The sequence below is a fragment of the Mustela putorius genome, unplaced genomic scaffold (assembly GCF_011764305.1).
Source record: "Mustela putorius furo isolate JIRA1106 unplaced genomic scaffold, ASM1176430v1.1 tig00000407_pilon_pilon_pilon, whole genome shotgun sequence".
In the NCBI taxonomy this organism is placed as follows: Eukaryota; Metazoa; Chordata; class Mammalia; order Carnivora; family Mustelidae; genus Mustela; species Mustela putorius.
The window spans coordinates 5,768,717-5,990,176 of record NW_025421373.1 but is presented as its reverse complement, the minus strand read 5'-3'; the positions used below and the strand labels follow the sequence as shown (position 1 = coordinate 5,990,176).

General features: G+C 39.3%; 1 protein-coding gene across 2 annotated transcripts; it reads right to left on the bottom strand.

The window, feature by feature from the left end:
* Positions 1-44,076: 44,076 nt before the first annotated feature.
* On the bottom strand, positions 44,077-168,797 carry CDH6 (cadherin 6). 2 transcript variants are annotated; one of them, XM_004738085.3, is made up of 12 exons: positions 168,589-168,797; positions 99,546-99,902; positions 75,416-75,710; positions 71,884-72,003; positions 69,712-69,879; positions 67,244-67,431; positions 65,108-65,361; positions 59,309-59,445; positions 56,655-56,776; positions 55,487-55,604; positions 55,125-55,376; positions 44,077-50,139 (listed from the first exon to the last, which is right to left on the bottom strand). In XM_004738085.3, exons 2-12 carry the CDS (start codon positions 99,771-99,773, stop codon positions 49,649-49,651), a joined length of 2,373 nt encoding a protein of 790 aa, XP_004738142.1. In that variant the 5' UTR covers positions 99,774-99,902; positions 168,589-168,797; the 3' UTR covers positions 44,077-49,648. The 2 variants fall into 2 exon arrangements, with proteins under 2 accessions (XP_004738142.1, XP_044935372.1); XM_045079437.1 differs by lacking the exon at positions 168,589-168,797 and adding an exon at positions 168,266-168,465.
* Between the last annotated feature and the right edge of the window lie 52,663 nt (positions 168,798-221,460).

The following is a 221,460-nucleotide window of genomic DNA, read 5'->3' as shown; positions in this document are numbered from 1 at the left end:
TTTCCAAGCGCTTTAACTTACAAAATCTCATCAGATTTTAATAAACCAAAGGGTGGGAAGGATGGTTATTATCCTCATTTTATGATTGAAAAGAAGGTAAACAAAATCAAGTTTTCAAGAAGTTGTGGAGCTGCCTAAGATCAGGGATCCAGTGGAGGGCGGAGATCAGACCTCCTGTGTTGCTAGGAGCAGGGGACAGCACAACAAAGACAAGCTTGGAGCTTCAGCGGAGAGGAGCAACAAGCAGGAGAGAAAATAAAATAACCCTACTAACCTTAAAAGCATATATTAAGATGGAAAAAGCACTCCCTCTTTGAATATTTCCAGAAATATTTAACCTTGTTTATTGTAACCTGAAAGCATATCTTAAGGCAAGAGGCTGTAAAGCTGAATAAATTCCAAAGATAAAAAGAACAGGCTTCAAGGTAATAATTATACTTCTAAAAAACAGTCCCAGGATGCTTCTAAGGGCTGGCCCCTAGAACATGTGTTTTCTTATTACCATATGTGTTGGTCTTAAAGCAGGCAGCAGAGAGAATGGTAAGAAAATCACAGGGCACAGGTTGACCCTAAAGGAAAGCATGAATTGGGGGACACAAAGGTGGTGATCATGACCCTTTCTCTCAGAACCGAATGAGATCACAGAGCCCGAGACTTTAATGAGCGGCAGCAGGTTAGTGATGTAGGCTGTCCAGCTGCCCACTTACAGCCGGCTCCCTTCTGGGGAGAGGTCAAGGAGGCAGGGACAGCCTGCTGCTGCTGTCTGCTTTCTACCACAGCCACATGGTGACATCACACAAGTCCAGAGTACTTTGAACATTGCCCTGAGGAAGTGTCACTCGGTGACAGTTCTGATGCATGTGGAGGGTAGTGGGTAAGAGTGAAAGCTCCTGAGTTGCACTAGCCTGGGTTCAAATCGCAAGTCTTCCTCTTGCTGGCCTTGACCTTGGGGAGCTTGCCTTTGTGTTGTTCATAGTTTATAAGGGAGTATTAATTACCCTATTAACAATGGCTTGTGGGGAGCACTATTTGAGACACTACGTATGAAATGCCTATAGCAGGTGCACAGTTAAACGTGTTTTTATTGAGGCCCACCAGCAAACCTGAAATGACTAATACTCTGGAGAGGCAGCTCAGAGGCAGAAGGATGAAACACTGGACTGAGATCTCAAAGACTTGGTTTGCATGTCAAATTCTTATCCTCTTGCCAGAGCATAAGGAATCCGAGGAGAGCCACTCATATAGCACAGGTTGCCCTGTCTTGGAAATGAGTTACTAATGTCTATTTTTACAAGGTCATTGGGATGATTGGGTGCGACAAGGTGTGAGATTGCTTTATATATTATTCTATAGTTCCACAAAAATGTTCATAACAGGATCTCACAACACAGTGATGTATTGGGGTCTATATATATATATATATATGTATACATATATATATATATTTCACATCTCATTCCATAAAGGATTTGAGATCTTCTGCAAACCTCAAGCAAAGCTCAAAGCCCACATCAATAAAAAGAATCCTCACAAAATAATGAACCATAAACATGACTTAAAAATAAGGACTCAGGAATAGGTAAAGGAAGGAACAAAAGATCCAGGAGAAATAAACATTCAGAATTGTAGGTCAGAAGATTTTTATCTGCTCTTCAAACTGAATATCCAATTTATCTCCTAAGTTTTCTGAGAGTCAAAGGGAAAAGAGGCAGATGTGGTTTTTCATTCTTAGCGAAAAAATACAACTGTTCCGTGCCCTGTGCTCTCCTCCCCCTTTCTTCTCCCCTACCTCCTCCCTTCTTCAAGAGAAGCTATAGTTTGCAACCTTTACTGCAACCCTGTCAAGGTAAGCACTATTTATAAATGAACAGACCAAGGCTTAAGAGAGGTTAGCTAGCTTGCCTGATATCACACAGCTAGTAAAAGGCAAGGTAAGGATTCAAATTCAAGTTCAAAGGCACCAAAAGCCTTGTTCCTTCCTCTATACTAGAAGTAAAGTTGTTTGGCAGGATCCCTCCTATGTTGTAGCAGCCAAGGACATTGTTTCCTAGGGAGTTAGCTGGAGTCTGTCTTGGTGCCCCAGGTTTCTGCTCAATGTGCGACTCAGAAAATTACTTTTGCGAGGCAATATATGCAAAAGTAAACCTCCTCATTGTGTCAGTGCTGGGCCAGCAGAACCAGCCTTCGTGGAGGGTGTGGAGTGGAGACGCCGAGGAAAGAAAGAGGCAGTTTGCTCTCGGGCTCATAAATGGACTTGGCAAAGGACACTTGAAGAGGTGCCCTCTTCAGCCAGCAAGTGCTGAAGGCTCGTGCGACATAAACATGAGCAACAGCACAGAATGTCACAAGAAAGTGCACAGAAAAAAGGAAGAGAATTTCAGCTCAGCCCCGAGTGAGGTAAGAATCATGTAGAGCACATTCGTCAGCAGAATGGGAACAAGGCAAGAGGAGGAGGAAAGCAAAGTGATTCTCAAAGTCCCAAGCAGCCGAGCCTTTTATTAAGGTCTGGTAACTGATACCACCAACTCTGTTGTCCAGAATTCCCAGTCATTGTAAATAAGTGAAGTTCAAGTTTACTATATAGTATAAAGTATATAGTTCCCACTGGTCTTTTTAATAGATCCATAAAGTCCTGAGTTAAGAAGCTCCTCCAGGCACCATCGTATTGATATCTGGACTGGAGGAACCTACCTATTATTGTAGCCCAGAGTCCGCGGCACCCGTGATTTTAACAAGGTTTATATCTCTTCGGGTGGCCATAGATTACGTTAGTATGGATTCCAAAATGTGTTTCGTGGTAGGTTCATAAAAGGGGCACTGAGTGACTGAGAGTGCTCTGTCTTCAAGCAGTAAGTGTGGCGTCTGGTCTTGTAAGCCTTCCCCTCTATGGTCTCTTGATCAAAGCCAAGGGTTTGGCACCTACAGTTGGGAAAACACTCCTGCGGAAGCCAGGATCACTTGATTCTGTTCTCTGCCTTCTGCTGTCAAGTTTGATCAAGGGTAGACTTTATGTGCCGTTGGGTCATATATTCTAAATGACTATCCATGGACATTGCTTTTCTAAACCTGAAGTTTTGATTAGAACTGGACAGTTGACAGTTTGGTGTTGTGTTTTTGGAAACTGTCTTTTAAAGAGAGATAGTATGGTGATTGAGGATGGAAGTATGTTCTTTGGAAATGAAAAATAAACAGATGGCAATTTTACACTAATTTATGAAATGCAAGTAGGCAAAATATGCTGTCTAATTGAATCGGTAGCCATTGGACCACTGCACAGAGGCCAAATGCAGGAAACTAGTGAAGCTCTAGGAACTAGTTCTGGGGCTTCTCTGGTACTTGAAGAAAATGATTAATTAAGTCCTGAAAATTTTACACTATAGAACACGCAAAGAAGCTTTGGGCCTGTAAACTGTTAGAGCAGTTGTTACTAGTTCCCCTCAATGACCACATAAAACCCGCATAATGTGTCCACAGATAAACACAGTTTTGATCAAAGCAGTGTTCTGGTGAGACTGCCAGGATGCATTAATTGAAAGATGTACTCATTTTAGCTTCTAAATAAATGTACCTGTTTTATGAGATAATTGAATATGAACCAATTACATTTTGGACAACATCTGCCAAAAATGATTTTCGTTGGGCCCTATAATTAATTAACTAGAGGCCCTCTGAATCAGAAGGGTTTGTTTGTAATCAAGTGTAATTTGGAAGAATTTTGGCCATAAATCCTCAGCGGTGAGGGTTATTCAACTTTGGTTGTGGTATTTTAGAGCGGGAGTTGCCATATTTCGGAGCATTGGTTGCCCTAAATGAAGCCTTTGGCTCTACATTGCATGATAAGCATTCTTGGACAGGACCCGTGAAGAAAGATATCAAGGGTGACCAAGACAAAAAAAAAAAAAAATGTGAGGGAACATTTCCTGGGCCCAACATTACCCAAATGAATTGGAATAACACGTAGTAAGTCTGCATGTATAGGCTTTCCAAGTACATCAATAAGCTCTCTGCTCACAGAGCTCTGGTTGTAATAGTTACATATTATGTTTCTGTCCTTTTTGTTCCCACATTCTTGCCCAGCAAAGATACTACCAGCATTACTAGAAATGAGAGAGTCTTTTCAGACTAGAAAATTTTCAGACCCTAGAAGGGAGAGCTTATCAAGGAACAGCCTCCGGTAGAGGACGGCCTTCAGGAAGTTCGGTCTGTTGTCAATAAACAAATGTTGTCTTCATCCTTTGGGATGCTGTGGGGTTACCAAAGGAATGTCATATCCTACTTATCTGCCTCACATCTTCCACTTCAAAATATCAACTTCAGGACACAGGTCTGACTCAGAAGTGTGTATTAAAAAGCCTCACTTCAGAATCTCTGCCCCAAATGAAACCACGTATTTACTTCCTTAGTCCTTCTCTCAGATTTATTGGATCTTCTGGATGAGGGCTTCTTAACAAACACACGAGGCTGGCTTATCCTGCTCTTCAGATGAAAAGCAGTGTACTAAGACGGGAAGAGAAAGCAAATGTCTCAGTAATAGCTAGAGATGTGGTCAGAGCCAGTGAAATGTGAAGTTCAGAGTAATAACAATAAAAAAACCAATCTAGACATGGAACCATATTTTATATAAGAATAAAATATTGTGTATTCATGATAACAATCCTGAATCAAGATCTGGCCAAAATGCTATTTTCCAGGGCATAAAATAATAAATGTTAAAATTGACCATAAAATATATTTGTAAGCTCAAAATAAAATATTTTATCATGAAGCAAATTTTACCCTGTGAAGGAAAGCAAGTTTGCACTAAAGACCAAACAGTAAGAGAATAATGAAAAAAACAAAAAACAAAAAAGCATTGATTTAATAGCAGCTGCTTTCTGTAGAACGTTACAGAAAGCAAACATCAGGCTTCTCACAAAATCTGGGTCACAGAAGCTCAACGTGGTTGGCACATATTACGTAGAAGAGATCATTGGCCGTTAGGCTTTCTGTCAAGAAAGAACTGTCAGGCCACAAACCAGGAAGCTCAGGACACAACGCCACTCTTGGGAAGATGTATTTGTAGGAAGAGGGGCCTGCACAATGAAATATGGGCATGAAGCCAGCAGCACTATGGAACTCCTTGGGGTGGTATAGGCTATGCTGAGGATGTGCTGGGTGGAAACCAGTTGTATAAATATGAAAATCCAAATATATGTGGTTGTGAACACTTGGGGGGATGAAGTCAGTGTAAAGAGAGCCGTGCAGGCCGACCAACGTTCCTCTTCCTCCGCTTCATGTTCACCCATTGACAAAGGCCAATGTGAATACGCCATGATAGCCACTGTTTTTGTTCAGTGACTAAGGAGTACAAGTGAAGGGCCATGTTTCGTTTCCCTTACTTTTTTAATCTGTGGAAATGTATGCTCCATTTCTGAAAGGTTTTCATTAAAATAATAATAAAAAAACTTGGACCTTTGTGGAGATAATGCTGTATAGTGGTTATATGTCTGACAAAACAATTTCAAGTTCTGGCTTTGCCTCTTATTAGCTGTATGACTCCAGACAAGTTTTAGCTACCTTATTTTTTTTTAATTAAGAAATAGACCATCTTAAAATGATAAATCCTATTGGCAGAGGTGTGGTTAGGAATGTCTGTGTCTTACCTGAGGGGTATCACTGGCAACCACATCGTTTGCCAATTTCCCTGAATCTGAAGTTCCGTGGTTAGTATGTGTCAGGTCCCTCTCAGTGCTTATCTAACTCTTGGGGCAGAGTTCGCCAATGAGATGGAGTGACTGGAGGGGGCAACACGGAGAAACTGGAATTTGATCTGAATTCTGAAGTAGGAGACAGGCTTTGGAGAGGCAGAGGATAAGTCCCCACCTGGCCAGCAGGAATTTATAGAGTCTCTCAAAGCAGCTCTTCTTCTGTGGGCAGAGAATTCCTCAAAAGGCATTGTTTCTTTTTGCTGTTTCTCAGAAATCTCATCCTTGGGGCACCTGGGTGGCTCAGTTGTTATGCATCTGCCTTCAGCTCAGGTTATGATCCCAGGGTTCTGGGATCAAGCCCTGCATCGGGCTCTCTGCTCAACGGGAAGCCTGCCTCTCCCTCTCCCACTCCCCCTGCTTGTATTCCCTCTCTTGCTATTACCCCCCCTCTCTCTGTCAAATAAATAAATAAAATCTTAAAAAAAAAAAAACAAACTCATCCTCTCTGTCTCAGTTTCCCTGAGAAAAAGGCCAAGAAGCATAACAGTGATGTTTAGAGAGACTGACCTTAGGGCATGAGAAATAAGGACCATTTCCTGTTGATTTCTTCCTATTGATTCAGCCATACTTGGATTCTCAGATTAGAGCCATTAGGAGAGTAGGCTTGACTGAGTGTGTTTCTTGAGGTAAGTAGGGCTGAAGTGAACAACCTCCTACTTTGTTTCTCTGTGGTAGGGCCTAGACAGCCTCCACTTTTCCTTCTGCCTCCATGTTCTTTGAGTTCATCTGCCTTTCCTTACCCATTATCTTGAATGCTGCTACTAGAGTCAACAGAACCAGGAGGCAGCTGGGCCTTTCAGTGGGCCTTTCAGAACTAGTATACATTCTTCAGCTCCTACCAGTGGATGGACATGTGAGAATCAGGGCTGCCTAGGGCCTCTCCTTGCACTGCATGACAGAAGAACTGTTCCTGGGGAACACCTGGTGGTTTGCCATGACTCTGTTCACATCCTGGAACTCACATCTCATGATTTGGTCATCTCTGGTCCGAACCCCATGTCATTGGCCTTGGAAATCCACATGGTCATGTTAGCCAATGACTCCTTTGTTGCTGGCCAAGGTGCTGATCACATGGAGGGCAGAGCTCCAAAGTCTTCCCACAAATGCATGTCCTGCAAGGGAATGGAGCTGGACACTGGTCCTGATCAGATGACCAAGTAACCTCCTACTATTTGGAAAGGGCAATTATCACTGTTTCTGGGGCCTCCAGTGGTGATTCCCCCTTCAGGTGGAGTTGAAGGAGACTGGGGGTAGGCATTCTAATGGTAGCACATTCAGCAAGAGCACGGAGTTCATTTTGGGTAGAGGCACAGATGGAGTAGAGGATGAGGAGCTTGGGGTTAAGGCACAGGAGGCAGATGATTGGGAAGGACCATAGAGACTACCAAGGGAGCAAAAGACTAAAGAATGGAGGTAAGGCAGAGGTGGAAGACAGAGGGCAAGGAATGGGTCCAGCAGTGTTTAATCCTGGATGATGGCAGAAAAACCTATAGTGATTGGAATGAATATCAGGGCTGGGGGTGGGATACTCAGCCAGGAAGAGTCTTCTAGATGTTGCAATATCGTACATGGCAGAGAGTCCCAGGGAAGGACTACTGGGTAAAGACAAGAGCAAAAAGAAAAAACTGCCTTTTGAAGAACTCTCCTTCCAGAGAAGAAGAGCTGCTTTGGTGGGGTCTATAAATTCTGGCTGGCCTGGTGGGGCTGCAGTCTTATGTGGGCACTCGTCCTCTCCCATCTCTCTGTAGGTGCAGAACAGCTATCTGAACTGTTACTCTATAAGGCAAAATCCTTGTTTTCAGAGAGTTTACAATTTGGCTGATGGTCTGTCATATTCACTCAATGGAGGGTTAAATGAAAATCTAGCAGCATGGGGTAAAGTGACCAATAAGTGTATTCAGGATGAATGGGTGTTCTAAAAGAAATAAATGAAAATTGGTCATCTCCATCAAAGCCTGTCAAGAGGAGGGGAGTTCTATCCAAATGATTTTTAGTCTTCTGGTGTTCTTGGTAAGAGCATCGTATGAGCAGATGTCAGCTTCAGAAGACATGATAAGCTACTCAGATGAACAAATAAGTGATTGAATGATTTTTTTAAGATTTTATTTATTTATTTGACAGACAAAGATCATAAGTAGGCAGAGAGGCAGGCGGGGGGTGGGGAGCAGGATCCCTGCTGAGCAGAGAGCCCGATGTGGGGTTCGATCCCAGGGCCCTGGGATTATGACCTGAGCTGAAGGCAGAGGCTTTAACCCACTGAGCCACCCAGGTGCCCCATGATTGAATGATCTTATCAAATATTTGATTAATCTGATACTTCCTCACTTTTTTCTTCTCTTTTTATACTCACCAAGCATTTTTTTTATTATAACTTGGCATTCCTTTTAGATTTGTCTGCAGAGAGACAATGACTGATCATAGATGTCTTAAATATTTTAGTCTCTATCCCAAGAATTTCCTACTGTAAAATAATAAACTGGCATCCTGGTTGCCTGCATTATACTCCTGAGTTTGGCTAATGGAAAGGATCTGCTTTTGGTGTCTGAGGCTGTCACACACTGGATGGTGGTCAATTTGCTGGCACAAAAACATCTTTGTGTGAGGTTTCTTGAGGATAACCTTGCTATGGGTGGAGTAAGTGCAACGTGCAGCATGATTATGAAGGGTGTTAAGTGACAGTTTGATGAGGAATGAGTTTATTCCAGTTGGCTCAGGTGTGGCTCAGGTTGATGAATACCTGCTGAGCTCTTGCTACCAGAGAGGCATGGTTCTGTTGGGGGGAGGAAGCATTAATAAACAGTATCTGTAGAATCTATGATATAGAAGGGAAAGCAGATCCTCACAAAACCATTTATGATGAGCACTGAGATCAAGGTAGAAAGTAGAGTTCGGGAGGAAGTGGCTTCCAAACTGGGCCTTAAAGACAAAGGGTAACTTTAACTAGTAGGACTAGGAGAAAGGCCATTTTAAGATATGGGAGCAACCTAAGAGATGACAAAAACCCCTTGTGCCTGAAGATGGGGGGTGAGTATGGAGAGGAGAAAGGCTAGGTGAAACAGTGATGACCTTGACCAATGGGCTATCCTGTAATGCTGATTTGTGAACAGGCAAGTAATGCAACTAGATCGTACTTCTTTCAGAAAAAAAGTTAAAGGACTATGAATAATGAATTTGAAAAGGACATTTGGAAGGAAAAATATACATTATAAGACTGTGTTATGTATTAGCTGAAAGATGAAGAGAAGCCGGAACTGCAGATATAAAGGGAAAGTGGTGGGAGTAGAAAAAAAAAGGCAGTTTTCAGGGCAGAGTTTTAAATGGTGGCCAAAGGGCTCCTACAATTCCCATGATGACCTCAGGGGAGGCATGAACCTCAAAAACTGTGTGTCAAATTTTGTGGGAATGTGAAAGTGAATTTAGCTGGGGAAAGGATTCTCTTTAGCCCACATTCCTCAACAAGTGGGTGGCCACCTGCTATTAAACATTTAAGAGTGTTCATATGAGAAATGCCTGTGGGAGAAATGGGAAGGGAACTGGCAGGGGCTGGGAGAGCCCTCAGAGAAGGAAAGAAGGAAGGAAGCACTGCTGGAAGCTTTTCAGAATGCTATGCCACCTAAAGAAGGTTTGGCAAAGCCATGGGCAAATCCTCCAGCCAAATAACTGGTCTAAGGAGTCCCTCTCTCCCAGAAATGCCATACCTTCGTATTCCTGCTGTGTTGAGTGATTTTCTGGGAACAGCCTGTCAGAAGCATGGCTGGGGCACAAATGCGGCAGCTCTGTTTCCAAGTCCAGAAGCTGGGCTGGTTAGTCAGTGGCACTTCTGCAGTTGGAGATCTGAGAGGTTCATTCTCAAGACGACCACAAGGGCACACAACCTCTACTGGAGTCCTAAAGAGGTGTATACCAAAATAGGCTTAAAACATTTCCTTTTTAGAAAATGTTAAGGTAAAGCTAATCATATATGCAAGTAGTTTTCTGCATACTAGAAGAGTGGGGGTACCATTGCCTGATGCATGATGTACACGTGAGGCAACAGTGCAAGAAAATGTGTTGTTTCTATCACGTTGTATTTGAGATGCTGGTGAGAGCCCATTAAACATCTCCTGAGCAAATACCTCAGCTCAGATGGCACAGTCTCAGCTGCAACTCCATGAAATAGAGGTGACATTGGGAACAAGAGAAATGAATGAGGTTCCCTTAAGAAGAGTATAGATTGAGCAGAGCAGAGGGTTACATGTTTTGTTTTAGATGGAGATACTGAGCCTTAACAGTCCTCATACATGGTTGAGAGAAGCCAGGGTAAGAGTGAGAAGGAGTGGTCCCAAAGGGAAGGAGATAATCACTAAAGCTCTTGTATCCTAAAGGCAGTGAACACGGGCTCTAAAAAATAGTGGGGTTGTCAGAAATGCCACATGCTACTGGAATATCAAGTTGGGAGAGAGCCAAGAAAGATAGCCCTATTTTAAGAAGAAAAGAATCACGAAATAGCTCATGATAGCACTATACTACCTCTGTGTTTGGTATCTCCCTGTACTTTTGTGAAGAACTATTCACTACATTCAATTCCTTCTCAACTCCAAGTCAGAAAGAAGTGGGTGGAGTCAGGAAGGTTGCTGGAAGAATCAGGGTCTATCACAAAGAAACGAATGGCGCTGCTTGTGTGTGTCTGAGGCATTTTTTTCTCCTTCTTCTTCCTAAGAAGTTGTCACTCGAACCCCACAAAACAAAAACTAAATAATCAATACCTAATAAATTCATCTATTTTATATTAAATATTTTAGACCTACTACTGCCTATTTGTTTTTGAATGCTTATAGTAGCATTAAAAAATAGATTGGTGTCTTCTTCCATTGAATTCACTTTTGAAAAATATATTTTCTAGGGTGAAGATATTTTTCCCCATGTCATGTTGGCACTAGAAACTTATACTATTGTCTGACAGTTCAGAAATACTTCTTGGTACCAGTTATTTACCCACACTGTTTGATGACCAAGACTTTAATTTCTATAAAGCAGACGTGTGTGGAAGATTGATTCAGGGTTGTCCATTTGAACAACATGTCTTGTTTTTTGCAAGATGGGTGATTTTAATTTTCTCCACTGAGTAGATATTTGTTACATGATTTTTGTTCTGGAAATATTTTATTTCTGTGTAATTTATAGTTTTAGCTGTTCAGGAAATGCAAACTTTGTACTGTAACATATTTCCCCTTTCCTCTTATTGCTAGAGCATTACTCAATACTTAAATGTAATAATGGCTTAATCTTAGTCCTAGTAAGTGCTTGGTAGTGTTTTTGGTGAATTACTGAATGAATGGATTAGTTCCTTTGGATCAACTCCATTCTATTTCTGTAACAAATGTCCTATTTTACATTATGCTCCAGCTGGTAAATTACTTCAGGTTATCTTGGTAGTAGACTGAGAATTAATCTTGAATTCAATCTATAAAACAAAGAAGCAAACTGTACTTACAAAAAACAAAAACAAAAAAAACAAAAGGAGACAATGCGTTTCTTTTGATTTTTTTTCACAACTTAATGTAATATAATGTCATCTATAAGAGTACAACCAATGTTGGTCTTATCTTTAAGGAAGGTCAAGAAGAAAAATCACCATTTCACCATTTTTAGTTAATACTTTGAGTTGGTTCAAAAAAATAAGGTCAAGGGAGGAGCATTGTCTTTGAAGTCAGACAGAATATATAAAACTTACTAATGTTGTGACCTTGGAAAGCTAAGTGGCTTCTCTGTCGTCTGTAAAATTGAAGTAATAATGGCAGATATCTCATAGGGTAGCTTATGAGTTAAATGAGATGAATTATGGGAAACCCTGGACATCCAATCGGACATAGTTAAGTGTTCAGAGGACTTCAAATCCCTCCCTCCCCTTCCTGTGAGCATCACCATGAGCAGAAAGTCAATTATGGGAGAAGAAAGGCAATCAAGGAACACTCTCTTTGACTCTTATAAATCAAGAACATATTTATGAGTTGTATTTTAGTGTGCTTACCAGAGAAAATGAAACCAACAAACAGAAAAAACAGGTACAAAATATCACTGTTCTCTTGTATTATCACGACTGTAAAATGTTTACAGGTATTTTTCGTCTGGCATTTAAAATCTGGTGTGTCTGAGTCCTCCGAGGAAGTCCACAAACCACTCACCCGGCTTTAGGTATTGACATTCCTGTGAAGAACTGATATTTTTTTATAGGATTATTACTCATCATGACTGAAGTTCAATAGATAAATTAAAAACACAGCCACTCTTCAGCCCTGGAAGTGACTCACTTCTCAACTAATGCTCCACATTCACTTCAAGATGGGCTTAAAGGTGCCCTGAATCAGAAATGCTCATTGTCAAAGTGGCCTCTGGAACATTCCCAGAAGAATTTGTGGGTTGTCTGATAGAACTGCACAGGCATTTGGCCGAGTGCTTTCTGGAGCTTGTCCTGCAAATTCCTGTAATTTGCACCAGGTCACTTGTTATCCATTTTAGCTGACTGAACAGTTTGAATCATGAGTGTGAAAAGGCAGTAGTTAGCAGAGACCTTCCAGGAATGTTCTCTTGCTGTCCTGATCATGTGTAAGCAGGGCCATGAACTACAACAAGCTCTTCACTTTGCAAGGCTCGCGCACTGACACACACACACACACACACACATACACACACGTGCACGTGTGCTCACACACTTTAAGAAAAATTGTCGGTTGCTGTGAAAACTGCCTTACAATGAGAATCTGCAAAAAAAAAAAAAAAAAAAAAAAAAAAATCCCAAAACCACCCCCCCCCCCAAAAAAAACCAGCAACAAAAACAAAAACAAAAACAAAAAACAAGAAATCTAAGCCTGACTGGAAAATACTTCAACTAACTGAAAGCTAACACTTTTAAATGCTAATGGGTCTCCAGCTTTGTTTTGGATATTTTCGGTGTTCTTTTTAGATTGATGAGAGCTTAAAGAGTCAGGGTTTGTTCTCTATCTATGTACGTTGCAAATGTGGTGTTCAGGTACTTATTTTCCAGTTTAGCATTTCAGTAATAGTCTGTTATTTTCCGCCTAGGTTGCTTTGTGACACAGTCCCGTGCAGAATTTCCTCTCATGTGGTCTTTTCTCTTTTAGATATGTCTTATTATCCATTAAGGAGTAATGAGATAAATAGGTGCCGGCACATTCCTAGAGGGAATAAGTGCCCAGCACAACCCTGCAAATAAGTAGTTGTTCTCTCACCTGGAGAGCTTTAAAATATGTCCACACTGGAGACATTTCAAAGGACTGATTAAAAAAAAAATCTTTACTTAGTTTTGCATCTACACTGTTCTCACAGGAGCTTTGTTAAAACTCTACTTATGGATACACGTGGGTGTTGATAGAAGAGAGAAAGTGAACATGAAATGGTTTACCTGTTGGGCATGTTTCATGCAGGTTGTAGAACATCGAAGTCACCAGAAATGGTAGATTTCTTGTTTGTTTGTTTGAAGATTTATTTACTTATTTGAGAGAGAGAGAGAGAGCAAGAGCAGGAAGGGCAGAGAAAGAGGGAGAGAGAATCTTAAGCAGACTCTGGGGCTGAGTGTGGAGCCCTGTGTGGGGCTCGGCCTCATGACCCTGAGGTCACCACACGAGCTGAAATCAAGAGTCAGTCGCTTAACCCACTGCACCAGCCAGGTGCCCCGGAAGTGCTAGATTTCTGGAGGGGAAGCCAGCCACTCAGCTCAGAGACTTGAGGAATAGTGTGGTTGAAGGCAGAGGTGTTATATTTGTCTGCTGTCTGCTGCTGCCACTTCAAGGGACCTGACCCTCTAGGGTAGAAGGAATCATCTGTGGCTCACTGTTCAGTATAAGGGACGAGGCAGGCTGCCAGCTGGGCCTTCTACATCTTATGTTGTTGGGAGGTGTTTCATAAGAGCAGGAGGTAAAATGATCCACCTACAATTCCAGACACTGTCCTTTGCTTCCTGCTGACGTGTCCTATAGAGCTGCCATGTGGTCTGTGGCATTCTCTGACCTCTGTGCTCCACGGTCAGGGTCCAATGCTTAGATTCCTTCCAAGTTTAATTTGTGAAATGGACTTCTGAAGCTGGAATAACTCATAGATTACAGTCCCAGAAACTTAAAAATAATTATTCAGAAAATCTCTTACATCTCTATACACCTGAGTCTCATGGGAATTCAAATTTAGAGATTAGTTTCTCCTAAAATCAGGCTTAATGTTCATGTTGCTGTAGTAGCATTGCTAATGAAAGAGAATTTCCATGAGACCCATTTGTCAAACTCTATTCCAATGACAAGGGTTGGATTTATAAGCTTCGTAGACAACTTCAACTTTGTTCCTCCTCTGCAGATTCATGTATTATTTTTACTGGCGGGCAGCAAGCTATGTAGCTGGATTAAAAACTAATAAAATACTATGATGGATAGGCTATCTACTTGAGACAAATTAGAAAGATCATGGTCATCATTGTACATAGTCAGTGTTCTCTTTGTTGAGTTCATACAAGTTTTAGGGGTAAAAATTTTTCTGAATCCTGCCCTTAGCCATGATATGAAGACAGAGGCTATTAGTTTTCCCCAGTCCAGAAAAAGAAAAAGAAAAAGAAAAACAATATATTAAAACCTTTTGGAGTTTTGATAAATTAAATCCCAATCTCAGAGTTGACTTTGACCCCATTCTCAGTTTGATGTGATATGCTGAGTGTTATAGGATATACTCTGTAACATATGTGCTTTAGTTTGAAGATGCAAGATTGAACACATATTTGCCCTTTGACATTTCCCAAATACCATTGGGGAAAAAAAGATAGAAGTAGTTAACCCATAGTGAGAAGACCAGGATAAGGAGAAAGAGAGATGGGTCACCAATGGTTAAGAAAGTTCATGAATTTCTAGGAGATAGAGAATAGAACTATGTGGACAGAAGAAAGCCAAGAACATGCTATGGAAAATAGTGGTACAAGTGGGAACCAAGAACCTTGAAGAGACTCCATGTTCTGCATCCAATTGTAGGTTAAAACAGGAGTAAAGGCCACTACTCAAACATAATATTATGGAGCAACTGGACAGGTAGATCCCACAGTTCTGTATATCGGCTAGGACTTGCCTGTAAGCCAAAGCAACCAACCAACCAACCAATCAACCAGCCAACTTACCAACCATCTAGTTCATCAGCCACCAACCAACCAGAAAAAACAAAGGGTTGTTTTCTAAAACAAATATAAATTGTGAGAGGAAGTCAAGGTCCCAGCTGTGTTAGTGTCTAGAGTAGAGCCCTCTTCATTCAACCCCTTACTGACCTGCAGCCTGACAGAGGCTAACTTTCACTCATTGTAAAGCAAAAAAGGCAGCTGACAAACTTCATCCAAGTGAACAGACCTCCCAATCAGAATTCTCTCAGAAAAGGAGAGGGCCTTTGAGGATATAGGTCTACTTATACAACAGAAGATTTCTGCTCTCAAAGATGAATTTGCATTATCATAGGACAAAATAGGATGAATCATTAGTCCTGGACAAAAACCAGTCACATGGAAAAGAAAGACCTAGTAACCTGTGTCAGCTAGGATGTATTCAACTGTGAGTAATAGAAAACCCAAGTAAAGTGGACTTGAGCAGGGAAGAAGTTTATTTTCTCATATAAAGGAAAATCTGGAGATGGGAGGATTCTTAAATGGAGTACCTCCACAATATCATCAAGACTTGGGATTTTCATCTTTCTACTCCATTCTCCTTAGCATGTTAGTGATCTCTTTCCTCATGATTATGGCTGACAGAAGGTATTACATGAATAAAATTGCTTTTAATTTTTTTTTTTACCATCTGATGCTTATTATTAGTGATAGTACCTTTTGCATAAATGTTGAAGGAGATTTTATGCTTGGATCACATTGGATTTCATGAGTTGGCTCTCACACCTATTCCTATTAAATCCCTAGAAATGGGAAGGAGACTATTGTGAATAGCCTAGACCAGGGTCTCCCAACCTTGATATTGTTGACAGTTTGGATAATTCTTTGCCGTGGAGGGTTGTCCTGTACATTGTGGAATATTTAGCAGCATCCCTGGCCTCTACCTACTAGATTCTAGTTGTACCTCTACCCTGTTGCAACAACCAAATATTGCCAAAGGTCCTCTGGGGGGCAAAGCCACTCTATTTGAGAACCACTACCTGACAGTAATTCCCATACCTTTGATTTTGTACCAACAGGAAGTGGACTGCAAAGTCCTTTATCATTCTAGAGGAATGAGTCTTAAGTAGGCCATGAAAGACAATGGCCAACAATGATTTTCCTAGAGAGCAGAACCAGAGGTAGGAGAAGGACCATCAGAGTTGTATACAGGAACCAGAGCCAAAGATCAACTTTGCTATGGTGGGATTTGATATACACAGCAAAACAGTGACCTCCCATTCTGCCGTTTTCCAGTTGGGTGGTGTTCGTCCTATGTTGTCTTATTTTTTGATTTGCTGGTTTTGTTTTTGTTTTTCAGTTATTCTGTTTCTTCTCCTCCATTGTATATCAGATGTATTGTTTTTTAGCATAGACTGTTTCACCCCAAGGAGAACCATCTATACCACCTGGTAGATGATAATCACTTAGGGACTGAGAACTTTAAGGTTGGTGCAGCATCTGAATGAGACTGTGTGTGTGTGTCTCCCTGTGTGTGCGAAGGGATGAGTGTGTTCTTCTAGTATATGTGGATATTGACGAGCCAAAGGGAGGACTTTGGCAGACACTGTAAATTGGATTACTCAACATCTATTTCCAACCTCCTCCACTTTATAGACTTTAGATAGAGGTTGATGATTACCCAATCATCCACACAAGTAGGGGTAGCCACGTGACACAGAGCTGATCAGTAAGACATAAACAGAAGTTTATGGAGGGGACTGTTCTAGGGAAGTATTTGCTTTGTTGGTAAAGGAAACAGATACAGATGGTCCCAGCCCTTCCTTCTCTTTTCCACTTCCTCCTGCCTGGATCCCAAATGTGATTCCTGGCTCTGCAATCTTGCTGCAGCCGTGGGACAGCAAGCCAATGTGCTTAGAATGGCATGATGGGAAAAAAGAGTCTGGATTTTCTATGATCTCATTACTACTCTGATCAGTTCTGGCTTGTCTTCTGTGGACTTATTGATAATTGAGTGATTTATAAATCAGATATGTGAGGCATTGGAAGTCAGGTAATTCATTCTGTCATTTGAAACTGAACAACAACCAATTAATAACATAAGAGAAGGTCAAGTGAAGGAGAAAGGGTGGTATGAGGGCGAGGGATGCTAATAGCGTTACCTTGTATACAGTGGAATTGCGATACTGACTTCTGTCTGGAGCCTGGTCCATGATACTATTTGGTAATTCCATCTACCCTCACCTTTTTTTTTTTTTTTTTTTTTTTTTTAAATCTGAGGATCTTTTCCCTATAGTATATTTGGCTGAGTCATTCTGGGCTTATTACCCAAAGGCTGACATAGCCACATGCATCAATCAAGGTCTTAGCTTTTGAGATTTTTAAGTATGCTTTTGAAATTCATGTTCTTGAAACCCAAAGATTTTCAAATTTGTAAGAGCCAGGTTTCTTGAGAAGAATACATCATTAAATTCCAGAAGGTGGATTTTAAGTAGCCCAAAAAAGAAATCTCTGAAGAAATCAGGACATAAAGGAAGGTGTGCCTGATGTGAGGGAGAAGGCTAGAGGTTTAGGGAGTTAGGAGGAAAGCAAATATTCAGGAAGTCACTTGTGCTCTGCCCAGCACTCTTCATCCTAGTCCTGGGGCAGGAGAGGGTGGACTTGAAAATGTAAGAGTAAAAAGGAGCAAAGCATTTCTCCATTCAAATCCTGGAAGGCAGCAAGCCAAACAGCAAACCTCACAGAAGTCCTCTCACCGCCTAATGGAAAGATGACTTCACTGTACAATGGGAATTGCAGGCGGCAGGCCAGGGCAGAGCGCTAGACAGCCTTGCTGAGTTTGCTCTGTCCTCGTACGTCATAGAGTCAGAAAATTGCTCATGGCCCGAAAGAGGGTCTGAAAAGGATTAGGATGGCTAGTGGATCTAAAGGGATCCCTTATCAGAACACAGATGTACAATCCATGTAAACTAGTAATCAGGGATCAGGCTGGTGCCTGGATGTGCTCCGTGGATTCCAAAGAGATGCTGATGACCAAAGAACAGGAGATGCCAAGGAGGACAGAGGTCAACCGTAGGTGAAAGCCTACCTACCTATGCTCTGGCATCACATAAATACCTCAGAAACAACCTGTGTTCCCATGAAGGGAGGGAAAGGAGCGATGAGATCAGACAGCATATGAGTTTGCATATAAAATGATGAAGTGTGCTTGGAATTGGTAACGATGAAGGTTTCTGCCAGCGGGTACAATGGGGTCTTTTAGTTATAGAATGACATTCATCCTTTTTATGCCCAAGAACGTGGCTTGAGAAAATTGGAATTGCTACATGAGAAACTGAGGCATAAGTGTATTGTTTAAAGTAGTTAAAATAAACATGAAAATAAATAAAAATCATACATAAAATACTGTAAGGAGGAAGAGGTGGGAGAGAAAAGAGAACAGTTGTAAAAGTTAATGAAATCCTCATCTTTCATTTCTGGAAGACAATAGGCTACATATAAATTTGATACATTCAGAAATCTCCTATTTGTGTTGTTTAGTATTTTGAAGGTAACAAGTATAAGAATAAAAAAAAAGAATCAATTTGGAGGTTGTTTTCTGGGAAAGGGACTGGGGGTAGGCAGGAGACTTTCTTTTCATCATTAATTGTGCTTTAGTATTTCATTTTTATTCCTACAGCATATTCATGTTACTTTGATATAAATTAAGCTAGATAAAAAATCATCATGAACCTGTGTGTGTTTCTGCTATATGCTGTACTACTATTTGGTAATCAAATAGATATACAGAAGATAAACGCAGCATAGGGAATATAAGTCAATTGGTATTATAATAGTGTTGTGTGATGACTGATGGTAGCTATACTTAGGGTGAGCTTATTATAATGTACAGAAAAGTTGAATCACGATGCTACCCACCTGAAACTAATGCAGCATTGTTGTGTCAACTCTACTCAAATAAAAAAATAAATAAAGAATAAAGCTAAAAGTACCCATAAGTTTTCTAAGTATATGGACTATCATACACTAGAAAATGGTTTTGCAGAGTCCTGTAAGAATTCCTAGAGTCTGCGGGTAAATCTAGGAACTACCAGGCCACGAGGAAATAGGGTCAAAACAGAGAGAGAAAAAACAAATCTATGTGATGCTTAGTTAGGGAGACTTTTCAAAACAGTTACTGTGAGAGAGATTGTATCAAAGGTTGTGTTTTAGCAGTTGGAGATCTAAGGTAATGAATGTGGAATTTGAATGGTCTTATGTGAAATGTAGTAGGAGCGGTTTTTAAGGCATAAATACACGCATGTGCACACGCATTCCCCCCCCCCCCACACACACACACTCATACTGGGTTTAGCTTGTACTCTAGCCCACTAATCATTTTTTTTTTCACTTGGCCTTCAGATCGGGTCCTGGGAGGCCAATCAGAGGCCTCAGAAGTAAGTCTGTGACATTCTCTGATCTCCCTCCTTCCTCCATGGCCCCACACAGACAGAGGGGCTGACGGACAGGGGCTATGGGGTCAGCACTGAAATCAGTGGTCATTTGACCCAAGCTGAAATATGGAGTCCCTGGAACAAAGGATGAGTCTTCATGGGGTCTAGGAAACAGACCAGCAATTCCTTGTATTGTTAAGTGCATGACCCCTGTACAATCACATCAAAACCACTCTTTTTTTTTCGCCCAGTTTGGGTGACTTTTGTACCAATAACTATGGTGAGTAGTCTTCATTATTGTTTTTGGGCTGAGGGAGCCATAAAACTAGAGAAACATTCTGAGACAGGTGAATTAGTGATGTGGATGGTGTCTGCTAATTGCTTCTTCAGGCAGTACGTGCGAAGTAGCGTCTTCAGCAGGCTACCAAGTTCATTCTTGTGGGGTCTGAAGAGACAAGTAAGGGTTATATATGTTTGGATCCCAAATCAGTTCAAATTGATCCATGGCTGGTAACAATTAGTGGGACTAATTAAAATTTTCAGCCTGACAAATTTCCTGAAAGTATTTTCAGAAACTCTTGAAAATCAGAGAATGAGCCAAGATTTGTTTTTTAAAATTGATTTCAACTCGTGACACCAAGGGTATAATCATGCTGTTCACAACTGTATTATGGTCCCACCAAAGAAAAATTCTATTCATGTGGCTACAGAGAGGTGAATGGGAACTCCTGACCTCCAACAGTGCAATTTTGCTTTCCCAATAACAGCATCCTGGAAGCACTGGGGTAGATTGCTTTCCCCAGAATGCAATACCTGGAAACTGGCCTTTGCTTTCTGGCCCATTCATTTGACCACCTAGGAGAGGGCTTATTCACAGCTGACAATACAGAAAGATTTAATCAAAATCAAGCTCCATACACATATTTTATACCTACAACAGGGTGCTTTGGTTGAAATTCAACCCTAGGATTTTTGAAGTCTTGATGGGTAGGAGTTGGAAAACCTGTCATTTAAAAACCGCCAGCAGCTGTCTAGTTCAGTGGAGGCGTCAGAGCTCCTTTCTGAGCAAGATGGTTCTTTTGTTCTCGGTGAACCACCTGAATGGGCTGCCTAGACTACGAAGCGCAAATACCCCTAACCCTCTTCTCTCGGTTCGGATTCTTTCCTGAAACCCCTGCCATTACGTGAAAACCTGCCGTACGAACCTTATTTCCATTAGTTGTAATGAATTCCGTCCCTCACCTGAGGTTCTCAAACGATTTCATCAGAGAGAGAAATGTGTCAGTGGGATAACGACAGTAAGATTCAGTAGTTAGTGCACAACCATTATAAAATACATGGGCATTTACACGCAAAAGTAATGTAATGGAGGTTTATTGCCCTTTTTCTTCCCACACTATTTTCTTCACCAATTTTTTAACCATTTTAGATCTCATGGTTACCTGGATCTCACACTACATTTAAAAATTAATTTAGGCACAGACGAATATCTTTAGAGAGAAATAAAGGCTAAATATGAGAGCACTCTGAAAGATGTGGAAGTATGGAAGAGTAAAGATCAGCAGATGCCACCTTTTCATTTTTCTTGCTCTGTGCAGGCACACAAAGCAGAGCACCCAAATGTGTGTGCAATTCATATTTGTTCCAGATCATATTCTCTAACCAGAAGCTATTGGCCTAAGTAAATTAGTGAACATGTCTTTGCCTAAAAGTGTCATTTCAAAATATCAATTCTTACGGCTTATTTATTTAGTATATTTTGGGATACAAAGTCGTTATGCTGAAAAAAAGAGTGTGGTGGGCAGTATAAATGGACGCCCCCCCAAAGACATTTAAATCCTACTCCCCCAAATCTGTGGGTATAATACCTTACAAGGCAAGAGATGTGATGACATTATGGATCTTGAAATGGGGGGATTATTCTGGATTATCTGGGGGGTCGGGTGTGGTCATGAGGGTCCCTATAGGAGGGACACGGGAGGGTAAGAGGAAGAAGTGTGAGGATGGAAACAGAGGTCAGATGGAAGGAAGGAACCACCAGAGAAGGTGCAGACCAGTGGCCTCTAGAGGTTAGGAAAAGCAGGGGAATAGAATCTCCCCTAGAGCCTCCAGCAGGATCATAGTACTGCTGTTCCATTTTAGATTCCTCTGTCAGTGGGTGAATGGATGGAGAAGATGTGGTCTTTCTAGACAACGGGATATTATTCAGCCAGGAGAAAGAAGGCAATTCTGACCTTTGCAATAACATGGAACTTGAGGGCCTTGCATTGAGTGAAATAAGCCAGAGAAAGACAAATACTGCATGGTATCACTTTATATATGTAATAATAATAATAATAATAGCAAACACCAAAAAACCCAATTCAAACGCAGAAAAAGAGAGTAGAAAAATGGTTGCCAGGGCCTAGAGGGTGGGGAAAATAGGGAGACTTTGGTGAAAGGTACAAACTTCCAGCTATTGGTAGTCAGATTTTATGAATTGGTTACTGTTGTACACTAGGTCTGAGGATTATCTTCCACTGTAAAAATCTCTGTTGAACAAAAGGAGTCTGCTGATTACTTCCTAAACAACCAGGAATTTAAAAAATGGTTTTGAAAACTATTCTCTATAGCTCTTCCTGGGCCTGATACAACGTGGGCTTGTGAAGTATCAGTGTATCTAATTTAGTTCAGCAAACCTTTAGTGGATACTTGTGCTATGTTCTCTTTCAAATTTCCGTCTCCAAAAATCCATGGGAACATTTTTTTCCCACTGCACAAATCGATCTCATTAAAAGATGTCTGTTAAAAAGCTGCTATGTGAGGTACTCTGAGATCCACTAGCGCAACTTCAAACCTGGCCCAAGGAGAAGATACCATATGTCTAGGATGAGGGAGAAAAATTTATTGCTGGAGTCAGAAAACCAAACTCATATAGGCTTAAACAAATTTAGAAATTTATTGACTTAACTGAAAAGTATAAAATTAGGCCTGGCTCCAAGTACTGTCTTCCCAGAGTTTCAAAATATCACATTTTCCTCATGATTCTTTTAGTTGTCCCTCCTCTTTGTGCCAGATTTATCTTCAGGCTGGCTCCCCTCATGTTAGCAAAATGACTTCTACAATTCTAGATCTCACACCCTCAGCACACCATCTGAGAAAGAGAGAATGTGTCTTCTTGGAGTTCCTTTAGAAGATAAGGGAGACTTCTGTTCTCAAAGCCCCAGCAAATAGATCTTCTGCCTCATGGCCCTTAACTAGATCATATCTTCTTTTCTAAACAAAATATCAAGACTTGGGGTTGGGGAGGCGGGGGTGGGGGGGGGACTAGTGGATCATCTATGTTCTATCTATGTTCTGCCTTGACAACAAATGAGGAGTAACTTATACCCAAGTCACATGGCTGAGAATAGGACAGGAGCAATCGTCCAAGGAAGAATGTGGATGCTGTTGGAGGGAAGAGGTGAATCACTGTATGTTTACAGGGTAGAGTAAACAAGATGCAGTTAGGTAAGCACAAGATGCAGTTAGGTAAGCACAAAGTGCTGTGATGCTATGTATCAAAAAGAGAAATGCTCAATCTTTGGTCAGGGCTGGGGAGATAAGAAAAAGTTTCATTAAATAGTTGTGGTTTGCTTATTGATTCCTACTTGTCCTTAAAGGTCCATCTTAGAGAGGGGGGAAAAAGACATCCTTTGAAGTAGGAACACAGCAGCAAAAGGAAGGAGGCAGAACACTGTAGAGTTGTGTTATGGTGACACTAATTAATGCAGCATGACTACAATACAAAACATGGGAAGACAGCTGAAAAGGGAAGCCGGAGCCTTGTTGTGTAGGACTTCCCTTGAATTCCAGCAGGAGAAGTCATATTTAATTTAGAAACCAAAGGGGAGCCATTGACAGGTTTTAAATATGGGAAAGATAGAACCAAATATGCCTGCTGGAAATATTAATCTGCCAGGAGTGAATTGGACGAATTGCAGCAGAGAGAGACACAATTCGTGGCGAGCAGTCAGGAGGCTCTTGTAGTATTCTGAGGACAGTAATGAAGTAGGATGGCAGCTAGGGAGTGGAAAGACATGGTGGGCATGAGAGGCTTAAGATGGTGCGATCTTCATAACTTGTTAATAAATTCGTTGCAAAAGGCTAAAGGAGGAGAACTAGTAGTGACCCAGAGCTCTGATGTCACCAGGGTTAGCAAGACGGTGGTATCGTTCATGAAAATGGAGAACGCAGAACCATGAGGTGTTTCGCTGAGTAACAACCAAGGAGGGAGCCCCAAGCCCCTGTGCCAGCAGATCCTTAACTGCTTGAAAAGCAAAGGGCCTTGCTGCTACAATTCACCTCTTTTTTGAGCAAAAGTAGTTAACTTTGACCTTTTTTTTACTGAGTCAGTTCATTAGCACTTAACATCACAGAGCCATAACCCAGGGCAGAATTTCACGTCTTCAGAAGTGTTGGGGTTTGAGCGGGTTAGAATGACATCCATATTTTCCCCAAGCAGGTTCAGATTTGCGAGTCTAGATTCAGTAGATGGAGACCAAATTTTATCTCCAGTGCTGAGAAAACTACAGGACAGTGGGGCTCAGTGGGAGGGTCAAATGGACTTTCCTAGAATTCAAACAACTGACTGATTTCTTGTCAGTGCTTGGGGTGCCCGTTTTCTCCTGCAGGGATGGAGCGTCTGAATGAAGAATTACCTCAGGCCCCAGAGAGAAGAGAAAGACTTACTGGCCCATTTCTTTTATTCAAATAGGTCCTTCCTCTTCCCCTGGGAGGAATGAGAGAGAGGGGTAGAGGCAGGCCTGGGGCTTTGGTCTCACTGACAATGGGACTCAATTGTGACCATGTGCGGAACCTGTCTTCCCTTTCTTCATTGACAAAGCCTCCCCGATTCATGATGGGCTCTGCATTCTGACCGCCCCTGGCTCTGGCTTGACAGAGATGTAGAGGAAGCCAGATCAGGCAGATTTCCTAGTGACTGCACAAGGAGCTTGAAAGATTTGAATTTATGACCTGTTGTGGTGAGATGGAAGTTTTAGAAGGTTCACTCTGGTGACAATGTAGGAGAATGGCACATGGTAGAGTGGCCAGTTGAGGAGACTGAACTGGGGGGTCATACAGGTGGCTCAGGAGGTTAAGCATCTGACTCCTGATTTTGGCTCAGGTCATGATCTTAAGGTGGTGAGATTGAGTCCTGCTTTGGACTCCGTGCTCAGCAGGGAGTCTGCCTTTCTCTTTCTCCACCTTTCTTTCTGCTCTTCCCCCCACTCATGCACACACACACTCTCTCTCTAATAAATACATAAATATTTTTAAAAATTTACATATATATATATATATATATATATATATATATATATATATATATATGTGACTAGGCTGGAATTCAGAGGGAAGGTGATGAGGAGATGTACCAAAGCATTGACCATGAGGTCAGAGCAGGGGCAACAGATTCAAGAGGTGTTTAAGAAGAGGAATGCACAAGACTACAGGTAAACAGAAAGAGACCATGGGATAAACCCAGGTGACTGCCTTGGGCCCATGGTTGAACAATGATGTCATTCCCAAGAAAACTATAGGAAGATGAGCATACCAAAGAGGGGCAAAGAGAGATTTTGTTGTGTGGCCTTTTAGTTGCATATGGTATTTCCAAATGAAGATGACCAGAGATGACTTCGCTTCTTTTTGAGGTACAGATGAAATAAAGCTTGAGATCAGCTTGAAGTGGGAGTATGGAGACACTTATTTTTCACTTCTCACACTTCCACAGAGAGGAGGGAGTTACACTGTCCCACCCAGAGGAAAAAGGAACCCTCCCAACCTCTCTCCAACCCCTTACTCCTTCACAAGGCATCTTCCTTCTTCCTAACCGGATCTGTGTCCTCTTTCTTTCAGACCTGTCTGCCCCTCCAGGCACCGCTTCCTCAGCTCCTCCATCTGATAAGTTTGCAAGCAAGACCTGCTGCTTGGGTTTCAGTGCAGGGTCTCTTGACTACTGATCCAAAGCCACGTTCTTCAATCAGTTTTCTCAGGAATATAGCTTTGATGCCATCTCTGTTTCCTGTCTCTTGTTTATCAGTTGGTTCAGAGCTCTGGGGGAGAATGTCCTAGCTTGCTAGGGCTATTCTAACAAAGTATCACACACTGTGTGGCTTCAACAACAGAAATTTACTTTCTCACATTTCTGGAGGCTGGAAGTTCAAGATCAAGTTGTTGGCTGGTTGAGGCCTTTCTCCTTAGCTTGTAGATGGCTATCTTCTCTCTTTCTTCATGTGGTGTTCCCTCTGTGGTTGCTCTGTCCAAATTTCCTCTTCTTATAAGAAAACAGCCACATTGGATTAGGTCTCACTCTAATGAATTAATTTTAACTTAAAGATCCCTTGTAAAGGCTCTACCTCCAAACAAAGTCACATACTGAGGTACTGGGGGTTAGGGCTTCAACATATGAATTTTGGGCATGGTGGTGGGGGGTGGTTCACAATTCAGCCCGAAACAGAGAGAGAATGGTATTTATTGACCCTCTAAAGCTCTATCAACTTCCCCTATCCTGTCTGCTTTCTTAAATACAGTCTCATACACAATTTTAAGACAGATTCTTTTTTTCCCCCATCACTCCATTTATTTCAGTGCCAAGAACTAAGAAAATTTTAGTCAGGGCACTATTTAGTTTCATTAAAGAAAAAAACAGGGCTATGATGCTCAAAGGCTGTGATGCTCAAAGGTTCCCAGTAGGGGGAGGGTTGCTAGGGTGTATGTCACCCTGAATTGGTTGAAGACAAGACCTGGTAAGAACCTGACACCCTAATAATCAAGGCATCTATAAGTCTTCCCTCAGAAATAGTGTGGAGCAATGAGATCATTGTTCGTATAACCCTCTGGAATTTACAATTTGCCAATATACCCAAGGTCAACATTGTGAGCGTATTTGGGTTCACAAGTAATTATAAGGTGGTAATCCAAGACTGTGTTTCTCCATTAGTTTTGTTCTTTGATATTTCTCTCACCAAGTTTGAGCTTGAATGGTTTTCCCAAGGGAAATTACGCATCTAGAGTGATGGCTGATTTTATGGAATTCTGTTAATATCCTAAGTGACTGAAGATGGTCATTCAGAGCTTTGTTTCAGGGACATAAAACCTTTAGGCATCTTCACACAATGAAAGGAAGAAATGACAGATCTGTGGTAAGGAAGCACTTTTTTTGATCAGTGTGATTATATTAGAATGCTCAACTTGGATATATTGATTTGTCTTTGAGAGCGCTTTGTGCCACATAAATCTCATAGAAATATCTTTAAGAAGCTGCCCCAGAAGGCCACTACTTCCCTTCTCAGCAAAGAGAAGCAAAGCCAGGGCATCATTTATCAGAGTTTCAAACAGAATGGTCCATTTATGAACTGACACTGCATGGTTTCCTATTCTGACATTCATGGGATTTTAAAACAAAGATGCATTTTATGATTAACCTCGGCATATAGAGGCAAAGAGCTATATTTGTCTCTTTTGACTTCAGCAACCTGAATTTTTAAAAAATCACCTTCAAGGAGAATCATATTTTTTATACCTCAAAAATTCAGTTTATACGCACCATTGTTCAGAGCAATTTCTTTCTTCCTACATTTAATAGCCAAGTGGTCATTTGTTTTGGAGACGCATTCGTGCTCTGGAAGATTTGGTCAGCAATGGAAAAGAACATTCTTGGAGGGTGTTTTTTCCTCCTCCACTGCCTTAGTACAGCAAAAATAGCTCTAAAAAATTGTACATGAATTTGGGGTTCCTGGGTGGCTCAGTTGGTTAAGTGTCTGCCTTTGGCTCAGGTCTTGACCTCAGGGTCATAGGATTGAGACCCACATCAGGCTCCCTGCCCTGTTGGGAGTCCTCCCTCTGCCCCTCTCCCTGCTAGAGCACACACACACACACACACTCTCTCTCTCTCTCTCTCTAATAAATAAATAAATATTTAAAAAGAATAAAAATAAAAAATTATACATGAATTTAAAAATATTGATTAGTAGTTTCTCACTTGCTTTGAATTCTGGGACATAGAGTCCCAATTTTCTAATTTTTAAGGACTGTCATGAAAAGATCATTTTTTTTCTCTCTCCCTTTTGAATTGGAGGACCTTGAGCAAATTACTAAATTGGAAATTTACTTTTTTCCCCTCATAAAATGAGTATTGTGGTGTTCATATTAGTAAGCAGACAGTACTGGAGAAAGGGGGGAAGTAGGTTAGCACATTTTTATTTAGGAGCATGGATTTTGAGCCGGTGCGGCTTGGGAAATCTGTTACTTGCTGGTTGGATGATCCTGGGCACGCAACTTCACCCCTTAAGACTCAGTTTCTATATCTGTAGGTAGGCATAACAACTGCTCCTTCCTCACATGGTTGTTAGAAAAGAAAAGAAAAGAATTTACAAATGTAGTGCCTAACACACTATAAATTTGAGATCATCATCATCATCATCATGAAAATAACAAATAACTATTAACTGTCTTAATTACTTTATTTCCCTTAACATAATGAGTAGGAGACATACCCCAAAGGAAAATAAAATCCATAAAATTTAATCTCTGTGCTGGGCAAAATGGATTGAAACTAGATTAATATAATTTGGAATCTATCTCTTGAATATCCACATTCATGCATTCACATATACATATACATGTGCATACACACACACACACACACACAAAGACACATACATAGCTACTTATATAGAAATATAAAAAATATATCTATTTATAGTCAGTTGAAATTTCACAGAAGTTTTAAATAACATGAGATGTATTTGCCGAGATTTTATATTATAAATACATTTCCGTTTCTAATGCAAAACCATTTTCTAAATAAAAAAACATTTAGTCACGAGTACAAAATTGGAATAAGATTTAATAATCTCCTCTAGGAACTGATTTTCAGGTTTTAAACTGTCCTTTTATGAACACTGCATTAACTCTTAAATCCTTCTTATAATGTCTTCATATTTAAGCTTCAGTGGAGAAAGAGAGGGGCGTACCATTCTCTCACTTATTTAAAAATACTCCTGGATTTAAAAATATTAAGGGCTGCTTGGAGATGGCAGCATAAAGATAATTGTATTAAGCTCCACTCTCTAGTATCAACAGAAAGCAACACAAATTCTAACAAAAGAGTCCGACTTTAATGAAACCAGGAGACAGATAAAACCCAAAGTATGAAGAATTGCTTCTAAATATAGGGCCATTTGGCCCCAATTCCAGGAGGATGCCAAAAGCGAATGCACACTTGACAGTCTACGCACAGTCTGTGGAGCGTTCCGACAGCAGGTGTCATAGCTTGAAAGTGTTCACCAGTTATCCCTTCCTGGAAGCCATCAGTTCTTCCACATCCCACACCAAGGCACTGCACACCAAATGGAATTGGCAGAAAAGGAAAAAAAAAAATCCATTGACTGAGCAGGAATCATCCTGGAGGCACATAATGGGAATAATACTACAATAACAATATCAACAGTAACAATGGCCAGTGTTTATTGAGTGCTTACTACGCGCTAGGCACTTCTTTAAATGGTTTTCATATACCAACTCAGGTAATCCTCAGTAACCTTCTGAAGGTACTTTCAGTATCTCAATTTTACGCATCAGTTATAAAGCCTGTACTTTTAACGCCTATATTCTGCTGCATTTCTGCAGTGTGCCTGGAGTCGGCTCCCACCAGACGATCAACATCAGTTGAGGAAAATAAAAATAAATGTCAAGTCCCCAGACAGGAACGGGATTCTGCCAGTAACCTGAATGAACTTGGAAGCACATTTTTCCTGGAGCTTCCATATAAGGGCCCAGCCTGAGCTGAGAACCTAGATGCCATGCCAGACCTCTTTATGTATGTGTATGTATATATGTACATATATGTATATATGTGTGTATATGTGTGTGTGTGTATTTATTTATTTATTTGAGAGAGTGGGAAAGAGAGAGAGAGCACGAGCTGGGGGAAGGGCAGAGGGAGAAGGAGAAGCAGACTCCCTGTGAGCAGGGAGCCCAATGACAGCTGTCGATCCCAGGATCCGAGTATCCTGACGTGAGCCAAAGGTAGACACCTAACAACTGAGCCACCCAGGTCCCCTCACTATGCCAGACTTCTGACCTTACAAAACTCTGAGCTAATAAGTGGGTGTTTCAAGTCACCAAGCCTGTAATAATTTTTAACCCAACAATGGAAAACTAATACATAAACATCATTCACTAGCTTAATATTTTTCAGAGAAAAATATGATGATAAATTCTAGATGGGAAGAGTTAAAGGAATACTGTGATGCTTTTGCAAAAAGTGACTGAAGCAAGATAGAAGTCTTTTCCTCCCTGCCTGGCCATTGTCCTCATGGTCATGAGACCAGAAAAAGCTGGTAGTCGTCCCAGCCCCCACTACTTCCTGTTCCTCATTCTTAGGCAACAGGTTCTGTCACGTGGACATCCAAAATATTTCCTCTAATTTTCATTCTCACTGAATGGTCTAATTTAGAAAACTTTATTACTTTTTTATTTTTTAATTGAGATATAATTGACATGTTATATTAGTTTCAGACGTGGACCATAGTGATTTGGTGTTTATGTATACTGGGAAACGAGCACCACGATAAGTCTGATTAACATCCCTCCGCACACATAGTTACACTTCTTTTGTTCTTGTAGTGAGAACCTTTATGATCTATTCTTTTAGCCTTCATTGCTTCTTGATTAAATTAGAATAGTAACCTCCTAACTCAGGGCTATACTCAATTCTCTGCCCTCTTGTTTTGAAGTTTCTGAATGCCTAATTTGACTACACAACTTTTCTACTTCAACTCCTTTAAGGACCTCTTACCGCTTCCAGATGAAAATTCAAACTCCTTGGCATACTACTGCCAGCTTGAATTTCTCCCACACTTATCATTGGCTGTAGTCAGACTAAATTACGCGCCTTTGCTACAGTGAAGCATATTTTTGCACCATTCCATGCTCGGAAGACTACTGCCAATTCTTCTGGAAAATTGCTATTCATCCTTAAAACTCAATTTGAACATCATCCCTTCCAGAAAGTGTTTTATGAGTTAGATATGGACACTTCTTTCTCAGAGACTTCTTCATTAGATAGTTGGATGACTTCACAGGGGCTTTCTTCCCTTCCTCACTCACAGATTCTGACAGCCACTTTCAGAACAGACAGACAGACCCTGGATTCAGACCACGGTCACGCAGATGTTGGTGCAGGGTCTGGTCCTGGTCTGAGAGTATAACTCGATCTCTGTTGTCGTCTTAGGGGATGACCAGCTTTGGAGCCGAGATGGAGAAATCTGTGTAGGCAACACAGTGGTGTCGGGAAAGATGGTCTAGTCACTCCTCCACCCCTTCTCACAGAAATTTGAGTTTGTCGAGACATTGGGATTTACAGGATTTATTTACCTGATTAACGTCTAACGATACGGAAGAACAAGGCTTTTTGCATAATGTTGGTTTGAGTCTAGAAAGAGTTGTGAAAGGTTAACACAAAGAGATGGGATTCTGGTCTATTAGGTACTGCTGAAATGGCCTTGAAAGGGTTCGTGTGGGTCGTGTGGGCACGGAGAGGAATGCTAACTCAAGCCCAGCAAAGCATGGCCTGCTGTGGTAGACAATACGAGTCATCTTCTCTTGAAGAACGTCCTTGCAAGCATCATGGAGCAGGGTACAGGGTGCTTAAGACATATAAGCCTAAGACAGGATGGTCAGCTGCTGCTGGCATCCCTTGCATTTTTACTTGAGGCTGGTTCTTGAGCCTGAAGGAGCAGCCTTACACCTGTGGAAGAGGCTGAAGTACAGAATGAAAAGGGCTGTGATGTGAAGGTCTTGGCTGGTTTCCTTCATGCTGAGGGAACACTGAGGAGTAGGCAGGCCCCCTTGTGGAGCTGTCATTGCTTTGGTAATTGGTAGCTTAGGGTCTTTGTTCCACCTGTGGTGCTGTGGGCATGATCTGCCCTAGCCAGTTTCTACTCTTCAGCCGTGTTGCAGGTGGGAAGACCGGATGGACTTCCCTCTGCTGTCAGTATATTGGTGTTTGAGCACAGTGCTCAGTCTCGTGGCCATTGCCTACTGTTTCCACTCCAAACCACCACTTTTATCAGTTTTCTTAGTAACCTTTTGTTTGGTTAACAGAAACAAAAGTAACCCTTTCACTTTCCTCACTCTATAAGTAACTCTGTAAGTAACAGAAAAGAGTGGGAGCTACCAAAAAGCAAATGTCTAAACATCAATGACTAGGAGACCCCAGTCATGCTGGGGTGGATTGCCAGGCCCCAGCCCACCAAGGCTGGGCATACGTCTCAACAGGTGTCTATAAGAACACTGTTCTATTGTCTTTGGTTAGCCTGTTTGTTTACCGAGCCAATTTATTAGCATTTTAAAGTCATTCTTTTTTTTTTTTTAAGATTTTATTTATTTATTTGAGAGAGAGACAGGGAGAGAGAGCATGAGCGAGGAGAAGGTCAGAGGAAGAAGCAGACTCCCCATGGAGCCGGGAGCCCGATGCGGGACTCGATCCCGGGACTCTGGGATCATGACCTGAGCCGAAGGCAGTCGTCCAACCAACTGAGCCACCCAGGCATCCCAAGTCATTCATTTTTTTTTTCTATTTCTAGTATCTAATTCACAAAAGACAATTCAAAAAATGTCAAACCAATTTTTAAAATGCAGGGTTTTATATCATGTATTTTTGATCATATGATTTATTATCATGCCTGGTTTTACAGATATAATATGCATTCTCAAAGAAGATGAACTCTGATAATTAAGTATGCTCCTTAATTACAAGTTATTTTGATACTTGAGAAAAATATTTGATGCAGATTTGTTGGTAACATAATTTTGTTTAATCAAATGAACACTACGAAAGTTATTTAAAAAAAACCACTGCTCTATTAACCCATTTAAGGTGTACTGTTTTCCTTCCAAATTTGAAAATTATAAAAAAATATATACAAAGCTTTATTCCATAGAAAATACAGAAAAAGTTAGCAATAAAAAATACATATAAAATTATTGTATTCCCAAATGATATTTAGTTACATCAAATGCTATTTTATACCAATGAGAAATGCTTAAATATGTATTTTCTGTCATAATTTTTCCTTTAATTCTATGAAAGAAATTAGTAATTCAAATGATAAAGGGGGGACACTAGTGCTTTGGATTATTAGTCTCTTAAAAATTTTACTACAGTTGGGAAAAATGCTTTTTGTCAACCTTTTTTGTTTCTTCACTCTAAGCAAAATAATGCAAAGTAAAAGACTTTGAAATACTTGGAAGCATGATTCAATGTATCCAATTCTACAAATAAAAAGGTAGCCCAATTAATTTGTCCTTGGGAGTTTATTAACTCAAGCCACCTAACAGACCAGTTAGAAAAGCATCCATTATAGACAAAATAGCTAAAGGTATCAAGTAATTTTTTCTTCTAACTGGTGAGAGTGCATACAACCATTTTTAATGAACAATGCTGAGCCATTCCCAGCATGAAAATATTTAACAACTCTTTCAGGATAAACAAGAATCCTACTCTCTTTGTATTTCTGACATGGCTTTCTAAAAAACTTTGCATGGAGCAGGTGCATTACGAATGCTTTTAGAAACAATGGAATAAAGGGATGCAGAAACAAAGAGAAGTTAGTACAAGAGTTTGCTGAAAGCAAAACCCACATTAAATGTCTTGGGTGTTTGGGTTGTTGAGAGTAAACTTAGAACAAAATACTTTTTGCATGTAAAAAGTTACCCATTTCATTAACGCTCCTTTGGAAAACCATTATTTTTATCTATACCAGGGATTTAAAACATATTATTTTCCTGACCTGAATTTTCTGGCGTTGTGCCTCAATTGTTTCTCCTTGTCACTGCTCTCCCAACAATAGGCCAATAGATGTAAGTAGTAAAATTCAGACAGCAATGTTTCCTTTTCACAAAGGGCCTCAAATTCAGAAGCAATATTCATCCCAAATCTTTAAAAATAATAACCAATTTTTGAAATTTCAAAAAGGTATTTTCAAAGCTGCTAGATGAGACTTTTTCTCCCCATCAGCATTGATTATGCAGCATTTTTCCATGGTCCACACTAATATCCTGAACATTCTGCATATTCAGCACCATTTTTCTCTCCATTATCATGTATTCAGAAGAGATGAGTGTTGCCTTTCAATGTACGTATAACACTTGTCCCCCAGGTATCCAACCTCTTTTCTCTTTATTAAGAAGACCAGCTGCAATATTCAACATTTTTAAAAATCTAATGCCTTTTCCTGAGTCACCATCCAACATTGTACCCAGGGATTTCAAAGTCAATGTGTGTCAATGTGTGTGATAGCCCAACACTGAGAATCTTGACTATGTGGGATCATTGCAAACATGAAAAAGATGCTTTATGCACTCGCTATCTGAAAGTGAATATGAAAGCGTGTAGAATTTAAGGTACAAAAGCTTAGGAAAATATTACAGTTGTCATACTTGATTACTTTTAGACACAGCTTGATATTCCTGAAGAATAGATATTAAAGAATAACTCTTCTTCAAAGATATAAAAATTCACTCATTCAAATATTAATATTCATTGGCAGCTTACTGTATATATAACATGGCAGATACATTGATGGGCAACAAAGACATATAACATATCGTATTGGCCATGCGTATCATTTCCTAGAGGGCTTTACCAATGAGGCAGAAATAAAGAGGACTGATTATGTATTGTAAATGGTGTTGAAAATTATTCTTTATGTACCACAATAACATGACCAGGCATACCTTTAATAACCTTGTCTCCCCAAAAGATACGTTATCTATTACTCACTAATAACAAAGGAGAATCTTAAAAAGACTCTTTTATGATGGAAGTAGACATAAACTAAATTTGATTGAGGATAGATAATCTGTGCACCAATGCTTTAAAAAATTTCCAAGTGAAATGAGATAAGCCTGATTTGATTATAGAGGTCATCTATTTTCTGAGATAATCATATAGATTTAAAACAAAAGCTATCAGTGTGGGGCCACATTGGGATCCCAAATTAAGAAGGGGGGATTTTGCCGTTTCTAGGAAGCTGCTCATTCTCTAAGGACCTAATGAATAGCCTTTGAAACTGAGGGAGAAAGAGTAATCAAATAGGCTGTTTCAGAGAATCATTTAAAGGTCTTTTCTCTAAAAAAACCATGATCTTCCAAACTGTGAAGTAGATTGTCAAGAGACTGAAATTTTAACACTGTTGATTATGTCACTGAATTGTTCTATAAAATACAGTATTACTATTTCCCTAAATTTTCTAGGTAGCTTACAAGTTTGATGGAAAGGTGAATGGCTTTATATCACATTACATCTACTAGGCTTTTGGAAAAGAGGAGATGGTTCAAATTTTAATCACATTAGGCTAGAGACTAGAGCAACTACAAATTCATGGTCTTGAACAACTTGGACCTTAATGCTACCTGGAAAGCTTTCTCTTTTTAGTCCTCTCTTTCCCCTATTCTCTGAAGAATCTCTAGGAGCTCCTGACCCCAAATCTGTACCCCAGACAGATGGGGTACCCCATATTATGGGGTACCTCACATCCTCGCCATCATACTCTCTCACTACTTTTTAATTTCTGGAGTGAGTTGGTGAAATTCAGGACTTCACATCCTTATCCAACAACCTGGCTAATGTCCCATCTCCACTGTAACTGCTGTATCCAAGGTCAGTTACTCCCTCTTTTTCTCTATATCCATTGGACACTTGTTAGTTCTTATTGAGTTAACCCCTGGGTAACAGTTTACGCTGTTGACCTATCGTTATTATAACCCCTTCCCTAAATTGGGAACACTGACTCCCCTGATTCCCTCCTACTTCTTGAGAAAATATTTCTCAGCCTACATAAGCAGGTTCTTTTGTTTTTGTTTATCCTTAATTGCTGGTGTTCTAATAGGTTTTTGTCTTGTCTGTCTTCCCTTCACAGTCTGCAGTACTTCCTCTGCACAATCTCATCCATTTCTACCTTGAAATTACTACCTGTATACAGCTGGCTCTCAAAGCGACATCCGTATCCCAAATTGCTTTTCTTAAACTTCAGATCTATATATTCAACTGCTGCTTGACTTCTCCTGAATGTCACATGGATACCTTAAACTTAGCATGCTTACATTGAACAGATTGTCTTCCTTCAAATCCTTTCCTTTTATGGGACCTTGTCTCTGATGGTATCACAAGCCACATACGCGCTCCGTCCGAAACGTGGGGATGGCCCACAATCCGGTCAGGCAGCAAAACCATTCTAAATCTCTCAGAGTCCATGGAGGTAAACATAAAGTCACTATTACCCCACTATTACCAGCTGTTGTCACCTCCTGTCTGAAGGACCACACTAGCCTTCTATTGCGTCTGCTTGTTTGTAGTTCCATCTGCCTTTCAAGGCTTTCTCCACCCTCGAGGTAGAGGTAGCTTTTGAAAGAAAAGCTTATTCTTCCCTTTTCTAAGTCTTATCATGGCTTCCATTAGAGAATAAGGTCCAAATTCTTTACAATGTGTTTTTCTGCTCTTTATGACCTGACCTCCACTCTCCTTGCCTTTCCTGTCTCAGTGGGCTTCTCCCACGAACTGTGCTCCAATCATGCCAAACGTTTGAAGTTATCTGAAGGTACCATGGCCTCTGTCCATTTTGAGTCCTCTTATGGACTGTCCATTTCATGCGGTTGTTCTGTGTCTCATAACTGACTTTTTTTCCTTGTTTAGCATCATCATTATTCCTTTCAGAAGCCATGGTTTAGAGTATCCATACTCCCCATACTTTTATCGGCATTTTATTACAACTGGTTATTTATCCCTTTTCTGCTATACTATAAGCCCCAAATTGTTCATGTTCAGAGTTGTAGTCCCAAATATTTATCACAATAAATATTTATTCATATTCACTGATTGAATGAATATAGGAAAAACACATTAAAAAAAAGACTTTAAAAAGATGAAAGGAAGATAAATGGGTGGCAACTTACCCGGCCGAATAGAGAAATGGAAGCCTAATTTCTAGCACCGGTGGGAATCCAATAAGAAGCAAGCAGTTTCATAATGCCCTCAGGGAAGGTCAGGAATTAGAGGTGCCAGGGACCTCTGAGTGCCAGGGTGCGGGGGCGCAGCTGAAAACAGACTGATTGTACATCTGGATCAGGAGCAGGTGGACCCCAGATCCTCTTCCTACTCTGCAAATCCAGGTGACTTTTCTTCACTGTTGTTTCCCCATCCCAGAAGAAAGAAGATTCACTCTCTAGAAAAAAGTGAATCAAAGAGACTCTGCAACTCAGGAACAGCAGGTGCGGTTGAAAGCTGGGGGAAGAGCATCCCTCAAGATAGATCAAGTGCAAATCTAGATTATTAACATTGGGATCCTCCCAGTTCCTTCCCATGTAAAGCTCTCTGAATATTGGCAGCCAGGATTGGACCCCCAGGGAGGAGATTGAGTGTGCTCTCAGTGGAAAGTGATCCATGACAAGAGTTCGTGAATGCTGACGTCTGGGTGCTCCGGTGAAACCATCAGTGTCCTTCAATGACCCTATGGTGAGACTCACCACCCGATGTCCAGAGCTTCTGATTAGTTTTTCAGGACCTCGCTCTTAAGTATGAGCAGACAGCTAACAATCACTGGACAATTGAGGAAGATTTTTAATGTAGACAAAAAAGACCAAAGCAAACATTGAAATGAAATTGAGTAGAAAGAGGTAAGCAGCAGAAAGCAGAAGAAAATGTTTTGAGAAATTATTCATGATACCAGAGAGATGGAGAGTTTCTGGACTGCTATTGCAAGCGACAGAAAACTACTGGAGAATACCTTACATGGTTGAGAGGAATTTTCAAATCCTGTCGGGAAGTTTGTGACTGAGTTATGACAGAACACTAAGCAAGTTTAAAAAAAAGAGACAATTGTGAATTTCAGGAAAAAGTTAAGTCATAGTACAGGATAGACTCAATTGTGAGCAATGTTTATGTAGGGTAAACATAAACTCCTTTTTAAAAAATATTTAATTTTTTATAAACATGTAATGTGTTATTAGCCCCAGGGGTACAGGTCTGTGAATCGCCAGGTTTACACACTTAACAGCACTCACCATAGCACATACCTTGCTCAATGTCTGTAACCCAACCACCCTCTCCCTACCTTCCCCACTCCACGCGGGCAAGCCTTAGTTGGTCTTGTGAGATTAAGAGTCTCGTATGGTTTGTCTCCCTCTTAATTGCTAATTGTACTATAGCTATACTGGAAGGATGGGGGAGAAGTGAACATATGTGTGTGAATGTGTGCACATTTACACATTGAGGGTGTTGTAGTAAATCTAAATTTTTATTCTCCATAGCAGGAAATCAGTAGACAACATTCAAAACTGTAAACTCAAGAAACAGTAGCATGAGTTTGAGCCACCAGCCACTTTATACCCACAAAAGCGACCATTTCTTATGATTCAGTCTAATGTGAGCAGTATTTAGAAATAAGGGAGTAAATACTAGAACTATCTGGGAAAGTTGAAGCAGATTACCTCCAGGTGAGGGAATAGGATTGAGTGGTAAGTTTTTGCTATAAGCTATCTAAAACTCTTTGGCATTTTAGGCAACATACATGCATTAATTTAATAATAATTAAAATTAATAAAAGAATGACCAGGTGGCTTACTTCCAAATTACCTAGGTGAAAAGACCCAACTCTACTTCCAGGAATGATTAGCAGTGGTAATTGATCTGATTATGCTCACCTTTTCTCCTTTAAGGATTTTTTACCTTTTAAAAAATGACTATTAGGAGAGCTTGCTCTGAAAAGACAAAAATAGCTCTTCTAATAGCTCCTTTAGAACTTTAATTGGAAATTTGGTTGTGTCTTCTTCCAATTAAGCTAATTGAAGTGGAGCTCTGATTGGGCCCTGAGAGAGGAGGCACTCCCCAGCGGAGGCTCATAGAATAACAGCTGACTTTAAGAAGAGAGAAATAGAAGCAAATGGTTGGGAAGACTGGTGAATCAACTCTGGAGGGATCTCAGTTATTTACTTATTGACTGACACATGCAGGGAAAGTAGCCAGAAAAGTTCTGGAAAAAAAGGTGGGGGAGTGGAGAGCTTCACCTGAGGTTTTAAATAGATGTGTATGAACTACTTCTGGTATTTTAACTGGAAACTTGCAGACTTTTCTAGGGAGGGCACCTGTGTTAATCCCTTTATCATTTGTTAGACAAGTATATGCTTTGCCTCCAGTAAGTAAAGGAAAATTGGAAGGCATGTGCAAGAATATTAGAACTTCCGTCTCTCCTCATCCCTTCCAGAACCTTCTATGCTAGTCAAACTGATTGACCTCCAGTTCCTCAAGCCTATATTTGCTTTTGTTACTTCAGTGGCTTCACGTTTGTTTGTCTCGAATTCCAGGGTGTGTAAAAATTGCTGGGAACTTGCTGTAAATGCAGATTCCCAAGTCCCATCTTCACTTTAGGATATCTTTGAACACATTAGGCACAATACACACAGTACCTATTTGCTCTCAGATGAGCTATAGCCCCCAAAGCAGAAATTGTAAAAAGGGAGACTTCAAAATACCAAAGGAAAATTACAAAACAAAACAAAACAAAAACACTCAATCAAAGTCTAATGGTGTATATAGTAATACTTTGTAAACTACAACTGGATTCATTTTACCCCATAAAGTGTGGGTTCATTTTAATGTTTTATATAATGAAGATGGAGCTTCCAAAGTCTGGAATGGTCTGAGGCCAGTGGAGTACCTACAATAGCCCTCACTGTTTCTGGACTGGGATGGGGAATTTGCATTTTAGAGAAGCAGCCCGGTGACCTTGGTGTAGTTACCAGTGCTCTGATGGAGGCCCAGCTCAAGTCTTAATACCGGAATCGATCAGCCTCTCAGCCTTTCTCACCTGAGAGTTATCATTTGAATCTTGGTGTCATTTCGTCAAATTCTTTTAAGGTAGATATATTTCTTTGGATCAAAAGGGAACCAAACAGTCTGGATTTAACATGTTTATTGTTTCCAACATAAAGTATTTGTTAAATATATATTCAATGGTGGCTTAATTTTTGTAACTTTGTGAGATTTTTCATGTAAATGTGTTCACAAATCAAAAAACACTTTGTCATGATCTTCTTGATTTATGATAAAGAAAAAACATTTTGTGTATAAAGTAGGTAGGAAAGTTCTCATCACGCAGATGTTGAGAAATCACTGAAGACTGCCTCAGTCTTAATATATTTTTTAATATATTTTAATACTATCAATGAATACTTTTTGTAATGCTTGAGACAGTAAAGCAAAAGAAAACAGTATTATAAATTCACATTAAATTTAAAATAATGACATTCTGAGGTAACTTTCAGCTCTTTCTGAATTTCTGCTGCAGCCATAAGTCAGGAGAGAATCAGGTGTCTTTCTTAAGCTTTTTATCCTGACCTTCTGAGAATGAGAAATAATGACAATAACAAAGAAATATTTCTGATCAATAAACTTCAGCCTCTCCATTTTGTGATAGGTGGGATGACCAATGGGGAAGGCTAAGACAATTCCCTTGTTTGTTTGTTTGTTTGTTTGTTTTTTCTGGGTTCCATCCACTCTTCCCAGCTCCCTGAGCAGGTTGGCTTAAGCTCTGACTACCTCCTCTTCCTGTTACCCCAACCCTTTATGTGCCTCAGCCTCTTGGAATTAGCCATCACATAAGAAGGGCTTGTGGGAAAAACAACAACAACAACAACAACAACAACAAAAAACCCAAATGACTATAAGTTGACTTTCTGTTGCTCACAGGAATCAAGGTTCAAAACAGAAAATAGCTCAATTATAGAAGAATATGAGACATACATTACTTGTAGCCTACAAGCAAAGATTTGTAGTGCCACACAGACACCACCTCTGGGCAGTTGGATTATCTCCCAAGATGGCATCACAGAAGACACCATGTTACTGGGGAGGGTGCCAGGATTTAATGGGTACTTGCGGGCAGAGCAAGGCCCCCTCCTTCCTCCTCAGCTTCTGCTTCAGTTATGGAATCTGAATTGCTTAAGGAGCAACAGGAAGTCCTCATTCCTGGCCTTCTCCCTGTCCTGTCACAGGGCACTGCTCCCGTATGGAGAGCTTACTACAATTTGATGTCCAAAATACCATATTGTCAAGATTATTATCACATAAAGAACTATAGCTCTTGCTATCTTGAGTGGAATTTTCCATTTCTTGGGAATACTTTTCTTTGGGAACACTTCTAATTTTACACTGGAAATCAGTTGGATAAATTGGAGTCAATAGGCACAATTTTTGTTTTTTAGGCTTTTTTTATTCTTCATAGAGCATTTGGATTGATCTTATAGATAGGAAGGGCTTTGAGGCTACAGCCATCACCAGAATCGAACCTCATCTGAATTTGTGTAAAGGAAAAAAGATTCCTTTTTCCTCCCAATAAATATTTCTCTCAAACGGATGGATTGGACTATGTATACAAAGAGGAAAATGTAGGGTTCAGTGGCAGGCTTGCAGTGCCCGGGTTGAAAAAGTGATTTGAATTCTAATTCCTGTGATGGGACCTCAGGACAGATGACCCCACTTTCTTTGTTTGTGTAATGGGAAAGATACAGACTATTGTGCCAGGATTTTGTGAGAGTTATATTAAGTCATATATATAACAGTTATTTCTGAAGCGCTTTATAACAGTAAAGCATTATTATCAGGCAGCTAAGCAAAGTTAAAAGCTTTAATAAAACCTATCCTTTCCTGACTATAAGGAGACATTTTCTTACCAATGTGCAAACAAGATATATTTGCCATTAAAAGTTTAGTTTTTGAGACCAAATGGCTCAGGAAGCAATAAAGATGATCTAATATGTCAAGAGAGACATTTTAAAAAAGGAATAAGTATATTATAGACAGAAGTAGAAGACAATCTACTTCTTTTAAAGAGCCATATCTATTCATAGCATATTTAGAAAAGTATTGAATTCAGGAATATGAGACCTAGGAAAGTGATCAAAAGAATCAGGGCGTCATTCAGTACAAAATGTTTAGTCAGGCAAACTAAGATTAATAATGGGAGATTAAATCGAGGCAGTCCTTGAGAGACGTGTATGTACCAAGCAGCGAGGATAACTGCCTTTTTACCCCTGTATCCCTATCACCTTGATTTGTGCCTGGCCCATCATAGGTTTGCAAATGATTTTTGCAGAATGAATGCAGAAGTTCCAGAGTATCACTGAAGGGAGATGATTTTTCCAAGCTGAAATTCATATCTGAACTGTTCAAACAAAGAGACACATGCTTGTTGGTTCAGATTTATGAATTAAAGATTGGACTAATTATAATGGCAGGCTGAGCCTTTCAGCTTCCTTAATTATTCCCAATTTTTGACAACCTCAGGATTGGAGTGTTCTTCCCAAACGTCAGTGGTGGGTAGTCAACAAAACCTAGAATGAAAGAAAACTAGTCTTTCACCGGAGAACTTAATCTCTTAGGTTTAGGAGAGCTAACGGGTCGATATTATTCTATCGTTGATGGCCGGTGGGGCATTCCTATTATGGGTTCTAAGGCTATATCTGGGAGATCTGTGAGTCAGTTGATTAGGAATATCTGCCATGGGCATTGAGAGCGAGGATAGTAGACAAATCGCTTTGTTTTCCAGTTGAAGGTTGAATTTGTGGATGATTTCCTACTTGCTCTTTTGATAACAACCTCATGATTATTATGAGATATGGCTTATAATGATGACCGAAACTGGCAGGATTTGAGAATAATACTGCAAGATTGACAGAGACTGAACCTACAAGGGACAAATATGTATGATGTATGTCTTCCATGTAAGTGGCACTCACCAGAGTGTATCACCAAATACACATGTGTTTGTCTGGCTTCTTTTCCCAGCCTCTGTCCAGTTAGTGTGGGGCCATGTGACCAAGTTCTGGCCAATGAGATGTGAGTAGAAGTGATATAAGCCATGAGTAGGCCCTGCCCTGTTAGAAACATCTTGTATGATCACCCAGCAAACTCTCCTCCCTTGCCACGTTAAACCTTGGAGGCAGTGTTCTCCAAATGGCATAGGTACAAGGAGAAAAGCTCATGACCACCCTGAGCTCCGTAAGAGTGAGACAAATTTCATGGAGATTTTGGGTTTTGTATGTTTCAGCAGCTAGAGTGAATTACCCTATTACCTACTACTAATAACTGCTATAGGAAGTAGTGTGTTTTGGTGATGGGAAATGTCTTAGCCTATTTAAACATATGCAGGAACCTGCTTCCTGAACTGGGTCTTCGAGACAGCACATTGCCCTTCCTGCCTATGCTTCCATTAGGTCAGGGAAGTGTCCTAGATCCGCATAACTCTGCTTGCCTTGGGGTCATGAAGAGCTGGGGGCACAGGAGAGGGGTTTAGCTCTAGCACACCATGCATACTACTGTGCGATGGATAGATCTTTCAAAAAACACGTATTTCAATACCATCTTTCCTTCCCATGGGTTTCTGGTTCCCACCAAGTTAACTTTAAACCCCACAAAAAAAACAACGCAAATTGGCTGCTGTGGTATTAGCGACCCTCTGTGTTCCGATACGTGTGACTTTTCCAAGTGTAGTCCTCTTTTGGGAACCTCTGTTGAGGTGAGGGGCATTGCTTAAACATCCCTCTCGCTTCTTTCTTTCTCCTGCTATTCTTTTTGATTTCTTTTTTCTTTCTTTTTTTTTTTTTAAGATTTTATTTATTTGTCAGAGAGAGAGCAAGCACAGGCAGACAGAATGGCAGGCAGAGGCAGAGGGAGAAGCAGGATCCCCGCCGAGCAAGGAGCCCGATGTGGGACTCGATCCCAGGACGCTAGGATCATGACCTGAGCCGAAGGCAGCTGCTTAACCAACTGAGCCACCCAGGCGACCCTCTTTTTTATTTCTTATCTCTCTTTATCTCAGTCTTACAAATTCCTACACCTCCCACATCCTCCTCCACCTGGCAAAAACAGTTTCTCCTTCCTATGAACTCCGGCATCTCTATCTTTCTGGTGGCATCTCCCCGCCGCCACCTTCTGGGGGACACTACAGCTAGGAATTTATGGCAGCCCTTCCTCCTGGACCATGAGCTTCTGGAGAGAAGGGAAAATATATCTATTTGGCTTACTGTCGAATATTTCATGGCACACATTGATTTGCCCACTGCTGAACAAATGAGTGAATAAATGAAACATCTTCTTTGCAAAGCTATGAATTCTCTCGGTTAAAAAATTATGAAACAGTCTCTGTAGAAATAGGAGGCAGCTTCAAAGAGAACAAGCATATGAAATATTATAGCTCTGAATATGCTAAAAACATTTTATTTACTCATAGTATCAGGATGCTGGAAGGACTGTCTCCTTATTTCCCTCTGGTCTGGCTCTTGCTTTTTCTTTTTCTTTTTTAAATCAGAAATCCACAGACATTTTTTTCTATGGGAGTGAAATAAAGGATGGAGATTTGGGATGGGCAAAAATATAGAGCTGTCTTTTTTTATCTAAAGCAATTACCATGAGGAAAAACAGCTTTCTTCTTAATACAGCAATTCCATAAATAACAGTAAAATTCTTGATGCCCCAGCAGTAAGAAGTCTGCAGGGCAGCACCACTGATGTATACTGCTGGCTGGGAGAAACTATTGTTTACAGACTAATTATTGTCTAACAAGTTGGCTTTAGTTAGCTATTTGAGAGGTTCAGACAGCAGATTTGGAAAGATAAAGTGTGTATCAGCATGTACATTTTTTTTGAAATCTCTTATTAAAAATAATAGTTCGAGAGAATTGAAAAAAAAAACGAGTTAGAAAAAAACAGTTTATTAAGTAATATCATATAAATAACTTGTTACAAAAATTGATTTGCAAAAGGCATATTTACTCTTTGTGAGAAATCACTTTTTAAATTGCATTCTTTTCAAATGTATACGTCTAAGAAAACAAAGGAAAAGAAAAGAAGCCATTTCAAGGAGCACGTCTTTGCCATTGGACTAGCACAAAGGGCCCGGCCACACTGAGCTGTAAGGTAATTGTCTTACCTCTCCTTCGAATACAGGAAACTTTCTTATGTGAACTGTGAAGTTACGAAAATCTCCCCGACTAGAAATGTTGATGAGAGCTGAGCAGTGGTTGTTTCTATCAGGTGTTCTCATCGCCAGAGATACGGGCGAGAGTGAGAAAAACCCTGTGACTGAGCGTTACAGCCAGAAATCTCCCAGGGTGGCATCAGCTTCAATTTATACTTGCGGGTATTTTTAATTAAAAACAATCAATACCAAAAAGCTTTTATTTTCTGGATTTAAAATCACAAATCACAGTAGGAGAATGCCAAATTGCCTTAGCTTGATACTGCTGAAGACGCACGTAGCATTTATTATAAGGCCTATTCTTAACGCAGTTTACTTTCAAAGCCATGAAAAGAATCACAAACAAAACAATACGGTGGTTTTGAAGCGTTCCTCCATTTCTTCGGAGCAGATCGGTTGGTTTGCTACACAGCATTCTCCCTGAACGCCTTAGCAGTTCTATACATTTGATTCCTTAATAAACGCTAAACTAATAGATCATAGAAAACTAAAAGCTTATAGAAGGTGCCTCTAGACATATTTACATAAATAACAGAGTCTCGCAAGAAAAACCAGGATCTCATTATAGTGGAATGCTTTTTCCACAACGCTGGGTCCATGCCTCATTTGTCAAATTAACCCCATTTGAAGAGAAATTTGAGTTTGTGGTCCATGGGTTTAAAAAAAAAAAAATGGAATTAAGCAACTTGTAAAAGCTCTTTTGAAATTAATCTAATAACCCAGTGGCTCTCAGGCTAAGTGCCTCGGTCCTGTCTGAAATACAGTGGGTAATAGGCTTTGTTTCCATTTGACCTCCTTTTGGCACTTTCATCTGCTGGCTTTGTCGGGCTTACGTTCCCCCCAAATTAAAAAATGAAAATGCATCATAAATAAGGTATTACAAAATGGGGAGTAGATTAAAGATTGTCTCAGCAATGCTTAAATTAAATTGACGACGCAGAGACCATAAACTTCTAGCTTTAAAAATGAGCTATCTCTTTATTAACTTTTAACAAGTGTGTGAGTCAATGTATTTCCTTTCTAAGAGGGTATTCCTCTGCACACTAAATAGCGTCAGGGTCTGATGTTTTTTTGGTTGAGAACTTCCCCTTTAGAAAACTATTCCATAGATGCCAAAGGGAGATTAAAAATGCTGCAAGCGTAATAGTCACTGAACTTTTAAGGAGACCATACTGTAATTCTGTATTCTCTGGAAAAGAAAGCTACTTGTCAGATCTTGGGAAATAGTTTATCTTCTTGAAGATCCATACACTAAATCTTAATCTTTCCACTCTTGTAATTGAGGGGGCTGGGTTTTAGTGTTACATGTAAATGCTTGACTGTTTAATCCCCTGGCACAGTTCAAAATAGATTTCATGTAGGTGAAATCATAAAAAATAAAATGACACTAAAATGATCCATTTTAGAGGACACCTTTCAAAATAGTGGCAGGGGCAGGGGTGTGGTCATGACTTTCTAGAGCGTTCTTCCAAAGTAATTATATTGCTTTAAAAGTAGTGGCTAGGGTAAGAGAATTGATTTGGTAGTTTGGTTCCTGGGGAAAATGAATTTCGGTGTGCCTGATTTAAATACTTAGTTTGGGCCCAAGAATCAACTCTGTTCTTCCCCTCAGCTGCATAATTTTATGGTCCTCAAGTATGTAGAATTGAGGAATTCTTAATTCATAGTTTGTACATACATAGTTATACATTATTATCTCTGATGAAACAAATACCCATTTGAAGGCAAAGCATTTGATGGGAAGTATTGCTCAGCAAATCAGGACATCTAATATTCATGTACTTAGAAATGAAAGTAATGGAAACTTTCTAAAGTTAATTTGGATTTGTAAGATTCAGATGTTTCTAAGATAGAGATTCAACTTTTAAGAGAGTTTTGTACAATTGTTTTTGGAGTTCAAAATGAACAACTAAGCCAGAAATTTTTTTTTTAATGAGTTAAAATTGAATTGCCAGGTTTTGTTTCATTTGAAAAAGGAGTCCATTTGTATCTGAAACTCCCTTTATGCAACTAAACTGTAAAGCTAAGAAAACTCTGTAAAAAATAAAAAAAGCATTTCTCTGTTGTGCCCAGAGTAGGCCCTGCCTTATGGTTCCATGGAACCATATTTTCTTTTCTCCCATTTGATTTCATTTTTTATTTGGAGACAAACAAAAATTAAGCCTTTCAGCAGAAAGTAGCTAGGAAGTGAAAGGATTGTAAACTTATATACGATAGTTTTAACATTTGAAAAATCCCATCTTATTTTAGGGAACAACTTAGTGGCTTGAAGAAACTCTCCCCTTTGAAAGGAGGGGAGAAAACTTTCAGAAGCGCCTCAGAGTCCTTGAAGCAACCCACAAAAGTGATCTGCTTATAATTAAGGAGTTTTAGTTTCACAGTGACGAAGCCAAATATTAAATTTTACCTCTTCCCATTTTCCTTCCATCCTTCTCGCCATTAACCTCTAATCTCAGGACAGAGACTTTGTGAAAACTGAGCCGAAAACTTAAATTTTTTCCCCAGTAATCATTCATGTTGGCTAGGGTCCTTGATGCCATATCTTGGTGGGAAGGAAGTGAGACCACATGGCATTATGGAAATACGGCTCTCGTTATTTCCATGACATCAGAGAGTATTAATGGTAGTAAATTAATTGTAGTAAAATACTTACAGGACCCTAGTACTAAATATTCAGCTCTAGTCTTAAAGTATCCAATTTCTTAGGAATTCAATTCATCATCAGGTTTTGTGGTAAGAGATTAAGCAGTTATTTCAATATTTAGTAATATTAACTTGTTCTCGGCTCACTGTACCATCTTTGAGGTGGGACAATATACCCTGCCAATTATATCTCAAATATTCCTCTACAGAACTACTTACTTTCACTTACGAGGAGAGAAAAACCTTACCCTTAAACATTAAAAGTTGCTAGTGTCGACCCTCAGACATTCCAATTAACCCAAAAGTTCAAAAGGAAGACTTCTGATGATATCTTTCTTTTTATAGGACTATCTTTCTTGATACAATTTATTACATGACATGAAACATAAGGACAGAGAGCTCTTTAATTTTACAGTAAGTCATGTGATTAAGGTGGTGTTCTATTGCTATAAATAACTAGTTCTTACCAATTAACTTTACTAAGCTATCTTTTTTCAACATTTAACTGTGACTATGATATTCATTATAGTGAAACCCTCCTGTAGAATTTTGTTTGCATTTGTGTGTGTGTGTGTGTGTGTGTGTGTGTGTGTGAAGAACTAACAAAAGAAAACCCTGAAAACATGAAATACTTGTTAGTACACAGGGAAGCCCATTACAAAATAGGAAACCATTCAGGAAACACAAGGTAGAATATGGATATAAAACTTTTTCACTCTAATTGGGTAACCCAAAGACTACATTTCTCTTATTTTAAAGGTGCCGTCTTTACTTCCTGGGTTAATAACACCTATTTAAAACTTAACTGTATGTTTCCAAATAGAAAGTATGTACTGATACGACAGTATCCCCAAATAGAAATAACATTATCTGTAGAAAATTAACATTAATTGAAAATAAATCCCTAAGACTAATACTTGAAGTCAGCATATTCTTAAGTACATAATATATATTTATATATATATGTATATATATACACACACAGAGCCTGGGTTTGCTTTTTTTTTTTTAAGTTTTCAAAACAATGATGTTTTCATTACAGTACTTTGGAAATTTCTGATGACTGCACAATGTAAGATTCTAATGATACAAATCATTAGAACTGCCATATGAAATAAATGATTTAAACCTGCCAAAAGGATTAGTTCAGTTCAGTTGGGTCCTCTGGATAATAACTATGATGCTAATTGCATAATTAGAGAAATAATAGATTGGATGGATTGTACATTACTTTTCTGTTGTAGTTTGAGACCATTACTTTATCATTAGTTCAAAGACAAGGATGGCATGGTTGCCATAGCAACAAAGTTAAAAACAATGAAAAAATATTAATGCTCTTGAAAGTCAACTATCATTTTAATACAATCTTAAACACTCTTATTGAAGGGAATCAAAATTTTCCCTTTGGAAGCATCTTCCAAACATGTACTACGTAGTTTTTTACTATGACCTCAACAATATGTCTATATCTATCATGTCATATAAATATATAGATGTTTCCAGATGTGAAGGACAGGGTTTCAAGTTCAAGTGTAGCTGGCTCTCATTTCCCCATTAAACTCTGAGGGCGGGGTTTGAGTTTTATTTAATCTATGTTTACTAATGCAACTTAATTGTGTACGAAGTATCTGAAGAATATGAATTATTGTACTTCACGCTGCTACTTTCAAGTATATTAGAATAATACTGACAACAACTACAGACAAGGAGTTAAAATTTGTCTCAGAAAAGTTCCTTCAAGAATTTTAAACAGTTAGACTTATTTGTAATTAGCCTACCGATGGTTGAAATAATTTTAAGTGATCTGTGGTACTTTTGATGGCCCGAACTTTAAAATATGTTAAGTATTTCCTTTGTTAACATCATTAGCTACTTTCCCTTTCTCTTTATATGGCACAAGGGCAAACTTTTGCAGGTTTAATATATAATAGATTATGAGTTAGTGGCAAGGAATGAGGTATTACTACATTTTGTTTGTTTGTTGTTTTTGAACGTTACCATTTAATTTGCTTCTAGTCCAAAAGAGGAACACGAATCTTAAAACATTGGTGGATTTGATGTTTTGAATCGTTATCGGTGCCAGATAAAGTTCTTAAAGAACGAAGCGGACGGGCAAATACCATTTTGAATTCTTCGCGACACACCCATATAGATAGTTCATTATCTCCTCGGGAGCTGATACACCAGGACCAACCTCACAGTGGTGCCTCCCTCCTTTCTCCTACTAAAACTGTATTTTTTTTTTTTTAAATCATTAAAGCACAGTCCATCATCCCATTAACTTGTGAAATGCACAGCCAGAGCAGCCAGCTGACCTGAGTCAATGGCGGGGAAGCTGAGCAGGTTCCCGACTTGCCCTAAGAGAGCGAGGGGACAACTCCGCTCCCGGTGCTCTCCTCCAGCACCGGGCCCGTGGGGCGGACTGACGGGGTTAACTGGATGCGCTAAAAAATAAACATTTGCCTCTTGGAAGCTCATAAAAGTGTACTAGAAAAAAGTCTCTAACGTTGGATCCACGCGGACTGCAGCCATCGGCGTCTGGAACGGGTAGAACAGAGAACCCTTCCCGGAGCGGCGGGTACAGCAGAAAGAAAGAGCCACCGCACCGGGTTTCGGTGTCGTACTGGAAAATGAAAAAGGCAACGCGTTAGGAGTCTTTGTCACTGTCCACGCCTCCGTACATGTCCGCGAGCTTTTTGAACCGGGGCCCCCAGTCGCTAAGGTAGTCGTAGTCTTGGTCTCCGTCCGTGGTCACCGACTCCAGCGAGCTCAGCGAATCGGCCACCGAGCCGGTGCCCTCGTAGGCGTAGGTGGCCAAGGAGTCGTAGGGCGGCGCGGTGGGGTCCGTGTCATTCTCCTTCAACCTTTGGTTAATGAAATCCCGGACGTCGGTGTTGTCGCGAGCTGCTGGAGTCCGTCGGGGTACAAAAAGGGCCTCGGGCACGATGTCCCTGCGTAATTTGCTGTCCTCTATGGCTTCGGGGTTCCGCAGGGTGCCGATATCAAAGGCCTGGGTGTCCTCCTCGCCGCCGCCCTCGTCGTTGTAACTGACAATGTTGTCTCTGATGTCCTCTTTGGATATGATCAAAGGTTCTTTCTTCCGCTGCCGCCTCAAAGCTGCAAACAGCACCACTGTCACTGGAAGCAGAAACAAAGCAGAACGGGGAAGGGAAAGTTAATTCGCCGCCCAATTAATGTCAGCAAGAAGCACTGTGCTCCAACGTGAAGTTTGAAAACTTCTCGGAAACTGCAGACTCCACTTTTATTGCTTTGAGGCTGGGCTGGCCTCCACGCATGATCAAACCAAACCTCCCCCCCACCGCCCCAATATTTACTCCCCAAACGGAGTAAATATTTGAAAGAGAGTTACGATTTAAGTAGAGGATAAAACACCTTCATATTTTGCCAGTAGTTCCCTTTTGCTTTGAAATGGCAAGCTAGTTTTCAAGGTAAGGAAAAAATAAAAAAATAATATAAAAAAGCTCAAACAGCGAGAGTGTGGCAATCAGAGTGCAAATTATGCTGAACACCTAAAATGCTCTGAAACTGCTTATAAGCACAAGGCTGGCACCTTCGGGATGTGTTGAAGCTTTGCATAACTCCGCAGCTAAAATAACTTTTGCACTATACCTTCTTCTTCTTCTTCTTCTTCTTCTTTTTTTCCCTGAGAGAAGTGTAAAATTAGTTTAAAACCCAAAGCAGAGATGTGAATGTCTGCATACCTTTCTACATAGAAGGAGTAGGATTACAGATAATACCTGGAGAGACCCAGATACAATTCACGAAACCATTCTGGACTTCAGCTCCTTTGAGAGGGGTTAGGTTATAAGACACGCACCAGCTTATTTCTGTTTGAGCTAAACAAAATAAACACATTTAAGAGGGAACTTGAAAAAAAAAATCTTTCAAAGGTTCATAGTTCGTAAGTTTGTTGCCTGGAATGTTCATTCTTTGGATTTTTCCTTCTAACTCAAATGAGAGGCAAAGGAAGACTTGTGTTTAAATAGCTCCTGATGTTTCTTCACAGCTGGCTGGGTCGAACACAGCTGGCTACCCGTAGAGAGACATATCTATGAATGGACACACGCGTGGGAAAATAAAAACACAGAGACAGCTTAGAGAAGAAACCGCCATCCGGAGCAGAAAATGCGCTGTTAAACTGGGTTTGTCTAGGGGTGTTTACTATAGGAAGTACTAGTAATGTGTGTGTATTTTCTCATCCATAATGTGGTCCAGATTTTAGGAGCCATAAAAAATTGAAATATTGTAGTAAGAATTACAGAATAATAACTTTGGGTATCTAAGTATATCTACCTATATAATGAGGGATATATGCATACCCAGATATCTTATTTTATAATTTTGGATGTTAATAGTATTGATAATAATAGGTTATCTATTTATTTCGGGTGTAATAGTATTAATAATAATTGGTTATCTATCAAGAGAGTTCTATATGCCAAGCACTGTGCTAAATGCTTTATATACTGAATCTCATTTAAGTATCACGGCAGCTTTACAATGTAGGTACCATCATTTTATAATATATATATGTATTATATGATATAGTAACCATTTTTCATAGAGGAAATTGAGATTTAGAGATGTTACACTATACAAACAACTCAAATCCGGGTCAATCTAAAAAGCAAACACTTTTAATAGCCAAGCACATTTGGATTATAGGCTACTTTGGAAGGCCATTTCAAGTGTGTGGTTGTATAATCGTACACATCCTCTCTTGCTGCCAAAGAGCATCCTCATGCCTCATTTGTCCCGGCCATTCAGCACGTTTCTATATTTATTCATTCACTAAATGTGTAGTGCCTACTCTGTGCCAGGTACCGGTCCAGGCACTCTCAGTAGAAAACATTCATCAGGACGTGGGCAGGAGTGGTGGTGGCGGTGGTGGATGGAGACCCAATTATTAGAAATTATTAGAAGGTGATATGAACAGTGTAAACCAAAACAGAGCAGAGGAGGAGGGTGAAGGGCACTTGCGCGTGCGCAGGAGAGGCTGCATATGCTTTTTAGGAGATTGCCTCATTGAGGAAGTGCCATTGCAGCAAAGGGGTGGGGAGTTATCCAAGGAGCTGTCAGGTGAAGAGGACAGAGCTAGAAGAAGGGCGCTGGGATGGTAGGGTGCTTGGACTGTTTGACAAACAGCCAGGAGACCCTACAGCTGGACTTGAGGGAGCCACCCAACCCCCACCCTGACAGGAAGGGAGTAGGGAAAGGCCTTGTCATGTGGGGCCTGGAGGCTTCTGTATGACCTGACTTTACCCTGAGGTGCACGTGGATGAAAAATTGCAGGGCTCTGGGCAGAGGGATGCTCATCATCTACCCTTTGTGCGGGATTCCAATGTGACCAAAGACAAGGATTTGCAAAACAGAGGCTTGTAACTAAGGATGGCCTCTGGGGATAGCGAATAGAATCAAGACAAATGTCTCCCAAAGCATTCAACCCTTATGTACAACGGTCTGCCACCATTTAAGGCAAGATAGCAGGCGTTTATCACTACCTAATTCCGCCCCAGTTTAAGTGATCTGTATTTTTTTGTTTTGGTCCTTTGCACACTCGAAAGTGCAGTACCTAGAAGAGAGGGCACCCTGGGTAATTTAAAGGCATTTATTCACTGCCTTATTTCTCCTACAGCTACAACGGCCTGTATCTTTTCTTTTGGCCCAATGTACAGCTGAACAGAAATTCTAGAAGGTAGATCTTTCTTACAGCTAACTTTTATCAACTAAAGATGTGAGTTCTAAGCATGTGGAACAAAAACCATACATTCTGAGAGAGTAATAGCTTTCTATCTAGTAACTGACCTCTTCCCTTTTCTCTACCCCCTGAGGCCAGAGGACAGCAGTGAGATTTGGGGGGTGGGGGCAATGCTTGGACCAGTTTGTGCTCAAATCCCATCATAAAGCTAGAAGGTAGCAAAGCATTTGAAATCAGCCTGCCTAGGCTTGCTTAAAGGATTTGACCCTTTGAAGTCTGTTTCTTTCTGTGAAAGAGAGGCAATAATACAGTGCCCAGTGTTGTCATCAGGAATGAGTTCGTCAATGTGTGAGTTCTGTAGACTTTAAAGCACCATGGAGACACGAGATGTCATAGTTGTTTTCAACTGTGGTTTTATTTTTGTAAATGAAACAAGAGATGCCACAGGATCCACTTTATTGATGGCAGATTTTCTCCTACGTTGGTGTGGCTTTTTCGTCTCTTACGAAATCTGTTTGCCTCCACCTTCTTTGACTTCTCATTTCCAGCTCGGGCTGTCTTTCAGCCTGGACCTTGCCCTGCCTTCTCTGAGCTCACAAAGAGAGCAGACTGCGGTGTGGAAGCACCAGGGCTCAGGGGGAGAAGACCCGAATCTGCAACTCTGTTCTACCACCTATTAGCTGTGTAATGTGGCTACAGGCTGCACTTCTTAGAGCCTTGGTTTTCTTATTTGGGATGCAGATAAATACATACCGGGTAGTTCTGAGGGTTAAAGGAGAACAGTTGTGAAGCATCTTGGCCAGTGTGTAGCCCACACTGGTGTTAGCCTAGTAGAGGGTCATTCCCATTGAGTTCCTTTTTTTATTAGGTACGGAATTCCAAAGAGACTAGACCAGATGTAGGGAGCACAGACACAAGTGAGGAGTAATGAGGAAACAGTGAATTTACTGGAGGAAGGAAGTGATGAAGAAAGGAAAAAGGGGGTTGGTGAGGAGGAGAAAAGCCGGTGGGGTGGGGGGCGGGAGAGAGAAAATGGGTAGATGATGAAGGAGAGGAAGAATCACCTGTTTGAAGTGAGAGTCAGTTCTCCTTCTAGGGACCACAGAAGAGTCCATGGAATTCTCCCTGACTACAGCCCTGCCAATTCAGCCCTTCTAAAAGCAACCTCCCCCCCAAAATCAAAAAGAATATTCATATCCTTCTCTTCCAAAACAATTTTTACAGACTCACACCATTAGAAACACTGATTTGTCTTTGCATACTGTCAGCTTTTATTTATCCTCATATCTTAAAATACTTTCCCCAAATCTTCGTTGACAAAGAGAATCACGGTTCTGTAGTTAAGTTTTCAAGACTTCCGTTATAATTAGCAAAATTGATGTGGAATGTGCAGCTCTTAAGCAGGGATCCCTAGGCATTCTCCTCCCGGAAAAATGTCGGTCTTTTACTCTTTATTCTTCTCAATGCTATATTGTCTTTTTAAAAAAGAGTTGTCCCGCCTGTGCAAGCTAGGTTGACGTTTAACTTCTTACCTTTCTTCCACTTGTGTAGCAAAAGCTTACTTTGATATTTGGAAGGACTAAATGAACTAACATTTGCTTTCTTAGTTCACAACCCTCAGCGGTCTGTGGAGCATTTTTGAGCTCAACCGGTGTGCTTAATTCATGGGTCGAGGATAAAAATTTCATTTGAATCATTGCTGGATCTTGATTTTCACCTTGATTGCATTCATTTCTTTTGGGTCCCAGATTTATTTCCTCAGTCACAGAAGTTGTTTATTATTATGAGTCTGAGAAATAATAGACATTGTGTATGTGGCAGTTGGGGAACAGGCTAAGAAGGTAGTGATTCGAATGGGTAGACCAAAGCAAGTTAGCTGGGTGGAAGAAAATTTAATCGCTTTTTATTTCCCTGTATGGGAGAGAAAAAGTCATCACATTTCTCTTTCCACTTTCCCCATCGATCTTTAAACTTTACCTTTATAGTGAGGGTCATCAGCACACTCCTCATGCTGGATGACTTTCTCTCTTTAAAATTTAACAATGCTTGCCAGGTTAAACAGGAAACAACAAATGAAATGAAAGGGGCACATTGAGGGTGCCCTCCAGTCCCCTGGGGTTCATTCCCTGTCTGATAGATAGATAGATTCCTGGGTAGGTGAATATGGGGTGGTGTTCCCTGGGTAGGTGAGGACATCAGCAAGTTTCACATCTGTTCACTCTCCAGAGCTACTTTCAAGCAAAAACTTGTTCATGGTTGAACAACGCAGATTCTCAGCATATAACTCTACTCACCTAGATCAGGCTATATGCCTTACTGGGGGAGGCGGATAAGTCTAGGGTGTCACAGTAACAGTGTGGGCCCCTCAGCATGGGGACATAGGATGCAGGGAGAAGCAGTTTACCTAGTAGGGTCACGATGCACAGAAGGATGGCGATCAGGGCCCCCGTGCTCAAGCCCGTGGGGTGCACAAGGGCCTCCGCGTGGCAGGACTGCATGTTCCCGTGGTGGTCACATGCACAGACCCGGACAGTCACGGTCCCGGTGCTGCTTTGGACCGGGTAGTCGTTGTCCGAAATCACCACTGGCAGGAGATAGGTGCTCATCTCGTGTCTGTTATAGCCATTCTTCCGAGTTAAGATTCCTGCCGTGTTATCTGCGATAGGAAAGCAAAGCGGTGAATGTCCTGGGCCTGCCACATCGTGGATGCTGATAGACAGAGAGAAAGATACCAACATACAGAGAAGATAACCTGGGTGCGTTTACCTTTGTTGTCTTGAATGGTAAAGTTTGAGCCACTGGCTGCTTCAGGGGCCAGAGAGAAGGAGAATTGGTGCCCGCTGTAAGGGTCATCTTTGTCAATAGCTCGTAGAGTCTGAATCAACTAAAATCAAAACCATAAAGCTGCTTTGAAGTTCAGCTAACTCAAAAGTGTTTCTTACAATTCTGCAGTAAATTGCTTGACTGTGTGATTTCTAATTTGAATTTAAAAACAATAGCCTCTAGAAAGTTTACAATGAATCCCCTTTATGCAAGGAACTGATGGGTTGGAAATAGAGGCAGGAAAACCACTTTGTTGTGGGGCTGTCCTGGCACTATAGGATATTTCTCAGCAAGCCTGGCCTCCTCCCACTACATACCAGTAGCACTCTACTCTTGTTGACAATCAAAAATGTCCCCAAACAGTGCCACCTGTTCCCTGGGGGCAAAATCATGAGGGTTGCGAATCACTGCCCTAGAGTGATACAAAGCTATAAAAGACCACAAATCTCTATGACAACATTTCAACTAAGAAAAAATTCAGGCCCTCTTTGGACAGAGCCTGTTCAGAAATGCAATTGTGATTATAAACATAGGCCATCGACTTGCCTAAGAGCTAAAAAGAAAGTTTGTGCAAAAAACACCATCAGCTTCCTGCTTTAACATGAATTTTAACAGTGCACTTCTATTTTGACAAACTGTAACATAATTTTTATATCAGTGGCAGAAAAGACCTATCTCAGGTGGAGACAAATATGTAAAACAGAAAAACATTCACGAATTTGGATTACTTGTAGAGATGGGCAATATAAATTAGTGAAACTGTGAGTTAAAGACAATTGTAAAGTGTGTTCTGCTTATTGCTCTCCAGTATATATGGTAATTAAATGTATGCTCACCAATTAAGATTTTTCCAATGAAGCTGTGACTGATCTATTTTAATGAAAATTTAAGACTGATTTGAATCAGCATCAGTCTCTGAGAGTGATGAACTTCCAGTTCTTAAAAACTGTTTGTTCTCTTACGCAAGTTAAACATTCATTCTGCTTCTTATTTATAGTATTAATTTTGTTAGTGTTTACTTCATAGATAATTCAAAACTGGCCCTCAGCTCTGTGTATTAGAAGATCTAAATTAATCCGACTGAATTAATTTGCTTTTTAATGAAACTCACCTGATCTGCTTTTGCTTTTTCGCAGACAAAGGTTTCATAGAATTCAGCAAATTCTGGGGCATTGTCATTGACATCTAGAACTTTGATATATAGAGGGACTCGGCTGCTTTGCTTTGGGTTATCTGCAACATGCCAAAAAGAAAGAAAGAGGCATTTGTGTATTGATCGCCAGTCCCCTTTAGACAACGGTCACTCACTCCTTTCTCATTCATACACAGATTGCCCAAGGCTGCTCTGAGTACCACAGGGCATCATGAGCCAACTTAGTCACCAAAAAGAACGAGATGGGTAGTTGTGGAGTTGAATACACCTGCTAGACATACCTACAAGAAAAAGCTACTTGTATGGTTAGAGTACAACTGGATAGCCAACCCCAGGGTCACACAAAATAAAGAAAAGCTATCCAGGAAGGGCAGGGTAGAGGCAGATTTTAAGAGAAGCCAAAGAAGCAGGGAGATGGGGAAAATTTGTACAAAACAAAGTGTGGGGCTCGGTGGGGGTGGAATGAAGGCCACCCATGGTTATTTTGGTCTTAGTTCTTTAGTTCTCGTGCTGAGTACAAGCTGGATGTAGTGCTCAGCACTTTGCCTTATTATCTTATTTAATCCTTACAAACTTCTGAGGTAAATACAGTTGTCGCCCCTTACTATAGAGATGAGGAAACCGAGGCATGGATAGGTTAGGTAATTTGTCCATCTTCACAGAGGTGGTAAGTAAGAAGTAGAGCCTAGACTTCAACTTGGGTCTATTTGACTCCAAAGCCCAGGCTGTTCATCCTGGATAACGAGAGGGCAGTGTCCATGCTGGAGGGAGGACTGGAGGTGAATGAGTATTTGGGGTAGTGTGGAAGATGGATTCCTGGTCCAAGAATCAGGCGTTGGAATCTCTGAGCTCAGCGCTCCTCATTCACTGCGCTTATATAAATCTGTTTGTTCATGTCTTAAGCATTTAGTGAGCATCTCATTTCTAATATGTGCCAGCCACTCTTTGGGGTGCTGGGACACATGGGGGCATCACAAAGAGCCTGCATCCTGGAGCTTTATTCTAATGGGGGCAGATAAACTGTAAACACATAATTAGTGCCTCAGATAGTGAGTGCTAAGGAGAAAATTGAACAGGGGAGGGGATGGGGGAGACGTGGAGGTGCTACTTTGAGTGGGATGACCGCTCGGTCTCATCTGATGAGATGCCATTTGGACAGGGACATGAATAAAGAGAAGAATTAAGCCATGTGAGTATTTCCGGCTCTCCAAATAAAGGGAACAGCAAGTGCCAAGGGCCCGGGAGGGGAGTGGGCTGGTTTTATGTAAGCTCTGGGCTTCTGTTGCATCAAAGACAGTTAAGAAGTTTAGACAATAAGATTCTTAAGCTCCTTTGCATCTAAAATGTTGCTCCCATTATTTTTCCAAAGTTGGAGCTGCCAAAGATGAAGTTTTAAAAGGTCTTTATCACTAATACTTTCAAAAATATCACAGAAACATTAAATCTTAAAAAAAAAAATTTTAGGCACAAAGCTTAAAATACACATGAAATAACTACTTCAGTAAAACATACAATTTCACGAGGCTTTAAAAAATGGTCCTTTTCGGTGTGAAAAATAATTTTGTAATTTTAAAGCTGTAAGTATGCTCTGTCGTCAGTATCTGCATTAGTCCCTCCACATAAATTCTGGAGAGCAAATTCCTACCTAACAAATTTGTAATTAGGAGTTCTCAACGCTATCGCAAAGCAATGCTTCATTTTGCCCATATTAGTTATTAAATATTCTACTCAATATTCTTCAGCCATTTCATATCTCATGAGTTAGGTTGACAAAGAATACTGCTGTAATACACCATTAGATATGGAATATTTCACACTAGATACCCAACTGAGCTAAAAATATTTGAACTTTTAAAGTCAAAAACAAAAACTAAAAAATGAGCTATAATTTGGAAGCCTATTTTTAAACATTTAAGTGTTATTTTAAAAATACTTTTTCTTTCATGTACTACACATTGTGTTTATAGTACACAATTTTTACTGTGTATAATCATTTTATTTGAAGCATTCATTTGGCACTGTTTTTCTTTGCCTTCAATTTCATGGGGACTTCCATAAAAAGCTGCTCTAAACATTTTATTGATTACTTGGTGGTTTGGATTGTTCACTTTGGTGTACAATGGAAAAGCTAAAATTTATATCTCTTACTCCTATAATGATTTTGAAATAGAAATTATTTAGAAAGCTGGAGGATAGATATCTGAAAGATTTCTAAGTAATGCCTACATTTTTTAATATACTTGATTTCCTTCCCCTCCACTCCCAATTCCAACCATGAGCCCATGTGTTTTTCAGCTGCTTCTGTAATGTTCTGATTGATAAAGCTTTTTGGAATCAAATCCAATATGTACCAATTCAACCTCACTTGAGAGATGCATTCTCATTTTATTGTTTCTGAACTACGGCTCATCTGCAGGTGCCCCTGCATTTGTGAATGAATTAACACCTGCCTAGAAGAAGCATTACTGCAAACCATTACAGGGCTCTTTCCCTCAATATGTATCGAGTAGGATATCAGTACATGGTGATGAATTTCAGCCTTGCTTCACCAGCCCTTGCTGGGACACTCACTCCATCAATTGGGGACAGCTGCGGTGTGAAGTTTGACTTACTGATCTCTGTTGCTATCACTGTGATATTGTGCCACAGCAGCGTTTCTCGGTCAAGAAGTTTCGATGTAAAAATTGAACCATTTCCAGAATCAATGTTGAATATTCTGTCCATATCTGTGTGTCGATCAACGGAATACCTAAAAATGCAGAGTAGAATTTAGAATGATTTTCTTTTTAAAGTTAAATATAGTTGACACCCAGTAACCTTAGTTTCAGTGTCCAGCATAATGATTTGACAAGTCTATGTGTATGCTTTGCTTACCACAAGTGTAGCTACCCCCTATCCCCATACAATGCAAGAAAGGTTTTCTTTGTATTTGTTATTCTCACATCCTAAAACTATTCCTAGAATGTCTGTTACATGAATTTATCTACTTGTAGCACATATTTGCATATCTATAACTTAATATTAAGCAAAATATTCTGGGAAATTAATCCTTTGCAATTGAGGTCCTAATGGTAAGCCATTAGACAAGTTGCATGAGTTTGAGAATCACCGGTAAAGTTTCTTTCACATGTAATTTGTATCAAGTTTGTATAGTAATTGTTACATTTTAACTCACATTTTTAGAACCTTAAAGCTTTAATGGGTACACAGGCGGTCATGTTCGGGAATAGGATGATTATCTAGTTTGCTGTTATCCACTTCATTTTACAAATCATTATGTAGAACGAAGCAGAAATTGGCTAGTGTGGCTGCAGTTTGTGGGGTGGGTAAAGGGAGACAGAAAATGAGGTTGGGGAGAGATTCAGAGTCTGGACTGTAGAAGGATGGGCTGGCCATGGCAAGGAGATGGGATTTGTTCTAAGAGCTGTGTGAATCTACCTGCGGATTTTAAGCAGGGAAATGTTCTGATCTAAATCACTGATTGAATTAAGGAGAATGGTTGGCTGGTGCGGTCACAAACTGATAGAAGAAAAGAACAGGATTTGGGGAAGATCCCAATTCCCATTTTGAAATATTGACACTGAGATGCTTAAGGAAATTCTGGGAAGGGAGAGATCTGGATTGACAACTTAGATTTCTGGTTCGCTTGTCTAGGAAGAGAAGGTCCAGTGAAGGAAGAAAAATATTAAAGACAGAATCACTTAAATGGAGAAAATGGAGACCCACGCTGCCCAGAGCAGAGTAGGAGCTAGGGAACTATTCAAGGAGTACAGAGAATTCAAGGACAACCAAGAGGTATCTTAGAAATCAAAGGATTTCTAAGAAATCCTTTGTTTTAACACGAGTTTTAACTCTGTTTTAACACTGAAATTGAAGGATGACTGGTAGATTTTGAGAAATATTATCTTTATCAATTTATTACTAGTTTTTGGAATAGCTATATATGGGGTAAGTATGTGTGGACTCTGTTTTATGTAGGGGACATTAAAGAGAAAATTCTGGAGACAGTTGATATGTTAAGGTCATGAGGAGGAAAAATTGCCCATTTCAGCTAGAGTCTCAAAATTTACATCATGATGGAATATTTTAGAATGTTGGCTCAGTAGAAATACAATGAAGTAAATGACCAACTAGTCATACACATGAAGACTTATTATGAATACTCTAAGAAAAATAAGTTCTTGTTATTAACTTGTAATAGTGTACCATGTTCAAGATTCTATTTCAATTGATTATTTTGCTTTAAAATATAACTGGTGAATTATAATATGTATTTTATTTTACTAAAACATATTTTTGTCATCTATCAAGGGTCTAAGTAAAATAATATTTGATCATTGTAGTCTAAACCTGAAGAGAATTAAGAAGCTCAAAACCAATATCTATATCTCAAGTCAGGTTAGAATTTTAATTTTAGTTTATATAAACCTAATATTTTATTATTAAGGGTTCATCTCCTACAGATAAAACAGCTAGTATTTTTGCCATTTATTTCATGGATCAATGTTTATTAAGAATTTAGGCAACAGCATTGAACGTGATCACCTGCCTTCATTTTTAATTTGAGAATGATAAATATTTACAGCAGATAACTAATTACCCAAAAAGGAAATCTCAATATTCATAGACTTTGTAAGAAATTTAACGATTACCTACAAGTATTTTTTTCCCTCATGAAAAATGTCAAGTTTAAGATATGCTGCTTATTGCCTTTGGAAGCTGTTACAATTTAGACAGCAGTAATCTTTTCTTGTTCTTTGTCTGTTTTCTTCCTGCTATAGTTTTAAGTTTTACAAATAATCATATTTCCCATCAAGCCTTTAAATAAAGAATATGGGGTGAGGAATTTTTAGTTGAAGGTGGCTTTTGATTTTAGAGAGAAACTACTTAGGAAAAACCCAAATTGTAGAGTTTTTACCTTAATTGGGAGATTTAAAAATTAATAGGAAATTTCAAATATCTATGTTGTTTAGGAAAGATAGTTTGCACATGAAGCCTTGTCTATTTGTTGTTTTTCTTTCCAAAGTAATTTCAGTTCACATCTGCTATATTTACTGCCCAGTCACATTAACTGTAGTCTTAACAGATAAGGAACAAAGTAATCAATCTTAACATGATTATAGCAGATTATTTTGCAGGTAGCTCTTTCCCCCCATCCCAGAAATTTATTATATTCTGTGATTCAATAATTTGTCTTCTAATGTATCTTCTCAAGTCAGGGAGATTTGTGGGTCAGGAAAGGAAGTATATTTGGATGTAAATTTTTCATAATATCTATTCAGAGTGACATTTTATAAGACTCTTCCATGGAAGTCAAAGGGCATCTGTGATAAAGTTACTAGAAGAAAATTATTTTATGAAATTAAATAATTTAATTAAAGACTTGTATCTGCATAACAATAAATCAGTGTTTGGGGGAGAATTCTCTAGTATTAATTATGTACCTAACATATTGTCTAATGCCTAGTTGTTCAATATTTACATCTTGGATAACCAAAAACTATGTGTGGATATACTTTCCCAATATGAGAATCACTTTTGTCCTATAAAAGTACTCCCTGGAATATACACTTATATATCAATATATCTTATTTATATTTTTATTTTTATTTATATATATATATATATATATTTTAAGATTTTATTTGTTTATTAGACAGAGAGAGATCACAAGTAGAAGAGAGACAGGTAGAGAGGAAGAGGAAGCAGGCTTCCTGCCGAGCAGAGAGCCCAACACGGGGGCTCTATCCCAGGACCCTGAGATCATGACCTGAGCGGGAGGCAGAGGCCTTAACCCACTGAGCCCACCCCCTTATTTATATATTTTTAAAAGATTTGACTTATTTATTTGAGAGAATGAGAGAGAGTGAATGAGAGAGAGAGGGAGAGAGCATGAGAAGGGGGAGGGTCAGAGGGAGAAGCAAACTCCCCGCCGAGCAGGGACCCTGACGTGGGACAGGATCTCAGGACTCCAGGATCATGACCTGAGCCGAAGGCAGTTGCTTAGCCAACTGAGCCACCCAGGCACCCTCTTATTTATATTTTTAATCTTAAATCTTTTTCTGTATTTATATAGAATATACAGAATATATATAATACATACATATTCTATATATAGAATATATACAGAATATATAGAATACATACATATTCTATATATAGAATATATACAGAATATATAGAATATATACAGAATATATTTATATTCTGTATTTATATTTTTAATCTTAAATCTATTTCTGTATTTGAAATCTATATGTACCAAGGAAAGGCTGGCATAAGAAACTTCAAAACTGGCTGAGAGCCAACCCAGTCTGACAAGTTAACTACTTCCTTTAATAAAACATAAAATAGTGCAGTGGGTTAAATGGTATTCATTATAAAAAATAAAATAAACAAAAAATAAAATAAAATAGACATAAAAACACAACCTAAATTCCCAGGACACATTATCAATTAAAAACATGTTGATTGATAAAATTGGTAACAAAGCTCATATTTATATAAACTTCCAGCATTACACAGTTAAATTGGTCCTGACATTGACTTGCTAAGATTTTTCCCTTACACACTTAGGACAAACTCCAACTGAGAGAATCATTGTGAAAATACTTAAGATTATTTATTGTACAAGCATAGACTGTCATTAATTTTCCTTATTAATACTATTAAATGTATGTGGAAGAACACTTGATCCAGGGAGCTTACATGTGGCTACTTTGGGCTGACCATAGTCCAGTTCAAGTAGTCTACAGGTATTCCAGTAGAATGATAAAACAACAGTCTATTTTCCCAATGATTTAAAACTATTCCCTGAGAGTAAGCCAGGCATGTTTGTGTTTTAGATGTGGGACTTGCATCAGGTTTCATTTGAACCAAGAGCTCATAGCTGAAAAGTTAGAAAATGATTGCCTTAAAAACTCAAACTCTTTCAACTCCAATAATACTCTTCATGGGGCAGCCATTGTGATCCTTTTAATAAGTAGTTTCAGATTAGGACATACTCCTATTCAAAGCTCTGCAGTGGCTTCCTACCTCAATCCTCAATCAGAATAGAATCCAGTCTTTACCAAGGCCTACAAACAGCCCTGTAGGACCTCCCACACTCTCCATTGACCGTATCTCCTGTTGCCTCCTGCCTTACAAACCACTCCCCACGTTGCTCTCTACTAGCTCCTAAGCCTCCTTGCTACTCCTTCTTCATGCCAAGTAAGCTCTGGTATTAGACCTTACCCTCATTTTTCCCCCTTCCCGGAATGTTCTTCTACCACATAACATCATGGTTCATCCCTTCATTTCAATCAAATCTCTACTCAAATGATTTCCTACCAAGGGCAAGTCTGACCACACTATATAAACCCTCTATTTCCATTTTATCTTACTGCTTACAGTGTATTTTACCTGATATACTGCATATTTGTTGTTTGTCTATTTCTGTCTGTCCCAATTAGAATGTAAGCTTGATGAGATCAGGACTTGATAGTGTTTTCTGTTGTATCTCTAAAGCCTAGAACATACCTGGCATATGGCAGGCGTCCTGATCAGAATTTATCTGTGGGTTCACTAGCAAAAGTTTCTCTAACTTGTCAGTTTGCTTACTTTTTTCCTTTTCTTTTCTTTCTTTCTTTCTTTCTTTCTTTTTTTTTTTCAGGGGATAATTGTTAGAATGATATTCTGATTTAGCAGTTTTCTCATCTGGCCAACTAAGCTATTGACTCAAAGCTGGAAGTTGTTGACTCCATTGCTCTCCTGATAAAATTCTAGAATATGAAAGCATCTGGGTTTCAAAGAGCAATGAGGCTTTCTTGCAGCAGGATTTACAGCTAAGGTATAAGGAATATATAGAGAAAATAGAACTTGCTTACACAGTATAAATTAGGATTCAGCTCTATTAATTTCCCCAGATTTTGCACACATATATCATGAAATGGTTCCTATTTTTATCCACGTCTGAAAAAGAAAAAATTATGCATCCAAATGGAGCATAATTCTACCTCTAAGTGTTACATGATAGGTCCTTGTATGCTTGAGGAACAGACTCATCCTGGTGTCTTGTTTATTAAAAGTCACAGAACTCTCTCCCTGCTACCCTTTGACAAATCTAAGGCCTTAAAGAAAAATTCCAGGCCATTCTGTTGTATTTCCTTGTACCATTTCCATGTTAAGTAGTCAACTCCTATAGATCATTTTGGAAAACCCCCCCCCCCAAATTTTGTGTTTTTTAAATTTATACTGCTGCTAAAATAATGTTTATTCTGAGCAAGGAGAGTAAAGATGCTGTTTAGAGTTGTTTTTCAGGAAGACACAAGTGTCTCATTGAAAAAAAGGATTAATTTTCTAACTTTCAGGTGATACTTGCATAGCATTCGACTAAAGCTTCTGAAAGAGATGGGTCGCAGAAGAATGCTTACTTGACTGGATTCCTGGCAGCATCTGGATCTTGGGCTGTGACTGAGCCTATTGTCGTGTTTATCTGAGCATCTTCTCTTATCTGCAGGATGTAGGCCAGTTTGCTGAAGACCGGGGGCTCATCCACATCTTCCACCATAATTCTGACAGTAGCTGCATCTTTGAACGGGCCCAGGTAGAGAAAGCGGGGTTCCACGTGAGGATTGGAGGCTTCCACCTTGAGGGTGTACACTTTCTTCTTTTCAAAGTCCAAGAGCTTGGGGAAGGTAGGGGGAGGAGACATATTGGAAGCAACCAAGACACACAGAAAGACATGAGCCATTTTTTGTGCAAATCTTGGGTGAACGAATATGACCACGTTGCTTAGGGACATCACCATGCAGTGTGAAATTGGACAAAGGCACGGGAGTTCAGATACCAAGCCCTCCTGATGAAGAGCGTGGGCTGAAACCATGCCCGCTGTGGCCTTGCAAGTGGGTGCATGGGGGCAAGTTATAATGGACGGGAAGGGAACCTGGAAGCAGGAGTCTTGTAAGACCTCCTTTAAAAAAACAAAATTCTTGTATTTGACTAGAGGGACCCATGTCAGGGGCAAGTTGGCAAATACGTGGTAGATTTTTCTGTTTCAGATATCGTCACATCTGGCTGTACTTGAAGACTTACTGAGTGTTTTAAAATTTGCCAGTATCTGGATCCCCACCCTGGACCATGAAACCAAAATATCTGTGGTGGGGGCGGGAATCTGTACTTTGAAATACCGCCTGCAGTGAGGCTGATGTGCAGCCAGAATTGAGAACCACATGTTTACATCATGACACCCTTGACCTCATTCAGATAAAATAGATTTAATTTTTTTTTTTTTGCATTGCATGAGTTGATAAAATATTCCAAGTGATATCCTGATAAGGGCATTGGGCTAATTACTTGCAAACGAAAGTAATGATCATTGCTGTCAGAGGTCTTTAGGAAAAGTATCTCTACTTCTGGAGACAAAGTGAACCCAAATGCTTATTGCTGACTTTTAGTTTTAGATGATGATATGACAAGGCTCACTAGAAACACAATTAATCAAGACATTAGTGAATGTGATTTAGTCGGCTAGGCAAAATTTCAGTTTGAATCTGATAAGGCACTAAGAAAATTAAAAAGGTTAATGCACACTAATGGGCTTCCTAATTATATTACAGTATAAAACATTGGTCTGAGTGTCGCTTAAACATGTTTTATTGTGTTTTCAGGTATTAAGACATGTAATCCAAAGCTTAAGAGGAAAGAATTTTCTCGTTATTTACATACACCTATGCTTATCTTCACCAGTGAATATAACAGTGTGCTAAAGGAGAGAGAAAATATTACATCATCCATGAGGGTAGTGCCATCATTAAAAAAAGGAACCAAAATTAATGTATTTTTAGCTTTGGCACATGGTTTATTGGTTTTAAATTTTTCCACACTTGTGTGTACTGCTCTGTGGAGCGAGACAATATTGTGGGGGGGGGGGGTAAATAGTGAGTGAGTACATAGGACAAAAATTGGAATTCAGAAGTATAAAAAACTTTTTATCATGTTCCAAAAAGTAGCTAGAGCTCATAGGAAATTTGTGTTAATTTATTTTTGTGGTCTTCTTATATCCTCTCTCTGATTCAGGCCATCTTTACCACTGCTTGTGTTACTCTCTTCCTTCAAAGCATGATCAGAATTTATATCTATACACGTGTTTGTTTGTTTATTTGCTTCCTTCTCTCTTTTCTGCCTTCGATTGGCTGTTCTGCGAAAGCAGAGACCATTCTGTTGAATGTACCATTGCACCTCCTGCATCTAGAACAGTGTCCGGTACTGTTTGTTTATTATTCATGGACAGTATTTATTTTATGTACTTTAATGTGTATAATTTATTTGTGTCATTTATTTACTTATTAGGTTCTTAATAAAAATTAATTAAAAGTATGAGATTAATGAATGCTTCAGATTATCGGGGAATTCTAAAAGCCAACCATTAGACATGGTGTTTTAAAAAAAAATAATTAGTAAAATAAGAATCTAGAGGAACATTCAGGTAAGATGTGATTACCCCAGTTACTCGGGGGCTGGAGAAAAATGAATGTCTCGTTTGCATTGTAGTTAACAAACGGCATTACCTTTTTGACAGTAATAACCCCTTCCTGGGTTTCCTGGTCAGTGACGACATCAAACATGTCCAGCCCCTCTCCCTCTGTAATGCTGTACTCAATTTCAGCATTTTCTCCCATGTCAGCGTCGCTGGCTTTGATCCTGCCAATTGGTGTACCCGGTGGAGAAGATTCAGGGGTTTTAAACTGGTATGTACCTATTAATCACCAGACAGATATAAGTCAAGCACAGATGAAGGATACTCTATCATAATAAACACAAAACCCATTTTCTAACAGTTCTTTCAGACATTACTACGGATGCAGGCGGATCTGTACTTTCCTTGCGATAATTAATGGAGCTCTATCCTTACATCCTTACTTTCATGATTGTTAAGAATATTTCTTCTGTCATGACCTGTCTCTTTGCAAATGAAGAACACTTTTCTTGTCCTGTAAATGGCACTCCAGGTTCATGGGTGTGATGGCAAGGAAGACTAAGAGGCTTGGTGGGGGGGGCTGCTGTACAAGGTTTCGAAGCCCCCGTTAACTAATCTTAGCAGAAAGAATGGGAAAGAATTTAACCTGACCTGTGACTTTAAGCTAATTATGGGGTAGTTCTTAAAAGGGTTCTTTGTGTCACTGCTAATAACAACTGGAGGTGGAAACAAATGACAGCGATCTGGAGGATGTATCCAAGCAGACACTCTGTCACTCACACAGGGAGCTGGTCTGGCTGCAGTTAGATCCCTAACACACAGACACATTGAGAGAGAAAGCTCTTAACTGTTTCTGTGACTACTCCTTTCTTTTAAATTCCATAACAGTGTTTTTTCTATGCCTAGGTTTCCCACATTCTTCTGTCTGTATTGCTGATTTAAAACCTGTATTTCAGGGGGCGCCTGGGTGACTCAGTGGGTTAAAGCCTCTGCCTTTGGCTCAGGTCATGATCCCAGGGTCCTGGGATGGAGCCCCACATTGGGCTCCCTGCAGGGAGCCTGCTTCTCCCTCTGCCTGCCTCTCTGCCTATTTGTGATCTCTATCTGTCAAATTAATAAATAAAATCTTTAAAACCTGTATTTCATAGATGTACACTTTCCTTATGTCCTCATGTTGCAAAATTAGTTTAGGGGGTTTAGGGAGACTGCATGTGAATTTCAGTTTAGATCTGCCAGAGCAGCATGTACTTAGGGTCAAAAAAAAAAAAAAAAAAAAGGCACAAAACTTATTTTACTCTCACCCGTTACATTTTGCCAACCATCCGTGCAAATTATTTTGGAGAGGACATAGACTATGACATCACTAGAATTGAGTCAGGCAATAATATTCATCCATTCAGTAAGTGTTGGGCTCATCCTTGGCAAAATGATAACACAAGCCAACGTTTTCCTCTAGAGTTACTCTCCCCTCCTGAGCTTTGGTACATTATGCAATAATGATCACAGGCTAGCCAAGGAGAGAGCAAAGTGAGGTAAGGTCCCAGTGGCATTCCAGGTGCTCCTTTTGTTTTCCTTCCCCGGGGCATTCCTTTATTGAAAAGGAGGTTTTTGGGCAAAGTACTGCTGATTCTGATCTTGTCATGTCAGGCCTCTGTGAGGGAAAATTTTAGGGTCCATAAAACCTTTCTTCTACCCATTAAATCAGAGATTTGTTTGATACTCTGTTTTGATTGAATACTTGAAAAAACTAAAGAAAATGTAACGATTTCCTGTTGACCCATGTGTATCTCCATTATAAAAGAAGCCCCTATTAGCTGACCAACTTTAAAGAAATGCCATGATTGGGTTAGTGGGCTTTCTTTTTAATGGTGGGCACCTATTTTCTCACGGAAGACAGGATTCAAGTAGTTTACTTAGATCGTGTAAAGAAATGAATTTTGTTCCTGGAAGAAAAATTATATTAAAGCCAGTACCCACTGAGGTGTTTTATATGAAGGGCTCTAGGGTACTGCCTGATATAAAGTGGGCATTTAAGAATGTTGTTTTTCTTTCTTTTTTTTTTTTTTTCTGATCTAGCCACGAGAGTTAATGACTTTAGAGATGACTTTTCGTATCTCAATTAACCATAATATAGAAAACTATTTATGATTACAAAAGGATTAAGTACATAGTTATTTCCCCAGTTGTATTTTTAGAAACAGTAAAATGATAAATCCTCCCCTTACAAAGCTTTGTGAGGATTTAAAAGAGATTATATGACTGATTAAATTCACAAAACATAAAGTCAATTTTTTTTAAACAAATAGAAGCATGCTTATGTACATATGTTCTGCACAAGTAAATTTATGTTTGTGGCAGGATTTTAATAAGGAAAACTATAACAATGAGATTAGCTTTCCAACCAATAACCATATCAGAAATTGCTTAGCTAATAAATGTATGGTTCTTCCTGAGATCACTAATATTGATAATTAATAATAATGGAAATAAATATCATTCTTAAAGTTAGAGTTTTACAAAAAGTACACTGAAGAAATTCCTTCAATGAAATGTTCCTACTCTGGGGAAACCGGGGAGGATTGTCGTTGACGTCAGTCAGCGTGATGTTCACTGTGGTGGTCCCAGATAATCCCCCCATTTGGCCACCCATATCCTTGGCTTGAATCACCACTTGGTACTGCTCCCTGTTTTCTCGATCCATGTTGAGTAAAGCTGTCTTGATGATACCTATGGGTGTGAAATTCAGAAGTGGAAAGGGATGTATTAAAAATACTTTATCAAGTCACTTACTTATACAAACATGCATAGTTATCTACAATATATAATACACTATATAGATGCCATGGGTGAAATAAAGATGATCGTAGATAGCCCTTACGCTGAAGGCAATTACAACCACATAAGGGAGACAGATCCATTTAAAAAAACCAAACACCTATCACACGTGGTGAGTAAGTACAAGTCAGTTCTGCAGTAGCAGAGATTGTAGGCGGTATAAATATCATGTGGTATAAGATAACACAGCAAAATGTAACTTGGCATGTGTTACAGTGCTTCCTACTAAGCTGCTTGATAAAAGACATGTAAGTGTACTATGAGGAAATTGTTAAGCCATTTCCTTGAACGGACTCTTGAGTTTCACTTTACTGCATCAGCTAATGGCTCATCAAATATACCTACCATAATGAACATTCGGAGGATTTTCTAAACCACGAAACTATGGTCTTAAGAAAACACAGCATCAGTTCTCCCGTAATTACCACCCGTATGATCCTAGAGAATAGAAGTTTTCCTAAAGCTGATGTGAGCATGAGTTCAACTGGTCCCAGCAGAAACCAACATTCTCATGTTAGGTCACATTTATCTCTATTGTCAAGTAGTTATAAAATAAGTAGTTGAAAGAACTAAAAGTTTGCCTAATCTCTATGTAGGCTTTATGCTTAAATTAACAACATTCTTTCAAAAATCTTTATAGGCTTTAAAGGCTTTGAAGGCTTTAAAGGCTTTATAACCTTCTCTGGTAGCACATTCCAGTGCTTAACAACTAATGAAGCTGAAAATATCTTTTTTTTTTTTTTTTTAATTTTTAACACCAATACCTCAGACAACGGGTCAGTTTTATTCCTATAGTCCTGGCTTCCGTGGAAGTGCAGCTGCAACCTGTTCTCCAATCACAGTACTCCTCCATTTACATACAGGAGATACGCTTAGCCTTTTGTCCTTTATGTTGGATATTTCTAATTTTTCATCCTTATTGTTTTTCAACTCAATGTTTTCTTTCTCCTCGGGATTCTTTCCAAGTTCATCACACCTCTTAACACATTGATTTCTAACTGGATGTAGTAATCTAGAAATGTTTTGTTTTCTGCTAACAATAATGAATGTTTGAAAAATGTGTGAAAGGAACTCAACTCCTAGTATGATAGCAAAAATATGTGTAGAATTTACTGTACAGCACAGGCAGTATTTCCTAAGAAACAATTCATCATAAGATAATATGCTACTCTTGGAGAAAATGCAGAAAAATGAGATGTTAAAAAAAGGATTCCATTAAGGAATCCACTTTATTAGGATGGTATCATTTAGGATACACTAGACAATGTTATAGCAAACAATGCAAAACCTTACTGGCTTGACATGCTAACGTTAATGTTTTGTTCATTCTCTGAGTAGGCCAGCAAGAAGTTCTGCTGAGGATAACAGACATCCAGGCTGGAGACCAGTGTCAACAATGGTTTCCATCTGTGATCTCTGTGGCAGGAGGATAGGAATGTAGATTGTGCACCAGATCTAAAAGTTCTGCTTGGAAGTGACTAGCATCACTGCCACATTTATTGGCCTGAACAAATCTCCTGGCTACAACTAGTTTCAGAGCAAGAGAAGGAGATACCAAATAACTAGAAAAAGAATTGGAATTTTTATAAATAGCCCCAATGGCTATCAGAAGGGATTGGTCTTTAACTTCTCCCCAAACTGGAAGAAAAAAAATAACATTGTAGAAGTTTTTCTGAATCTACCATATTATAAACATAATGGATGAAACATCCATTGTCAGATTTCTTGATTGAAGTGATGTGGATATCGTGTTTACAAGTATATTGCTGGTATTTGGCAGGTGAATCTAAGAAAATTCAATGACACTGATTGTTTTTATTAAAAAATATGCCAGCTCAGCTGAACATGTCAGTTAAAATTACAGATTTAAAAAGAAGATCAAAAAGGAATTCTAACCTGTTTCTGATTCAACTGAAAAATAGGGCTGCCCCTGTAGGATACTATATACCACTTTAGCACTGTTCCCATAAGTTGGATCATCAGCATCAGTTGCAGTGACTTGGACAACAAATGTGCCTGTAACGACAGAAACATGAATTGAAAATAAATTAAGGGTCCATGTGGATCCTTGATCCACACATAGAAAGAGAAAGCATGATCTTACTTTTGTCCAAAACTATCCTGGCAAAGAATGGAGAACTTCAGGACAGTGCTAGGTTAAATAGTCTTGGATTTCTCACTCTGAAGGAGTGTGATGATCAACATTTCTGAATGTTGTAAGGGTTAGGTTAGAGGGAAGCAGGGGGATGGTCATGACCTTGGGTGGAACCAATTCCAATCAATCTCCAAAGGACGAGATTAGATTCTTGGTAGGGTCATCTTCGGAAGTTATCCAGACCTAAGTCAGTCAGCATCTTGCATTACTTTTTCCATAGGGATTAGTTTCGGAGTTCTCCAATCAGGAAGCCTCTTGTGATTTTGTGAATTCTGTGAATTCTTGTGAATTCTGTGCCATGGGTGCTCTTTCTCCTGGATTGAAATGTGCCTGTCAATGCAGCAGCTATTTTGTGACCTCAGAGATGTCAGCCTGAGGACAAAGCTGAACAGGACAGAAAATTTCAGAGAAATAATTGAACCCAAATCAAACCACGTCCAAAAGCCTACTTTTTTTTTTTTTTTTTTAAGATTTTTACTTATTTATTTGACAGACAGAGATCACAAGTAGGCAGAGAGGCAGGCACAGAGAGGCACAGAGAGAGAAGCAGGTTCCCTGCTGAGCAGAGAGCCCGATGTGGGGCTCAATCCCAGGACCCTGGGATCATGACCTGAGCTGAAGGCAGAGGCTTAACCCACTGAGCCACCCAGGCACCCCAGCCTACTTTACTGTTGACTTAAGTATGACTTAAACTGCTTATCTGTTTAAACTAGTTTGAGTTGGGTTTTCTGTTAATTACAAATTAAAGCACCCTAAATTATAAAACTATCTGATAATTCAAGAAGCTGAAAGACCTTGAACCTTTAAAGAGGTAGGGTTGGATTCTCTAATTAAAACCCCAGAGCATTCACAACTGGAACCTATATTTAAAAAAAAAAAAAAGGATTGTAATTAAATGCACAAAGAAGGCTATGATATTTTAGATCAGCATTCTTGTATTAAGGACCACAGTCACCTAATAACCTTCAAAATATTCCTAACCCACATGAAATTCCACACAGATTTTTATGTGTATGATTACATGTCTATTTCATTGATGATCCATAGATTTTTATCTGATTCTCAAAGGGATCTGTGACTTCCAAAAAGGGAAAGGCCTTCTGATGAAGATCATCTCATGGGTGACTTTTGAAATTCATATCAGATAAAACGTAAGCATACTGTTAGAGCACGTCAGCCCATGGAAAGGACAGGGAAGTTAAATGCAGGGAGTATTAGAAGCTTTCCATTGCTTTTGTAATATCTAACCAATCCCGTTTGTTGAATGAATATATTGGACTGTGTTAGGGTCGGATGCCCTGGATGTAGCATGTTAATGAGACAGAGCGCCCATCCTTATAACGTGGGAAGGAAGGTGGGGAGAATGAGAACATTATATGATTTTAGAGCAAGAGCTAATAGTAAAAGTCAACAAACACCCACATTCTTATTTGACATCAAAAATTCAAATGTGTTTAGAATATGATTATCTGGATGTTTTGAGCTCCTGTTTATTGCCAGATATTATACCAGGGGCTCTGCACTTTTTTTTATCATTTCATCCACATGATAATCCTTAGGGCTTGACTTTTATTATTTTTGTAGATATGCAACCAAAGGATCAGACATTAAGTTCCTGCTTATTAGTAGCTTTTCAAACTTAGGTCTGCTTGACACCAAAGCCCATTTATACCATCCTGCTGTCCCACAATCATGATGTAATTTCTTTAAGATGCCTTAAAAAAAATTTATTTATTTATTTGACAGAGAGAGAGAGAGAGAGATCACAAGTAGGCAGAGAGGCAGGCAGAGAGGAAGGGGGAAGCAGACCCCTTGCCGAGCAGAGAGCCCGATGCGAGGCTTGATCCTAGGACTCTGAGATCATGACCTGAGCCAAAGGCAGAGGCTTAACCCTCTGAGCCACCCAGGCACCTCAAGATACCTTTTTATATCATCACAATGATGTGTTGATTCATGATAATGGTTAATATGAACATAACTGTGCCTGTGTACAAATGAGAAAGTCTTCCCTTCTTCAAGACATGTTACTTCTAGCTATCCCCAAATATTTGTAATACATATTAATTCTATCATGGCTTTGAAAGTGAATAGCACCTCCTATAGTTGTGCAGTGACACCTTGCATGTCAAGTTTTGTTTTCTGGAAACTGTTTTCCTGGCTGGTGCAACTGTGTGAGAGGTGCTTCATTAATTCTTCCTGCCTTTTAGTATGTGGAAGAAAGAAATTTTTTTCCTAACAAATCTTCCTTTTAAAATTCTAATCCCTCTCTCTTGCTTTGCTGATGGTTTGTGGTTTTTCTAACAAAACTGAGTGGCTTTAAGTAATGAGATGAGCGACTTCTTGATGAGAAAGATTTAGAGGGTTTACAATCATTTCCATGGATTAGGTTTTTCCAAGTCTTGGAACTGTGACCTAAAACGTTTCTGATATCTGACTCACAGGATTATAGAAAAGTTATTATTATGTAATTTAGCCCTTCTGAAGTTGACACTGAATAAAAATAAAAATAACCCTTTACACAAGTAGCTTAAAAGTTGTCACTGGATCCCATGAAGTATTTTAATGTAGCTAAGTGTGATGTCCGTATGACCTTTTAAAATTTAAATTCTGTTAACCTTCTCCCAATTTAAGCAAATTAAAGCCATACTTGTTAACTTTAAAATTTCTAGTAGAATTGTGCACAAAATATTAATTCATCATATTAATGTCATGAATAATGACATTAATTTCCATCACTTAGTAAAAGATATAACCCCTAGACATCATCATCTGCACATTGCTTTAAAGATTTTTTTTTTTTTTTTAATTTTCTTTGGGTCTCTTTCCCAAATACATAGTTAATTAAAGCAAATGTCATTACTCTTCAGTCTGGATGTAAATTCAGGCTTTTGTTTTACAATGGGAAGATCCTCACTTCAGGCCTAGTACCAATATATGCTAAGAGAGGTGGAGAGGGCTGCTTCTCTCAGCCAGGGCAGGAAGTGGTTGAGCTGATGTCTCTTTCTTCCTCCTGTTCTTGCCTGCCATTTTTCATCCCTTCATCATTATAGGAAATACTGTTTTCTTAAAGACAATGATAAAATGGGGCTAGAGTAATATTAGGAAATGCAGGTGCACTTAGAAAAAGGTCATGAAGGAAGTTTTTGAAATAGGATAGCTTAAGAATTTAGCATCTAAATTCACTCAACTTAGTAAATTTCACTCTTAGGATCCTTTACGCAGTTGATGTACTAGAGGAGAAACATTGTATGGTTGAAATCGGATCTCACTCACCAACATCAGACATTTCGGGAACAGTGGCCGTGTAAACATCCTTGGTAAATATTGGTTCATTGTCGTTGATGTCATGGATCTTGATGATGAATTCGGATTCAGGCTCCACTGGCCTCCCTGTCCTTCTGTTTATAGCTTGAGCTCGAAGGATGTAAACAGGTTTTTCTTCCCTGTCCAGCCTCTTGGTGGCCTGTATATCCCCTGTGTTTTCATTGATAATGAAGAGATCTCCTGCTCCATCTCCTGAAAGGATATATTTAAGTGATCCATCTCCTCTATCCTGGTCTGAATGTAACTAGTGTAGAAAAAAAAATTAAAGAAAGTAAAAGTCAAGCATGTGATTCTAAACTGTTTGTCATTATGATGCTTGCTTGCTACGTCAACTTTCATTCAATCCTTTCTGAGGGATGCGGGTTTGGGTTTTGTTTTGTTTTGTTTTTCTCAATTAAATTCTCAATAGTAATGCCATTCATTAATGAATGTTTCCTTCCAATCACGGGAATTTCCAAAACTGGGACAGATCTTATAGAAAATTTGTAATCCTTGTTTTAGAAAAGGGAATTCTAAAAGCCAGAGTAATAGCAAGATGCCCAAGGACACATTAAGTTGGCTGGAATAGTTTCACTATTTTCCTGGCAGCATTCAGATTTTACAAATCCACTCTCCTCCTCTCTTTCATGTGTCTGGACATACAAGAGAAGTGGTATGCTATTGAGAAAAGGGGTTTGGTTATTGAAACAGAGACCTGAGTACATTCTACCTCTGTATTTTCCTATCTTGGTAAATTTAGGGAACCACCCAGTCTTCTTGAATCTTTTTTTTTTTTTTTTAAAGATTTTATTTGTTTATTTGACAGAAAAAGACACAGCTAGAGAGAGAGCACACGCAGGGGGAGTGGGAGAGGGAGAAACAGGCTGCCCACTGAGCAGAGAGCCCAATGTGGGGCTCAATCCCAGGTCCCTGGGATCATGACCTGAGCCAAAGGCAGATGCTTAATGACTGAACCACTCAGGCGTCCCTCCTTGCGTCTTATGTGATGGCGTTTATAATCATTTTTCTGTGAAGATATAATATTTATTTAATTACTTATGAAATTCAACTCAAAGCATTTGAGATATATTGTATTGTTAGGAAGAGTGCCTTGAAAAAAATCCCTTGGCTAGGCAATTTACAAGGTCACTGAGAACAAGAATATTTACTACTCAGAATTTCATTGAATATAGTTGACGATCTTCTAAAAACTGGAGCCAGACTGAGGTGGAATGGTCTCCATTATGAGGCAGTGTGTTCCCTGACGATCATCAAGCAGAGGCTCTGGTAAAACTGTCAGTGAAATGCATCTGGGTTAAAGGTGGAATTAAGGAAATGTTAATATACCATTGAAACGAAGATAATGACTCTAACTTTGATGAAGTGCCCAGGTTGCCTCTCTCAGAGATGGTTTCTAGAGCACTGAGTTCCTGCAGTGTCCTTGGTTCCCTTTGTCCCATCTCAGAAAAAGTTTAGAAGGAATTTTCTTATGAATTATCTTAGGTCTTCAGATAAGTGAACCCTATCCACAAATTTGCAGAAGTGAAAATGGAAGAGAACAATTTTAAAATCCTAATTATAAGCATCAGCTACACAGAGAGGAGATAGTTTATTGGGAAGTTAGCTAGTCCTTAAACCTTCTTTCATCTCTGTCTAGACAGAATATGGGCCACATTACAACAAGAATGGCAGTAGTAGCTAGCAATGGCTAAGCCAACTTGGTGTCCCAGTGATTAACACTACATGAAATGCGTGAAGTAGCCTCTTCAAGCACATTTGAAAATAGACTCTCAAGCCAAAGAAGGACTTTGAAAATAAGCGAATCCAGCCTTTCTGAAAGTGTCTCTCATGAATTTTATTTTTATAAAGTGCTAAGGAAGAGGGGTTCTGTGCTCCCATCAGTTTTGGAAATACTTCATCTTCTGTCTTTTTCTGGGGGTGTCACCCAGTGTACATTAACATATTAAAGGCTGTGAATGCCTACAGTTCAAAACTACTTGATTTTATTTAATCTAACTTCCCTGAACATTCTTGTGTGAAGAATCCTTCTGGATGTGGGAATTCCCGAGGACAGTTTTTCAAGAAACACACTTTGGGGACGATGAGCTAACTGAATCCATCATCACTGAGTCAAGACTCCAGTTTATGTACTGTTTTCAAAAACCGTACACCTTGTGTGACAGTCAGAAGCTTAGAACTTGAGCACAAGAAAAGGCCTTATAGATTCCTCAGTGCAACCTCCCTGTTTTTAGAGATCGGGAAACGGTATCCAACGCCACACAGCTAATGCTAGTTAAAAGCAGAGTTTGAGGAAGAGAATATTATTCGTACAATTAGTAGCCTTGAAAGCAATTTGGCAGAAATAATGGAAGATAAATGGGAACAGGGAGGGAATTGCTTAGAAGTGAGACGAACGCAGTTAAGAAATGTAAAACAAAAGAGGACTCCATGATTTGTGTAATGTGATATGCTAAGGAAATGTTGAAACCATGATTACACAGAAAGAGCCACTGGGGAAAGTTTAACTCTCCATTGTCAAATTCTAATGACTGAGGAGAGCTCTTAAAAAGCGATTTCATTAACTCATGAGTAATGAAACCAACATCACTGCCCATTGGATCTGGCTTCCGGGCAACCATGGTTAGCAAACCTGGCAGAGGGTGGGGGGCACAGCACCAGAGTCCCAAATAGGGGCTGTGTTCATTTGGTCTCCCTCACACGTGTCAGATCATAGCAGAGCCAATTAGCCTTCCTGAGCCAAGATCCTTATCAATAAAATGAGGATAATAGAAGCACAGGACAAGGCTATCAGGAAGATCTAATTAGAGACCATGTACAAATACTATATTAACTCCTATGTAAACATGCAGTAAAAGCACATTTTAAGATACGATTCCTGTTATCTCCCCATTCATAATAAGTGTGTTCTGATTCTTATTTTGACTTTGAGAACTTTGTTGTAAGGACTTTGAAAACCCAATTTTACAAACACATGGTATCTCTAAGGCAAAATCTGTCATCAAAAGCTAGTATTCTTCTCCTGGGTGGCAAGTGCTGTCTTTCCATGTGATGAATAGTCTTCTGCCTCCCGCTAGATTGTAGACTTCCCTCGGCTGGGTCTCTCATCACTCTCAGTATGTAATTGTTGCCCACTTAGTAGGTGAATACCACATCTGGCCACAAGATTTATTCAGGTAAAAGTAATCAGAAACTTATTTTTAGCTGTCAGGAGACACCATTCCGATGACTTATAGAACACACACCCGAGATGGTATGAAAGGGCAGTGGAGACACCAACTAAGAGTATGAACAGGATTGCTCTCCAGATCCCCATTCTGATTTATCAGTATTTGAAACCTAGTGGGAAAATGCATCTCTTTACCCAGGCGTTGTCTGATAATAAAACAATTTAACCTCATCCCCCTCGAAGTGCAATGCCTGCGTCTGAGAGAGTGCGGAGAGCAGAAGCCTCCAGAAGCCTTTGTGTGTTCTTTCTCCTTCTGCTGAACTCCCCTGGGGCCACTTCTTTTCTGTCTTCTTGGGGAGAATAGGAAACAGAAGACATGAGTGCTAGAGAAAGTGGCGGTGGCAACCAGACATTAGGGGTTTATTGAGCACTTAGATTTTAATTGGATTTTTTCCTTTGTGATGTCATTCATCATGACCACTGTAAAAGGCAGAAGTTAAACAACAAAAATAAAAGGTTGCAGGCTGCCCGAGGCATGTTTTTACTAATTTCAGTTTAATGTGGCTGTTCCATTAAGTTTAATCATCTGGCTCACTTTTAACGATTCACCATCAAGTAAAAATTATCCACTTTCCTCAGAAAATCACATCTCATCCGGGGCTGGCAGGACTTTTTACTACTGTACCTGTAGTGTTCCAGAAGGAGCTGGTGGTCTTTGCTTGCTTTTCTGTTGATTTATTGTTATTTCCAAGTGCAACACACTGACAAATAAATACGGGGACTTGGGGTTGCAGACACAGCCCTGCGGAGGGTCACGCCAGAGCAGTGCCAGGCTGTTTTTACTGCCTTTTTGTCCCAGCTCTCAACTGGATTTGGACTCCACTTCAAAGGTATAACACTAACCGTGCTGATTTTTACAAGCTGATGCCGCCCTATGCCTCCCATTACCCGTGTGTCACTGAGTCGCTGAGTCAGTGATCAAACTGAGTCTTCTAAGCATATGCATCCCTGAGACAGAAAACAGAGTCTAAACCAAAGCTTACCTCCATGACACACCTGGGGGACGACCCACCATGGCCCAAAAGGTTTATGGGATTTTTTTGCTGAGGTAAAAAAAAAAAAAATTAGATTATGGCGAATATGCTTATAGAGCGTAGTGCCGAGGCTATGTGGCCATTTGTGAAAGGTAAAGGATGACAGTCAGATATATCATACGGCAGCCCAAGAACAGTAGTGAAAAGGTGTCTGAATGGGACTGAACTGGAGAAACTGGAGTGACAGCAGAGAGAGAGAGAACACAATTTTGTTAACTAGATTGAACATTATTTTAAATTAAGAAAATAAGTCTATAATCAAGTTAGGACAAACTGAGGCTTCACTGAAAGAGATCTATCTATCTATCTATCTAGATCTATATCTACAATGCATGATACGTAATATTGTGAAGATTGTGAAGAGCTTATTGGGTTGAGTTTGTACAAGGAAGACCCTCAACCTTGCTTGGAGTACATGGCAGGAATTAAAAGTAGATTCTGTTTTGAGATTACAGGGCCAGGTAAATAAAAGTATCTTTCAATAAAATTTTATGTTGTATATTTTAATATGCAGTATTTGAATGCTAATGATCTAGTATACGTTAACTAACTTAATGTCTGATGATTGCTTCGCAAGTGAAAACGCCGGTGGCAGCACATTACTGGGGCAGGTTGCTGGAACTAGTTAGAAATGGGGCAAATTCTCAGGCCCTTCCCACCTTCATAATCAGAACCTCAAGGGGGGGGGACCTTCCAGCAATCCCAATATTTGGGTTTGTTTGCTTGTTTTAACATATTATTTATTTGTTTGAGATAGAGAATGAGCAGGAAGAGCAGCAGAGGGAGAGGGAGAAGCAGACTCCCCGCTGAGCAGGGAGCTGGATGTAGGGCTCAATCCCAGGACCTGGGATCATGACCTGAGCCAAGGGCAGGCACTTAACTGACTGAGCCAACCAGGAGCCCCCAGGAATCTGCGTTTTAAGAAGTCTTCTAGGTAATTCTGATGAGTGTTCAAGTGTGAGAACCGCTGCCTTAACTAGTACAATCACAATAGTTAAGAACACGGACTAGGGTAAGAGAAAGAAATGGGCATGGGGTACCTGGCTCAGTTGGTAGAGCACGAGACTCTCGATCTCAGAGTTGTAAGTTTGAGTCCCATGTTGGGTGTAGAGATCACTTAAAAAACATAAGATCTTAAAAGAGAGAGAGAGAGAGATGGATGGAAATGCTTGCTAGCTACCAGCTGTGTAACTTTGGGGACCTTAGTTAATTTCTCCGTGTTCTCAGTTTTCTTATCTCTATGATAGGAATAACAACCATACTGAGTTTATGAGGACATCGCTCTGAAAATTAATAAAATAATGAATGTAAAATGCCTCACCGGAGGCCTAACTCAGAGAAATGCTTCAATGAATCATCCTCACATCATAAACATGAAGTATTCAGAAGGTGGAAAGATTTGGGTCTGAATTCTGACTTTCCTGCTAATTAGCTAAATTAATTAGCTTAGTTTCATTCTGTCATCTCTAAGGTAGAACTCAGAATAATCGACTTTGCCAGTTATTTCTCCTCTACTTGTCCCTTAAAAGTTGGTCACCGTTAGGCCAATGTCTTAGGTCCTTGTCTTTCCTCATTTCTCATGTTCTCCCCTGATGAGATCATCTCTCTATTTTCCTGTGTTTGAATATTATCTCTGTGCCCTGGATGCTCAAATCTATAGATGACCCCAGGGAAGACCATTTTCTCAAGATCCAGAGTCAAAGATGCATTTGATTTCCAGGAGAGTCTCTTGGACAGCTTACACTCAGACTTCTAAATTGACTTCATCACCTTCTCTCCAAACCTGCTCCTCCTCTGTATGTCCCGTCTCTGTGAAGGCCACCAGAGTCATCCTAGATCCTCCCCTCTGCCTCCATCATCCACTTCATTAAGACACCAACCTCCTGTCAGTTCTACCTCTTACATCTATCTTGACTCACCTACTTGTTTTCCTTTCCACCACCCCAGTCCAAGTCCCTGCCATTTCTCCCTGGTCTGTTGCAATGAGGCTCTCCTAAAACACACCCTGTCTTGCTTCCTCTCAGTCTATTTTCCTTGTTGTCACTAGCCCGACTTAAACAGTAATAATACCACCGCTGAGGATGCCATTTCTCTTCTAATTAAATCCTGCAGGGTTTTCTCTTTACTCTCAGGATAAAAGTGCTCATCTTCACTCCTTAACATGACCTCCAAAGTCCACCGTGGTCTCTGCCCCCTTGCTAGCCTCCTCAGCCTCCACTCTCTCCCTGATAGTCCTTATTTCAGCATACTCTGCTTACTATAGTTTCTAAAGGATGCATTAGTCTCTTTCATATCTCGCCCTCTGCATATGGTCCCCTTGGCATAAAGTCCTTCTGAACAACTTTCACCCGGGTGATCCCACTCATATATCAGATCTGCATACTCTCTATCTCCTCAGGAAAGCCTTCCCTAAGTAAGCTATTAGTCTAAGTTAGATTCCTTTGCTATACATTCTTGATTTATTCCCCACTTAGCCATTGGCGGAGTCTATCTCTTTGATGGCTTATTTCCATGTTTCACTCAGCAAATAGCTTCATTGGAAGTTTCATGAAGGAAAGTACCCAAACTGTCTGGTTCATTTCTGTATTCTCAGCACCTGACATACTGGCCCATTATAGGTCCTCAATAATGAATGGTTTTAAAGAATGAATGAATGAGTGTTATAAAGATAAAATTGGACAAAATAATCAATAATCAGTGAGGGTTTTTGACACATAGAAAGCAATCAATAAATCTTAGTGTCCTCCATCTCCTGTCTCACTTGATTTTAGTATAACTCTATGTACCAAGATTCTACATTCCTGAAGGTTCCAGATCACTTGGCAGTCACAACCAAACATTAGGCACATGATTTAATCTGAGCAGTCTGAGGGAGGAATCCAAGTTATTGCCTCAGATCTAAAAACACTTCTTTAATAAGCAATAAAAATACTAATACAATAATAAAGCCAGCTTTATTTAGTTTATTGAAGAGAATAGACAAATTAGAAATCCAGCAAGTACATTAACCATTGTATGTCCACTGAGTCTTCGACAGAAGTCACCTGTTAATGGTGAAGAAGCTTCAAGATATATTGAGCTATATTTCAAATATCCTTCTGTTGCCAAAACTAATAGATGATGAATGGAAAATACTCCATTTCACAGAAACATTGTTCCATAATAAAACTAATTTAACTTTATGAACCAAGACCATTGAAAAACATGTATGGGCCTGGACAGCTGCATGAAACAGTGAATTAAAAAAACACTACACTTGCCTTCTGCAAACTTGAAGTTTAGGCTTGGAAGAACTGACTCAGAATAAAAGCAGAAATTAGACACTTGAGTACTCTTATTAAGTATTAGGAATAATAAGGTAAGTAAAGAGCCAGAGAATGTTGAGTACTCTTATTAAGTATTAGGAATAATAAGGTAAGTAAAGAGCCAGAGAATGGCATAGAAACCACTTGTAAATTGCACAAAGGGAGAGTCAGGGAATATATCAGCCCTTTGAGGGTTTATGAAGACTTCTTGGAGAGGGTAACATTACTGATGGGAGAAAAATGACTGAGCATCCAGCATGAGCACGTAGCATGGTTTCCAGACTCAGTGTGGGAGAAAATCAGAGGAGGCTTTGAGAATGTGCCTGGGGTAATAAAAGCAATAAAGTCAGCTAAAATAGAAACACGCCTTCCCTTGAGTTGCTGGCCACGTATTTACGCACACTGCACTCAGATGTGCAAGGGAAGATGCAACTTCCTTATTTTTTTTTTTATAGTTTATCCCTTAAGCTCTAATCCCACTGAGTATTAGGAACTCAATATTAGGTTGCACATCGAGTCAATAATTTAATGCAATCCAATAACGTCTACCTGATTCAATAACAGAGTCTCTTTAGATAACTCATTTAGATAAATCTCAGTCTTTCTGGCTTCCGCTTTCTCCTTTTGCCCCTGACCCAGTCCAACATACCATCTGGGTATATAAAGAGAAGAGACTCACATGGCCTGAGTTAGAGGGAAATTTGGGGGCTTTGGAATTAAGGGCAGTCCTTGTCTTGCCCTCTAGCCCACTGGTTTCTAGACAAGATCTGTCATCTGCTACTTTCCTCAGTGGCATCTGTGCTTTTTGGCAGGTGGAAACATGATCTCTGTTCCCCAAGATCAAAGCTGCATATCTCCATCCTGCCTGCCTCATTGTCATCAGAAACCCCCGGGACATCAGCCTCTGACTTCCATTGCTCTTGGCTCCTGTGGGCCTGGCTACAGGGCAGCTTTGTCTTTGATAGGTACCATCTATGGCATCATCTACCCCTTTCTTGCCGTGGAGAAGCCTGGGTGGTCTCCTGGGAGCAAAACGGGGCTGCCCCTTCACCACATGGTTGCCTCAAAAGGAAATGGACAAAAACCAGTCTACTTTCACCTTTAACCCACAAACTTGCCACTCTTCCCCCAGGGCTTTCAGATATGTAATCTCAAGGTCGTAGAAAGGACTTCAGACACACACAGGACTGTCTGTTTCTGTGTTTAATGGCTGGGACTGTGAAATCCTCCCTTGGTTTTAGGAATTCCCCACCAAACAGATTTCAGTGGGAGGAAGAGCCAATTCCTACTATAAAGTCAGTTAGATGATGGGAGTGGAAATATGACCCGCAGCCTGGAGCCTGGCACCGATAATTTTTGGTGACTATATATATAAATGGAATTTGTGAGTTTTGTTCTAGTTGGGTAGACTATCTCTTATACATTAAATGGGCTCGAAAAGAATCTAGAAAATCTCTTTTCCTCTAACAAAACTTAGGATCAAGCTGCCTCCATATCCCACATTCTTTTTCAAGTATACTATGTTGCCTTCCATGATGACCTGAAAAATTATATTGTCCTATTCAGTATAAATAATTTGGTTGATTTCTATAACAGTGAAAATACTTTATCTTTAAAGCATTCTCCTATAGGATTCATCAATTTGGCAACTGGTCTGACTGGGATTTGGGAAAAAAAATAATGGGAGACATCTATTAAGCTTATTCTGTGGAACAGGAAATGTGCTGACCTCATTACATAGATCAAATAAATTGTTACTTATCATGAAACTCTTCATATTTCCTCTTAAAAGATGAGGAAACTGAGGCAAGCTACGAGTTAACTAATTTCTTAGCATTATACCACCAGCAAGAGCAGCATTTGAGTCAGTATTCTGTTAACCATAACATGAATATTATCTCTGAGTGTTTACATTCAGGCCTATGAACATCCGTTTAAGGATTACTCTGTACCAAACCATATTTTAATTAATTAGTTAATCAACTTATTTTAGAGAGGGGAGGGGCAGAGAGAGAGGAACAGAGCGAAAGAAGCAGGCTCCCCATTGAGTGTGGAGCCCGAGTCAGGGCTTGATCTGACGACCCTGAGCCGAAATCAACAGTTAGGATGCTTAACCGACTGAGCCACCCGGGCACCCCCTCCAACAATATTTCAAGTGCTGAATTACAAAGATCTATCTAATTCAGGATTTTCAACCTCTGCACTAACATTTTGGGCTGAGTAACTCTTTATAGTGGGACCTATCTTATGCATTATAGAATGTTTAGCAGCATTTCTGGCCCCTACCCACTAGATACCTACAGGACTTTTCAAGTTATGACAACCAAAGAGTGTCTTCAGATGTTGTCATATGTCCACTGGGGGACTAAATGCCTCTATTGAGAACCACTGATTGAATTCTGTCTGTTTGTCTATCTATCTATCCATCTGTAGTCCATCATCTTTCTACGCTTCCATTTTTTTCTCATTTGTGTACCTTGTAACTTTTAAAATACATTCAAATAATACCATACAGATTCTGCATTTGCAGAGATTCCACATAACCCCACTCAATTCAGTCTTTTATCTTTTGTTAGATTTAATAACCATTGAAACAGACCTTGTGTTATGTGGAGGAGAACTTCTGACAAAGTGCTAAAAGCAAAAGAATTTTAAATCTAAACTCAGGAGAAATTTATTAATTCCCTTGACATTTATCTTTTACACTCAATACCTTGAATTTAATGTCAGAAGTACCAGAGTAACTATAAAATGAACAAAACTTCTGTGCTATAATAGTTGTGGTAGGCAGAATAATAGCTCTCCCAAAGATGTCTACGTCCTAATTTCTGGAACTAGTGAGGAAGTTACATTTCCTGGCAAAAGGATTTTACAGATGTGATGAAGATAAAGGTTTTTAGATAGGGAGATGACTCTAGGTTACCCAGGGGAGCCTAATGTAATCACCAGGGTCCTTATAAGGGAAAGGGGAGAGTGGGAGTCAGATGGAGATGGGATGATGCATAGAGGTCAGTGTGTGTGAGAGAGAGACAGAGAGACAGAGAGACAGAGAGACAGAGGTTTGAAAAAAATGGGTTGCTGACTTTGAAGAAGGAGAAGAAGACTCTGAACCAAGGAATACAGGCAACCTCTAGAAGCCCCAAAAGTCAAGGAAACGGATTCTTTCCTATAGCCTCCAGAAGGACATCTTGTAGACACCTTGATTTTAGCCCAGTAGAACCCATTTCAGACTTCTGACCTCCAGAATTGTCAGATACTAAGTTTGTACTGTTTTAAGCCACTAAGTGTGTGGTGATTTGTTTCAGCAACTGTAGAAAACAAGGTAGGGTAGTTCTTTATCTTCGGAATTCAAGGTAGACCCAAATTGAATGTGGCCCCTCAAGAATCCCAGGAAAGGGTGTAGAACACACCTTTGACCAGCACTTACTGTGTGTCATGTACCGCAAGAGAGTGTTGTATGTTACGTCAGTTAATTCTCGTGACTCCAGGAGCTAACCTTTATTTTCTCCAGTTTTTTTGTTTGTTTTTTCCAGAGAAACTGAGGTCGGGGAGATTAGGTACCTTACCCAAAGTTTAGGGCATGGCCAGGAAGGATACCAAGATCTGCTGAGCTCCAGTGTCTATGCTAATTCATACCAGAGCATACAGCCAAACAGCACTCCCCACAATGATTACAAACGTTTCTGGATTCGTTGTATTTATTATATCAGACCCCAGGCTAAGATATTTGTAAATTCTATTGGCACAAATGATACAAACTGTAATAGATGTTATTATTCATTTGGGATTTATCAATTAAACAACTGCCTTTTGGTTTATTCACTGCATGAAGTTATTTCCCCAAAAAGGCATTGTTTACTGCCTTTAGCTTGACTCTGGAAGTCCAAGGTCTTTGGCAGACTACGACATTAGTCTCAGCTCCTGCTTAGTCTAACGTTTTCATTTTCAAAAAGCCAGTGGTAAATCAAGCTGAGAGCCAGATACCCAGTCAAAAGTTGATTTAGTAAGGCGCCGTAACTCACCGGTAACAATCTTACCTTTTTGCCTTATGGTGTGATCTCTTTAGTAATTGCCAAATCTAAGGACACATACCCATACATACCTACACACATGCTCCCTGTGCCCCCCTCTCTTATTTCCCTCTCACTCTGACACATACACTTTGGAAGGAAATATCAACAGATGAATGCAGACCTTTGAGACAGGATGACTGAAATGGCAGAAATTAAAAAAAAAAAAATTCTCACTAGCTAATGGACTTTTCCCAAAATGGATTTTTCTTCAGAAGTAAGACATAGGGGTGCCTGGGTGGCTCAGTGGGTTAAGCCTCTGCCTTCAGCTCAGGTCATGGTCCTAGCATCCTGGGATCAAGCCCCGTATTGGGCTCTCTGCTCAGCGGGGAGCCTGCTTCCTCCTCTCTCTCTGCCTGCCTCTCTGCCTACTTGTGATCTGTCTGTCAAATAAATAAATGAATTATTAAAAAAAAAAGATGTAAGAAATATATTGGCTATAATATTCTTATATTGACTCTTAAGATCTAAAAAGTTAAAGTTATATTTTTATAAAACAAGTAGTTTCCTTGAGAGAGGGACGGTTTCTTGTTCAAATTCTTAAATCTCGAGCATCCTATATGTATTCAATAAATGATGACCAAAGGGAATTCTGCAGCCTACTCTTAAGTTCTGACAACTGATCCTGGGAGAGAATATTATGAGCTCATTCACTTACTAGTTTTTTCGCTTGGGAACCAGTTTGTAAGTTTAGGATTTGAACAGTTCCCTTTTCTTTTTCTTTTCTTCCCCTCCCCCGTCCTCCCTTCCTTTAAGCGACCAATGAAACAAGCTCAATGAAAAGAAATGTGAATGATCTGAATGGCCAGGCTGGGGAAAATGTTCTCACAGTAAGTTAGTGCATGAATTGGAGGACTCTTCTAGGGCTCTGACTCCTAAGCCTTTATGCTATGGTTTCATTCGCGCACCATGTCTAAAATACTTTCTGCTACTCTAATATCTTAATAATGTAGTGTAAGGCAAGAGTATTAGACTCAGATATATCAAAAAAGCTGGACTTTGGCCCCAGCTTTGGCACTTGCACGTGGTGACAGTGGTCTCTTAACCCCTCTGGGAATGTTTTCTCACACCCGAAAGGATTTAGTCCTGCTCAAATGGAGGACTTGTGTGGTCATCCAAGGAACACTTTTTTGCAAGAGCGCTTCATAAATCGTAGCACCTGGTAAAAGTGTAAGAAAACATTACCATTGCTCTTTATCTCATTACAAATTTTCCGGAGTACCTTTGCTTGCCAGGGAGTAATTTCTTTTGTGTTGTATTTTCTATTCTGTCTCTCCCCATCCTGCACCTTCCCCTCCCTTTCCTTAGAAATTACCTGATGGTTTGCCATTGTAGTAAAGTTCCAACTGTGGCACTATCATTCTAAAACTCTAGTAAGTTGATATCTAGACTGTCGAAAGGGAGAGAAAATGGACTAAAATACTGCCATTCGAGTTTGACCAAGTCACTTAATTTTCTTGATTGTGTTTTAAAAGAATTTTCCTTTAAGAGGCAGGTGAGTCTGTGATCACCAAGATCAGAGCTTTTGCACAAGGTAAATAGCTCCTCCCTTTTTATTCTTTTTACATAATAACCGTAGTTGGGAAGATGGATAGAATACTCAAGATATAAATTGTCTTGAGGTGCCTAGGTGGCTCAGTCGGCTCAGCATCTGCCTTCTGCTCAGGTCGTGATCTCAGGGTCCTGGGATGGAGCCCCGCATCGGGCTCCTTGCTCAGCAGGGAGTCTGCTTCTCCCATTGCGTGCTGTTCCCCTTGCCTTGCTCTCTCCCTCTCACACTGACAAATAAATAAATAAAATCTTAAAATAAAATGTTAAAAAAGATATAAATTATCTCATTACAGAGAATTTTTTTCTTCCTTTTTATTATATCTGTATGAGAAGGTAGATGCTAGCCGAACCTAATGTAGCAATAATAATTTACAATATATGTAAATTAGACCATCATACTTTACACCTTAAACTTACATAGTGATATATGTCAATTATTTCTCAATAAAAGTGGATGAAAACAGCTACAATAGAATAAGAAGGTAATTTTTTATAGTCCATTCTGCCTTGCTTGATTTCTAAAAGGGAAGTTTGCTTTCCAGGGGGTAGTTACCCTTACTGGGGGTGGAGGAGGGCAGGAGAAGAAGCTCTAGACTGTAGATTAAGTAAGGAAATGGGCCAGAGTCTTATGCTTTACAATTCGTGGAAAGAAAACAATAAAGCATGCTGAAATTTTGCTTAACTGTACGTTAAAGCAGAATTTTTTGGCATCTTCTCTTCCCAGGTTCTCTTCTGAATTGTACTTGTATATAAATGATAGAAAGAGTTAAGATGAGATTATTTTCCAGAAATGATTATTTTCCCCTGAACTCAAAATATGTTGATTGGGAGACTATATAGTTGATAAAGAAAAGAATTAGTCATTATATAGAATTTTTCTCTCCCTGTATCATCACATTTTTCTCCATAGTTGATTTTTGTGTGTGTGTGAATCATGGCAATCAACATTTTCAGGTCTTAAATGCTTTCTTTTTTACCACACACTCGAATTGTCTACACAATGTAACTTCCTAGGAATTTTAAGAAAAATGTGCTTTCTATTGGCCAGCTCTTACTTTCCCCCATTTTGCTTCAAACTTCCTTAAACTGACACCCTAAATGTTGTCTGGTTTTCATTTGTAAAAGTCTTAAAAGAATGAACTTTTACAATATGATATTATTTCCTGTATGTTTTCTTTTTATCTTTCTTATTTATGCACATACAACTGTATTGTCTTCAGTTTCTCTGGTTTGCACTAAGGTAGCTCGAGCTTTTTCCTATTGTACCATAAAATACTTGTGTCATCTTGATGTGAAATTTCCAGAGGTAGCTTCCATGGAAAGACATAATAAATTTGGTTTATATGTTTACTACCTAATATATCCTTGAACTTTAAAGACTTTAGATGTTCACTTGTCAACCCAATGACACAAAGCACTATCAGCGATATCCATATCAAACTATGCACACCAATAAACTGCGAAACACTTCTAGACTACATGGCAGGTTTTTATCTCTTTAGTCATTGCAGCTTAATTCAAGTAATATTTGGCTGTTACCAAGGTGCATATCTGTGCCAAGCACTTTTAAGGATACATAGATGAATAAAACATGTACTCTAGGGTCCTGCAGAGTTTACAAAGATATGAGTATGTGAAAAGATTCAAATTCAATATCTAAAGTACTAATTGAAAAAGGAGCCCTGGGACCCAATATAAAACACTGTTCAATATGAAAGGTCAAAGTTGAACTTTAAACAAAGAATTAATTATTTCACTCTTAAAAAGGTGAAGCATTCAGGGTAAGAAATTAAGTCAGGAACGATTTTTCCCTCAGCAAAACTTTGGTTCAATAATATAAGGAGATTATGATATTAATTCCAACCTAACAACTTAATTATGATTACTCCAACTTAAAACATGAGTATACCCTAAGTGCAATAGTAATTTTTTGCATTGTTGGATGCATTCAAGTTTATATTGAGAAAAATGATGAGACCTAATTAGACCCTTAACATTTCATAGCCATTTAAATAATATTAATTCCAAATTGTGGTGTAAAGTGATGACTTTTTTTTTTTTTTTAAGATTTTATTTATTTATTTGACAGACAGAGATCACAAGTAGGCAGAGAGGCAGGCAGAGAGAGAGGAAGGGAAGCAGGCTCCCCGCTGAGCAGAGAGCCTGATGTGGGGCTCGATCCCAGGACCCTGAGATCATGACCTGAGCTAAAGGCAGAGGCTTTAACCCACTGAGCCACCCAGGCGCCCCAGGTGATGATGTTTTAAAATGAGATAATAAATAGCCTTAATAGAAGGATCTACAAAATTTACCAGGGTCATCAAGCAGCGTGAAGAGTAGTGCACATTTTATTTTTAGTTTGGTTGGGATAATAAGGAAGACCATATTTTTATATATGCGTAGTTCTCTGAATTGCCGTTATGAGTCACATCTGCAGCTGCCTTAGCTGCTTGGCCCCGTCTTCTGGCCCGTCATACTTGATTTCACGGAAGGAGTCTGAACATTAGGGGAACAATCCCCAGGGCACCTTTGGTTCTTCCTTCCCTTCGCTGTTCCCGTGCTTTGAGGGCACACCTGATTGCAGGGGGCCTTCCCTTCTTAGACGGGCTTCCCTTTGTGAGTATGATATGCCAGACCCTGTTCTCAGCTCTTTTTGTGTATTAATTTATTAAATCCTCACCTCAGTAACTTTCTTACTCCCTCATGTAGCAGCAGAAGAAATGGGGCGCAGGGAGGTTAAATAACTTGCCCAGTGTTACGCAGGTGGTCACAGTGTAGCTGGGGCGCCGACACACGCAGCCTCCTCGGCTATTAACTTAACACTCTCCAGTGCGTAATTGTCGAATGAATGAAAAGCATTTTCTCTTCAGATCTATTCAAAAATGTCTTAGCTGAGATAACGTCTTCAACTGCCTTCTTAACTCCAATCTCAGTGTCCTCTAGTCACCATTAAATCCCACATTCACACTGATATTTCAAGCTTTTTGTTATGCCCCATTACTGCCTTCGGGTCTTCTGAAACATACCAATTCACCTCAAATATTTATTCATATAGTTCACACATCTATACATTTTAATCTTTTAAGATGCCTCTCTTTTCTTGTGTGTGTGTGTATGTATTCTCCGTGAATGGAAAACTGGAAGAAACCGTAACTATTTTCCTGGAGAAATATTGTGGCATGCTGCTTTTCTCTATTCCAGGTCACGTAATTTCAAATTTGATTCCTCACCTTGACCTTTGAGAATATCTATCGCTTCTACTTATTTATCAAAAGAGCAATAAGAAAAAAACCTCTTTGTCTTAGGGGAGTTCTGTACTTTCTTTCAATCTCTTCTCTAATTCCAGATGGAAAGATAGGTTTGCGAAGAATACCGATATATTTAGCATGCTCATGAGGATTCTATTACATGGTCATTGTAATAATTGACAACATAAAAGCTTATAGGAAGATGGAATTTGCTACCAGCAGCCCACATCTACACAACAGAAGATGCCTTCTTTCGATTCCGGTGACACATTAACATCTAAACATAATGTCAGATTTGATGAAGGTTATCAAAGGGAGAACTCCTATCAAAAAAATCTTGTTTATTTTTGATAAAAGAGGGTAGAGCATAAGGAAGACAACCTTTCATTTTAATGGGAGAGATAAGGCCTTCTTAAGTTTAAACTTATAATTCTGGTGACAATATATTCTTGGCTTCTCATATTTAAATTACTGTCACTCAAATCAATGGAGATTAAAAAAAATCAGTGGTTTATGTATCTTTTGACTGTTGATTACCAATAAGTCAGGGATATTTATCTGATTTTTGGAATAAAGTTTATTTGATAATTAAGGATTATTCGATTAATTAAGGATGATGATAATTAAAGATTTTGATATGAAAAGAAATGTTCATTGGAATGTTGGCATTTTGCGTATTTATATTGCCATCTCCTATGGTGGACCCATAATACGACAAAAACCGAAAACATTCTGGTGCAAACCAAGCATCTATATTGTTTAATAATAGTACAAACAAGTTAAGGTAATCCGTAAATAAATACTTAGCAATGTCTGTAGTAGAGATGGGCGGGGATTTTTATAATGAACATGCAGAGTGTCTATAACTTTCCAACAACCTCTAGAACTGTTCGGTTTGTGGAGCATGAAGGTAATACAGATCAGTGTGAACAAAAAGGATCTGAATCCTTAACTCTCTTTTATTCACCTTGATCCCTCCATTTTGTTCCACAAATTGCATTACAAGCAGGAGGATATAGGATTCCACAGACATAATGACATGGAAGTTGGAGGATTTGGGATTGGGACCTTCTTTTTCTTTGCCTTTCTAAATTTTACTCTGCTTTTGTGACCGGGCAATCCAACTGTTGCCTTTGGGTTTATGACCAAGGTCAGACCTTCTAACGGTTCTGCTCTCCACATGAGCAACTGTGCAGAGAGGGAACGTTGAAGACTGAGGGAATTGCTGTCACACGGGACATCTTCTTAGCATCAAATAGCAAACTGGAGCCTTTGCCATTAAGAAAGGGATATCAGTTGGCGGCAGTGGAAACATAATGAGGATTACTGCCAATATTGGCAGTCGGGAAGTTACTTTTTAAAACTTTTTTTTTTTTAAGGTACATTCAACCAGCCAGTGCATGGTCTCTTAAATATACTAACCAATTGAAATATAAAAATGTTAAATGACTGAGCATTAAATTTAAATGATGAAGAAGAAAGATGTGCCCAAGGCGCTTGTCCTGACTCAGGGAGAAAAGATTATTGCAGGGCATTGAACCAGAATAGAAGTTTAGAGGTTATCAAGGGAAATAAAAAGCAAAGACACATTTTCATCATGATGACCAAAAAGACTGCTAATTGCATATCTAATTTTAAAATGCGCACATGTAACTATTTTGAATATCACTGATGTATTCCAGAAAAAGTAAAAGGAATGTTCATAGTGGTAATGAAAACATATTTGGGTAGCTCTTTAATACTAGTCTTAATTTTTTTTTTTCTATCTCCCCTTGGGTTTTACACAGCAGGTTCCCAGCAGGTATTTGTGGCTTTGAGCCACATGCTATCTCTGAATGCCAAAGCAGGTTCTGGAAATGTTTTTTTAATCTGTGCCTTGCAATGGCTCTGTGAAGGAGTGGAGATCCCGGGGAAGGAATATAACAGAGCAGTTACAAGGTGAGACGGAAGCTGAGTGCAAAGTCTAGTAGGCTGAGCGCTTAGGAGGAAATATTTGAGTGCTCTGAGCCTTGGTTTACTCAACTGTAAAACGGGGCTATAAATCTTACCTCAGCATTAGTGTTGCTGTGAGGACCCAATGAGATAAAGATACCTGAAGCACTGAGCGGAGTAGGGCTCAGGACATGCTGGCTGTGACGATATTGATGTTTTAATCTGCTGCTGCTGTTTGAAGTGACAGTGATTAAATGACTCTCTGAATCCCCCTTCAAATTAGCACCGCGAGGTTTCTACTCTTAAACTTATGTTCTTTTCAGAAAAAAAATTGGAATACAAGAAAGCAATATTTTAATAATAGCATCTTTTAAATGGTCTTCCAGAGTGAATATAATATTGCTTCATGTGTACCCAATTCAGATCATGTGATTATAGGAACAAATAATTGTTCATTCCTAATTTTAAAGGTGTGTGTGGCTGACAACTTTCATTTTCATGGGCCGTTAAAACATTACCGGCTGATTATCCTGAGATGAGTGGCTTTGTTGAATTGGGTAGACATTAATTTTAAAGACTCAAGAGGAAGGCGTGTTAGGAAGACCTGTGCGATAGAGCCTCAAATAGAACCCCCGTTTTCATGATGTTTAAAAAAGCACAGCGTATCTGTTTTTTGGGAAAATTCCACAAGAGAAAATCCTCACCAACTTCCAAAAAGGTAACATCAGAAAATATCTATGAAAATAGACAGTTTGTCACGTTCCTAAAAACAGATCTCCTGGTATGCTACTAAAAATAGAAGTACCTCAAAGGCTTCTAATGGAGATTCGTCTTATGTATCCATTGTGTAGAAGGAGAGCATAGGAAGGAGAGCATTGTAAAGGATAAAATGCAGGAGACAAGGGAAATCAACGTTGCTATGGGCTGTTGTATGATCATGTGCAAACCTTTTGCCTGAAACTGTGCAAAAAGTTCTGCGGTTTTAAATATATTCATCTTTGTGTTAATGAGTGCCCGTCATCAAAATCTAATCTCCGTCTACCTGTGTTCTTCTTTTCTTATTGAACTTAATCTTAGATTATATATGAATCATCATCAGGGAATTGCTACATTATGCAAAGCTGGCAAGGGTTTTCTGCAAATGTGAGATGATGACGCTTCCTCCTTACTTTCCTATTAAGTTTACAGAAACCAAAGATAACCGGGGTGGATTTCGTGTAATATCAAATACTCTTCCCATCCCCCCTTGACAAGAACACATGTATCTTTCCATTTCCTGTGCCAGGAATAGCGATACTTCCACTCTCCTGACTGTCCAGTCTTGAAATCCCCGACTCTTCGAACTTCTCTGCATCTAATAAATTGGGAAGTCCTGCTAATTCTCCCTCTGCGGTGTGTGCGCTCACACCTGCTGCTCCTTTAAGAGTGCTTCCAACATTATCACCCCCTGGGGGAAGCTCTGCTCAGCCCCAAGCCCAGCTGACCCCTCTCCTTTCTGTGTCCAGCAGTACTTCCTGGACGCCCATTTCATCACTGAACATGCCACGATTTGTTCTAATCACTGCCAGTCGTACACTGCCAAGGCCGTGATTCTCAAATGCCAGCGCATATTAGAATCATCAATAATCAAAAACCAAGTAAGACAGAATCTCTGGGAAGGTGAGACCAGGGCCAAGGTATTTTTAAAAGCCTCTACTCTTCAGACATTAATATGCATACAATTCACTGGGGGCTCTCATTGAAATGCAGAGTACGATTCCATAGATCTCAGGGAGGGCCCAAGATTCTGCATTTCCAAGAAGCGCTCTGGTGACACAGGTGCTGCCTATGCTAAATCAGCTAAAAGTTGCCCCAGATGGTCCGGCATTTTAGAAAAACCACCATCTGTATGTGGATCTGTTTCTTAAGCCCACAAGCTCTTACCGAGTACAGGACAACTCTTTCCTTCCCTGTTACCCAGACCCACCACCACCATCTTTAGGTGAGTAGAGGTGCTGAGACTTTTCTCATAAATCAGAATCTGGGTTGTCAATATTTCAGTAGAATCGGCCTTCCCCACTCTTACTCACAGGAAGTGTATCCTTCCGGCCTCTGCCCGGCTGAGTTCACGTTTCTGCGTTTATCTTTCGGGGCCGCAGGACACAGTGAAATGCTGGAGAGCCTTCAGAAGGCTAGAGGAGGGATGTCTTGTCGCCTTGGCTTGTGTTCCATGTTTTAAGCGTTATCTTGTCTCTTCCCTTTATTGTTAGCCTAGCCTCAGTGGTGTGTCTTCTGCTCCTCGGTGGCGCTGTGACCCTCCCTCTTTTCTCCCTTGACACCTGACAGCCCTTTTCTCCCACCCATTCTCACATTTTCCTCACTCCACCTTCATCACGGTCAACGCTAGAGACTTCCCACAGATCATGGAAACCAGTGAACACAAATAAAATAGAAACAGATACTTATCGTGTAAAAACTTCTTTCTTCCACTTTAAGCGCTACTTGCTCAGAGGCATGACTTTTCTTCTGTGAAAGCTTCTGTCCCTTCCAAGTACAGATCAATCTTTTTCCTTTCAGGACCCAAGGACAGACTCAAAGTAATTGTTATTTAATTAGGCTAATCGCTGGTTTTAAAGTTCTATTGGTCTTTGTACACCTTTAAGTGCCCACACAGCTACAGTCCAGGGCTTTCCAGAGCGCAGACCGAGGCATCCTGGGGAGCCCACCCTGGTACCAGGAAGCATTTTTAAAATTTCAAGGGAAATGCAGAAACACTTGGGCTCTGTCAGACTCCTTGTGAATTACTAGTTCAGGGTAGTTCACAGTTTCAACAGTAGGTGGTGCTACACTCCTTTCGATGATGTCATATGTCTGTAAAGCTGGGTTCCGCATAGTATTTGTGTTAAGTGAGTGCAAAATCAATATGGAAAGGAAACGAGGGGCAGTGTCCAATCTTAGAAGTTGTACAGTGCCCACCAGATGCCCACATTCTGTAAGTAAGGAACTGGGGTTATTTTTTCTATTAATTGCTGTGTATTTTTTTTTCAAAGAGCTACTTATTTTTTAGAATATAAATACCTATTAAGGTGTTTGGATCTATTTCTTGCGTCCTAAGCGCACTGTGAAAACAATTCTTGAGATAAGAAGGGCTCTGTGAACCAAGAATGTTTTGGAACCTCTGCTGCAGTCTAATCTTGTTTTTTCTCGTCCTGTTCCAAAAATTTCTTAACCTTGTGAATCCACTTCCCGGCATCAGGTGTCTGTTTTGTTTCAGAGCTTTTTAAAAGTGGACCAACTTGTTGCCACATGAACAACAAACTTTTTTTTTTTTTTTTTTTACTCAAACTTTTTTGGGTCTATTTTTAATTGTGCTAAAAACACATTACACTCAAATCCTTTCTCATGTTGATAAAACATAACGCCAAAGATAGATTTGGGGACATGCCCTATTATTAACAGAGCAAAAACACCTCTTTACACATCTGTCATAGCCATGCGGGGACCATGACTACTTCAATGATTGCCCTTGCCTTATTTATTTTTTTCCAACAGATACTCCTTTATGTGTCACCCTTTCAAGAAGGTGGGGGTGAAGTAGGGAAATACAGCTAGCTGCCAATAAAATATCTACCTCCACCTGGTTGCATGGAAGCTCTGATTGGGAAGGGAGTTTTGCCACCATCCTCTACTTTTTCACCCACTGAGAGATCCCGTAATTTCCTCCTTTTACTTCTGCAATGATACAGAAATCAGTACTCTGCTTCAGTGCATTACAGATAGATTATTATTAAGAGCGTAACCAATGGGTATTCTCACCCATATAAAGAGCATCTTTATGCACCTACTGTGTGCCAGTCCCTAGTTCTTGTCTCACTTTAATGAGGTTGCCACTCCATGAGGTTGGCACTGCTGCCTGCATTTTCTAGATGAAGAAACAAAAGCCTGGGCAGGTTAACAACCTGCCCTGGGCCACACGAATGGCAGGGCATCGATGGGGCGTCAGATCTATCTGCTTGAGTCCACAGCTCGAGAAACTTTTCCTCGTGGCAATATTACCTCTCATAATCATCATGGTAAAACTGATTTTGGTGCAGTTTTATCTATTTCCGCTTCTAGTATCCTGAAATATCCTAGCCTTTCTTTAAGAACTCAAGTAGTTTTGATAACAACTGACATCACAACTTTAGAAGAAAAAGCAGAAAGAAAAAAATAAAAAAAAGGCAGGGGGCTCAATTATTTAGACAAAGCATTTAAAACAATTTAATCTTCTATGACAATAGTGTTATTCGCATTGTAGAAAGTGTTTTAAAGATTGTAAGATGATTATCATTATTTACAACCATTACTCTATGAATATAGTTCCTGCCTGTCAGATTTCACAAGGAAATGGGGTAAAGTATAAAGAAGGGGACTATCTTTCTTCAGCCTTCACACAGCGTGTGGATTTCACATCAAATACAAGGCTAACCCCTTGGGGATCAGTGTTGATGTTCACCCCTTCACTGAATACTTCCTCTCCTACTTTATTCCACATTAATAATTCATTCATTGGAACAATGCCTGGTTACCTCAGCCCAAGCTATGGATGGTTTTCCTTCATTTGGAGTGGTTAATACTTAAAGAGAATATTCACACCTTCTTATTTAGGGATATTTGGTAACAGATTGAAATGTGAACATGCAGCCCTTGGAATCTGCAAAATTCATGCTACCTGATGTAGCCATTTCAAAATCATAGCTGTAATCATAAACAAAGACATCTTATCATTTCCATTATGTTCATTCTCTGTATGAAGGGTATGTGACAATTACTCTTCTTACCAATACTATATTTTGAAACACAGAACCTACAAAGTACAACTCCGTGTCTCTATTTTTTTCCCCATCGTTGCAGTATGCATATCGTCTGCAGCAAGAACGTAACTGATGATAAAATTTCCGAGAAACGCATGAAGACAGTAGAACCGAGCTGTTTCCCTGACTCGGCTCCAGTAATCTCTGAGGGCTATCACAAGTGATGCCTCCTCATTCTACTTTCTAGAGTCAATAAAATGGTCAGATGATATTTGGAAATAGCACCCCTCCATAGCCATTTTTCTCTCTTGTGAACCTTGCCGCAATTAAATCACAAGCTTTTGAATGCCTGGCTCTTGCTCATTTATTTGAGACGAGACAAACCCCACAGCAGCAGCAATAGTACAGCAACCAAATCGGAGGCAGGTGGTGGCTTTTGAGGACAAAGGACTCCATTTGGTCACGGAAAGGATGGCACGGTCGGGGAGCCGTGTTAAGAAGTAGTTAATTTGAACCTGGCCAAAGGACTGACGCTCAAAATATTTGCTTTCAGAACGAGAAAAAAGGAACCTTCCTTCCCTTACAGCTTAATCGCTCTATTCCTATTTTTAATACATCCTACTTGATAGAATAGCCAGACCACATTTTTCAAGCTAAAGTAAAAATTAAAGGATTTATGATAATCCTATGTGGATGGTTGTGGGCGTTTCTTTCTCAACGGAAGGAAGCGTTTCTTTCTTTGTTACATTGCTAACATTTCTCAACTTCTTGCTACAGTCTTCCTCCCGAAACTACTCAAGTGGAAAAAAAAAAAAAAAAGTCTTACCAGAGAAGCAACAATTCTTACTGTCCTGGGGAATAGTTCACATCCTCCCTATTTATTAGAAGTAATTTCTTCAGGCTTTAAAACCAGAACGTCAAAGTGCCCAGTGGAATCCTACCTTGCCCACGTACTGATAATCGGATCCCGTATATTCCTCCAGGAGAAAGAACTGATTCCACATCCAACTCCTTTTCGAACGGTTCAGCTCATTTTTGCTGTTTCCAGAGAGCTCCAGGGCCCTTTTCTTTGCCGGGAAACCGCTAGTCCTCTTAGATAACGGGCTTGAGAAAGTTGGGTAGGGCTGACCAACCCAAAAGAGTAGCAAGAAGTACCGGTAAGTTCTCATTCTGATGACTCAGTCCGGTCTCTGGGTGGTGGGTACCCTGCTCCGTGAAGTGGCTTTGCTCAGGGCACTGTTTCCAGCATCATTCTTCCTTTCTTCCTTAATGTGCTTCGCTTGGCTCTCAGAAGGTATCTGGAAAGAATAATAACATTTCAAACATTTTTAGAGATGCTTAAAATTCAGCGTCAGAGCAAATAAGCTCTGGAAAAAAAGGACAGAAATTTGAATCGCAAAACAACAAAAATAAGTTGGCTATCAATTGTGAAATGAGGAAAATGTTCTTTCAGACACGCTAAGTGGAAGGCATGTGCCGAGTCGGAAGCTGCTGTTTCCCTTCTCCTTTTCTATCACTTAAAAATCCTATTTTAAGTCATTGCGTTGCTGTAGGTCAACATGCCAGAGTGGATTATTTCACTACTCTTTTTTCCTCTCGAGTAGGTGGGCTGAGATCTGGTTAGAAGAAACGAGTCTGTGTTTCGGATTCCATTTGCATATTTATCCTCATGAACAAGTCGGAGGCAAAGAATATCATGCACACTTTCAGTTCGATTGAAAGTGGGTAATGTTGAAGTTTCGCTAGAAGGTACTGAGTACCTGTGATGCGTCAGCCCCTCAAGGCAGAGTCCGTTCAGACTCTTGGCTTCACAGATGTGTTGGGGGAGACAGGTCTGGGTCAAGTTCCGTTGGAAAAGACCCCGCGTTGTTTCTCTTCCCAATGCATGCTAGCATACTGAAGTTTCTGAAGTGAGATTTTGTAACAGTGATGCAAGCCTACATTTAATACAGAGTTTCTCAAACTTGACCCGGAAGCTTTTCCCCCCTGTCATCTGACCTAATAACACTATAGGATGGGGGAATGAGCAACCTACAGACTTTATATATAACAGAAGACAGGAATGAAATGAGCAATTTTATTTAAATTTCTTTAGGAAATCCTGGGCTTTCATCTCTAAACTTTACTTGTATCATAAGCAGGCAAGTATACATATAAAAATTGGTCATACAATTTCTGTGTGATTTTCACAGGTGCATCAAATACATCTCAGTATCACAGTAAATGCAGTTGACTACAGGATCTCCAGAAACGTCAACTACTATACTTGTGTGTACTAATTTTCCAGGACAAATATTAATTTTCAAGAACCTAACCTCACATTAAAAAAAAAATCCTTGGGCCAGATTGTCTAACAAAGACGTTACCATGTGGTTTACTATTTCATGTAATTAGGGTAACATATACCTATATCTCCATCCTAGACTTTCCCACATTTCTTGAAAAAAATCCAACAAATTACTTCTTCTTTGTATGATTTGGTATGGAAAAAAATTTTTCCTTAAATAATGAAGTGCTTTGTAATGTAGAACATAATAGTAATTAACTTTAGTATGTTTGCTAAGTAAATGTAGACAAAAGAAACATGTTTTAGGTAATCTGATCCATTTTTTTTTTCCTCTATGTCAGAATAATGTGTTCACTTGTCTCCTATTATTCTACCAGGTAAATGTATATATGACCAGAATTTTTATTTTTTTAATCCCAGCAATGAGTAATCATAGCCACCAAACACAAGGTTTCATGAAAGTTTCTTTCTTTTTTTTTTTTCATGAAAGCTTTCTACTGGACTATCAGTGAAATGTTTCATAGTGTTCAGCATTTTTAAACCTTTATTCTATTACTATGCATCTTCTTGACAGCAGGATGGGGAAGTTGAAAATTCCACAGGTGAGTAAATTAGTACTGTGACAATTAGTCATGCTGGCAAAACTCCAGGCAACCGTAACTTGTCATTAGGTGGCCTTGGTACAGGTGTGGAATCACTGATGATCAATTAGGCCATGACAAGTCCTCTTTTCTCGCGGATGGTATATTAAGGGGATTGAGGGAGCATATGGAGAAAAGCCCTCTAAAGACATCTATTCATTTTTAGTAGCAGAGATTACACCGAGGTTGATTCAGTGGAAATTACATTTTTCCTAATTTCTCATATTCTCCATTATTTGCACAGACAAGTCCTGCCGTGAAGAATTACATGTCTGCTGCTACCCTCAGTGTGTGCCCCATGGTGCTGGCAGGAAAGAGGATTCAGAGAATGGAGGTGTCAGCTGTGTAAAAGGCAGACTCCTAAAGGCCATTTTAAAGAAAAATCGATCCCTGTGGGCGTTGTGTGGAAACTGTACAAGCTGTTGCCACTTGAATATTAAATATTAGTTCTTTTTAATATCACAGATACCAAAATGTCAAGATTTCTTTTCTTTCTTTCTTTCTTTCTTTCTTTCTTTTTTTTTTTGCTTAGTTGGTAATGAGCTTCTAAAGGGATGCTAATTTAAGCAGTGTTTCCGAGTATGCTAGAACATCTAGATTTGCTATAACCCAGCTCGTTTTGTATCAACTTGGCAGGGTGTGTCCTTGTTAAAAACTCAATATGCGAAATTACTAAAATTACTATGATCCACTCATATTTAGTGTTAGCTTTCGAAAGGGAAAGACTTCTCTGTGAAATTCAAGTTTAAAAACTCTGACGAACTCTGAACTGTTGAATCTATAACTTAGCAGTTCTCATTTAAGACTTTGGAATGGGCAGGACAGCGTAGTGGTGAAGGTTATATCAATGCTGGAGCCAGACTGGCTGCGTTTAAATCCAGGCTCTGTCCGTTAGTTGCTTTGAATTTGGGAAAATGCTCGGTCTCACCCGGCCTTAATTTCTTTCTCTGTAAATGGGGATCATGACAGTAACTACCTCATAGGGTGCTGTAAGGATTAAGCCATCATGTGCAAAGCACTTATAATAGCGCCGGCCCCTTAGACAGGTATTAATAAGTATCAGCCGCCATTATTTTTATAACTGTTGTTACTACTGCTGTTACTGTTCTTACGACGTAGTGCATATGGAGAATCCACCTACAGCATCCCGCAAAAGTCTGCAAAAGATAGCATAGTTGTCCCTCTTATGCTTGAATACTTTATTTTCCTAGAAGCATTTCTGAGCGAGTCAAATTTTCTTAAAATTAAAAAATAGAAGCACTTTAAAAGTAAGCATTATGCCGTTTGCTAATCGTTTTCCTCTGTGTAGACTTCAATTCAGGATTTCACAGTAATAGTGTAAAAACAGGGAAGGTGGGAACTTTATGCCCACGGATGGCATGAAGAATGTGAGTGAAAAGGAAACTTCAACAGGAGGATGGACTCATTCATAGAATCTGTTTTTCTCCCTTTCCCTTTTGTTAGGTTAAGGTTTTAAAAATTATCTTTACTTTATTCGTGTGAAAAAAAAAAATCAGAACTAGCTTTACAGTAGCAATTTTGACCTTGTAAAAATGCATTGGACAAACATGTCTTTATTAACATGCTATGATTATCTTCTTATATAGGGGAAGTGTTTGAAGTTTAAATGAGTGATGTACATGTATTTTAGATTTTACTTAACCTAAACAATATGCAACGAAAAAAATATGCAATGAAAAAAAATATTCTGAGCATAACCTTAGATATAAAAAAATAGGATCCACAGGCCAAGGAGGGCAAGGGCCCATTGTAGCACCACTTTGACCAATATGGGAAAGCTGCTGACTTGTGAGCAATCAAGATATAGGGGAACCACATGGCAAGTAGTAATCAGCTATGCTGGCTCTTTTCGTAGATGTCAAAAAGTAAACCAGAAGGACAAGGAAGTAGGCATGCATAGAAACTGAATTTTAAAACAGCAGGTATTCAATGATAGTCAATCAGGAAAGAATCAGAAAATTAGAGAGTAGGAGAGGAAGAAGGCTAAACAAAGTAGATACAGTAACTTTCACCCCTACCTCCTCATGGCACTAAGAGCAAATCAGTTAGAAATGTCAAAAACTGTAAACATCAACCTTGAGCTGCCTAATTGCAGCCTAATAACAGTTTAGCAACGGACTTAAAAGATTACTTAATAGATCACGTCTCTACTTTTTTTTTTTTTTCCGGGCATCTAGCTTTTTGGAGGGAATTTCTGTTTCTTAGAGGCAATCATTTGTATGCTCTGAAATTTGATATGCAAAAGTTGCTGGTCTAGAAAAATAGTTTGAATCTTTACAGAAGCCCCTTTTTAGTGATGTGTAGAAGGTAATTAAGATGTTTATGGATAGTGGGGCAAGACCCATATAGCGTTGATAATTGCATACTTTGCAACTTTATTTCCCTGGCAGCCAATAAGCATATGTACTTCATCTTCACAAGAGTACATAGTCAAGTCCAGCTTTTATTTAATGCATATTTAGGAGGAACCTAGGCCTCACTAATTCATGATCTACCAGTTTAGAATATGTAAGAATGCAGGAGCTGGGCTAAAGTTTTCCTTTGATTAGCAAAACCTTATCCTTTAGATTACTGGAAATTAACAGTGTAAAAATCTTTCTTAGGGATATACAGAATGAGAAAACAAACTACAATGCCTTGGAGTTCCCTGGAGTACTTTGGAATCACCTTTTATTTGCAAATAATTAATATGCTAATTAGGAAACTTCTCTATTGATTGAATTGCTTCTCTAGTGACTTATGTTTGATAACAGTCTGAATGACTCAACTGTGTTATCTGGTTTTGAGATACTGATTTTATTATACTATTTACAGGCAAACAAATAAGTAAATATTAGGCAGACTTAAAAGCAATATAATGACTTTAAAGTTTTAGAATTCAGACTTAGCATACATTTGTTCTGGTATTCTTGATTAATTCTAATCAGAGCAATGATACTATAATGCCATCTAGGCTTACAAATTAAACCAAGTGCATTCGTTTTTCGGTATGCAGAGCCTTAAATTGGGCATTCAAAGCACAGTAAGCATTCAATAAAGCAACATTATTAATATACTTTAACCATTTATCATAGTAAGAGAAGGTTTTAAAATCTGGTAGGAAATTGTTTTCTCAAATAAATGGTGTTGCATATAAATGCAGCAGCAAGGTATTTTGCCCAATGTTGCTCACAAAAAACATTTCTGAAAATACCATCTACACATAAGTCATCCTAACCCATTGGCATACCCCAATAGCAATGCTTTAGAATATGTGTTATAAATCCCTTGTTAAGTTTTGATACATTTTCTCACATGATATCATTAATGGAGTAGAAAACAACTGGTTATTATTTACAACTATTTAACATTTCTCTCAACTCTATTGTATTCCAACTCTAAGCCTGAAATTGCTCTAGTTCCATAGTCTTTGGGTGTGATGTTGATGAAGTTGGTATTTACTCCACTAAAACCTAACAAATTCAGGAAGCAGAACTGTGAAGTCAGGATGAACTAAACAGAGTGAAGCCAAAGGTACACATGCTTTTCTACAAGTAAATATTTAAAAATATAGATGTTCTTTATTCCGAGAGAAGAGTTTTACAACCAATTAAGTTTGTTCAAGATCAATTATCCGATGTCCCGAGAAACTTTATTTTGAATAAGTTGCCACCTGCTATGAATAAAAAGTCCATAGAATGTGGCTGATCTTCTGGAAATGGTGGCATAAGGACAGAACCAATTTAAAATTTTTGGTAGAGATTTCACATGAAGTCTTCATTTCTAAACTTCCATTTCATTTTTCTGTAAATGTCAAAGTCACTGTTGAGTAAAATTGGTTCTGTTTCGTGTGTGTAATGAACTCCATTGAAATGTGTCAAACAGCTTTGGCATCTCTCATCACGTAGCATTTCTCTTGTGCCAATGAATCATTATGGCAACAGCTATCAAATGATGCCTGATATTTTTTTTGTAAATGTTTATATTTGTGGATAATATGCCAATCTGTTTGCAAACTGATGTATTTCCAGATGAAGCTATTTTAACAGTATTACCCTCGTTCTAAAATCATATTCCCCACATTGCATTAATGAAGATAAAGTCAAATGTGTTACAGCACATAAAACGGTATTTTATGTGTAGTTGAGGCTCAAGGAATATTTGTTGACTTGAAATACCCATTTGGAACAAAAAAAATTTTTTTTAATGAAACTTGAATCAGAGGATAAAGACAAAGGTCATTTTTCCATGTGGGGAAAAACATCCAAGCTGTTTTATCGTGTAAGAAAGCATCAGAGTATGGTGCACCATGCATCTGGATTAGAAGTTCAACCCTACTCAGTACTGGCTGGGGATCAGTGCGTGTCTCAATTTGTTTGTCTATAAAATGGAACGATATTATATTAACGGTACCTATTCCATAGGACAGCTGTGAGCATAAGATGAATGAATTCATGTGAGGTCTTAATATTAAGATATATTAAGAAGGCCACAATGACCTACACTGTTTAAAAAAAAAAAAAAAGGAGTCTTAGTAGAGGACACACATTGGGCATCCTAGGGCAGAGTTTGCATCTTATGCATTTCTTGTCTTGCCTTTTACAATTAAACTGAAACCAGCCGCCCTTCTTTAAAAATCTGGGCTTACTCATTTCTGGACTAACTTGAAACATCAGATGTTCTGGTGACTTTTTCTTTAAATTTCTGGAGTGGAGGGAGCTCCTCCCAGAGCACTGTAGGCTCTTCCCTACCAGTCCTTAGAGAAGCCATTCAATTGCTTGCTTCACTCCTTTAGGCATATTGGCTGGCTCCTGAGGGTGTCTGGGCTTGGGGATGCCGTCTTTCCCGAAAAGATTTACTCAGGGAAATGAAGGAGAAGAGAATGCACTTTACACCTTTAATTAGATATTCATAGCATGAATTTTAAACAGTTTCTGTAGCAAACTATATGTCTATACGTTGCAGGAATGTATGAAAGACTTGGTTTCATATTACACCCTCTTGTAAATTAGGCTGGCTCTTTGGCTGCTCCATTAATTCTTTGGGATGCATAGCCATTTAGGAAATGAAGCTTCAGTAAGAAGGAAAGATGTCAAAACCCGCTTGCCCGTCAGTGTGAGCTGTTTCAGTGAGTTTGCTGTTCTTCCAATAGCTCAGTGAAAGGGCAGCCCGAAAGTATCGGCTAGAACTATAGGCCGGCAGGAGCCAAGGGTTCCTTAGTGCATGTGAGGAGTTCAAAACAGTTTTAAATTTATTAAATTGTAAAAGGAGTCACGTGGTTGGGTTTATCAATAAACCACTGTGAAACTTGGTAGATCGCAGATGATTTTTAAAGGCTCATACTGGTGCAAAATGTTATGAGGAGTGGAGGTGCATTTATTTTTCCTGCTATAATGTCTAAATTTTTTTGTTGATGACATGAAGTCTAACTCATAAATAATAACACTCGTGAATTTGCCGTGTTCCATCCCTGACCTTACTATGGGCGAGCGCTGGGCTAAGGACACCACAAACATGTTGTCATCTAATTCTCATGCCCATTCTGCGAGGTGGCTAATCTCATCATTTCGGCAGAGGAGAAACCGAAGCTCGAAGCTCGGAGAGGTGGAGAAACTCCTTCCAGGTCACACCCCGAGTGTGTAATAAAAGCAGATCATAGCCTCGGTACAGACTCCGCAGTCTTTGCTCTGACCCTACCCTGAGGAGTCACAGCACTGATCAGTGCTCAATACAGTTGTGACCTTAGAATGGAGTCTTGGCGACTTCCCTAAAATTGAAAGAGCAACACGGGTTTCTAGAGGTAAAAATAGTTGTGACAGAGTGGATGAGCTAAGTAAGAACAGCAAACAAAGGTTAGCTCTGTGCTCTACCAACTTGGAAGTCTTAAACTACAGTCCTCCGAGACGGAGACTGTTGTCCTTATCCGCTGCCTTAGAGATGAGCAACGCAGGTGTAGAGGGCCTGGGTCCTGTGCCCGAGGGTGCCCAGCCAGTGGCTGGCTAAAGCTGGACTGAGTCCCGCTAATCTAACGGCAACTTCTTAGCTATAACCTTCACTATCACATTTGTATTTTGCTCGTAGATATAGCATCTAGGTTTTATTTACTCTCATTTCAGACAAAAGTTGAACTAATTTATCACCAGGTTTCTAAATCCCCAGCAAATTAAAGGGATAGTGTGAGGAGTGCTGGAGGCTGGGGTACCCGTGTTAGCAGGAGGGGGCGGCGGAAAGGGGCAGAGAGGGTGGCTACCGACAGCCAGCAGAGGAGCTGAAGACGGAGAGGATGGAGTTAGGGACCGGCCTGGGGGAGAGGGAGGCTCTGTGTTCGTTCCTGTGCCCAGAGCAGCGGTGGCGCACAGGGACCGCAGACAAGCATGTGTGGCGGAAGCACACGCACGGGGAGTGCAAGGCAACTGAACGTAAGAATGACTAGGTGCCCGAATTAATGACAGGAGGACTCAGGACTGTCAGGACGAACAAAGGGATTCTCTGCAGCCCTTGAGGGTATTACCTTGTGGAGAATCCAGCAGCGAATATTCCTAATGCTGACCCAGCATCAGGAAGAAAAGGCCCACATTCTCCTGAGTGTTTGAGAAAGCACAGGTTTGTAGAATAAATCTGAGCACCATGACTGTGAAACGTTGTTATGGGGGCTTTGAGAAGAGCTGGGTTTGGGGTCCCATTGTATTTCTCTTCCCATTTTATCTCTGGCAAGCTTCTCCGTCTCTCTGAGCTCGTGTGTACCTAACTGGGGCCAGTGTGCCAGTGCCGGGGCCAGGCCGGCATCGGGGCTGCAGGTGCACACTCCAGCCCGTTCACCGGTTTGGAGCCCAGCGTCAGTACTTGTTGGTCTTGGGGGGTCGACAAGTGACTTGACAAGATGTGCTTCAATTTCCTCATCTTCAAATGGGGAATAGTGAATTTCGGGGTTTCAATGGAGGCAACAGTAAATAACACCTGGTTTCTCTTTCACGTTCCCCAGAAATGAAGAAATAAAACAAAGCAGTATTACATGGAGTCTCAACTATCCCATTTTTGACTATAATAATATATAAAAGGCAGATTGGAAAGGTAGCTTAGTGGGAGAGCCCCACAGACTTGCTAAGTAAATCCCCGCATTAGTCAGAGGTCCCCTGGAGTCAGGGTTACATTTTATTTTGCTTTTTAAAATTTCTATTCATTTTTTTTTTTTTAAATAGAAGAACAGAGTGGCTCAGTTCTAAGGCGCAGAGTCAGAGGGGATGACTGTCTGCTCCCACCTCCGTTCAGCTGAGGTACAGAACCCAGAGGTCTGAAGAAATGATCCCAAGGAATCTGTTTTAATCCTTGCTAATTAAAAAAGATCATTAGAGACATCCGTGATCTTCAGAGGCAGTAAGTCACTTATTAATTACCAACAATTCTTATATTTATAGCTTTGCTTTTTGGAGTTGTTTACAGCATCACTAAAAGGAAAATGTATGAATAATTTATGGGTGGGGAGTTTGAAGCTTCCCTTAAAATATCTTTCACTTCAGGTCAATCAGTGCATTCCAGGCAAAATGAATTCTTTTTCCATCTCCCTTTACCTTTCCCACTACAGATACACATACATAGACACACAGACACACACACACACACACACACACACACACACACACAGCGAAGGGAGAGCAGGAAAGAGAGAAAGAGAGTGCGTGAGTAAGCAAAAAGGGCTAATGATCTATATGTTTTTATGTGCTTTGGACATTTGCCTGTTAGCACTGAAAACGACATGCTAGTCTCACCCCAAAGAGTAGCACTGTTTACAGAGGTGTAACCCTTTACATCAAGTTATAATGGGAGAAAATAATCGAACCCTGACTTGATGTTTGGATAGCTTCATTCCTTCAATGTGTTTTATGTAACACTTTATTTGCAGAGGATTCATGACTTAAATTAGATGCTTCTCATAATATCCTGGTGTAATAACTTAGAAGACATTTAATTGAATAAATACTGTATAACAACTTAAAGGGGCACTGCAATGTTTAAAGATTTATTCCCTGAGACTGACTGAAGTCGAAGGAGGTCTGTGCAGGTAGTGGCATCTTAACTAATCCAGGCTAATTTTAACTGACCATCAAATTAAACTTGCACAGACAGGAAGACAATGTGCTTGAATGGGTTGCTAGATGTTTTATCAATTTTGATTGCCTTCATTTGAAAACTTTAATTAGAACCTCTGTTTACTTGAGTCAAATTGCGCATAAAATATCATGCAAAACATTTTAAAAGGGAATTTTAATTATACCACTAAAGAAATGCCCTTGTTCAATGTTTACTAAACACTTGCCAGAACAAGTTAATTAATACATGTTTAAATAAGTGAAAGAAGAAGGGAAACAAAAAAAAAAATCACATTCATCTTTTGTCAAGTTTTACTGCAGTTGTCAAAGAAGTTCAATTTCTAATTTAACGACTGTGCTGTTACAGTGTGCATGTGTAATTATAAACAATGGGGCACCGGCACACAATGAAGGCCAGTGGAAAGCTAATTCCCACTGGAAGTTGTTGTTCAAAATAATTGTGCATTGTTACTTGATGTTCTGCAGTCATCAAATTAAGCACTTTTCAATTTCGTGCAACTGTTTATTTATTTTGTGGTAGATGATCAGAATGTTCAGATGGTACTAATATGGCCTTTTCATTGTTTGAAGCTACAGAAAAATACTTTTTAATAGAAAAAGCATAATGTGTAGACAAAGACAAAATTTCATGATACTGCATTTTTAGTTCCAATTTTAATATACCACCAACTTTTTGACTTTATTTTTTTTAGAATCCCAATTTTTCCTGTCTAATAATGTAAACCATGACTGCTTGTGTTCATAAAAATTGATATTGGAAAGCATTTGATAATCTGCTAGAAAAACAAAACGAAATCAGTCTTCCTGGGATATGCCCTATCCCAGTAGCTTTATGAAAAATCAGAAGGAGAGGTACCCAAAATAACTTTGTAATCTTTTGGAGAAAGAAAATGCACATATCCCATTAATGATCACTACCATAACTAGGGAAGTTTTTCTCTTAAATAGCATAATCCACACTATTATCATTTATTCTCATATTGCTAAAACTGATCACCAGATTCCTCTAGTCCTGTAAGAAGCCACTACCTATCCTGGTGTAGGAGATGACAGTGACTGAGGACCAGGTCTCCCCTGGGTCTCTCACTTGAAGTTTCAGGCCCATCAAGACAGTCGAATTAATAAGCCTCGACGGGTTTGTTATAAAAATTAAATTAAATATGAGACAGTATGTAAAACACTGACCATGTTGCCATGTAAACAAGCATTGATAATGAGCTAGTATCCCTTTTGTAAGGTCCTTCATTGCTTACAGAGAGCTGATCTTAGGGAGTGTAAGAATAGCACGTATCATACTCTACAGTCTTTGGGCCATTTAATGTCAGTAAAAAGCATGAAGTCAAAAGATCATAAAAGGCAGCCTACATAAAGAGCAAAACAAAAAAAAACCCTTTTTTTCTTCTATATATCATTTTCATTTTAAAGAAAACTTTATGTCTAGAGAAAAGCATGGTAGATACTTAAGCCTACCACCAACTTGCTCTGCAATCTCAGCTGGCAGGGGAAATAGAATTTTCTAATGAATTTCTTCCCAATAAAATAAGAACGTGAAGTGCCAGCATGTTTGCACACCTACCAATTATGAAATGAGTTTCCCTGGATATTAAAATGAAGCCAAAATATAATTTAGTCCTATAAACTACTGTCAAACTCAGCTATAGTTCCATTTGAAGGATTAGGAATTATTTGATTAGCAACTGACGAATGGACGTTAAGGTGACTGATTTTTTTTTTCCCAAAACACGCTAGAAATTTTTTGTAAAATGGGCATTTTTTTTTCCTTAGGAAGAAAAAAAAATGTATATAATATATATGTAAATATATATTTCAATACTTTAAAGGCATCTTTGAGAGTCAAGTGCTTAGGATACCCCAACCTTAGAAGATGTTGCAGCTGTGTCATGGATGTGTAAGTTATTTCAGATGACTGTAAATAAAAATCAGGTATCCATGGTTATAAATACTCTGTTTCACATTTTCTTTAGCAACAGCAAAAAATTTCAATTAATTGAATCTCAGCCAACTACAAATAATGCCAGAAGTGCAATATTTGGTGCACAAGGTCATGGGCAATCATTAATTAAGATGCAAAGGAACCGCATTAAAGGTCCCCAATACGGGATTTTTGTTCCAGAATTTCTGATGGATATGGACTGAAATATCTATAAAAATGCAGCTTCAGCTCTATGGGAAAAGAGGGAATTGGGTACAATCTCTATTTTGCTTGCTCTGGAAGTTTTGACAAAGTTCTGAAGTGTCATTTTTGAAAATGAAGATGAAAATAATCTTATTTAAGGATTTTTATTTATAGGAAAGAAAAGCCCTTGGCCTCCCATGTTATCTTTATTTTAAAGGAACACCAAGTCAATGGTTTCCCCTTGGGGGATTGGAGGGGAAGATGAAGATCTTTTCATAATGGCTAAAGCCACCAAATGTGCAATTTGTCTTATTTAGAAATTTTCCCCAAAATCACCTGCCAAGAGCCAGTAGAAATTAATTATTTTCAAGAGAAAATCCACAATCTTTTATAATATCTACACTTGGTGGGGGGGGGCAGTATGATTATATGTGTGTGAGTGTGTGTGTGTGTGTGTGTGTGTGTGTTGCTTTCCAGAATGTAGATGTTTCTTCGTGTTGCTTTATGGTGGTTGAGTTCAAACAAGAAGAAGTCTCAGAAAAAGATCAGTACAACTTGTTAGCCTCCAATTTATCATCCCCCATCCAAGATTTAATGGTTGTGTTAACCTGGAGTCTCAAGAATAATTATAGTCTAAAACAAGTCCTCAAAGTAAGGAGATGAAAAGAACTGTATAAATTGAAGGCTGTCATGAAGTAGAAATTGCACAAGCAAGGGAACTTTCATCGTGTTGAGTAAGTACTTTACTATTGGATTCTTTTTTAAATTAAGGTGCCTGGTAAGTTGGATGAAAATAAAATATGTATGATTAGCAGGGAATACCTTGGCCCAGAGTAGTTGGATAGGAGTGGAAAAAGGACAGAGAAGTGGTTCCCCCCACCCCCCAAGTCATTACCAGCTTAGTTCACAGAAAAGTTATTTCAAATACTTGCTTTGAAAGACTGCTTTGAGGTCTGCTTTTAATTTGAACAGTTAAATATCATATTCATGCCAATGAATCTTTTTCCTCGTTTTAATATCATTAAGAAGAAAGCCTCCCAGGCCAGAGTGAAGAGTGTAATTGCTTAAAAGAAGAAATATATAGCATACATATTTAATTCAAGCCTTTAAAACAATTTCCTTATGTTGGCTAGGCACCTTTGTTTATGTAAGACAGCCTTTTAGTTTTTAAAAGAACTCAGCAACATCGAACCATATGGAAAAATCTCTAAAATAAGATTTTAGCAAAATAAATGATCTCTCACGACTCTTTCTCTGGTTGTAGTTGGCTTCCCTGCTTGTGTCTGTTTGACTGCAGGTCAGTTTTAGAGGAGCTTTGATTTTTCTAATACAATTAGAGTAAGCCACACTCTATAAATTTGAAAAACTCCTCTAAGAACAAGATAGGAGACATCATGAAGTTTAGGTCATAAATTCCATAAGCAAGCGCTTGGAAATTTTTCATGTCTTGAAATGCTCCCACCAACTGAAGAGTATTTGTTTTTGTGAAAACTTTCTAAAAAATAGAATGAACCGCTACTTTTCGTAGCTCAACAGATTGCTGTCTGCACGCACATTTCCCACTGCTTATAACTAAAGAGAAATGACTTTGGCACTTTATGTGTTTGATGAAAGACTGTTACTGCAATTGCCCTGTGAGACACCAAGCCACCTGCCACAGCATCCCTGGCCATCTGAGGCGGTCCTCTCCAGTTGGTGTGGGAACAGCAAATCAATATGCCACCAGAGAGAAGCATCCAGAGCATTCCGACTAAGAGAATGGGCTTTGCAATCAGCCAGGTATAGGGTGAACTTTTTTTTTTTTTTTTTTAACTCATATGACGTTGGACCTTAGTTACCCTTTTAAAGTTTTAGACTTTTCACCTTCAAACTGAGGATGATCATGTTCAGGCCCTAGGGTACTGATGTGGGACGAAGTGACTGGGTGTTTGGAGGGAGTGGATGCATGGTAGCTGTTATGAGGTTATAGTTTGGTGAAGGTCTAAGGGACTGATAGCTTTGGAGATGTTTTTCGGTTGCATCATAACCTTTCAGCTATGGGAGCAACTTTCCCCTCAAACTTTTCTGCAGAAAGGTACTGCATCAAGATCCCTCAGAGGGATGCTGGTAGGACCCAATGTGTGAAATGTATTCAGGTCTTCAGTTTGATTTTAAATATCTAAGCACATTTTGCATTCTGCTGAATAATAGATCTAAAGTGTTTTATTACCAAAATCATTTTTGCCCCTCAAATCTCATAAACCTGACTCTCACATGTTATCTTCACATGATGGCTTTGCCCGACCTCCGGGACCTGGGGGGCATGAGAATGGCTGGCCTGGGGCACACAGGACAGAAACCAGACAACTTGGACATCCACAAACTCTGCTCCCTAGTGCCCTTGTACTGATGGTAGGCAGAGCTCCCTCTCTCGGACCACACTATCTCATTCTAAAGTGAAATATAGGCAGGGAAGGTTCTCTCTTAAGGTATCTCCTTGCCATTTTAATTTAAAAATTTGGTTGATTTGGCTGAGAAACACGGTGCAGTGGGGGTGGGGGAAGGGAATGGAGGGAACAACATTTCATTCCTTAGTGAAAAAGAAGAAGTCAAAGATATTTAATGGCAAAACATATGCCAATCTGTGTTGGTCCTTACCCATCCCTCTTTTGATGTCCTTTAAGAAAACATTAAGATAGTCTTAGAGTCAGGAGGGTTGCTGTAGAAATTATGGCATATGCTGAATTTCACCCCAAGAGTCTTGTGGGTAATTTTGCAGATTAAGTGGGAAGGAAGATAAAAACATGCTTTGGGTGGCTGGGTAGACAACCGGGTCTTCCCTGAGGCTAAGTAACTTTTCTCATAAGTTAAAAAAAAATTCCAAGATGATAATAAATTATTGTTTCATAAATAAGTAAATAATTCCATGATATAAATAATAAAATCATTGTGTAGTTCTCAACCTTCTGTCGCCCTGACAGGTTAAACGGTTATCCAGATTTTTTTTTTCTTTTTCAAGTTTTTATTTAAATTCCAGTTAGTTAACATATAATGTAAAATTAGTTTCAGGTGTAGAATTGAGTGATTCATCCCTTCCATACAATACCCAGTGCTCATCACAACCAGGGCCCTCCTTAATATCCATCACTCATTTAACCTATCACCCCGCCCATTTCCCCTCCGGTACCCCTCGATTTGGTATCTTTAGTTACGAGTCAGTTTCCTGGTTTGTCTCTCTGTTTCTTCCCCCCTGCCCCAGTTTTGTTTCTTGAATTCCACGTGTGAATGAAATCATATGGCATTTGTCTTTCTCTGACTGGCTGATTTCGCTTGGCATGAGTCTTTAGCTCCATCCATGTCATTGCAAATGGCAAGATTTCATTCCTTTTTTATGGCTGAGTTATATTCCATTATATATGGATGCCACATTTTTTATCCATTCATCAGCTGATGGACATTTGGGCTCTTTCCATAAACTGCCTGTTGTCAACAAAACTAAAAAGCAACCTATGGAATGGGAGAAGATACTTGCAAATGACATATCTGATAAAGGGTTAATATCCAAGATATGTAAAGAATTTATAAAACTGAACACCCCAAAAACTAATAATCCAGTTAAAAAATGGGCAGAAGACATGAATGGACATTTCTCCAAAGACGACATACAGGTGGTCAACACATACATGGAAAGATGCTCCACATCACTCATCATCAGGGAAATGCAAATCAAAACTTCAATGAGATGTCACCTCATACCTGTCAGATTGGCTAATACCAACAACACAGCAAACAATAGGTACTGGTGAGGGTTTGGAAAAAGGGGAACGCTCTTGCACTACTGGGGCAAGACAGTAGTGGGGCAAGACAGTATGGGGGTTCCTCAAAATGTTAAAAATAGAACTTGACTTGCATCCAGCAATTGCACTACTGGGTATTTACCCAAAGGATACAAGAATATGGATTTGAAGGGGTACATGTACCTTGATGTTCTCAACAATTATCCAACGTAAAAATAAAACCCAAAAGTGTCCTCTGTTCACCATCAACCTTTTTAACCCTGTGCTCTGGGCCACACAGGTTGAAGAATTATAGAGATAACGATGGTACATGTTAACATTTCATTCTGGATAAAGGCCCATAAGGTAGATAGAGGGAAAAAGAGAGAGATGGGGAAAGAGAGGAAGAATATGGGTAACCTCCGTGAGGGCTGAGCTTAACTCCTGCTGTTTGTTTACATTTTGTGCAGTGAAAGTGATACTGACTTGTTCTGGGGACCCGTGACGTATTTGGCCTTTCTTACTTCATAGATGGACTCAATTCAGTGATGAGACTGTCCTACGCATGTGATGATCAAACCAAACTTGTCTTTGTATAAATCTTCCCTTCTCAGCTCGGGCTTGTTTCCTGCTGGAAGTGAAGGGACATGGCCCTTCTGCTCCCAGCCTCCCAGCCCTGAGCGCCTAATTCATTAGCTTCAGGGCCCGCCGCCTGTCAATGCTGAAGTTGTTAGTAGGGAGGAAGGTTAAGCTAATGAATAAACAGTACTCGATGCTTCTGGGCCTGTCAGATTGTTCAAACTGATGTTTCTGGGTAGCAGAGGTATATGATTGAAATGAACTTTCCTCTCTTGGGGAACCTTGATGGGCTCCTCTGAGCTCCCTTACTTCTGGCCCCTTTTCTATAGTCCCCTTGCTACAGGCATGTATAGTCTATTCAGGATGGACTAAGATGACCATGCACAGCCTCTGAACACTTTTACACTCTTCCTGCTGAGGTCACCTTGCTCCTCCAGGCAGCTCTATTGTATGAAGCCCAGTGACACTCCCCCCCTCCCCACCACCTCCAACCCACCAGTTCTTTCCCTTTTGGCCCACGTGTATCCCCAGGAAGCACTCACATCCATATCCTGACAAAGCCCTTGGAATGCCCCAGCTCTGTCGCCTAAAGAGTGAGGCAGCCCCTGTCTCAGACCTCCGTTGATGGCCTGCTTTCTCTCCTCCAGGGAGTTTGGAACGAACTCCCCTTGGGTCTAGCGGCTACAGGGGTCCTCTCACAACAATCAGGGTGGTTCCATGGTTGTCTCTTTGAATACTCAAGTCTCTCCTGATTGGTTTAGGATTGGACGGTGGCAGCCTCTCTTACAAAAGTGGGTGGGGACTTGGCAACAGCAGAGCCTGCCGGTAGGTAATCTCTCCAAATCCTCACTCTGATCCCTTTTATCTTTTCCACGGGGGTGGGGGGGGGGGGGCTTTGAGCCATTTATGTGTTCAGCGCTTGATGGGAGTTGAACCCACATCCTTGTTGCCCGTGTTTCTTGGTAACTGAGTTTCAACTGGGTTAGGAAAGGTCTTCTTTCTTACTAGACACAAATCTGGCTTAATTCAGTTAGGAAAAATAAGCAAACTCTCCATGATAACTAAAATTTAAAAATATATAAATATGTCATCAAAATTAAGTCACTGCAACACGTTTATCTTCTCTGGCAGGTAATCTAGCACTTAGAGTTTGATTTGACCATAAAAACAAGTCTGCACAAAATCAGTCTGAAACTGTCATAAAATGAAATGAACTTTAAAACTGTATCAAATTCACGTCATGAACTTCTCCTTTAAAAGTGGTATTTATAGGCTTGGTGCCAACCCTGTAAATGCAGTCTGGAGCAAACATTTCTTTTGCACATTTTCACGAGATGCCTTTGATTGGATTATGTTGACCAGCGAGTGGATAAGATACTGAGTTTGTTTTAAAGTTTTGTAGCAGAGGTCCAGGTTTGAGCATGAGCTGTGGTTACCTCTGGGATTTCGACTGGTCTAGATGTGCCTGGCAGACTCTTGGGGTCAGCCTGCCCGGAGTCTGCGGGCATGAGACACCATGATGCCTCCCAGGAGAGAAATTGTCTTCAGGGAGGGAAGCGTCAAGCAGACAAGCTTGAACCTGTAATGAAGTCTCAGCCATCACATGAGAAGGACAATTCTGAGCACGGCATGATGCTGCCGTTTGGATTTGTCCCCTTAGGGACTCAGGTCTGAATCCTCAGGAGGAGGGGGCTACAAAGAAACTGAAAGAGCTATTTTTCGCTAAAATCTTCAGAGACACTGAAGATTCAGATGACCTAAATATCCCCAAACCTCGGTTGCTCCCTGTGTCTCCCTGGCTGGAAAAAGCAGCGTTTCCTCGTTCTGTTGAAACTGAAACAGTCTTGCTTGAAGACAGCCTAGTGACCCCAAGTTGGGGTAGTTGCCCTGCAAGGGATGACAATTCTCCCGGGTCCCCACCTTACCAAGCATCATTGCCTCTAGGCCTGTGTCCATGCTGGACCTCAGTGGCCTCCATGGGGCCAATTACAAAATCAGGTTCAACAGAAGAAGTCTCTCACAGAAAAGAACTGCACGCTTTTAAGGAATATGTGCTTGAATGGGTCCTGAGGGTGTTACAGCAAGCAGGTAAGGAGGGACACAAGTGTAGACTGGGTCTGGGTGCACTTACCCAATATTCTTGGTTCTGACTCAAAACTAGCTGCAGTGTTCCCAGTTGAAGGAAGTTGAGAAGCCAGAGAGGCATTGGTATAACACAGTAGAAGGATTTAGGGAGATAGGAAGTCAAAGTGGATTTATATTTTGTTACTATTCATCTACCTTAACTAGACAGCTTCCCAGCCACCTTTTAGGTGTTCCAGAGAATATTCCTTTCCTTGATATATTCAGAAAATATACCAGCATTCTCGCTAAATGCCAAGGAGTTGTTCTCTGTAGGCTGGTGATGACTATGGTGATGCTACTCTTGAAATGGACTTCTTGGAGACCTAGGTGGCTCAGTGGGTTAAGCATCTGCCTTCAGCTCGGGCCATGATTCCAGGGTCCTGGGATTGAGCCCCGCATCAGGCTCTCTGCTTGGTGGGGAGCCTGCTTCCCCCCACTCTCTGCCTGCCTCTCTGCCTACTTGTGATCTCTCTCTCTGTCAAATCAATAAATAAAATCTTAAAAAGAAAGAAATGGACTTCCTAGTTGCCACAGTGATTATATGCTGCCAGGATGGTGGAGGCAATATGTAATATATGACTTCAAGAGACAAGGTGGGCATGACATCTAACAGACACCTCGGCCAGAGTGGTGATCAAAGACAGGTGACCTGCAGAAAGCTTTGGGGGTGGCTAATGGATCACGGAGATCTCAGGCCTGAAATAGATAGTTTACTAATTCTTCCTTGATCTGTAGAGCTGAAAAACCCCGTAGATTTGGTAAGAGAGTCATCCCATACAGAGGACAAGCCACTAACAGAATTCTAAGACTTGAGACAATTCCTAGACCTAGTAACTATAGATAAGAAGAGATTTGAAATCTTTGAGATCAGACTTTCTGTAGATCCAAGCCTTCCCCAAGAGTCTTATAGCCATTTACTAGAGTTACTTTGTACAAAGAGAGATCCCAAATTCTTCACACTTTTGATGGTTGCCTATCTCTGAAAATCCACTGGTATGGTATTTCTTTTGGTTTACTTTGTTAGAGAGAGGGGTTTCCATTGACTTCCACTTCCACTTGACTCCTCCCATTACAGTGCTTCCATCTCAGGAATCAGCGAGCTAATGTACAGATTCAGTTCTTGAGTTTATCTTTTCCAACGGTATTAAGCCTTAATCCAACGGATTAAGCCTCTGCCTTCAGTTCAGGTCATGATCTCATCGTCCTGGGATTGAGCCCCCCATCGGGCTCTCTGCTTGGCAGGGAGCCTGCTCCCCACTCCCCTTTCTCTGCCTGCCTCTATGCCTGCTTGTGATCTCTCTCTCTCTCTCTGTCAAATAAATGAATAAAATCTTAAAAGAAAAAAAAGAGTAAAGAGATTTACTTGCCTGGGACTTCTCCAAAGCTTTACAGCTTCAGCAGAGAATGGATTAGAGCATAATGACAAAATATGGTATATATTGTCAACAAAATCCAAAAAAATTTTTCCTATTCTGTAAGAAGGACCAGGAAGCAACTTGGTTGCAGTTCAGTTCTATCCAATCTCTTCCCTCCTGGAATAGACATTTATCCTGGGTATAGCTTTGCTTTCCCTGCACACCATGACCCTGTCACTACGACCATCCATGGACTTACACCGCCAGATTTGCTGCCATCATAGTAAGCCACCCAGGATTGCTCTGAATAAGAAACTTCCCTTTTTACAGGAAAGAAAAAAAAAAAAAGCAAACTACTGGGTGAATGCCCATGGGATTCTCTGATGTTACCATCTACCTCATTCTCCTGAAGCAGCTGGCCTTCTAGAAGGGTGGATCAGCCAACTGACAACCTTGTTATAGTTGCAACGGATCCATAACACAATGGGAGACATCATTGTGAGATTGGGTTCCTGTCCTGCAGGATGCTCTGATCTAGTGAAAAACATGTGGTGGTTTCTCCATAAAAAGAACTCCTGGAATAGAATGGCAGCTCTCATTATTACGTCTAAATCTCACTTACAAATATCTTGTTTCCCAGTCTCACAGATTTGAGCTTTGCTCATTCAAAGATCTCAGAATGAAAAAATAATGCCTCCAATCAGGGACATAAAGTATGTCGATTTAATTGAATGTTGAGACTGCTATGTGGTTTTTGGTCTCCACATGCCACTGGGCCAACAGGAAAAAAGATGTGCCTGTGTGGTGGGATGCTGTCTGATTTCTAGGGGGAAAGAGGTTGGTGGTCTATATGAAAGGCTAAGAGGATCCCAGGGATTCTTTTAAATGGAAAGTGGTAAAAGAAGAGGAAAACAAGCCTATAGCAGAGACTGTGGCATCACCAAAGCATTCCTTTTTCCTCCGGGGCACGTGGCTAGATTACTGTGTCCAGCCTGCCTTACAGCTAGAGGTGAGCATGTGATTGGGATCTTTCAGTGGATTGTGAGGAAATGTTAGTGCTGAGAATTCCAGGGCTGCAGAGGAGGGCAGAGCTGTAAGACAAAAGGAGCCAGGATGTCAGAAGACATCATCATCAATCCAAGTACATTCTCTATGGGCTTTATTTTAAAAAGGTGTAAATGTCTTCTGGGTTAAACCACTGAAGATTTCAGATTTATCTCTTAGAACAACTGGCATTACCCCCAGTAATTACAAACCCCTTAAAAGCACAATTATCCTACGAGTTAATGGCACATTTTAGAAGAAAGCCTGACCATAGGCTTTTATGCCTGTGTTCTATCCAAGAGGAATGCTTTCTGGATGATGGCACCCAAACAGCAAGAGACCACAAGAAGATCTAAACACAAAGGTTGGAAGAGGTTGAGCTGGAGTAGATCTCTTACCCTAGGAAACGGCAATTGGGGGACCCTTGTTGGATGCCTGGAACACTCCCACCATTGGGTCTCATGGGAGAGCTTTATCTGAATGTCTGCCCCACAGACAGTGTTGATAGTCAAAGACACCATGGCCAGTAAGACAAGAGACCCATGCTTTGTTGATCTCTCTCTTCTCTGCACTTGGCGATGAAGGTTGAGAACTAGAAGACTGGTGGGAATGGAGGGAGATAATTTGGGTCCGACCCATGTTCCTGGCACTGCAGCCTGATCGAGGCCAAAGGAGTAAGAGAGTTTGTCAGATCTGACATTGGAAATTCTTCTTCTTCTTTTTTTTTTTTTAAAGATTTTATTTATTTATTTGTCAGAGAGAGAGAGATAGATCACAAGCGGGGGGAGTGGCAGGCAGAGCAGGCAGATGGAGAAGTAGTGAGCAAGGAGCCCCATGTGGGACTCGATCCCAGGACCCTGGGACCATGACCTGAGCTGAAGGCAGTGGCCCAACCAGACTGAGCCACCCAGGCGTCCCATGACATTGGAACTTATTGAACAGGACTAGCCTTGACTACAAGATAACAAGGCAACCGGGAAGTTACAGAAGTCACCCAGGATAAATAGAGTGAGGAAGATATACTCAAGAGAGCATGAAAGAATGTAGCAATTGAAGAAAAAGAAAGCCATTTCATACTGTTCAACTCTATTAAACACAAGTTAGAGTGACACTATACTCACACACTCTTACTTTTCACTGTGTTGCCAGACGAGCATGGAGAATAATCAGAACAAATCCTACCTCGCTTAAGCTTTCTTTCTTAAATTTTTATTTTATTTTATTATGTTCAGTTAGCCAACATCCAGTACATCATTAGTTTTTGATATAGTGTTCAATGATTCTTTAGTTGCATATAACACCCAGTAGCGTTATGCTTTCTAATTGTGGGAGAAACTAGCTCATATTAGTAAACAAAAATTGCTGTGCTTTTTTCTTGGCAGTGGGGCTGAGAAGATTGAGGTTTTCATAAGGGAAAGAGGGAGGGCAGAATTCTTGATGGAGTTTCATGGGATATAAGGTGAAGGTGTCATTTACTCAGCATCATATTTTCTGCTCTCAGAATGCCCTGAGTGATCTGGCTGTGTCCAACCACACTTTGTCTCTAAGTGAAGGTCAAGATGCCTCAGGCGCTGATGTTGGTGAAAATATTCCCTCACTGCCCTCCATGAACTAATGTTTCTGGTCTGGCACGCTGTGTTTGCTTGTCCCTTTCCCCCCAGATTGAAGAAAAAAATACACAAAGCTGGCATTTCCTAGAAGTGTGTTCCATGAAAATGCAGTTCCATGGGATCTATAATTTGTAGATGCTACAGAGGAAAAAAATTCTCATCAAGTCACTTGGGTAAATCTGGATTAAAACAAAGGGGATGAGTTTTTTCCTTGCTTTTTAACCACAGAACTTCTCTTAGCCTTGATGAAGCTAGACTGTGTCGTAGAGCATGGGACAGAGATCCCAAGAGCGCCATTTCACAGACGGCTACATCCGCGGGCCTCTGTTTCACCCCAGAGGACTGAGTGTTCATCAGCCCATACTTTGAGACCTGCTGCTCCAATTCATTTCCCCCTTTGCAGAAAAATTCGCAAGTAACGAATTGATGTGAATAAAAAGAGAAAGACAGTGAAATTCTATTCATTTATCTAAAAGACCGTTTGAAGAATTGTCTGTGTTAAAATCATGTGCCTTTTTTTCCCTGTACTAGAGAGAGGGCAGTCTGTCCCTTGATAAAGTGAATTTCCAGTGAAACAGGAATGCGTGTTTCATCCCAACGCCAAAGAGCTATGGATTCCTCTGTGACTCTATCCATATATATCTTTTGTGTAAGTGAGTTTTAAAATGACTAGTATGCATTTGCCTTGTCAGATTTTTCACTTTTCATCACATGCACCATCTTTAAACTGTCCATGTGGATAAGAGAAACAGCACCTGCAAATCACGCATTTTGTTATAATCAGAGCAGATCCTAAATTCACCTAATTTTTATTTTATTATTTTTAGGTTTGAGTTTTTTTTAAAGATTTTTAGTTGCATATAACTATTTATTTATTTGAGAGAAAGAGAGAGAGGAGGAGAGGGGCAGAGGGAGGGAGAGTCTCTAGCAGACTCTGTATTGAGCACAGGGTCAGTCCAACACGGGACTCGATCTCAAGACCCGGAGATCATGACCTCAGTTGCAACCAGGAGTCGGACACTTAACCGAGTGCACCACCCAGGTGCCCCTCACCTTGCTTTTAAAGTTGGGTTTATTAACCATTCATTTATCAACATTTGTTTTCTTCGACCTCAGGGGGTGATCTTTTATATCATTTCACAGCTTTATATCAATGTTTCTGAGGAGCTAAATTTTATTTAAAAATTTTGAGTGTAAATGGAGAAACAGACCTCTTCCAAAACAGTATGGGGGTGAGAAATACAGCTTTGGTAATCACCTAAGTATGGGAGCAATCACTGAATCAGTTCTCATTATTGAAAAAATAAAGTAACTCTAAACTCGGAGCCAGGAAATCTAGTGTCTATTTCTTCTGTGTTTCTCATAAGTCCTGTGGCCGTTGGCATGTTTCTTTACCTTTCTAGGCCTCAGTTTCTTCAACTGTAAAATATGAGGGCTGGAAAGGATATCCTCTAGGGAATCTTTCAAGCTATAAGATTCTATGATTCTGATAACTGTCTTTTCCCCAGATTTCTACATTTAGCAGATTTCAATATATGTCTGTCATTGGGATGACCTGCAGAGGAACAGTTATGATTTCTAGAACCACACATCCATGGTATGTTGAAATAGACGACCTAGCTGGAAATACCATACCCCCTTATTTTATAAAGGATGGAACCAGGATGGCCCTTCTAACCATCAGTCAAAAGTGTGCTTGTGCGTTTGGCTCCTGCAGTGTGTCAATTTTTCCCCCCCTAAATGTAGACAGAGAAATAAATGATGACTCAAGATTCTGACAAACTTTTAACTTTTGAAAATATATAATGCAATTAAGACCAAAATTAGGGAAAAACATATATTCATAGCACAGAGAAGAGGCAAACATTTCTAGAGCTGTGCTGTCCCATGCAGTAGCCACAGTTACATGTGTCCACTGAGCACCTGAGATGTCCCTAGTCTGAACTGAGATGTGGATAAAATACATACCAGATTTTGAAGACTTGGATTAAAAAAAAAAAAAAAGAGTAAAATACATCACAAGTAATTTTTTTTAAACTATTGATTTCATGTTGAAATGATAATACTTTGGGTTAAATAAGGAATCCAATGAAATAAAATATATTATTAAAATTAATCTTGTTTCCTTTTATTTTTTAAAATATGGCTATTAGGAAATGTAAAATTGCACATGTGGCTCTTATTATATTTCTACTGGACAGCACTGTTCTAAGGGATTCTATCATGCTAACAAAGGGAAAGATGCTTTAGATACCAACAATGAATTCTGCTTTATCCCCATAGAAACATGACTCAATATAAGTAGCTCCAAACTTTTAAGTAGGCTCTGTTTCAAATTTTTATGTCATTCTTCTCTCAATTAGAAGGATTTCTTTAAACATTGAAACAGCATTATGAAAGACTGGTTAGTTTCCCAGCTCAGTTCTATAGTTTATTTTACTTTTAACGCAACGAAAATGTTACATATAAGCGATGAAAGTATTAGGATAGTAATAAATAAATGAATAAAACAAGAAATCTTTTTTGTTTGTTTCAATTATTAATGCTGGAGTCAGTTCTGTTCAGCTGAGAGAGAAATATAAGGAGATGGTAAACTTCATCGTGGTTCTTCAGAGCACTGTGGGGCATTTTCTAAGATTTAAATCTATTGTGTCTCTCTTTACTTCAAAAGTCACTGTTTTCATTCTCTTTAAGACCCATGTAATTCTTTCAGTTCCTTCTTAGTTCTTGCCAATAAACAATTACAGTAATTGTTCGGATATGCAGCTATAAGAACAAAAGAGAAATAGAGGCAGAATTTAGAAAGACTTCTTTCCACTTTCGAAAGGACATGGGAGTTTGCTCTGAGGTTGGATGTAAGTAGAGCCGCTTTGGGGTGGGAGGGTTGGGGAGGGAGGGGGAGTGAAAGCCACTCCTCTAGATGGCCTTTCTTTCTCTCTCTCTCTCTCTCTTTCTTGCTTTCTCTTTCTCTCTGTTTCTTTCTTTCAAGTTTTTATTAAAGTCCAGTTAGTCAACACACAGTGTAATATTGGTTTCAGGAGTAGAATTTAGTGATGCATCACTTACGTACAAGACCCAGTGCTCATCACAACCAAGTGTGTGTGGCCTTTCTTTAAAATGTACTTTGCAATGAATTCATTTCAGTTCTCAGCCTGAAAGCACAGTGTCCTATGGTAGCCAGATAATTTCCCCCTTTTTAAAAAGATTTATTTATTTGAAAGAGAAAGTGTGCACCAACAGGGGGAGGGGCAGAGGCAGGAGAGGGGGAATCCACAAGCAGATTCCCTGCTGAGCATGACAGGGCGCTCCAACCCAGGGCCCTGAGATCATGACCTGAGCTGAAGCCAAGAGTCAGACACAAACCAACTGGTGGAGCCACTTGGGGCCCCGAAAATTTTCCCTCTTGATCTTTTTTTTTTTTTAATTCTTAAAATGTGCAACAGAGCTTGACTACCTTAAGACGAGCTACCACGACATGGTGGTTATATTCCAGGCTGAAAGATCTCCAGATTTAAAGTTTAAGATAATTAAAAAAATCTCCAATGGCCAGTGACTTAATCAATTATGCCTATGTAATGAAGCCTCTATTAAAAAAATCACTGTGTTACTTATTTAAAAAAATCAAACAGAGGGATATTTGAATAAAGATTTAGGTGGCCTTAAGTTCAGAGTAAATCTTTCTCTCCTCCTTCAAGTTTTCAGGGAGGGGAAGAGCCTAGAGAAAAGGAGAGAATTAGCACCTTTTTTTTTTTTTTTTAAAGATTTTTATTTATTTATTTGACACAGAGAGAGAGAGAGAGAGAGAATGAGAGAGGGAACAGAAGCAGGGGGAGTGGGAGAGGGAGAAGCAGGCTGGATCCCAGGACCCTGGGATCATGACCTGAGCAGAAGGCAGACGCTTTACGACTGAGCCACCCAGATACCCCAAGAATTAGCCCCTGTTGAGCATCTTCTCTGTACCAGGCATTGTGAGAGGGGGTTGAAAAATCTTTGGAAATTTTAGCTCTTGCAACAGTCCTGTGGGGCAGACGTTCTTATCTCCCCAGACCACTGAGGAAACTAAGACGCTGGGGGTTTCCCAGAAGTCACACAAGCTGCTTGTTTGCACAGTGAGCAATCTGAGGGTCAGCAATGGCTTTTGGTGTCTTGTGACTTAAGGGCCCATTTAACTTTGTTGCTTCTTCTGCAGAAGAGAAAATGTGAGAGGAAGAACACTTTGTGGAGGAGAAGAATTGCAGGTATGGAACATATTTCACATGCAAAGAAATATTGGGAAAAAATGGTCGAATCCATTCTTTTACCTCTGTCTCGGGAATGAAAAGTCAATTTTTAATTATATGGGTAAGGTTGACCAGGGGCCAACTTATCAAAAATGCTGAGTTCAGGGTTGGAGATTAAATATAAAAAGAGGTTCAATGTATTACTATTTGGAAGAAATAAACACCCGTATGTAAGAAAGAGACTGGAACCTGTCTGCCTCCAGCCTGCTCTTGACCCTGAGGGGAACAGTGTGACATATGATCTCTTGGGACAATAAATGAATACTGAGTGGAGAGCATGATCCAAGGTTTCTGCCATATATTCTGAGGGGATGATCGAGTGTGAGAAATCATGGGGCTCTCACCATCTACTGACATCATCCTTTTTGGGGCACAGATTTGCTCAGGTCATTTAACCTTGTTGGGAATTGGGACCCTGAAGGGTCCTTTTTGCCTTGTGGTAACAGACCCGAAGCCCTGTGCCCGATTCATTCCTATCCACCGTCTTTCTGGTTCCTAACTATTTATTAAACGTTATTCGATATGCTTACCCACCTTGTTCAGCTGCCTTAAATCCTCTCTGGAACAAGACAAGATTTAAATAAACAAACTGGGTTCATTTATTCTTAAACATGCTACCTTGCCAAACAGCTATTTTTCTGCATGTTTAAGAATACAAGATGGCTAAACGGCAGTGTGTTCTTAAACATACAAATCTAAGTGGATTTCCTTCAAAAAATGAGATAAATTTTGCTCTTTATCATCTTATCAGCATGATTCCGCAGTCCTCCCCAGGCATCTGGAATCACATTGAATAAGGTACTAACTATGATGAAAGACAGTTAGGGGAGAGGACCGTGCACTTGGGACCCTCTTCTCCATTCAGATGTTGGCCACAAATATTGATGTGAAATCTCAGCCCAAGAGGCCAGATTTGCAAATTCTGCTTATCAAAACAGGTTTATTGCCAGCACATTCAAGTGTAGATAGAGGACAAAATGACACTAGGAGATAAGGTGGGGGAGGGGATGCCTTCCAAGCAGAGCCTTCCTCTTTATCCACAAGGTGTCCCAGCAGATTGAAAGCAGCAAGGCTGGCCCAAGAATTTGGGAGGGGGTCTAGTGGTGTTTGCCGTCAGACAGAGCTTGTGGCAATGAGTTCAGCACATGGCTGAGCCTGGAAAACGTTGTGTGCCCCTGAATACTAAGTAGATCAGACAGAAACTCCTCGTTCCCCCCTGCTTCACATCAGCCTCATTCACACTGTGTTCACATCGCTTCCTAATTAGGGGAGTATATTATCCTTCAATGGGTCATTACAAACTATAACTGAAATAAAGTTGAGTGATTTGTTTCAGTGAAAGACACCTTGATTGAGGTGGTTATTAGTAAACTATAAAGTACAGTGAGGATAATTGGTGTGAGCACGATCATTATTTAGCGGTGTCTCAAATTTTCCCATTAATTTTCCCGCGATTAAAGAAATTACTTACATTTAGCCAATTGAATATAGGAAAAGAAAAATCATTTTCCAAAATATAAACTTGCTATTTATACTTAAGCCATTAATAAAATTTATACTTCATAATAAATTGTTACGTATTTTTAGACACATGCTTCTTATGCAAAAACCTGGCAAATGTTTTCTGTTGTTCAAAACACGGATGGCAAAAAAAAAAAAAAAAAGAATTCTTAATAATTAGAAGCAAATAAAACTGCAAATATCAATCCTGTTAGTACAAACAGTAGGCATAAATTAATACTAATAAGGCAGACTAGTGTCCCAAAATGTCCACGGATCCCTTCTTATCAAAGGAATATGAAAACTGTAAAACAGGTGTTTATAATAAATTTAACATGTAATTTTCTTAATTTTTTAGAATCTTAGTAAAGTATAACTTCTTGCATGTGTTACAGCATCTTCTTGGCCTTTCATTTTGGATTTAAAAAAAGAAAAATGTGTTTGGATATGAGATTGTCTTTCATTTGTTCCTTGAAAACAAGAAATTATTTATTTGGTTTTCATTTCTATAAATAAATTACTCATTTGAGGCTTGTTTCTCCAAAATGAAGGGTTTATGCAATCAGTCATGCATAAAATGTGTTATTTTCCTCCACTCAGTCTAGTAGCTGCTTGCAGAGAAATTGGATGAGTAGTTAGTTCTCACTGTCATTACGGCAAACCAGAGACAGAAGAAGAAGGGAGAATAGTAGAAATCAAATATAGGAAAACTCTAAGCGTACCATGATGGCAGATAGCAATAAAACTGTCGACTCTGAAATGAAATCATAGGACAATATTTCCTTATAAATATATGGGCAGAGAAGCCACAGAAATCACAAAATTATTCTTTTGTTGTCGTTGTCTCTAATACAATGTAGGGGCTGAAAACGTGGAATTTTTCTAACTTTCCAATAGAGCCAGAATATAGGGGGTATAGCTCAGTGGTAGAGCATTTGACTGCAGAATATAATTATCATGTAACTTAAAAACTATAGAGTATATATAACTTTCACTATACATGCAGTTATACATAAAGAGAATGTATGTGTGTATATTCAAGTCTATAAACGTGTGTGTTTCTATATGCATTATGTATGTGTATGTATATACGTATGCATTACAGATTTTGTATGAGTGTGTGTGTGTGTGTGTGTATAAAATGTAGGTTAATCATCATTATAACATTGGAGGCCTAAGAAAGATGGCCTGGAGCCTAGAAAAGAGGACGTGTTTATATTTATAAACTCTGACTAAATACATGGGTGGTGTTGGGGGAGGGTTGTCACAGAGAAGTGAAGCAAAGAAGTAGAAATGAAGGAATGCCAGTGTTCAGTGATTTACAGTGAGATCCCCCAGGAGAGAGGGAACGCAGTGCTGGATTACATTGTGATTCCCCATCCACTTTCCCTTTCTTTTCAGGTAAGATTCCAAATGGGAACATTAGGAAGAGAGCATCTTAGTTCTCCAATCACCAAAATTATTTGGTGCCAGGACTCCATCAATAGATACTTCCCCATTCTAAACCTATAAAAATTTTCTAAGTTTTAAAGATATGACTTAATTAGCAGACACATATATATATACATTCAATATATGTGATAAGACTCTGAAGTCATTACACAATCCATTAAAAAATACAGACATAGCCCTTGAATTTTATCCCAATGTATAGATACATACAAATACACGTATTTCCTTTTCTAGTATTATTTTAGTATAATCTTTGTGTGTATTTAGGAACTTAATGTGTCATAAATTTTTGTTACATCATCAGACAAGGTAACATATTAAAGAATAAAAATATACTCTTAAATAAAATTACTGTTAAGTTGGAAGTTTATATATTTCTAGACTGTAAAATGCAGTATTCTGTCAAATATTTAAGAACACACTAAAAAGAAGAGCATTACGAAACAGAAATTTGAGATATTGACTATCACCATAATTTTACACTTACTTAAAAGTCATTAGACTTGAAAATTTAATAATCCAGTCATTTGTTGAGAATTATTTTTGAGTTCCTATAATCTGCCCTAGATACCAAGTCTTGCCTTGGTGGGGTTTACTTTCTGGGGGAAGAGACAGACTATGAACAAGTGGATGGGTAGGTAAGTAATGCATTTAGGATCATGGATAAGACCCATAAAGACAAAATGGACAGGACAAAGGGATACTGAGTTACAGACGCTGAGGGGTGACTCCTTCAGATTTGTGAAGAAATGGGAATCATGATGAACCACTCACGGGAAAAACTGGTGGAAATTTCTTGTAGAGGAAGCAACAAGTACCATGGCCAGAAGAGGAAGCAAACTTCCAACATCTTAATAAAGCAAGGCCACCAGACGGTGAGGTGACCAGAAACTGTAATGAGTAACAGCGAGTAACAAGGAAAGAAGGTAAGCCAAGTCAGATAATTTTACAACACGTTTCTCCTCCTCTCTTAGCTTTTATACTTCTAAAGATTATTTTTTTGGTACAAATTTTACTCCTTAAAATATACAGTCTGTCTGTATGTGTATATGTATCTCTATGTGTGTGCAGCATGTGTATGTGTGCGTGTGTATGTATATAAACAGAGCTATGTATGCATGTACACATATGTGTATATTCATATCTTGGTTTCAGGGTAAGAGTATGGCCTAGTGGACTTCGGATTGCCTGGGTTTGCGTCCTGTCTCTTCTGTGTTCTGGCTCTTTGAAAGAGAGTTCTGTGTCCTTTGAAAGGTTATTTAGCCTCTGGGTGCCTCTGTTTCCACATCCGTACTGTGAAGATTACTTAAGTACCTACTTCAGCAGGATGCTGTGAGAATGAAACGAGCGAATACGTGTAAAGCTCTTAGAACAGTGCCCAGCACAAGAGGCTACATGGCGTAAGAGCTATCTGTAGAATTGTTACTTAGATAATTTCCTCTACAGCTGATATTTTATGCAAATGAATAGAATATATTGTAATTACTAATTCTAGTTTACGCTCCCGTAGGCAAAATCAACAGTCAAAAAGTTTGACTTGACATTTCTTCATTGGCCTCTCATGTCCATATAGTTGGCAAACTAGTTCAACGTTTCAGTTATTTTTGGAATAGTTCAAGCTGAAAGAGGAAACCTCTTCTGCTTCTAAACTGGGGCTGTCAAAAGTCTCTGTCCTGGATAGAAGGTGCAGCCAAAAAAGTTTCCTAGAGGATAAGGGCGCATTAAACATGTGTCCACTTGAGGGAGCTCCAAGATCTCTCCGAAGCCCCCGTCTGAGTTTCTTCAGCCCTGGGACCTGGTGCCCAGGACTCTGGGCTTGGGTTACATTCATGGTGGAAGGAATAATTTCTAGTCCAGAGTTAAAGTCTGGGGGAGGAAAAAGTGCCAGGTAATAAAACCGATAATTATTTTACTGTTTTCCAGTTATGTATTTAATTGAGGGGAACAGAAACACTTTTTTTGAGAACTTCAAACAACTCAGCTGGAAGCACAGGAATTAGCATAAAGTGAAATATTTATGGGAGCTTAATACTGTTTAAGACTCATTTTCTCCTTGCCTTAAGACACGAAGTCAAATTAACCATTTCTAATTAAAGAGTTGGAAACAAAGTAGTGGGAGACCAGACGTAGAAGCTAAATGGTAATGTCTAAGTTGTGAAGTGTGAAAAAGTCATTTGACATAGAGGTCAAAAATGGGAAGATGCAAGAGAATTCCTGTAGAACAAGAGAAACAAATCACAGCCATTTAAGAAAATATATAATTATGGCAGGCTTACTACAACTCCTGCCTGCATGAATAGCTTTCCTTTAAGGGCAGAGTTCTAAAACTAGACATGATAATGCCCCTTTGTCTTTTTATGTAGTTCAGCTACAAAGGAAGCACACATGCAATATTCAAAATGAACTGGGGATGGCTTTAAATATGATTCATGGGAATTCTGGCCCAAAGGAAGAGCCAGCTATTGAGGATATTGGAAAAAAAAAATTCCCAAAACCCAATGAAAACAAAGTCTGGAAGGCTCCAGGCTACTCTCTCTCTCTCCTTATTTCTAAACCGCTGTACAGATACACAGTGATTTACTTAAAAATATCAATTTTATGAATGCATTTTAATTTCCATTGCATCATAATAAACTATTAAAATTTTTTGAATATTTGGCCCTTAAATCACTTTAGGCTGAGTCATCTAAAGATGAAAATAAGGCAATAGAGACTTACCCAGAAGAAAAGGAAAGTATTCATTAGAATATACTTTCAACAAATGAAAACTATAATTAAAATATAATCATGTGATTAGAAGTAAATTATAAAGAGCATATCATGCTTCTAGCATATTCTCTATATGCTTAAATCTTAAATTTTGAGGTTTGTTTGTCTCAAGGTGGTTTAAAGCATTTTTTACAAAGATTCACATCAATTTTTTCATTCACAGTTCCTGGAATCTCCTTCGGTTGTTTCTTTATTAATTAACATCTAACATTTTTACCTGAATGGTATGCTAACTATATTGTTAAGCTACTTTTGTATGCATCTCAAATATCCTTGATTTTGACTAAACCAAATGGATTTGTTGTGCTACTTGGGAACAGAATCAGGATTATCCTGCAGATGGTTTTTTAAATCTTTTTTAAAAAAATAATAATTTCCCTTTCTTATGGAGCATTTATTTCTTTTTGCTTTGCCTATATGTTTCTCTTCTTGATTCCAAAAGTGTGTTACCTAATGGGCTTAACCACCTTGTATTGCCTACTTGACACAAGACAACATGCCTGTTGAGGAAGCCTAACGCTTCTGGAGCCTTTCTTAAAAAATAAATTGGAAGTGTATTTTAACGGTGTTGAACGTAAGGAGTTTAATACGTACTCACAGAGAATGTTTTTCTGGCAAGTGAGTGGAAATGAGCCAGGTTTTTTGGAAATTTTCTCTGTCTGTGATGGCTACACGGAGAAGCCTATGTCCAATCTGTTTACACAACATCTGTCATCCCTCAGCGCAATCTCTAAGTCTTCTTGGAGAAGTTATCAAGTGGTCAGACAGGACTTTTTCCCTATGTATGTCGAAGTTCTTTTATTTTGCAATGTACACTCTACGCGTTAGCTTGAGTGAGGACTTGGAGGAATACAGAGGCCCCGGGCATCTAAACAACTGCTTCTAAATTGGGACTTCAACGCTTTCTGCTAGACAGAGAAAGCAAATTCTTTTCAACTGGGGTATTCTGCACCAAGTGGGAACATTGTTATCATGACTTTGTTGTGGAGACAAGCCACAATGGCCACAGAGATAGCAGCAGTCAATTAAACTCCGACACAGTGTTCAAAGGATATGGAAGATAGAATTTAATTACGAAACAGATGACACCACTCAATCCTAATTGTCATACCAGGATCCAAGTCAAGGGCCTGTTAATCACCAGTCAGGAGAATGGAGAGCAAAGCTTCCTACATCACCAAGGGCAAAAAGCATCAGGCCGTAGTTACATTGTACCTTAATAATCCCAAGTGGGAACAAAAACAACAAAAGCAAATAAAAACTTCTCTTTATTTTCTGTAACATTAAGTCCTGGGAAATAATTATTCAGTTACTAAGATGGGAGGCAATTAAGTTTCTTTCTCATAGTTAATTCTTTCACTAAGAAACTCCTAGGAGAAACTCTGGAGTTTCTTTAATTCTCACAAGTATTTTCAGAGTTATGATTCTTTTTACATCAAAAATTAACCACACTTATTGGTTTAGCCAATAATATCAGGGGAACTAGAGACCTATAAAAGCTTCCAAACTGGCACCAGCCACACACGCGTTAAGAGCCAAGCTGCCTTAACAACTTGTTACAAATGCCTAACAGCTCCAGAGAGAAAATATTTTCCTGAGCCTACAGTTTCTCATCTGTTTTGCTTTTCCACAAACTTCATCAAGATAGTGGGCAATATGCCTCACTTCCTATACACCAATCTATTTTGGCCAAATAGCTGATTTCTAACCAGTATGGTGACCAGAAGTAGAGGTCTCCTATATAGAGGAGAAAAACACATGGTTGGTTTGCAGTCCCTGCTTTGCCACTTTTTCCTTTTTCAGTGAGTAAGTCCCTGAACCTTCCTTAGATTCCAGTTCTGGGGGTGGGGTAGAGCTCATGGGTTGTTGTGTAGGTCAAGGTGGATGATTTGGAAATACCATACAAGTGCTAGTTAGTATTATCTGAGATTGGCACTGTAGCACCAGAATGGGTAAATTAACCTTAACTAAACACCCACTAAAGGTCTGTCACTAGATACTTTTGCATTTTTATGCCCTATTTGAGGTACAATTTTCTCCAGAGAACAGGCAAAGAAGCAATTAGAAGGAGATGAATTAACATGCCAAAGATCATGCAGCTTTGTTATTGGCGAAACTAGGATGGGAATCTAGGTGTCTCTAACTCTGGGATTATACTTTTTTTCCATTCCTCCCAGTTTGGAATCGAGGTGAATGCGGCTTCCTTCTTCAGCTGATTTAACATAGGAGTCCTGGCAGAGAGAGTTTCTGTGTTGGCAGAGTAATGGCCCCCAAAGATTTCACTTTCCAGTCCTGAGCACCTGTGAATATGTTACTTACATGGCAAAGAGACTTTGCAGATAAGATTGAGTTAAGGATCCTGGGATTGGGAGATTATATCTGGGTGGGTCCAATGTAATCACAAGGGTCCTTATTAAGACAGAAGCAATCAGGCAGGGGAGATAGGGCAGGGAGACAAAAGTCAGAGAGAAAGAGCTTTAAGGGTGTTACACTCAAGGCTTTCAAGGTGGAGGAAGGGGCCATAAGACAAGGATTGTAGGTGACCTCTAGAAGCTGGAAGAGGCAAGGAAACAAATCCTCTCCTAGAGTCTCCAAAAGAAACCCAGCCTTATTGACATGATTTCAGTCCAGTGAAACTTCTGACCTGTGAAACTGTAATAGAATAACCTTGTATTGTTTTAAGCCACTGAGTTGTGATAATAATTAGCAGCAACAGGCAACTAATCCAGGCTTCTTATCTTTTCTGGGGCTCTCGAGCTTTGTTTATCCAGATGGAGGGTGGCTCAGCTTGAGTCCCTTAACTCAGGAGGTGGATGGACCATGGAGGCAGGGCAGTTGATAGGCAGGGAGTGTCTGAGAAGTTCAACCACATCTGGTGGCTGGAATGGACTCTATACTTGCTTCTTTAGAAACATAAAGTTGGGGTTGGAGGCCACAGAGAAGTAAATTCTGGAGGAAGCCTTGGCCTTTGACATTTAGCAGAAGGTGAAGGACCAGAGGTGGTGGCTTCTCATGTTCTGCCCAGGGAGAGAGGAGGTCTACATTCTAGAACCCTGGGAAAGAGTTCTACAACATATAGAACAACAGCTTCCAAAAATTGTAAAGCATATAACCTCCAAACACACACACACACACACACACACACACACACTCTATGTACTTCTGTACTAACATACAGTATATTGTATTGAGCCAACAAAAAAATGTAAGTTGAAAGTATATGTGACAAAAACAATTTATACAGAAGTTCAACTATCTTCTTCCCAAACCCCAATAGATAATCTTCCACAGTCAGCATGGAGTGATGTAGACCATGAGGGAGGTTTGGGAAATGTGGTTTGATGGATGGTGGGGGCCCCCTTCATAGTTCTCCTTCCTTGTCTCAGTGTAGTTCAAGAAAGGGGCTGAGGACGGAAAGGGCTAGAAGAAACCACCACTCTTCTGAGTTAGCACACCACCTGCATAGAGAGATTGTGAACTCTGAGGTCTGGGGAGTCCTGCTTTAAGGGAAATGTGTCTGCAGGTCACCTGCTCTGTGGGGAGAAGGGGCGCCATTTCCAGGCAGGAGGACTTCTCAGGCTTTGAGGTTATGTAGTTTGAACAGACTCACCATTTTCTTATGAAAGTCATGAGATCATATTTCTTCACATTTGATTCTGAGGAGCATAAAACACTGCAAAATCCTTAATTAGTTTTACGGAGTGACTTGACTGCATAATAATAAGGACTGTGGGATTTTACCGTTCTCGTCTTTCTTCTTCAAAGGACTAATTTTCCACAACATATTTGCGGTCCTAAACAATTTATGAAAATAATGAAGATAATGAGTTTGTGTCCCTAGTCTGAAAAAAGCATTTCACCAGTTCAAGAGGAGGACTAACAGCTTTCCTACCGTCAGCCTGGCTGCAGGGGGAAGCAGGTCAAGGAGGTGGGCGTACTGCAGGAAAAAGCAAAAAGGAACTAGAAGTAGGTGAACCGGGCTCTGGTCACAGGCTTCCCCTAACTTGCTGTGTGAGCACAATCAAGTCGCACAACCTCTTTGTTGCCTTGGTTTCTTTTTCCGGGAAGGGAAGCATCTGATTAGAAGAGATGGTCACTCATACTCCATTCTAAATAAATCCTCTATTTTTAGATTCTGTTTTTGAAGCTAGTAGAGTGGGTTTTTTTTTTTTTTGAAATGAGAATATTTCTTCTCAAACTCTTGTATCCAGTGGGCTACTCAAATATCTCTAAGCTGAAAAGTGTTAGACTTTATCTGAGGAAAAACCCCACCTTAGTATGGTAAAGGATTAGGACAGAACTCAGAGCTTGGCATTTCTCTTGCTAATATATCAGGGTATGTATAGGGAACAGAGTCAGTCTCTGAGATGTGAATCCTGGTCCATCTACTTACGAGCTATGCAATGGTAGGAAAGTTACTTAACCTCTGTACAGGTTCCTTCACAATATGGAGGAAATCATACCTACCCTGTATTATAGTCATGAGCGTCTGAATACCTAACACAGTTGGGACAGTATATTTCTGAAATGGGCTCTCATGTGTGCCTATAGCAAGAACACTGTCATTGAGCCCAAAGGATACATTACTTCAACGCTCCATGACTGTAAGGGGTGATGTGAGCATTCTACGTTTGTGTTATCAGTCTCTCCTATAAATACAAGATCCAGAGTCATTGTTGCATTCAGACAGAGCAGTTAGGACAGAAATCAAGCCATATAAAGACATGATTACCAGAAAACCTTTCCCTGGGAAGTTCCTTAAAACAGGGTTTCACAACCTTAGCACCCCTGACTTCTGGGGCAGACAGTTCTTTGTTGTGAGGGATGTTCCCAGGAAAGGCAGGATGTTTGAACAGCATCCCTGGCTTCTCCTCGCTAGGTCCAGAGGTACCTCCCAGGTGTCGCAGCCCACATGCCTCCAAATATTGCCAAACGTTCCCTGGAGGGCAAAATCCATCCCCTCCTTCCCCTCCCCCCCCCCCAGAACCACTGCCTTAAAATTATGAGCGAAACAATACAGAGAACTACACTGAAATATAAATATCATGAGATTACTTTTTATATGTATAGAGACTGAAAATACTAGTGAAATTGGTTAAGTTTGTCTCTGGAAACTTTCACTCTGCCTCTTGCTATCTGCATGACTTCAGAGAATTTCCTGAGCCTCTCAAAGTAGAAGTTCTCTCATTTGTGAAATGAAAACAATGATCGGCCATGCCTAACAGGTCATGGTGAGGATTAAACGAGATAATGTGGTGCTGTCTGGCCCTCAGAAGCGATTAGTAAGTGTTGGCCTGTGTTCTTTCATTAGTATCCTTCACCATTGTGGGCACCACCATTACATTAGTAGGTAGAACCCTCTCCACCCTGCATTGTAAGTATTTCTCAACAATAGACTATATGTTGCTTTAAAAAAGAATTATTCCACCAAATACATTTTTAACTCCTTTATGGGATTTCAGATGTTAGTCTCCTAAATGAAATAACCATCAAAGTATCTACCCTTTTTCCTTTTGACTCATTCATTCATTACTAATCATTATATTGGATGGACACAGTTAAATATGCATTTCATCCAGTGATACCCACAGGGAACCCAATGCAACATACACCACCAAAACCAAAATGTAATGTTAATGGAAATTAACAAAAGACAAATCATTCTATAGCACACTAATTAGTTTTTTAAGAATTAAATCACCGAGAGCTGTACATTCTACAAATAATTACAAAAAAGAATAAAATAAGAATCTCATTAAACTATTTAAACAAAGTACTGGATTTATAAAACTCCTAAGCTCTACATTAGAGAGCACAAGTATGTTTCCCAGAAGGAGGGATAATGTTACAAAGCTTCCGTTTTTCTGAAATCCTAATTTTATTAGCAGCAAAGTAATTAATTTTTGTGACAACAGATTCTTCAAGGAGAAATAAATACTAAGAGCAATGTGAGCAAAGCAGTTAAAGAAAGAGAGATGGAAATACGTCACAGAAGACTTAAGAGCAACTTTTATCCCCTACTATGAAACTACGTCCTTAAAATCTGGTTCACTTTCAAAAGGGCTTCTAAACAAATCTTCACGACTCAAAAGATAAAGATGGTATCAATGAGCTTGCAGCAAAATCAACTGGAAAATAAAATGGGGGATGTTTTTTCTTAGGTACTGAAAGGCACTGTGTAGACTGAAGGAGTAAAGAGACTAGTAAAATGAAAGCTGTGTGTATGTGTGTGTGTGAGAGAGAGAGTAGGAGGTGTTGCAGGACAAAGGATTTTGTCTCAAAAAAATAAGGACTTTGTAGGGAGCCTGGGTGGCTTAGTCAGTTAAGCGTCTGACTCTTGATTTCAGCTCAGGCCACCATCTCAGGGTTGTGGGTTCGAGCCCCGCATGGAGCCTGCTTGGGATTTTCTGCCCCTCCCCCTGGTTGCTCTCCCTCTCTCTCAAGAAAAAATAAGCACGTTGCAAGACAACATAGTCTCTCAAATATGTAATGATGGTAGTATTAATCAGGATAATGCACAAAACACTGAACACAGAAGATGATGTCAATTTATATTAGATTGGCTTAATTTTATTTTTGCCTTGTGCAATTAATGATTGAAGGTTCTGTGGAATTAAGTAGATTTTGATTTAAGTTATAATACCATCATTAACTAATTGTTCCACCTTAAGTAAGTTTCTTAACTTCTTTGCATCTTAATTTCCTCATCTGTACAATGAACCTAAATATTAATATATTTATACCTTACGAATATTGAGAGGATTAAGTGATACTAATCTAATATCTAGTGATACTAAAAAGGATAAAGTGTAGTGAAGTCTTAGCATTGAACTTGGCACCTAGGAGGTGATTCTTACTGTATTGACGTCTGCATCAGAAGAAAACACTTTTATGTTAAGCACAACCTAATGTACTCTTTCGGAAATTTTTTTTAATTAAAAAACTTTCTGTGATATTATCCCAGGCAAAATAAAAATGCATGAAGTTTGATGTGTATGACAAATAGAAAAATAAGGGACTTAACGTACTTACATCTAATTTGCTCTGTCTGATTTATGAGCAGGACTAACTTTTATATCTGTATCAATCACTTTTACAAGATGGTGGGATTACATTCTCAGAGTAAGGAAAATTGGTTTTTAAGAATGTTCACATGACATCAGAGTTTGGTCATTGTGTATCACATATCAGAAGCTATGTATTTCAAATATTAAAACAACCCTAAAAGCAGTGGATATTTCTGCTGGATTAAAAAAAGTGGATTAAAAAAAGTTATATTGGTCATTTTAAGATTTATTTCTCTTGTAAGGAGGTTTTTTTTTTTTTTTTGAAGATTTTTATCTATTTATTTGACAGAGAGAGAGAGATCACAAGTAGGCAGAGAGGGGAAGTAGGCTCCCTGCTGAGCAGAGAGCCCAATGCAAGGCTCAATCCCAGGACCCTGAGATCATGACCCAAGCTGAAGGCAGAGGCTTAACCCACTGAGCCACCCAGGCACCCCTCTTGTAAGGAGTTTTATAGAAAATTTGGTTTGGAAAGTTTTTCTTATTCCTAAAAACACGAGAAAGGTATTTCATAGTTTAATTGAAAATGTTCATAGGTAAAAGAAAGACCAAGTAAGTATACTGAGAGCTTACTTGTTGAGAACAAGCATCCCTGATGGTCTTACATAAGGTTTTTCATGTAATCCATACAACAAACAAAGCAGTTTTGGTCCATATTTTTATACACGGAAAAGAAAAAAAAAAGTTTAAAGAACTTGAGAGGCCATTTGTCTCAAAGACTCCAAGTAGTGTTGGCCAAGTTGGGGGTTTAACTGTTTACTGTATAATCCTCTACAACCCAGGCTTTTCCTACTACATGATTCTGCTCTTCTTAACAACCCTCCCTCTAAACACCTCAAACAACATTCATGTTGATTAACATGTCTGAATACTAACTCATACTTTTCAAAAGAGATATGGCAGTTATTCTATTTTACAGATGAACAAATGAGGAATCAAAGAAATTGAGTGCAAGTTGGCACATCGTCATCAAGTTGTTACTACACTATATTGGGTCTTCTGTTTTCTTCCCGTTTCTTTCACAAGTCATCATTGTTTGATGACAGCCATCTCTCAAGTGTGTTGAATAAAATGTTTAATAAAGGTCAATATAAATATATTAAAAAAGGTAAAGTATTCATCAGTGAAATGAACTTTCTAAAAATCTGGAGGGCTGTTCTCACTGAATTCTAAGATTCCACAACTGGGAGATGTGATACATTAATTCTTTCAGAATAGAATTAATGTTGATTTCAGACAATCTGAAATGTAAGTGGGCTGAGTGTAAGACCAATAATAGGTTTCTGTCTTTGGCTTCCACAATCAACACTATTGGTATGTAAGGAAGAGAACGATTGATTCGACCCATCCAGTTGGAAGTGTTTACTTTCTAGTGGGTTCTGGCAGTGAGCTCGAAGGTCTGACTCCTGAGTGAACAGTGGCTGGGGACAAACTGAATTGTTGCCATAGACAAAGGGCTTCGTCAAAGCGCAAGCTGGGCTGTGCTTGCGGAATGAACAACCAAGATATCTAGTAAATCGAATTTTGTTGAAGAGACTCAATTTGCATGACAAACATAATGGTTTTCATTTCAGTGTCCCCCACACCAACCCTCCCCTGGACACACCTGGTGTCCAGGGTAGGGTAAGATAGGCAAAGATCTTAGCTGAACACTAAAGGAAAAAAGATCTTGAAGATTTTAAGGATGACGTCCCATGGAAAAAGATTTCTTTGGTTCTTAAACTGGATCAAACATGTTCCTCCCCTTAGTCCTTACCCACACTGCTCCCTCTTCCTGGTACCCTCTCTCCATCTCCATCTGCCACCCTGTTTTCTCTTGGCTTCCTTCTCTTCATTCTCCATGTTGGGGAATAAAATATCAAAGAGACTTTCAAAGATTTTCATGACTTTCCTGTCATGTGTGTTCCCCCAGTTTTTCTCTTTCTACTCTAATCTGTCTCCTTCATAGCACATATTATAGTTCTTAAATAACATGTCCATTTATTGAATTATTTATTCATTTATATTTTCTTCTTTTCTCTATCACTGTGTAAGTTTCTCAAGGTTGGGGACTACATCTATTTTATTCACCAAGGTGTACTTATCCCCTAGCTCCGTACCTGGTACTTAGCAGTGCTTTAGGATGAAATGAATGAAAAGACGAACGAATAAATGAATGATTAGAAAATTTGGCCACCCCCACATTAGTCAACCACATTAACTCTATAAGATGCAAGATCCAAGAAGTGTGGTGGAACATATTTATAAAGTAAAAATACTCTAAACACTTGTAAAATGATTTAGCATATCTGCTGGAGTTGGTCCAGCTTCCCGAGTTCTCACGTTAAAAAAAAAAAATCAGTTATTTTCTTTCATTTTGGCAATATAGGAAATATTATCGCATTAATTCAAAAAAGAAAAAAAAGAAACTAGTTAGTAGCTTCACCCTTTGGTACTAGGTGCACACGCTGATAAGACTCTTTGGTGTTCTCCAATAAGGATGATTTGCCATAGGAAATATAAAGGACTGCTTTTAGTTGTGGAAGTTTACAAAGGAAGAATAATGTTATTGCCTTGATTTAATCAGATTTATTAGACTAAACTATGCTAAAAAAGAAAGATAGATTGAGGACAATTTTGGCATATGTTTGAGTTTTCCCATTTGAGACTAAAGTACTCCAGTCATGTGTGGAAATTAACAGAGGACCTACAACTTTTTCACGAGATATTTAACTAGCTTTCTATCTCATTATACGGACTCTAGATGCAGAATGACCTCCTAGGCTAAACAGAACCTGATGCCTGATAAACAGTGCCAAGAAAGCAATTTGATCTTTAACACAAATGCTTTCTTTATTAATTTGCTCCCACATTTACTCAATAAATACCGCATGCTTCCTATGTCCCGGGCATTGTTCTAGGTACCAGGGACCCAACAGGGAACAAGATATAATAGGTATTTTCCTTGACGGAATTTAGACTCAGTCAGCGGGAAATAGACGATGAACAATCAAACAAATGAGCATGGATCATTTCGGGCTGAGTACCATAAGGGAAATGAAATGAGGTGATACAATGGAGTATCTCCGAGAGCTACTTCAAGCTGAGACTTGAATGATAGGAAGGAGGCAGTTTTGTGTTGAGCCTGGGGAAGGAATTCCAGAGACAGAGAGCCGTAAGGGCAAAGGTGTTCTAGTGAGAAAAGGTGTTCTTTTAGTTATTATTATATTATTATAATATTATTATATATTATATCATATTATATTATTTATGTAATTATATAATATTATAATACTATAATTATTATATTATTATTTAGTTTAGTTATTATAGGTGTTGAAGGTATTCTAGTGAAGGTGTTGAAGGTATTCTAGTGAGAAAAGGCTTGGTGTTTGTTGTATTAGTCAGGGATCTCCAGCAGAAAAGAGCCAGCAGGGGATCTGTCTGTTTATCCGTCTATTGATCTGTCATCATCATCTCTAGATTTATTTTAAGGAATTGGTTCATGCAATTGTGGCAACCCAGTGAATCCAAAATCTGATGGGGTAGGCTGGCAGACCGGAGACTCAGGGAAGAGCTGCCATGCTTGTCTAAAAGCCTTCTGCTTCTAGGTTACCTTTGGCTGGGAGCAGGTGTGTGTTAGTTTTTGTCCTCTTAAGGCCTTCAACTGATTGGACGAGGCCTACCCGCCGGGTGGAAGATTATCCGCTTTACTCAAAGTCCACCAACTTAAAAGATAATCTCATCTGGAAATCACTTTCACAGAACATCCAGAGTAATATTTGGCCAGCTATCTGGGCACTGTGGCTCAGCCAAGTTGCTGCATAAAATTAACCATCGCGTTTGGGAAAGAAGAAGTTAAATGTGACTGAAATGCAACGTATAAGGAAACGGGTGGTAGAAAACAAGAGCCGGTGAATACAGTGGGAACCGCCGGAGCTTTTGAAGCAGCATGTTTAACATGTTCTGATTTAAATTTTATAGATGACTCTTTCTGTGTGGAGAGCCTGATTTCACAGAAGCAGGAGAGAGAAATCAGGGGGACAAGTCTGGTGGTTTCTGTGGTAGTTTGGGCAAGAGGAAAGGGTGGTTTGGATTTGGGTTCTGGTAGTGGAGAGAGAGGAAAGGAGAAGGATTTGGGGCCATCTGGGAAGCAGATAGGACTGGGTTCTGACAGACGGATGTGGGGTTAGGACCTGAGTAAGATGGGTAACAGGGGGAAGCACCTATTTAGGAATTTTCTGTCAGATAAATGGGAGGGGGTGTAATGTCTTCAAAACAGAACAAAAAAGTGCTGTGTTTTCTTATATCTACAATTTTTATCAGTAAAATAGGTTCTTTGTTAAATGGACGAAGCTGCAGTGCATTTGGAATTACCTACCCGTGTTCTTCTTTAATTAACTATAAATCTTTAAGACATGTGAGATAAACCTCTTTCAGGTATAGTTTTCTTTCAGCTAGAGTTTCAAATGCAACAATTGGGTATTGTGTAGTTGTGTGTGTGTGTGTGTGAATTTTTCTGCTTATAAAACGTCTAATTGCGTCACTGGATAATATATTATAATTAAACTTAAAATAGTAACGGTTACAAAAAGATATTGCAGGTATATTTCAAGTTAGTATTTCCACAATTACAAATGCTCTGCAATTTCAAATGTATTATAATAATATTATTATTTTTCACAATTTGGCTATAAAAATGAACTCAAAAGACTTCAATGATGATGGGAAAAACAAATGCCTTTTCCACTGATGCAAACAAACTTCCAAATGCCTATTCCAGTATCATCTATACTTATACTCAAATTATGTCTATATTTAAAATAAGTATATCTTAAAGTTTTTTCTGCTCTCAAAGCTGGTTTAAATTTTGGGGGAGTGATTAGATCTATCTAAATAGCAGAACAGGAAGCCATGTACTAAATCCAGTTAATTAAAATATTAGTGAAATAGAAGCAAAGCTGGGCCTTGGAGTTGGATTTCTTTCAATGTTGGGAACCTGATGCTATAATCTGGATATATCCTGGTTGAGCTGAGCAGTGTTTAACCTCCCAATCATTTACTCTTTACTGGTTACTTTCCTAACCAAACATTCAGCCCTTTGAGGTAAGGAAGGAGGTCTTGTGGATCATAACAAGGTCTGGCATGTGTCTGGGCCAGGCACTTATTATGGTGCTCAATTAACAGTCCTGAAAGAACTGATTCATTCACTTGTGAGTTCTCAGCTATTTATTTTGAAATACTGTAGAGTCAGCTTTTCAAACTGTGGATTCTGACCCACTAGTTAGTCATGAAACCAATATAGTAAGTCTGATGAGAATTTAAAAATAATTAAATGGAGTGGATTATAACAGACAACTTTGCATGCAGAAAGTTTTCTTTAAGTTATGTATATGAATATGTACATTAGGTTGAGATATAAAATGTATTTCTTACTGTGTTTTGAAATAAAAAACATTGAAAAGTTGCTCTAAAGTTAAATGACCATGCTTTCAAAAAAAGTCCGAATTTATGAAAATTGTGCCTTATAATAATAAAAGACAAAGAGGAGACTCTTTGGGAAAATTGAGGTCATATTGACTATATAATATGTATTAACAGAATTAATGGATCTCATCTCATTTAACAAGTATATAGTATGCACTTATAAATGTTCTTGGCTAAATACTGTGAGGAATATAAAAATATGTATCAGGTCTCTCTGCTTAAAGAGTGTCAGAGCACCCAGTGAGAAGAGCTACATGTGTCGAGCTATAGCCCTTCTATCAGGAAAAGATCCCTCCTCTTCTCTGCAACTTACGGCCACCTATTTCCAAACTTAATAACTCAAGATCTTAAATAAAGTTAAAATAAATTTCAAGTTAATTAGCATTTGTGGGCTAGCCCAGGAATCCAATTGTCATTTATTATTTAATTGTCATGGACAACTGACTTTCAAATGAATTTATGGTCTAAAACCTGTTCCTGAGGCGCCTGGGTGGCTCAGTTGGTTGAGTGTCAGATTCTTGGTTTCAGCTCTGGTCAAGGTCTCAGTGTCATGGGATGGAACCTTGCATGGGCTCTTTACTAGATGGAGAGTCTGCTTCTCCCGCCCCTTTACCCCTACCTCTTGTTCATGCACTCTCTCTGTCAAGTAAAAACATCTTGAAAAAATAATAAAACCTGTTCCTAAGTTGGATGATGCTTGAGCAACTTTTTTTTCTTTTTCTTTTTTTAAGCGGGGCTTGCTATAGTAGGGTAGGAATTGGCAGACTTTTTCCTCTAAAGGGCCAGACAGTAAAGATTTTAGGCCTTGTTGGCCATACATGGTCTCTGCTATTGTAGAGTGAAAGCAGCCACAGATAATACACAAATGAATTGTTCCAATAAAATTTTACTTATGGGCACTGAAATTTGAATCTTATTTGTCATGAAATACTATTCCATAGATTTTTTTTCAACCATTCAAAAGTGTGAAAAACATTCTTAGCTTGCAGGCCATACACAAACTGGCAGTGGCTGGGTTCGAACCAAGCTACAGATTACAAACCCTGTATTAGAGCAACAACATATTTTTTTCCTCAAGAGATTTACTGTAATGTTTGTGTAACAGAATCAACAAAATAAAGCATTAGAAACTGTCTTAAGCCCAGAAACTGCCTCATTTATTTTTTAAAAAACTTAAGTTTAAAAAAAAAGTCAGATGATATATTTTAAGTTCTAAAATTGTACTGAATGTTTGCATAAATAAGTGATTTAAATAAAACAGTAGACTATCTCATAGAATTTCCAACCATGTAGAATTCCTACACCTCTGGTGTAGGAAGGTGGAGATTTTGAAAAAGCAAAAGGCTACCTCCTCTTTTACAACAGTAACTGTGTTTTATAGTATAGTCATTGTTGGGAAAAACAGGTTTTAGGTCATCTGTCTCCTGCTTCTCATGTGGAGTTTCTTCCTCTGCTATTAAACTGGATCACCCAGGTCTGATTGTATGAAGGGAGCTGACTGGTTTATTTCTGTGTGTGTGTGTGTGTGTGTGTGTGACTTGGAGGATTCAGAAATCATAAATTTTACTCACATAGAATAACGTTCAATAATAATAAAAGTGATTGTGGGCCAAGAATTGCGTGATGGCTTTATAATACAGAGCATTTAATCCTGACAATAATATAAAAAGGATATAGACAGAAAATGATCTTGATTGATTTAGTCAAGGTCACACGGCTGGTGAGAATCTGGGTAAGATTCTGACTTGGTCACCACCCTGTATCTGCTTATATATGGCCATGCTCTTCAGTTTTGACATGAAACATTAAAATCTCTGTTTTGGAACGAGTAACATGTCTTTACACACCATACACGGAATTCTCAATTTACCTAACTTTATTAGAGTTATATTATATTAGACTAAGTCTTCAAAGCATTGATTTGCTCCAATCAGCATTATTTTACATGGTAGAACTGAATTGGCCCCAAGCTATTTGGTTTTACATTTTCTATTACCTAAATATTGATGGTTTCCCTATCCCTTTCACAACCTTCTTAAAAGCAAGTTTTTACTAACAGAAAATGTTTTACATTACTTCCAGACTCCAGTGTAGGAAGTATATTGAAGCATGGGCTGAATAACATTCACATCCACAGCAGTTTATTATAATTCAGTAACTGTAGTATCTAATTCTGTGTGATATTTTATTTAAAGGACTTAAAATTCAGGGGCACCTGGGTGGCACAGTCGGTTAAACATCTGACTTTTGGTTTTGGCCCAGGTTGTCTTAGGGTCACGAGATTGAGCCCTGAGTTGGGCTCCGTGCTCTGCACAGAGTCTGCTTAAGATTCTCTCTCCCTGTACCCCTCCCCCAACTCTCTCTCTCCCCGTCTCATTCTCTCTCTCAAATAAATAAATCTTAAAAAAAGCCATTAAGTATTTGTATTAAAAAAGCAAAGTATTATATAAAGAATACATTACTAAGTAGTTGATTTGTGCTTCCTGAAGAACTTTTCTTGTAATTATATATTACAGTTAAAATATATTAAATATATTAAAGTTAATGATAGACATCATTCAAAAAGAGAATTCTGAGAGAACTGTTGTAGAAAGGAGTTTACAGCTCTCCTTTTTGCCGATTAATCCCAAACTGGGTAAGATATCACTTCAGTAGTGGGACTATAATTTCAATTGTAGCAACTAGATTAAAAACAATTAAATCTAATAATACATATGTGTGACTTGATTCATTTCTATTAGATTTCATGAATGAGTTAATATGAATTATAATGCTTTTTACATTAAAATTTCAAACTTTTAATTTTTTTAAAGTAGGCTCCATGCCCAGTTTGGAGCCCAGTACAGGGCACAAACTCACCACCCTGAGATCGTGACCTGAGTTGAGATTAGGCGTCAGACTCTTAACCAACTGAGCCACCCAAGTGCCCCCAAATTTCAAACTTTGTGAAGCTAGACATTCTGAAACTAGTGAGAGGAAAGTCATAGTACAAAATCCTCTAAAGTTGGTAGTTCATAGGAGTTCCCAAAACTTTCCTAGGCCACGCTCACATTTTTCATTAATTTCGGGTCAAGATTTATCTGCAGTCAGTAAATAAAGGCTTACAGAAATGCAGTTCCATTGCCAGACGCTTTAGCTTCAAATATGATTTTCTTCCACCGTGATTTCTTTCAGATACAACACAGTTTCTTTCTGATCCTGAGCATATGGGCCTATGCTAATATGAAATGGTGTCTTAGAAAGGTTATTTTTGTTTTCCACAGGGAGCATTCCTCCTTTGACCTATATTTGATACGTGACACAGATCTGATTGTGCCACAACCATTAGCCTCATCTGAAATCCTAGTTGGAGGTCAGGGCTCAGGTCAGGGACCATTACTCTTGGGTGTCAGAGCTAAACTTAATTAATGCCTTTTAAAAATATATGGATGATATTTTGTTCCCCTTAGGATGTATGAAAATGGCCTGCAGAATTTAATCCTGAAAAATGTTGAAAACAGAATGGTTTAGTTGTTTGACAGGCCCCCATGACCTCTTTCTCAAATCATCAACATCGTCCAGTGTCCCAGTGCATATGGTTTTTTACATGCCTCCTGTCTGTTATTTATTTTATTATTTTTTTAAGGCACAGATGCCTTCTGTGCACCTTTCTGGTTCTCAACACACCCTCTGGTAAGCCATGGTCCATTAAAGATGGGCCCTCCCCCCTTGTGCTGTTCCAGAACCCAGAAACGTTTAGCAATCACTTTCCAATGAGAGCTGGCAGTTGCCGGCCACGGTGGGATGTTATGTCAGCACAAGTGTAGGAGAACGAGGGAGGTTTCGGACGGAGTGACAGGCACATCAGCAAAGGCTGGGGAAAATGAAAGGTACTGGGGCAGGCAAGAGGAAGAGGGCAAGGTGCTCTCCAGCAGATAGCTTTAAAAGTAATTTTTAACCAACATTCTTTAAGAGCCTTTTGGAAAGCAGATCCCCCTTTCCCAGAGGCATCTGCCAACCGATAGTACAACAGGAAAAGAGGAAACTGCTTCCGAAAAGGCTTTAAAAAGAGACTTTTAGAGGCTGTTAAAAAGGCATACAATCACATGCAGCATCAGCCTGTGGAAGCAGCAGCTTACTGTGCTGGCTGGGTTTCTCTTCACAGCCTGCTGTTTTCCCTTTACCCCCCAACCCACCACCCACTCTCTGGGGCCCTTCATCCAAGAGCTAAGAGCTAAGCAGCACCTCTGTTTACTGCTTAAGCTCCACACAGAACAGGGACGCCAATAGCTATTCCCTTCTGTGTGGCCCTGAGATGTGGTCTCAAATTGTTCTCTTTCATTCATTGTATCTGTCCCACCTCTGAGTGTCTGTGACATATGCTGCTTGGGAGATTTTCCAGTGGTATGTTGCAACCTTCGTTCTGTGCTTTCACTGTTTGCATTCTAAAGACCTTTCCCACCATCCGTTGTCCAGCCAGTGAAGTAGCTGGCATCTGTTTTTAGAGTTCAGGAAGATGCGTTCAAAGTGCACCCTATCAGTCCTTTTTGTGACAAAGTTCTCAGCGAAGGAAACAGGAATTATGTTCATCCTTGTATCTGCTGCAATTAGCATATAGTAAGCAAGCAATCAGTACTTGCTGAAAAGAAGAATGAGTACACGAATGAGTGAATGAGTATCAGAAGACTAGCAAAGGGAGTTGCTCTGGAGCACATACCTGGGCTAGAGAAATAGCTCTGACCAATGGGTAGCACTGATTTTTAGAATTGTAACTTATCTCCCTCATTTATTTTTCATATGCAAATACCTTATTGGGGAGTGTTTTCCTAGAGAGAATTTTGAGGCAGAAAAGTAAGAAAGGAGAACCAGTACAAGAAAGTGTTATCAAGTTGGCTACCACTTCATGAGATCATCCTAGAAGCCCTATGAAATGCATCTCTGGACCATCTCTCCTAAGGCAGAACACTTACCCATAGACTCCCACCCCCTCGTGTTAAAGTTTCACCTCATGGGACACGTTGCCAACACTTCCAGATTATGTATGGTTTTAGCATAAAACAGGTTCCTGAGGTTGCTCACTCTGTGCCATCAACAGAGAAGCCCTAGCGTGGAAGGCATGGTGTGCAGGCAAGGGACGGGCACAAAGCACCGCCGGGTTGCAACTGCAGGAAGTGGGTCGGAACCTGTGAAGAACTGGTCGTCATGGCAGCGGCTGAGTGAGAGACAGATGAGGCTGAGGAGATGTGAAATGGTACTTGAGTGCTATCTGCTGCAGTCCCCCAAGTGTGAATATGTTACATGGAGCCACTCATTTTTAGGGAAAAAAATGTAAAATCTCTTAAATTTGAATTCACAAGTTGAAAACTAGAATTTTAAGTATTGTGTTTAGTCATGTAAATCGAGTGTACTCTTAGTAAAACCTTACATTACAGAGTTAGAGAAATAGAGAATTAGACTCATCTAGCTCTCTGTGTATCTATTCTTATTTTTGAGTGATATATTTTCAGGAGATTTACAACTAGAAATATGCCAGGAGAGACCTGTGGGTCTCCTATTTTCCGCACTCATGTTAGGGAAATGACTGCAAAGGAACTGGCCTGGGCTTGATGCAGAGTTACCTGGACTATATTTCTGGGAATTCTAATATCGGCTACTGAGGTGTCCCCACTGATGAATTTAGGGATGAACCAGAGCCTCAGAGTAAAAGCATGTCAGCTACGCTGCTACCATGGGTGGTGGAGTATGTACACATTAGTCTTCCGTGGTCTACCACAGGGTACCTGAGACTTTGTTTGCATGTGAATGAAAATAATACTGAAAAATTTATGTATTAACAGCTAAAATGCTGCACTCTAAGTTGTTAAAAATAATGCAATTTCTGGCCAATTGTAAATTTTACCATTAAAACAAACGATCAAATTGCTTAAAAAAGATTCCAGTAGAGTCTTAATACAGTAGCGATTCAATAGCCACAATGTCTCATTAAAAAATACGTGAATAAGATCATTTTAATAAAATTTTAATACCATTCTTCTTGAATTCATTTCCATTCAACTTCCCCCACATATTTTAATGTAATGTAGTTTTCTATGCTGGAACATCTTATATTGATCACATATGCCTTGCAAAAATTATGGATATGAATTAAAATTTGAAATTAATATTTTTTCTGTAAGCCTAATACTTTTGTTCTGAGCAAATTTAACTTTATCATGACACAATTCAACTTTGCAAATTTTTGTAGTTACATCATTATATTTATACACCCAAAAGTAACTTTCTGTGAAAAACGCTCTTGCAAATATATACGGTCCTAAGGGGCCACAGGCCTCAGTCCCGCCAGGCATGAGGCCCAGGTGCAAAAACCCGGGCTCCCGATGAGCTTAAAGCTCTGCTGGGGCCAGCAGCGCGCCCAAGCAGGGCAGTCAGCAGCGCGAAGACGGCGGGGCCTGCCTAGGGTCCCCGAGAGCAGGTCCCCAGCTCTGTGCCAAACCTTAGCCTGCCGCCGCCACCTGCCTCGGGCCGAAGCTCCGGGCCACGCACACAGGCCTTTTTCACGGCAAGCCCGGACGTGTGCTCCACGTGGAGATCTATGCAGCGCCGTGGGGTGGCGGCCCGCCAAGAACTCTCTCTCTCATGGGCGTTGGGGGCTGGGGGGGGAATGTCCCAGGAACTCAAGCCCGCGGGGCCATCAGGGCCAGGCAATCAAGGGTGGCAGCCACCAACACCAGGGCACCAGGGGTGTGTAAAAGCTCCCTTCCGGGAGCCCTGGGAGCCCAGGAGCGGGGCAGGAGGAGGGCGTGAAGATGGCGCCCACGGGCGAGGCAGTGGAGGGGGCTTCGAGACGGCGCCCACCAGTCACCGCCTGTGGAGGACTCCGAGAGACCCCCGGGTCCGTCTGAGCAGATGCCTGCCCCTCCAGGACAAGCTGAGTGCGCAGCTCACTCCAGGTGCAGGTCCAGGACAAGCTGAGGAGCCGGTCCCTTCCGCCGCTGACCCGGCGCCCCTGCATCGGCTGCTTCCCGTCTGGCCCTGCGGCTGGTGAGTCTTTCCGAGGGGCGCTTTCTCGCATCCTTTCAGCCTCGGCCATCTGGGGTCGTGAACCCCGCTGTCGTCCAAGCTAAAGGACGGGGGGCTGGTGGCTCGTCTCTCAGGTGCAGGGTTTAAGAGCTGAGGTGACCCACGGAGGCTCCGGATTTTGACTTCCGTCCCGACTGCCCTGTTGGCTGCGCCGGGGATGGGGCTTGGGGGACAGTGTGGCCGGGCCGCCCTGCCGGCTGCCGCGCGGCCGGCACCGACCGGTCGGGTCACTCGGCCGGTGTGTAAGGGTCTTTCTGAGGAAGCTGCGCCACATGCAGCGGTACATTGGCTGTGTTTGTGGGAGGAGGCGAGTTTAGGACCCACTTAGGCCGCCGTCTGGAACGGGAAGCTCCTTATCACCATGGTGTTTGTGGTGGTTTCAGTGGGGGAGCTGTGCGTGCGTTTGTGCGTGCGCGCGCGTGCGTGTACGTGCATATGCGCGCGTGCGTGCACGTGCACAAGCCGGCGTCCGTGCATTCATGCGTGCGCCCTTGCTTTGCTCCAGTCAGTCCCACGTGGACAGGGGCAGGCTGGCAACTAGGTTAGAGGATTACCCACTGGCCAGGACCAACAAAGTGTTGCAGACAATTCGCATCTATCATTTTTTACTTCATTTTGGCCGCAGTTAGTTCACACCTTTGCAAGCCCAAATGAGGAGCCCAGCTCAGGTTGCAGATTTTCTGGGGAACAATGCTGAAGAGGCTCTGAGGAAATTCTGAATTTAAGCCACATTTGGCACATTCACTGTGTCAGCCAAAACACGGTTCAGTGAGAAGAATTATGGGCATATTGCCCCCAGTGGCACATTACATTTGTGACATAAAAAATGTGCTTCATTCCAATCAGTGAAATTAAAAAAAAAAAATAGCTTGCAGCATGTTAAAAATACCCCCAAACTTCATTTGATTGAAAATTTGGAAGAAATAATGATAACAGCAATTGTAACAGCAACAGAAACACCTAACATATGCCGGGGTGCTTTCTACACGCTGGGCACTCTGCTAAAGCTCTTTTCAGCATTATCTTGGTAACTCCTCACAACACCATTATGAAGTTGAGACTACCGTTATCCTCATTTTATTGGAGGAAACTGCACTAAGAGAAATGTCCAACAGAGCCATCTGCCCCTTATACCAACGCAGTCAATCTGGGACTCCATTTATCATGCAAAAGTAGGAGTTTGATGATAAAGATGCCCCCTTTCCTTAAAAATTTGTGCATTACTCATCTCCTAATTAAATACAAAGCTTTTATGGTCTTGGTTCCTTAGTTCTGCCCCCAATTGCTAGGGGGGAAAATAAAAGAGAGAGTGAGGCTTCTTTGTTACAGTTAAACATTTGCAGTTAGGTGAACTCACACTGTGGCAAGGTCAGCTCTAAGGGAATACAAATAAGATTAGGGAAAAAGTATAACATTTTAGACCTTAGACTTTATTACAGGATGTTTTAGGAACATCCTATTTTGTGGCATACATCACATCCACATTAATGCATTTGTAAAAAAAAAAAAAAAAAAAAATCTCAACACCTTATTTGCCTAAAATTACCCAGACAACAGGGGCAGACCTCTGCTGGGTTTTAATTTTGTTTTATAATTATTTCTTACTGTTTTGAGTCGGATTTAGATAAACATCTGCATTTCAGCTTATTTGCCTTTCAAATAAAACCTTAAAAAAAGGTTCTTAAGGAAAGATTCAGGTTATTTTTAGCTATAAAGAGAAAAGAAAATTGTTTTGTGATGCTATTTTTAAACAACACTTTTTAAAGTTTTCTTAAAGCTCCAGTGGTTAGGACAGTGCTAAAGGCAAAAATATTGCTTTAGAAAACACTTCAGAACATGCTAGACAAGTTCAAGTCCAAGCCAAGCCCCCTGAGAGCAAGGGAGAGTGCTCACATGGCATGGTGTCCTTTGACTCTCTTAAGATTATTTCCTAAATGAGACTATGGGAAACAATGAAATTATATTTTTCTTCCCAGTAGTTAAGCTTCAAATGGCTAGATGAAAAAGATGTTTTCTTTTTGGACAGTGATGAATTTCTAGTCAGTCTATTCCCAAAACAAATACACCAAAACCTGCTTCACATGCAGAGTAGAACGAGATAGGAATAGAGGTCATTCAGATGGCTTAAGTACTGCTCTAATTGCCATTTTGCAGGTAACCCTTACTTGATGGAATAGGTGGGTTTTGGACTTATTTATTACCTCTAAAGCTGTACTTTATGAAACTGAATCCCATTGAAGCCCTCTCTTATACAGTACTTGAATCAAGGGAAGCTGATCCCAAGAATGGATCTTTGGTCTAAAAAGCCCATTAGCACATGGGATTTCCAAGCAATTAATAATGTATTAAGAGTGGTTGCATGACCTAAACTGGCTTAATCAGACTATCAGACTGAAGGGCATTGCCCTTAATTCTTGATTGTAAGAGAGGTTTTCTGTCTTCTACTACCAAGAATAAGGAAGTATGTGGCCCCACTTGTCACTGGTAACCATGTTAAAGTCTGGGAGAAATCCCTGGTTGAGTGATTCTGATGCCCAACGTAGGGGCATGGAGAGACAGAAAGATCCTGAGTTTCTGATCATACCGCTTATGTGTGTGAGCCTGCTTTCCTATGGACTGTCTGTCAAATAAAATATAATTGTATTTATTTCTTAATGCAGTTTGAAATGGGATAACCCAAAGCATCCTAACACAGGCTGAAAACACTTAGTGAGAAAGAGTATGAAGTAATCAGATCTTTAGGATGCTGAACATGAATTACTCTATCTTGCTTTTCTGATCGCCTTTCCTCTGTTAATAGGCTTACTTATTGGCTTCTCCTTTACCCCCACTAGCTTAATCACTCCTGAAAATCCTTTAATTCTCTACTTAACCATTCTCAAGTTGGGGATGTGAGTGTGGGAGAGGACTACCCCTAAGCAGTTTCGATTACTTGTGTTAATGTGTGATGTTACTGAGTGGAAAGTATTAATCAAGAGAACGGTTGAGAGGCAGAGAAGAATTTTGGGAGCCACTGTTCTAATTTTCTGAACCCTCAGTTTCTACTCCTTTCCCTCAGAAGTTACAGTGTCCCATAGTGGTGAGATGTAATAGAAAAATCGGATGGGATATACCCCCATACCTATTGTAGTCTAGAAAATCCACTTACATAAAACAAACTATTGTATTGACTAGTACATTTAAAATTCTCTATGCACCTTTGACTTAAGGCTGATGGATATCCCACTAAGAGGGGAAGTGTACAGAACATTATCCAAACTTCTCCCACTTCATCTTACAACTTTACAAAACGTTTGGCATGCTCGGAGCTGGGCTGAGTGCATATTTCATTGCCAAGCAATATTCATGAAGATTCTTTCCATGCATTGACTGCCACTTAAGGAATGAAGCAGGACTACATAATCAGTGGAATTTAATTCAATCTCTTTTGTACAGCCATGTTCAAGGTTATAACAAGGTATGTAGGATCTTGTATTAAACTTCCTTATAGAACGTCAAGACATATTTCCAGGGTAGAATTTAAGGGAAGAATTATTTTGCTCACGAAATGTGTATACAAAAATGTTCCACAGATTGTTCTGTAGATTGAGTTTGATGTACTACTATGAATGGATTATACGCCCAAAGATAATCAAGGTTTATCAGACTAGTCTACACAAAAGAGAGAAAATATACAGCCAACATTTTCAAGTGGAACACATAAGTATAAACTGTAAACAATTCTATGCCTTGGTGCAGAGTGACCAAACAAATGTTAACTCTTAGATAAGGAGACATCCCAAATTAAAAAAAACAAAACAAAATACAACTTAAGTGTTGTATTAGGAGACCCACCAGTTACAGGGTCTGTAGCTGTTTCAGATATTTGGCCAAAGTCACCAAGGTTGTCCTAGGGATATCATCCTTCCACTGGGTGTGCCCTTTTGGTGTGGACAGTCTGGAAGGCTGGCACTGACTTCCTTGATTCTTAATTGTATTCCCACAACGTGTCCAAAGGAAATCTGATGATAAGAAAACGAACACCCAACAGGAATAATATAAAAACACATAAATGTAGTCTTGAATAATGTGTTCTTGCCATACATCAAAAAGAGTGCTAGGCCTTAGTGGTAAAAGCAAGACTGAGAAGCCTCGTTCTCCAGATGCTCACAGCTGTTGCTTATCGGTGAGACCTAGGTAACCAGACAGAGATCTTTGGAAAGATGTGTTTACAGCTGCACTGAGGCTAAGTAAGGGCTATTACAGAAGCATGCTGTGAGAAATCGAAGCTGAAAGCAGGACAGGTGAGTGAAGGTCAGAGAAAGCTTCTTGGAGAAATAGACTCTTGCCCTCTTTCCTGAAGAGCCAGTAAGATTTGTCCAGGTGACAATGAGTGGGGCGGCCGGGGGTAGGCAGGCAGAACAGCTGTTGCCGTGCACACCGGCTGGATAGCAGTACAACCACTTAGCAAAGGGAGATCTTAATCTGCTTTATGAATAAAAGGCTCAATCCTGACAGAACATCTATCTGTTCATTAAGTAAGTTTCTGAGATGGCGGTTTTGCACCATCATATTTAATATTAAATACATATTGGAACCCACCTGACATCAAAGCATGGTGTTACCCGTGGCGCTTGACACAATGCCTTGTGCAGAAGTGTTCATTAATGCTTATTGAGTTGAATTGACATTCTACCGTCTGAACCTTAATTTCAGCTAGTCTTCTTGGGTAAAGTGATTTCTTGCTGAATGTATCTCTGCTGGTCAATATATTAGGTAAGGCTTTATGCTGTACAGCAAACTCATTGGTGAAATTGTAGCGATTGGTGGAAGAAACACCATGCACATAGTCTGAGGCATCCTATCAAGAATAAAACTCTGGTAAGCTTTTGGTATGAGTGGTTTTGGATGTGTGGTTGTTTCAGAGCTGGGGTGGAAGGTCAAAAAACAAACCTAAAAAATGAATAGAGACCCTACAAATCATAATGTAACTTTAAAGGCCAATTTCTATATTCATCTAAGATGTAACTTTAGTCCATATAGGATTTATCTGGTATAGAGTACGAAAAAAGGATCTATTTCCCCTGAATTTCTAGTGTATGTTTGTATAGTCATCCACTGTCTCTCCTTCCTGCATTGGACACAGGAGGCCTTCAGTAAATATTACAGAATGAATAAATTAATGAATGATGAATCTGAACCTCTCAAATACTCTTGCTGTGTTCCCTTTGGGACCAGCATGAAGTGATTGTAAGAGTGACTCAAATTAAAGTGAAGAGCCAGGCCTAAAACTGGAAGGCTTTCTTGGTGCTGATGATATCTGTTGTTTTATGCTATCATTAATCGATTATTAATTGCTATGGAAATATACTGATATATTCACTGAGGTGTGAAAAGGAAAGATGTGTTTTCTTTCTAGTTATATTTCTGAATCCTGAGACAGGTTACATGTTACAGTGTCTACCTTGTATTTCCCCACACTTTTGACATTATTTTTGGATTTGAGATACATACACCTGAATCTATCTACCTACCTATTTGTATCTGTCTTCATCTATTTGAGTAAACATACATGTATATACATATGTACATAATAAGCATAAAAGGTACAAGAATAAGGTAGTTAAGAGGATTGGCCATCAAAACTGGATTTAACTTTAGCTCTTGAGAAGTACAGCTGACATTGAACAACATGAGTTTGAACTGTGTGGGCCCACTTATTTGTGGATTTTTTTTTTTTTTTTGATAAATAGTGTATAGCACTGTGAATGTATTTTCTCTTCCTTATAATTTTCTTAATATTCTTTTCTCTAGCTTTATTGGAAGAATAAAGTATATAATACATATAACATACAATATATGTAGTAATCGACTTTTTGTGTTATTAGTAGGTCAATGGTAGGCTATTAGTAGTATAGTTTTGGGGGACTCAAAAGTTATACACAGATTTTCAACTCTACGGGGGACGGTGCCCCTAACCTTTGTGTTATTCAAGGATCAACTATACTTGCTGTGTGACCTTGGGCAAGTTGCTTAACCGTTCTGTTTTCTGGTCTTTAAAATCAGGAGGATTGACAGAATTTACATCAGATCATTCCTGTAAGACACTTAGAACTGTATCTGGAACATTGTAAGTCCTCTGTAAGTGTTAGCTTTAATTGTTACCTTACTCAGTTTTCCCAGTCATCTTTCTTGTTTCCTTATTTCACAATATTTTTAAAAGAACATATAGGATTATTTGAATGAGAGGTGACAAAAGTCACTCACTTAGCAAAAAAGCAATTGCTTTATTTATTACAGAAAACATATAGTAACATGCATGGAAGCTAAAACTGTAAAAGAAACTCTCAGAAGAACAATGTTTAGTTTATGCTTGAATTCTTAAAATATATTGAAAGTATAAACTCAGAGGAACTTCCTGTTTCCAAACAGAAATTAAGAATTAAAAAATCAAAATGACAGACTTCTTGCTAATCTGCTTAGGAAGGCATAAATTGTTAATCAGGCTCCAGGCAACACTGTTTCATAGCGAGTTTAATAAAAAGTCTGCCTGAGGGAAGAAGAGGTCTGGTGGCCCGATTTTGAAGCTGGGCAGCTCTATTTACATGCTTAGTCCCTCTAGCTCTTGGGACTCTGTGGATAGGGTTTCCGTTGAAATTGGCTCCTTGTATAGGGGTCAGAATTATTAAAATGATTAGCGTGGGATAGAAAAGTTATATTTTTTCACTGCTGTGAATTAGCTTGGAAAGGAAATAAATTGGGAAAATATTTATTTAAGAGACTCTGGCCCCTTGTATGAGAATTCTGCCCAGGAAGCATTTATCGAACACTCCCTATGTGCTTATATTGGCTAATGATGCTTTCATCTTAAAACTGCGATCTGGGAATGGAGAAGTGATATTTTAAAACCACCTCTCCTATCTCCTGAACCTGGATTTATCTATTCTGTAGGCATCTTATATGTGGATCAGGTGGGCTTTTGCTGTGCGGGGAATCAAGTAAGGAATTGTCTAAAAGTCTTGGCGTTGTTTTTAGGAGAACTTGTCAATCAGATAAAAGTTAAATTGGAAAATATTTGACAAGCACAGTATCTTTTGAGCAGTTGGAGCCTCATGGCTGCTTCTCTGGATTGTTGAGTTTAATAGACAGCCTGAATTTCATTCCTTCCTTTAAAGTCTTTCTTAATAACATTATGGATATTAGTGTGTATTTCTCAATTACAAAGCACAGCAAGTTTGACTGTTGTTTTCTGTGATTAGTTTCTCTAACCAGCCATGCTGAAGAGATTGTCATATAGAGAAAAAAAGAAAAAAAAATAAGCCTTTTAAAAATCCATTTTAATTTAATGACAAATTGGGAAGCAAGCATATGCTCTATAGATGTTCAGAACATTCAGGGTGCAAAGCAAACTTCTTGTTCTTCAGAGCCCAATTAATCAGGCAGAGGGTTTCAAGGATTTCTCCCCTTTCTGTCCACTCTATAAAAATCTTTCATTACATCACATTAAACTCCGTAGCTTGAGAGCATTTTATTGTTATGTAGCTTTCACCTTCATATCTTAAATAAAGTAACAGTGCCGTTTAGTGTTCTGTTTGGAGGGAAAGCAGTTATTCACATGATCACCAGACATCTTGCGGTGTCCTTCCCTCTACTGTGGTCATCTCTTTAATTTAATCCCCCCCCCCTTTTTTTAAGAACACAAAGTACACACTCATTTAAATTCAGTGGGGAGAGCTTTTAAGAAAAACACACCATGGTGATATTTGGAAAGATATTTTGGAATGTGGCATCTGAGAATTAAAAGCAAACTTGAGGAAGAAAAACAGGTATCATGAGACAAAATTTTTAAATATGAAATCTGTATTTGGCATGCCTGTACACTACAAAGGTAGTTGACCTGCAGGTAAATATACTGCAGGTAAGTTTTGAATGCAAAACTTACTGCAGAGTTAGTACCTTCTGGATCTGGAGGCTGGGGATCAACTCCTCTTGCTGACACTGATCAGTAATTGACCCCTTGATTCTGCTGTCTTAATTAGGAGCTGCCCAAGTGTTTGTTTGTTTGTTTGTTTGGTTTTTTGATAAAAAGGCAGATATGAGCCCAAAAGAGAGTGAAACTGTGGCACTGAACTTTATCATAAGGCCTCCATCATAGAATTACTTTTTTTAAAAGATTTCATTTATTTATTTGAGAGTGAGTGAGTGAGTGAGAGAGAGAGAGCATGGGAGGGGAGGGTCAGAGGGAGAAGCAGGCTCCCCACTGAGCAAGAAGCCTGATGCAGGGCTCAATCCCAGGACTCCAGGATCATGACCTGAGCAGAAGGCAGTCACTTAACCAACTGAGCCACCCAGGCGCCCCATAGAATTAATTCTTCATGAAAAAATGAACAAAATCCCAACTAGATACTTTTAAACAATTAGTTTAATATGAGAATAACTGTTGGGAGATACAGTAGTTCGACTTCATTCATATTCCAGTCTTGGTGGATTTTATCATTTTTGCATTGGTGATTACTTAGTTTGACCACACCATTTAGATCTGTGTTAAATTAGAACCTGTTGCTAAGGAGAGCTTAGAATATTTTAGTTGAATGTGAAATTGAGCAGTTTCAAACATTTTATAAAATGGATGATAGTAGATTAATGAAACTCTTTTTTTTAATCCTGCAAAAGAGGTTTAAGCTTTGTAGCTAAAAATATGATAAGCTCATTTTCATGACTGAAATCTACACTATAAGCTAGAAGCCAATTGCTTTTTGAAGTAAAAAACCTTAAAATACAGTGTAGGACCTTAGAAAATTTGTATTTGTCCACAATAATGTAAAGTTCACTTTTATGGAAAAAAAAGATGCCTCTTTTATAATGTGAATGGATAAACTGGGCTAGGTTTTAAATTATCATATTAGATATAAATTTAAAACATTTTGTTTTCCACTGAATAATTCACTATGTAATCCAGTAGGCAAATTCATTGTTGATGACACATTCTGACCATGAGCTCTGCAAAGCACAGTTTTGGAGGACTTGTTAACAGAGTCAAAGACTGTATTAGTATTTCAAACATTAGTATTAATCTCTATAAGGTTTAATTAAGGGATCCAAGGATACCTTTTGATTGAATGACTTTTATTTAGTTTGTCTTTTTGGCTATTTGGCTTTTAAATATCATTATAATTCCCCTTTACTTTTTATTCACCCAAATGAGGAAGAGAAGTAGGTCAATCATTTTTCAACATGATGTTATTCATTATCTAACCCAGTGATCCTCAGACTTTTGGATTTCATGGAACATTAACAGTTTCTTTTTTTCTTTTTTTTAAGGGGGTAGAGTTGACATTGGGTCTCTCACCAGATTTTAATTTTGCTAAGGGGGAAAAAAGCCACAACATAATTTATCCAAACGCTTTCATGAGAATTGACATTTTAACTCCAAATACGTGGGAGGGTCACTGGGTACTTAAATAAATTGAGATTTATAAAAAACACAATAGGTTGACAAAATTTTTCTTATCCGATTGACACTTTGGATAGTCTGGAAAATCACTGACTTAGATAAAGCTCACTCAAAATAATGGTCAAGCCATTAAAGCAGAAATAAAAATCTAAGTTTCATAATGTGCCCCCAAATAGTGGTCAAAATTTTGAAGGAAAATTTTAATATTTCTTTATAATAAGAGCTTTTCAAAATGGTATGAACACATGAAATTTCTAAAGAAGTCTAAATCCTTATTTTCTCCAAAACTTCCTATGTCAGCTCCTTCACAGCATACTTATAAATCATAATATTATAGAGTTAAAGTTCCATATTAATTTTTAATGTCATAATTAAGTGGAGATGATAAAAAGCAATACTGCCCAGCAACTAGAAGTTAGAAAAGAGAGAGATACAACTCAGTAACCTCTCTGTCATCAAGTATCTCAAATGTAAATGACGGGTGTTGGGTAAAGCCATTTCTAAGCTCGTGTCTATGTCTCACATCGTCTTATTTTATTTGTAATTATGCTGTCCATGAAAGCTGGATTAACTACATGACTTTCTGAGTCTTGGCAATAGAAAGAATGGAGAATAACTCCTCAATGTCAACCATATATACTACTACTATATTGTTAATAGGATGTCTCCAACTTTTTTTTTTTTTTTAAGATTTATTTATTTATTTTAGAGAGAGAGATGGCAGGAGAGAGCACAAGCAGGAGGGGCAGAGGGAGAGGGAGAGAGAATCTCCAGCAGACTCTATGCTGAGCATGGACCTGGAGAGAGGTGGCTTGATCTCACAACCCTGGGGTCACGACCTGAGCCAAAACCAAGAGCAGGGGGCCTTCCCACCTGTGCCCCCCAGGGGTCCCTTCTTTTTTTTTGGTGTGAAATTTTACTAGGCAAAGAAATCGTTCAGAATAAATATTGAACTGTGATGGTAATGAAATAACAAAACTGTGGTCATAAATAGAAGAAAATAATTATTTTTACTCATCAGATAAGGAGGGGAAAGAAATATGAACTTACTCAACTCTACCCACAGTCCTAAATGCTGTGTACAGAGTGAGAGTATCGAATGCACTGAGAAAGGACTCGTATCGTCAGAGGGTACTGTGCAGGTGGGCTGCCCCTGTCAATGAAATGAATGGTTGTCATTTTTTAGTTACTTTCCTCAAATACTCCTGGCACATGAGGCTACCTCTGCAGGCAAGAGAAAATCACCTATTCTCTTATAAGAAGTACCATTATGCTCAAAGGGCTCACACAGTACTCTTTACTACAATTATAAACTGTAATGGCATGCTTGCAAGTAGTTTTTAAAAAATGAATAACCTAGATTTTCCTCAGCCTTAAAATCTGCATGGCTTGGCCAAAATAACCAAGTCACTCCATGTCCTCTTCTGCAGTGTCTTTCTCGGAGTGTCACACTTTAAATTCTAAGATATCACAGGTGTTGGTAAACAACACATTCATTAAGTGCTTAGCTCAAGCAGGAATTCCCTGGAGAATTAAACCAAAAAAGGGCTAAATAAAAAGGATATTGGTGTAGCATTTTCCTTTTGGCTTAGTGTATAATTATTGTTTTACAGAATACATGTAAAATGCTTACAATACCATGTAGCATGTAGAAAAGCTCATTAAAGATTTATTATCATTTAGTGTATAATTATCATTATTTTTCAAATGTATAAAAATTTTGAACCTAACCATCAGAATTTTTTATCCTGGCTGTCATATATGTGTGTGTCGTGTGTGTGTGTGTGTGTGTGTGTGTGTGTATGACATACTTTTTAACACGCAGTCTGGGCTGGGGTGGACTGTCTTGCTAGTTAGTCTTCCATCATGTACAGAATCCAAATGGGTAACTTATATTTGGTGTGTGTCACTATTATATACTTTGGTTTGCAGGTGCCAGAGGATCATACAGTGATCTATTTAATCAGGTCATTTGATTAATAGAGGAAATAAGCACCCAACAGTGTTAGTATAAAATCTACTTAGCTTGTAGGACAATAAAGAGAAGGAAAAGAGTGAATAGTCTTCAGAGCACTAAGAAAACCTCTTTCTTTGATTTTACTGGACTACAGATCACTTTTTAAAAAAACCTACTTTGGTTATTTTATGACTCATGCAGGATCATTTCCTCTAGGTGGTAATTTTTTTTTTCAAGGATAATTTTCAAATTTGCATTCCATGATAGAGAAGTATGGTGTTTTAAAACATGTTAATGATGTGTTTATAAAGTTCTATTTAATAGTAGCAGTATTTATGTAGTGAAAAATGCACACTGTACGAAATCAGCAATTTTGGTTCTCTTTCTGTTATGTTTCCTTTTTATGTAGAAATTTACTTCCTCATCTCTTTTCATTTTACTTGTGCACCTCTTCAATTTATTTTCTGCTTGCTGTTTTCTATTCCTATCTTATTAGGTCTCCTAAATAACTTTTGGGTAAGATCTGCCAATTTAGGAAATTATAGGAAGAAAAAACCACACTGTTCTTTCAAGGGATTAACTATGAAGACAGATCATACCCAGTGGTGGCGAGCTTCATTCTGCCCATCTTCATAAGACGCTCTCTTCCCAAGACAGCTCTGAGTATGGCAGGAGAAGCTTGGGACACTTGCTGCCCACTTATACTGCACATCAAATTTAATAGTAACATTCTGGCCTCAATTAAACTCTTCCTCTTATAAATCCCAGCAAGATGATTTTGATTAATAGAGGAAATAAGCACCCAACAGTGTTAGTATAAATATATCGAATGGATGAAACAAGGTAAAATAATATGGAATCGGGGGTGGAGGACACAGCGCCCTCTGTGTGTGCGTCTAGTTTACACGTAGGCACCTGTGCTCACAGCATTCTTTCTTCAGTGGGTTTTCTGTGTTGGAGGAGTTAAAAATTTCCTGGATAATACAGTCTTGAACAACTAGATCCGGGCTGTTTCTCTGACCCAGCCACTTTGGCTTAAAGAGCTTGAAGCCTTTTTACTTTTGTAGCAGTGGAGGTGCACCAGCTTTTTTGAATGGTTATTTGCATGAAGTTTCCCCTTATCCTCCTACTTGGTGAGTGATGGGGTTACGGAGAGCGTATACACTTGGCTCTCCAGTTAATTAGGGAGAACCTGAAGTTTCTCATATGACTGCTTTGAAAAAGGGAACATTCCTTAGGAATAGGACTTTTAAAATGTAGGCCAGTAACTCTTCATAAAAAGAAAGCTCAAATAAAAATATTACTGTTGAGATCCAGGAAAGTGCCTCAACCTCATCTATCTTCAAAGTAAAATAAAAATCCCATTGGAGAACAAAAAGAAATAAAGGAATGAAGAGGAAGAAAAGCAACCCAAGCCCTACATTTCTGTATTTTTTCTCTTTTATTGGAACTGTGTCACAACTGGGTGCTGTTCTCTCTCTCTCTCTCTCTCTGTGCATGTGTGTTTTAAAGTAAGTTTTACTTTTTTTCTTTCAGCAGCTTCCCTATTAGCATGATGTTCCTGAGTCTTTCTATTTAGAATTATTATTCAGAAAAAAATTTATACCAGAGAAGGTTTGATTATCTACATTTTCACCTTTTTGTGAAGCAAATAAGGTGAGCTCAGTAGACACTAGCTAGGCTGCAACACTATTAAAAAATGCAATTCAGACTGAGTCACTGTTCGTTATTTTTATAAGCGAGACCCTAATTCTGATCAACCCCAAAGAATGGGCTGGCGTGACTAAGCAAGCAGCGCGAGGCAATGGCTTCTGCCGGATGTTATCTCATTTGGAACACATTTCAAACTTTAGAACAGATTTTTAAATTGGAAGTTGAAACCTGCAGACTGTCAGCAGAAGAGGCTGATTCACCCCTAGAGAACTTACTTTAAGTCCCAGGCAGAGTTTTTTTTTTAAGGAGTAGGTTACCTAAAATCTGTTGGGATATATCAAAGAGAGAAATAAAAACGCTTCATAGAATAAGGGTGCCACAGGCATCCAAACAACATTTGGACTTTTAATATATGCTTATTTGAAGGGGGGGGTTTCCTTCAATTTAGAAGGCTTTAGTTCAATATGCTTGCGAATGTTTATGGATCCCTGAAAGGATGATTACTTATTTTTTTCCCAGCATTTCTCTAGTGCAGAGAGGTTCTTTGCATGGAACTTTTTGAGTTATAACTATAATGGCATTCTTATTACTGGATAAATTTGAGAGAGGGAACTATAGTCTCGGCAAGGTCAGAACTAAGAAAAATCTTATGGTGATGGTGGTGAATTCTTTATTAATTGGCTAACGATTTCATTTGGAATCGTAGAAAAGTTACCAAAAGTCTAAATACTGAGAAAACTGCAAATACTCCTGAGTTCCTTAAATTAGAGGAACTGTACACATGAGAGCAAAAATAATGATTTTAACCTGGCAGAAAGTGTCAAGCTGGTACTTGGAGGACCTTAACTCATCTATGAAGAAAAAGCTATTATCCACGTATTATCTTAGCTAACAACATCCATGATGCAACTGAAGACAGGGAGAAATGCATGGAGTGACCCACTAGAGGTCCCTTCCAACTAAAAAAAAGTTTCCGTAGTTCAAAGGACGCAGCTTTAGTAAGTTGGCATTCAGTGACTGCAAAGCAAGTAAGGGCCAGAAGGGGGGACCACACGTTTCACGTCCTTAGGAAGAGACATGGTTTTATTCAGAATATTTGTCACATTTTATTTCTTTTTAACATCCCTATGTGGGACTCTCACTCGGTTAGCTTTAGATATTCAGAACTTGTTCCAACTCATTGATACATTGCCACACGGAAGTGTCTTTTGATGTCCTGGAACTGTAGTTGTGCTTTTTTAGAAATTTTTACTGTTTCAAGTTTCTCAGAGCAGTATTTTGTGAGATAGACTTTTTTCTAAAAAAAAAAAAAAAAAAAAAAAAAAAAAAAAAAAAAAAATCAAGAGTGCCTTAAAGTGAGTTTTTACTTGCAAAGCTGATGGAAGTGGTGGGTGGAGGAGGTAAAGTGCACGTTTTCTGATAGTAGGCAACTTGGTAGAAAATGGTTTTGTTCCTATACATTATCTTTGCAAAGTTAGCATTAAGAAATGTAATTGCAATCAATTGGTGTAAAAGCCAGATAATAAAGGGACTAAAAGTCCCTATAGAGAATCCAGTCTGTCACTTATAATGGCGGTAAAAGATAATTTTAGACAAGTACAGTAGAACTAAACCGTTGCCATTTTCCTTCAGAAATGTGCTGCTGCCTCTCGTGTTTTTCTGAAGAAATTGGTTACTTCCCCTGCTTTCAAAGTATGCCATGAGCCATCAAAATAGGTAGAAAAAGATATGCCTTTTATTTCCCCTAGTACCTTTTTAATTAGAACATACCAAAGAACAAAAGGAGGTGAGATACAATCCTGTGCAATTGTATTTTCCAGTAAATTGTTGGATTTCTTTTAAGTTTCTGAGCTCTGCATTGAAAATCTGGCCTCTGGCATAAACTCTGCCCTCTTCCTTTTGACATAATGAAGACATCTGCTTGATCACATCCCCTTTCTTCACACAACTTATTTTCCGGATCTCTACAATAGCAAACACAGAGCCATGCAAGTGCTATTACACAAAGGATGACACTCAAGCCACACTGGAAGAATTTTTTTTTTTTCCTCCTAAAGTAGAATCCTAAAGGTTTTCCTTTTCAGGTAAAGGTGTCAGCAAGAAAGAAAGGAGATAAGCACTCCTTGGCTACCATTTGTATAAGCATATTTGTTATTCGTTCTTAGAAGAGTTGTACATTTTCTAGGTATGTCTCTGTTCCTCTTCTGGCACAGAGAAGACTTTATTGTCCCTCTGGACAATAAACGATCAGAAAGCATATTTTGTGTGTGCAGCCATAGGTGTACCCACCAGGCACTCCAGAGATATTCTTGAAGGAAAAATCTTTCCTACATTATGTGCTTCAGTAAGTGAAAGTGAAGACTGGTGGAGACACGGGGTGACAGGCTTCTATAATGTGAATATTATAATTAAGATGGCTTTACCAAAAAGAAGAAAAAAAAAAAAAGAGAGAGAGAGAGAAATGTGTGGCTTTCCAGATCATTAAACTTCTTGGTACTTGAATTTTCTCAGTAGTTAACTCAGGTGAACAGCCCTTTGCACCAACAACGACCTGCATAGAACTCCCCATAAAATATGGATTTTATTGCAGCAGTGAAAACACTTCTCAGCACCATTCCGACCTCTCCAGCATCCTCCATCTCGAGATCTCTGATAACTCTTGCCAGAAGAATATCTAACTACAGGAGAATATCTAACTACAGGAGAAGTAATCCCAGCTCTGCAACTGCTGCAGTACGCAGCACGGCAGCGTCCCCTCTTAGTAAATTCTGGGAAGAACGCAGTGGGGGGCTCCACTTTTCCTGCATCGGACACCTACAACCAGGCACACTTGGTCTGCCCTCCAGCCAGTCTCGGGGAGGCAGATGTGTGCCTGGCCAGCCGTGGAAGAGCGCCGGCGAGCTGCGTCTTCCACATGACTTTTCCCTGGACAGTATGCTCCATTTTCGGAGTCCAGTGTTGGACTTTCCTTGCAACCCAAGCATTTCTTTCCCGAGCCGGCAGGCATTTCCCCGAACGTGCAACCTAACAGTTTTCTTTGGCTCCTTCTCTGAGCCAAATCGTGTATTTAGCTTAAGTTTTCCTTATTGGGAGTATTCAGGAGTTCTCAAGCTCCCTGATTTTCTGCTGTACCCCCAAAGGCAAGAAATGTAACTCAGCCACATCAGTCCCCGCACAGACCCTTGTGATGTGGTCAGGTGGAAATAAATCAAGCCCCAAACGGCTCCGCGGGTCCTGCACGCACCAGCGCCCTTGGTAACTGACCAGCCAACTTTGCAAATGCCGGAGCTCCCCTGGCAGCCTCCGCCGGCGGAGAGCAAGGCAGCGAGTTCTTCCCGGCGGCCCGTTACTTAAGCTCCCACCCAGCCCCGCGGCGGATGGGTCTTACCAGCAAGCGGCGGAGCAGCGCCCGGGCTCCCCGGGAGCCGGCGCCAGTTCTGGGCAGCGGCAGCAGCGCCACCCGCGCAGCCGGACCCGCGCAGCCCGACCCGCGCGCCTGCCCCGACCCGGGCTCGCAGGCTGAGCATCCCTCCCAACTCCGGCGTGCGGCACCCGCCGGGGCGGAGAGGGCTCTCTCTCTGATTGGCTTCCATGGACGCTACAGAATTAAAAAAAAAAAAAAAAGAAAAGAAAAGAAACGAAAAAGAAAAAGAAAAAGAAAAAGAAAAGGCATGCACCGCCACCACCGCCGCCAGCAGAGACCGAACCCACCTCTGCTCTCCTTGCCGCGCCCGGGGAGACCCTGTGACCCGCCCAGGCTGCTCCTGCCTCCGCTTCTTCCGCGGTCGCGGGCTCCGCGGTTCTCGCCGCCGCGGCTGGAACTGCAGCTCTCGGGATGGGAAGGGTACGGGCTGGGGAGAGCTGGCTCTTGTGGGCACACACTGATTTGCAAGTGAATGAAGTGGGAGGGAGCAAAGAGAGGAGGACTTTGTTAGCGAGGCCCGGCGCCTGCCCCCGCCCGCCCCCTCCCCTTGACAGAATGACTCCCTGTGTTTGAAGTCCGGAGCGATTCGCTCCCGGTAACACTCCCTCAGCCCCAGGCTCTCCTTTCCCTTCCTTTCTTATTTTTGGGGGTTAAAACAGACTCAGAACTTGGGTGACTCCATCTGTTTCCTCCTTTATACTGTCAAAATGCACCTTGTGCTATGATCCGCCAACAGTCGGATGCTCTTTCTCTCTCTCTCTCTCTCTTTTTTTTTCTCCCGACCGAGCAATTACAATTCCCAGGGACCGAGGACCTCGTGGCGCTCGCAGCCGGCCAGCTCCGTGCTGCAGCTCGCAGGACACGCACACAAAACCAGCGCGTCTCCGGAGAGGACAGTCCCGGTGGCTTTTCTACACCACACAAACAGGCGTTCTCCAGGCGCGGGCAGACCCACATTCAGACGTGTCTTTGCTTCCATCCTACCAGGAAGGCAGGGTTTTCCATAGTTCTGTGATCTCCGTTACTCTGTCGAGTGGGTAAACCCCAGGATGGGGTAGCACGAAGCCATGCTTCCCCGGGGCTGGCAGAAACGCTCCAAACCCCATCCCTCAGGCTTGCCCGTGACTTCCGGCTGATTCCATCTTTCTTAAATGAGTTAATACAAGGATACAAAAGCCGTGCGCAAGAGGGGTGGGTCATGACAGTCCAGGTCTGCCCAAGGGTTCGAGATCTTTCAGGAAAGTTCCTCAAGTAGGATACCCTCCACATTGAACTCTTTGGCACGCAGAGCAGTGGGCATAGCTATATTTACAGTCACAGAAAAGGAATTTCTGATAGTAGCTGTAAAACTCTTAAGCGTGCCAGAGTATTATTAAGTGAGAGTAATGGTTTTCTACATGGAAGAGGTAGACATGAGGGAACCAGGCGCTGCTGGATTAGGAAAATTAAATCTAATTACCACAGTGATTGCACTGAGGGTCAGTCGCATCCCAAACCCGCTGTTTGTGTAAGCTGCAAGTTCATGAGGAGATTTCCATTGCCTGGTGCTCTCAAAACAAAATCCGGGCCACTTTGGCCTCTGAGTGATTAAACTGGTTGGAGGCCGGTCTCCTTCCCAACTGAGCTCTTACTGGAAAATCTTTTCTTTCACTAATAGAAGTTCAGGCATTTAAGTAAAGCCAAAATCAGAGTAGTTCCTCTAGGCCGTCTGTGCTTCAAAGAAGTGTGCTCGGAATGGTTTTAGCACAGATGTTCCACACATGGAAGATGGAAAGACTCTGAATTTTTTTCTTGAAAAGATCTTCTCCTAATGAAGAACTGCCACCAATTTACAAAGAAAGACTGAACATTTTTTCTTCGAGCAGCTATTTAAACTCTTGCAGAGAAAGGACAGGCAGGCAGAAATATGCTTCTGATTCATAGTTCATTCCTCAGATTATGAATTTCTCATACAATTAATTGGAAATACCAGTGCTTTATTTTGTATAGTCCTTTGCTGATTACAAAGTACTTTCATAGACTATTTTATTTAATTCTTCTTCCAACAAGTGATATGATTTTTCCTCATCAGGACAGAGGAAATAGATTGATGAAGAGATCGCATAGGTTAGGTAATGTGTCCAAGGCAATAAGACTGGTAAGCAGAAGAGGCAGACATACTTCTAGAAAAATTGTGTTCAGGTGTGTATGTATATATATAAAATATGCATACTACATATAATTTATATGTAATTTTAAAATTATGCACTTGTAAGTATACCAATTAAAATAAGTCACATTTTAAGGGTATCTTTTAGAAAGATGTGCATATTAACTGATCTTTATCATAAAGTGGGATACTAGTGGAGTTGATGTTCTACCCACCGAACAAGTTAGTATCTCACAAAAGTAATCTCTAAGTGTTTGAAATATACTACTCTTCAGATCCCATTAAGCCACATATCAAAAGTGGCTAAAACAGCTACATTTTATGAGGAATGGATAAACAATTAATTAGCTTATGAACAGTCCAGCTTTGAATCACATAAGGGATGTCACTTTTTTTTTTTTTTTAAAGATTTTTCTTTCTTTATTGGACAGACAGAGATCACAAGTTGGCAGAGAGAGGGGAAGAAGCAGGCTCCCCACTGGGCAGAGAGCCCAATGCAGGGCTCAATCCCACGACCTTGAGATCATGACCTGAGCTAAAGGCAGAGGCTTAACACACTGAGCCACCCAGGTGCCCCAAGGATGTCACTTTTATACTAAAAAAAGTTTTTGTGTGATTTTTGAGGATCTCTAGTAACATTTACCATAATTATTATTAATTTTCAATTACTAATATTGGTATGGATGTAAATAGGCATAATTACTTTATCCCAATTTCAGCGATGAAAGAACTGAGAGTTCCTAAGGTTAAAAGATTAGCTGGTATCCAGTAAGTCCTGTTTCCAGTTCATTCTCTGGCACACCAAAGCATGGTGGTGAGTCACAGAAGCTAATTAGAGATAGTTAGACAAATGTGGGGGAGGGTGTCTTTGCTATCATCACGTGGGCTCTTTTTATGAAACACGAGTGGACGTTCTGCAGGGCCTTTGGAAAGGCCCAGACACAGACACCCGGGAGCTACCAGTGCTCTGTCTATACTGCTACTCTTTTTCCCTCACAGTGCTTCTGCCTGGGTTTTCTCTGCCTTCACAAGCCTTCCTCTGCCAGTCAGACCTTCATAGCAGCACCACTGACAGCTCCTGAGCTTACCTGGTGGGAAGGGAGTGACTCCCGCTTTTTGCTCCATTTCCATTTTTACAATCGCTTCTACATTCTAGATGCCTCAGCAGGGGCTGGGGCAGGGGGTAGGCAGCAGGGTTATCTACACACTGGGTCCCCTAGCAGGGAGGGTGTGACCTCCTGACCTGCAAGACCTCCTGAAAAGTGTCACGTTTCACCTAGTCTCTTGTTTAGGAATTTGGTACAGCCGAATATCTCATCTGCTTTTAGGTGAGTTCATTATTTTATATGCTTCAGTCAGAATTACTTGTACTTCTCTCCTTTACAGCTTGCAAAGTTTCAATTAAAAAAAAACCTCCTTCATAGACCATTACTAGGGATATTAATTTTGATGAGGGATTTTTCAACTTCCACTAAATCTCTCTTCAGATGATTAAGAGGCCATCTTATCCTTATAATGGGGATGCATATAAATAAATAATTACAAGTTCTCTGACTTTCTTTTCAATAATATACATCTGTATGCAGTGATTATCTGGTAAAAACATTTTCATGATCATCAACAATTATTCTTGATTAGAAGAAAAAGTTCACTTTTAAAACCATGCGCCTAATTAAGAACCTTGATATGAGTGGATGTGCTTCAGCCAATCCAAATCTTCCATCTAAAATTTACCTTAAGGACGTTGCTACCAAAAAAGGTACACATGTTATAGTGCTTATTACTTAACATCACAATGTGCACAAGTGAACAGATTTCACTGAGGAATGAATGCCTTATTTCCCCACTCTGCCATGTGTGTATATGTGCACATGTTCATGCCCATTCACCCCATCCCCTTGCAGTGGTTAAGGGGAAAAAAGGTTTAACCGCTCTTGGTATTATTGAACTGAAACGAGGAGACAGGAAGCCTCCATGGAATTCTCCTTTTGTAAGAGCCATAAATGTCTCAATACAAGCTAAGATAAATTCACACAAATTTCATGAGCTTATCCAGGTTTTCTACTCCTGGGAGAGTTTCCAGTACTGTATTTAAAATAGGTTGGATCCCAGGATACATTAAGACATTTCCCTCTTGATCATTATATTTGACTCATCACTATAGGCAGATTACAATAGCCAGGAGATTTCCAAATGCGGTAAGTGCACGACAATACAGTCTTACTGGTCTATCCAGGGCATTTTAGTACTCTGGGAATTTCAGGCCAGGAGAGTGGACTTCAACTTTTTTGCCAAATTCTTTTTATATTTTATTCATGGGTTTGTGGTAGAATTTAAATTTGCCTGATCAGTTATGTACGATCCAAGTTTGGTAGACTGTACTATGTCAATGAAGGGACATGTCCTTTTTCCGAAGAAACAACCCATTAGGAGAGTAAGTCTCAGTAAAATAACTGGTGTAGACCAGAATAATTGAAAATCCTATACTTGGATCTGGAGGGTAAAATAATGTCTTTCTTTTGCTAATCCCTGTCCCAATTATAGAAGCACTTGATGGGAATAGTGGCAGACTAGAGTAGGAAAACAATATAATAACACATATAATATATATAATATATAATATAAAACAATATAATAACATGTTCAAAAGTATTTTGGGAATTTATAGATTTTTGAAAGCATTAAATTTTTACAGATTTTGTCAAAAAGAAGACAAGGACAAAGACAGGAAGATGATTTTATAAATGTTCTTTTTAGAATAGACCTGACCTCACCTAGAGCCTTCTTTGCTTCTTTAGGCACCACACTTAGATACCCTTTTTCTCTTTTTGCCCTTGTCTTGGGATTCCCTTGTACTTTGTAGTACTCTAGCTAGACTTCATTGTTTATATAATCTTTTCATTCACTAGACTGTCTGTCATTGATTTATTAAAGAGCATTTGTCTGTTTGGTCATCATTTTATCTCCTAGTACTTGAGAGAGTTCTTGGTACCTACAGGTATAAATAGATAGAGATCCAGATAAAGTAAATGGATTTAGTAGACAGAACCTGGAGATGGCACAGAGACTTAAGACCATGTTTATGAAATTAAAGGTAATAAGACCGGAAAAGGGAAGGATCAAATAGGCCATGAGCAGTCTTTAAGAACTTGAGCTGTGCTGTGGAAGGAAATTAGACTGGGTTTTGCTGTGATGGAAGCTTCAGTTAATATCAACTGGTGAAGCCACTGGAAGATACTGCATTTCACTGATTATCAGACAACCATATTCTCCTAACATCTCCGATATTATGATGCTTCTTACAATTGACATGATAAGAAAGTACCATGTCATGGTATAATTGGCAGTGTTTTTTCTTTCTTAATGACACATAAAATAGTGGTGCAACTTACTACCATTGGCATCTTAGATCTGCATGTCAGATGGTAGATTGCAGCTTAGCATTGGAAGAATTTTCAAACTATTAGTGCTGTTGAAGATGAAAGGTACTGGCAGCTTCAGGATAGAGATGAAGTCTTTCAATCACAGACTAGACAAACACTTGTTATAAATGAGCTCAAGCATCAAATTTGGGATTGAATGATCTTTTACATCTTTGTAAACTAGAGTTGCTTGGATTTTGACCCAACCCTCTTATTTTTGTAGAAGAGAATACAAGGATCACTAGGATACATGCTTTGTCCAAAGTCACACATCTCTTCAAAGGCCAAGACTGGACCATCCATGCCTCCCATTTCCTAATATGAATATACTTTCATTTAATGTTTTTCCTTGTTTTCTCTTCAGGCTTATTTTATAGAAAATGGGATATAATGTTTTGATAAAAGCAGTAATTAACATTTGCTGCATGTAGATGAGAGGGCATTTACTTGTTCTTTACATGTATTATTTCACTTAATCCACCTGGCAGCCTGTGTGCATGCAAGGTATTATTACTGTTCTTGTTTTCAGATGAGAAAATTGGGCAATGAGAGGAAGAATAATTTGTTCAAGGTCACATAACTATTATGAATCAGGCTGAGATTCAAACAAGTGAATTCCTAAACTCTTAATCATTATATAGGGACATAACAGATCCACAGAATTTACTGTGTAATCTATATGCACTGATGTACAAATCAAAACTTTTGTAGTCCAAAATTTTTTATTTTAAGATAAACATGCTTTGGAGTACATTCGTGTCTTCTTTATTATTTGCTGGAAGATATCTGGATAATAGTTTCAGTTCTCTACTGCATTTATGTCCAAACAAGACTGTAGGTGCTTTTGTTAAATCTTAGGGCCAGCAGGAAGCAAAGACAGTTTGGTTTTATTCTTTGCCATGTGCGTATCCAACCCATGACTACTTCTACTCTCTTCCTATCTGGAAGTACCCTAAAGTTCAGAAAAATCAGTATTTAGCTTATTTCCTGACCTCTGTTTCGTATTCATTGTGGGCCCTTGGCCATCTGTAAAAATGCGTTGACTCTTACTGTTTTTTTTTTTTTTCTGAGAAGCGCTTTCTTTGTGTGCCTCAGGTCAGTCTTTATTTATCAAAAAGGAATTCTTCATAGGGATGCAGGCAGAATTCTTGGTCACAGCTGAGGTCTTCTCATTGCCCCCTGGGAAGCTATACTTATCAGCTCTCTTAGAAGGAAAAACATAACTGGAGAAAAAGCTGCCCAGTGTCAATTGATAAGGAGAATTTTTAAAGGACCTCAGTTAAGTTCATTTTGAGGATACCTTTTCAGATATCATAATATTAAAAATATTAAAAATATTCTCAAATACTGGTGATTTACTGAAAAATTATGTAGCCTGTCTCTTGGCCTTAGTTTATTTATCTGTAAAATGAAGACGTTGAAATAGTTTTCTGTTCCTGTGGTTTCTGTGCCTTTTCTTAAATGTTGCTCTTTTGCTTGTGGCCACTAGGGGGACAAAGAACAGATCTTTCTATTGAAACTTCCTGTACTGATTTGAAATAATGGCCTTGCAGAGCAACCATAGGGAAAACTGATTTTTTTAGTGAGACATGGAATATTTAAAAAATGCCTTTTATTAATTGTTATTAAACTATGTCATGAGATAGTTCTTCTTTGTAAAATTTGAGAATTTATGAGAAGCCATTATAGTAGTCCCTCAACTGTGGGAGATATGTTCCAAGATCCTCTGTGGATGCCTAAAACCATAGATAGTACTGAACCCAAAATATATTAGGTTTTTTTCTATACATAAATACTTATGATAAAGCTTAATTTTTAAATTAGGCACAGTAAGGGAATTTTAACTAATAGTAGGTAATAATAATAATAACAAAATAACTAGTAATAAAATAGAACAATTGTAACAGTATGCTATAATAAAAGTTATGTGCTATTTCCTCAAAATGTCTTACTGTACTGTATCCATCCTTCCTCTTGTGATGATATGAAATGATAGAATGCCTATGTGAGAAGATGAGGTGAGGTGAACGTAGGCACTGTGACGTAGTTTTAGACTCCGCTGACTGAAATATGTCAGAAGGAAGATCTTCTGCTTCTGGACTGTGGGTAACTGAAACCATGGAAAGCAAAATCTCAGATAAGGGAGAAACTACTGTATTACAATTTCTGTAACCAGTAAAGTCTTAAGAGTAGTGATGTGTCTCCATAAACATTACCATGTAGGAGATTTCATTAAGTATATTAAATATTTGAGCCTTTTGAAAAGTATCACAAGCCACAATATTTTAGGAATGCAGATATAGACATTTAAAGGACATTTTGAGAAATTTTAGTGGTTATCAAGGTTGATAGTAAGTGATATTTTCAGAAACTAAAGCAACACAAATAATAAATTTCTAATTGCAGAGTTGAGAGAAAGCTCAATGTTTTACACCTGAAAGAGGTCCATAGTATATAATAATCATTAAAAGAAATTTAGTAGCTAATTTATTAAACACTTACAACATGTCAGGCAATGTATTAAAAGCTTTTATTCATTTGTTTGTTTTTTTTAGATTCCACATATAAGCGAAACCATATGATATTTATCTTCCTCTGCTTGACTTCACTTAGCATAATACCCTCTAGATACATCCATGTTGTCACAAATGGTAAGATTTCATTCTTTTTTATGGCTAACATTTCCTTGTATATATACTGCATCTTCTTTATCCATTCACCTATTGATGAACACGTGGGTTGCTTCCATATCTTGGCTATCCAGAGAACAGACTGGTGGTTGCCAGAGGGGAGGTGAATTGGAGGGATGGGTGACATGATGAAGAGTGTTAAGACGCACAGACTTCCATTTATAAAATAAGTAAGTCAGAGAGGTGAAAAGTACAGTGTAGGGGATACAGTCAATAATGTTTTATGATGTATGGTGACAGATGGTGACTACACTTACTGTGGTGTGCATTGAGTAATGTAGAGAATCGACGAATCACTATGTTGTACACCTGAAACTAAGATAACATTGTATGTCAACTATATATCAATAATAACAAAACCCTTTTGTTCATGTTCTTTTGATTCTCTCAACAACTCTGTCAGGTAGTGACTTGACCATGCCCATGAGTAAATGGAGATTTGGGGTTACATTACCATGCCTGTTCCACTGCTGGCCTGTCCTCTTACAGTCCTGTACATGCTCTTACCAACCAACTGGAATAGCCTATGCAAAGTGTCCCTCCTTCATTATAAAATGCTTCGTGCTAATTACTACTTTGCATGTTTACTACTATTCTCTTTAGTAGAGGGTGCATATGTTGTTAGCCTTTGTGTTTTCAGGCAAAGCAGGCAAACTCAGAAAGGTTGAGAGTCCTGAACAAGAATCTACAATTTGGCTTCAACAGAATGCATTGGAAACACGAATATTTTATCTTCTACTATTAGAATCAGAATCTGGAATGGAATGAAATTTCTACTTTCTGAGTTCTTGATTTTGAAAAGCTTATGCTTATAGTCTGGTTGTCTCCAACTTAAAGACAAGACCCTAAAATTCTCAGAAAGCTTGAAATTCCCATTTTTGAACATTGATAATCACCCCGTTTCTCAGATGCCTATTATGCCAGTACTTTTTAAGTTGCCTTGATTCCTTAGGATAATTTTCAAAGGTCAGTATTCATCCTGTTTTACAGATGAGGAACACAAACCTCAGAGAGATTACATAGCTTATCTGAGTCACATAAGCCAGCAAACAGTTGTTTTGTTTCTTTTTTTAAACAGTTGAATTTGAATCCAAATCTCAAGTATGACCTGAACTTAACATACGTAATGAGGTTCAAAGTATCATCTTTGTTTGAAATGGTAGTGGTGACACTGTCTATTCTTAACTATAAATTTGACCCAAGTTGCAACTGGTATGCCAGGAAGCCCGTGGCTTTATGTGAATGTGAAGAAGTCTATGCGATAGAAGAGCAGAATGAAGTTTCTGTCCATTTATTTTGTAAAGTGAGATCATTTTTTCATGCAGAAAAAGACCGAGAGAGCTATCCCATCCCTGGAGTGATGGGCTGTGAGCAGTGACTCATGGTCATGAGAACGCAAGCACTGAGCATTGGTGTGATAATAACTAGTTAGTCTGTTAATGTTCCCACCACCCCCAGTCCTAGGTGGTAGAATCTCCCAGTCGCCTGCCTGATCCCCACAGCTCAGCCCTTTATTTCTAAAAGTTCATTTCACCTTTTATTCATTTAAATACAATACTTATTTAAAGTGGAAGGAAGGGGGCGCAAAGCCTGCCTTCCTTACTCCCCTCAGCCTCTTAGAGATGCCTCTGGAAGACAGGGGTGTGGGGAGAGTTCTGATAAGATTGTGTAGCAATTTGTCCATGAGGGTTTTGGGTAAGTGCATGCAAGTTATATTGTAAGCTTAAATTTTGTAGTAATGTTGCTTATTTTTATTTGTGCATTTATTTACACACTTACTTGAAACAACATTCTGCACTGAAAATTTTTAGTTTTTTTTTTTTTTTTTGAGAGAGGGGTGATGGGCAGGGGGAGAGGGAGAGAGAGAATTTCAAGGAGTCTCCATGCCTGTTGCGGGGCTTGATCTCATGACTCTGAGTTCATGACCTGAGTCAGACACTTAAGGGGCTGAGCCACCCAGGTGCCCCCCAAAACTTGGAGGTTTTTGAAATGTGACTCGATTCATGGGTATGTTTAGTCAGACTCCACCCCCACTGCCTGTACTTCCCAGCTTTTACACCTGGGACTTTCCCATTAAATTCTAAATACGGCAGAATGATTGGGGAAACTTGAATTATCTGCCTAAGTATTGCAAGACTACATTTAACTGTGATGTTCTGTTTGACTCCTTACTACCTCTTCCTTCCTCTGCTAGGAGAATCTTGGCTACCCAAAAAGAAAATGATGATGTGGTTATGATACCAGGGAAATGTAGTTACAGTGTGTCTTACTAGGACATTTTGGGGCACATATCTTATTCCCCTAGCATTCATATGGCCCGTGATTACAAACATACAGAGTTCTTGAAGATTGATTAGACATTAAAAATACAACATCTTTTTGCATTTCTAAATGAAAATCATTAGAACAGGCTATTAAAAATGGCAGGAAAGTACATAGCCTATCGGATGAAACATTTAAATTCAGATTTTTCTGGTGCAAGTTTTTATGGTCGAAACCGTGTGAGAAATATGACTTAGTTCACACCTCCTTTGAATCCCTCTGCATGTTGCTGCCTCTGCAGCGTTTTACTAAAAAGTTACAGTGACTTCAGTGAGATTCTGTGATAAGCTGAACTCCTCACAGCTTGATCCTTTTCTGACTTTGTAGTGAAAACCACTGTTGTTGAGTGGAACACAGGTTGCTGGTCGCACTGCTGGACCTGGCATTCGACCCAGATGCCTCGTGTTTATTCCTTGCTGCCTTGGGTCACCATTCGATTGCCCTTCTGCTGCATGCCTCTGAATATATACTCGGGTGGGGTAATATTTTGGGGTTTAATATCTAAAAAGAGAGCATAGTGGTCTGGATCTTCCCATAGAACAGATTTCCTGGTTTGTGGTTCCCCCTCTCCGAGTTGAGACTGATGCGAAGATGCTGATGGGTTTTAGAGGCTGTCCTCGTGGGATGTGGCAGCTTGCCACGGTGCCATCAGTTGAGACTAATGATTGTACAGAATCCTCATGAAGCAGATGGCTACTAACCACAATATTAATATTATTTTGCTTTGTACATTTAGAAAAAAAAATCATTTCCACAGTAGCAAAGGAAAACCTCGTTTGGATTTTATAAAGAATGATCTGCAACAGAAATAACATGCTGTCAGAACCTGTTTTATATGCTTTCATTATCAGTGACAAATTGTGATATTAATTCTATAGCAAATTTGTGCTTGGGATTTTAGCATTTCTCTCAGCCATTTCCTTCCTGTGCATAGCTAGCTGTAGAATAAAATGCTGTGAATTTTACCTTGGAGGGATCGACAGCTGGATTTAAATGTTACCTTTGTAATTTGCTTAGAGATACTATTGTTTATAAATTTGAAGAGTGGATATTCTTTGACAGGATTCAGAATGAAGTCTGGGTTTGAGGTAATTGCTTAGATAATCCAGGTAGCAGAGACACTTCTGCGTGGATTCCCCCAGTAATGTAGCCAAAACAAAAGAAATTTATTTCTGTTTGAATTAGTCAGGTAATTACTTCTGTGCTCTGCTCTGCTTTGCTGATGACATTCTGGTTTGTACGTGTTGGGAGAGATGATGGTACAGTCAAATTCGTGTTGATGGAATGGCTGTCCTGTGACCTGTGTGTTTCAGCCATGGGGTGCCAATCATGATCTTATTTTGATCAGTGGTCTGGACCTTCTGTAGAGCTATTTTCAGGATAACTCACAAACAGAGGTAACTCAGGAATGCCTAATATTAGGACATTGGGGAATTTAGCATGACTTTGCCTCAAGCACAAGAATTTTAAAATTTGGAGCACAAGAGTGAAATGAGACACACTTGGCAGTGGTGTGCACCACTTTCCGGCTCGTCTCTCAAATAGTTGTGAAGCCCGGCGTAGGCAGGCACAACTCATTGTGTGGTTTTTCTGAATACACCAGGTGTTTGGAAATGGCTTCTTACCTGTTTAGTTTTTGATTTTCTTATTCTTGTTCTTAAAACATGATGTCAAAAAAGAAGGGGAAAAAAACCCCTGTTTTTTTTGGGGGGGGTGGGTATCTAGTAGTCTAACAAGAGAGACATAAAATGGTAAACAGATAGGAAATGGCTAATGAATAAAAGAAGAAGAAAATAACATCTTTTTTTTTTCTTTTTTTGTGGGAAGAGTTGGAAAGCAGATGTAGTAAGGGATGAGAGTCAGATTACACTTAGAAGGTCTATTTTGAACTCTTGGTAATTTGTTCCAAATCTGAAACAAGAAAAGTAAAGGCTTACTCAGTATCCAAGTGGTTGTTTCTTAACAAACCATCCTTAATTATACTCGACATGTAGTTTTTGATCACTTAGCAGTTTTGCAGCAATAAATTAAAAGGACAGAGGGTGACATGATGTTAGATGGAAGTTTAATGGCAGTGGAAATGACAGCTGACCTTGAGTGGAAAGATAATAACCCGCACGGCAAAGAAGCGGACATTGAGGGTGTATTACAGCAGAAATACAATGACATATCCTCAGGAAGGTGGTTCTGCAGTTCAAGAAAAGTTAAATTATAGTCACTTTCCCTTAGAAAGCCAGGAATGGTTTCTTTTAGAAGCTGATGAATGAGTCGATGATGACATTCGGCATATGAATAGGTGTGCTTCAGTAATTTGGAAAATTCATTTATGTGGAATAGTGGATTCCCAGTGATGCAGTTCATTAAGTGTCTTTGCATTTGAGTTGGGTCATATCAAATCAAATACTCTATCCCTCCCTGGGTAGTAATGATTCAAGGAATACCGGTGTGGGTCAAATACCTGAAATTATTCACTTGGTGATTCATTCCTTTGGGCCTTGAAGGCATTTTCATTTCCAGTAACCTCCTTATTTAAATTAAAATGCCTATAGGTCAAATAACTGTATCCTGGTAATCCATAGGAATTACATTTATTAGATTACTTTGGCAGCTAGATACTGTGAGAATTTTATGCAGGATGGGCACCTAGTCATTTCTTGAGCTAAAACTATCTCCATGTTTTGGGTACTGAGGAAAACACTTTGAAAGCAAACTCGGCTTCTTTCAGTTCTATAACCCAGCTGCTCAACCTTCCTTTTCACCTTCCTGGGGGTTAGACATCTAGGCTTGAGGCCTCGGAGACTCCATCCACGGGTGCTCCCTGTAGCTGAGAATTACTGGGTCACTCTTTTTTTAAATCTTTTTTTTTTTTTTTTAAAGATTTTTATTTATTTATTTGACAGACAGAGATCACAAGTAGGCAGAGAGGCAGGCAGAGAGAGAGAGAGGAAGGGAAGCAGGCTCCCTGGTGAGCAGAGAGCCCAATGCGGGACTCGATCCCAGGACCCTGGGATCTTGAGCCGAAGGCGGAGGCTTTAACCCACTGAGCCACTCAGACGTCCCTGGGTCACTCTTTTTGACTACGCGACGGGCTTGCCGAGTCAATGATAACCACAACTGCAAAAATAAGCTTCGCAATTCAATGCCACTTAGTTATATGCAAGGAAAGTTCAAGGAGGACTGGCAGTGTTGCCTCAGTTAGGTGGGGAAATAAGAAACACATGCAGTGCTGACTCATGTCTGCCTCTGGGAGTCACGGTGCTTCTGGTGAGTGATAAGGAGGGGGAAGAGATGCAGGCTGTGGAAGGGGGCAAGGGGGCGCTGTAGCCGTAGCAAGTGTGGAAATCAAGCAAACTCCCGGCCAACGGGCCCACCCTGGTTGGAGGGAGCACTGGTGCTCACCACTAGCCGCATCCCTTCCAAGTGCGAAAACATTTTGTGGCAGGATTGCTTGGCCTTAGGGTGTCATCCATCCTAGTTTGCCCTGGATAGTTCCAGCACATGCCCGTTTTACTGGTTTGATTGTTGATAGGGCCTTATTTTACTGTCAGAATGTTCTGGATGGGACGTTAAACAATGACATGGTTGCTCTACTTAATTTTGAGCAAAACAGAAGAGAAAAATACGAAGCCTATTTTGGAACTGATCATGTACAGATAACATTACTCACAACCTCTTACTTCCTTACAAGCGAAATAAAAATGCACCTGACAGTCGTAAGTCTAGTTTCCTACCTAGTAAAGAAATGACATCCAACTCTACAGAGCCTTCAGCCTGCTCCCCCTACTGCCTTTATGTTTTATGGAGCCACCTATGTTCACTGTGAAATTGAGAATAACCAGGCAAAGACGAACATTTCAGGTGAGAAATGTAGAAATAAACAGTGCTGTACTTCTGTGTTTTTTCTAAAGTATATTCCAAGTTTATTCCAAAAGGGGTGGGAGGGAAAAGATGAAGTCCTCAGAATCCGTCCAGAAGAATGTTACTACTCCCAGACCATCAGCCTGCGGCTTCTGCCTGAGTCCGGCTCCGCCCCGGAAGGCCCCCCCCCCCCCGCCGCCCCCCCACCGACCCGCTGGGGAGATGAGTAGAAAAAGAATTTATTATCCTTTGCTGGTCATTAACACCAACCGCGGTGGATGGTAAATTTTTTACATTCTTTAGGAATGGGTCTGGAAAACAGTTTAAGAATTTTTCAAAGTGACTTTTGGGGGCAATATTCATTATACCAGGGATATCCTTACAAACAGGCAGCACATGCAGGTCTGTCTCTCAGCAGCCACAGAACGACTTGTAGGGTGTTTCTGGTGTTAAAAATCCCTGTGTGCTAATTTTATTTTCACTCCCTTCTATAACATTAGTGTTCTTTTACCATTCGCTCTTGGGATATGCTGGTTGTATACCTCACCCTTGGTGAAGGCCATTGAGAAATTTGAGTATCATGCTTGCCTGACTGGACCAAATCTTGCCTTTTTGGTGTTTGTTCATTGCCTTCCTTTTCTGTGCTTACTTTTTTGTCCCTATCATGACAACACTGTTGGCGCACCTGGGTGGCTCAGTCCGTTAAATGTCTGCCTTCTACTCAGGTTGTGATCCCAGGGTCCTGGGATTGAGCTCCACATCTGGATCCCTGCTCGGTAAAGTGTTTGCTTCTCCGTCTCCCTCTGCCTCTCCTTGGGCTTGTGCATGCATTCTCTCTCTCTTTCTCGCTTACTCATTCTCTCAAATAAATTAAAATCTTAAAAAGAAAACACTTAAATAATTAAAAAAAATCTGTTTACTTGACAGAGAGAGAAGAAAGAGAGAGAGAGAGAGAGCACAATCATGGGGAGCTGCAGAGGGAGAGGGAGAAGCAGGCTCCTGGCTGATTAGGGAGCCTGATGCTTGGCTGTATCCCAGAACCCTGGGATCATGACCTGAGCCCAGAAGTCTGAGATCATGATCTGAGCCAAAGGCAACCGCTGAACTGACTGAGCCACCCAGGTGCCCCAAAAGAAAGCATTCTTGAGGAAAACCTTGAGGATCAAACAGGAGGATTTCACAGGCTGTGGTACAAATAGCTAGGGAAGCATGGCAGGTGTGAGGAGAGCACATGAAGTGGGGGGTGAAATGAGGAGGAAGAACTTCAGACAGTGTAATGAAGAAATGCTGTTTTTAGGACCCCAATCCTGGGAGGAAGGCATGAAGAGAGCTGTGGGTTCTTGGAATATTCCAGTAAGCAGGAGGTAAGCATGAGCCCTCATTCAGCAGTGGTATGTGGCCATGATCTGAAGACTAATAGAATATAGAACCCTGAATCTAAATTCCAGCATCTTTCCCTATTAGCTCTGTGACTTTAAGCAAGTTTCTTAGTGTCTCTCTGCTTTAGTTCCATCTTAAACTGGAGAGGGGTATACTATTTAATAGGGTTGATTTAAAGATGGTGTGAATCAATCTATGTAAAGAGCTTGGAAAAGTCACAGGTCATGATGACACTCATAATGTCAGTAAATGTTAGCTCCCTAAAGAGACCCCCGGCTGCTGGTTTTTGTCATTACTCTTCCCCTGCAGCTGTGTATAGGGTGAACGACAGGGCTGAACGGGAGGGACTCCACTAACAGGACTGGAAGCAATATAGCCATGTAACACCAGCAGCATCTCTCAATGGCAGTGGGCATTCTCAACCAACTTTCCTGAACTTGTAATTCCCTTCTGGGCCAAAGAAGAAAAAAGTGCTGAATGATTACCACATAAAATGGGACAATCATGACCAAAGGGCTAGGTGTCCATTGGAGAGTACCAGTTGGTCCTTAAACAATAATCTCACTTTAATGTTAAGTGCTAGAAAAGCAGAAAGTACCTCATCTCTTCCTGTTTTCTTATAACTCTGTCCTCAAGATGGTGTTTAGCACTGGGAAGAGTCTATTACCTCTTTGCAGTCAGGGATAAATCGTTCCCTATAACTGAGGTGCCTAAAAAAATCCCATTTGATTATCATCTTAATTTTAACACATCTTGAGTACTGGTATCCAGGTATACCATACCCTTTTAGAATTTTTAATGTCAATACTCACTAAACTAGCCTTTACTGGGTGTATGTATGACTGAGCCAGGGATGATGAACTTTTAAGACTTTTGAAGGTCTTGCCGTCAAAGAATGTATGATCCCACCGATAAATAAAACTATAGTTTATAAAACCAAAACCAAACCAAACCACTCAGTCCATTCTTCATATATGTTCTGACAGGGCAACACTTCCTTTCTTACTTGTCTTAACTCACCTTTGTTGGAACACAACACCTAACACTGCCGTTTGGATCTGTTGGCAAGGCAGTAGGAAACCAACAAGCATAAACTAATCACTCTATAGCTTAGTCTTGCAGGAAAAAGAGACCTTGTTTCTAGTACATGTGTGATTTGTCCTGCCTATACATACCACTTTCATATCTGGAATCTTTGCTTAAGACTTTTCTCATCCCCTTGATGTAATTTTTAAAGTCTTTTTTTAAAAAAAAGTTGAGATCATCTATGTCTGGTGCCTGCTGTAGTATGTAGGGCATAGAAAGCGGTCAATGAACATTAATTCAACCAGTTAATACCTTTTTGTTCTGCATTTCCAAATTATCCTTCTCAATCCTGTAACATAGTCAAGTCCATTTCCATTTTATGCATTCATCCTTACATTATGGACGATGAAAACAAAAATGTAAAGCATAAGAAGGAGGCTCATCTCTCTCTATTGGAACAGGAGCATGGACTCGAGTAATATATTCTGTGGAGCAAGAGTAAAAACAATAAATGTCCCGAATAGACTTCCCATTAAGCAGGTAAAATTATTTTCCTATTTTCATAGCTTTGTATTTGAAGCTTTGTATTTTATTTATAGTATAAATCCTATGCTCTTTTCAGTAGATGCTGCTTGTGGTACTGAGCAATGTTTACTAAAGACTATTTTTCACCCACCCCCATGTAATGTGTTCCTGATATACCACAAAAGCTTTCTTTCAGTTAACCTGCTTGCTCCTTTCCTAGCAGCATGGAGCAGTATTTTAAAACCTTGAAAACCCCAGGTTTATACGGGGTGTCATTTATTTGTATGGTCTTTAAAAATCTTTCTGCACAAAGTAACTTTTGGTTATTTCTTTGAACTTAATTTTATAAAAATACAGCGCGGCTGAGTTTGGATTTTCATGATTCTTTCTCACATTTGGGCTTTCTTATCACTGGCAGATTTTTTTTTTTTTTCTCTTGGAAGATTAATTGCATTGTATCAGTAACCTCAGAGAGCTCCTTTGAGATGAGTTAAGGAACTAATAAAAATATTTCCGCATTATTTTTTTATAGAGAGAGGAAGAGAGAGTGTGAGCACGGGGCAGAGGGGGGGCAGAGGCAGAGGGAGAGAATCTTAAGCGGACTTGGTGCTGAGCGAGGAGCCCAGCACAGCGCTCGATCTCAGGACACTGAGATCATGACTTGAGCCAAAATCAAGAGTTGGATGCTTAACCAACTGAGCCACCCAGGCGCCCTCATGGTTCTATGTTTTTAAGTGGGTGATTTGTCGTAAGACTATGACCGTAATGGAGAAAAATGCCAACCATTCCTGGTCCTCATTCGGTTCTATACACTGAATTTCATCCAGGTGGTCCTGGCTGGTGGAAGCTGAGGGCCACCTCCCCTCCCTGTCATGGTCTCGACCCATTTTGATTCTTTGGTGCATCCGCTTGACTGCTCTGGATGGTACTGTGACAACTGATACACAGGTGCTTTGGCCTTTTCTAGTACAGCATTTGCCAGGGAGACCAGAAAACCACTACTTAATGATTTCATTTAAAATTTTTTTTAAGATTTTATTTATTTATTTTGGCAGAGAGAGAGATCACTAGCAGGCAGAGAGCCAGGGAGAGACGGGGGGTCGGGGGAAGCAGGCTCCCTGCTGAGCAGAGAGCCTGATGTGGGGCTCCATCCCAGGACTCTGGGATCTTGACCCGAGCTGAAGGCAGAGGCTTTAACCCACTGAGCCACCACCCACGCACCCCTAATGATTTCATTTAGAACTCATACTAAACATTACACTATCTTTGAATTTCATTGAAAAATGAAATTAATTCAGGTTTTTAAAAATACAGTTAACCTGAAGAAGAGACGATGAAGATAGATGATAAATATTTTCTTCCCACTTCAAAACTTGCTCTTCATTCACTATTACAGATTAATTCCGGCTACCAACAAGCAAACAAACCAAAACCCAGAAGATTTTGTTCTTTTCTTTCACCTGGAGGACTGGTTTATCTTCATTTGTATTGGTTGGCAGTAAAACCCAGTGCCTGGCAAGACGAAGCGCTGGTAGATACTCCTCAGGAGCAGTTCAGAAAATTTATCCTATTCAGACCTCGTAGCTTATTTAGAAGTATAGCCAGTGTCCCAAATACGGACTCTTTCTCAGAGTCGAGACTCTTCGGGCTTCTGTTATTTTATAACCACCACCATTTTTTACTGTCCATTCTGGATGGACAATTAACCACTTCACTGAACTTTTATCTAGCTCTGAAGAAGAGAAAAAAGGCCAGTTATAAAAACTTTTGTAACTTGGACCTTTTGGTTATTATAACCCTCTGTCTTCTGTAAGACAGGCACGGTAGGCTTTTTAACTCCGAATCCTTTCCCCCGCCTCCTATGCCTTATTTCTGTGAAGTAAGCATGTTAGGTCCGAGAGAAGCTGAGACAGATAGAAGTTAAGGATTATCTGTGATTTGAGCTTTATACTTGCGTACAATAAATAATGATCCATTCAGCAAGAGAGATTAGAATAAGAAGGCAGGAGACATTAAAGTATCTATATATCTGTTCTGTGCGATTTCTTTCCATATCTAAGACATAGACTTGCATTTAGAGGAGAACTTATAAATCATCTTGGAGGATATTGCATTCAATGTAGTGTCTATATGGGTGACCAGTTGGCTTGGCGATGATCGATGGACTCACACAAGTGGGTCCAGTGGTTCAGGTGTAGTTCACTTTGGCAGTGACTAAAAGTCTTTATGACCCAGGGATTGTTCAGCGACCTGAATGAAACGGATCGGTCTCTTTCCGAGTGAATAGCTGTCCATGTCGCATGACTAGAATGTAGCCGGTACTAATTGTCTCCCCGGTTGATACTTTCAGAAACAGGGTTAAAGAGGTCATAAGGAAGGGTGACAAAATGCTCTGTCTTTTCACACCATCGCTCATTTATTGCGCTCGTTGTACCAGGTCATCCCATCGGCTAGACAGAGAGGAGGACACCATTCATCGCTGCAACCTAAGTTAAACTGAGCCTGTGGTAAATGACATGTCTTCAGTTCTCTTGATTATCTCTGTGACAGACTCTTTATATATGCCAAATTTAGTCCAACACCTTCACCCCGGTGGAGGGACAAAAGTAAAAGCCGTGTTAGAAAAGAAAAATAGTCTCTAAAATGACAGATGCTTCTGATCATTTAGAGCAAAGTCCAGATTTGAAAGAGTCATGGAATTAGCTTCATAGTTTCTTCATAATTATCTCCTACTGTGTTGGAGAGTTGATTTAAAATTTACTCTCATCAGTGCTTGTCCTTCAGGACCCATTAGAGTATTTTTTAACATTTTTGTTCTACATAAAATGAAATCCAGAAGAATTTTCCCTGGATGGGAAGAATTAATAATGTGAAGATGTCAGTCTTTACTAAATGAATATAAAAATATAATTCAATCTCAATCAGCATCCAAAAAGTTGATATTAAAATCCATAGGGAAAAATTCCAAGAGAATTAATAATAATGAGGTACACACAGTAATATTGAAAGAGACAAAAGAGTTACTGCAGTAAAATAATATAAGCCTGGAAGTTAAATAGACAAGCAGATCAGTGGAATCCAGGGGGACTATGGACACATACACACATCCCTACATATGGAAACACGGTATTTGTTAGGCATGGTATTTCAAATCCATGAGATGTTTGGACAATTAAGTATTCAAAAGCAAAACACAAAATTGGATTCCCTCCTCATGCTATACACAAAAGACAAACTACAGATGGATCAGAAATCTAAATGTAAAAATCATAAAAGTATTCGAAGAAAATGTAAGTTTGGAGTAGTATTCTTAAGTAAGATTTGGAAACCAGAACCCATAAAGAAAGCACCATGGGCAGGTTTGAGTACATTCAAATTCTCATTTCTTTAAGGGATAGCAAACCTGAAGTTAAAATACAAACAGGTAATGCGAAAATATTTGTGCCATATGTAACAGGTGTATGTAAAAACTATTCTTAATATTTATTGTAGAGTTCTCCCAGTAAATGAGGGAGAAATATTAACTTCTTAATAGAAAATGAACTAAGAATATGAACAGACAATTCAGAGATGAAAAGCTGGAAAAGGACTGATAAACATATAAAAAGTCATTCAACTTAAGTGCTAATTAAAGGAATGAAAATTAAAACAGGATACCCTTTTTTGGCTATTAGATTTGGACAGAATAAGGAAAATTGAAACATTTGTGCTGCGCTATGCTAAGTAATGCTGTGGCATGAAAATGACCTTTTCTTATGTTATTGTGTTACAGGGAATTTATTAAACTTTTGGAGATTAGTTTGGTAATAGCTATTAAAAATTCAAATACACATTTCCTCACCTAGAAATACTATTCTGTGGCATCTCACCTATAGCTATGGGTTCAAAAGCATATATTTGTGCCCATCACAAACATAAATGTCCATTTAATAAGAAAAGGGTGAAATAGATTATGTCATATATTTACAATGGATTCTATGTAACCATTGAAAAGAATGGGATAGAGTGAAAATATTTGTACCACATGTAACACGTGCTTGCTTTTTTTTTTCATGCTACCATGACAAAAATATTTGTGCTTTAACGTCAACTGAAAAAAACATGCAGTATGACAGTTCTTGTGTGTGTGTCTCTGTATGTATTTGTATTTCTACATAATCTTAGGAAAATATTGAGAAGTATGTGTCCCTAGTTGTTGAAAGTAGCTAAAATTTCACAGCAGTTGGAAGAGTGAGTGGGATTGAAGAAGCCAAGGTGGGAATTTTACTTCCTTAAATTAAAAAAAATTATATTGAATAATTTTAAAAGGATGGGGACATGGGTAGATGTCCGGACATGAGGTAGGTTTGTGTCTGCCTAGCCATATGGCACGCATACTATGCTCCTGTTGCTCCAATAAGGCCAAAGCAAGAACAGTCATCCGCCTGCTCCTTAAAGAGGCAATTCAGACATAGCCAAGAAGGCTGTCGTGAGTGCACAGAGCACCAACATGGCCTTGAGGGGAGCTCCTTACTGGGATATAGACAAAAGGAACGTGACTGTTAAGTGTCTCTGGGGAGAAGGTTTGACTTCCTGTCATGGATGCTTAATTTAGGAGTTGTCTGCCTTTGGCTTCTTTTTTGTTGGTGGTGGTGACATATAATACCATAAAATCACTGTCAATAAGTACCAATTTTGTGAAGTGATTGTCAATTGGAAAAAAATATTTTTAAAATGTTTGGGTGTTTAGCTCAGTGTTTTAATAACTTGTGAAGATTTTTTAAAATGGGAGCATCATTTCTCTTTCTGTCTGTCTGTCTCTCTCTCTCTCTCTTTTTTTTTTTTGTACTTTCTTCTGTAAATAGTTTTAGTGGTTCATGTTGTCAGATTGGCTTTTTTTTTCCATTTATTTTCAGCATAACAGTATCATTATTTTTGCACCACACCCAGTGCTCCATGTGATTCATGCCCTCTATAATACCCACCACCTAGTACCCCAACCTCCCAGCCCCCCGCCACTTCAAACCCCTCAGATTGTTTTTCAGAGTCCACAGTCTCTCATGCTTCACCTCCCCTTCCAATTTACCCCAACCCAAATTGGCTTTTGAATCAAGAAGAGAACCAGCGCCCCCCTCAAAGAAGTATGGTAAAAGATTTCAATGACTAAAATGCAAAACTTGTTCTCTCCCTGCTCCTATTTTTCTAACACAGCAAGGAAATATGTCTTCTTATGTTTTAGAGTAAGGAATTAGTTTCTAAAGTTTGAAATTGTTTTTAAAGTCACTTCTTTCTCATTCACACTCCTTTTTCTTTTGTATAACATTTCTCAGCTCTTGGCTCTGGAACAAGTTTGTTCTTTACTTTTATGCAGCACACGTAAAAATAGACATTTGTATTTTCATATTTAAGTGAAAATTTTTTTCATATTTAAGTGAAATTTTTTTTTAGATTACTATTCTAATTTATATTTATAATGTGAAAGTGATGTCCCCTATGTAGGAGATACTTTTTGCTAGATTGGATGCAAGCTTTTCTTCCATTTGTATCCCAACTTTCCTATTATCCTTTCTTCTAAGAAGTGTTCTTATATAGAAAAATAATAAGTAAGCTCCTAATGGAAACAATCAGTGTTGGGGTGTGATTATGACATTTGCCCAATTCTAGGCTAGAAATAAAACCTAGAGAGAAGAAATTATGGAGATCAATTTTCCTGAAATGCTGCTTTTGACTTGTCAATCTATTATTCAAGATTCTTTAGTATTTTAATTCTTTATTCTTTAGTATTTTAATTCTTTTGGCTTTCATAAAGTAAAATAAAATATTTAACCTGGACCCTCTCTGCTATCTGTTACCACCCCCTGAAAGGGGCAGAGAATAATGAAGAGTGGGTTCCATCTGGTGCAGGACAGGCCTTGAAAGAGCTCACCTATTGCTCAAGGAGAAATTGCAAGGAAAAATGATTCTTACATCAGTAATATTCTTGATATTTCCTCTAAAGAAAGAAGAAAAGACAAAAACAGACATTAGAAAGCTAACAAAAATGAAGTAAAAACCAAGGCAAATTTCAGAAAACATTCACCCTTAAGTGGATATTTGTATACAAATTTTATACATGAGAGTAAAAAAAATAGTCATTTTAAAAGCACTCTGGGGATCAGATTTAGTAGTGGTAATTCAGATTCTAGGCAGGAAGGTCCTTGATGTCAGCTTTGGAAGTAGGACAGTTTTTTTGGCTAGAAATCCAGAGATGGGGGGAAAAAGGCACAAAATTGTTAGAATAACATTGAAGTGATACCACTGAATGAACTTGAGATAAAAATAATTTATATGTGGTCCGGTAATGAAATGCCGCAGACATTATTTTAAGTGAAAAGCAATACAATATAATAAAGTTTATGGAAACATTTAGGTCCAGCTAAAGGGATGTATGTGCATAACAGCTTAGCGACAAATGGAGGTAATGCTAAATCACTCATTATGTAGGGATGGAGGGTGACAGCCACTAATGCAAAGAGACAGCTCTGTGCCTGCTTACTAGGGTTTGCACAGAACTAAGCAAGCTTAACTGACTCAAGTATTCAGAGGAGTAACACAGCTGTGAGCAAAGAAGCTGTTGTGTACCTGGTTTAGTTAGATGAGAAAGGGCACACATCATCCACATTCCTGTGCGTGCTTAGGAATCAGGCTTCTCTTGTCTGGTTTGCATGTTTATTGGGCAGGAAATGATCTGTCAGCTTAATTTAGAGCTTGTATTTTCATTGGAGCTGACATTGGGTTAAAAAAATCAATACAAGACTTACAAGATAAAATAATGTTATCTTATTGACAGCTATCAATAATGGATAATGAGGCCTTAGCTTGAACCTCCTTGAACAAACAAGGACTTGAGGCCATTAATAGGTTATAAATAAAATTATAATTATGTAGAATAAGTTAGGTTGGATTCCAGTCCAAGACATTAATGTAATTAATTTATAGAAAAGTGTCAGTTTGAATGTGAGAATTCAAGTGCATGTTTTATTAAGTTTTTTTGAATAAAGAAGCAGACTTACAGGAAAATACCTTTCTTCTTTGCAGATGTATATATGACATGTAAACATATGTGAATATGAGACAGATTTTTTTTTTTCAGTTTGTGGGATATCATTATAAATTTCCTAAGTAGAAAGGAAATAGGAATTGCTTGGCAATTTAATAAAATTCAAATAGAAATAGTTGAGCTCAAGGCACTCAAATTCCTCAGTATCAGTCCAAAATTAAAATAAAAATTTTTAAAGAATTTATTTATTTATTTGACAGAGAGAGAGAGAGAGAGTGAGAGAGGGAATAAAAATGGAGGGAGTGGGAGAGGGAGAAGTAGGCTTCCCGCCAACAGGCAGCCTGATGCAGGGCTCAATCCCAGGATCCTGGGATCATGACCCAAGCCGAAGGCAGACGCCCAATAACTGAGCCACCCAGGCACCCCAATGTTAAGATAAATTTATGTCTTCTGTGAAAGTAAGGTCACTGTTAAAATTTCCTATTTTTTCTTTGCCATGGTTTAAAATAACAGAGCAAAAGCACAACTCCAGAGGGCTTTCCATTAGGTTGACTTTTCTCGAAAGTTGGATCCTTAGAAAGGAAGAGATATTGATTTTTAAAAATCTCTCTTGTGCAATTTTATCCATAATGACCAAAGCTTGAAAGTAGTGGAGATAATCCTTCAGGAGGTGAATGGATAAACCAACGTGTACAACCATGCAATGAAACATTATTTAGTAATAAAAAGAAATGGGTTATCAAGCTATGAAAAGACATGGAGAACACTTAAATGCATGTTGCTAAGTGAAAGAAGTCAGTCTGAAAAGGTTATACACTGTATGATTCTAAATATTTGACATTCTGAGAAAGGCTGAACTATAGAGACAGGAAAAGATCAGTGATTTCCAGGGACTAGGGTAGTGATGGGTGTGAGTTAGAAGCAGGGTTTTAATAGATGGAACATAGGAGATTTTTAGGGCAGTGACACTATTCTGTATGAGACTGTAATGGTGGATACTTGACATTATGTATTTGACAAAATCTATAGAATGTAAAACACCAAGAGTGAACCCTAATGTAAACTGTGGACTTTTGGTGATAATGACTTGTCTGTGTAGGTTCATTGATTGTAGCAAATGTACCACACTAATACAAGATGTTAATAATAAGGGTAACTGTGTATGTGTGTGTGGGCAGAGAGGTAGGTAGATATATGGGAACTCCTAGTCATCTGTTCATTTTTTCTGTAAACCTAAAAACTACTCTAACAAACAAATAAGGTCTATTAATTTTAGAAAATTCTCTGCAAAATTAGAGTTTGAAATAGAAACTTTCAACTTAGAAAAGTAAGACTGCTCTGGGTGAACACAACCCATAAATCATCAAGGTCTATCTTAGAAAGCCAGGTGGCTTTCTCTTTATATGGACTTTGCATTTGGCTCAAAGCATTAATCCAGATACAACAGGATGAATTAGTGGTAATGTAGACTTGCCTTGGCCCACAAGGATAATGTCTAGGCTAAGTCTGTCATTTGTAACGATTCTGGCCAGTGCGTTGAGGCTGACCCAAATGCAATCCAGGGTTGAGGTGGTGACGTTGGTCACTTAAGTCAAGGACAGATTTTGTGCAAAGTTTTCTAATTAGAGGGCTCCGATGGTAGGGATAACCTCCCATAGGGTGCATAAATGATCAGTTGGTTCTTCCAGGAAGCTCCCTTGAGTAACCAAGACCTTGCTTATTTTGGTAAGGTCTTCACAGTCATCTTTGGCTACATAGTCCAGTGGTGGTATTTTCCTGACATTTGTCAGTCTTTTACACTCACTTCTAAGGTGCAAGTCCAAGTATTTTAGGGATGGATGTAAGTAAATGACTTTCTTACCTCCACAAGTAAGGAAGTTGACCTCCCCACAGGCAGTATATTCCTGGGGGCACAAGTAGTGTCCTTGGAAAGAAAGTACCATTTCTACTGTTGTGCCCTCTCAAGTGAGACTTAACATCAGTTACAGAGACCAGGATGTGACGTGCCACCAACATGCTCTCAGGGCTGGCTGCTAAGCCTTAGGGTTCTCAGTTTAGTTTGAATGATTGAGTCTAGACCTTGATTTCAGAAGGAATAACTGACGATGGTCAGTTTAATCTTTTCTATTTGTCTACACCACTAACCAGGTCAATTTTTCTGCTATATGGTATGACAGACTGGGAAGTGGGAGGTGAAAACATCAAGACATATTAGTTGATATTTTGTGTGGGGAGTTCAGGAGCTGAAGCCATAATGTGCTGTTTCTCTTGGACTTATCAGGGGACTGGTGAGCAAACAGGGTCATCTAGTTGCCAGTCAGCTCAGTTTAAGGTGCTTACAATAGTTTGAAGAGTTATACTGCATTTCCCTTTCATAAGGAAGATTCCCTGTGTGAAGCTCCTCCTTCCTCTGAACCTTCCAGGATCTAGATGTTCCCTATCCAGGTGTCAGAGTTGTTGTGTGCTCTCTCTCTCTCCACTGTCACAAAATTGTTGTCTTCTTTAAGTAACTTCACCTTTTTTTGGTCATTCCCTACTTATTCTCAAACCTTTCTTCTAGAAATATGACATGCAAGGGGGACAGAACACCATTATAAAACTCATAGAGACCCCCAAATGTGCCAACCTCAGCCCACTGAGACCTTATGAGGGTCATTATCATAATGGTCTAAGGTCATTAGACCATAGTGGTCGTTATTTTTATGACTTAAGACTAGGTCATTCTAACAAACGTATCAAGGTAGCTGAACCAGAATCAAGTTTGAATCACCTAGTATCCCTTTTGGTTGGGCTGTCATCCAGAGATTGTGAACCAGGTTGGCCAGGGGTCACTGTCAGGGGAAAGGTGATGCAGCATGCCCAGGACTGGTCAAGGTAGGATTCTGAATTTTCAAAATTAGGTCTTTATAAATCCCACTACCTCTTTGTCCTCATCATTTAACTATTCCTTGTTTTGTATTATTCCAGGATTACTTGAATTTTTTCATAAGTCATATTGGGTAGTTAACTATCTCTCTACATGTCTGTTTTTCCTACAAATAGTTAAGTCCTTAAGGCAAGGAATTTTGACCTTTACCTTTGTATTTCTAAGGCTTAGGAGGTTACACAGGACTGTAGAAGGTGTCTGGCTGGTTCAGTCTTGATCTCACGGTCATGAGTTCAAGCCCTGCATTGGGCTCCATGCTGGGCTTGGAGCCTACTTCAAAAAAGAAAAAAAAATACACACTCACACATATATGTATAAAATGGCTCTGAATTAGACTCAATGGTGAAAGATGGACTAGGATAATATTATTCAAATTACTGTGAATTGGTGAAATACACAGAATCTGATTAAAAGGAAATGATTATTGATTAATTATATGTAGAGGAAACAATACGTTTGGGGATAAATATTACATAATTCTTTGAAAATTCTATAATTGTGTATCACTTCAGGAAAAAGTCAATAAAAGTTTAGGAGATTAGTGTGTGTTTCTTGTATTTTTTTTCTCCCATTGCATTAAACTATTTAGTAATGTTTTGATGTTTAATAGCTATCTATAGAATTATTTGATTGGATTATATTAATTTTTTTGTCTTAATGATGCTTATCAAATTAGTTCATTAAAGTAAAAAGAGTCAGACTACATTTCGTTGTGCCTGCCTGAGATAAATGCCAGTTTTCATCACGACACTGGAGAAAGAGTCAAGCACTTAAAAAAATTAGATTTCCTCAAGTTTTGGTCAGACATCTCGTGCTGAGTTTGGGCAGCAGTGGGGAAAGGGCTCTCGTTCTCTGGTTTATGTGCTGCTGCACTTAGAGTTGGAGCAGTTTAGAGGCAACATGAGAAGAGAAGCTGCTGCAGGTAAGTGAAGGGTCTGTGAATGGCATGGGTAGTAACAGGCTTTTCTCTGAGTCCCTGATGACTCAGAAGCATGCTTGACTTGCTGGCTTTCAAGTCTGAATGACTGCTTTACTGCTGGCCTACAAGGCTCACCTTCCCTTGTTTTTCTTCTCATTTCTTCTGAATGCACTCCCCAGGAAGTGAAAGTTACAACTTGCCTTGATAGACATTCCAGAGCCTTTAGACTTCATGGACATAGAGAATGTATTCAGAAGCTTCCTGCTTGGTGATCGCACCCTTTGTTCTTCTGTGCACATCCTAAATGAACTTTGCTCCAGACAAATTAGCCTAGGGCGAGGCATTAAAAAGAGGCGATTTCAAGAAAGACACAAAACACAGGAAAAGGGAGTCCTCATTCATTTCCATTTAGGTTCCTATTTTTAGCCAGACATTTATCATTTTCATATTTAATTCTTCCTAAGAATGTTAGTAATTCACGGTTTCATTTTGTTGTGAGCATAGAATTGCTTCTGATGGGGAAACTAAAGTTTTTAGGCATTGGTCAACTTAAGGGGCAAGAGATCCTCACATGTAATGAAGGAATAACTTCATCAACATGTATGCTTGAGGTTTTTACTATCTGGAATTTGAGGTAACACTAGAGATGTTATAGATCTTTTGAATAGTGCTCAATCAAGATATCCCACCTTGTGAAAATCTTAATTTCGTTAAGTAAAATGTTACCCTTCTAGTGTTTGATTCAACACAATATTGATGTCTTTTTTTTTTTTTTTCCCCTGGGCAGTGTTCCCTGACTACTGGTACATTATTAGAATAAAATATCACACATGTTATGGTTGATTGTGTATGTGTCTGGCTTATCAGTGACTTGAGGGGGAAAGAAGAAAGTTCTACTTATACCTCAGTTTACTCATTACCTAGCCCTGTACCTTCTAGAGAGGAAACACATTGTGCCTTGCTTGTTGAATTGAAGAAAATTCTAATCTTGTCTAAAAACTTAGTATGGTTGCTTAATTTTAATAGGGACATGAAGATGAATTTTATAATCTCATTCATGAACAAGAATTTCTCTTCTTACAGGCTTTTCCTTTTCTTATTTTGTAATATTTTAATAGTATTCTAAGTTACCTGTTCTGTTACTTCAGTTCTTACTGGATTCCACAGTCAGCCTTGTCTTTCAGAACTGCTTCTTCTGTTGTATCTTTGCTCACAAGCCTAGGCAACATCCCCATAAAGAAGGGGTAAAGTGGGCTGCTTTACATCCCTTGCAGTGGCTGGCACAGCACAGTGTGTAGTTACTCAATGGATGCTGATTAACTGGGGGATGTCAGCCTGAAGGTGGTTCTGACACTGGGCTGCTGAGCTCTGCTTTTAGCCACATCTTGTTAAATTCATGTATCAATGATGTGTATGAATACATAGAATGTATGCTTATCAGATTTGCAAATGACCCGAGGCTGAGATGGATAGCAAATATATTAGATGACAGAATCAGAATCTGAAAACATTTTGACAAGCTTCTTTTAACAGGATGAAATTTAATAGGGATAAAGGTAAAAACTTATCTTAAAAGAAAAAAAAAAAACTTTTCTTGCTGAGCCACTGCATGTAGATATGGGGAAGATTCTCAGAAAGGACCATTAGTGGTACAGCAGCCACACAGGCCAATGGAGTCATAGACTTATTTGGAGAATAGAAGGAAGGGGGTGAAAGTGGCCATGTTAGCATTGGTTAGACCCCCTCTGAAGTCTTAAGTGTATTAATTCTGGGTTCCACATTTTCACAGAGATATAGACAAATTGGAGTCTAGGTAGAGGATGTCAGGGGGTCTTAAATCTATGCTGTGAAATGAATATTCTTTAATGATATAAGAATATTCATAGAAAATATGCTGTTTTTTTTTTTTTTTTTTTTTTTTTAACAGTGGAAGTTGACTAGCATTAGCTATCTGGAAGTTACAGGGAAAACAACTTTGGCTAACTCTCAGGAGAAACTTTTGAGTAGCCAGGTTTTAATTAAATCACAAATTGCCCAGGAAAACATCAAGTGGTCCAATTTCTTTCCAAGAGAGGGAAAAATCTAATGGGAAAAGGCTGCATGAAAACAACAGATACTACTACATACTTATTAGAATGGCTAAAATCCAAAACTCTGACAACACCAAATGCTGGCAAGGATGTAGAACAACAAGGACTCCTACTCAGTTCTGGTGGGAATGCAAAATGGTATAACCGCTTTGGAAGACAGCCTGGCAGTTTCTTGCAAAACTAAATATACTCTTATCATACCGCTCCGCAACCATGTTCTTTGATATTTACCCACATGAGTTGAAAGCTTATGTCCACACAAAAACATGTACTCAGATGTTTATAGCGGCTCTATTCAAAATTGTCAGAACTCAGTTGCAACCAAGATGTACTCCTGAAGGTGAATATATAAATAAACTGTGGTACGTAAGTTTTTATTTATCATTCAATAATAAAAAGAAAGGAGTTAATTAGTTCATGCAAAGACATGGAAGAACTTAAAATGCATTTTGCTAAGTGAAAAAAACCAGTCTGAAAGGGCCACTCACTGTATGATTCCACTTATATCACATTTTGGCAAAGACAAAATCGTGAGACACTAAAAAGATCAGTGTGGTTGGCTGAGGTTGAATGGGAGGTGGAGAGAGATGATTAGGTGGGGATACAGGGAACTTTCAGAACAGTGGTTTCTGCATATTGTCATTTTGCTTATTCTGCATGATATTATAACAGTGGATACATGTCATTATATTTGTCAAAACCCACAGAATATACAACACCAAGAGTGAGCCCTAATGTAAACTGTGGACTTTAGGTGACAATGACATGTCAATGTAGGTTCATGGATTGTAGCAAATGTACCACACTAATGCAAGATATTAATAATAGGGAACCTGTGTATGAAGTTGATGGGGGCTGGTATATGGGAACATTTTTTACTTTCCAGAAACCTGAAACTGCTGTTTAAAAAAAGGGTACACGAGCTAGTGTTGGGGTAGGGCATAGTGACTGGGATTTATTGGGCTGAAGCTTTTCCTGTGGCATCTAAGAAGGGTCCGTAGAGATTGCAGTGGAGGGAGAGAGCTGACCTCAGCAGCAATGGAGCAGTACTCGGCGTCAGGTCCTCAGGACACTTGGAGATCCCAGATGGGAACTGCAAATAAAGAGGAGTATGTATGTATGTACATACGTATGTATTTATAAAGAGGAGTTTATAAGGAGGAGTGTCAGGCCTTAGGAGAGGAAGCCTCCAAGATAGAAAACAAAAGCACAGCAAGTTGGCAGGTTGTCACTGCTTCAGGACTCTGGTGTGGGACAGCTGGTTCTAAGGCATAAAGAGTGACTAACCTTGAAATTCCTTTCTCTGGACAATTCACAATAAACTGGGAGACTACTTTCTAGAAATGCTACATACACACAGACACAGACATACATATACACACACATGTACACACATAAGTACTCATATGTATACACATATACAGATATGTTGATGTCTAAATGCACGTGAATAAATAGGATAATTTTAGATACTGATAAGTATGATTAAGAAAATAAAATAGATCCATGTGATGGAAATGACACTGGCAGGGTGAAGGGAGATTAGCTTTGTCAAGGATGGTCAGGCAAGGTCTCTGTGGAGTAGACAGACATTGGAGCTGATACTTGAAAAATGCAAAAAAAGCAGACATGAGAAGGAGCTGAAGAAATAACACGGCAGCTAAACTACATTTTTAAATATTTAATTGTTAATATTCTGTTAGGTTCCTTTGCTCTGTGTGTGTGTGTGTGTGTGTGTGTGTGTGTTATACAGGTACTAAGAGAGAAGAGAAATTATTTGGAAAGCAATGGAAGAAAAGACAAAAATAAAAACAAAGCCATTTCAAGGATTGAACTCAAGAATTTTGCAAAAAGTGTTTAGAAAGACATGGGACTCTAGTATTTACCAAGAATAACATTAGATCATTTTTCTCACTAATGGATCTGAAGGATAGTTTTCTATCTAGCCTGGGAAAATTTGATTACTTTCTCAAGTTAGCAAAGATAAGCAAGAGTTGTGATAATAGTTTTGGATAAACGTTCTAGAATTTAGAAAAAATACTGGATGAATAATCTAGTACAAACCATGTAGCTCTCAGAGTAGGACTTTTATTTGTTAGCCTGACATTCTTTTTTCCTTTTAAGAGCAGTGACAGGAAAAGGGCATTGTAAGAGGGACTGTGTGCACAGTGGAGCACATGTCTTCTGCTTCGTGTGGTCCTGCGGGGGGATGTGAAGAGATGAAACACGTTCAGTCGTGCACGCACACTTTGCAAATGTACACGGAGAGCTCGGACAGCGAAGAGGGACACGACTCCTGTAATATAACCTGGGAACGAATAGCGAAGCCATGGACTTGTTAAAGATATTTATGGATGAGTCACCCGTGATCTGGTAATGACCAGTGCAAAGCTGCTGTTGTCTTCAGTAATGTTACCTGTAAGACGTCAAAAGTGTAAGAAATCAAAACCCCTCCTTCAAGCAGACGTGTCTTCTCCCCCACGTTCCTTTCCTGTGAAAAGACAGACACCTGTCAGGCTTGTGATGTGCTCTCACACCTGTTTAAAGGTCTAGCCATGTTTTCAGTTGGTGGCCTTTGAAATGCTTGCCCACTTTTGTTGGGATCTCCGAGGCTGCAGGTGAGAATTGTCGAAGAGCTCTCCTATGTGATACCCCCGGGCTGGGGTGGGGGTGCGGGGCTTTCGTGTTGCTCTCAGAGGTCCACTACCACAACTTTGGCCAAACGGTTTCTCTCTCTGTCACACGTCTGCAAATTCAAATTCAAGGAAATCCATCCAACACAGTGAAATTTAGTAGTAATTTAAGTGGATATACTTCCGCACAAAAGGATTTATTTTGGTATGTTTTTAGGGCTTGGTACAACACACTGATACAAAAATACTATGTCACCAGAAAAAAAAAAAAAAGTAGTATTGTAGAAGATGTGAGAAGGGAAAAAAAGAACAAAGGACTTTTCTCCAATCAAATGCAAATGAAAATGACCCGCAAGATTCTGAAAACACTCTTTCTCCTGACAATGAACATTTTCATGCAGTGAAATCCATTTTTGAGACTCATTAGCAAACGCTGTGATCTTGCTTATTTTGTATAGCAGCGTCTGGTTATTTCAAATTGATTAGGAGACCTCTGATGTGGGAGAGCGAATCACTGAACTACCCCAGGTATTTCTGTAATTGGTTATCATGCTTAATTACAAATGTTTCAGCACAGCCAATTTATTCTGGAGCAGATTTTCCTTGCCTTTCCGCTGCCGCTCCTGCCTGTGCTGTTTTCTGTTTTCAGGGAGAGAAAGGAGAGAGAGCGTGAGCATGTGCACGCAAATTAACCTTTTCCTGAGCATGTTTTGGTTCTAAAAAAAGCAGATTAATGGATTGGTAGATTCATTCAAGGTATTCTTCTATCCATAGCTAGAGTCGAAAAGGAAAGAAATGGAAACATGTATGTGCTGGTCTGTAGTGCAGGTCACTCATTGCAAACTGTTACCAATCTTCCCTGGTTCTATTATTTCCAATAACTAGTGCTGAGAGCTGGAAGTTCAATGCTCTCATCTCTCTCAACCTGCCACAGTGCTGGCTGACCTTCATGTATTCAATCCACTTGCTCCGGAGCTCATCAGAAATAAATGGACTAGAATAGAACAGAATATGGCTCCACATCGCGCTTTTCAGCGTCTGGCGATCCCGAAGACCTGAGTAACTGGCTAGTTGTGCTGGTGTCCGGGCTGCAGATGGGGCACACGTTACATTCTCCACAGTCTTTCATTCACAGCCTGGGGCATTCCAGAGTCCAATAACGGGAGGTGGGATTCAGGCGGGGGTCCTGGCATTGTGCCTCCTGCCTAAGGCCTTCTATGAGGATCTGCGTGAACTTTGTAGCACCAGAGAATCGGCAAGACCCCGAGTTTGACCTCTTATGATTAGAACGAGGCTTAAGGAAATGTAGACATGTTTTTTCCCAAGTCATCCCTGTTGGAGACGAAACATCACCTATGAAGAAGTGTCTTCTTACCTGCGATACAGTAGATACTTTGGGTGCAAAGGCAGATCATGCATTATTTCATGTCCACTTTGATTTCTGTCTAGGACTTTCAACCTTAAAGGGTGTTGCCATTGTTATCTTAAGAATGGAAATAAACTTTCAGATAAAAAAAAGTAGGTTCTAAAAAAGATCTGAGTGTTAAAGAATGGGAGGGGTTAGATTGGATCCAGTTCAATTCCCCATTGATAAACTTTACTGGATATTTGTGGGAAATTATTTTTAAAAATGGTGCTGGGAGCGCTCCTTGAAATAATTGGGCTCATTTACCTTCTAGCTGACAGAGATCAAGAGAAGTCAAGTGACTTTTAAAGGTCAGTAGTGGCAGAGCTGAAACCAGAATTTAGCTTTAGTTCAGGTGACAGGAAACAAAAAAAAGTTTTCTGTTTTCTCTGACTAATGCCCAAACTAGCATCCTCTTTATGTCAGGAATTTTTCTGTCCTTACAGAGTGATTTCATTTTGCTTTTGAATTATTGATGATAGTAGTACAGAGTGTAATTAATTATAAGGAATGATATTTCAAATTGAAAATTTCATTTTTCAATATTTTAGGTTCTAGAGCAATTGTTTGTGTTTGATTTTTTAGCATTTGAATACATAGAGAAAGCACTTTTCTTGTGGCAAAGATAGCTATTTTGTAGTTTCTGGTATTTACTATCAGCATTTTAGTAAACTAATGTAAATCATTATCGAGGGTGAGAATTAATTTTAAGAAAAATAGCCATTGGCAACATTCACATAAATGTGTGAGAAAAACATTCCAAATGGGGATTTTATAGTCACTGAAGGAGAAGCTCTTCTGTTATATTAGAGCTGCCAAAAGAATTCAGAACTCGAAAGATCCAAATGACAGCAAAGCAGATTGAAGCCTCTACATCCTCCTTTCTTTATGCATTCAGGGCTCTGCATCAAGAAAACTTAAATGCGAGGGGTGCAGAACAGATCCAATTATACAGAGCTCTAGCTAATGCCTGATGCTTTAAGTACTTTTCAAAATTTCTGTAGATCACCATAGAGCCACCGCTCAATTTCTCCAAGTAATAAGGAAATCCTTGGAATACATTACCCCCAAACCCATAGAATGAAGTAATCAGCATTCATTACCAGTTTTATTTCAATGGCTAATTGCACTTCATGCCCATATATTGATATAAAAAACTGGACTGTCAAGTAGCCATTTATATTATATGGCTATGGAGAGAACAGTTGAAAGGAAGTTTTGGTTGCTTCAGAATTCTGCAAAAATTTGCACACCGTTTGACAGAGTTCTGCGATTCATTGAAAACCAGACCAGACACCAGTGAGTGGAATGGGCTTGGGGAGGTTCTTGATCAGGAGGAAGGATACCATTGCGTTTGAGGAAAGGAGTGTCACTGAGCGAAGGTAATGTGGCATTTGTGTGTATGTATGCGGATCCTGACACCTATGATGGGCCTGAATGAGCACGGATAGAAGTTTGAGAGATTTGAGAGACTCTGGCATGGGCATCCACTGAGAATGATGAAGTAGGTCAATTTCTGTTTGAGGGGCATACTTCTAGATTTTGTGTTTTCACTTGGGAAGGAGACGACCCCACTAATCTTTATTCGGAAACACCAAAGGGCTGCAGATGTCCATAAAATTAGCTAATCTCATTCTGGCCTCCTCAGCATTACCACATTAACAGAATAGAAAAAAAATAAAAAGGGTACATTTGATGTCTTCACTCATGGGAAATTTCTGGAGTTCTCTTATAAGCCAAGCACTGTACCGGGAGCTTCGGCTTGCATATTGGGGCCCAAACAACAGAAAACACGTTAAAAATAGGAAATTTGGGAAGGATATAATAGTAGGACAATTAAAAAATGTGTAGGTTTTGTGTAGAAGAACCATAAGAGCTTGTGAGTTACCTCGGGGCTGGTGAGTATAGAATTAGAATGTCTTCACGACCCTCGGGCCCGAGTGACAGTTGGAACTCCGAGGAAGACTGACTGTCAGGAATTCTCACAACAGGGATACGGAACAGTAAGCCTTTAGAGAAAGAGCGGGAGGAATAAGTGCTCTCCCCCAACCCTCCCTCCTCCATTTCCTCTCCTGCTGGGGCTTTCTATTGGCTGAACTCAATCAGAGGTGGGAGGAAGAGAGAGCTCACTGACACAGTCCATTGTGGGTCAAGATTTGAGCGGACCAATCAGGGTGTAGAGGGTGGTTGGTAGAAAGGGAATGTCCTGATGATGCTAAGGAGACACGCTCTCTCTCAGTTCATTGCTCTAACAGCCCAGCATGGGTGGTGCAGGACATGGTTTTTAGTTGCAAACAACAGAAGTCCACTTTGGCTGGCTTAAAGCGGCAAGGATTTAGAGAGTCTTCTGTAACCCCTGGGACACCTGGAAATCCAGGTTCTGGGAGGGCACCGCTGCTGCTTACCCTGGATTTTCGTCAGACACTCTCTGGCTGCCGCTACTCCAGTAACTGGTAATTTTGCCTTCGCAGCCAAAGATTTTTCCTCATGGACCCTTTTCCTTGTTTCACCAGCTGCTGATTTAAAACTAGGGTGTGTGCCTAAGACTGGCAGGCTCTAGGTCTCTCGACTGAGCTTTGATTTAAAAGAAGGTGGGAGAGGGAGTACGTGGCATTAGATTTCCATAGAAGGGCAGTACCTCTTATTAAGAATTTTCAGGTAAAGAATTCTCTAAACTTGGGAATGAGGGTCCAGTAACGGGAGTCCAGAGAGGGTGTCAGATGTCACTACATGTGGGTTTTATTAACTCCATTTTGCAGATGAAGATCAGGTTCAGAGAGGCTAAAAACTTGCCAAATTTATAGCTTGAGTTGAGAGTCAAACCTTAGGAGCAGATTTTGGCTCTTTCTACTATGTCAAAATTTCTCTCAACTCTTACAGATAATTCAGTCTGATTTCCAGTTTAGTGAATCCGTTTTCTTTTTAAGACATCACTGGATATTTTTTTTGAAAGTGCAAATGATTCTCAAGTTAACTTGGATGAAGAAATGTATGAGAAAAACATAAAAAAAAGGAAAAGGAATAGTGAGAGGAGATATGTTTTCTCAGTATTAAAATATAATAGAATGCTGTAGTAATAGGAATAGTGTGGTATAGGTACAGAGATAGACAGATTAACAGTAAACTGTAAGTTCCAAAAATAGGTCCACATCAGTATAATACTGAAGTGTGTGATAAAAATGGAATTTAATACAGTGGAGGGAAGGGTAGATGTTCCCAATTTGTTGGGATAACCTGCTTACCACTTGATTAAAAAAATTTACATCTTGGGGCGCCTGGGTGGCTCAGTGGGTTAAAGCCTCTGCCTTCGGCTCAGGTCATGATCTCAGGGTCCTGGGATCGAGTCCAGCATCGGGCTCTCTGCTCGGAGGGGAGCCTGCTTCCTCCTCTCTCAGCCTGCCTCTCTGCCTACTCGTGATCTCTCTCTCTCTGTCAAATAAATAAATAAAATCTTAAAAAAATTTACATCTTACACTAATTGAATTCCAAAGACACTAAGTGTTTTCTTTTGTTATTTTTATTTTTTTAAGTATTTTATTTATTTATGTAAGAGAGAGAGAGAGAGAGAGAGAGAGCGCGCGCATGCACATGCACAAGCCAAGGGGGGTGGGGAAGCAGACTCCCTGCTGAGCAGGAAGCCTGAGGAAGGGCTCTATCCCGGGACCCTCGGATCACAATCCCAACTGAAGGCAGACACTTAAATGACTGAGCCACTCAGGTGCCCCACATTAAATGTTTTAATATGAAAGATGGAAAAGAACAGAAGAAAATGTAGGTGAATAATTATCTATCTTGATCTGTATAATGTGTTTTTAAGTATGACACCAAGGTGAAGAAGACAGAGAAAACTATTGCTAGGCTAGATTATGTGAAAAGTAAACATTTCTCTGTAGCAATCACAATATAATACATTGCCTCCTGGAAAGAAATCCAGCTGCAAAATATATGAAATAAAAGAGCTAATATTCTTAGTACGTATAGGGAAAAATTCACAGAAGACATGAAGTGGCCAATTAACATATTGAAGGATATTAATCTCATTTATAAAGTAATTAAATGAATTCATATTTCAACAAAATTGGCAGAAATTAAAGCAAGTAATTCTATCCAAGGTAGGCAAGAGTATGTGTGTATATGATTTTTATTTTATACTGTTTCTTACTGGGGTCAACATTGGATTAGGGTTTTTTTTTTTTTTTTTTTTTTTTTGCAGAATTATTTGATATTATAAACCAAAACTCTTTAAAATGCAAATACACTTTGTTCCAAAAATTTCACTTATAGGAATTTTTCATCTCAAAATAGTTCAAGAGACACATAAATTACATAGAGATGAACATTACAGTATTATTTTTAATAGAAAAAATTAGGAAAAGAACTATTAATTATTCATAAATTCAGGATGCTGAATAATTCATGTACATTTGTAGAGTGGAATAGTATTTAGTCATGAGAAGACACATATCTATGTATATCGAAAGAGATCCATGATATATTTATAGCTGAAAACATGGAATATAAAATACTATGAATAGCATATGTAATATTTGTAAGAAAACATTATACTTAGAAATAACTGGAAAGATTATGCTCTAAATTATAAACAGTGATTTTATCTCACTAGCAGCCTCTGAAATAATGTTTACTTTTCCTTTACCCATTTTGATGTTTTCTAATTCTCTTATGATTAAACATCGATAAGCATGACAACAAACAAAAAAGCTATTTCTGTTTTGAAAAAATGAGGTAAAAGATCTGTACCATCATTAAGCAACATATAAAGGCTAATTTCCATGTTCTCATTTTACATGACTTTTCTAGCATAATCGCATGCATGTGTATGTGTGTGACAGAGAGACTGAGAAAAAGAAAAAGTAGAAGCGGCAAGGAGGAGAGAAAGATGGAGAAGTCAGTGATTTGTGCTAATTTCCAATGTGGATGATGTGGAGGGAAAGAACTGATGGGTGTAACGTGCATCTAAATCCTGCTTCTATCATAAGATCTTTCTCAATTCTAAAGGACCACTCTGTGGGCAAGGTTGAGTTTGATACCAGCCCTGTAGGGAGCCAAGAGGGCCTCCAGTCTGAGAACAAGAGACTTCTGTTTTCAGGGCTGTTCTGAAACCTAACTCCTAGGGAGTGGGCTTTTCTGTGGGTGGGCTGTGGATAGAGAGAAGACAATGGCTTATAAGGAAGAAAAAAGATAAAAGGGGAAAGAAAGACCATGTATAGAGAAGAACAAGAAATGGAGCCCATAAGGAAAATAAAGGACAGAGTCAGATAATTAAAAAAAGAAGCTAGGTTAAATTTCTTCCTAGAGTACCAGTCTTAGGATGGATCCAAGTGATCTCTTCCAGTCTGTTCTTAGTACAGGTGCGGAAGCCAAGGCCCCAAGAATTTAGGGGTGACATGCAGCCAGTCAATTAATCAGCACAGATCTGAGACTGGAATTCAGGTCTTCTGGCCCCCAGCCCAGTGATGTTTCCATTGGCACATAGTTCTTTCAGGAGGGATTAGAGCAACAGCATCATCATTAATTAATGAAATTAGTATGGGACAGATCATGGACATTGGTACAGCAAGATGACTAATAATCTCAAGGATTTGAAATAGCTTCTTTCGGGGGATTTTGCTACTTCTTATTTTGTCTAGTTCATGAAATTTAGTAGTTTTTTTTTTTCTAAAACAGAATATTGTATTTAGGAAAGGGTCTTTCAACATGAGAGGGCTCTAATGAAACAAATAGAACTAATTTTCCAAGTAGTTGAGTAATAATCTTTGAGGGTCCCAAAGAATAGAGACCTGATGATAATAACACTTACTTTTCTTGAGCAAGTGCGTTCACGTTTTCTGTTGGAAAAGATCAAAGGACCAATACTCAAGAGACAACTTCGAGAGTCAAGTCAGCATTTTTGGCCAAGTTTTATCTCTTTGCATATAGGCAACACACAGAAAGAACTGCAGCAAAGGGATTTGCCAAGTGAAAGGAAAGAACATTTGAAGCAAGAGAGAAATAATTTCCTAGCAAGAAGGGCTGTGTGGTGATGGTTCAGCTGGTGATCCATTATGCCTGTTAAGAGGCCAAAGAGAACTGTAGATCTCTCAGGTCCATGGGGGCAGAGGCAAGGGAATAAGTTGAAGGGAACACTGGAATAAATGAAGTGCCTTAACAGCTGAAAAAGGCTGATGGATGTGCTCTGCACCTCAGAAGACAGAGCTCCCAGCAGGAGAATAAAGAGTGCAACAGAGCAGAGCCTGCTAGAACCACACAGTTAGGGAACTGATCCTCTAATAACCTCCCGTTTCAGGAGTTTATAATGTGCTATAAAAACCCCCTGTCTCTAGACTAAAACCTGGCACGACCACACTTAACTGCATTTTGCTGCCATCACACAAATCCCCGATTTGCTGTTACTTTCTCTTAAATAGGGCTGGATCTATTTTCAGCAATTGCAGGTGCCAAGATGTTTTGTAAAAATTCTCCGTGGAGAATGGATTTGATTTTTAAAATGCAGAAACTGGATTTCAATTCTTAAATTGAAATGCTGGACTAGGCACCAAGGACATTCTGATTAAATCATGCCTATGTTCAGGCTATTAATTCCAACTCGGATGGTGTCTGTAGATACAGAAAACTACTTGAAAAGCAGAGATATTCAGAGTCTCCAGTGGGTGAAGGTCATCCAATAGCTAACTCTCCTCAGTGGCCTTCATAACAAAATTTCGAGAAGTTTTTACTTCTCACACATATTGGCAGTCCCATTCACAATCAGTGAAGAGGGAATGAAATATTTTATTTTGTAGAAAAGTCTATTGATACTGAAAAAAATAGACCCAGTAGTAGACATAAGGATCTTACATGTGTATTTCAAATATTGCCGTCCCCAGTAATGAGTATTCTTATGCCTTCCCACGGTAGTTTTATTTCACTGGTTGGCTGTGGGTCATGATCTATTCATTCTATGCTAACTAGAATGTTCTGTGCTAACTTAAACAGGCTAACTAGAATTCTAGTTAAATTAAATGGCTCTGCATGGTCAAATTCAGAATCAGAAATAAGATCATTGTACCTCTACTTTCCTTTTCTATATCATGCTGTATAACATAATTTATACATTTATACATTTATGTATATATGTATTATACATATATAGTATATTATACATATACAATGTATATGTATAAAGAATACATTATAATGTATTATCATTACTTATTAATTTCTAACTATCTCTTCCTAGGTACATAGTATATGCTAAAAGTATAGGAGAAAAAAGGCTCCCATTGTGGAAACATAATAGATTAAAGTAAAAAACATGCATAAGTGTTTGGAAAACCAAAAGCCTAATTAAACAATTGATAATATTTTATATTTTTTTCTATTTGTTCTTGAAGAAAGGATCACTTTGATAGTCCAGCTGTTCCAGCTGATTATTTTCAAAGTGAACTGTTACCTGCTCTTGTCTCTGTTGGTTTATTTACTTTCAAGTTAGAGCCCTAGCTTCAAGCTGATTTTTTTTTTTTAAAGATTTTATTTATTTATCAGAGGGAGAGAGGGGCAGAGAGCGAGCACAGGCAGACAGAATGGCAGGCAGAGGAAGAGGGAGGAGCAGGCTCCCCGCCGAGCAAGGAGCCGCCGGATGCGGGACTCGATCCCAGGACTCCAGGATCATGACCTGAGCTGAAGGCAGCTGCTTAACCAACTGAGCCACCCAGGCGTCCCCAAGCTGATATTTTTAATTCAAAGGTCAAAATAATCCCCTCCCTTCTATTTTGAGAAACTAGTGGGCTAAATAAGCTCTTCTAGGGAAGAAAAGTTTTGTACAGTGGGTGGAAAAACCTTATGATTTTCCTAACTTTAAGCTACACATTGTATTTTTCTTTCTCTTGTCACCAAGGCCAGCGTACAGAGGATTTAAAAACCCCCTTACCATTACCCATTGTTTATTATTTTAACTGATTAAGCCTGAGTTCTGGAAATAGACTTAACACTTCCAGAGTCTCTGTTGTACGTCCTTTGCAAGCATTTTGATGCTGTTTTTAAGATTGGACTTTTTTTTTTTTTTTTAAGATTGAACTCTTTTATGATTTTCCTGAATTATGGAATGGTGCATTGCTTTTTATCAGAAACCTTCTTTAGTTCTTTTGTGTATTTTGAATTATATAAGTCAACTGGTGCAGTGATTAGAGTGTAACTGCTCTGCAGTTGTTTTTGTCCAATTTTCTGAAGTTCTCTGGATGATGAAGTTCTAAGTGGGACCCGTCTGTATCTGGTGCGCTTGGAATGTAAAAAAGAAGCACATGATCTAGCCTGGGCGATGGCTTCCAGGAGGAATGTCTTGAGTCTTGAACAATCAGTATAAGCTGCCAAATGCATGGTTTTTTGCACATGAATTCCAGGCAGAAGGAACTGTGGGTGAATTTCCAGAGATAAGAAAACATGGTGAATTCATAAAATTGAGTGTGGCTGGAATGTGGGGTGTACGTGTACAGAAGAGAAAGAGAGTCTGGAAGGTAGGCGGGGTCCTACCTGAATAATGTCCTGTCAGGTAGGTGGAGGGCAAGGAGGAACTCTAAAAAATTAAAAAAAAAAAAAAAAAGCAACCAATTGTATACAGTTAGACCAACTACTTAACGTGCTGCACTGGAGCCCTTGGAGATCTTTAGAACTTGTCTTTGTGCTACCGGCCGCACTGTTCTCCAGGCTTCATCTGTTGCCAGGCTTTTGGGCAAATAGAGCGATTTGCTGAGCTCCCCCAGTGGCAGCGCTTACCCTTTCCAGGTGCAGTAAATTCCTTTGGACCCCCTCTTTCCTTTTCCCCTGCCATGCTTTTACAATCCCTGCTTCTTTCCCAGAATCAAACTATTGTATTAATGGGTAAATCTAGATTAAAGTTATCCCTCCCTTGTCACATATTTGTATTTGAGCCGGGAATCCTCAGAAATGGCTTTCCTGGGGGAGATTTCAGGTCCCATGCCAGGCAGGAAGAGATGTGAGTTCTCAGCTCATCTCGAGCGAGGCCATGCAAGTGACTGTCTACACTGACTTCAAAGACATTTAGTTTTGGTGCTTAATGTGGTCTGCCTGTGAGAGGCTCTCCATTATACCTTCTAAAACTAAACTGAGTATGTGTGGATATGCATTTAGATTCTGCATAATGGTGTGTGTATGGTTTTTTAAATTTAAATATCTCTCTTTTTCTTTCTTTCTATTCTTTTCTTTTTTTTTTTTTTTTTCCAGTTTGTGCTTTCAAGAATCAACTAAGAAAGTTCTGTTATTTGATCCTGCTGATGTTCCCTTTCAGACAGCTGCCACCAGCACCGCTTGGCCACTTCCTTTTTATTTCCTATTCCCTTTTAACTGTCTAGCTTACTTTGATATGATTTCATCTCTCTCTGTAATGGCAATGAGAAAGGATGTTTTTTCCCAAGGCCATGGCATGATATGCCTTTTAATTCATTTTAGGCTTATTACCTTGCAAATGTAAGAATGAATTAGGGCTCTATTTGCCTGGGCCAAGCATGCTTTAGACATGTTGAAAGGTGAAACTGTGCATCAGACCCGATGTACACTTGACAGCCCCTTTCTATGACAAAACGGTTGTTAGAGGTTTGATTCTTGGGTCTGCCACTTTTCTACATTGTGACTTTGGATAACCCACATAATCTATTGCTAACTTCCTCTTTCTTTATAAAATAGCAAAAAGAATATAATTTTACCTTCTTGAACTTGCAAGGATGTTGTAAGTTTTCAGATCAGGTGTGAAGGTTGCTTTGAATTCTATGAATTCCATGCAAGAATGCTTTTAAAATAGCTTAATATAAAAATGTTAAATGGAGAGCATATTTTGTTTTGGAAAACAATGTATTTTTTTTAGAAATAATATTTCCATTCCACAATTACAGTTAAATTTTTATTTATTTATTTTTTTTTTTTACTGTGACTTCTAGGTCTTATTTTAACACATGATTTAACAGTATGCTGTGCTTTTGACAGGGTTATACATCTTTCTCTAGAAATCTGTAAGACTGTGCTGTTAATTTGAACCTAGGGAGTGGATCTGGTCCCCAGTGAATATTACCACCACTGGAACCTGATGTACTATTAACAATCCACAAAATAAAAATCACAGGTAATGCTGCTATATTGTGGAGGAACTCTTTTCGGTAGATCATAGTGCCTATTTTGTAATGCATTTTTCTTTCTCAGTCATTTCCTTTTGGCTGACCTATTAATAACTCTAAAGATAGGACACATTACTCTGTAACTCTGAGGGGAAGAAAGCTTTGTAATTAACAGATAGACCATACATTTATATTAAGTAATATGTATAATGAAGTACCCTTATATTTAAATTTATAATTCTTTGTTATTACATACCTTCAGTTCTTTTCCATGTTGGATAGTAGCAATTTGCGGTGGTGTTTTTTTCTTTCTTTTTTTTTTCCAGAGGGGAAGGGAGCATATGGTCAGTTCCCTAGATTTGAAAATTCAGACCATATATACCCACTAATAAAATGATTTTGGAATTATGGAAATTGCTTCTTTCTTTCTAAAGACTGAAGCTGTGATTCCCAGCTCTGGTTTTATTGCCCTCCAGGGTAGCTTCAAACATCCCAGAAAGTGGCATGAAAATTTTAAGACAAAATTAATTTAAATTCATTCTAAATTAAAAACAAATGCATGCCAAATGGTGCTGTTAAAGAAATACTATCTTGCTAGCTGATAAATGTAATTTCTAACCTGAAAGTGTTCCATTTCAATGCTTGCTGTGTACTAGGTAGGGACTCTCTGGAGGTATGGGGTGTCTGCACTGAAAGGAGCAGAGCAGGAGGAAGAATTTCATTATTCTACAGAAAGTTCTTTTTTTCTAGATTTTTGAATTAAGGCTTGAAATAATTTCAGGACAATGCAAAAGAGGCAAAATTATAGTTTAAGGTTAACCTCTGTTTTCTGGTAAATCTGAGTTCCCTTTGAAATACAGAGAAACCTCGATGCAAGAATGAAAAATGTTTAGTCTCATATTCTTTTCACTTTATGATGTCTGTTCCATCAGTACTTGAGTCGCTCTTCAATCCTTACCTGATGTCATCCAGCAGCCGTCCATCAAAGTGTTCATGAAAAACATTCCCTTACTTCACTGCATCATTACCATGCTTTTAAAAAAGTTACTGTGTCAACTACCTGGCCTTCAGGAGTAAGAACGTTCTTTATTAATCATGGCAGCCTGGCCATCAGTATTTTTGCATTATTTTTTCTATTCTGATCCCTTTGCTGAAGTTCAGCATAATTTCTTTGGAGCCGAAAGGTGTGTTAGTCCCTTTCTCTTCTGCCTCTATAAGTTCTTTGCCTCATCTTAAATGGGACCTTTTTTTTTTCTTTACTTAAAATGTCTTTGGGATTATGTCAAGGTAATTTTTATATTTAGAGTTCACACAAATCTTATATTTATTGTTCCATTTATTTGAAATCAGAGTGTAACACCTTACTTGGCTTCACTCATAAGTCATTTCTCTAGCAGTGGGGAAAAAAGGTAAGATTTATTTAAAATTGTTCCTGTTTCATTGATATATAATTCATATATAACCATGTATTAGTTTGAGGTATACAGAAAGGCTCAGATTTAGATTTCACTACTGCTTACAGTTGTATTTAGAGCAAATGGTGATGTTTGGAAAAGTGAAGCCTGGATATGTCAGTTTGAATCTTAGTTAGTAATTTGGTTAAAATCTGAAAAAATATAAGTAAACAAGGTCATTGTCATGCTGTACCTCAGCCTACAATATGCTGAGGCCCCGATGGGTCAAAGACTTCCAGTAGTACCTTTCACTCTTATGCTTTTTGTTTTAGAAAATAGGGAAGCAGGTTTCATCATAAACCTAAAATTTTCAAGGGGAGTAAAGAATGAATACTCTTTAGTATGTTGAAATCTTTTCTTGCACCAATTTTAAATTATCTTACTATTAACACTATTTGAAATAAATATCTAGATGCAACTGAAGTCTACTTCAGTATTATGGAAGAGACATAAATATTTCTGTTCTGTAACAAAAAACATTCATGGTGTATGGAATTGTGTATGATGATTTGACTCCCTCTGAAGTGAAGATCTTTAAAAGCAAAAAACATTAAAAAGAAATGGAAATGATGCACGAGACAGAGACACCTAGTTGAACAGTCTGTGGACCCTGTCCAGTGTGGAATGATGCAGCTGTGTTTCCCAGTTCCTTTGCCCGAGGAGGTGGTTCTATGTGACCAGTTCTCAAGAGTGAAGTATAAGAGAAATGACTTTCCAGACTTATGTGATTAAGAAACAGGAGGGTCGTGGTCATAGTCTCTTTCAGGATCCATCAGCGGACTGAAGAGAACTCCTGGGACCTAGAAAAGGGGAGTGTCCTAAGGAAGATGGAAAAAGTATGGGCACTGAGTGGCCATGTGGAAGCCTGCCCAACCAAGAACACCTTCCCTAATTCTCCTTTGAAAAGTCAACTTTTATTGTGTTAAGCCACAGAGAAGTTGAGACTTGTCTATTACAGCAGCTAGCATTTACCTTGACAAATATATGATGAAAAATATATTCTAGTTATGGGACACTCAGCACAAATCATTTGCAGAATAGTCAATAGTAGGAGGAATCAAATTGAATACATGCTTATTGTGTATGTCTTTAATTTCAGCATTTGGAAAATATTCTAAAATAATTCCCTAATTTCTAATTTCATTGATCATCTTTTTAACTGAATGTATCTGAAAGGTTTTAATGAACTTGTTAAAAGACTAAGAGTTTCAATGACCTTTTACTTTAAAGGTTTGTAGTACAGTGGGTTATCCAAGCTTGTGCTTATTATTTATGTAATACATCTAGCACATGGTTAAACGTGCAGCATGTAAAGGTTTGCCTATGGCCATATGTTAGCATTAATTATTTGGATATCATATAGCACAATACAAGATTCTTATTACAAGATAATTAAGATTATTCACATGTCATAAGAACTAGGGATGTGAGTTCATTGGATATCAATACCTGGTAGAGAAAACGACTTAACATGCTCTAACATTCTAAAGTTCACCATTTTCTAGCATGGACATTTCTCTTTCTTACCCTTCTCTTCTTTCATATAATGGAGACTTGATAAGACTTCAAATTCCAAAATGTTCCAGCTGAAATGTGACATGATAGTAAAAAATTAAGAATCACAATTCTTATTTTACTTACCTGCATTCAAATGTGTGATAGTTTTGAGTGCTTCTGGGGATTTGGGATAAATTTTACTTAAATATTACATCAGGAAAATTTTGATGTTGATCACAGATGGGACTATTATATTTATAACTCAGTTGTAATTCAGTCATTACTTTGGGGACAGGAAGTCCTCCAGGGAGAGTCACACATTTTCATGATGGATCCCAGTGCTCAGCTCTGCATTTGTAACTCTGTTTCTACCAAGAGATGTGTAAAATCACAGACAACTGGTCAACTCCCTATTGGATGCAACTGAGAAGTCTTATGAATTCCATTTTCCACTTATTAAAATTTAATGCTCTCATATTAATAGAGGCTGTGAACTAGGTTTTTGCTAAGATTTTCAGATGAGAATCTGAAATTGGGCCAGGCTTAGCTGGTACCCAGCAATTCTGAATTCAGATTCTTCTCTTCCCTTTTTATTTCTCCTCTGCATCTTTGCCTCTCTTAAACTGCACTGTTCCTTTTTCACTGTATTCTTCTTACGTCCTCTCTTGGTGACCAGTCTTCACATCGTGGAGGGTTCTGTTTTGTGTTGACTCAGGCAGAGACCGTTTATACCCTTATCCACAGCTTCCTACTCTACTCATCCCTCATCATCACTTCTTGCCTGGATTACTGCAATAGCCCTCTGACCTGGCCTCCCTAAATTCAGTCTTCTCTTTAGTTTGTTCTCTGGAGTATATCTAGAATGGTGTGCTTCAGAAGTGCACATCTGTTAATGGCTCTCCTCCTTAATAACCTCTCAGTGTCTTGCCATTGTTCTCAGGATGAAGTCCAAAGTCCTTAATAATGTTATGGGATTTGGATTTGAGGTCTGGCCTGCTACTTGCGGTTGTGTGACCCGACCTACTTGTATCTTAGTTTCATTACACAGGCAATTCCCATTATTTTCAGGAATTCTGTTCTGGTAAATTGTTGCGAACACTGAATTAGTGAATACTGAACCATTGCTCATAAAGGAGATACAGGGTTAGGTTCCTGTGAGCCTTTGGTCATATATTTTCATCAATGGATCAACATATAACCTTGTTTTATGTGTATTTCTACTTAAAGACAGCTTACTTAATATGTATTATTGATTGATTAACATTGGACTCCTGGCCAGCAGCATTATAACTCATGCCTAAATGAAGCTTATCTAACACACATATTTTCTCTATGTGGCACATCACAGCCTTCTTGCACTAGAGTAGACAGCATTTCAGCACTATTCTTGGAGGCCATTTAAAATAGTGAAATAACCAACATAGCACAAAATGCAAAAATCATGGCACTAAATAGACAGTGAAAAAGAATGCTTGTTTACAGTATGAGAGCTGAAATGAGAAGGCAGAGCCTCACCTTGTTTGAACTCAGCTGGGAATGGGTTCCTTTGGGGTGACTCAAACTTTTCACTGCTCCACATATCTGTGAAACCACTGTGTAAGTATTGGCTTAGGGTTTACAAACAAATTTTAGTGAGTAGAGAAATGTGCAAATAAGAAATCTGTGAATAATAGGATTAAGCATGCATGAAAAAGAATATTTTAGAGCAGACACTCTTAGTTTCTTACCCTTCATGTCTAACTTGTGGTTAGTTGGCTGGTTGCTGATTTTGAAGGAGTTATGCCCACTGTTTCCTCTGTGGCCATGTGCTCAGGAAGGAGGTCCTGGACCCCTGGTAATTCTTAACCATCTGAACCAGTCACTTTGCCACAGAAAGATGTAAGGATGGGCCTGTGATCCAGTGTAGCTAATGAGATGTGGGGAAGGGGGCCATGTAGCCGCAAGGCTTCTCAGAGAGGTTTTCCTACTGACAAAAGACACACCTCTCCTCCTTTTCTGTTGGGAGTTTTTGTGCCTTCCTGGAAGAGCAGATAATAGGGATGGCCTCTGAAACCACGAAGACAAAGTTGATACATAAAGTATAGCTCAAAGAAAATGTCAACAGAATCTAGGTTTTTGAGGACTTTGATGAAAAACAGAATTAGCCAATGAAGCCTTTTTGTTATGTGAGATAACAAAACTTTATGCCAGTTTGAGGTGGTTTTGTGTATTAATTATTTGCAAACTAAAACATCCTGATCGTGTGCTTTATTTCTCATAAGGGTGAGGTTAAGAATACATGGGATAAAAATAAGTAATATACATATATAAACACACACACACACACAAGTCATTTGTTATGTGGTTGAGCCTTGATAAATATTACCTTTCTTATTATGTTTTAGATATAGAAAGACGTGAGTTAAAGACTAAACAAACATTTGTTGTCACTGTTTCAATTTAGTAGTAAAATGAGCTGACTCAAAATCTTGTAAGATACTTTATTTCAACGTTTTTGCTTAGAATTATTATTTCCTTAGCTCTCTTTTCCCTCTTGGCCACTTGTAACTCAGCTATTCATTTTTCTATTATATAAGGCGTTAGTTAATACTTTATTTTTATTTCTTTAAAGACTTTATTCTTAAGTAATCTCTACACCTAATATGGAGCTCAAACTCCCAACCCTGAGATCAAGAGTCGCACATTCCCTTGAATGAGCCAGCCAGGCGATCTAGTTAATGCTTTAAATTGCAGTATCATGACTATTATAAAATTGTCACAATATTTCTCGAATAAATTCATCATGCTATGAGTTAGAGAGACCCTGTAATGAAGGGGGCTTTGTGAATATCCCAAATGAAGAGTGGTAAGTTTTCAGGAATTAAAGTTTATACATAAAAAACATACTGATAGATTTTATTCTTAGCCATTGTTTATTCATTCGACTAAGTCTTTGTTAAGTCTGCAATAATCAGAGCATGGGCTGGGTTGCAAAGTGCTGTAGCAGATATGCATTAGGCCTCTCACACTTAGAATGCTTGGCATGGCCGAGGCTGTAAAGTTTTGGAGACCACAGCGTGCTTTTCAAATGTCTTTGTGTTGTCATGCTGCCAAGTCTAAAAACTTGAACACAGTAAGCCCTCAGGAAATACTTGTCTAATGATGGTCTCTTGTTACGGTAGAACGTGTTGTGCTTGTGTCTGTTCTCTCATCTCTCTCTCTCTCTCTCTCTCTCTCTCTCACACACACACACACACACACACACATGCTCACTCTTATCAAGGACTACTATTTGCCAAAAGAATATATCACCCTTTCCTCTACTCAATTTTTAAATAATATTGATGACTCTGCAGTCTAGTATTTCCTCAGATCTCATACATTTCTCTGTTAGTTACATGCCCCAAAGCATCGAGGGAGTGTCAGTTGTCTAGCTTCAGAGAACGTTCAATTCATGACACTGTCATACGTAGTGGCTCATAGGTGATAGCATTGGGTGGCTTTATGATTGCACTTTCCTGAGAGGCCTGATGAAACCACAGCGTTCACCAGGGATTTGCAGTGCTGTCATCTCTTGTGGGTGTACCTTGAGCTAATGTTCTTTAACTTCCAAATGATTCCTCTCAGATACTTCTAGGATTCTGACAAGTAGTCTAATATGCAGTTATTTTTTTTTCTTATAATGCATTCGAACAGCTGAAATAAAACCATTTTCTCTCTTCGATCTAGTATTTAATTTTCTTTTAAACATTTAAGTCTAATATTTTCACTTACTCTGTTTCTCAAAGTGCATTGCAATCAGTGTTGACACAGGAATTATCATGTTATTCTCCATACACCATGCACAATAAAACCAAGAAACTTCTAATCAGACTTCCCTCAGTCATAATGATATTAACATAAAACATGAATTTAAATGGTTTTAGGCTGGCATGTAAATGTTATTACTATTAACTACCACTTCAAATCCTCACGGCTGCTGAAAATCTCACTGTAATAAAAAATAGGTATTTTTATGGAAAACTGAATCTTTTAAAATACGCACGGCTTAGTTTTTAAAATGAAAGAATGAGTGGCCTTTTAGAGATTTGTAAGGGTAGTTGATTTATGTTATTGTGAGTAAACATGCAGTGATGACGGCTAGCTTTGCTATCTCCTGCGGGATGCTCGCGTTTCTCTCTGAGATGGTGTATTGGCCTCTAAATGAGACGGCAGTCAACCAAACCAAACAAAAAAAAGAACACAACATTCTAAAATCTCAGTGGATTAATACCACAAAAGTTTACTTCTCCCTCAGGCTACATGTTTACTGTGGATTGACAGAGGGGAGGCACTGCTCAGTGTGGTCACTCAGGACTCAATCTCATGGAGCCTCCATCTGGACATGAACTTCCCAGGGGAAAAGACCAGGCAGACTTTAAACTTCTCCTGAGAAGTGACACTTACCTTTTCTGCTCACTTTTCATTGGCCAAAGCAAATCATATGACATGGTAAACAGCCAGGTGGGCAGTAAGTCCAGCCCTCCGCAGGCTGGAGGAATTATCTCTGTGAATAGCCTTAAGCCCATCATCATTGTGGATGACACTGGAAATGCAACTGGGAAGAGGAGTTTGGGGCCATTTCCTGAAGCTGTGTTTGCAAAGCACACAAGTCACTTTGATATTTTTGTGGGTTGGTGTTTTTTAATTGGGGGGATTGATGGGAGGATATTAAGAGAGAAGCTTTAGGTGGTACAAGCTACTTCTTTGTCCCACCTGTATATTTCTTCAGGAAGTATAAATAGCTCTGAACTCTGTTTCAGGGCAATATATGAAGTACTGCATGGAAGACAATGATTTGTCTATGCACATTAAGTTAATAGTTTGCTTTACTTATATGTGTGAAGTTTAAAATGATCAAATGGTGTTTTTAAAAATTTTTTTTTGACATCAGTATCTGTTGCTTTTATTGTCTGCGATAAAATGATTCAGTAAGAGCCTTAACCTGGTTATAAGAGATGAGATATAGCCGCCTCCTATATGTGCTCTCTTGACTTCTTTTGAAAACACATATTCTTTTTCACTTCTGGACTGAGTACTATAAAATAAATAATAATAAGACAAAAATAACATCATTTTAAGTGTGTTTAATAATCACACTTGATGTATTTGTGTTTTTCTATTGGTGTCAATTGCCTGACAAATTTCAAAAGAGAAAGAAAGAAAGAAAAACAGAAACCACAACACTGTCATCGCTACAAGTAAGAGTGTTTTTTTTTTGGCGGGGTGGGGGGGATGGAGGAATTAGAATGACTCTTGGTGGTAGGTAGGTTTTATTGGCCTGAGTACATATCAGAAAGGCTATTTTCAAAACTGGTTTAGAGAAATATAAAGCAAAATAACATAATTTTAAAAAATATTTTATTTATTTATTTGAGAAAGAGGGAGAGTGAGCATGAGCAGGGGGAGAGGGAAGCAGGCTCCCCGCTGAGCTGGGAGCCCAACTTGGGGCTGGCCCAGTGAGCCAAATGAATGAAAAAACAAACAAACAAACCCCAAAACATGGCATATGCTTTCTTGAACAGAAGTTTAGCATTAAATTAACCAATATGTATGCCAATTGGAAAGTAATGCCCTTCATGGAGTTATAATGAGTAGTGAGGTCAAGAAATGGATACACTCTAAATTATTTTCTTCATAAAGAACAGGCCTTAATCTCTAATTTCTTTTAATTTCAACAGCAAAGATTTTTAAACAGTAGGC

Bases quoted from the DNA above. Each gene is read 5' to 3' on its own strand.
- CDH6 (XM_004738085.3), bottom strand. From the start codon at position 99,773: ATGAGAACTTACCGGTACTTCTTGCTACTCTTTTGGGTTGGTCAGCCC. The intron at 75,711-99,545 runs GTAGGATTCCAC...TTTCTACACTAG, and splicing joins ATTATCAGTACGTGGGCAAG to TTACATTCAGACCAGGATAG. The intron at 72,004-75,415 runs GTGAGTGAGATC...CTGTCGTTACAG, and splicing joins TCCCGAAATGTCTGATGTTG to GCACATTTGTTGTCCAAGTC.